This window comes from Camelus ferus, chromosome 16 (genome assembly GCF_009834535.1).
Source record: "Camelus ferus isolate YT-003-E chromosome 16, BCGSAC_Cfer_1.0, whole genome shotgun sequence".
NCBI lineage: Eukaryota > Metazoa > Chordata > Mammalia > Artiodactyla > Camelidae > Camelus > Camelus ferus.
Genome location: NC_045711.1, coordinates 36,206,264 through 36,471,265, shown reverse-complemented (window position 1 = coordinate 36,471,265; position 265,002 = coordinate 36,206,264). Strand labels below are relative to the sequence as shown.

The 265,002-nt window shown below is 48.7% G+C and overlaps 8 protein-coding genes across 33 annotated transcripts; 6 read left to right on the top strand and 2 right to left on the bottom strand.

Moving 5' to 3' along the window:
- The first annotated feature begins 5,122 nt into the window (after positions 1–5,122).
- Positions 5,123–6,577, top strand: PPY (pancreatic polypeptide). The gene is made up of 4 exons (XM_006174221.2): positions 5,123–5,216; positions 5,791–5,981; positions 6,210–6,281; positions 6,422–6,577. The coding sequence occupies exons 2-4, from the start codon at positions 5,791–5,793 to the stop codon at positions 6,444–6,446; spliced, it is 288 nt and encodes a 95-aa protein (XP_006174283.1). The 5' UTR covers positions 5,123–5,216; the 3' UTR covers positions 6,447–6,577.
- A 15,758-nt stretch (positions 6,578–22,335) lies between these two features.
- Positions 22,336–49,649, top strand: MPP2 (membrane palmitoylated protein 2). 3 transcript variants are annotated; one of them, XM_006174222.3, is made up of 13 exons: positions 22,336–22,435; positions 25,042–25,105; positions 29,932–30,050; positions 41,881–42,033; positions 42,148–42,297; positions 42,650–42,877; positions 43,691–43,822; positions 43,932–44,037; positions 44,119–44,187; positions 44,415–44,576; positions 45,229–45,431; positions 45,795–45,923; positions 47,122–47,658. In XM_006174222.3, exons 2-13 carry the CDS (start codon positions 25,075–25,077, stop codon positions 47,296–47,298), a joined length of 1,659 nt encoding a protein of 552 aa, XP_006174284.1. In that variant the 5' UTR covers positions 22,336–22,435; positions 25,042–25,074; the 3' UTR covers positions 47,299–47,658. The 3 variants fall into 3 exon arrangements, with proteins under 3 accessions (XP_006174284.1, XP_014419801.1, XP_032313204.1); XM_014564315.2 differs by lacking the exon at positions 22,336–22,435 and adding an exon at positions 22,445–22,773 and having other exon boundaries at positions 47,122–49,649; XM_032457313.1 differs by lacking the exons at positions 22,336–22,435; positions 25,042–25,105 and adding an exon at positions 28,269–28,376 and having other exon boundaries at positions 47,122–49,649.
- A 17,494-nt stretch (positions 49,650–67,143) lies between these two features.
- Positions 67,144–76,461, bottom strand: CD300LG (CD300 molecule like family member g). 15 transcript variants are annotated; one of them, XM_032457297.1, is made up of 9 exons: positions 76,309–76,461; positions 74,955–75,281; positions 74,155–74,626; positions 73,251–73,363; positions 71,746–71,798; positions 70,526–70,679; positions 69,948–70,037; positions 69,095–69,214; positions 67,144–68,635 (listed from the first exon to the last, which is right to left on the bottom strand). In XM_032457297.1, the coding sequence occupies exons 1-9, from the start codon at positions 76,352–76,354 to the stop codon at positions 68,502–68,504; spliced, it is 1,509 nt and encodes a 502-aa protein (XP_032313188.1). In that variant the 5' UTR covers positions 76,355–76,461; the 3' UTR covers positions 67,144–68,501. The 15 variants fall into 15 exon arrangements, with proteins under 15 accessions (XP_032313188.1, XP_032313190.1, XP_032313192.1 ...); XM_032457299.1 differs by having other exon boundaries at positions 74,155–74,455; XM_032457301.1 differs by having other exon boundaries at positions 74,155–74,383.
- A 742-nt stretch (positions 76,462–77,203) lies between these two features.
- MPP3 (membrane palmitoylated protein 3) lies at positions 77,204–113,028 on the top strand. 5 transcript variants are annotated; one of them, XM_032457292.1, is made up of 20 exons: positions 88,492–88,574; positions 88,884–88,967; positions 89,774–89,836; positions 90,031–90,149; positions 90,340–90,417; positions 91,555–91,635; positions 91,878–92,015; positions 94,265–94,346; positions 95,812–95,897; positions 97,275–97,349; positions 100,185–100,381; positions 102,183–102,247; positions 103,585–103,605; positions 104,153–104,194; positions 105,298–105,462; positions 105,558–105,638; positions 107,999–108,092; positions 108,303–108,411; positions 109,818–109,940; positions 111,990–113,028. In XM_032457292.1, exons 3-20 carry the CDS (start codon positions 89,812–89,814, stop codon positions 112,164–112,166), a joined length of 1,758 nt encoding a protein of 585 aa, XP_032313183.1. In that variant the 5' UTR covers positions 88,492–88,574; positions 88,884–88,967; positions 89,774–89,811; the 3' UTR covers positions 112,167–113,028. The 5 variants fall into 5 exon arrangements, with proteins under 5 accessions (XP_032313185.1, XP_032313183.1, XP_032313181.1 ...); XM_032457294.1 differs by lacking the exons at positions 88,492–88,574; positions 88,884–88,967 and adding an exon at positions 77,204–77,272; XM_032457290.1 differs by lacking the exon at positions 88,884–88,967 and having other exon boundaries at positions 88,500–88,574.
- On the bottom strand, positions 110,252–124,569 carry CFAP97D1 (CFAP97 domain containing 1). 2 transcript variants are annotated; one of them, XM_014564339.1, is made up of 6 exons: positions 124,373–124,569; positions 123,762–123,832; positions 123,354–123,472; positions 122,282–122,405; positions 121,724–121,780; positions 110,252–110,444 (listed from the first exon to the last, which is right to left on the bottom strand). In XM_014564339.1, exons 1-5 carry the CDS (start codon positions 124,494–124,496, stop codon positions 121,724–121,726), a joined length of 495 nt encoding a protein of 164 aa, XP_014419825.1. In that variant the 5' UTR covers positions 124,497–124,569; the 3' UTR covers positions 110,252–110,444. The 2 variants fall into 2 exon arrangements, with proteins under 2 accessions (XP_014419825.1, XP_032313187.1); XM_032457296.1 differs by lacking the exons at positions 110,252–110,444; positions 122,282–122,405 and adding an exon at positions 121,126–121,222 and having other exon boundaries at positions 124,373–124,496.
- A 1,521-nt stretch (positions 124,570–126,090) lies between these two features.
- On the top strand, positions 126,091–137,814 carry DUSP3 (dual specificity phosphatase 3). The gene is made up of 3 exons (XM_032457289.1): positions 126,091–126,286; positions 129,282–129,508; positions 134,303–137,814. Exons 1-3 carry the CDS (start codon positions 126,162–126,164, stop codon positions 134,506–134,508), a joined length of 558 nt encoding a protein of 185 aa, XP_032313180.1. The 5' UTR covers positions 126,091–126,161; the 3' UTR covers positions 134,509–137,814.
- Positions 137,815–144,128: 6,314 nt separating this feature from the next.
- SOST (sclerostin) lies at positions 144,129–149,005 on the top strand. The gene is made up of 2 exons (XM_032457288.1): positions 144,129–144,445; positions 147,065–149,005. Exons 1-2 carry the CDS (start codon positions 144,229–144,231, stop codon positions 147,484–147,486), a joined length of 639 nt encoding a protein of 212 aa, XP_032313179.1. The 5' UTR covers positions 144,129–144,228; the 3' UTR covers positions 147,487–149,005.
- A 57,463-nt stretch (positions 149,006–206,468) lies between these two features.
- On the top strand, positions 206,469–226,241 carry MEOX1 (mesenchyme homeobox 1). Of its 5 annotated transcripts, none has more exons than XM_032457284.1 (4): positions 206,469–206,492; positions 208,751–209,081; positions 222,989–223,161; positions 224,350–226,241. In XM_032457284.1, the coding sequence occupies exons 1-4, from the start codon at positions 206,484–206,486 to the stop codon at positions 224,470–224,472; spliced, it is 636 nt and encodes a 211-aa protein (XP_032313175.1). In that variant the 5' UTR covers positions 206,469–206,483; the 3' UTR covers positions 224,473–226,241. The 5 variants fall into 5 exon arrangements, with proteins under 5 accessions (XP_032313175.1, XP_032313176.1, XP_032313174.1 ...); XM_032457285.1 differs by lacking the exon at positions 206,469–206,492 and adding an exon at positions 208,179–208,277; XM_032457283.1 differs by lacking the exon at positions 206,469–206,492 and having other exon boundaries at positions 208,180–209,003.
- Positions 226,242–265,002: the final 38,761 nt, after the last annotated feature.

Sequence of the window (265,002 nt, the reverse complement as noted above, 5' to 3'; positions counted from 1 at the left end):
GCTGATCAGACTCAACCAATGTTGGAGCTGGAAGCAACCTTAGATGTAACATTACTGACAACAAGAGCAACAGCTGCCTTAAAAAAAAAAAAACCAAGAAGCACTTTCTTATGTGCTAGGCACTGAGTTATTTGTTTTACACACATTAAATTTCTAGGGTATTGATCTGGCTTTTAAAATAGAGGCAGAATTTAAAATGGCTTAACAAGATAGAAGTTTATTTCTCTCCCACGTAATATGTAAGTGGCATCTGGGGAGTTGGCGGCTCCACTACAGGGGGCCGTCTGACAGCTCAGGTTCCTATTCTGTGGCTTCGCCTTGCCCTCATCTACACGACTGAAGATGGCCCGCCACCACCATGTCCATGTTCCAGCCACTGGGAAGGGAGGGAAGGAGAAAGGGGGGGGGGGTGCTTGTTACTCTGCTGAGTAACAATTACTCTAAAACTTAGTGGCTTAAAATAACCATTCTATTTCACTCATGATTTTGTGGGTCAGGACTGGGAAGGGCTTGACTCAGCAGTTGTCACTGAGAGCCTCTTGTGCAGTGATGATGGTCAGAGGTTGGCTGGGGCTGACACTCACATGTCTGATGGGTGCTGCTGGCTGGTTGCTCAGCTGGGGCCGCTGACCCAGCACCTACATGGGGCTCTCCAGCATGATGTCTTGGGGTAGCTGGATTTGTCTAGCAGCTGGCTCTCCCCAGAGTGCATGCTCCACGAGAACCAGGAGGAGGCTGCATTGCCTGGAACTGTCTAGTTCCAGGCAACTGTATTAGTTTGCTAGGGCTGCCGTAACAAAGCGCTACAAACTGGGCGGTTTAACAACAGTTCTGGGAGCTAGAAGTCTGAGATCAAGTCTGGCTGCTTCTGAGGACTGTGAGGGAAGGGTCTGTTCCAGGCCTCTCTCTTTGGCTTGTAGGTGGGTGTCTTCCCTCTATGCATGTCTGCTTCTGTGTCCAAAGTTCCCTTTTTCATAATGACAATAAGGATTGGATTAGGGGTCCACTGAGCCTACTCCAGTACCTCATCTTAATTAATTACATCTGCGATGCCCCTATTTCCAAGTAAGGTCACATTCTGAGCTAGTGGGGGTTAGGATTTCAAAATATGAATTGGAAGGGGTTGGGGAGAACACAATTCAATTCATAACAATTGTACTTTATGGCCTGGCCTCAGAAGTCACATAGCATCTTCCACCATTCCCTACTGGTCCAGGCAGTCACAGGTTCACCCGCATTCAAAAAGAGGGGACAGAGACCCCACTGTAGAACTACATGTGGGGGTAGAAGGTATTTTCATGGTCATCTTTGGTACCATTTACCACAGGAGGGCACATCCACTTCTGAAAACAGAATGGCACACATCATTTAAACTCTCATCTCATTGGTTAAAACTTAGTCATGTGGCCCTGCCTCACTGCAGGAACAGACGAGGAGAGGTCTTTAGCTGAATGGCCATGGGCCTGTCTCAAGTTCTTTTCTGATGGAAGGAGGAGAGAGTGGATATTGGGGCAGCTAGCATTATCTGCTAAAACATGATCTCCTCTGAACATCATCTAGGAATCATTTGGTCTTTTATTGAGCAGATGGGAATTTCGAGGCCCAGAGATGGGGAGAGATTTACAGGAGGCCATATAGTTGGGCCAGAGGCAAGACAGCTCACCCCATACCAGTTATGATTCCATTAACTGTAAAATCTAAATTCTTCTTCCAGAAATGCAAGGGTCCCCATAACACACCCCTTTCTCCACTGGTGGCATCTCCTTAATGTGCACCCGAACCGCTCAATCCCATTGCCGCCTCCCTGCTTCTGTGAAATAGCATCCCTCCCCCGACCCCATTTCTCAAGGCCACCTCAAGCCTCATTTCCTCCGGGAACCTTCCCAACCTGCCCTGAGTATATCTGTAGCCTGAACCTGAGTCTGTCATCAGTTGGCTGGGTGACTGGCCTAGTCATTCCCTTTCACTGCATTAATTTCTTCACTGGTTAAACAGTGATCCTCACACCTTAAATAATAATAATAGTTTACTGCTTTCAGGCTAAGAGAGATTGTGTACGTTGACAAAGGTCACACAGCTAATGAACGGCAGAGCTAGTTCATAGTAGAGCTGAAGCCACGGGCAGCTTGGCACAGCCCAGGCTTATGAACACCCCTCTTATTTTCCTTTATTCTCCCACTCATGTCTAACACGTCTCAAAACTGCTCCGTCCCCGCTCCCTTTCAACCAGCCCAAGGGACAAACCCCCTCCTCCTACTACCAGTCTCTACAGTTTTCTTTCCTCCCCATTCATCCATCCCTCTCCCCCAACACTTTAGTATAGGGATTGGTTTAGTCTTTTTAAAATATATATATATTTTTTTATTGAAGTATAGTCAGTTTACAGTATTCTGTCAATTCCTGGTGTACAGCACAATACTTCAGTCATATAGGAACATACATATATTCGTTTTCATAGTCTTTTTAACCATAAGTTACTACAAGATATTGAATATAGTTCCCTTTACTATAAAGTATAAACTTGTTGTTTATCTGGTTTAGTCTTTCTCTTAGGAAAAAAGAAGGCTTCCTCTCTAGGAAACAATGTGGGCTGACAATGATAGGATTTGCTTTAGCAGCCATTGTGGGCAGGGAGGACGCTGAGCGCTCCTGAGCCTGCAGGGGCCCTGGGGGCAGATGGAGACCTCAGGGCAGAGGGACGTGGGGAGAGAGCACACGTTCCAAATGAGTGACCTGAGCTCTTAGTTAGGCCTGAGTTGGTCCTCAAAGGTGGGACAGGGGCCCAAGGACTGTGTATGTGTGTGTGTGTGTATGAATCCTCAGCCCAAGGGTTTCTCCAGGGAATGGGGGACCCTCTGGGTTCCTGGCATCTGAGGGTGGCCACCCCTTAGCTTTCCCCACCTCTGCTGCTGCCACCCAGGGTGGGAATCAGATACGTTGGCCCAGGCCGCTTTGGAGGAACTCTTGGTGGGGTTGGGGTAGGGAGCAGTATGGAGGACATGATGCTGGTCAAATTGCTGCCTTTGCTGTCCCATATGTGGGGACCCCCATGCCCCTGGCTACTGTCCACTTATCTTCACCATGACCTCAGGTGTTTCTGGGGCATTCCTTGCTTGGTCTCATCGCAGCCTCCACTCCATCCTCAACACTACACAGTGGCAATCATCCCTGTCCCAGAGGGCATGGGGTTGGGCTGGGGAAGAAGGGCCACTTTCGTTTTCACTCAGTCTGCAGGTAAGTCGTTGGTGTTTCTCTAAGCAGGGCTCCCCGCAAACCCTGGGAACATATGAAGGTGAGGGAGAAGCATCGCCCAGTCTGGACATGGCCATACAGTTTAGAAAGCACATCCACTAACTCTTTCTCCTCGGTTGTCACAGTGTCCCTGAGAGAACCCAGAAGAGGACTCTCTTGTTTGCAAAGGAGAAAAACGAAAGCTGGAGGTTCAGCTGTCATTGTAGAGTAACTGTCATTTCTTAGTAACTGACAAAGCTGCTCACCTCTGTGACAGGAAAGAAATATAAATGACCTCAGCACTTGAGTCAACCCCACATCTGCCATCTGTCTGCAGGGGCGGGACCAAACCCAAGTAGTGGCCAGAACAGGCCCCACACACTGCAGTCCTGTGGGAGCCCAGACCCTTTGCACTAGACGTGGAGCCTAGCGCCCCCTGGTGGCACACTGCAGTCTCTGTGGCCTCCCTAGAGGCCTGCGTCTGACCAGTCCCTAATTCACCCTTGCTTTACCAAGTGGGAACCTGAAGCCCAGAGTAGGGCCCTGGCTTACGGAGACAGCACATTTGCTTTGCAGAATGTAAGTTGTTGTCAGGTGAAGCATTATTCTTCTTACCAGAAATCAGAACTGAGAGGAGCAAGGCAGAATACTGGGGTTTACTGAGTCTTCCTTTATCCTCATTATCTTGAGGAAAATCAGAGCTCAGATCCCTGCAGCGTCACCTCCAGGCTTCACCCCACCACATCCTCTCCCAGCACACTCATTTGGTGTCTTGATCTGGGACAGCAGAGCCTCAGGGGTGAGGAGCCCTCTGCTTCCTACTCAGGCTTCAGCGAGTCATTCAGACACAGTCAAGCTCCTTGGCCTGAGCTGTGGGAGAGGACGCTGAGCAGGGGAGACTCAGAGGCTGCTGAGGGTAGGGAGCGGCTGATGGCATTGGTGGGGTTGGGACTCTAAGCCGGAACTTGGGTCCTAGACAGCTGTGTGATCTTGGGCAAGTATCTTCACCTCTGTGAGCCTCATCTTTCTCAGTCAAAAAGTGGAAAATTATAGCAATACTCTGACAGCCCTGCTTAGGAAAAGGAGAGTCCAGATTTTGAAGTTGGACTCTATTTCAAACCCTGGCTCTGCCACTGACCTAAGGCTGGTAACTTAGTATCCCTGAGCCTTAGTTTCTGAATCTGTAAAATGGTTTATTGTAGGGACTCATGGAGGGGACTGAGCTGGGCACACTTTGGAAAATTCAAGGCTTTACAAATGATGTTGGTTTTGATCACTCCTCTGGAATGGGGCGCTGGGGAATTGGGGCTACCAGATATTGTCAGCCCCCCTTCTGTTTCCCCTGACCCCAGGCACATCAGTTCTCATTCCCCATCCTATACACCAGCCAGAGAGAGGATTTCTCCTGCTTGGGTCCCCATTTCTTTCCTTATTACCTGGTTACCTGAGGCATCTCCCCATCCCATCTTGTTCTACCCACAAATTGGAAAGAAAGTCCTGAGTCTCCAACCTTTATCCCTGGAATCTCAGAGTCACAGCCTAAATCTTCTGCCCTGAGGGAATCTGTCTGATGATCTGGGTTAATCCTTGGGAGGTAGAAGGGGCTGTTTTGCATCCTGCAATCAGAACCTTCCAGTTATCCTGACGTCCCAGAGCCCTGTCCTTGAACCAAGCCTGCTCTGGTGCCCAAAGGCAGATGGGGGCCTACAGGAGGCTGATCATGGTCTGTTTTTACCTGTGATGCTGCTAGCATGGCACCCCCAACACTGCCCTGTCCGCCTCCTTTCACTGGCCCTAGTGCTGGCGTTGCGGGCACCAAGGAGATGGTGGGAGGGGGTGATGGCTGGGACGTGAGAGAGGCTGACAGGAGGCGGGGACTCTGGGGGGGTTGAGGACTATAAAGGGGCACGGCCAAGGGCAGGGGTATCCATCCGGCCTGAGGCACGCACTCGCTTGGTCCAGTGCCCGCTTGCTCAGGACTCCGGGTAAGCGGGCTCAGCCTGCCCTGAGCTCTGGGGCCTGGGGGGCTCCTAGGGGCCAGGGGCTGGGATGTGGGAAATGAGTCGATGCTTTGCAGGGCTGGGGCCTCTGGAGGCCTATTTGGGTCTGGCTCTACATGTGGACAAATCTGTCCCCCTGGAAGAGCAGTCTGCTGACTAGAAGATTACAAATGTGTATGGGGCAGGGGGTGGTGGCTGTGAACACAAACGTGTTAGTGGCTGAGACCTTGTGGATGATTGGGAGCCATGGGTGTGACTGTGCCTTCTGCTCAAGGCGACACGGGCTCAGAGCCATCAGGTCCTGGATGTCACGAGTCCTCTGTCTCCTGCCCCCCATCCCGCCTCCTCTGCTCCCCTTTTCTACTTTGCCAAGGCTCTGGCAGAGCTCTGGCTGCCCTGCTGCTCCTGAGAGGGGCAGGGTCTAGGAGGTGGGCCGGTCAGGTCTGAGTAGCCCTTTGCTCTGCCCCTCTGTCCCCAGGCTTGGAGAAATGGGTGAGGGGCTAAGGGGCTGGAAGGTGGGCCCCGTTCTGCCTCCATCTCCCTGCTCCTTGCTCCTCAGATGGCCGCCGCACGCCGCTGCCTCTCCCTGCTGCTCCTGTCCACATGTGTGGCTCTGTTGCTGCAGCCACCCCTGGGTGCCCGGGGGGCCCCGCTGGAGCCGGTCTACCCAGGGGACGATGCCACGCCAGAGCAGATGGCCCAGTATGCAGCTGAGCTCCGCAGATACATCAACATGCTGACCAGACCCAGGTGTGTGTGTGAGAGAGGGACAGTGGTCCCAGCCCCCGGGGCCCTGGGCTGTGACTCCAGCCGCAGCCACAGCCCCAGCCCCTTCAGTGCTCTTGGGAAAGCAGAGCATCTCTACTCACCTTGCCCGGGCTCCTGTGCCCCGGGGGATATGGTGCCCAAGAGTAGGCATGAGGCAGGTGAGCTGGCACCTGGGCACAGTGCTTGCCCCAGCTGCCTCTCCCCTCCCAGGTATGGGAAAAGAGACAAAGAAGGCACGCTGGGCCTCCTGGACTGCGGCTCCCCCTATGCGGTGGCCCCCAGGTAGGTTTGATTCCCTGCTCTGATGCCCAGATGCCTGGGGCAGAAACGGGGGGTGGCTCAGGGGAGAACAGGGGCCCAGGGCTAGCCTAAGGGCATGAGGATTACCTACTCACACCCCATGTTCTGTCCTCTCTTTACAGGGAGCTCAGCCCAGTGGACTCGTGAGGCCACCTCCTGCTCCTCTGACTCCAAGGGCAGTGCTGGCCCCTCTCTCCCGTTCACACCCTTGGCTCTGGCCACAGCTTGCTCCCTGCTCCCACACAGGCTAAATAAAGCAAATCAAAGTCACAGCCTCACTCTCTCTGTGTGTCTCTGTGGACCCTGGTTGGGGCAGGAGCAAGCCAAATGCACAGGAGAGAAAGGGGCAGGGCTGGGAGGAGGAGAAGGGAAAGAGGTGTTATTAATGATCCAGAACGTCTGTAGGGTCATCAGAGCCATTTAGCTCATCCTCTCCACTTCCCAGAGGGGCAAGTTGTGGCACAGGGGGAGGTGGGGACTCCCCCAAGGTCATTCAGCAAGTCCGTGAAGCTTGAATTGTCCCATTTCAGTACCTCTAGTACCTTGGCCTGATGGCAGCTCTGTCCCCAAGCACAACACCCCCCAACCCCCAATGCCTTCCTACAGCCTAGGCTGTAGGTGAAGTACTAATTTATACTAAAGTGTCCTTGGCATGGGGAAGCAGGGTAACGACCGAGCCCAGAGGAATGAATGGGGTTGAGACAGTCACTGGCTGCATCGGTGGCATCAGAGCTGCCTTCCTCTGGGCAGTTGGAGGTGTGTCAGGTGTGCATGTCAAGTTGGAACACAGGTCCTCATGGGGCACAGCACCCAGCAGAAGCACGGCCAGAGGCAGGGGACAGTGATGGGGATGGGTCTGGAGATGGTGTCTTGTGAGATTGTTGGGAAAAGGAGCCTACTGTGTGCCAGAGGCATTTAGCCCTCTCAACAACCCTGTGAGTGGGAGATACTGTTATCCTCACTCTATAGAGGAGGAAGTCAAGGCTCAGAGAGATCTAGCAGCTTGTCCAAGGTCTGGCGGCAGATGGGAATCCAATACAGAGATAGAGCCTTGGCTTTAAAGTCAGGCGAACCTGGGCTTGAATCGGGATCTGCCATGTTCCGTCTGTGTGCTTTTGGGTGGGGACGTAACCTCTCTGAGCCTCAGGTTCCTCATTTGTAAAATGGGAAGAATAGTAGGGTTGAAGTGAGCAGGACATGAAATAATGCATGTGACACATTTAGCATGGTCCTTGAGCCAGGTAAATGGTCGGTAAAAGGGAGCTTTTGAGGAACAGATTTGCAATGCAGCCCCCAGCCACCCAGCTGTTTCCATGAAGCATGCTGGAAGGTTGAGCAGAGAGATAACTGTTCTTCAAATATATGCAGCTCCATCTTATGGAAGAGGTTTCTGGTTAACTCGGCGTGGCTCCAGGAGGGGTCTCTAGAAGGCAGGCTCTCCTTGATTATAAGGCAGCATCTTTGAAGAACCTGAAAACTGGAAAGTTTTTTTTTTTTTTTTTGGTTGTTTGTTTTGTTTTTGTCTGAGAAGACATTTTATTGGAATCAAATAAGCTGGTGGCATAATCTGCAAATTCTGTGTGTACTGCTATGGTATCTGAAACATAATTATCTAGCTTAAATTAATTAGACTAATGCTCAGGAAATCTTGCCCTGAGAGGTAGTGATGTCCTGGGCAGAGGAGCTATTCAAGCAGTTGCAGGAGGGGAGGCCGCAGGAGGGATTCAGCCTTCCAGGAAGGAAGCTGGAGGAGCTGAGGGTTCTGGCCACCTCCAGGAGTCCAGTCTGCAGATGGCATGCTCCAGCTCTGGGAGGGTGAGGGCCCGGATCCTGCCCGGTGAGACCTGCACTAAGGAGGGGTCCCCATAGCCTCTGCCTGCCTTTGCCATTTTCAGGCCTCCTGAATAGATGGGGATGGGGCGGTGTGTCTGTGTACGACTGGGAAGGACTGACCTTGACTCTCTCCTCTTCTCCTGAGACTAGGAGCACCGGTGGATAAGGGACAGTCATGGTGGGCGTCGGGGGGAGTAGTGAGAGAATCAGAACCTTTCTAGTTCCTGGAATGCTTCTCCTTCCTCCCCAGCATGCTCTGCCTGGAGAGATGGGGCTCGTGGGTTTGGTGGATGAGGAGGTCCACTTTCCCTGGCTTAGCACTTCACACTGACCCCATGGCAAGCACGCCACCATCATGGCTCCCCTCAAGTCCTGGCTGCGTCTGGTGTGTGCAAACGACCTGAAAGTGGAACTAGGCCCCAAAAGGCAAAGAGCTGGAGAGGATGCAGCCACTGGGCCAATGCATGGCTCAGGCTGATTCTTAAATCCAAGGGGGTATCTGGGAGGGGGGCTGGTTTCAGCAGGAGAACAGTTTGAGTTCAGATGATAGAGACTGAAGTTCCAAATTTTCTCTGGCCACTAAGGGGATGGGTTTGAGTAGGGAGAGGTGTAGATACTTCCCAGGGGCAGGAAATGGGACCCTGCTCAGGACATACCTGTGTGTGAGAGCTGGATCAGGACGAGGCCTCTGCCCCTGCCCAGAGGAGAGTGCCACTCTCGAACCCAGCTTCTCAGGGACAGGCCCTGGCTGGGCTCCTGTCCCTCCTTTGCTCTGCTCACAGCCAGAGAGGACGAGGAGAGGCAAAGGCAGGGCCTTATGCTCTGCCCTGGGTGGGTGGAGCTGGTGGGGGAGGCACAGCTGCTTGTTCAAGTGCCAATACTGACATCCCAGGCTGGCATCAAAGCTGTCCTACTCGGTGTAGAAACTCGGGGTAGAAACTCAGGGTGTGGGGTGGGTGCTGGCAGAAGCCCTCCTTTGAGGTTTCTGGGACCTGCTTCTCTCACTTCTGCTCTCCTTCTTTGTGAGGCAACACATGCTGCCAATCCCTGGTGGGTAAGTGCCTGAGGTGGGGCAGGTGGATGGGTTGCAGGGAGGAGGCAGGGCAGACCCTGCAGCTGAGATCTCCTGCCCCTCCAGTAGGAGCTCCAGGGTCCCCCTTTCCCCTGGAAGGGCGGATACCTTCCTGCTCAGGGCCCACAGAAGTCAAGGAAGCAAAAGAGATTCCGTTTCTCTTTACTGTTGTCACTGGGGGCGGGAGGTGGGGGAGGCAGGAGTCAGGGTCTCTCTCAGAATGTAAAGGGGGTCCATGGGTGGGGAGATTTGAGTTGGGCATCTGGAAGTCAAAGTCCAGCCTGGAGAAGGAAGTCCCCGGGGTCCTGGATTCCCCGCCCCCCACCCCCACCCCAGGGCTTCCTTTCACTCCCCGCCAACCTGCCCCCAGTTCCGAGTGAGGGCCCTGAATGCCAGCCGAGCCCAGGCTCTCCTACCTGGGACCCTGTGAGGAGGCTAGTGGTCAGGGTTTAGCGATGTTCCTTGGTGGAGGGTTCGTGATGTTCCGTTGGGGGAGTGTCGTTGCGTTCACTGATAGGGGCTTCGTAGCGTTCGCTGGTGGGGTTTTCTTGGTGTTCTTCTCATCCTTAGGTTTCTTGGTGTTCTTAGGCTTTAGGCTGCGGAACGCGTCTTTGCAGAGGTCAGGGGGCAGCCCCGCGGGCCCAGTTCCGGGCTGTGATGCGTGGGGAGTAGGGTGGGGTGGGGTGGGGTGGGGCAGAGGGGCAGGTGGTGTCCGTTTCTCCCCTACCCCTACTCCTCCCTTCCTCCTTCCCGTCCTCTCCACCCGCCCACCTGCTATTGAAGAGCTTCTCTATGTACTTGTTGAACTGGCCGAAGCTGGGTAGCCAATAGGCCGCCCTGGGGCTGGGGTGAGGCTGCAGTTCCAGCTCCTCCCCCAGCGTCCCATCGGGGCACAGCAGCAGCACCAGGCACATCAGGGCCAGAGCGCAGGCGCAGCGCGGAGCCGCTGTCTGGAAGGGGCGGGGCGGACAGAGGAGCGGGCGGTCACTTGACGTCCAGGCCGCCAACACGTGGCAGAGCGTAGGGTCGGGCTCAAGCTCGGGCACTGGGCCGCCCAGACCCAGGAAAACTCAGATTTTGGGACAAACACAGGTACATGGGCGCCATAAGGGACTTCCATGTGCTGGAGTTGAATGGTGCACACCTGGACGTGCAGTGATGCGCACAAAGTATGGGGTAAACAGGGACCCTAGCGATGAGCCAGGCACGGCCTGAGATGGACACAGGAGGCCTTCATGAGACAAGAAGGGGGCAGGGCACAGCCATTCAAGGACTGCTACAGCAATTAACATCAAAATGGTGAAAGATTCAACCCTCAGAAGGCTTTGAGGCTCAAGATGCTGGGAGATTTAACTTCTAGTAGACCTTGAGCTTCATTACATGCTTATAGTAATATGTTAGCATGGTAAGTAACATGCCTACAGGTGCCATAACAGTCCCACTGTTAGCCACAAAAGGTCAAAGAGTGGGAAATGGCCAACTTCCTGGGAATCCCAGCCCCTTCCCCAGGCTAGTTAAACTGGTCCTTCCACTTGCATATGAAGCTACCAAAGCCCATAAAAATGGGCAACACTGCCCCTCATGTCCTCTCTCCCCGACTCCATTAGCCACACTCTGTCTATGGGGTGTGTACCTACTTTTAATCTGAGTACCCAACCCCTACACCTCATGGCCTTTCTTTTGCCTTTCAATGTATCTCTCTGAATAAATCTACCTTTACTCAACTGTGGCTCACTCTTGAATTCTTTTCCTGCGTGAAGCCAAGGACCCACACTTGGCGGGGCACGTCCCAGGGACTCAGCCGAAACCTGGGACACAGCCCTTCTCACGCCCCACATCTGTTTTTCCTGCATCAGTCATAGGGACTTTGATTGACTCCCTGACCTCGCTGACTTCTGCAACTCCTTCCTCACCCCACTCCACCCTTGCTGTTGCTCTGAAATGCCCCGACATGCCGACATGCCATTCACTCTGCCTGGAAGACTTCCTCAAGGCCAACTAACTCGCCTCCTTCAGGCATTAGCTCAAAATTCCCCTTCTAAATGGGCCCTACTCTGACACCCATATTTAAAATTGCAACCCATCCCTTCATCTTTTTTTTCTTTAATCGAAGTATAGTTGATTTATAATGTTGTGTTAGTTTCTCCAGCCCTTCACCTTGTTCTACGTTTCCCCCATTGCACCTTCTAACTTACTACATTCTGTGCTTATTTTTTAACTGTCTTCATCCCCAGCAGTAACCCCAATCCCACCTCCACCAATGTAAACACCGTTACAGCTGGGCTATTTGCCTATTTTGTTCGCTGATGTATCACAAGCACCTAGAACATTGCCTGACTCTTAGTAAGTGGTCAGTAGTACCTGTGAACTGAATGACTAACACAGTTGCATACAGGAACACCAGCCAGCCCCAAGATTTCCATCCGCACACCCAGCCGCACACAGAGGATTTTGTGGTGGCCACACAGAGGCACACACAGTGATTCACACACTATGATGCCCGTATACATGCTACACACCAGCGGAGCCCCTGAGACCCTCAGCCCTCTCTTGACCAGGAACTCCCCTCATCCCCACCCCCAAGAGAAGGGACAGGAAACGCTGGCATCAGACTGGCAGCGGGGGCTGCCCTGGCCTCACTTCTGTATGCCCTTAATGGCATGAGTACAGGCCCTCGGTGCCAGCCTCCATCCCAGGCTCCTGGAGAACACAGCTGACAGGGACCACCAGACGTTACCATGGTGCTGGGCAGGCGCAGAGACGCAGGGCAAAGGGTCTCTGGCCAGCGCCCCCGAGGCCCTTTATATTCCCTGGGACCCATGTCCCCTTTCCCTCTGTGGCTCCACCCCTAGCTTGGCCTCCTCCTGCCCCTGTGTCATAACCTGGGAGTTGGGAACAGGGAGAGGGTGGGGGTGGAAACACATGGGCTGCCAGCTGTCCTGACCAGGGCACAGTCCCTGCCAGGGGCCCAAAGGCATGGGTGGCAGAGGCGGAGGCCCGGGGGAGTAGGGTAACTTTTTGCTCTGAGCCTACAGATCCTAGGGAGGAACTGTCTCTGGGGCGGGTGCTGTGCTCCTCCCAGAGGCTGTTTTCAGGATTGGGAGGGGAGCTATTCTGCGAGACCCCATGCTCCTTTCTATCGAGCTGGATCCTGGGCACCTCCTTTCCCCTCACAGCTGCTGTGGGGCCTCAGTGCCCCTGCTCCTGGCCTCCAGGCCCCTGGCTTGTGGGGAGAGGGGGAGAAGTTGAGGTTTCTGCCTTCAGGATCGCAGGCCTCACTGCTCATCCTGGAGATTTTCAGCCTGACTAGTCACTTTGGCGCCCCTGAGGGATGACCTGCGGAGGTTTCTGAAGGGTGGTGGGTCTGGGTTGCCTGAACAATGGACTCAGGTTTCGGGCTGCCTCAGGTTACAGAGTTTTGGCTGCGTGGCCTCTCAGTGCCCCTCAAAATTCTCAACATTGCTGGTTTTTTGGGGTCAGGTCGTGAAATGTGGGCTGATGCTTTTACATGCCCACTCTGCCCCCAGAAAGGGCACAGTAGGAAGAGCAGGGGCTTCTGGGTAGGAACCCTGACGTCACTACTTCCTGGCTGTGTGACCTTGATTAGGGATATTATCTCCTCTGAGCCTTTGCATCCTTGTCTGTGAAATGGAGCTCATTTACACCTATAGCACAGAGCCACTGTGAGGGTTGAGTCGGAGGATATGGCGAAGCCCTTGGACTGCTCCTGGCACAAATAAATGATTAATCTGTGGGCCCCTCCACTCCCCGTTGCTCTCTTTCCCCCATCCACATTTCTCCCTCAGGGGAAGGGGTGAGAAACTCAACATCAAAGTCACTGCTGGTCTGATCTCCATTGATTAGTTTTGCCTATTTTAGAATTTCATACAAATGGCATCAAACAGTGGGTTCTTCCTGTGTCTGGCTTCCTTCACTCAGTGTGCTGTTTTGGATGTTTCTCTGTTTTGTTAGGCATGTTGGCCATTTGTTCTCTTTGCCTGCTGAGAAGTACTGTCCCTTTATGAGGCATATCACAGTTTGTTTATCTTTCCCCTACTCGGGTCGTTTGTAATTCAGTCCACATCTGCTGTTCCTGCCTCAGGCTACCTGTCTGACCCACCACCATCTTCAACTCCAGGGGCCTCCTGAATAGCCTTGTACCTTCACGTGTCCCCACCTCCGCTTGTGCTGCTCCTTCTGTGGAAGGAGCTGCTTCTACTCCTCTGCCAAGCAGATCCCTCCGGGGCCCAATTATGGCAATTCCTTTTCTGTGAGCCCTCCCCGGTCCCCTCCCTGCCCTGTCCTGGGCTCCTGGCATTCTTGTTCTGCTCAGGTGGCTGTGACGGCATTTTATTTGCAGGTGCCCACATCTGTTCCGGCTCCTGTACCAGACTGAACAGAGGGAACAGAGCCTTACTCACTCCCTGTCCCATGGACACTGCCCAGGGCCTGGGAGAGACCAGATGCCTGGGGTTACTTGAGTGAACACGTATTAAATAAATATCTTGCCTGAGTAACAGAATATTAAAAAATCAGGATGTGGATTTCATATCCTTACCCAGTCAGAGGAGGATGGGGGGAGGAAGGGGAGGTCACCTCCAAACTGGGACCAAAGCCACCTGGGGAGGGATCAGAGAGCCTCAGAGAGAAAGTGGGGAGTCAGTTCTTGAGCCTGGTTCTTCCTGCCTGTGCTTGGTTGGAGCATCCAATACCCTCCAAGCCCAAGACTCCTCCCAAAGGAGACAGGCCTGGGTCTCTCCTCACAGCTCATGGGTCTGAGGGCCTCAGACTCAAACCTTTTGCTCCAAGGAATCTCTTTGATGATATGGGTACTTGGGCTAACCTGTGGGAGGCTGGAGGGGTTGGTTCCACGCCTGCGACCCAGTAGGTCAGTCTTCTTGATGTACCTACCCATCTCCCTGTGTCCTGCGCTCACTCTTAGGCCTCTGGCCTCAACCTGGTCTGGCTAAGCCTTTTGGCTGGAAGGGAGGACAGCTCCGTTTTCATCTTACGCCATGATATCACAAATTAACAAATACCTAATGTGCCCTTTTCCCGGCCCCGCTTCTCCCTCCAAATGAGGGTGCCTCTGAGAGGGATGTTAGCCTCACATCAGACCCAGGAGAAGCAGGAAGGGATTTGGCACTGATGATGAAAATGTCTGATGAATCATTGCATATTATATATACTTCATATTCACATAAAGAAACAGCTTGCATCTTGGCAGATGTTGATCAGAGATTTTTGCACGTGCCTTTGTAAGAAGAGGGTGGTCTCCCCTGAGTAAGGGGACAGAGCAGACTCCTTTTGATGACATCAGCTCTGCCCCTGCTCTCAGATGTTGTGCCAGGGGCAGCGAGGACCAGAGACCCCAGAGCCTCCAGCTGGGTATGGTCAGAGGCCAGTCATGGACCTCTCCGGGCTTCCATATCCTTACACAGCAAATGGAAGCCCCCTTCACAGGGTAGGGGCTGGGGAGCAGAGATGGGGCCATCAGCTCTCTCTGATAAGAACTCCTCCCTTGGGTCTAGGGGCACATTCTTTGTCCTCTCCTATGGGTTCCCTCAGCTCTTTCTACTGCCCTGAGTGCGTCCCATGTCCACAGCTACCTCCTCAGGAAAGATGCCTTGGGGGTCACCTCTGCATCCAGTTGCCTGGCAATCCTCACCTGTCCATGTCCCAGCCCTAGTCTAACACTCCAGGGCTCTGGCTACGTCTCCTGCTGAGGATCCCTTCCCCGCACCTATTCCCTGGCCTTGGCTGCATGCTGGAATCACCTGGGGAGCTCCCTAAACTCCCGCTGCGTGGTTCCACCCCCAGAGGCTGTGCCGTGAACTGAGTTCCCAGGTGACGGCAGGCACTGCTCCAGGTGCCGGAGTTACAGCGGTCAGTAAGATACATTCACCGTCTTCAGAGAACTTCACAGTAGTGGGAATAGGTATTTATTTAGTGGAATAATTAATATTCCAAGAAATATTTACCAAGAGGCTACCTCTTGGAAATCCCTGTTGGAAAGATTAAAAAAAATTTTTTATTAAAGTGTAGTTGATTTACAATGTTAGTTTCAGGTGTACAGCAAATTGATTCAGTTATCCATATCCATACATATGTGTATTTTCTTTTCAGGTTCTTTTTGGAAAAGTTTATCTCCTTTATGAGCAGAGTGGAAATTTCCTTAGATATATACACTGATGGGGTTTGAAGGGAATTTAGCTAACTAACCTCTGTGACTCAACCTCCCATTTTACAGATGAGAAAACTGAGGCCAGATGACAGTTTTCTGTGCAGGAGGAGGAAGGTGGTCTCTGGAAGCCAGAAGGTTCTTGCATTATGGTGTTCCTCCCAGGTGCTCTCGAGAGCTGCTAAGCTGTTCTCAAGTCCAGTATCTGATGCCAAGTTAATAAAAGATTTAGGGAGCATTAGTAAAAGTATTTTCATCAAGTCTGGATAAATTCAAGATCAGAGTAAGCTGTGATGGATAACAGCTAAGGATTAGCAAGAAAGATAACAAATGGTTTCCAGGAGTATATTTCTTTTGAAGGCTGATGGTTATATGCATAGTCTTAAACTAAGTTGAATTGAAGTGTTATTTAAGTTCATCTGTTTTTGTGAGTTACCATATTTTTGTAAATTGAAAAATAATTAATGGACAACTAAGCAAATCTCTTTCCTAACCAAACCTGCCAAGCCTGGCTCTGTCACCTGCTGGCTGGGTGATTCTGGACGAGTCATGGAACTCCTCTGGCCTTTAGTTTCTTCATTTATAAAATTAAGCTAATAATAGTAGCTACAAAGTGAGGTTCGGCCTGTACAGTGGAGCCTGAGCCAGACGACCTGGGGTCAATTCCCAGCTCTACCACTTAAGCAGCATAATGCCTTTGGGCAAATTGCTTAATCTCTCGGTGCTCAGTATCATCTCCTGTAACATGGGGTGGTAGTATTTCCCACCTCAACAAGTTTTTGTGAGGATCAAAGAAGTGGAACTGTGTGTGCCTGGCAGCAAGCTTATGAAGGATGGCTCTGCTAGGGGTGATGTCCAGAGCTCAGAGCATCGGCCCATAAATGCAGGATAAAATTTTGAATTATGAATAAGCTTTCTGAAAATCAAAGAATGCAAATCTAACCAGTGGGTGAAGCGTGACTAGGCCAATGCCCCAGACCCAGTGGAAAGAAAAGATCTCCCTCGTTTCTCGTTAAGAGACCCAATCTCCCCCGCTGCTCCCAGGAAGAATGGAATAGGGCCTGCCCGGCAGAGGGAATGGGAGGCTGGGGCACATTTGTGCGGTCAGGGGAGGACTCTGGGGCAGGCACTAGGGGCCCACGACAGCTCAGAGGAAGCAGGCTTTGCACATCAGTCGTGACCCTGACCGTGGGGACCTGGGAAGAGCATTGGCTGGAACACCAGGGGGCTTTGGGTCTAGGGGTGAGCCACAGTGTCCCAGGGAACTTTTGGCACATCCCTGTCGTGGAGCTATATACCATGACCACAAGGGTCTTTTTGAAATTCTACTTTACTATTAGATTCTCCGGGCCATTCCCATGAGTCAGGCTTAGGGCAGGGCTGGAGGCAGAAGGAATCAAGAAAAGGAAGGTCTTGAGAGGGCCAGGAGGTCACAAGTAGGTGGATTGGATTCAGGTCTGTGGGGAGCACGGAGCAGGAGAGGAAGCATGGATGGGAGAACGGGGAGCCCTCCAGGAGCCTGTGCCAGTAAGTTAGAAGAAAGAGGAGGATGGAAGTTGAAACAGGGAGGCCACTACAAGAGGAACTCAGGCCAAATCAGGCTGTGAAGCTGGCTGATCAGCGCTCACGTCCCAAGAACACCCCTGGGTTGAAGATTCCGAATAGGGGAGAAGAGAAGTTCCAAAGAGAAGTTCAGGCCTCAAGGTCACAGTCTTTGGAGAAAATCCACTTGAGAGTTTGAATTACGGCAATGGACTTTGTGATAGCAGGGACTCAGGGATGGGGGCGTGGTGGTGCTGAGTCACTCTGGTTAAGCCCTCCTCAGAAGAATTAAGATCCCGGTGAGTAAGAGAGGGAGACAGCAGATGCTAGGAAGGACGGTGTGCGGTGGGCAGGAGAGGAGATGGTTGATGCTGGCAAGGCAGGGAGGGGCTCAGGAAGGCTCTTTCTCCACCTCCTATCCCCACCCCCTACACTGATTGATGCCACCTTCCATGATGGACCTCCCTCCTGGAACCCTGGGGCCTGGTACTTACTGCTCTGGGGTCCCGGGTCTGGCTGCTCACAGATTCTGCAGTGGACTGAGGAGGGAGACCTTAGCACTGGACAAAGTTGTTTTGGGTTTTAACTCTTACCCAGAATGGGTCATTTTCAGCAACTGCAGTAGGGGAAGCAGGAGTCAGTTGTTGCCATGGTGGCAGAAGCCAGCATCACACACAGGAGAACACATACACACACAGAGGCCCATCTAGGCCGTACATGCGGATGTGATGTGCACAGACACAGCATCCTGCTACTCCCATATGTGCACACAGACACACAGATGCATCACGAACACACTCATGCATACCCACAAACATCCCTGCACACACCTTAGGCACATTTAGGGCCCTGCTTGTTGGAGCAACTTGGGGAACACTGCCACTCAGGCACTTCCTTCTGCCCACTCTGGTGCTGGTTTTTGGAGGGGGGACCAAGATGGCCAGAGGGGGGACACCCGCGATGTTCCCGCTGTAAGCACTGACCATGCTCCCATCTCCCCGCACCTCCAGTACAGACCCCGAGGCCTGCTGCCTGGGACCCGCACACTCCCAGCCTGCTTTGGGTGCTGGTGAGCCTTCCCACACTCTGTACAGATGGGGGTGGGAGGGCAACCCCTCCCCCAGTGGCTCTGGCCTGGAAAAGGGCAGTGGTGGTGGGAGCGGACCAGAGATGGTTTGGACATCTACCCATCCCTGGGCCCCACCTGCTCCCCACACAAGCCCCTTAGGGTGGGCTGCTAGAGCCCCTGGGGATGGGCAGGAGGACCCCCATTCTGTACCTAGGCACCTCAGAGGAAAGAGGGCCCAGGGTGAGTAACCCCAATGCAGAGGGCAGGAGAGGACCCTGGGGGGAGGCTTGGAGCTGAGCGGTTGGCACCAAGCAGGGCTGGGGGAGAAGAGCTATTATGGGATAGCAGGAAGGGGCAGAGAATGGATCAGGGACTGGGGCCTCCCCACTTTCACAGGAAGGGGACATAGCGACCTGGCATTTCCTGCCATGGTTCACAAAGCATTTTTATATGTGTTCTCCCCTCCAGTCTATATGGAGCCTGTGAGGCAGCTCTTATCCAGCTCAGGCCAAGTGACTTGCCCGAAGTCACACAGAAAGTCAAGCCAGTGCTCTCTGCCCCTTCCCCACCTGCTTTGGGTTCTCCCCTGGCCCAGGGCAAAGTTCGGGGGTAGGGCAGCTTAGGGGTGTGTGTGTACACATGCGCATGCACGTGCCGCTCTCCTCTGGGTCACCAGCTCAAGTTGAGGACACTCTTCTGGTTTTCCTCTCTCTAAATAGCAACTCAAGTGCCTCACAGTCCCCACGGCATCTATTCCCACTGTCCAGAGCCTCCCCTCACCCCCTCAACTCTGACCCCCCACCTCCTGCCCTGTTCAGGGTCTACAGGGGCGCTCCAAGGCAGAGTTGGCTGGTGGGAGTCCCCAGTAATGAACACTGGGTTATTGGGGTGGCTAATGGGACTCCTTCCCTCCCACTCCCAGGGTCTGCACTGGCTTTTGCGAGCTCATCTCCACTCTAGCAATGGGCTAGTACTTATTCCTGGCCCCCTGATATGGTGCCCACAGCAAGGTCCTTGGCACCTTGGTTGGGCACTGGAGGAAGAGGATAAGAGAGGTGGGTGGCATAGATATGGCTGGGCAAGATGCCACTAACGGGTGTGTGGGCAGTGGTAAGAGGACATGCTCTCCCAGCCAGATACCTGGGGCTCCAGAAGCCCTAGGGCGGACCCCCGCCTTCCCCAGGAGGACCTAAGGCCAGTTATGGGCACATCAAACAGCCAGAGACAGAGAGTAACCACCCACTACCCAGCTGGCACCTAGCGAGAGCCTGTTCAGACCTACCCCCAGGAAGGAACCACACTTGCTGTGTGTCTGGCACTGTAGTGGCCACTCTACATCTGTCCTCTCTCAAGGTGGAAGCTGCTACCACTATTGTACAGACGAGGAAATTGAGGTGCAGAGAGGTTATGTAACTGGCCTAGGACACACACACCATGTGGCCAAGCCAGGATTTCAACACAGAACCATCTAGTTCCAGAACATCCCACCCCATGGGGTTATGGCCGAGTAAAGCAAGGAGGCAGGGCAAAGTGTGAGTGTGGGGCCAGGGGTGGGGTGGGGGAAGGACGCAAGGAGGCTGCTTTGGGAGAGGTTTTGGATCTCCAGACAGGCAACCTGATGTGGTTTTGAGGTTGTGACGGGAACAAGGGGCCAGGACACTTGGTCTTCCAGAGAAGGTTTGGTTTGGTCCTGGACGGGAGGCAAAGTTACAGGTCCGGATGCCCTGTTGAGGCTGGGATTGGAGAAAGTAGGGGGGCAGCTTTTTCTTTACAAATGCGGTTTCCAAAGTGGGGAGTGACCCTAGGGATGCACCAGATGATCCTTTAGGGTGTGGTAAGAAAATATTGGAACTTATATTTATAGTTTTAAAAAAATCATTAAAATTATGGGATGTGTGAAAAAATTTTAATATACGTATTAGTTTTCAATAGCATAAATATAATAATATATAAATATAAATATATAGACGGTGATGATTCCAAACTTTTTTTTTTTTTTTAACTGAGAGATATAGCCAATAGAAAAGGCTTCCGGAACAAGACCGGGGAGTTGCTGGGGGTGCCTGCGAGGAATGGGAGGGGTAGGTGTAGAAACAGAGATTCGGGATAGCTGTTGGCGGCCCCTGCTGGTCATTACCGGAAGTGCAACATCATTCAATACAGCCCAGGCTCTGCTGAAAATTCAGAACACCCCTTCCAAGTTTTCTTTCTTTCTGTGCCCTAAATCCCAAAGCCTTGGAATGAACACCCACCCGAGGAAAACCTTGATTTTACGGGAAGCAGAGACACTGCCTGCACCATTGTGAACTCTGGGGTGCAGGCAAGGAGGAAGATGGCTAATTACAGACCCGAGGGAGAGGATTCATTCCCTTCACTCCCACCAACTTCCCCAGCCCACCAGCAGAGGTGGCAGCCCCTGACTGCCATGGGATGTATTGTGGACCCCTCAAACCTGCTTCCTACCCCAGCTATTCTATTTCCCACCTGAAGCACTCTCGTTCCTTTGGGGCCCTGCTTACAACACTTACTGAACCTCTGTTATTCAGTTATACCACCAGAAAGTGGTTTCTTTGTGTGTCTGACACTCCCCTACCCAAACTCCACCTTCGGGATCACTAAAGCTGGCACCAAAGCTAGTGTCTGATTCAATATCACTGAAGCTGGCGCCCTATCTGAAACAGAACAGCGGCATCCTACTCTGCATCAAGAAATGTTTCTCCTCACTCTGTAACCACATGGGGCTGTTGTGAGAATCAAATAATTTATCAGTTGTAAGGTTCCGAACAGCTGTGAGGAGCTAACGTTCTATAAGGCTCTTATTAGAGAGATGCTTTCTGACTGAGTAATGGGGGGAGGCAGCTTGGAAGAATAATAAATTGGGCTCCACCTCTCAAGTGAGCCAGAATCTAGGATTCCACTTTGTCTTGAGGATTTTGAATGAAATTGAAGATTTGCTGTGAGTTGCCAAGGGGCAATAGTTGCCTGATTGAAAAGAAGTAATCAATATTTCGGAGAAGCTCAAGATCCTTCCACTTCTCAACCAAATGCAGCCAGCCAAGTGCACTGTCCAGAGGTGGACAGGTGAGAGTGGAGGGCAGCCTTCTTAATGTGAAGGGGAGTTCTTCCTGAGATGCATTAGGTGGATCATCTGGCCTGAAGGCAGAGGAGAGAACTGGAAGCATTGTGCTTCAGCAAGCCTCTTTGGTTGGAGACGGAAGCCTGCAATTCCAGTCCCTGCTATCTGGGGTCACTAACTGTCTTCTTCTCCATCAGTGAGGGCAGAGAGCACCGAAAAACATGAGGGCTTTCAGTGGAGTCTGGCCTCGCTCTGTGGCTCTTCCCTTTACCTATACTGAAACCTATGCTCTCCAGAGCTCAGGGGCGAGCTGAGTCTTCTGGGACCTGGGGACCCATCCCCTGCTTCCAGATGGATTTCCAAGTCAAACCCATTCCTGAGATTTCCAAGCAAGTTTCTAGGATGCAGTCTATTTCTGATCTTAGGAGACTTGTATATTCTTTAGAGGGCAACTGGAGCGGGTGGGGGTAGAGCAGTACTGCTACTGGCCCCAGATGCTCCAAGCCTTTAGCGAAAGGTGGTCTCCGGGCTGAGCCTCCAGTATTCCGAGGCCGTAACAGTATCCTCTTACTAAGTGCGAATCTAGGGTGGAGCTGGAGGCTGGGCGAAGGAGGGCAACTGGGTTTAAGTCTTCATTTTCTTTTTTAGATAACACTCTGAGGGAGAAGAGCGAGTTACTTCCTTCTGTATTCCGTAGACCGGGGTATGGACCAACTCACCGATCCAAGCTTAAAATAAGGTCTCGAATCCCTTCGCGAAGCCTTCCCCCTCTTTTTTTTTTTTTTTTCCTTTCCTTTCAAATTGGCCTAGAGAGCCTGGGATCCAGGTATCCACCATCGAGTCCTTAAAAGCTGCGCCTGAGCCCTAAGCCCTGTTGGGATGGGTCTCCTGTTCCTTGAGGGTCTTCCTAGACGACTCGTGTTTTCTTTCCTAGTTGGGAAGCAAGTAAAGGTGAGGTTCGTCTAGAACTAGAATGTGGGTCTAAGCTGAGAGAAGAGGGCGGGTAATCTTTCACCATCGCCCTTTTAAGGGATGGCTGGCGCCGAGGGACACTGGTGGGTACAGGTCCCAGTCCTTGCTTCTGCTAGTGGGAAGCGAGTGGCGGGTGGGGTCGTGGGCTACGCAGTGTCTCCCAAACCACCACCTCTCTGCCTACCCACTAGCCTTTCGAAAAGGTTACCTTCCTCCGGGTTATCCCTTGGCGTCCCTGTCTCCCTCCCCTCCTCTCCTCCCTCCGTCTCCGCCCCCTCGCGTAGAGGAGGCCTTGCCCCTTTAAGAGCCGGGATAGCGATTGACAAGCAATAAACGCGGAGCGCCGGGCTGCGCTGGAGCCACACCGAACCAGGGGCCTCCCGGGGCTCAGGTAGGCGTCCCCCGGCCATCGGGCCGCACCCACCCCAGGGCCCTTTCTCCTCTTCGTCCAGGCACCGTACTTGGCGTCCTTTTTCTGCCTTCCATCTCCCCTAGCCTGTTCCCTCTGGCCCGTCACCTCGCTCTTCACCTCCCGCACCCACCCCCCTTTCTCCGATGCTCCTTGAGAGAGACCAAACATTGCTGCCCATTGACGCCGGTCCCCGCCCCCGCGGTGAGAGCTCCAAAGTGACATCAGGCACAGAGCTGGTGAGCTGTGCGGGGCCCTGGTATCCGAGCGGCCTCTCCAGGGTCTGTGCGGATTCTGGGGACTTCGGAGCCAGGCATTACGTAAGAACCGCGCTGTTAGCTCTTCCGGGAGTTGGGGCGCAAGACAGAGGTTGTGTGGGTCCCCGTGACTCCCCGGCCACCTTGGGAGGCCAAAGCCTCAGTCTTTCCTGGGAGGGGGTCCTGGGAAGGGAATGAGCTGCTCCTTCCTCCTCCCAGGCTGTAGAGGGGGCGGGTCGGGGTCGGGGGCTAGGGATAGGTGTCTGGAGACCTGGGAAGGGATCGGTACTAGGAGCGGGGAGCCAGGGTCAGAAAGTTAGGTCAACTAAGAGAGGAGAGAGTGGGGATAGGGTCGGGGGCGGAGGCGGGGTGGGGGGTGCAGTTATTCAGTGACCTCATCCCCTGGTCTCCGGCGGGCGCGCACGCAAAGAGCCTTCTTTGATGGCTCGCAACACACCCCCCTCCTCCCAGGTCCTAGCGCCCAGCGTGTTAATGCTGGGCTTTTGGGGCGGGGGCGATCTGATTGTCTGTGCGTGCAAGTCCGCCCGGCCACTAGACCCCCATCTCTCAATCTGTCTACCCCTTCCCACGGCCTGTCGGTCTTCAAAGCGCCTTTGACAGACCTTTCTCCTCTGCATCTCTTTGTACATGTATTGACGGAGCTTGGAGGAAACCTCCCCCTTTCCCGGTGGGTCCTCATGGTCTACTGACCCTAGGGAATGAGGATAGCCTGGAGGTAGTGGTGAGAGAGCACCCGGGTCCAGGCTTTTAGAAGCCGAGTTACGGGTTTCCAGATGCCTGAGCTCCGGACCTTGGCCCGGAGCCAAGCTGGCTTGCCTGGTACTGCTGTTCTCCTGTGGGCACAGCCGGGCCCCGCCCTCTCGGAGGCTTGGGTGGGGGTGGGGCAGAGCTAGCCGATGCCGTCGGAACCCACTCCCCAGGGAGAAAATCCAAGCAGGCTGGGCACGACTTCTGGGGACAAGATCCTCCCTGCCTTTTCCCACTTCCTCCCTTGAGGAAGGAGGACGTCTGGAGTCCTCTTTGCCAGTAACTGTCCGGGAGAGCAGCGCCAGCCAGGAGAGGGCTCCAGGTTCCAGGTCGCCGGGACCTGGGAAGGGGAAGGAAGGGATCCCTCCTTGAAGCTCTCTAGGAATAGGGACAGCAGGGGTTGGCGCCGGGGGCACTGGCTGGCACAGTGGATCCTGAGTATTGCTCCCAGCCTGAGTGCTAGCCTAACAGGGGGTGCCCTTCCTCTCCCTGAAAGCTCATTTCTCCCTTGTGCTCAGAGGCAGCTCCAGGAGGAAGGGGAGCCATCCTTCCACCTTTGTAATTTCTGCTACCTGAACTGGGATGACCAGCTCAGGCCTGGGAGGGTGACGGGAGTAGAGAGAATTTTATTAAAATCAGGTAGTGGTCCCTCTAGGGACATTTTGAGGGGGAAGGTGATGTTGTGGCTCCTCCACCCACAGGGCCCAGTAACGTTCAGTCCTAAACTGGGCACTGCCAGCTACTTCCCTCTACTCCCCCACCCCTGCTGTGAGCCACAGCCTCCTGTTGTCATAGCAACTGGGAATTAGGGTTTTCTCCAGCAGCACAGGCCCAGGAAGGCAAAGGGAGAAAGGGTGGTGCGTTACCCCCCTGCACCCTCCCCTGGAGAATTGGGGAGCCAACCCCAGCTTGGGGATGCCCTGCGATGGGAACTGAGGTTGTAAACACCATGGCTGCTTCTGCCCGGAGTCCCCTGCTCTCCTTGTCCAGACTCTGGGCTAAGAAGAGGCAGGGGAGAAAGGAAGCAAGAGAGGCCTTGGGGAGGTATGACATCCCTTCTGTCAGACAGATGCACAGATGTCTGTGGAGTGCCTATACTGTGCTAGGTCTAGGATCCAGAGGCAAAGTAAAACAGATGTGATTCTTGACCTCAGGGCCCATGGAGCTTAAAATCTGGGAACACCCATCTTTCCTGCTTTTGGCTCAAATTCTGGACTTTTCCCAACCTCTCTCTCAAAAACAAACAAACAAACAAAGCCAGATAGTAGGCAGAAACATTTTTTATGGAGTCATAAAACCTGAGTTTTCGTTGCAGCTTTTTAAATTAGCTTTGTGACCTTGGACAAATTAACTAACCTCTCTGATCCTCTGTCTCCTCCTCTTTGGAGAAAGGGGAATGTGATATCTACTCTTCCTGACTCCCAGGACTCTGGAATTATTTAATATCAGGGCAATGCCCTCTCCACTACCATGTTGGCTGATCCGGAGGGGGAGGCCCTTCTTAATTCCTTCCCCATTGCTTTGCCTTTGTGCCTCCTCAACCTTCTCTCTCCTCTCCTCCAGGAGAGCCATTTCAGAGCCCTTGCTGACCTCACCATGCCGGTTGCTGCCACCAACTCTGAGACTGGTAAGAAGCGGGTGAAGATGTCAGTTTCTATCAGTAGTTCAGAGGGTGCCAGGCATGGACTTAAGGGTGGGGAGCAGCAGTTAGGCACTCCCACAGCTCCCAGTAAGAACAAACTACCTCCCCCCAACCCCCAGCTGCTCCACCCAGGTGCTCAGCCATTCCTCAGGCAGCTTCTATCGCCCTGCTGCACCTGCCCCAGGGTGGGGCTGGAGACACAGCACAACTCACCTCCACGGAAGGCAGGGGATGCATGTTCTGGAGATGGTCTGCGCTATTGCTGGAGGGCAATGGCAAGGAACCAGGCTGGTTAGAGAAGTGGTCTCTAGGAGCTGGGCTTTGGAGGATGGTTTGGGGGCAGAGGGACTGCAGCAGCACAGCCTGGGTCTGAGAAGTCCACAGGGCAGTGCCCACCAGATAGGTGCGGTGGACCGGCACGTGCTGAGATGGGTGTGTGTGTGCTGGGGCACAGGAAGCTGTGTGTGGAAGATGCTAGGTCTGGAAGCCTTGAGTTGGTTCTGTAAGAGGTTTTAGGGCAAGGGAGTTTTAGGGCTTTTCTGTCACCCAGACAAACTAGGAAGCCTCAGGACCAAGCTGCTTAAATTCTTGGAGCCTTTGGCTCTTCTTCTGTAAAGAGGTTGATGTGAAACTCTAAGGCTATGACAGGGACAGCCCGTTACTGTTAGGAACATCCACAGTTATTATGCTGTGCTGCCAAGTTGTTGTTACCTCCTTAACCTGTGACCTTGAATCAGTGACTTCCCTTTTAGGACCTAGGTTTCCTCATCTGTAAGATGAGGTGATGGGACAAGACCAGGGTTTTGAACTTGTATTATTCCTGGATCCCTTTGAGAATCTGATGAAAGCCAAGGGCCCTCATCATAGACAAATTCTTCTATACACAAAATCTGCATTCTACTCCAGGAATGCAGGGACCCCCTTAAATGCATCCAGGGACCCACCAGGAGAAGTGCCCCGTGCTAGACACTCTCTAAAGACCCTAACAACTGCAAACTGCTCTGGTTTTGCTCTGATTTATCTGAATTTTCCCCTGCCAGGGCGCCTCCTAATTTGGTTAGATTGACTCCCCTGTTCCTCCCCTCTGAGAAACTGAACCAGGAGAGTGAAGGCTGCTGTGAGCGTGACACCCTTGTCCCCAGGAGAGGCCTCTTCCCCATGCAGTGGAGGGATTGTACCTATGCCCCTGGCTTCTATAGCCTTGGAGGGCTCAGTCCCCATCCCCTGCTCCAGCCTGCCTGAGCCCCTCTGTAAGCTGCTTAGGGGTTAATTAAGCCCATCCCTGAGCCTGTGATTAAAGGCCTTTCAATCTGGGGCTGCCCAGTAAACCCATTAATAGTGCCTGGCAGGGGTGCAGAGGGAGAAGGCCCAGCAATTTGGCTTCCCTGCTGCAGGCCACTCGATGGGCCTGGGTGGGGTGGGGTGGGGTAGGGGACATGGGAGGGATTGGAGCCCAGGGGTGTGTGTGGGGGGTCTGCTTCCTCTGAGGACTCCTGGGGCAGCAGCTACTCTGGGTGCAGTGCTGCTCTGCCTTCTCATATCCAAAGGAAGAAGGACAGGAGCAAGCTGCTTAACCTCTTGGAGCCTGCGTTTCCTCTTCAGTAAAGAGGTGATGTGAGGCTCAAAGGCTTGAAGTCTTGTCTTTCTTTCAAGTGGCCCTCTGTGCCTGCCCCAGGGCTGGACTGGCTCTTGGCCTCAAAAATCTAATTCTGGGCTCTGCCCCTTCTCATTTGGTGGTCATTACACTTCCCACAGGCCTGGTAGAGAAACAGCTGCGTCTCTGCCTCTGAGGTCAGGTCTGGCCACCTTTCCCTTCTCCCTTCCAGAATCCCTGCCTTGGGCTCTTCGGAGTGAAGCTAGCAGGGTCCTTCCACCCTTAGCCATAGGTCAATATGGCCATGATCATTATGGAGGGAGGGAGATAGTGTGGGTGTATTCCTCTTGGAGAGAGACCCTCAACTCTGTATCTAGTAAGGTGGAGGGTTCCTTTTCCTGAGGGTTTAGGATGGTCTGGAGATAAGTGTGTGGTGTGGGCTGAGAGTTTAGAGAACTTGCCCCCAGACTCCAGCCCTGCAGCCCTGCCCTCTCTTTCAGGTGGAGCTGTCCCTTTAAATGTCTGAGTTAATGTCCTAGTGTGTAAGCCTGCCTGCTGCCATGGCAACCAGGGGTGTGCTGTGACCTGGTGCCACTCCTCAGGGAATAGCTGTCTGGTGGCAGATGCAGCGCCTAGTGGTGGCCTCAGGGGTACAGGGTCTCAGAGGAATGGTGGCTCTGGGCTGGGGTAACTTTCAAGTCCTCCCCTCCTGCCCACTCTAGTCTCTGTTGGTGAATATGCCCTCACCTTTGCCCTGCCCCAATCTCAAGAGGCCTGATTTGCCAGCAGGCATCACCCCCTTCTCCAAGGGAGATGGGGGACGGAGAGGCTGCTGCTGAGATGTGAAGTCAGAGGGCTTGGGGTGCCCTTCCCTGCCCACAGTGGCGCTAACCCCTTCCCCTCCTCCCCGCCACCCCCTCATGGCTGGTAGCTGGGGCTTGAGGTGTTTGCCTTGTGCCAAAGTGGCGCCACTGCTTCCTGGCAAAGGACTGAGAGTCATTCTTGGGGGCTTCCTTTGATCCTGAGGGGGTCATTGTAAAGGAAACTGGTCCTGGAGAGGGGGCTGAGAGGAGAGGTCTGAGGGCAAGAAAAGGACGTGGCATGAGGTGTAATAGAGGAGGGACTTCCAGAAGAGGGGGCAGGAACAAGATGGGGTCAAGTCCCCACCCACCTGGGTTTCCCACAGGTGGGCTGGGAGAGGAGGCTCTTTGAGCATCTCCCCAGTCCTGGAGGGGCTGCGCGCTTAAGCCCCCACCCCTCTGCCCCTGCAAACCTTCCCTCAGCCGCCTTCTTCCCCACTCCCACTGGTAGGTACTAAAACGGGGGGATCTGGCCTCCCGTGGGACGGGGATTCTCCCACCGCCCCCTCCCCAGCCCTCTTACCGCCCCCTCCCTGTTGGCTCCATTCGGGGTTTTGGCCAATCAGCAAGGTGGTCAGGGCGACTGAGCCTTGCTATTGGCTGTTCCTGCAGAGGGCGCTCCACGAGTCCCGCCTCCTCCAGCGCTGCCCGCCTCTGGCTGGGAAGGCGGTAGCGGCGTGGAAGCTACTCTGGGAGCCCCTGGCCGGGTGGGGGGCAGTCATGGCGAGCAGCCCAGGCAGCGGGGCCTCCTTGGAGGGTATATCCCTGGGCTCCTCTGAGGAAACTGAGCTTCGAAGGGAAGGTAGGTAAAGGCAGGACGGAGAGGCTGGGGCTGGGGGGTGCGGGTAAGCTGGCCTTCGGGGTTTGGGGCATCTGGAGGGAGTGCCCTAGGAGCGGGCCCCTGGGAGCCTAAGGGTCTAGGGTCACGGCCCCCCGGAGTGCTCGCTTGGGCTGAGGGTACCAGCTGCGCTGGCTCAGCGCTCCTCATGGCTGGCAGGCTGGGGAATCTGTAGGTGAGGATGACTAGGGAGGGTGGATCCCAGGGGACCCTGGCAGAGCAGGGAAGAGTCCCTGCCCTGGCCTATTTCTGAGTCCACTAAGGGTCTTGCAGGTCTCTGACCAATGCCAAGCCCAGGCCTGAGCTGGAGGGGTCTGGAGAGCAGGCTTGGATCTTCTGGAGAAGGTGGGGAGGATGAGGAGGAAGAGGATGGGAGGCCAGGAGTCCCTGAACGGTGTTTGCCAGCTGGTTCGAGTGCCTCCTCCTCCCCATCCCCATTCCTTCCTGGAAGAAGAGGGCACTGCCAAGATTAGTGAGAGGCACTAGGGGCTGTATCCACCCCTCCTCCTCCCCGTTTGTATGCTGTTATGCAGATGTAAGCATGGGTGGCAGGGTGGCAGAGTAATGATACCCTCTGCCCATCTCTGCCCCCAGCTGGACACACTCTGCTTCTCCCTTACTTCCCCCAGAACCTACCACAGCTGGGACCTCCCACCTCTGCTCTGGGTGAAACAGCCCCCACCTCAGATCTCAGCAATGGCCCAAATTCAGGTGTTTTCATACCCAAGCTTATGGCTCATCCAAGGCTGAGGGTTTGCTGATCCCTGGGATGACTTGGTCGGACCTCTGCCCTTGGGTGCCCACAGCCATCCCAGGCCCCAGGGTGCCAGTTCCCCCAGCTCCTGCCAGTGTCCTGGAACTCAGCCTTGACTTTCTATGATCTGTATTCATTTCTCAATCATTGTCTGTCAGAGGTGAAGGGTCTGGAGATACCGTCCAGTCCAGTCCACCCATTTTACAGGAAGGCAAGTCTGAGGCCTGTGAGGGACAGTGACTTGTGCAAACTCACACTGAGATTAGTGGCACATCTGGTACCGGATGCTGCATAAACCCTGGCCTCCTGCATGGCTTCCTACTTGACTCCAGGTCTGCACTCAGGGACATGCGCCAAGCACCGTCTCTCTCATCCCTGAGCCCTCCAGGTGCAGGTGGTGGAGTCCTGGGGCTTAGCCCCAGGTTGAATGAGGAGCCTGAGGTTCTCTGGTTTAGGACAGAACCTGGAACCTGACACTACTTCCCTTTCTCCTCTCCCCCCACCTCCACTTCCTGCCTCCGGGAGCCTCCCTCCTGCCCAGGCTGGCATTACCTAGGGCCTAAGAGCAGGCCAAGGAAATTGCTCCTCCCCAACTAGGGCCCCTTCCATGGGGATTCAAGAGCCTGGAGTGCTCATGCTGTGCTGCTGGGGAGGGGCTGTCGTCTGTGGGGTGTTTGGTAGGAAGGGCAGGGTTGTCCTGGTGTGTTTTGGTCTCCTGTGCTCAGCTGGCACCCACGTGTCTCACTGCCTGCTCCTTCCCTCCAGCCATGCAGCAAGTCCTGGACAACCTGGGATCCCTCCCCAGTGCCACGGGGGCAGCAGAACTGGACTTGATCTTCCTTCGAGGCATTATGGAAAGTCCCATAGTGAGATCTCTGGCCAAGGTATGGTGCTCCAGGGAGGCATGCCCAGGTGCATGAGAGGCATCATGAGGGGTAGGATGTTAGTCACAGGGGGCCCTAGACATGGGGCATGTGGTATCGGAGACCCCTGAAAAGGGGTATGCATGCACATCCATGCCCAGGTGATGAATCTGAGCCACTGCAGGTAGGGGGGCCCTCATGCCTGGCTGGTGAGCGTGTGGACATGCCTATGTGGATGGGCGTTTGGTGACTGCTAGCTTATAGAAGGTATGATTGGTTGGGGCTAAGCACACCTGTGTTTTGGAATTTCCAGAGTCCATCCTGCTTATCTTTCTGCTTTTTGGGCATTTGTGTAAAAGTCTTTTTAAAGTCACCTGCCACATCTCAGGTCAGGGAGAGGAGACTCACTAAAAGAGAAAGTTATAAAACAAATTGGTGGAGAGGAGGGTATAGCTCAGTGGTAGAGTACGTGCCTAGCATGCACGAGGTCCTGGGTTCAATCCCCAAGTACCTCCATTAAAAAAAAGTAAATAAACCTGACCCCCCCCCCCACCAAAAACAACAACAAAAAACCAAAAAAACAATTTGGTAACGGCAGTGACAGAGGCAGACTCACTAGGCGTTTTGCCAGTGTAAAAGACAGATGTCTTACCCAGCCCAGGGTGCACAGGGAAAACTTCCTGGAGGAAGGACCACTTGAGCTGAATCTTGAAGAAAGAGGAAGAGGGGGAAGGCATTCTGGGCCAGAGGAAGAGCCTGAGCAGAAACAGAGGTGAGAGAAAGAGCCAGAAGTATACAGGGGCTGTAAGTGTTGGTGTGAGGCTGGAGCTTCAGGTGTGAGACAGGAGTGTGAGCTGTGGAGATGTTGGCAGCCAGTGAAGGGCACTGGGGACTGTGCCTGGGGCTTGGGCATTATCCTGTGATGTCCTGTGAGCAACATGGAGCCTTTCGTGGGGTTTAAGCAGCAGTGGGATGATGGCACATGGATTGTTTGGAGAGCATCCCTCTGGCAGCGGCATGGAAGATGGTTAGCGGATCATGGCTGGAGTTGGAGATACCACCATCGGGGATGGCCCTGAACTGGACCTCTGGTAACAGGACTTGAGGGAGGGGAGGATAAAAGAAATATTTAGGAAGTAAATTGGCAGTCCTTGGTCTTTGGGTATGGAAGATGAGGGTTGGGGGTAGCAAGGCACCTGGGATTCTGCAGAGGGGAAGTATGAGGCTGTTGCCCCCTTCAGTTGAGACAAGGATGCATGAGGATGGATGAGGGGAGGGGGTGACCTGTCCGCTGAGGGGGAGGAGAGGAGGTAAGAATGGACGTGTGTTGGAGGCAAGGCTGGGAGTTTCAGGGAACTATGCTGATTGCTCAGATTTCTCAGGGGAGGTGGGCAGTCTTCTGCTGGGAATTAGGGATCAGGAGTTGAGTGGGGCAAGGGTGGGAAGTGAGATTGGGAAGTGAAGTTTCAACTAATCATTGAAGAGGAGAGAGAACCCACCAAAGCCAGGGAGCAGGATTGAGAGGGACCCGGACCATCTGCAGCAGGTGCCTGATTCCCCAGAGTGGGGGTGACTCAGTCCAGAGGAACAGAGGGTGGCTTTGGTCCAGGGCTTGCACTAGATGGGGGCTATGGAAGGCTGATATGCAGGGACAGGTGAGAGTGGCTCAGAGCATCACCTCTGGAGCCCAGGCTGGGAGGGGAGGGGAGAGTGGCCAGGAGGAGACAGAGGGGCAGGGGGGAAATGGAGGTGAAGGCCTGGAGGCTCTCTGGGGTCACAGTGTTTGGGGAGAGAGTATAGAGCTGGAAGAGAAAGTGGCCCAGGTCAGAGAGGGAGATGGGAACTGAAAGACATCGAAGGAGGACAGTCCTGGGGGGTGACATGACAATCTAGAGTGTGGCTGCAGTGGACAGGGAGGTCATCGATGTTGAAGAAGTCTAGGGATAGAAGGCTTGGGTGTGGGATAGGGTGTCCACACTGGTGCTGGGGTGGGGAGAAGACTGAGGCAGTCGCCGGGTCTACAGTGAATGGTGGCGGGGGGGTGACCAGGAAGTCAGCAATGACAGCGATGGGGAGGAGGGGGTGGGTGGTACAGCCAGGCAGTGGGTCTTCTGCAGGGTGAAGGTGGGGACTCTGTCACAGGACAGCTGTGGCCCTCCCTGGCATGGGGAGTGGAAGGGGACCAGGCCCCACTGCTACAGAGGATCCTGTGTCCCAGGGACACAGCTTGGTCATGTTTTTATCTATGGAATGGCTTAAGACCGAGAGAGCTTGTTAACGATGAAAGATGAGGAGGAGAGGGTATAGCTCAGTGGTAGAGAGCATGCTTAGGTTCCTGGGTTCAATCCCCAATACCTCCATTAAAATAAATAAATAAAATAAACAAAAACCTAATTACCGCTTCCTTTTCAAAAAAGGACTGATTAAAAAATAAAAAGGAAAAAGGAAAAAAAGATGGAAGATGAAAGGTGTGAGTGGGTCGATAGTGGGAGGTTCTGAGGAAGAGAAAACTGAGCAGATTGGAGGAGACTGGAGAAAGGCAGATTGCTTTTCATTTGGTGGTCAGGGATTGGATTCCTATATTTAAAAAGGAAATATGCATGTTTCAGACATAGAGAACATGAACTCCTTGAGGACAGGATGTCTGCTTGGTTCACTACTGGGTCCCCAGAGCTCAGAACAGTGCCTGCCATGCAGTAGGTGTTCACTGAATATTTGTTGAATGAATGAATACAGGAGAGTGTAGGAAAGCACATGGCAGACCTCTGAGTGTCCATCTCCAGGATTTCTTGTCCGCTTTGCTTTCGTTCTTGCTCTTTCTTTTTAAGAAATAAAAAGCACAATACAGTTAACGCCTCCCCTCTTTTCCTCATTTCCAGTGCTTTCCCTGCCCACAGGTGACCACTGGCTTGAGCTGATCGATGCCATTCCCCTGGATGTTCCCCTGAATACAGATGTATTCAGATGTAAACAATATGCCCCTGTTATATGTGTATTTAAACTTTACATAATGGAAATGATAGTGTAAGCAGCTTAGGTTTGGGCGATTTCTAGCTCATAGAAGTTAATGTAGTTATTGACATATGTATAGATATAGATTCATTTGAACTGTTGTGTGATTTTCCAGTATATGAATAGAGCCCAGTGTATTCATTTACTTGTTCCCCTACTGGGAGACAGGTACCTTGTTGCTGATTTGTCTCTATTAAGGACGGTGCTGCAGTGAACATCCTTGTATCCATCTGCTTCTGCACGTGTGGGAGAGTTTATCCAGGGTGGACACTTGGTACTGGAATTGCTGAATATGCCCATTTTGAACCTCAACTTCTGTAGCCTTCCAAAGCTGATTTCACAGTTGGATTTACTGAACCACATCATCTCTGAGTCACTCTAGCTATTGCTTCTACAGTGGGACAGCCAGTGAAATAGGGAGGAGCTCTCAGCATGCAGAACCTCAGGGTTAGGAGGTCCTCTGGTCGGCTCCCTCCAAAACACGATCTCCTCACCCCCAGTGACATTCCTCTCTGGTGGCCTCATCGGACCCATTTGACAGCTCTCCAAAGATGGGATTGCTGGCTGGATGGTTCTGTTATTCGCTCAGTCATTCAGTCACCCATCATCTATTCAACAGATACCTATTGCATGCTCACCAAGCGTCAGGCACTAGTTCTAGAGCCCTGTAAGAGGCTCATGGGCTAAGGGATCCCGGTGACTTCTCTCCTTCAACAGTCAGGAAGTGAATCTCCATAAAGGCCTTCATGAGCTCAGTAGAAATCATTCCCGTCCCTGTATGTGTGACCCATCGCAATGCAACTTTGTTTCTCTCTCTCCTCTTCAATCTGGGCTTGACTACATGACTTATTTTGGACAACGGGACCTACTTCTTACTCCTTCTCTCCCATTTTAATGATTATGTATACACAGATACATTTATCTAATAGACAAAGTACTTTGATCAAAGATCCAGCTACAAAAACTTGGTGGCCCCAAAATCCCCAGGAGCGGAGTCCAGTTGGAACTGTGTGTGGTAGCTGCTCACTTCCTTCCCTTGCCTCATAATGTGAGCTTGACTCTCCTCCCCTGGGATGCAGCAGACAGATGGGATGGGCTGTGCTGGATAGATCTGGGACCAGGGAGGAGCAGGGCCTGAGGCGACAAACCCAGAGAGTTACAGGCTCTGAAGGAAATCAAATCTGGCAGGCTGATCAGAAATTCAGAGGGGGGCTGCAGACAGCAGGTGGCAGCCCTGGCAGGTGGCATCTGGGAGGGCAGACATGCATCCAGTAGCAGGTGTTCCCACAACCGGCAAGGCCTTGGTGAGGAATCAAAGGCAGATGACATTCAGAAATTTAGATAAACTGTTACCAGTCGGGGCATCTGCCAGTCGGGAGACCTAATCCACGTGAGATGAAGAAGAAAAAAAGCACATGGTTTGGAGCCAGAAGAGTCACTGGCCAGCTATGTGATTTTAGTTTGTCTGACAACCTCTCTGAGCTTCAGTCATTTCTTCTGAGAAATGGGGATAATGATGCCTATCTCTCAGATTCGTGGTCAGGAGAGGGGGAGGTCATGTGTGTGGAAGTGCTTTTTAAACCATAAAGAGTTGTTTTAGTGTAGTCTTGGCCACTGGACTGGAGTTCATAGGGCAGACTCCAGTCCTATGGTGAGGCAGGGGTGAGAGAGCTGGCAAAGCAAGGCAGGGCCTTAGAAGAATGAGGGGCCAGGAGGATCACTAAGAGGGAGACTCTGACCGGGGACATGACAAGCAAAGGCTACAGTGGTGGGGAGCCCAGTGCTTTTGCTGTGTAACAAACCACCCCACATCAAAGTGGCTTAAAACAACTGATTCATGTCTCATGATTTTGTAGTTTGGTTGAATGGTTTCTCTGGCCTGGGCTTGCTCAGTTGAGACTGGGTGGTCTAGGATGGCCTCACTTACTCGTCTGGTGTCTCAGTGGGGAAGGCTACAGGGTCCTGGATGGTGTAGTCTCTCATCCTCTAGGAGGGTGGCCCAGGTTGTCTCCCATAGTGGTCTCAGTGGCAATGGAAGACAAGTCCCCAGTCCCAGGCATTCTCCAAGCCTCTGCTGGCATCACGTTTGCTATTGTCCCATTGGCCAAAGCAAATCATGTGGCCAAACCCAGATTGAAGAGTCTCTTCACCTTCTGGCTCACCACTCCCTGGACTTATTTCAGATTTTGAACTATTTAATTATGAGCCTGGGCTTCAAATGAGAATTCTCTGTCTCTTGCCAAGATCAGAGAGGTTGGAGAGGGAAGGCAGAGGGAAAAGGTTTTCGAAGAAATGGCTGTATGGCATTTCTGCCTTTGCAGACTGCGTACAGCTCTGGACTGGGAGCTGGCAGATGTGGGTTGGAGTGCTGGCTCTACCATTAGCCAGCTGGGAACCTGGCCCAAGTTTCTGGTCTATAATGAGCTTGGGCCCCTGCTAGGCTAAGGATGATTTTTTTCAGAGCAGAATTAAACAAATGATTACCCCTGAAATTCAAAACCACTCTCCTGGTTGTGCGGCCTCGTGCCTCTGATACTGCAATGTGTGCTGTACAAGACCATGCTTTCTAAAAAGAGGTGCCCAGATAGTGACACCACGGCTGCGGGGGCACTCAGGAAACTTCAGCTGGAGTCCCTCACCCTACACTGGTGAGCCGTGTGCTGTTAAGGAATTCATTTTACCCATTTGAACCTCGGATACTATAATGTAAAAATGGCCTTAATACTATTAATGCCACAGTGTCATCGTGACATTTAAGTGGAATGATGTCTTTTGAGTGTGTTATTTTACCATCAAACATGCGTATACCCCACAGCCCAGCAATTCTGCTCCTGGGAGAAACTCTCACATGAGCACCAGGAGATGCAGACCGGAATGTTCACAGTAGCACCATTCACAATGGAAAAAAAGCCTGAAATGTCCCAGATGCCTCTCAAGGAGATGAACAAAATATGGTGTAGTCACATGATGGAAAATAATACATCGATTAAAATAACTGAACTCATGTGATATGGGAAAAAAGAATGAATCTTAGCAAAATAACAATAAGTGAAAAATAATATTCAGTGAAGTATGTTTTTACTTAATCGCTTTTACTTAATAATATGAAAAATAAGAATGAATCTTAGCAAACATTGGTGAGTGAAAAATAGTAACTGGGTATGACTGAAACATTATGCTGTATACCAGAAACTGATACAACATTGTAAACTGACTATACTTCAATAAAAAAAAAAAAAAAAATATATATATATATATATATATATGCAAAAAAAATTATGTGAAAAAAGTCCTCCAGGGATTGTATCATAATTCACTTTTTCTTCCTTTCTTTTTTTTTAATGGAGATACTGGTGATTGAACCCAGGACCTCATGCATGCTGAGCACACGTTCTACCACTGAACTAAATATACCTACCTCTCCCATAATTCTCTCTTTTAAAAGGTTAAAAATAACTAAAAACAATATTTATTTTAAGAATATGTTGAATACATATAGGTACACTAAAAATATGTAAAATGAGAAGCCAGGGCGAGATGAACACAAGGAGTCAAGATGGTGGTTTCTGAGTGGGAGAGGTGGGTTGATAGGTGGGTAGGGCATGTGATTAGATGTAGGATGTGGTCAAGATCTTCATTTATGGTTTAAGTGGTGGGTTCTTAGGTCCTTGTTATAGTATTACAAAAGTATCTAGCTTAATATCAACTCACTAAAAGGAAACCATGCACAAACCAATGATGAGAACATATCACGAGCCAAGGACATAATTAATGTAATTCTGAGTTTCCAAAGTCCCAGAAAAGTGTGTTGCAAATTGTGATACATGGTGCGTGTTCTCAGTATTGGTTAATCAGCTGTTTGGATCGGCCTGCTGTAGTGTTTCTTTTGTATTAGAGCGATCAAGCGTTTAAAATTTCCTCTGGGCCATGAAGTTGAGCATGGAGAGCGGTGCTCCCGTATCTGTGGGAAAGACATCCAGGGGCGGCCACAGGAGGAGGAATGGATCAGCCAGGGGTCGTTAAGTCAAAGATGGGAGGCTTGGGAGACACACTGGCTTTCTGCTTGGTGAGGTGAGGGCTCCTAGAGAAACATGTCCTCCTCATCCATGGAGCAGAAGATGCTAAAGCTAAAATGGGCAACTTCTATGCTGCTCACATCACCTGGGCCAGAGCTAGCTCCCGATAACCTTTAAGAGCCTGGCCAGGGCCGCCATGGTGAGATGGTTGCAGGCCTGAGCGCCTTCCTTCATTCTTGAAACACAGTTCCTGGGGCCCTGGGCTCTCAGCATTGTCTGGACACTGGTAACATGGAGCCAGGGACACTCTGTGGGCTGTGCTGAACTTAATGACTGAAGATCATTTAGGGTTTGGTGGAACCTTCTGGGGCATGTCTCTGCCCTCTGGCTTCTGAGGGTCATCAAGGCATAAGGGATCTCTGAGTACTGCACCTTTTCTCCTTCGATTGTCTGTTTCCCCAGCAGGAATGCTTTGCTCAGCCAGGCTGTTGGAGTCTGTCTGAAATGCTGCCCTCTAGCAGAGGATGATTTAAGTTACAGTGGGGCCAATATGCCTCCCCATGTAGGAGGCTGTTTCCCTGGCCTGTTTGGGGAAGAGGGGACAGAATAAGGAGCTAGCCTTTACTGAGTACCTGCTGTGTACCAGGCACTGTCTCCATCTCAGCAAATCCTCAGAGAATCCTTGTGAAATGTTATTAAAATCTCCCCATTTCATAGGCTTGAAAAACTTTCTGGGATGGAAATTTTAAAAAATGTTTCCTGAACCCCCATCATCCACTGCCCCACTTCAACATTTAACAACTCATGAACAATCTTGTTGTATCCATACCTCTACCTCCTTCCCTTTCTCCTGAATCATTTTGAAGCAAATCTCAGACATAATTTAATCTGTATTTCAATATGTATAGCTAAAAGATGAAAAATTCTTAAAAAACTAATCATACTACCATTATCACATGAAGAAAATTTAGCAATCATCTTCTTACAAATTTTTATTAAATGGTATTGGGACACCTGGATAGTCATTTGGAAAGATATTGAAGTAGATCCATACCTCACACCATACATCAGAATTAACTTCCAAACAGCTTAGAGATCTAAATGTGAAAAAATAAACCATACACATCCTAGAAGAAAACATAGATCAGTGTGTAAGAAAAGCCTTTTTTAAACACTATGCCTCAAAATTCAGATGATTAAAATATTAATAAATTTAACTACATTAAATATATATATTTTAAGATTTCTCGGGACATTTATTTAAAATAATAGGCTTAAATAATTATGATTAAATCCATTTCCTTGGAATTCTAGTCAGTCAACAATCAGTTGGAAGGGGAATGTATTTGGAAACATTCAGGAATGAGAACACACCAAGGCAAGTTAATTATAATAATAAAAAGAAAGCCCTATAAAAAGAAATATTTTGGTGCTAAAACCAACTTAAATATATATTTTTTGCATTGACAAAAAAAACAAAACAAAAAACAAAACAAAAAAAACAAACCCAAAGCCCATAAGCAGAGTCAAAAGATAAATGACAAACAAGGAAAATATTTGCAAGAGATATCATAGATAAAGGGCTTATCTTCCTAACAGAGAATGTTTTAAAAAGTGAGAAAAAGAAAAAAAGAAGATCTGATAGAAAAATTGGCAGAAGACATGAACAGACAGTTTACAGAAAAAGATACACAGATGGCCTTTAAACATTTGAAGAGATGCTCAGCCTCACTCATAATAAGCAAAATGTAAATTAAGCCCCACTGAGATCATTTCTCATCCATGTGATTGGCAGACATTCAAAGGTTTGATCACACACTGTGGTAGCAAGGCTTTAAGAAAGCTTCTCATCCAATGCTGGTGGGAGGGCAAACTGGCACACACCCCATGGAGGGGAGTTTGTCAATATCTAACAAAACCACAAAAGTATTTACTGCTTGACCCAGTAAGACTTCTAGGAATTGATGTGAAAAATCCTCTTTACAGATATAGAACAGCTATGCCAAGGTTATTCACTGCAGCTTTGTTTGCAATAGTAAGATATCAGAAACAACCAAAATACCCGTGGAGACTGATTGAATAAATCATGATACTCCAGTCACACAATCACTCAAATGCAGTGATTAAAAAATAACAATAATAAAGGAAAATCTCTACATAGTAGCAGAGAGTGATTTCCAGGGCATATTGTTAAGTAAAAAGCCAAACAACAAACCAAACCAATTAAATAAACAAACAAAAACCCCCAAAGTATCAAGAGTGTATATAATGTTCCACTTTTATGCAAGTAAGAAAGGGAAATATTTACTTATATTTGTGAAAAGAAACAGATAGAATAAACCAGAAACTAATGAAAATGATTACCTCTAGAGTATGGGTGTGAATGGGTTAGAAGGAATGAGGATGGAAATGAGATTTCTTTGAGTTTACTTTTTATATAGATTTAAAATTTGAATCATGCAAATGTTGTTCATATTCAAAAATTAAGATCAAATTAAAAAGAATGAAAAAAGCAAATCCTGAAATTAAGTGTGGATAAGTGAATCTATCCATATATCAAATTGTTAGCAGACTCCTATGAAAAAGGAATTAATTCAAGTTACCTTTGCTCACAGTTTTCTGACTGCATACCTATACCTAAGTGGGTTATATACTGAGGCTGCACTGTTTAATGTAGTAGCCACTAGCCACATGTGTGTATTTATTTAAATACTTTACTTAAATTAAAATTAAAATGCTTAAACTAAAATGCTGGCATAAAATGTAAAATTCAGTTCCTCAGTTGTTCTAGTCACATTTCTCACTAGTCATATGTGGTTAATGGCTATCATATTAGTGCAGATATAGAACATTTCTATTAATGCTATAAGTTCTTTTAGACTACTCTGAGGTGAAAAGAATGCAGATAAATCTTGATTTTTTTACTCAGTAGGTGTGTGATAGGTAGTAGTGGTTTATCAATTCTGAAACTTTTTTGAATATTGAAGGACAGAACAAATAAGTAAATCCGTTAATGTTCTTGGGAAAAAGTTCTCATCGAAGGAGAAGGGAGATAGAAATATGGAATGAGAGAAGATAAGGAAAATCTTGTAGAGTTTGATTTTAATCAGAACTATCAGTACCGACTAATGTCTACTAAAGAAACAACACCCCGGAATCAATGAGCACTGAGTGCCCATATCTTGGTTTCTAAACACCATTCCCCGCCAAAAGGAAATGGGGTTCCTTGGAGAAACTGCTGATTCTGGAAAAGTACAAGGTAGGGAAAGTACCAGGTAAGCTTGTGGTAGAAGAAGAAGGTGTTCAAGGACTGATGAGAACATGTCAAAGGTGTGATTGGGGCTCCCCTAGACAAATCTGGGATAAATTGAGCCAGTGAGGATAGTGATGATGATGGATTAGAACACACTGAGTAAAAAAATCCATAGTGATGGATGATACAGAGAGAGGGAGAGGGAGGAGGAGTGGGAGGGAAAAAGAAAGAGCTCTTTCTTATAGTAGAATGCCATCTAATACATATAGGAGTGATGGGGTTAGATAATGATGATTTGTCAATCCCCAATATAATCACTGATTCAGGCAAAGACCATAAATTGATACTAAATCCATTAGTGGATGATTGGGAACAGAATAGTCACATGGTCTGAAAGTGTAGGAAAATCACAAGATCACTCAGGTAGAACTCTTGTCACCATGACTAACCTGAGTCTAAACGTGAGGAAACATCAGATAAATCCAGTTGTGGGCCACTCTACAGACGACTGACCTGGGCTCTTTAAAAATGTCCTGAAAGACTAAAAGTTACTGGGGTCTGTTCCAGATTAAAGGAGAATAGAAAGCTCTGACAACCAAATGTAACGTGTGATCTAGATTAGCGTGTGGATCAGAAAAATAAAAGCCATAGAGACTACTTTGGGGACAATAGTGAACATGAACATGGACTGTCTATTAGGTAACATTATATCAAGGTGTCAATGTTGAATCTCTTGCACGTGATCATGGTATTGTAGTTTATGCAGGAGATCTCCTGTTTGTTCTTAGGAGATGCAGGCTGAAGTATTTTGGGCAAAGTACTTTGTGTCTGCAACTATCTTTAAAATGACTCAGAAGGAAAAAAGTCTCCATGTATATCCCTGATATGGGACTCCTTTCTTCCCGACCCATTTAACATAATTCTCCCTGCTGGGCTGGTCACTGGTGAAGGCTTCCTCTTCCCTTTTCAGAGAAACTTGTCACGGAGCCCAGAGTCAGTAGAGCAACAAGTAGGTGCAGGGCCCTCCCCTGGTACCATATACTGATTTCTTGTCCCCTTCCTCACTGGAATCACTAGGCTCAAGGCTTGGAGACCCAAGTTGGAGCCCCTGGGACCTTGGGCAAGCTACTCCACCTCCCTGGCTTCCTCATCCTGGGCTACAGGGTGTCCAAGATCCCACCCAGTCCAGATGCTGGGTAGAAGAAGCCATCCTTGAACTCAGATGCTTATAGGATCCTGGGGCTGGGGACAGTTTGATAATTTTACTGGCCCTCTGTGGCAAAGAGGTGGGAATGAAGGTTTATCATTTAGATTCTCTCTTCCCTAAACTGGGTTCCCATTACCATTTTGGGGAGAAAGGAGAAAGCAAGGTGTGTGTGCACATGTGAGAATGTGCTTGTGTCTGAGTGAGGGAGGGTCTGAAGCTGCTACCTGGAGCAGTGCTGTGGCTGGGGTCTCAGGTCAGGATTTGAGGGTGGGAAGATGCCTGGGAGCTGATGGGGGGCACTGTTTGGTACCGCAGGGCCTTTGGGGAAGCATCAGGCCTCACCTGTTCCAACCCCACCCCCAGGCCCATGAGCGGCTGGAGGAGACGAAGCTGGAGGCTGTGCGGGACAACAACCTGGAGCTGGTACAGGAGATCCTTCGGGACCTGGCACAGCTGGCTGAGCAGAGCAGCACCGCGGCCGAGCTGGCCCGCATCCTCCAGGAGCCCCACTTCCAGGTTTGGTCCCCTCCCAGGTTCCTGAGGGAGGGGTAGGCAGGAAGTTAGAGCTAGGATGGGAAGCGGCCTCAGGGCACTGCCCCATGGTCTCTCCTCTTACCCCCACCTCCTCAGTCCCTCCTGGAGACTCACGACTCTGTGGCTTCAAAGACCTATGAGACACCACCCCCCAGCCCTGGCCTGGACCCCACGTTCAGCAACCAGCCCGTGCCTCCCGACGCGGTGCGCATGGTGGGCATCCGCAAGACGGCTGGAGAGCATCTGGTGAGGGTGTGGGGCAGCGCCAGAGGTGGAATCGGGAGACGGGATGGAGACTAGCTAGCAGGGATCAAATCTGGTTAGGAGAGGCCGAAGATGAAGGTGGGATCATCCCTGCCCGCTGTCGGGCGGGCGCATGCGCATTAGAGACCGTGGACACTGACTCCCCATTCTGCCCACTTTGCAGCCAGTAGTACAACTATAAGTGAAGAATTTGGGCGGAGGATGGCAGAGAAGGTCGCTGTGAGGATGGGGGTGGAAGGGTGGGGACAGGAATGGAGGGGCTCTTAAGAGACCCATTTGAAGATTCTGACTTGGAGCAGCTGGGGCCTCATCATACCCGCCCTCCGTCCCCCAGGGCGTGACTTTCCGCGTGGAAGGCGGTGAGTTGGTGATTGCACGCATTCTGCACGGTGGCATGGTGGCTCAGCAAGGCCTACTACATGTGGGCGACATCATCAAGGAGGTGAACGGGCAGCCGGTGGGCAGCGACCCCCGCGCCCTGCAGGAGCTCCTGCGCAGCGCCAGCGGCAGCGTCATCCTCAAGATCCTGCCCAGCTACCAGGAGCCGCATCTGCCCCGCCAGGTGGGCCCCTCCACCAAGCCCCTCACTCAGCACAAGGCCTTAGGGGTGACCGAGCCTCCCAGCGGCCAGGGTCACAGGCCTCGGTGTGAGAGCCCCTCCTCTCCAACCAGTGTGGTCAAAGCAAGATGGGGGCGGGACCTGGCCCACCGACCCAGCCATCTACTGGCCTCTGCGTAAGGTGAACGCCCTCTCGCGTGTTTTCCATCGTCTTGGGCCCTTGTGCGCATGTGCAAGGGGCATACGCGCATCTAAGCTCGGCGTACGCGAGCGTACAAGTGAGCGCCTGCACCCTGTGCAGCGGTCTATAAGTGCGGGGGCGGAGTCTGTTGCCACGTGTCATATACAGCTGCGTCCTGGTTGGTGGATTGTGGAGGTCTGGCTGCTCTGCCCGCCTCTCCTACTGGCTCTCCAGTCTTTTTGCCAGAGCCCTCTCCCAGCAGAGGGTGTAGAGGAAACAGAGGGATCTTGCATTAGGTGCCAGGGTCATGTCCTTTACCAGGTGATCCTGTATTTTCGGCGGGTGAGGCCTGGGCCCCAGGCCTGAGCAGATCCCCTATCCCTCTGAGTCTTTTGTTCCCAGTGCAAAGGGAGGCTAGTACCAGGGAGCGGGCCAGGTGGACCTGTGGGAATCACTCATTTAGATGGGCAGTACCAGGATCTCTTTAATCTTTATGAGGGGCAGGGGCAGAGGGTGGACTGTGTGACACTCCCACCCCCTACCGTGGGGGGTGAGGGTAGCAATGGGAGAGGGTACTATCCCCTCCAGCCTTCCTCTGCTTCTTTCTTTGACCCTTCACGGAATCGCCGGCCCAGGTATTTGTGAAATGCCACTTTGATTATGATCCTGCCCGAGACAGCCTCATCCCCTGCAAGGAAGCCGGCCTGCACTTCAGTGCTGGGGACTTGCTACAGATTGTAAACCAGGACGACGCCAACTGGTGGCAGGTGAGCCCTGGGCGACTGCGCAGTCTCTCTAGATATGGTATGATGGGGAGGTGAGGGCTCGGGGAGGCTTCCCTCACTCAGGCAGATCTTTGCCCCATGTGTATTTCAGGCGTGCCACGTAGAAGGGGGCAGTGCTGGGCTCATCCCCAGCCAGCTGCTGGAGGAGAAGCGGAAAGCCTTTGTCAAGCGGGACCTGGAGCTGACACCCACCTCAGGTATGGTTCTCCCACCAGACCCCCAACCTGGGATCTGGCTCAGCCCTGCCTGGCCTCACCCGCCCATCTCCTTATGGCCAGGGACCCTATGTGGCAGCCTTTCAGGAAAGAAAAAGAAGCGAATGATGTATTTGACCACCAAGAATGCAGGTGGGTATTGGGGTCCCTCTTCCCCTTGTCCTCCCCTGATGCCTCTTCCCTCCCCTGCCAATGACCTGTGCACCTCCTGGTTCTGATGCTGCCTGTCTTGTCCCTAAGCCCTACCTGGTTTCTCCCTGCTACCATTGGCCCCAGCGCTCTTATCCTTGGCCTCCCTGGGAACCCAGCCCCACCCCTTCTCCTCCACCTGGTGAGCAGTGCCATCTTCCTGTGTCCAGAGTTTGACCGCCATGAATTGCTCATTTATGAGGAGGTGGCCCGTATGCCCCCCTTCCGCCGGAAAACCCTGGTGCTGATCGGGGCTCAGGGTGTGGGCCGGCGAAGCCTGAAGAACAAACTCATCATGTGGGATCCGGATCGCTACGGCACCACGGTGCCCTGTGAGTGGGAGCTGGGCCCTGCCAAGTGGGAGTCAGAAAGCACAGGGCTGCCCTAGGGGCCAGGGCTGAGTCCACTGAATGGGCATCTGTGGGCCCTAGGTTGTGGTACCTTTGGGTGTGAGATGTGGGGTGTGCGCCCTCTATGGGTGGGTTACGGAACCGCAGGCCGAGGAGGGCTGGAAGAGGTGTCCCATGAAGCAGATGGACTGGGCTAGCTTTGCCTTTCCTTCTCTCAGGTTTCACTTGCTAAAAGCCCAGCTGGGAACTCATGTGAAACAGGGCTATGAGCTGTGTGTGACCTTGTGAAAGACAGGGCTTCTTAGTGACAGAACCAGCTGGGTGTGAAAGCTCCTGGCTCCTAGAGGCAGGAACTCGAGTGCTGACGCCAGGTCTACTTGGCCTTGCTGTGTGGCTTTGGGCTGCACATGGCCCTCTCTGGGCTTCAGCCTGCCATCTGTGAGCATTGGGTTGGAGCAGTGATCTCTGAAGGTCCTCTCAATATGGACCTCTCACGTCTGTGGGTGCCAGTGGTGAGGGTGAGGGCAAGGTGTGTGGGAAGGCAGTAGGGCTGCTTGGCACGCATGAGGCTCATGCATGTGTGTCTGAGGTGGTGTGGTCTGCCTGTGCCCATTGGGCCCCTCCTTCCCCCCAGACACGTCCCGGAGGCCCAAGGACTCAGAACGGGAAGGCCAGGGTTATAGCTTTGTGTCCCGTGCGGAGATGGAGGCCGACATCCGTGCTGGGCGGTACCTGGAACATGGTGAATACGAGGGCAACCTGTATGGCACACGGATCGACTCCATCCGGGGCGTGGTCACTGCTGGCCGGGTGTGTGTGCTGGATGTCAACCCCCAGGTACTGCCTGGCCCGTTCCTCCCCAGGCTGCTCAGCATCCTCTCTGGGTACTCTGCTTGGCCTCTAGTATTTCCCTGTACATTTCCAGGCACTTGTCTCCCAACCCCACCCATATAACCCCTCAACTGCTGCTGGGGACCCAGCCCACCTAGAACCTGTTTCTCAGCCTCCTGGATCCCCTACTTCTCTAGTTCCCTCCAGTCCCCCCATCCCCAGCCACCTCCCAGCTGTTCTACCGTTCATCCCCAGGACTCATGTCCCAGACTCCAGGTACCACATTCTCATCTATTCCCAGGTACCTATCCTCACTCCCATCACCCCCGATGTATGTGGAGATATACTCCCCACCCTCCTCTTCTGCAGGCAGTGAAGGTGCTGAGAACAGCCGAGTTTGTCCCTTATGTGGTGTTCATTGAGGCCCCTGACTTTGAGACTCTGCGGGCCATGAACCGGGCGGCGCTGGAGAGTGGGGTATCTACCAAGCAGCTCACGGTGAGAGTCTCTGAGGTGTGGTGGTGGGGTCCAGTGGCTGTCAAGGGGGCCTGCTAAAGCTGATGAAGAGGAGAGGGTGGTGCTGGGAAGGAGAGAGGTGCCCACCCAAGGTACCAGTGAGGTAGGATTTGTGATTTCCACTTCATAGGTGTGGAAATGGAGGTCTGCACGAGGGAGTGAAGTGTAGGGTCAGGGACACAGCTAGTCTGGGGACAGGAGCTTCTGCCAGGCCCCCTGCTGAGTCCACTCTGCAGGGACAGAGTGCCCACCCAGGGGGAGCCCACAGGACCAGTGGGAGATCTGTGGGCAGAGGTGGGCTGTTTTACAGCTCGGGGAAATGCTGAAGGGAGGGAAGCCAGAGGCTGGAAGTCTGGCTGGAGGGACCTGTTAGCATCAGGGAGGAGACAGTGCAGGGAGGAGAGCATTCAAGTCAGGTGTTACTACTCCAGGGCACTGCCTTCTCCCCAGGGACCTCATGGAGCGGCCTTCCCCAGCAAATGTAGGGTTTGCAGCGTTCTGAACTCAGGGGTCCCTCTGCTGGCCACGCCTGGTACTGCAGCTGAGCACTGCTCAGGCCCCAGAGAGGTCTGGGCTGGGCTCTCCACTGCTGCAAGTCCCCCTGGCTGCAAGCAAGGCTTACTGGGGACACTGGGACACAGCTGTACCAGTTCTAGAGCTCCCACCTCAGCTTGTTTAAGTCAGTTTTCAAATTCCCTTCCCACCCCTGCTCCACTGCCTGGGACTGGGTCTGGGGTAGGGGTTGCCTTGGGCCCTTGTGGGTGGCCCTAGACCTGGCCTGGCCTCAGGCTGCCCAGGTAAGGGGGCCTAGTCAGACTGGAGGGAGTGCTGGCTTTTGGGTCAGGCACACCTTGTTCAGTCATTGGCTAGCTGTGTGGTCTCTTTATAGCTCAGTTTTCTCTGTTGTGAATGGGGATTAGTCCTGTTTAACCGCATTGCAGTGAAGATTATGGGGGTTGCAGAGTGTTTAGTGCCATGCTGGGCACTTCCTAGCAGTTCTTTCCTTCCTTCCTATTCTGTCTGGTTCCAGGGGAGCTGCCCTGGGGCATGCAGGGAGGGGGGTCTATGCCTGTTACTTTGGGTTTTGAGGAGGGGGCTAGATGGGGCAGGCTATGGGACCCCCTGATGTTGGGGGTGACTGGGAGACACTGACAGGTGGGAGGGCCCCTTGTGCTGGCAGGAGGCGGACCTGAGACGGACAGTGGAGGAGAGCAGCCGTATCCAGAGGGGCTACGGGCACTACTTCGACCTCAGCCTGGTCAACAGCAACCTGGAGAGGACCTTCCGTGAGCTCCAGGCCGCCATGGAGAAGCTGCGCACGGAGCCCCAGTGGGTGCCCGTCAGCTGGGTGTACTGAGCCTGTTCACCTGGACCTCGCCCCCTCTGGGCTGTGACCCAGAACCCTAACTCCATCCCCTTCCCAACCGTGACCCCAGCCCTGAACCTCAGCTCGCATCCCTGGCACTCTGGCTCTCCCTGAGTAATGGCCCTCAGTCTGGCTTCAGCACAGAGGCGTTCACTGCCAGGGAGGTGGGTGTTCGTGGGGTACCTGTGTGCCCAGGTGCTGCCCACCCCCGATGTCCATTGGCCACCAGATGTCCCTCTCCGAGGACCAAGCTGTGCCCAGGAGTGTGTCAGAGTCACTCCTTAGTGCTCAGTCCAGAGAAGAGAAAAGCTGCTTTGGGACCATGTGGTCAGTAGGTCCACTGCCGCCGCCACCTCTCTCCAGCCACTTTTTCTCCTCTGGACTGGCCACACCCACCCCATTCCTGGGCTCCTCCCACTTCTCTCTCGCCCCTGGGCCTGAGAGCAGGCCTTAGGCTGGTTCCCTGTGGCCAGGGGAGCACATAAGTCCCTGGCAGCCAGGCAGGCCTGATTGGTGGTGCCAGCCTGGTGCCATCCTGAAGGCTGGAGGAGCCAGAACACCAGCTGTTGCAACAGCCGGGGAGTGGTGCCACCTCGGCCCCCTCAGAACGGGGCTGGGTCCCACCAGCAATGCTGCCCTGTCTTTCCTTCATCCACAGCTTTTCACTGCCGAAGTCTCTCCACAGACTTCTCCAATGTGCCCCCACAGGCCAACTCTGTTCCCCGCAGGGCAAGTCTGGCACAGGGAGAATGCTCAGCCCAGGCCAGGTGGGTTGGAAGCTGAGTCCTGTGACGGAGAGCCTGCAGCTTCTGATGGGAGAGCTCCCGCCCTCTGTGGCCTGTGGTGGGGGATGGATCTGGGCTCCCTGTCTGTGGTCCTTGTCCATGTTGGTCTCTCTGGCCAGGTCCAGATGGTGCATTCACATGAGGGCTGCCTGGGGGGCTGAGGAAAGGTGAGGACCGGGCCATGGGGCATGGGCTTGGAGAAGGCCTTTTGTGCTCCAGCAGGCTCCTCACACAACTCCAGGGGGTGCCATCCACACTGTAGTCTCTGCAGTTCACGGTTCCGCATGCTGCAATGCCTGGTCTGTGTTCCTGCCACTGGTGTGTGTCAGGCTCTTGGGAGGGGGAAGCAAAGGATTGTTTTGCTTTGGAGGTCACTTTTGGGGGCCCCTTCTTTGGGTCCCCTATCAGCCCCCATTTCTCATAAGACCCTTATTCCAGAGGCTTGGCCCTCCCCGATGTCTTCCTTCCACCCTCCTGTTGTCCCCCGACCCTCAATGCCAACCCCCAGTCCTTGGGGAGGGCAATTGTGTAAAATAGGAGAATCTCTTTTAAGAAAAGAATGCTGTCCTCGACTTCCCCCAGCACCTCATCCCTCATCCTTCTCTGTGACCCTTCCCGGCGTGAACCTGTCCTTGTAGGGGACCCTCCCCCCAGTGCCCCCACTCTCAGCCTTTGTGCTCCCCAGTTCTTTGGAGTGTCTAATCTGTCTTCGCTGCAGTGTCAGCCCACGCTGGCCCCTGAACCACTGTGTGCCCATTTCCTAGGGAAGGGGAGGGAGAAGAAACAGAATATTTATTACAAAGTTAGAAATATATTTATTATATTAAGGATCTCATTTGCATTTGCATAGCTCTGCATCCACTATGCAGTCATCTTTATGCTCTCCTGTTCCCTTTAGTCAAGATTCTTCTAATTTATCCTCCGTTCTGCTCTCCCTTGCTTTACCCTCAGCCTCAGCCCAAGGGGACTGGGAGTGGTAGGAAAATGGGGTATCCTGCTGGCCTGATCCTGGCCATCATGTCCTTTGTCCATCCCCTGAGCCTCACCTGGGAGACCTGGGAGTAGAGGCAGCTGTGCCCTCCTCCTTGGTTAACCTCCAAAGCGCCCTGATTAGAAGACTATCCTCTTTGATGGGAGTGGAGGCTGGGCCCCTCACTGGGGAGTTGGCACTTGGCCCTTCAGTGTGAATCTCCAGATGCTGTCCTGGCACTTCCACCTTGGGTGATGCCTGGGGGGCAGGGCTGGGCCCCTCCTTTCCTGTCTCCATCCCTCTCTGAACAGCATCCTACCTCCTTTGCCTCAGCCCCACTCCAGGGACCAGGGCTGGGTTGGAACGGGTGTGTGTGCCTACTGCGTTAGCCCTGGGACTCTATCCTCCCTCCCCCTACTGTGGACGCTTCTATTGAGGGACTTCAGGATAGTGAAGACCCTCCCTACCCCTCTGTCCACAACCAGTCCCAGCCCAGCTGTCCTTCCCTCCTCCCCTCCCTCAGCCATCCAATCTTGAGCCTTCTCTCTGACTGGTTTTCTTTTCCTTTGATTAAACGTGAAAGCGAAGCTTTTGGGCTCTGTCTGTCTTTCTTTGCGGTCGGCAGATGGCTTCTGGAAGGTGGAGAATGGAATGATTCTGGAATGGAAGCTGAAGTCACAAGTCCGTGTTCTGTGATGTCTTCTGAAATTCCCCATCCTGCCATTCCATGCTCCCCATACTCAGAAGATGCTCTTTCTAGTGCTTGTATTCAGGAGTCTGTACCCAGCATTCATGGGGGCCGGGGGACTCAGGCGTCACCCAGAACCTGGTGTGTGGCTTCCAGCAGGTTCCTCTACTTCTCTGGCCATCAAGTTCATCCTTCTGAAGTGTCATGGCCTCTCCCGGAGCTAATGCTAGGATTGGTTCTAGGTGCTCATCAACAGGGGCCAAAGAGAGCTGGTCAAAATGTCACCCAGGGGTCAGCATGGGTGTGGGGTTGAGGGATCAACTTGCCTTCCCGCCGGTGTTCTTCAGGGGAGCCCAGGACGCTCGCTGAGGATTCTCAGGACAGGGCTTTGGCTGTTCCCCTTCTCCCTGTGATGACCAAATGCAGAACTGGCCCCCCTCCTTTGATTTCCCCAAAGCATCTGCTCACACAGGGACAAGTGTGGGGCTGACTTGACTGGTGATTTGCAGGCAGCCATCGGGGTTTATATCACCCACTTGACAGGTCTGATGTGAATTTAGAACCGAATATTAAATACCCCAATTCTGAAATGTCCCTTGATCATCCCCAGCACATAGAATGTTTTACGGGTCAACTCTTCTCCTGGGGTCCCCCTTTCTCCCTCCATGTTGCTGGGCCCTCTCCCACCTTTTTCTCTCATTTCTGGACGACTTTCTTCCCATCTCCTGGGGCACCCCTATGAGCTCAATATTTCTTTACTATACCCAGCAACTCAGCACTTGTATTTCTGAGCTAATCCAGTGGTTCTCAATTCTGGCTGCACATTAAAATTGCTTGGAGGGGTTAAAAAAATACAATTGCCTGGAACCCAATCCAGATCAATTAAATCAGAAGTTCAGGAAAGGCTAATTGCTGCAACTAACAATCATAACATCTCAGCAACTTAACAACTTTATTGTTCATTTCTTGCTCACATCACATCTGATGGAGATCGGGTGGCACCCCTGGTAGTGATTCAGGGATCCAGCCTCTTTTTCACATTGTGACACCACCGTTTTTGACAAGTGATTCCCCAGGTGTCATGGAAAAGGAACAGAGATTATGTAGGAAGTTGCTGAGGGATTTTATGGGCTAGGGCTCTCAACTCACAGCCTTTTGGCCAGAAGCTTGTCACTGGGCCCTGGATTACTGCAAGGGAGGCTGGGAAATGTAGTCTTTCTTGGTGGTCTGGAAGAGGAAACAGGATCTAGCCAGTCTCTACCAGGCTGGGCATGAACCCCTGGAAGCAGTATGTTTTGAAGTCTCCCTCAGTGATCCTAAGGTGTAGCCAAGTTTGCTGGCCACTGTGCATCTGTTTTGGCCATACCTGTGCGATGGACGGAATTCCCTGTTACATTCTAGAAGTTAAGCCCTGGCCAGTAGGTCTCATTGTTTGCAAATACTTTCTCCCAGTCTGTAGATTGTCTTTTTGTCGGTGGCGCGATATCATGTACACACGAACACCGTGTGGAGAGAAGCGAAGCAGTTCTCTGTTTATTGGTTCTTGGAAAGGGTTTATATCGGACAAGCATGATGCCTCACATATCATCTAAGTTATGACAATGTTAATAGTCTTAATCTATTTAGGTCCCCAAGTTCCTGCAGTAAGTACAGGATGTTACATGATCAAGGACAGGTTGTTTTAAAGTTCGTCACGAAACTTCATTACATAGGCCGTCTCTTATCCCGCCGGCTGTGCCTGTCTTAGGTTGTCCTCCTCTGAGGATCTTACCCATCATTGGCTGTCCAGCCATCCGTACTGGATACATGACATTCCTCACAGCTTGTTTATCAGTTCAGCCCATGGCTTATTCTCTAGAGCCTTCAGGCGGAGGCCTACATTTCCCCCTTTTTTTTTTTATTATTATAAAGCAAGGAAACAACCCTGTTGTGCAGAAGCAAGCAATCCCATCATAACAAGAGCTTGTTGTTGAGCGTCCTGTTGCTTACGTAAATTACATATCCATTTTAAAAGATATAACAAGGCAGTACAGATCAATATAAGCATGCCAATATTAATAAAAATGCGTAAATTAAGCTCATTAAACCAATTTTGAGGCTTAAGCCAATGCAATCCGTTTTCAGCTTGCTCAAGTACATTCTGTGCAAAAGCATCATGGATATTATGTAATCGAGTCTCCAACTGATCTTGTAAAAAGTTAATTATGTTCTCCCAAAGAATCATTAAATACTCCTTGTAAATGTTGTCTCATCTTGTACCATGGTGTCTCTGTTTCGTTATATTGAATAGGAGTTACACATAGCATAGAGAATTGCCAGTCACATTTCAATTTTAATCTTTTTGATAATGCTTCTTGTTCTCCAATCCATTCTACGGCGGCCTCAAGAGCCTGTAGTCTAGCCATGATTCCACGATCTATGTCAACCTGTGTTTGTAGCTCTTGAGTTACATTAGTCAAAACCTTCTCAACCGTATGGGCAGCATTAATAGAGGACACTAGAGCTGTTGTAGCAGCAGCAGCTGTGGCAATTACGATTACAGCCGATACAATAAAAGCGATGAGTGTAGCTACAAATCTTTTTGGCCTAACTTTTTTGAAAGACTCTAATAGCACATATAAACTTTGCTCATTAGACCAAGTTCTGTTCAGGATAACTGGTAGCCATACATGAGCTCATTGTTTTAGTAGCATAACATAAGATATATTATAGTCACTAATATTTTTATGAGTCAAAAAATCAGAATACCAGAAAGGAGGAAATAAATGGGTGATATAAACATGGTCAACAGCAATATTAGGAGAGAAGGCATCCCAAACTAAAACGTAAGGATGTGTAGTGCAAATCATTACAGAATCAGAAAGATTGGTAATTAATGACACAGAATAATTGCCTGACCCATTAACATAGTCTCCATGATAAAGAATTCTGTCAACGAAAAGCAGTCTGAGTCTCCAAATGGTCTTATAAATAGGACTAAAAATAGTGTCGCCATCAAGCAGTTGTAAAGTGGGTCTGGAAAGTCCATGTTCACTCGAAGTAATTAGTGCCGAAGAATTTTGTCCAAATTGAAGAGACATGTTATTACTTAACAAATGTCCATGGGGTCCCCAATCCAAGAGAGTTCCACTGAACAAGGAGCTATTACGAGGACACTGTATCCTTCAGGGTGACCATTGAACAGAATAAAACTTATATCTCCAATCAGTTTTCGGTTTACACATGGGGACAGTACTTGTGACACATTCATAATTTCATAAGTAGTAGTTGATACAGCTGTAATAAAAGTTAAATTAGCTACTTGATTCCCCTTCTTAGGTTGATAATACAAGTACAATTGCTTCTGTAGATTAATACAATCAGTATGTGACTTATTATATACAATACATAAAGGTGGATTATGAGAATATTGTGTCAATGTTTGGTTGCTGTGCAGATATTCTTGCGTTGCCGCGGGAGGTATCCATGTGCCACCTGTCCAAGCAGAATCGTTAGAAGCAAGTGGGGGGGTTTGCATGTCACCAAGTAACAGGTGTGAATAAAGGAGGGTTAAGAATATAAGCCCAATAAGACACATCAGATTCCCCAGAAATCAGAAAAGTGTAGCATGCAAAATGATAAAAAATTAAGATACTTATCCATCTTTTGAAGTGGTGACCACATGGATATACTTCTGTGGTATCCATCGTAGCTTGTGACCTGTATCAACACATAAAACACCTCTCTTTCAGCATTTAACCTGACAAGGGCCCTCGCAATCGTCGGTAAATGGCTTTTTCACCCAAACTCTATCTGGGCCACCTATCCCAGGAGGATTAGCATGTCTCTCTTGAGTGGTGTGAGCATCTTTTCCTCGATTTAAAAAGTTGAGCATATATAATGTGTGTGCTAGGATGTTATGACATTCTTGGGGAGTATAGTCCCCCTTTAATTTTTGCAAGTAAGCCTTAAGAGTCCTATGACAACATTCCACTATAGCTTGTCCAGTGGAATTATAAGGTATTTCAAAAGAGTGTTGCATTTGCCAATTAGAGCAAAATTGTTCAATAATTTTTGCGGTAAATTATGGGCCGTTATCTGTTTTTATAATACGAGGTTTTCCAAGGACAGCAAAAGCAGAGAGCCAATGTTTAATAACTTCTTTAGCTGCACATTTAGTATGTAAGGTAGCCCAAATGAATAAAGAATAAGTGTCAACAGAAACAAGTATAATTTTAAGGCGCCCAAAGGAAGGGAAAAAAGTAGTATCTGTTTGCCAAATCTGATTTTTGCTGGATCCTCGAGGATTAAGTCCTTCATGTATAGGGTAAGGATGTGAAAGAGTATGTATGTTGCATTGAGGGCAAGCAGCAATAATTTGTTGAGCTTCTCGTTTTGTGATGGGATAAGTGGCTTTTAAGGCAATGGCATTACAGTGATGCATTTCATGAAATAACTGTGCTTTCTGAAAAGGAGAGAGATTGGTAGCTCACATAGAAACAATAGAATCTACGTAAGCATTTCCTTCTGTAAGTGGACCCGGAAGATTAGTATGAGAGCGAATACGAGCAATAAATAAGGGGTGTTGCCATTGAAAGATTAACCCCTTCATGTTTAGAAAATGCTGCAAATGTTGTTTTGAGGGTGCCTTAGGTAAAACAGCAGAAGGAATTAAGGGTATAGCATTGGCAACATATAATGAGTCAGTTAATATATTTAATGGTTGAGAAGGCCAAGTCATTAATGCCAATTCAATAGCTGCATTTTCAGCTATTTGAGTACTAGCATGGCCAGTTGTAAATTTTGAGCACTATTGACCTTCATTCATCCATGCAATAGCGGCTTTTGTGGTTTTTCGAGAGCCATCAGTAAAAACAGGTAAGGCTTTGGGTATAGGAGTTTGAGAAATAAGTTCTGGGAATTGTAAAGGAATCTGAATACAAAATTGTAGCAATGGATGGGAGAGTTTTTTGAAAGTAATCTCTCCAAGAAAATCAGCCAAAGACAATTGTATTTCTTCATTTGTTATAAAATTATCCAGAAATTGTTGGGAAGTACATGGAAGATTACCAGAGTGTGGATCTTCTCCTATTAATTGCAAACAGCGTTGACGTCCTTTCGTAGTTAACTGGGCTATCATGTCAAATTTAGTTGGGAGAGCCTTTAAAGGCTTATGAGAGAGATAGATCCATTCTAATAGAAATAATTGAGAACCTGATTCTTGAGCCAACACAGCAGTAGGAGACAAAGGGGTAAAAAATATGAGTAAAATAATAGGTAAAGATAAAGAGATTCCATGTAAAAATTGCTGATTAATAGCTCTAGCAACTGTTTCTAATTCCATTAAAGCTTCTGATGTAAGGACTTGAATAGACGCAGGATTTCTATCTTCTTCAAGAGAAGAAAATAAAGTATGCAATTGTGATATGGGTATTCCTAAACATAGACGGATCCAATTTATGTGGCCTAATAATTGTAATTGGACCAGAGGCATTTGTTTGTTTACCTGAATTACAAATGGATGATGACGAATAGTACATGCGTCAATGGTCATTCCTAAAAACTCCCAAGGAGCCAGTTTTTGTACTTTATCTTGGGCAATAAGCAAACCATTAGCTTGAAGAGTCATAAGTGTTCTGGTATATAATTCTTTTAATATGGTATCTGTTTCAGCAGCTAATAAAATATCATCTATATAATGAAAAATAATGCATTGAGGGAACATATGCTGGTGAGGTTGTAAAATATTACCAACTAATTGCGGACTATTTTTCATCCCCTGAGGTAAGTATTTCCATTGATAGCACGATGGTATTTCCTGATTATTATAAATTGGGACGGTAAATGCAAATTTTTCTTTATCATCAGGATGTAAAGGTAAAGAGAAAAAAGTCTTTTATATCAATGACATATCAAGGCCAATTTTCTGGAATTAAGGCAGGGTTAGGCAAGCCCTTTTGTAAGGGGCCCATAGCTTGCATAACAGCATTTATTGCTCTTAAGTCTTGTAAGAGGTGCCATTTCCCAGATTTTTTCTTAATGACAAAAACAGGTGTGTTCCAAGGACTAGTAGATGGTTCCAAATGACCCAGCTTTAATTGCTCATCAACTAATTGTGTCAAAGCTTGTAATTTTTCTTTAGGAAAGGGCCACTGCTCTACCCATGCAGGAGATTGCTGGTCCAAGAGAGCACAAGGGGTGTTATTCCTACCGATAGTTCAGTGGTCCATATTAAAAAGGATCAACGTTAAGTGTTAAGTTCCACTGAGTTAATAAATCTCTTCCCCATAATGTGTAGGGAATGGGTAAAATAAATGGAGTAACAATTGCCATTTTGTTTTCTAGCCCCTTAGTTTTCAACGGATGAGTACTGATCTCTGGGGCCATAAGGCCCCCCAGACATTGAACATTAGCATCAGAAGAAACCTTAGGCCATAAAGTAGGCCATTGATGAGAAGCAATAATAGTTTTATCTGCTCCTGTATCTATCAAACCAGTAAATTTTATCCCTTGTAAAGAAATAGTTAATGAAGGACGTTGTCCAGATATCTCATGTGACCAAAAGGCAGCTTGTCCAGAGTGTCCAAACCCAGAAGCCTGCCTCTCTTTTGATAAAGTTTTTTCAGCAGGTAAGTAAGGAATCAAGATAATCAGAGCAATCCGAGAATGTTTTGGTATAATACAATAAGAGGAAGCTCGAATCATAATTTTTATTTCCCGTATAATCATTGTCAATTACTCCAGGTAAAATAGTCAATCCTTTGAGCCCTACAGAGGAATGTCCAATTCAGAGGCCAAAATATCCTGCAAGGAAGGGCCCATCAACTCCAGTAGGTATCAGATAAGGTTTTGAATTATCATCTAACAACTCATCATTAATGGTAGCTAAATCGAGTCCTGCACTCCCTGGGGAGGTGGCAATAAGGTCGGTAATTGAGTATTGGGGCTTGAGCTGATTGTTCCCCATACTTGTTTTTGATGGGCACCGGGGGGGGGGGTGCCCCATTTCGAGTTTCCCGACAGTTTTCCTTGAATCATATTACCATCAACATCGGTTTTAGATTTGCATTGATTAGCCCAATGGTATCCGCGGCCGCACCGGGGACATATTTTTGCAGGTTGTTTTTGAGGAGGTTTATCTCCTTTACAATATTTGGCTATATGCCCTGGTTTTTGACATTTAAAACAGACTAAGGGTGGTTTAGCATTATTGGACTGCTGGGAGAAAGCAGCAGCCATAATACGGGTAGCGTGAGTTTGTGTCCCTACTTCCTGACAAGTTTTTATCATCTCCCCTAAATTATGATTACGATTTTGCAAGTGAGCCATAGCAGCCTGACAGTCAGCATTTGCATTTTCAAAGGCACACTTTAATAATAACATTTGAGCAGCCTCAGGATGAGGTATTTGTCGCTCAATGGCAACTTGTAGGTGATCAATAAACTCAGTATATGGTTTAGCAATGCCTTGTTTTATGTTCACAAAAGAATTAGTGGCCCGGTCCTTAGTGGATGGTGGGATAGCCTTCCAAGCTGCGAGGGCAAGCTCAGAGCTTTGACGTGGTAATAGTGCATGAGCTTGGCACTGAGCATTAGGCGTTGCATATTGCCCTGTTCCTTGCAATGTGTCAGCACTGATTGGTATATTCTGAGTTAAATTATCCATAGATTTAGTAACAGCCAAATCATTATATTCAGACTTCCATAAAATGTATTCGGCATGACTTAATAAGGTCTTAGCCAGTATACTCCAATCATAAGGGATCATACGATAACTTCCTCCTAATGTTTCTATCATACCCACAGTAAAGGGAGATTGAATGCCATTCTTCTCTCGAATACTCTTCTTCAATTCCTTATAAACAGTAAAAGGAAACAAATCATGAATACATTGACCATTTTGAACAATAACAGGGAAAGCTCTATGTATAGCATCAGCATCTCCTTTCAAAAGTCCTTCCCTCAAGCACCCATGCATTAAACTGTGATGAGATGGATCCTCAAAGGCAGGAGCATCGACAATAGGTGGAAAAGTAATTTTTCGTTTTTCTTTCTGATCAGAACTCAAAGGAGGAGGAAAAACCTCTTCTGAGTCTGAATCCAATTCAAAAGACATTCCTGAAGGTAAAGTCTCTTCTATAGGCTGCTTTATAGCTTCCCTAGCCGACGGCACTGGGGGTGGCGGCAGTGGCGGCAGAGGAGGTAGTTCATCCTCTGGAGGGGCTGATGGCTCCAAAGTGTTAGCCCCAGCATTGTCATTAATGGGAGTATTCGTAGCTGAAACATCCATAGTATATAATGGCCATAAAGCCATTCTAACAATCTCCCATGTCGTTATTAGATGTACATCAGTTAAGAGACCCTGTTTAAATTTAGTTTTTAAAACACGTCCAGCTTGTTCCCATAACTCTAAATCTAGGGTGCCTTCCTCCGGAAACCAAGGGCAATGTTGAGTGATGGCCAATAATAAATTTTGGAGCTCCGTAGGAGAAACCGAAACTGATATTGCTTTAAGCAGCTGCTGTAAATTTCAAAAGTACAGCTGCTGCTGCTTAGTAAGCTGTTGCCCCATGAATATTATCAGTATGGCTGTTAGGCTGAAAAATCCCTGAAAATTTCCCTAGTTCCACTTACGTGTTGCCGAGTCTGATATCACGTCGGGGTCACCAAATGTCGGTGGCGCGATATCATGTACACACGAACACCGTGTGGAGAGAAGCGAAGCAGTTCTCTGTTTATTGGTTCTTGGAAAGGGTTTATATCGGACATGCACGATGCCTCACATATCATCTAAGTTATGACAATGTTAATAGTCTTAATCTATTTAGGTCCCCAAGTTCCTGCAGTAAGTACAGGATGTTACATGATCAAGGACAGGTTGTTTTAAAGTTCCTCATGAAACTTCATTACCTAGGCCATCTCTTATCCCGCCGGCTGTGCCTGTCTTAGGTTGTCCTCCTCTGAGGATCTTACCCGTCACTGGCTGTCCAGCCGTCCGTACTGGATACATGACATTCCTCACAGCTTGTTTATCAGTTCAGCCCGTGGCTTATTCTCTAGAGCCTTCAGGCGGGGGCCTACACTTTTCCTTTTGTTTATGGTTTCCTTTGCTGTGCAAAAACTTTTAAGTTGAATTAGTTACCATTTGTTTATTTTTGCTTTTATTTCTATTGCCTTGGGAGACTGACTTAGGAAAACATTGCTACAATTTATGTCAGAGAATGTTTTGCCTATTTTTCTTTTAGGAGATTTATGACGTCCAGGGAATTTCCTTTTCTTTGATGTCAATACCAGTTTTCCTAATAAAGACAGTTGAATTTCTAAAAGGAATTCTGTTGCCAGTTTTTTTTTTTTTTTTTTTTTTTTTATCATTTTTCCCTCTTGGCAGAGTAGCTGTGGTTAGTAGGGCAGAAAGGATTCTTACCGTATTATATTAGTCGAGAAAACGGACCTAGAGAGGTGAAGGGACAGGTCCAATGTCACACAGAAAGTCATTGACAGAGCTGGAACCAGGCCCCTGGACTCTTGGCTCCCAGTCAGTCTTTTCCGCCATGCTGCCTCCCAGAAATGGAAGGGGATTGACTAGAAACGGGGGTGGGCATGTTCTTGGGGAAGAAGGCACTGTTGGAGGAGGAACACAGGATAAGAACAAGAACCATGAAAGAAAGTGAGGGCTCCCTTGCCATCCCCAGATTCAGCTCTTCAAGAGACCAGGCATCCCAGGTGGTCGAGGTCAACTTTAGACTTAGAGTTCACCGGCATTCACAAACGATAATTGCTAGAGAGGGTTTGGAGAAAAGGTAACCCTCCTATATTGTTGGAGGGAACATAGTTTGGTGCAGCCATTATGGAAAACAGTATGAGATTCCACAAAATACTAAAAGTAGACTTACCATAGGACCCAGCAATCCTACTCCTGGGCATATATCCAGGGGGAACTCTAATTTGAAAAGACACATGTACCCCAATATTCATAGCAGCACTATTTACAATAGGCAAGACATGGAAACAACATACATGTCCACTGACAGATGACAGGATAAAGGAGTTGTATATTTATATGATGGAATACTACTCATCCATAAAAAAGAATAAAATAATGCTATTTGCAGCAACACAGATGGACCTGGAGATTGTCATTCTAAGTGAAGTAAAACAGAAGGAGAAAGAAAAATATCATATGATACCACTCATGTGTGGAATCTAAAAAGCAGGAAAATAGAGGATACTAATGAACTCATTTACAAAACACAAACAGACTCACAGACATAGTAGACAATCTTATGGTTACCAGGGAAAAGGGGATGGGAAGGGATAAATTTGGAAGTTTGAGATTTGCAAATGTTAGCCACTATATGTAAAAATAGATTTAAAAAATTTCTTCTGTATAGCACAGGGAACTATATTCAATATCTTATAATAACATTTAATGAAAAAGAATATGAAAACGAATATATGCATGTATATGCATGACTGGGACATTGTGCTGTACACCAGAAATTGACACATTGTAACTGACTGTACTTCAGTTAAAAAAAAAAAAAAGACTCCAAAACCCCATTTGCAACTGCTCCTTAGACATGTCTCCACCTGAACAAACTTAGAAATTTTCTAAGACCCGAATACACAGATTCAAGTGCCATTCTCTCTATGATCCTCCAAGAAACCCATGGACCCCCTTGAGACACTGGGGTCATTGTTTATGTGGCTGCCTGCCCTCTGCCCCTGACCATAACCAGGAGCTCCTAGAGGGCAGAGGCCAAGCTTTCTTGTCCTTTGGCACAAGGTTTACTACAACTATAACCAACCAAAAACCATTCCTTTGAACAAGTGAATACAATCATTTGAGGTTACTGCTGCTGACCTTTTCTTCCCTTAGAAATTTATGAGTTAGGCAATGGTCTCTGAACTTCGGAACAGGAAAGGACCTTAAAAGATGCAGTATGACATCCCTATTTTACATGGAGGAAGTGGACCCTGTGTGAGTATGTTCTGAACTCTGTAATAGGTTAGGAATTCAGGCTTGTTTCTCGTTATTACCACTAGCTCAGTCAAACTTCAGCATACATTCATGATAAAGGACCTAGAAATATCTTAAAGTACCACCTTTCTGGGACAATACAAAAGGATAAAGGCAGGGAGAGTACAGTTCAGTAGTAGAGCACATGCTTAGCATGCATGAGGTTCTGGGTTCAAACCCCAGTACCTCCATTAAAATAAATAAACAAATAAAAACCTAATTACCGCCCCCCCCCCAAAAGGATAAAGGTAAAGTTGGCTCCAATTAGGTAAATAGTGTGAAACTTGAAATACACACACACACAGACACACACAGACGCCTGGGAGGGGGCCTGTCAGCTGGAGGGATGTTTTGATCTCCTTAGTAACTTCAGCAATGACTGTAATAGTTACGCAATAACAGATTGATAGTCATTTTCAGGACTCTTGTCATGAGTGACTTAGAAAATTATTTTAGGCTAAGAAATCAAGGAGAAAAGCTGTTGGGAAGTGAGACCGAGCCTGAAGGAGAGAGTACGGAGAGCTGCCAGAAGATGGAGCTGACGATTAAGAGCGTTCACGGAAACCAATCACCAGCGATATTTTGGTGTCAGGAGTCCAGCTCATGGAAGCGGCCAAATGACCTCGAAAAAGGCCATTCTTATCTAAGTGTTTAAGCCCTCTCCCACCCATTTTTTCTGGGCAAGCCTTTGTTTTCCTTTCAGAAACAGATCTTTACCTCTCTGCAGTTCCCCATAAACCTGCCCTCTTACTGTGTGGTATTGGTACCCAAGTGATGGTCTGTGGACCATTTCACCTGCTGCAGTGTGACAGAATGGTGTATCATTAAGCTGAATATATCTAGTTTTAAGGATTATCCTTTATTCTGATGTGCTGATTGCGAATTTTATTTCATCACATGTTGGTGTGAGAAATATCCTATTATCTTTCTAACTTGGATGAATTCTTTCCCTGAGTCTCTGCTCATCAGAGTGGAAAGAAGTGACATCTCAGTCCTATTTTGAGGGCTTCTTCCCTTCCCTAGAGTCACACAAAAACCTAAAGGCTTTGCACGGTGCCTCAAAAATGGTAGTCAAGTTCAGGTGCCTTGTGCTTTTAAACAATGAGGTCTTTATTTTAAAAAATATATATTTTTATTGAAGTACAGTCAGTTCACAATGTTGTATCAATTTCTGGTGTACAGCACAATGCTTCAGTCACATAGGAACATACATACATTTGTTCTCATATTCTTCTTCACCACAGATTACAAGGTATTGAGTATGGTTCCCTGTGCTATACAGTATAAACTTTTTGTTTATCTATTTTATACATATTAGTTAGTATCTGCAAATCTCAAACTCCCAATTTATCCCTTCCCACCCACTTCCCTCCCTGGTAACCATAAGTTTGTTTTCTATGTCTGTGAGTCTGTTTCTGTTTTGTAAATAAGTTCATTTGTCTTTTTGTTTTTAAGATTCCACATATAAATGATATCATGTGGTATTTTTCTTTCTCTTTCTGGCTTACTTCACTTAGAACGATGATCTCCAGGTCCATCCATGTTGCTGCAAATGGCATTATTTTATTATTTTTTATGGCTGAGTAGTATTCTATTGTATAAATATACCACAGCTTCTCTATCCAGTCATCTATCAATGGACATTTAGGTTGTTTCCATGTCTTACCAATTGTAAATAGTGCTGCTGTGAACACTGGGGTGCATGTGTCTTTTTGAATGAAGGTTCACTCTGGATACATGCCCAGGAGTAGGATTGCTGGATTCTATGGTAAATCTATTTATAGTTTTTTGAGGAATCTCCATACTTTTTTCCGTAGCAGCTGCACCAAACTACATTCCCAGCAACAGCGTAGGAGGGTTCCCTTTTCTCCACACCCTCTCCAGCATTTATCGTTCATGGACTTTTGAATGATGACCATTCTGACTGGTGTGAGGTGATACCTCACTGTAGCTTTGATTTACATTTCTCTTATAATTAGTGATACTGAGCATTTTTTCATGTGCCTATTGGACATTCATACGTCTTCACTGGAGAATTGCTTGTTTAGGTCTTCTGCCCATTTTTGGATTGGGTTGTTATTTTTTTCCTATTAAGTTGTATGAACTGTTTATATATCCTGGAGATTAAGCCCTTGTCAGTCTCAACTTTTGCAAATATTTTCTCCCATTCCATAGGCTGTCTTTTTGCTTATAGTTTCCTTAGCTGTGCAAAAGCTTATAAGTTTAATTAGGTCCCATTTGTTTATTTTTGCTTTCTTTTCTGTTGCTTGGGTAGACTGCCCTAGGAGAACATTGCTGAGATTTATGTTGGATAATGTTTTGCCTATGTTTTCTTTTAAGAGGTTTATAGTGTCTTGTCTTATGTGTAAGTCATTAAGCCATTCTGAGTTTATTTTTTGTGTATGGTGTGAGGGAGTGTTCTAACTTCATTGATTTACATGCAGCTGTCCAGTTTTCCCAACACCATTTGCTAAAGAGACTGTCTTTACTCCGTTATATGTTCTTGCCTCCTTTGTCAACGACTAATTAACCAAAAGTTCGTGGGTTTATTTCTGGGCTCTAAACAATGGGGTCTTATGTGAAACAATTTTTATTGTGTTGCTGTGCTTGTGGGAAGGGAAATCTCAAAGAGGCCAGCCCTCTTACGCATGACGAGTGGACAGGAAAGGTGGAGTTGTCCTAAAGACAAATGACGATATTAGCATCACATTTGGTTAGTTAAATATAAACCCAGGGTCAAGGTAAGGCAACTTGAAATTCTGGTATGCTAGGGACCCGGGAAAGGGCTAAGCTGGTCCTAAATTGTATCCTATCCTGGACCCTGACAGAAGACAATGCAGATCCTTTCTGGAGGAAGCATCCTCAATTTTAGCCCTCAGGCATTCCATAGATTCATCCAAACAGGAGCTCACAATGTGAGATCACAAAACCACCATGAGCAATAAACATAAACAACAACACATTTATATCTCCAAGGACTTCTGATATTAGGCACAAAATGAGAACTATTTGCATATAAATCTTTAATGAAATAAAAGATGGCATTACAAACATTAACAAGCAACAAGACACTAGAACGGCCAGTCAGGTTTAAAGGAGAACCATCCAGAAATTATAGAAATAAAAAGTACAATGTTTAAGACAAAAACCCATTTTTTTTGTTGTTGTTAGAGGTTGGTTAACAGCAAATCAGACACAACTGAAAAGAGATTAATGAACCAGAAAGTTGCTCCCCTAAGTATGTCCTTGGAATGGCTGAGAGAAAATGGCTGTCGACCTAGAATTGCATACCCAGTAAAACTCTTTCAGGAATGTTGATGAGGAAGAGATTTTCAGATAAAAACTGAAAGCGTTTACCACCAACACAACTTTTAAAAAAGAAAAGCTGAAACGTAAGAATCTAGGTAAGCGCTGTCCATGTAAAATTGCAATTAACAATAATGTCTAATCTGTACCTTCCCGCAGAGAAAATGCTAGGCTCAGATACCTTCACTGATGAATTCTACCAAAACATAGGAAAAAGAAGTATTACTAATTCTACACAAATTCTTCCAGAAAACTGAAGCAGAGGGACTACTTCTCAGCTTACCCTGATACCAAAACCAGGCAGAGACCTTAACGAGAAAAGAAAACTATACACCAATATTGACAAGTCAAGTGAACCCCAGGAATACAATGTTGGTTTAACATCAGAACACTGAAGAATGGAGTCATATTTACAGGCTGAAAAAGAAAAACCATATAACCATCTCAATAACTGAAAAAAAAATCATTGATAAAATCAACATCCATTTCTCTTTTCTCCTTTTTAAAAAAGTGAAGTATAGTCGGTTTACAACATTGTGTTAATTTCCGCTGTACAGCACAAACATCCATTTCCGGTTTAAAAAAAAAAAACCTCTCAGTAAACTAGGACTAGAAGGGAATTTTCTTAACTTGATAAAGGGCATCTATGAAAAACCTACAGATAACATCATACTTACTGGTGAAAGTCTGAGTACTTTCCCCCCAAGCTCAGGGATAAGCAAGGATGTCCGCCTTCAACATCTCTTTTTAAGATTCTACTAGAGGTTTTAGCTAATGCAAAAAGGCAAGATAAAGAAAGAAAAGGCATTCAGCTTTAAAGGATGCTGTCTTTATTCACATTCAATCATAACATGATTGTCTATGTAGAAAATTCTATGGACTCTACCAAAAAAAAAAAAAGCTACTAGAACTAGGAAGTGAATTTGGCAAGACTGCGTGATACAAGATCCATACACAAAAATCAATTGCATTTCTATATACTAGCAACAGGCAATCAGAAGTGGAATTTTAAAAAGCAATGCCATTTACAATAGCATAAAAAGTACGAACAACTTAGGGATAAATCTGACAAAAGATGTGCTAGACCTCTACATTGAAAACTGTAGAGTATTACCAAGAGAAATTAAAGACGATCTAAATAAATAGCTGTACTCTTTGTTCATGGATTGGAAGAATCAACATTGTTAAGATGTCAATGCTCCTGGAATTGATCTATGTAATCCAATGCAATCCCCATCAAAATTCCAGAAAGCTTTTCTTGGGAGAAGGGGTAAAAATGGATAAACGCATGCTGTCCGTTCAAGATGGGCAGACCTGCTGCTTTAGCACTTGGCTTGGGAGCCCCACACTGAGATCCAGCTCCGGATCACCCCTCCAAGCTGTCAGTGCGGTGTGCCTGTCACATCCTGGAAGTGCTACAGGTAGAGAACACTGTCCTCCCACTACTCAGAGGTGCCCTTGAACACATCACCTCCCCTTGCACTCTTAGAGGCTTTCCACCTTCCCCACTTCTATTTTCTCTTCCCCTACAAGCTACCACCTCCTAGATGGTGAACTTAGACAATCTCTTTTCAATGGGCTACAATGGATTAGGATCATAACATCCAATTCTTTGTTGAGGGGTAGATTAGGGAAGGGATATCTCAAATCATTCCTTTTTACTATCAGTACTCCCTTTGGTGTTAAAATGTTTCTTTTAAAGAAACAAATGGGAGGATAAATGATAGTTTATTATATTATTGTTGTAGTTAATATTCCAATTTGGCAAAAAAGAACGTTAGCCATGATGGTGGTTCTCTAATTTTCACCTCTCAGCAAGTTTCGGGGCTGGAAACCTTTGCTCTCAGGATGGGTAAGCAGTGGCTTCCTGCAACTCTTTTGTTTTAAGGGAATTGGAGAGAGTCTCACATATGTACCGAAGATCGCAGAGTTGAAGATTTGGGTGTACAAATATGAAACCAAGGTGTATCAAGATGGGGGACTGCGGAGAAGCAGCTGGTGAGGGAGCGGTCTTGGTCCTCTGCCCGGGAGATAGAGCTGGGCTGGCACTGTGGCAGCGCTGGGGGCTAGGACCGCGCACCAGGGTCTATGAATGATGCTAGAGTGTCTGATAAATCCCCGGAACCTTGGAATCCCGTGATGCCAATCCTAGGCCATCTTGGAGAGAGCTCTGCCTCACAAAAGACACTGATCTCCTTAATGGACACATGGTCCACAAGTGGGCAAGGGGTGGGACTGGGACGACCTGGGTGACATTCCTGGTTCCCAAAAGCCCTGGCTGCAGTAGGTGACAGGTTTTCTGGGCAGCCCTCGTTCTCACCAGCCTCCAGCCAAGAGATTTCTCACGGGGGAGGCCTGCTTTGGGTGATTTTGGGGGTCTCTCTGCTTCCTCCCTCCCCCAACATCTAGGCACTCACTGTGCCGGGATCCTGGGCAGAGTTCCTTGAGCTCAGACCCTGAGCTCCCTCTCCTCTGGGAGAAGGTAGGAGGTGCTCACCACTTCGCCCCGCCTCTGGCCACTGGCGCCACCTTCTGGTGAGTTTTTTTTTCGTCATCAGACCGGCTCCACCTCGTCCCGCCCACTAGGTCCTCGCTCCAGGGCTGTTACTGACTGGTTTCTCCTCCCACACTCACAGGGACGGGTGTCCAGGTTGATGAGGACTTTGAGAAATGCTGACTGACAAGCCCCAGAAGGAGTGACGTTGGTTCTGCCATTTTTGAAAGCTGTTTGGCAACGGGTATCAGTAACTTCGAAAATGTTAGCAGGGAGGGTAGAGCTCAGAGATAAGAGTCCGTGCTTAATGTGCAGGAGGTCCTGGGTTCAATCCTCAGTAACTCCATTAAAAATAAATAAGTAAATAAATAAATAAACCTAATTATCTCCCCCCCAAAAAAGAAGAAAAAGAAAAAATGTTCACACCCTATGACCTGGCACATCCAGGTATGCAAATTCGTCTAAAATCTCCAAATGCAAATAAAGCCTTGTGCAAAGATTCACCACGCTGTTATTCATGATAGCAAAAATAGAAACAAATTAAATACCTAGTGAGAGAGAACTGAAATAAATTAAAACACAAAGATACGAAATATTACACAGTGGATAAACATTTAATTTATGAAAGGTATGTAAAAACAAATGTTTATGATATAATAATAAAGTGGGAAAAGCAAGATATAAAGTTGTATGTATAGAATAATTTGTAAAAGAACATCAGAAGTGATGTGGAGAAAAAATACAATAAAAGATGATTAACAATTGTCTCTGGGCAGTTGTGAGACTATAGGTGATTTGTTTTCTTTTTTTCTACCCTCTCACCTTTTTAAGTTTTGTATACTGAGCAGCCTCTAGTTCATTTTTCAAAGAAAATAGAGAAAACAAACAAACAGTAGTTCTGTTACTCTACCTTCCTTTCCATACCCCCAGTGAGCCAAACTCAGTTTCCCCTTAAGGTCCTGCCTTGTCTTCTCCCTCCCCCCTTTTAGAGACTCATCTCTACCTCCACCCTGTGATTTCCTGACCCTCCCCAGCTGCCAGAACCCACAGGCAATCAACCCTTTCTTGACAAGGTAGGAGCTGAGTTTTTCTCCATCCTCCTTCCAAAGCCTAGAATGCATGGCTGAGGAAGAAGATCAGAAAGTGGAACCGCTCCCCACTAGTCCTGGGCTCCCCTTCCAATATGCACTTGACCTGGGCCGGGACCCAGGCAGGCCCAGGAAAGCCCCTCGCTGGGTCACGGTGTCCTGAGCAGAGCAGCTCCTAGAGGGGGCGAGGGGAGACTCCACCCATCCAATGTAGACTCTCTAAGCTGGAGGGACCCGAGACTTCAACATGCCCATTAGTGCACAAATTCAAGTGTTAGAATCACCAGGGCACTTGTGAGAAATGCCGAGTCCCGAGCCCAGGCTCAGAGATGGTTTTGGTAGGTATTGATGGGGCCCAGGAGTCATCTTTTTACCAGCTTCCCAAGGGACTGGGATGCAGGTGGTTCATAGCCTGGCTTTGAGAAATCAGAGTCCGGTCTAACCCAGCAGGCTCCCTCCTCCTCACTGGCTTATGCAGGAGAACTTGGCCCTGAGTCAGAGGACAGAAGGGAGGAGAAGGTGGGGTCTGGAGGGGGAGGAGGGAGGGGCCTGTTGCTGTGCTTCCAGGCCCCGGGGGAGTCCCAGTAGCAGATATAAATTCAGACCAGATCCCCTGAGCCTGGCCTGGCCCCAGGGAGGGTTCAGCGGCAGCTCACCCTGCCCAGGGATGTGACCATCTGGGGGAGGTTCCAGTCTCCAGCTGGAACTGTGAGGCCAGGCTCCAGGGCTGACAAAGTCTTCCAGGCCAGGCGAGGGTGTGCAGGAGAGGCTGGGAAGGAAGGGGGAGAGCCCTGGACTCTGTCAGTTGAACTCTGAAGCCGTAGCAGAACATTTATCAGAGTTAGTGCAAATTCAGCCTTCAGATTCACGGAGGGTGTTCTGCAGCTACACTGAGATGATCTTTGAGAAGTCCAGCTCTTCCCCAGACTTGGGGAGGGGAGGTCCCGGGCTCATGGCTCCCTCGGGGTCCTGCAAAGAGGCTCCATCTTTCTCTGAAGTCTGTAAAGACAACAGTGGGGAGTGAAAAGCAGTGCCCTGCTCGGGGGTCTCCAGGTAGCTGTTGGGTCCACCCCAGCCTTTTCTACAAGCCTCTGTCCATCTGAGGTGCACTAACCACTTCTCCCCAGAACCCCAGGCTTTGATTCATCCCAGCCCATCCCCCTATCCCCTGGGAGAGCATCCTCAGGGCTTCAGGCCCTGTTCTGGCTTCAGATGTGGGAATCCTGCCAGCTCAGAGCTCTTTAAGCTGTGATTTCTAGCAAACTCTTCAAGAATTTTCTTCTTGAAAAAGAGGATATGAGGTCAGGAGTCCTGGCTTCTTGGGTGAAAGGGCCTAGGCTCTGGTTATGATGGCGTAGGTGGGTGAATACTGAGGACAGGGCCCTCCCCCGCTTCCCTGAATTGTCAGAGTGGAGCCAGGCTAAGTGGCTCCAGACCCCCGGCGTCCTCTGTCCACACCTGGCTCAGGCACCGGATCTCCGTGTTGGGGCTGGCAGAGGGCTCGGGGCTGGCAGGGGGCCCAGTAAGCCCTGCGCAGTTGATCACAGAGGACTTCGAGGCCCAGATGCTCCCCAGCGGCTGAAACACAGACGCCGTCAGAACAGCCTGTTCTTGGCAGCAGGGGCAGTCTGTAAGCTTGAGCAGGAGGAGGGACATGCAGGGGGGTGGGCCGAGGAGTCAGAGTCCTTACGTCCAATTTACTATGTCTCAGTGTGACCTTGGGCAAGCCCCCTAACTTCTCTGAGGCTCAGTTTCCTTAGCTGTAACAGGGGGATAGGAATTTTTCCCTTAGGGTTATGAGAAATATTTGTGATAGTATTTTATCACTCAGTAACTGGGAACTCCTGGAATGATCAATTTGTTTTCATTATTGTTATTTCTATCCTTCGAGCAAGGAGAACGTGCCTGTTGCAGATTGTTGGTAATATGCCCTGAGAGAGCAAAACTGGACACCTCAAAAATTCACCGGGTAACAAACAGCACTGGAAAAACTCTTTAGGGATTATCTGTCTAAGCGACCCCTCCTTAATCAAATGAGAGGCCCAGGGAAGAGAAGGGGGAATCCAGTGTGGCTGAGGAAGCCCATCTCCTGACTTGGGCTCAGCTGCTCGCCTGGGTCGTCAGCTACGTCTCCTAAGGGCACAGCTGCCCTGAGGTGGACGAGCCGGGAGATCCCATGGCCTGATGGACACTGAAGCCGAGGAAAGGCGCGCCCATTTTCTGGATAGCTAGGGGTGTCTCATCTCGCTTGTTCCTAACAACAGTCCTGCGAAACGGGGAAACCGAGGCCCAGAGATGTGATGTAACTTGCCAGAAGTCACACAGCTGGCTCTTCTTACTGGAACAAGGTAAGAGTCAGAACAGAATTCCTCGGGTGCAATCTGGCTGGGGGGATGAGAGCCTGAAGGAATCGGGGACAGGGGAAGGAGATTTCACAAATGCTGTCACTCACAGCCCTTGTCCGTCTCAGCCCTGCCTATGGGGAGGACACGGTAGCACTGGGGCCAGACCAGAGAATGCCTGACGTCAGGTCCTCTTCCCACGAATCCCATATTTACAGCTTTGTGATTCCGTCGAAACCCCATCACTGCTGACCACTGACCACCAGCAGCTGCCGAAGTGTCACTTACTTTATCTAGGGTGACCAATTTGAGGAAAGAATCTCAGGGGCAGAGATCAAACCACACATGGAGGCTGCAGCCAGGACCACTACCCTGTGTCCAGGGCGAGTCTCTCAATGGCCCCTCGGCCCACACGGTGGACACTTGGCTGTTCAGCGAGCACGGAGGCAGTTTCTGGGTTGTGGCATGTACAGGGTACATGTGACAGCCTCTACTTCTGGGCATTAAGATGATAGTTGCACAGCTGCCTGGAGGGGCTCCCTCTTACCCCAGCCCCCCTTCTGTGAGCCCCAGGATGCAGAGCCAGGAGGAGGGCTCTGGCGGTGGCTGTGGCAGTCCCTCTGTCCATCTCTCAGACCCTTCCTTACTTCGTCCATCACCTTTGGTCTCATTGAGCTTCCTGAGACAACAGCAGCTGCTTCCTAAGTGAAGGAAAGCCCAGCGTCCCATTCCTGCCCCAGCCCCTCCCTGGCCTGAGGCTTTTGTCCCTGCTGGCGCCAGGAAAGAATGCAATAGGGCCCCCCTTTCCTGCTCCAATGTTTTAAAGAATCAGCTTGGAGGCATCTCAGTAAACAGCTGAGGAAGGAGAGGCCGGGTGAGGCCGTTGGGAGAGGCAAGCGGGGCTTCTGTTTCCTGAGCCGTGACCCTCCCCCTGAGCGTGCTGGCGTGGGAAGGGAGGGCTCTCTTTGCAGGGGTCTGGGATGGGCCCGGCAGCAGGGAGCCTCTCTCCAGGAAGATGGGCACAGGGACCCCCATTCTCTCTGCCCTCTTGCCCCCAGTGCTCAGCCTGAGTGTCCAGGTAGCCACACCACCTTGGTCTCAGAGTCAAGGAAAGCGCAGAGAAAACAGCAGGGTGTTCTGGAAAGAGGAGAGATGGGAGTTGAGAGCTATGGATCCCACTCTCTGTTGGGGCCACTGCCTGCTGTGACCTTGGGCAAGACTTTTTCCCTCTCGGGGTCTCAGTTCTCTCTTCTGCAAAAGCAGACCAGGATCTCTGGTTGTCACACTCTGGTGTGCTGTCAGCATCCCCAGGGCAGTGTTTAAAATTCAGGTTCCCAACTCCTACCGCTAGAGGCTTTGGTTAGGACTGACATCAAAGAAAGCATATTTCTAATAGGCCCCCACCCCCACCCCCAGGTGTTCTGAAAAGGGGTTTGCACCAAACTTAGGGAAAGGCTGGACTAGATGATCTCAAAGGCACCCTGTGGATCCAGCTCAGATGCTGTCTGATTCTAAAAGGGAGGATTAAAAGAGGGCCCGGGGTCTGGAGCACAGCCCTGCTGGTACCCTCGGTGGGAAGTCAGGGTGAGGAGGGCACTCCGTTGGCTCGCAGCCTGAAGGATAGGGCTCACACAGATTCACAGGATGTGGGCGGCAAGCCTGGCCTTGATGTCAGCTATGGAAGACCAATTTGGGAGATGAAGAGGCAGGGCCCGGGAGTCCTGACTTCCAGCCTCTCGGGGGTCTGAGCTCGGGCCTGCCACCTACCTGGTGGGAGAGGTGGATCTTCTCCTTCTTCTGTGTCTCCGTATCCCGTTGAGCTGAAAGAGACAAGAAGGAGCAATGACTGGACTTTTGAGATTAGTGCATGGAAATCCCAGTGTGGACCAGAAACTGGCTGAGGAAGTAATTCTCTTTGCTAAGGTCATTGTTTCTGAAACCTCAGTGCGCATACAGGACCTTGGGAAATTTTATTAAATGCTGATTCTAATTCAGTAGGTTGAACTTAAGGCCTGAGACGCTACATGTCTAACAGGCTACCAGGGGATGTCACCGCTGCCAGCTGGGGTCCATCATTTGAAAGACAATGTGCTAAGAGGCTCTGCGGTCGTGACCAGAATGTTTTCACCCCGTGTGCTCCTCCAGACTCCCCTGAGGGGCCTAGGGTCATGGACAAGGCTGACATTTCTTCCTGGGGTCACACAGTGGGGAGTCAGGAGGCAGACCTGGGACCCCCCCCATGGCCACCTGCACTGGGACAACATTGCCAGTTTGCCAGGATGTCTTCCTGGCTATACAAACACAGGGCCAGCTGCTTAACCACTCTGTGCCTCAGTCTCTTGCCCTATAAAGTGGGGGGATTTGAAACAAGTAATTCCTAACTCCACAGTATTGAGGAGGCTCAAAGAGATAAAAACAACATAAGCCACACCAGTGTCTGCCACAAGGCAACTCCCATGGTTGTTGTTTCAGTTAATCTGTGCCATCCACCACAGAAGCCAAGAGCTACACGCGGCCATTGAGCCCTGAAAATGTGACTACTCTGAACAACGCTGGGTTTCAGACTCAAGGTGAAAAAATGAATGTTGAATATATGCCAATAGTACCTTTATATTGATTCCATGTTGAAGTGATAATGTCTCGGATATATCGTGGTAAATAAAGCCTATTATTAGAATTAACTTCACTAGTTTCTTTGTACTTTGTTTTCATGTGACTACTAGGGAATTGTCCATCACAAATGTGGCTTGTATTCTGTTTCTGTTGGATGTATATCTGAGGCAGCTGAGGCTCAGGGAAGTTAGGTGACTTGCCCAAGGTCACGCAGCTCAAAAGTGGCAGAGCTGGGATTTGAAGCCAAGCCTTGAAAGGGGCTGAGCACCTCTAGAATCCCAGTGGCAGGTGTTGGCGGGGAGGGGCACAATGTACGTCCTACTCAAGTTCAAGTGCTCAGACCTGCACTCCCCTCTGTAGTCAGTCCTCATACAAGGAGCCAGACCTGCAGAGATGGACATGGAGTCACTGGGATCCACAGGGAGAGAAGTGGCTGATGAGCTCGGTCGGACAGACCAGAGCAAGATGAAAACCCCCCACCGCTCCCCTATTTGAATTGCTTGTGCTTAATGTGGCCCACCCCGTGGGGCGCTCCCGATGCCCGCATCTCAGATGTACACATCAAGGCCCACAGGGTCTCTCTGGGGTGTTGAGAGGACTGGAGGTCTTGGGAGGCCCCTGGCTGAGAGCCTCTCACCCCTTTGGTCTACACTGCTCACCTTCCCTCCTCCGCCGGAGCACGTAGCTGCCGAGGGCAGCCAGGCCTGTGGCCAGCAGCAGGGCCAGCAGCACCAGGACAGGGGCCAGGATGCGGATCATCGGGATGGACACCCTGCGGGTGAGATGGAAAAGAGCCCAGTAGCTGTCACCAGATGTCAGCGACATGCTGTGCATTCTTATTCTGAGTCCCAGCCATGTCCCTTGTCTCTCCCAAGGAGATCAGAGGGCACCAGGGTCCACATCTGGTTAGTCCCAATGAAAGGGACCTCAGCCCCTGTCACCAATCCCAGGAGACACTTTCATTTGGGTCTGAATCTGTGAGCAGTTACCTGGCTCTCCATAATACAGGTCAGGTATACATAAACCAACAGTCGGGGGGTTTAGCTCAGTGGTAGAGCGCATGCTTAGCATGCAATAGGTCCTGGGTTCAATCCCCAGTACCTCCATTAACGAAAAGAAAAGAAAAAAACCCTAAGAGCCTATCTTTCAGGCTGGGACTCCGGTCTGGTAAGAAAATACCATATTGTTTGGGTCCATATTTTCATGCTTGGTAAAAGCCAGTGGAAAGAGTACAGGTAAAAGCTACTGAATTGGGGTGCCTGTCCCTAAAGCCAGGCAGGGAGCAATGTGGGGACTGGGACCATGGAAGTCCCTTCACTTTGGGTGGGCCTGCAAGTCCAAGGCAACAGGCCTGCTGGCCCCTGGAGCGTAGGTTGTTTACTGCTCAAGGGCCCAAGTGAGTAGGGGGTGGGATGGGGGCTGAATCTGCCCTCTGTGCACAGCTGCGGCCACGACAAGAGGCTGTGTTTGCCTGGAGGAAGGAATATTGGGTTCTTACTTGCTCAGAGGCACCTTATGGTTTAGTGACGACCTGAAAGGTGACCTTGGTCACCTGGGGCTCACCTGGGCTCGGAGCTGCTGCTGCTGGGGACAAAACTGGCTTCCTCTGCTGAGGTGGAGTCCAGCTGGGTAGCTGGGCGGGAGGTCCCTGCAGGAGGATAGTTTGCTGGGTGAGCAGAGGTCCTTGCATACAGAGAGGTTGTTGGGTGAGAAGAGGTCCCTGCATACGGAGAGGTTGTTGGGTGATGAGAGGTCCTTGCATACAGAGAGGTTGTTGGGTGAGAAGAGGTCCCTGCATACGGAGAGGTTGTTGGGTGATGAGAGGTCCTTGCATACAGAGAGGTTGTTGGGTGAGAAGAGGTCCCTGAATACGGAGAGGTTGTTGGGTGATGAGAGGTCTTTGCATACAGAGAGGTCCCTGTGTACGGAGAGGCTGCTGTGTGCTTGTACAGGGAGGTCCCTGGGAACGGAGATGCCTTGGTCCCTGTCTTCCCCTGCTTGGCTGTGGTGACTGTCAGGTGGAGACCAGAAGAAGCTACAAGTCCAAAAGCAATGCCTCAGCACCTTCCCTGATCCTTGATTCACAGCATCCCCAGACCTCTGATCCTTGACCCCTGAGCCCTAGTCTCCCCAGGACCAATATCTCAGAACATCTCCAGCTACAGGACACCCCAGGAAGCAAGCAGAGGTCTCGATGAAGCCCTTTTCAGCAAGCAGGCTATATCTTAGGAACACCCCACACCTGTGCATAGCTCTCCCCTCCCGTCTGTGCTGCGGCCTACCCTCCGGTGGGAATGTGCAGTCCCTCTGCCCCCACCTCCATGACCCTGTCCCCCTCCCAGGGAAGGAGAGACGTTTGTTACCTGGAAAGACGGACAGAGAGACCAAGAAAGACTTATCAAAGCCCACTCTTTGGACCCCACACCAGTACTTCCCCGTGTCCTTCAGGGTGAGGTTCCTCAGGGTCACCTTGAACTTGAGTTCCTGGGGGCTGTCGTGGACGGACACCCTGCCATCTTGGTCATATTCTCCCGAGAAGATAGTCCCAGAGCAGCGGGAGATCAGTAACCCAGCCTCCTTGCACCAGTATTTCTTGTTCATCTTCAGCTCTTCCCCGTAGGTGCACTGCAGGGACACAGTGTCACCTTCGAACCCTCTGATCTCCTTCGGGCCCACCAGGGCTGTGCAACCTGAAACCACAGCAAGGGTAAAGGTTGGAATTGCCTGATTCAAGTACCAGGGCCAAGACCAGAAGGCTTTCCTCAGTCACCCTCTTCTTGGGGCAGCCCTGGGAAGAGCTGGTACTCCACTCTGCCAGGGAGGGATCTTGGGACAGGGCTGCTGCTGTTTCCCTAAACCTGGCATATTGCAGGCTGGTGATGGGGAAGCTCAAGATTCAGACAACCCAGAGTGTGATCTCAGCAATACCACTTAGTAGCTGTGTGACCCTGGAGAAATTGCTTGACCTCTCTGGGCCTCTTGAGTTTTCTCACCTATAGATGATGATAATGTCCTGTTTCATCAAATTAAGTTTCTATCATATGTAAGATCCACCATAATTTTATATGACATTAAGAAAAAACAGTCAATTGAACAACTGACATCAGTTATAAGATGCATCCTAATTTTTTTATGTTAAAAGGTTAAAAAAAAAGAAAAAAAAAAAAAGAAAAGCAGGCTTGTGAATTGATGTCTTCCCCTGCTTGGCTGTGGTGACTGTCAGGTGGAGACCAGGAGAAGCTACAAGTCCAAAAGCAATGCCTCAGCACCTTCCCTGATCCTTGATTCACAGCATCCCCAGACCTCTGATCCTTGACCAGAGGATTCTTTATCTCTCAGGGTTGTTGTGAGTGGTATAACAGATGTTCAGGAAATAATTGCTGAGTGCTAACAGGGGTGTCTTGTCTGTCCCCAGGCTTGGCACAATCAGGAAATGAAGAAGACTCACAACCGCTCAGCCCTGAAGGGGCTGGAACCTAAAGGTCTGGGGAAAACCTGGCTCTGGGTTTCAGAAACAGCAAGTGTCCGCCCCCTCTGAGGGCTTTGGACTAGCGGGGTGGGGTGAAGCCTGGAAGCTGGGCAAAGTCAGAGCCACAAGGCCTGGTCTGGAAAGGAAATGTAGGTTCCTTTCTCTGCAGACCCAAAGGGAGAGCCTGAGAATGAGCTCCACACCCCTCTACTCCCCCACCCCCGCCCCTGCCCCAGCCTCCATCTCACCTGGGAGCACGAGGCCGCCCCAGAACAGCAGGACCAGTGGCTGCATGGTGAGTGCTGGCCACGCGGCAGCGCACGCGGGGAACTGGGCGCTCCTCTCCGGACCACACGGGACTTTAACTGCCTGCAGAAGCGGGATTAAAACAGGAAGGGAGAGGAGGGGCCGTGCGGGTCACCCCTCTGCGCGCGCAGGCCAGGGAGGCGCCTTTGAGGTTCCCTCGACTTGCCATCGGTGCGTGCTAGCCCAGCGCCTTGAAAACCCACTGAAAGCTTCTTCCAAATCCGTACCCTTGCAGGGGGTCTTCACCATAAACCACGACCACAGCCCCTCCAGAGGGTCTGTGTATAGAATTCAGGGAGTCCATGAATCTGGGTGGGAAAATACTACATCTTAACTGTAATTAACCTTTAAGTAACGTTTATCTTTTCCTTATGAGTGTAGTGTTTGCAGCACCGTGACTTTGTCACCAATAAAAACCACAGACACTAGAATATCCAGTTGTCACTGGTAGCTTGAAATACCGTGTACGCACCTCACTACTTGGATGATCATTAGTTATTAGACCTGCCACTAGCGTTGTTATCTAAAGCAATAATAAGCACATTTATTACAGTATTACACAAATATTTTGATAACCACTTCAATACTGTTGGTTTTCTTTTAAGCATGTGTATTTTATTTTATATGCTCAAAAGGCCATTATTCTGAGACGGAGTCCATAAGCTTCACCAGACTGCCAAGTGGTCAGTGGTACAGAGGTTAGGGGACCCAGAGACAGCGCTCACTGCCCCTCCTTCCCATCGCCTCCCGGAGAGCGCAGTACCGGCCTCGGCCACAGGGCGGCGGTACAGGCAGGGGTGAGGGAAGCCGTCCTCCGGGGCTGATCCGGGTACCCGGAGCCTCTGGCAGGCCCCGCCGAGAGGCTGGACTCCGCAGCTGTGCTGAGTTGTCGTGGCAATTTAAAAAGTGAGTTAGCGGTTTTCTACCTCAGAACTGAATCCTTCTTGAAGGGAACAAAACAAACACGCACACTAGAGGTAGCCGTGACATACTGTTTTTTCCAAAACAGCTCTGTCTGTCGTTTTTTCTGATTGTAAAGTTATACAGGTTGTAAGCAAACTTACACAAGGCAGAAATGTTAAAAAAAAAGGGGGGGGGGGGTTATGGAAGGTGGGGAACTTTTCCTGTTCTTCTCCTTCTCTCTTAGAAATATTTTGGCATATATACTTCCCTAGGTACAGTTGGAATTTTTACCCACTTGCTGGGCTGATATTTGAGGCGTTAACTCAGTGGTTCTAGGAGGGGAGATTGTGCGTGTGTGGTGGGGCGTGGGTGGGTGTGATTCTGGTGATGTGGGAGATATGTCTCAACTTCACAACTTTGGGGGTTGCTGCTGGCATTTAAGGGGACAGGGGTTCACGTGGGTGAAAACTCTGATCTCAGCCCAGGACCCGACTTCCGTTAACGTACACAGACTACAAAAGGTAATCGGTTTTTGTAGTTTTAAAAACACAGATTAAAATAATATTTATTCTAGTGCTTAATAGTATTATCTCTGTTCTTTGTTCTGTCCTTATACAGAATAATTTCTGACCTTCTTACTTTTCTTAAATCCGAACTTATTTATTATAAGCAGGGCAAGCATCTGGCACTTTAGCATGTTTTCTGATGGGAGAGCTGGGGTGGGGTGGGGAGTGCAGAAGGACCAGTGGGCTTGTGGCAACCTCACCACATCCTCTTGACATCCATGTGCCCCTGGTTTGGCCATGTCTGGTGGTACCATGGCTAGAATGAGGAGCTAGGGAGCCAGTGGGTGGGGTGAGGAAACACTGGACCACAGGAAGTCGGAGAGCCCAGTGGATGCTAGCATGGGCAGACAAAGAGGAAGGCTGCCTCCTACTGCTGTAAGCCCAGATGGTGAATAAAGACCTCCAGGAGTTAGAGCTCCCTTAGGGAGGAGGAAGGAGCAGGGAGAACCCTTCAGGCACTGAGTTTACTCTGAGTCAGCTGAGAAAACCCAGTTTGAAAGCCACGTCCCAGCCATGGGGCAGGGTATAGAAAGGCCTACTGGTAGGACAGAAAAAATCTGGCCCCCAAAGGGCCTAGCTTGACAGGTACCACTTTGTCACCCCAGTTCATTCTCTTCTGGTTTGGACTTGCTTGGACTAAGTCACTTCTGCTGATCTAAGATGGTCATTTGTTCCACTTAGATCAGGGTTTCTTAGTATCAGCACTATTGCCATTTGGAGCCAGATAATTCTTGCTTGTGGGGGCTGTCCTGTGTATTATAGGATGTTCAGCAGCATCTCTGGCCACTGCTTCCTAGATGCTGTCATTCTTCTCTCTGCCCTCCAAGTAGTGGCAATCAAACATCTCTCTAGGAGATTTTTGTCCTGGGAGGCGAAATTACTCTAGGTTGAGAACCACTGCCTTGGATGATGCATGAGTCTTTGGGGGAAAAAAGTGTAAGTTGTGTTCACACAGGTGCAGTAACCAGATTTTGGATACGGGAAAGTGGGCTTCCTAATCCTGACCCTCAGAGTTAGGCAGACTTTATGCATCGCAGGTAGCGCAGGACACACTCTCCGCAGGCGAGCCAGCTCCCAAGAGAAAGGGAAGAAAAGACAGCTGGGAGACATACCTTGTTTCTCCTTCCACTTCATCAATCAAATAAGCCAAGGCGTGGAGAGAGACCAAGGGTGTTACATCCAACAAAGATGAGTGAGCCACAAGCTGGAAAGAACCTGGATCCCTGAGTCATGCCTTGGAAAAGAGTTGCCTCGAGAGCTGCCAAGCTAGCAGCAGACTTGGTGTCAGCAAGAGATAGACTTTTTATGGGTTTGGGCACTGAGATTTTGCAGTTTGTTTGTTTCCGAGGCATAATCTAAGCTACCACAGAGTGTTTTGTTTTCTCATATACATTCCATCCTCTCCTCCACCTACTGCTCCCCCATCCTCAGCCAGTGGCAAACTCAATTGTTCAGCTTCTTCCACAGAAACAAACTTGAAAACTGCACTCAAGTTTTTTGTGTTGACTCTTTTAAGGATTTTTTTACTTCTAGGAATGCCAGTGAAATGATGGGGGAGGGCAGCAATGCAAGACGGAGTAATTAGGACCATCCTCCCTCGGAAGCTGGCTGAAATAGACATATATTTTAAACTATTCTCAAATACATTGACAGCTAAATGCAATGTGGTGTCTTGGATTGGATCCCAGAACAGAGAAAGGAGATTAGAAAAAACTAGTGAAATACTAATAAAAGTCTGGAGTTTAGTTCATAGTAATATACTAGTGTTAATTCCTTAGATGTGACCAATGTACGTGGTTATGTAAGATGTTAACATGAAGGCAGACAGACAGAGTGAAGGATGTCCAGGGACTTTCTGTACTAACTTTGCAACTTTTCTGTAAATCTAAAATTATTCCCCAACATAAAGTTTATTTTTTAAAAAAAGCAGGGGAGGGCTAACAAGAACATGAGGGATTACCAGGCTGAAGTCTGCAAGCAGAAACCCAGAAAGCTGAGCTGAGTAGGCGAGGTGACTGTCGCTGGAAGCCTTTACTGATTCAGAAGAAGCAACTAAGGAGCTAGGCGTGCAGGGCCCCCCAGGGGTGAGAAATCTGGTATATATGTATTTTTTTTAGTCAGCTTAGGCTAGGACCCCTTAGGGCTGCACTTTGGGAGAGGGTGAACCACAGCTAAACCAAGCCACCATGGACCTCACGCAGCTTCCTGTCATTTGGGTGTCTCAGGCAACTTCAAACTTTGAACTTGAATTTGAATTTAAAATGGTCCTGATTTGGTCACACCCTCCTAACCCTTACCTCCAGGTACCATAAAGATACCAATGAAAAATACTTTCTGGAGGAAAACAGCATCAACCCAAGTCTTGAATTATTTTAAAAAATCAAAATTTTTCCAAATAAAATCCAAAATACAATCAAAGATAACCAGACGTCTGAGGAGACCAGACGCCACCAGCAGTACTGTGTAGACACAGGCGACAACAGAAACAGACCCCTGGAGACTCCAGATATTGAAAATAGCAGGAACAGCCTTAATACAACTATTCTCACCATGTGCAAGGAAGTCAAATTCAAGCTGGAAATTTCTGGTGAGGAACTGGAAAGTATAAAAAAACAACAACAACAGTAGATTTGAAAAAGAATGGTATAAAATTCTAGAACTGAAAAAATATGATAATGAATATTAAGAATGCAGCAGATGAGTTCAGGTCAGACACAGTTGAAAGGATAATAGTGAACTGAAAGATGTATCAGAACAAACCATCTGGGATGAAGCACAGAGAAACAAAGGATGGGAAATAGAGACGCGAGGGAAAAAGAAATGGGGCATGAAGCGAGAATGTCCATCATATGCGTTATTGGAGACACAGAATGAAAGAAGACAGAGGATGCAGCAATGTTCGAAATATGAAGAAACACGTTGTGTGTTCTTTAATACATTTGTGTGTGTGTGTGTGTGTATTTATATTATGTGGGATGCTGAATCCTGTAGCCTAGGGCAGGGACCCCTGTGCCCTGGGTTCAGGGGAGGTACAGTACGGACACTGGATGGATGACAAAGGTGGCACAGTAAAGAAGTGGGGGGAGGGTGGTCTTTTCAATAACAATTAGGTGCCCACGTAGAAAAAAAATGAGACCCGATCCCTGCCTCTCAGCCACCCAAAGTCAATTCTAGGGTGGCTTACAAAACTAAATGTAAAAAGGCAAAATGATAAAGCTTATCAAAGATCATAGAGCATAACTTCATGGCCTCAGGGTAGGGGAAGAGTTCTCAAACCAGACACAGAAAGCACAGCCCACAGAGAAAAAGACTGATAAATCAGACTGCATTAAAATGAAAAAGTGTCCATTGAAAGATGACATGAAAGGGGAGAAGAGAAGGTATAGCTCAGTGGTAGAGTGTGTGCTTAGCATGCACGAGGTCCTGGGTTCAATCCCCAGTACCTCCATTAAAAAAAATTAAAATAAAGAAATGAACCTAATTACCTCCTCCCTAATCCCCCCCCCAAAAAGGTTTAGAGGCAAATTTAAAAAAAAGACATCCACAGAGTGGGAGAAAATATCAAGAGTGTGCATTACAGACAACAGATTACAGACAACATGGATAAATCATAAAAAAGATAATGTTGAGTGAAAGAAGCCAGGCATGTAAAAGACTGATTCCATTTAGATGAAAGCTGAAAACAGACCAAACGAAATGGCATTGTATTGTGATACATATATTTCGATGGTAAAACCAGAAAGCAGAAGTGATTCTGGTAAATGTCAGGGTAGTGGTTGTCTTTGTGGGAAGATGCTGTGATCTCAAGGGACATACGAGGCTTTCTGTGGCTAGAAGTTTATTTCTTCATTGGGCTGCTGGCTACACAGGTGTTCCCCGTTTTATTAATCTGTGAAGTTGTCATGTTTATGCTCACTTATTATGTTCACTTTCCTGTGAGCACATTCTGTGTCACAAATCAAAACTTTTTTTTGAGATGTAGTAACAAAAATAACAAATAAGAAAAGCTATCAGAAATCTGAAAAAAAGAAAAACAAAAAACCAAACCAGAGTTACAGGATGTTCCCTTGTTCTCACTGAGATGTAATAAACAGTCTGAGCCCATCCTTTCTTCAGACCCTCTGACTCACTCTCTTGATGGAAGTGAGTCCATTTCTCCTCTTGGAATTATTCCCTGTTCCCTTCGGTGCAGGGACCTATAGCCTGAAGCAGATTCTTTCTGTCACCTCTGCAAGGATCAAGGATCATGATGCTGTGTCTTTTTCAGAGCATGCTTTCTATACTCTTCTGTCCCTGCGAAGATGGACCCCCAAGTCATTCATTCCTCTGGCATCAAGCTCATCTTCCTCTTCCATTTGTGGCTGCTCTGCTGGAACATCTTGACCAAGTCCTGGGTGGCTGAGGTGACCCTGCCTGGGCTTCTGGCCATCTTGGCCAACTCTGCCCTGAGTCACCTTTGTCCTGGCGTGCAGCCCTCTCCCCAGCACTCCAGCTCTAAACTCGCATTCACCCACACATCTAACACTATGTCAGTTTCAGGGTACAACATAGAGATTTGATATTTCTATACAATCCAAAACAATCAGCATGCTAAGTCTAGTTACATCTGTCACCATAGAAAGTTACTACAATATTATTGCCTGTATTTCCCACTCTGTACGTTTCATCTCTGTGACTCATTTATTTTGTACCTGGAAGTTTGTCCTTCTTAGTCTCCTTCACTTATTTCATTCATTCCGCAACCCTATCCCCACTCTGGTAACCACCTGTTTATTCTTTGTATTGATGAGTCTGTTTCTGTTTTGTTCATTTGTTCTGTTTTTTAGATTCCAAATTCAAGTAAAATCATACGGTATTTGTCTTTGGCTTATTTAACTTAGCATAGTGTCACCTAGGTCCATTCATGTTGTTGCAAATAGCAAGATTTCATTCTTTCTTATGGCTGAGTAGTATTCCATTGTGTGTGTGTGTTTGTGTGTGTGTGTGTGTGTATATATACACCACATCTTCTTTATCTAATCATCTATTGATGGATACTTGGATTGCTTCCATATCTTGGTTGTTGTAAATAATGTTGCATCGAACATACGGGGTGCATATATCTTTTTGAATTCATGTTTTTTCTTGTTCAGAAAAATACCCAGTTGCTGGATTGTGTGATAGTTCTATTTTTAGCTTTTGGAGGAAACTCCGTACTGTTTTTCATAGTGGCTGCACCAATTTTCATTCTCATCAACAGTGCAGGAGGGTTCCCTTTCTCTACATCCTTACCAACACTTATTATCTGTTGTCTTTTTCATTTTGCTTTTTGGGGGGGGGTGATGATAGGGGAGGTAACTAGGTTTATTTGCTTATTTTTAGAGGAGGTACTGGGGATTGAACCCAGAACCTTTTGCGTGCTAAGCATATGCTCTACCACTTGAGCTATACCTTCTCCCTGTTGTCTTTTTGATAGTAGCCTTTCTCCCAGGTGCGAAGTGATATCTTATCGTGGTTTTGATTTGCAGTTCTCTGGTGATAGTGATGCTGAGCAGTTTTTCATGTGCCTATTGGCCATCTGTATCTTTTCGTTGTAAAAATGTCTATTCAGGTCCTCTGCACACTTTTTTTAATTGGATTTTTTTGATGTTGAGTTGTACAAGTTTTTTTGGTATATTTTGGATAGTAACCCCTTATCAGATGTATCGTTTGTGAATGTAGTCTCCCATTCAGTAGGCGGCCTTTTTGTTTTGTTGATCGTTTCCTTTGCTATGTAAAAGCTATTTAGTTTGATGTAGTCCCATTTGTTCATTTTTGCTTTTGTTTCCCTTACCTGAGGAGACATATCCAAAAAATATTGCTCAGATCGATGTCAAATCCTTTGTTTTCTTCTGGGAGTTTTATGGTTTCAGGTCTCATATTTAAGTCTTTAATCCATTTCAAGTTAATTTTTGTATAAGATGAAGAAAGTAGTCCAGTTTGATTCTTTTGCATGTAGCGACACTGTTTTTTTTTTTTTAGTATTTTCTCCCCCAACTTATTTATAATGTCATCTTTCTAAAAAGTTAAATTATCATATACATGAGGACTATTTCTGTACTTTCTGTTCTGTTCTCTTTGTCTAGCTGTTGATGGTTTCTTCTGTACTAAACTTTAAAAAAATTATTTTCATACCAGAAACGTTTCATATCTATAGGGCTAGTGCCACTGTACACCCCCCACCCCCCAGCTTGCTTCCATAACTTTTCTTTTTCAGAATTTTCTTGCTATTCACCAATGCTTATTTTTCCTGATGAATCTTAGTATCATTTAATGAGTTCCCTCTGCAAATCCTCTTTGTATTTTAATTGGGATCGCATTGGGTTTGGAGATTGTTTTAGAATGAATTGACATGCTTACAGTATTGAACTGTCCTTTGTCCTTTTCCCTATGTGAGCTACAGTTTATTGTATATGTCCTTCACTAGTGTTTTAAAGGCCTCCCCTCCCCACCCATATAGCAATAGGTCCTTTACTGTTCCTATTCAGTTTATAACTTGGTATTTAATCTTTTGGCTGGTATTTTAATTTGGAATTTTTTTCTTTCATTATGCTTTATAATTATTTATTTTTGTTCATAGGAAAGTCATTGAACTTTTAATATCAATTGTTACCCACCATCTTATTTAATTTTCTCATCATTTCTATTTCTACTTTTAGTCAATTGCCCTGGGTTTCTAGGTGTACCATGTATCATCTGTGTTGCCTCCTTCTTTCTAGTATTTATGGCTCTTATTTCTCATCTACTCATGTAGGAATCAGGTGATGGTAGGCTCCTTGAGAAATAATTATTATAGTCATACACATTGAGGGTTGGTATGTTTTCTTTTTTTTTCTTTTCTTTTTTTAAATGGAGGTACTAGGGGTTGAATCCAGGACCTTGTGCATGCTAGGTATGTGCTCTGCCACTGAGCTGTACCCTCCTCCCCATTCATTTTCTTTTAACACATGTGTCTTTGTGTTTAAAATGAGCTTCTTCTAGCTAGCACATAGTTAAGTCTTTCTTTTTAAATCTAGACTGACAATCTCTGTCTTTTATTTGGGGGATTCAGACCATTTACTTTTTACAAAAACAACTTTGAGATATAATTTACATACCATAAATTTCATCCATTTAAAGTGTATAATTCGATGGTTTTTAGTATAGTCACAGAGTCGTAAAACCATCACTAGAATCTAATTTTAGAACATTTTCATCGTTTCAGTAAGAAGCCTCACACCCATTAGCAGTCGCTCCCAACCTCCATCACTCCAGCCTAGGCGACCACTAATCTACTACTAATCTACTTCCTGTCTTTTCTGTGGATTTGCCCATTCTAGATTTTTCATATTAACAAAATCATACAATATATGGTCTTTTGTGATTGGCTTCTTTCTCTTTGCGTAATGCTTTAATGTGCTTCCATGTTGTGGTATGTATCAGTACTTTATTCCTTTTTATTGCTAAATAATATTTCATTGTATGGTTATATCCCATTTTGGTTATCCATTTATCAGTTGATGGACCTTTGAATTTTTTTCACACAATTTGGCTATTATGAATAATAGTGCTTTAACATTTTTGTGTAAGTTTTGTGTTTTTATTTTCATTGCTCTTGGGTATATATATCTAGCAGTATACACACACACACACACACACACACACACACAGTAACTATGTTTAACCTTTTGTTCACCTTCATTTTTGAAAGATATTTTTTAAAAATCACGTATGAATGTCTTTTCAGCATCCAAAGACATAATAATATGAACATTTCACTTTTTAACCCTATTAATAGATTACCTTACATGGAGTTATAGTAATAGATTTTCAGCTGTTAAGCCATTTTATTTACAAATATTAAGCCATTTTTAGAATACACTCTAGTTGATCATTTGTATTATTATTCTCGTGTTCTGGTGAAATTGTCAGCTAATATAGTTTTTAGGATTTTTTTAGTAAGTGAGACTGGTTTGTAGGGTTGATTTGTGTGTGTGTGTGTGTGTGTGTGTGTGTGTTACTTTCTTTGACAGATTTTAGTCAAAGAATTTTGAAGATTTCCTTCTATTTCTACGTGCGAGAAGACTTCAAGATAATTGTTCCTTAAAAGTTTGGGAGAATTCTTCCTGATGCTTCTTGAGGGAGCAATTCTTTGACATCTCTACTCTAGTGAAATTGGTCTGTTACTATGTCTCTTCTGGGGTAATTTTAGTAATTTGAACAACAATAATAAACTGTGTTTCTGGTTCAGCCAAGTCAAGGCCTCTGAGTGCAGTGACAGATCACATTATCCCCAGGAATCATACAATATGTATTTTTCAAGTCTTCCTTCTTTCATTCCGTATAAGATGTTTTGACCTTCATCCATGTTGTTGCATGGTGGGGGTGATCGCTCAACAGTAGTTGCTCTTTACTGATGAGTCAATATACCACTGTATGGATGTACCACAGTTTATTTATCCACTCACTTGTTGATGGACCTCTAGATTGTTTCCCATTTTGGGCTATTATGAATAAAGATGCACTGAATATGCATGTACAGGTGTTGTGGACAGATGTTTTATTTCTCTCAGATAAACAGTTTGAAGTGGAATTGCTGGATCATTGGATAGTTATATGTTTAACTCTTTAAAAAATCAAAGAGTTTTGAGAAGTGATTGTACCATGTGATTGTACTCCCACAGCAGTTTGAGAGTTCCAGGTGCTTCAAGTCTTACGTGTTATTTATTCTAACCCTCTACTGTAGTGTATGCAGAGTGATACCTGCTTGTGGCTTTACTTTCCCTGATGACAGATAATGTTGGATAAGCACTTTCTCATACGCTTGCTTATTGGCTATTTATATATCGTCTTTTGTGAAGTGCGTGTTTACATCTTCTGCCCGGTTTTTGGTGGGTTTGTTGGTCTTTTTGTTATTGAGTTACAGGAGTTCTTTCTTCTGGGTACAAATCCTTGTCATCTGTACATGTTATGAATAATTCCTCTCAATCTGCAGCTTGTCTATTTATTTTCTTGACAATATTTTTTTGATGAATAGAAATTTTAAATTTTGATGAAGTCAGTTTTTCTTTTCTTTTTTTAGAGGCCATGCTTTTTATGTCCTTTCTCAGAAATCTTTGGCTTCCAAAAGATTGAGAAGATGTTCTTCTATGTTTTTTTCTAGAAGTTTTATCAATTTCGTCTACGTTTATGCCTACGGTCCCTCCTAAATTGAACATTTTATGTGGTGTGAGGTGGCGATTGACCCCTCTCATCCCATGAATATCTAGTTGTTCCAGCACATTGTTGGTGCCTTGTCAAAAGTCATTTGACCCTGTATCAGACGGCTGTTGATATCTCTCTAATTCCAAGCATCCCAGATAAAAATGTGTCTCCTGTAGGCTTTCCCTACTCAGAGTGAGGTCCTGAAACAAACAGCATCACATCACCTGGGAGCTTGTTAGAAATGCGGAATCTGGCACCACTCAGCCCTACACAACCCCCAGATGATTCATAATCGCGTTACATTTTGAGAAGCACTGGTGTAGATAATTTCTGAGGAAGGAGGGGAAATGTGATCGTGACATATTCTGCCACTAACAGCTTCCCCATGCCCTGCAGGCTGTGGGGGCCTGTGGATGCATTTCTTCTCCTTGACGTGCTAAACTTACTCCCACACTTAACCCTGGGTCCACATTCCCGCTATGTGCTGCGTGCTCTTTGCTGCGGGGAGTGTGGGGAGGGGACTCACTGGCCGACTCCTCACCCCCGAATACCCACAACCACCTGCTCATTCATCCAGCAGCTCCTGCCATCTCCTCCGTACACATCTTTCCACCCCTGAGCCTCAGTTTTCTCAGTTACAGAGCAGAAATAATGGTCTCTATCTCAGGAGTTAATGCGATGCGAAGTGATCTGAGGAGCACCTCGGGCATAGAGACAGCACAATAAAAGTCGGTGATCGTCACGGCCGGGGACGATCGAGCCCGTCCCCCAGGAGAAGCCCCTGCACACAAGCCGCCGTTTCCGCAGCAGATCCACCCCCGCCTACTACGCCGGGGCAGGATTGAGCCTTACAGTCTTCCTGGCTCGACTTCTCCTCTCTCCCTTCTCTGCGCCCCCAGGGCCCAGTGCACCGATAAATCTTTCCCAGTACGTTGCATTGTTACTGCTAGTTGCTCTCGCGTCTGACGGGTCTCTCGCCCCGGCCAGGGATCCAGAATCCTTGCCTTGGTGGTCTCGGAACCCCAGGCCCTGGCACAGCTCCTGGCACTTGGAGGGCGCTCAATAAATGTTTGCAAAATCGAATTCTGTGTTAAGCAAGCGTCCACCCCTCCGCACGCAGGTTATGGTTTATGTGCAGGTGGTGGGGGCGGAGGGAAGGCTGGCTGTGTGCCCCGGGTCGGGGACACAGGCAAGGCGCTCTTCGGGGCTCGAGTGGGAGGACACGGAGGAGGGACACCACGCAGGAGAGTGGAGCCTGGGCTGGCAGAAGGCTGACGGTGCCAGACGCCGCGGGCGCCCTGCGCTCCTCCCCCTCCTCCCCGCGGGTCCCCCTCCTCCCCCTCCTCCCCGCGGGTCCCCCTCCTCCCCCTCCTCCCCGCGCGCCCCCTCCCCCTCCCCGCGCCTCTCCTCCTTGGGCTCCGCCGCCCCCGCCCCGCGCGGCCGCGGCAGGGAGGGGCCGGGAAGGCGGAGCCAGCGGCGCGGAGGCTCCCGACAGCCGCGCGGCTCCGGGTCAGGAGCAGAGATCCCGGCGCGCCCAGGTAGGAACCCATGCAGGGGACGGAACAGGGGCTGGGAGCCGAGGCGGGAGGGGCCCGGCGGGTAGGGAGAATGAGCCGAGACCCGCCCCTAGCGCACACGCAGCCTCGCGGCCCACGGAGCCCCAGCTTGTGTGTTGGGGGTGGTTACTCAGTCCCCGTCCCTCGGCCCCTGGCCTTCCTTCCCGCACCCACCCCCTCCCCGATGCGCCCCGCTCCTTTCCCGCCGCTCCGCATCCTCTTAGATCTCCCCGAGCGTCCCCCAGGTCACGCCTCGCCTTCTCCCAGCCGTTCTCCTTGTTGGTCCCACAGGTTCCTTCCCAAAGAGAGCTGGAGTCTGTGTTCGGCTGCCTGGGGGAGTGGCGGGGGGGGGGCACAACTAGAGGGAGCCAAAGGGTGAGTCTGGCGTAGGGGGGCGGGGCGGTGGCTGGAGGGCCGGGTACCATTCTTACACATCTTGGTGTCAGCATCTTGGTGTCAGCGGGACTAGGGCGGGCGAAATGGGGCTGGCTCCATGTTTGCAGAATAAATGAATCATTACTCTCCTTATCCCCTTCTGAAGGAGGACTTTTTGAGGTCCACGTGCTACAGAGCACGTTGGGGGGCCTGCTGAGATAGGGCTCCCCCCGCCGGCATAGTAGACACCGACTCACGTCTCTCCACCTCCACTCTACACTCTGTTCTGGGAGCAGGCTCCCTTCAGGTTGGGGCTTGGGGATGGTGGGGTTTGTAGGCCCAGTCAGATACTTGTTGAAGGTGTGACAGGCAAAGGACTTGAGAGAGGCCCCTTAGAAGGTAACGATGGGAGGGGGGCGCTGTGGAGGAGAGCACCCACTGTCAGGCAGGGGCCACTGGGCACCTCTGAGACCCGCCACCAGAGTATGGATTCTGACCTGCAAGTTACTGAATCCTCCAAGCCTCTGTTTCTTCATCAGTAAAATGGGAATCTTAGTGACCATTCCTCAGGGCTTTGACCAGATTAGGAAAAATGTCATATGAAATCACTTAGCACAATGCTTGACACATTGGGCGCACTCAGCAAATCTTCATTTTCTTTCCTTCCTCTCTGAAAAAAAATTATTTGTTCCCATCCCCTCTGTCCCCAAATTGATCATGACAGACAGAGTACATGTGTAATCACTATTTATTGAATGAATATACTTGATGGAGTTTCACACCCCGCCCCCCACTTTTTCTCCCAGAATCCACGGACAGAGCTCAAGATCTGACCAGCACAGACATGCCAGTGCTGTCTGAGGACTCCGGTGAGTTCGCCCGAAGCTGGGCCTGCCCAGCAACCTGGGGCTGCGAAGAAAGCTGCCAGTGTCTGCTCTGAGCCCTGGGAATGAGAGCCTGGGAAGAAAATGTGCACACGGCAGGGTTGAAGTGTTGCTGGAGGGCCCACAGGGCAGAGTACCCACTGCATTGACTATATTTTATTTTCTTACACTCTCCTCAGGTTTGCATGAAACCTTGGCGCTGCTGACGTCTCAGCTCAGACCTGACTCCAACCAAAAGGAAGAGATGGGCTTCCTGAGGGATGTTTTCAGTGAAAAAAGCCTCAGTTACTTAATGAAGGTAAAGCCCTCGCTGCCCCAGCAAGGTCTTCATTAGCCCACTGTGCAGGGCTTTCTCTTATACTGTCCCATGGATGACCCAGTCTGCAGCCCTAGGCATCACCACAGCCGTGGGCAGGGTGTGTGGCATCCAGGGTAAACCTGGGCAGCTGGCTTGGGAGGTCCCAGCCTGAGATCAGCTGTCTTTGCAGATTCACGAGAAGCTTCGCTATTATGAGAGGCAAAGTCCAACCCCTGTTCTGCACAGCGCTGTGGCCCTCGCGGAGGATGTAAGCCCCAGGTTTCTTCTTCCGGCCTCAGCCCCTCTCCCACCCTTTAGCTCCTTCATCTGGCCTGCTTGCCATTGCTTAGCCAGGGGACATTGGGACGCGGGAGCCCCAAGGTGAAGAGCATCTCCTTCCCTTCGCCTCCTAACAGCCAGGGAGGATCTCATGAGCCTTGGACAGGGCCAGGGGACATGGTGACATGGTGATGCCCACTTACTGTGTGTTCCCAAGAAAGTCTGTTTCCCCAGCTGTGAAGTGAGAACAGCTCCCAAACGGTTGCGGACTGGTGACATGAGCAGTCAAACACACACATTGTACCAGTGCTTCCAGGAGGCCCCGTGTGAAGTTTTGGGTCCCCGGATTTGCCGTGTGTCCCTGCTTACTGGCTCAGGCTATTTTTTTTTTTTAAAGGAATCCTTCCCCATTTCTTATGACCCTGTCCTCTGCATTGCATGGTTGGGAAAAAAGGCTGTCCCAGTTGAGTACTAACTCAGGCTTCTGAATTAACTCACATAACCCTAGGCAATGGCCTGGCGAGGAATGGGGGCAGACCGCCTGTCTTTCTTGGCTATGGAATGCCATTAGGATGGTGTTAGGTTGCCAGGCTCCCAGGCTCAGCGCTGCCTCTCTGACTAACTCTGTGACCTTAAACAAGTCATTCAGCCTCTCTGAGCCCCAATTTCCTCATCTAGAAAATGTGGTGAGGACACAGACAAGAGAACCAGATCAGCCCAGGTTGAAATCCTGGCTGTGCCACTTACCAGTTTTGCGACCTTGGGCAAGAGATTTCATCTCTCCTATTTACTTCTCACCTGTGAAATGGCAAAATAATAGTACCTGCCACATCTAGTTCACTGTGAGAGCTAAGTGAGTCTGTCCACATAAGGCAAACAGCGCCCAAGAAGGGCTTAATAAGTTAGATCTGGTTAGAATCAGCCTGCAGAGGCTGTTCAAGCTCTCTGGTTCCCTAGGAGCATTAGTCCTGGGGTGGCTGAGGGTCCAATGCCCCTCTGGTGCTATAGTAGTTGCTGGGAGGGCCCTTGGGACTGAGGCCCAGGGAGCAGAGTTTCCTCTGGGTGACTCCCAGCAAGCTCGAAGTGCCTGAAGCCGTCTGTGGCCTCCTCTCTCCTTCCTCTCCAGGTGATGGAGGAGCTGCAGGCTGCATCAGTGCACAGTGACGAGAGGGAGCTGCTCCAGCTGCTGTCCACCCCCCACCTCAGGGTAGTCACGCCGCCGTCCCTGCTCACCCACGCATCTTGTGTCTCCTGGGATGGGGGCAGGAGGGAGCGCTTGGTCGTGAGACTAAGGGAGGGAGATTTCTGAGCGGGGGCTTTTCAGCACCAGCGTCTGGGGTAGTTGTCTGTGGCATCCAATCCAAGACCCCCAAACCACTGCCCAGCCAAGCTTCCCCGACCCCTGTGAGCTCTGAGGCCAGCCCATCGTTCCTCTTGCTTTCCTGACAGGCCATGCTCATGGTACACGACACAGTTGCCCAGAAGAATTTTGACCCTGTTCTTCCCCCTCTGCCCGATAATATCGATGAGGATTTTGATGAAGAATCAGTGAAGATTGTCCGCCTGGTGAAAAACAAAGAACCTTTGGTATGTGGCACCCACCACTCCTCCCTACCCTCTCCCAGTTCCCCACGCCCACCCACCCAGAAACCTGGGAAGGGACCCTCCTGAAGTCTTCCGAGTGAGTGATGGCAGCTTTGTCAAGGAGGCCACTGGTCCCTGCGATGCCAGTGTGTGCAGAGTACCCCTTGCACTGGGTGGATACAGCCTCCCTTTGCTGTGGCCCTGCTCCTTTGTGCAGTTAATAACCTGGACAGCTGTGCAGGGCAGCCCTGGTCATCATGCCCTGAACCGGAGGTTGGCAAACTATGGTCCAAAGGACAAACCCAGCCCACTGCCAGTTTTTATAAATAGTTTTATTGGCGCTCAGCCATCCTGTTCATTTATTTATTATCTGTGGCTGCCTTTACATGGCAACGGCAGACTCGACGGAAACCGTGTTGCCCGCAAAGCCGAAGATATTTACATCTGGCCCTTTCCAGAAAAAGTTTGCCAGCTCTTGTTCTGAATTCCGAGGAAGCGCAGGGCAGCAGCTGCTCTTCTCCGCAGCTGACAGATTGTTATCATTTTGGTTCTGGTTCAGTATTGATTGTCCGAGCAAGGGACGAGGTTGTTTATTAGCTGGAGGGAAGTAGTGACAGTCCAGAGGATTAAGGGCTTGCCCTAGCAGCTGGCCCTCTTTATTTTCAACTTCTATCAAATGACCTCAGATGAGCCACTTCTGCAAACTGACCAGGATTCTCCTCTACCTCTACTTCCTTACCTTCAAAGTAGGGCAGTTATACATGCCCTCTGCAAATGTATCATGATCCGTCCTGTGTGCCAGTGCCAGGGACTGGGTTGGGTGCAGGCAGCTCAGAGGTGATTAAGACTTAGTTCTTGGCCTCTGGGAGTTCACAGCTAGAGGAGGACTCAGCAAAGGAGATGAACTGACACTGAGAAGAACTGGGAGAGAGGTGTCAGCAGGTCCCAGACTAAGAAAGCAATCCAGAGGGAGGGCAAAGCAGACAGATCAGAGAGAGAAGACTGAGGGTGGCGGCTGGGCTGGCAGCTGACAGGTCATTGATGCTTTTGCTGGTGGATTTGAGGCAGAGGGGGAGCAAGTCAGAGGACAGGAAGCAGAGGGAGCAGGTACATGCTGCTTCTCTGAGAAGCTAGGAACTCTTTTGCTCCAAAGGAATGGAGACTGGAAGCTGCTGGATGGGGCACTGGCTTTTTAATGATGGGAGAGACTTGACAATATTTTTAAGACCAGGAGAAGGAGCCAGTGGAGAGGGGACATTAAGAATGCTGGAGAGAGAGGGACGGGATTAGAGGGACCAGCCTAGCCAGGAGGAACTCCTCTGCTGAGATGGGGGGGAGGGAGGAAAGGATGGACAGAGAAGCTGGAAAGTTTAAAGAAGCCACAGGGTTCTTGGCTGCTGGCCTCTTTCCAGCAATGTTTATCTTGTGGATTTCAAATGCAGTTAATAGTGAGTGTGCCAGTGTGCAGTTACAGCCAATAATAAGTGGTTAGCATTTATTGAGTGCTGACTGTGTGCTAAGTGCCTTGTGTGCATTACCTGATGTCATCCTTGCAACAACCGTATGAGTTAAGTGCTTGCCCACACCACAGAGGAAATGGGCCCAGAGACGATAAGGGGCTTCCTTGCTGAGGCCACACGCTCTGAGTAAATGACAGAGTGGATTTAAACCCAGGGCCATCCAACTCCTGACGGCTGCCCTGCCACAGTCCAGCCTGCCTGGTGCACGAACTTGAGGGCTTGTCAGTGCCTTTCTCATCCTCTGCTATGCTTCATGGGCCGAGAAGCTCTGGCTGGGACATAGTTGGTCCCCCTTGGTAACAGCAGAAGGCCTGGGAACTCTGACTGGTTAGAGGCGGGTGGAGAATTTGCTGGCACATTTTCTTCTCATTATTAATTGTCTGCAAGAGGCAGGGACTGCGATGTGATGGAGAAAGCACTGGATTTGGCATCATAGAAAGCTTTACCAGCTGGTGACCTTTAAGATGCTCACCTTCACTGTGCCCCAGTCCCTCATCCCTAAACTGAGATTGTAACAACTTTATTGTGCTTTGTTTAAACTCTAAAGTGCTGGGCTGTGCTAATTTGAGATTTTGGTTTTATTGCGTCCTCAGCATGAGAAAGGTGTCCACTGATCTGCCCCATGGAGTGGCAGAGGCAGGGAGTTGGGGAGGCTCTGTTGCGTCCAGAAGAGTAGAGATCTGAGGTTTGGGGCTGCTTCTCAGGAGCCTGCCTGCTCTGTCTCCGATGCAGGGGGCCACCATCCGGCGGGATGAGCACTCAGGGGCTGTCGTAGTGGCCAGGATCATGCGAGGGGGCGCAGCAGACCGGAGTGGTGAGTGTCCTCGATGCCAGCCTGGCCGAGGTGGTAGCCATCACCCCCCAGCCTCCCTGCTTTGGCCATGGGTCTCCTTTCTCCCTCTTGTGTGCTTACCTGTTTGGGCTGTGCTTTGCTTTCTGGGAGTGGGGCTGGAATTCTCTCCTCTTTCCTAAGCCTGGTAGAAATTTTAATTGTTTTGAAAAAATCTCAGGCACGGAATACTTTGGGCGTGATCAAAGGACTTGTGCTTTGGCTCAGCCTGGGGACTATAGGTAGTTTAGCTTGGTGGGTAAACTCTGATTTGAGGGCAAGGACACCCTTCCCCCTAGTTGCCTTAGCAAGCTACTATTACCAAGGGGAGGTATGCATGTCCTAGACTGTCTGGGTGGGAAACAGGTTAAGAGTCAACTGGTGTGTGGAAGAACTAAGTTGGGGGGCATTTCCTGGAACAGAGGAGTGTTACCCCCAAAGTCTGGAGATCACTGTTGTGGAGAGTCCTAGACCAGTGCTTCCCAAACACTGACAAGCACTCGAAACGCCCCAGTGTCTTGTTAACATGCAGATTCTGACTCACAGGGTCGTGGGTGGGCCCAGGACCCTGCACCCCTTACTGCCTCCTGGGTGATGCGGCTGCTTCTGGGCTGGTGTCCACATTGAATAGCAGCAAATCGAGCCTGATATGCAGAGATGCTTGTCATTAAAGCAGAGACCAACAGACAGGGGCGCCTAACGCTCTTGAAGCCATCTTCCCTGGTGCTTTTAAGTTTTCTCGTTATATTTGAGAAGGACGTTCTTGGAGTATGTCTGTATACCCAGGAGGGTGAAAATTTAATGATACATGTGTTTTTAATTTCATTTTTTTTATTGAAGTGTAGTTGGTTTACAGTGTTAGTTTCAGGTGTACAGCAAAGCGACTCAGTTATACAGGTACTACATAAATATTTTTTCTCTTTTCAGATTCTTTTCCATTATAGCTTATTACAAGAAATTAAATACAGTTCCCTGTGCTATACAGTAGTAGGTCCTTGTTATTTACCTATTTTATATGTAGTAGTGTGTATCTGTTAATCCCAAACTCCTAATTTATCTTGCTCCCCACCCCAAGAATTAGTGCTATTTTTAAAGAAGCAGAGGGCACAGCAGAACAAACACAGGCTTTTTACGGCAAAAGAACTGTGTCTGCACACTGGCTGCATTATTTCTCAGCAGTGTGGCCTTGGGCAGGCAGCAGCATTTTTCTGGATCTCTGCTGCCGGTGTGTAAAGTGGGGCTTTCATGGGGTGGTGGTGAGGCTGTGATGCCAAGCGAGGCACCCAGCACGCGTGGGGACTCCTTTCATCCCAGTCCCATCCATCGTCTTTAAACCTTGAGTCTTCCCTGCAGTGGGTTCTGCAGGAGGGTGCCAGCAATGCCCAGAGCTCCGCGCTCCAGGGGCCGAGGCCCCCTTCTCTTGCTGATGGTCCGCTCCTGTGTCTCCTAGGCCTGGTCCACGTCGGAGATGAGCTCCGGGAAGTGAACGGGATCACAGTCCTGCATAAGCGGCCCGACGAGATTAGCCAGATTCTGGTCTGTGCTACGCACGTGCCAGGGATGCTGTGGTTCTTCAGAGACCCAAAGCCGGGTGCTTCCCGGAGCCAGCGCTGATCTGGCCCAGTCTCCCTGGTTTCGTGGGGAGGCTCCAGGCGAAGCAGCCTTACAGTGTGCCCGGGGTGGGAGGTGGGGGTTGGAGGAGTGGAGCACCCAGACCACCTGCCTCTCAGACCCCTTCTTCAGTACAGCCGTCCTCCCTACCCCCGGCCTTCTTTCCTGAAGACCCCCTCAAAAGGGTCACCTCTTCCATAGGGCTGAGGATATGGAGTAAAACGCTGCAGCACAAGGAGGACCGAGAGCAAGGGCTTCGGGGCCAGCTGGTCCTGGGTTTTACTCCCCCCTCTGTCACTTTTCAGTGGTGCAACCTTGGACAAGTTATCAGATCAGTCTGAGTTTCAATTTCCTTTCCTGTAAAGTAGGAGTAGGGCTGGTTTCTCAACCAGTGCATGGTTAATGGAAGCATCTGAAAGAGGATATAGCCTTTCCTAACTGCAAGTAGATGCAAGGGTAGCAAATGCTGGGATGGAAGCAATCTTCTGAGTCCATTCTAAGAGTTCAAGTCAAAACTAAAATTGTAAAAAGCCCCAATGGTACGTAGTTCTGTCCTCTTTATCCTCAGGCATTCTCTGCCAACCTGACACTCTTTGCTAACTTCTGATGGTCTGGAGGGCAGAAACACGATGAGACCTGAAGCTTGGAGGCCTGCTCTTTAAGGCCCCTACTGTAGGGGTCCCGAGTTGCTGGCAGACCCTTCAGTCTTCTTGCTGCCACTCCTATTTCCCTGGTTCTGAGCACTGACCTCCTTGTGTTCCAGAGCGATGCAGGGCCAGGGGCACCATTGGGAGAGACGTACTCTCATAGGCTGACAGCGTTCTTCCTTGTCGCCACCCCCATGGGGTGCAGGTTTCTCTTGGGTAGAGGGAAGGGGAACCCCTGGGAAGGTAGGAGTGGTCTCAGATTGGGGAAGATGCAAACAAAGAAGGAGGTACTAATGGGGAACCAGCCCCAAATCAGGCAAGAAAGAAGAAGATGAAACTGAACTAGGTTATTAAAATAACCCAAGAGAACAGAGAAAAGGGCAACCTGTTAGGGCACTGGCCGTCAGGAAGGATGGAGCGCTGAATTCAGTGCATGTGTTGTTCTCACGTTCTCATTTAAAATCTTCTGTCCCTTTGTCCCATGAAAATGCTTTAGTTAATTCAAACTGGTGCCACCACAGAAGGGTAGGTCACAGGGGAGGCAGCCTGTCCAACTTTCCTTCTGAACATGAGTTTCTAGACCTGGGAAGTAAGACATGAAGTCATGGAGGGTTAGACTTGGTAGATGATATGGCTGTGTGCTCTCTCTTTTCAGGCACAGTCCCAGGGATCCATCACCCTGAAAATCATTCCAGCTACCCAGGAGGAGGACCGCTTGAAGGACAGCAAGGTATGGGGGAGTTGGAATTCCAGTGGGCGGGCTCCAGCCCAGCCTCTGAAACAGTCACTTGGGAAGAGAGCATCTGCCTGGTGCTCAGAGCGTGTGCTCAGTAGAGAACTGTAATTCAGTCCCAAAGTGATTCATTTGTTTGTACCCAGCCTCTTCTAAACAGGATTTGACGTAGCTTACTAATAAAAGACAAGGTTCTTTTTAATTGAAGTAGAAAATCAGGGCCGTGAAGAGGAGGAGAAGGTACCAAATGTTCCGGCTTTGGGACCAATTAAGTAACTGCCATTTGTTTAATTCCTTGTTGAACCTACCTTTTGTGGGCACCTTCTCTGTGCCAGGTGCTCTGTCAGAGACCGAGACGGTTAGTAGCTTTGAGGATTCCTGGTTCAAAAAGGGAGGCCAGGGAGCAAGTCTCTCCTTGCTATGTGATGAGTGCTTAGGAAAGATTCTGTACAGCATTACAGGCACCTTGGAAGATGTCGCATGGTAGGGGTGCTGGAAGTGAGGCTTTGAGGAAGATGGAGATGAGGACTTGCCTGGTGAAGAGGAGGTGGGGGGAAGTGTGGGCAGAGGGGCCTGCATACTCCTAGGCTCAAAGATGTGTCAAGGAGGATGGGGTCAATGAAAAAGGGCACTGCGGTGGGGCTCCCGGGGGCGGGGGGATATGCTGGGGAGGTGGGTGAAGGCTAGCTTCTGAATTTCTTTGACTGCTTTGTTAAGGGTTTGGGCACAATCCCTGCTTAGTCTAGGGTCTCAAAGCCAACCCTGAAACAAGGGTTCAAGTGTAAATGGTTTATTTGTAGGCGACCCCAGGAACACCAGGAGTGGGGGAGGGAAGGTACCCAGTGCATCAGAGGGTGTGTTCTCAAGCAAGTTACCACCGTGGGCAACCGGAGCCTAATCCTGCTCCAGAACTTGGAATCCCCTGTAGACGCATGCCTCCATCATCCTCCCCAAGAGCTGGGGGACCCATATGCCAAGTCCCACTAGGCTGCACCCTGGGATTAGCTCCCAGCACTTCCTGCCTGCTGGATTAGGGGAGAGTAGATCCTAGTGGCTGAGAAAGCTGTTGGGCAGTCAGCCTGGGGCGCACTGAAAAGGTACTGCCCCAGGGCATATGGGAGGGCACCCCACAGCCCAAGTTACAGCCCCATTATAGGTGATGAGAAGCTCTTAAAGGTGTTTTTTGTTTTGTTTTGTCTTTTTGGTTTTGGGTTTTTTTGTTTGTTTGTTTTATTTTCTAAATGCAACCACATTTGTGTCTTGGAAAACTCCCTAGGGCAGTGAAAGGAAGAGGGTGGAGTGGGTGGAGACTGGGGCCGGGGCACCTGGTAGGACTCTTTTGTAAAAGCCCTGGTAAGAGATTGTTAAACCTGGAGCTGAGGCGGTGGGTGGGAAGATTGAAGAGGGCATTACTTTGATCTCACAATCAACAAAACAAGGCAGAAAGGAGAATGTAAAGAATGACATCTTTTCATCAGTGAATGGAAGGACGAATGCCGATTTTTCAAGAAAGCTAATTCCCAGCCCCTGTCTCCCAGGACTAGAAGCATGAAAGATGGGACATGACGGCACTTGGCACAGAGTAGATGCCAGTAAATAGTTTGATGAATGATGATTAATAGTGGACGATGTCTTTGATGGTTTTTTATGGTAGATGGAGAAATAATCTTTATATGGCCATTTCTTATTTGCACCCTTCAACTGAATCCCAGGGCACACATAATACCTGATGGAAGGTGTTTCTTCCTGGGACAAGCTAATGTGGTCACCAGTTGCAGCTTTTGCAGGTTTTAACTTGATACAGGGAGAGAACTTGATTTTCCTGGGGGACAAAGTAGGTAGCCTGTCTCTTAGCTCATCCTTTTCTAAATATTTCTTCTTGAGCTAGATGCTTGATAAGGGCTGGCCATTTAAGATTATACTCTCTTCTGAGTGCCTGGGACCCTGGTAACATCTGTGGCTCAATGAGGGTATCTGTCCTCACAATATTTGGCCAAAAAGTTCTTAGAATTGTCTAACTGAATTTTTTTCTGCCTGGCACATGAAGATGAATTGGATTTGTCTAAGGAAACCTTCTGGCCTTTTTTTTTTCTTCCCTAACCTATTTGCTGTTAAAGTAATTGGGTCCTAATGTTCTGGAAACAGAAATAAATAAAATAAATCCATGCCACTGAATTATAGAAGAGGACAAAAAAGTGTGACGGAATGCCATGTCTTCTCCATCATCTTCTTTAGAGGGATGACTTCAGGGTAAAGAGGAGAGTTGGGAGTTGGCCAAGCATATGACAGATGAGGCAAGATTGAGCCATAAAAGATGTGGATGTCAATTACCCACTGAAAAGTGGTGATGGGGAATCAGGAACAGTAGTTTTGTTGATATGTATTCTTATCTAAACATATAGATTACTTATCTAACAGATGGCTGCTGGCATCATTGGGGGCAGTTCGCATATCAGAAATAACATTTGAGTTATAAATTGTACTCGCTTTTCATTTTTGCTCCCAAGATTAATGGTTGTGCTGTGTATGGTAAGAGGCTGTTATAAGGACAACAGATCAGGTAAATAAGGAGATGTTTAGGTTGGAAAGGGAAATCTGTGAGGTCCCATGTATTCAATTTTCTGGTTCTTAATGGATTTCCCCACTATGATATTCAAAATGGTTGAAGAACAGTAAGAGAATATGTGCAGTGGGTTTCTGATTAGCTCTCTGTTCTTGAGGCTGCTTGTGCATCTAATTGTGAACAGTGGTTGTCCTTTGGCATTCTGTGTGGCGTAGACACATCCATGCTTACCTGGCGAAGGGCTGCCTAACTGAGCCCCTCCCCTGCAGGTGTTCATGCGGGCCCTCTTCCACTACAACCCGAGGGAGGACCGGGCCATTCCCTGCCAGGAAGCAGGCCTGCCCTTCCAGCGCAGGCAGGTCCTGGAGGTGGTGAGCCGGGACGACCCCACATGGTGGCAGGCCAAGCGAGTGGGGGACACCAACCTTCGAGCTGGCCTCATCCCTTCCAAGCAGTTCCAGGAAAGGTGGGTCTTGGGTGTGTTGTAAGGGGGTGTGGTTCTGGGGTGGCCAGAGGCATAAATCCATGACAAAGCCCCTAATCTTTGCCGACACAGCCAGAGCGGCACACAGGGTGTCCTTCTCTAAGTACCAGTTGTGCATGTGTTGGCTCTTCTCCCATGACCAGTGGTGATGGCTGTTTGAGATTTCAATAAATATATGGAAATCTATGTTATTCAATTAATCAATCTTTTATCATGCATATATAGGGCAAGTTGAGACATAAAATATACAAATACGGAAGAGGAGGACAAGGAAAAGAAAATTACCCAAAGTCTCACCTCTATCTAAACAGCGTAATTTATTTCCTTCCTGTGCTTCTTATGTGAGTGGTGCACATAGAATTGGAAATCTTCCTTTTTTAAAAAATTTTTGGTAGCTCAACATTTTGATATGAGCATTTGCTCCATTATTATCTATTCTTTATTGTGTGATTTTAATGGCTATATAATATTTCATCCAGAGATAGACCATTCATTCACAGGCAGCAAGTATAGTTTCTGCCCTGGAGGAGTTTACAGTTTAGCTGGGAAGTTGCACATGGTTCAGATGAACACTTTATATAAATGTGATGGATGTGAGGAAGCAGGACTGGGCTCTGCGAGGTCCTAGCAGGAGGACTGGCCCTTATCCGGGCGTGCACAGAAGGTTTCTGAGGAAGGGTCATACCTAAGTGACTTCACTCCTTCCCTGTGGCTGTGCTTCTAAGTTCCTTTCAGCGTTTCCCGGCTACAGGCTGAAATAATTATCTTGCACATGGACTGTTCCTCATATTTCAAATTCTTTACTTAGGATGGATTTCCAAAAGTGTAAATCCTAGGTCAGAGGGTGTGGCACTTATGCCTACAATGCCTCTCCTGAGGTTTGTAGCCCTCTTCCATCTTTTGGGGTATGGGATGATGCTGTAGCAACAGACCTCAGGGTTCATCCATTTCAGTGGCTCTCCTGGTGTGGTCCCCAGGCCAGGTACATCAGCATCCCCTGGGAGCTTGCTAGAAATGAATATCCTTGGGCCCTGCCCCTGACCTGCTGGATCAGAAACAACAGGGGTGGACTCCGAGCCCTGTGTTCTAACAGATATTCCAGGTGATTCTGAGGGACTGAAGTTTGAGAGCTGCTGCTCTGTTTCCTCGGGGAGCCTCAGACCCGTCTGCGTCTTTGGCTGCATAGGTCTTGGGGGAAGGCTCTTTAGCTGCATTTAAACGTGGAAATCTAGACACCTCCAAGAGCCCTGGGCATTTTCTCAGCCCAGAGATAAGAGGCTTTGGAGGCTGCCTCTCCACTGACAGCTGCATTGGATGATATCCCAGGCTGTGCCTTCCTCTGAGGGGAGGACATTCAATTAGAGTCACTTTCGCCCTTGGCTTCTCCTGGGAATTGTTCTACTGTTTTCCAGCTTCCTCAGAGATGGGGAGGCCGGTAAGTATGGAGCAGGGGCCTCCTTTCCTTGAGAACCAGCCTTGGGGAAGTCACGACCGACTGCTGACCGTGCGCTGACCATGGGCTGAACCTCTGTGCGCGACCGTCTTGGGCTGGGCAAGCTTCTCCCAGGGCAAGAAACTCAGTTTCTTCTTTGTGAACCAGTGAGCACCTGTGAAAATGTCCCCCTTCACTGGAACTCACTATGAAGCAAGGAGGCCCTTGGCGTGCCAGGCTGTATCCACCTGTGGGATTCAGGCCTTGGTTTCCCTGAGTTTTCCAGAAGGTTCCCTCCAACTGGTCCTCGGCCCTGCTCATGGGCCCACCCATCCTCTCATGTCCCCATAGGCGACTAAACCACCGGAGAGCCACGGGCACCCTGCCAGGCCCTGAGAGCCTCAAGAAGCCCCCCTGTGAGTAGACTGGTAGGACGGATCTTCAGGGAAGCAGTCTGGGCCGGGGCTGGGTTTAGGACTTGGGGGCTTTGTGCTGGGAAGAGGCAAGCATGGGGCTGGAGTGGGCACCAAGGGTCCTGTCTGAGCTCTCAGGCCTCCTGAGGGAGGAAGGGATGGGGAGAGGGAGGAGGAGGGGAAGTGGGGTAGGATTGGGGAGCGTTCTCTGGAGAGGAGCTATTTGGAGCCCCTAGATGACACTGCGGGGCGTGTTAACATCTGTCCCAAAATTGCGTGCAAGCTCTTGTGTGTGTGTTGTGTGTCCGCATGTCTGTGTCTGGGAGAGCCTTCACAGCTTTCCTTAGGTTCCCAAGGGGCTCTCTGACCCTGACAGTTTGAGAAGCAGTGACATTGGAAGGGAACGGGGATGGCCACGCACAATCCTGTGTCTCTGTATTAGCGGCCAGATTTGGGAAATAAAAATAAAGAACGCCCAGTTTAGTGTGAATTTCAGATAAACAATGAACAAGTTTTTAGTGTCACTATATCCCATGCAATATTTGGGACATATACTAAGAAACGATTTGTGGTTTATCTGAGATTCAAATTTAACTGAGTGTCTTGTATCTTACCTGGCAACCTGGCTCTGTGCACCTTTTAGAATACACACCCTCCTACCTTCTTGCCTTTGTAGTAGCAGAATCAGGAGATCCCTTTTTCCAAGATGGTTAAACAGAGGCTCATGAGGTCAAGGGAATGGGACTGGCGTCAGGTTTCCAGAGGGCCTGAGATCAGAGCCCCCAGGTGAGAGCCCCGTGTGGAGAGGAAGCCTCCCCGGGTACAGCCTCTTGGGCCCAGGGGGGCTCAGAACCGAGTAGAGGGCCTGAACAATGCCAGGTGACTGGAGCACGGCTGGCCTACAGCCCTGCTCTGGGCCGCTCCATTCCCTGTCATCTGCATTTGCTCAGGCAATTCTCCAACCCCAGCAAAGAGAGAGCAGGTCCTGGTCCCTCTGCAGGCATCAACTCCCTTGGCTGGGCGGCCACCGCCAACAGCCACTTTTCTGGACTTGCTCTTAAGTCACAGGGGCTGCTGAGTCAATTGGCCTTGAGGCTGCTTTATGCCGGTGAGGAGCTGGCTTTCTTTGGGCCGCTAATGAGACACACACAGGAAGACTAATTAGAGCAAGTCTTGGTTTAATAATGCACCGCAGCTCAGATCACAGGTTTGTTGGAGGAGAGAGAGGGACCAGATGGAGGGCTCCTGAGGCACAGGAGGCTGCGGCTGCCTCTCAGCCGCAGGGCCTCCCGGTTCCCCTCCACTAACGCTGTTCCATCTGTCTTTTGTGCAAACCGCAGATGATCAGCCTTGTGACAAAGGTAGGCCTGGTATTTGTCCCCTGTGCATGTGGACGAGGCCCCTTTTCCGTAGACTGTCTGGGGCTGGAAGGACTTGTCCTCCCCTCCCCCGAGTCAGGGGTGGCTGTGCCCCTCTGGCTCTCAGCTCCGCTCTCCTGGTTCTGCCAGCCGGATCGGCCTGCTCCTTGAGGCCTGCAGAGCTGGTGGGGAGGTGGGGCCTGGCCCTCCTTGGACTCTGGCTGGGCCGATCGTGCGACCCGGCCGGGGAGCAGGCACGAGACAGGAGGGTAGGGCCGGGCAAGTGAGTTTCCTCTCCTTGTTCACTCAGAGGGGCTGGAACAAGGCCTGCTGGCCCAGAACCCCGGCCAGGGCTGTAAAGGCTCTCTGTGGCCTAAGCACGGAGAACTGGGTGAAACAGAGGAACTTGTTGACCTGGGGTGGCCAGGACATGGTATTTGCCCCAAGCCGAGCCCCTCTGAGGACTCCGCTGGGCCACCCAGGGCCCAGGTACCTCTGGGCTGGGGCGTGTGTCCAGCATTGCTCATTGGCCTCCCTCTCCAATTCCCAGAGACCTGTGATTGTGAGGGGTACTTCAAAGGACACTATGTAGGTGAGTAGTGGGGACTCTCCCCCTGATGCCCCCTTCCCCACCCACGCACATCCCGCCGTGGGCTCCGGGGTCAGGGAGAGATCCGAGCCCCAGGAACCCCTAAAAAACCACTGAGCCTGTGGGACCCACATTTCGCTTCAGTCGCTGTCAGCCAGAGATGGGGCTGAGCCTGCTGAGGCCTGGGGTCCCCCACCCCAACTTCCCCCAGCCGCTGGGAGCAGCTCCCTGGCAGGAAGGGGGCATGGACCCCTGTGTTAATACTGATTTTATTATTACCATAATTACAATTGTGGTTGATTCAGTGTTTCTGTCACCCCCGTACAGCAATGGAGCCTTTGACCAATCTCCAAAGTGCTTCACTTCTTTTGTTTTGTTTAATATTTCCAAAGGCCTTAGAGATGGGCAAAGAGCTTTTTTAACTTTTTATTCTGAAGTAATTTCAAAGTTACTGAAAAGAACTCCCATAGACTCTACACCCAAATTCATCAGTTGTTAATGCTTTGCAGTATTAGCTTTTTCATTTCCTTTTTCTACCTACACACATTTCCCCTCTGAGTCATGTGACAGTTAGTTGTGGACATTATGTCCCTTCACCCCTAAATAGCTCAGCCTGTGTTCTTACGTAAGAACAAGGACATTTTCTAATATAACCCAGGGCTATTATCAAATTCTGGGAATTTAACATGCACACAATTCTATTATCTACTATACTGTTCATATTATAATTTTGCTCGTTGTCCCACTAATGTCTTTTAGAGCATTTCCCCTGATCTAGAATCCAATCTAGGAGCACCCATTGTGTTTGTAGATTTGTATTCCCATTTCCTGGATAAGGGAACTGAGGCTCGGAGGGGTGATGACTTGTCTGAGGTCTATCACATGCCCAATAAGACAGTAGCCTTGAACCCTAATTTTTGGATGCCAAGTGGTCACCCTTTCATCGTATTACTGTGCATCCCAGTCAGCCCCTTTCTGTAGCAGAATGTGGCGGGGGAGAGACCAGTGGGTCTCAGTTTCACCTTCAGGTCTGACCAGGTAGAGAAAGTCTTTGTAGAAAGATGGGGGGACAGATGGTGCAGTGTCCCCTCGCCCTTCTCCCCAAGCTGGTCTGCGGAGGAGCTTCCGGCTGGGCCGCAGGGAGAGACTGGAAAGCCCGCAGGAAGGAAAGGTGTCTGCAGTGGCTGAGACTCTGGAGCTGCCGACCTACGAGGAGGTGACCAGGTACCAGCACCAGCCTGGAGAGCTGCCCCGCCTGGTAGTTCTGATTGGTAGGTGATGTCTCCAGGGAGTGGCCTGGTTTCCTACTTGGAGGGTTGGGGAGGGAGTTCAGCAGGGACTCATCAGCCTTCCTTTTGTTTCCCAGGGTCTCTGGGAGCCCGACTGCACGAGCTGAAGCAGAAGGTGGTGGCAGAGAACCCACAGCACTTTGGTGTGGCCGTTCCACGTAAGAGGGCCCATGGGTTTGCTTGTTTGTGTGTGTATGTGCGCCAGCCATGTAAGTATTTCTTGAGGACTTGACTCCATGTATCCATCTTCATCCTTACTTTGGGTCTGAGGGACTGCCAGGCACGGCCTGCTATAGGCAGATCATGGGACAGAGGCATGATGGGAAGAGACCACTCTCAGTGATCCCCTAGGGCCCCCTGAGGCAGGAACTGGAAGACCACTTGCCTGGTTCCTGCCCGGGATGGGAGTTGAGTCTAGAACACATTGTAGGCAAAGTGGCAACCTCAACTCAACACCATTTCAGCCTCCTCTTCTCAATGACTCTGACTCCTATGGCCCCTGCTCTCAGCTTGGGCAAGACAGTAGGCCAGGGAAGCCAGAGAGCCCGGTGAGTGATACTGCTTAGGTACTCCCTTGTAGCTGGGTCCAGCCCAACAGGGTGGCTGGGTGCACTGCCGAGTCCAGAGGCAGCCAGGGATGCTGAAGTCCGGTAGGTGGAGGTCCTGGTCCTGAATGTGATGAGGAAAAGGAGGCTAAAGAGTGTTAGGAGCTACACCAAGAGCTTTTATGTGCAGCGACTTGGTCAGCCTTCCCAGTACCCCTGAAAAGTGGGTTCTCATCATCTTGTACTGCAGAGGAAGACACTGAGGCTCAGAGAGGTTAAGTAACTTGCCCAATGTCACACAGTTGGTAAGTGGTGAAGCCAAGGTTCAAACCCAGGCAGCCTGCCTCAGTCACATTCTTAACGAGGCCACACAACAGCCTCTCACTTGCTGCCTGCCACTTCCTGTCCTTGGCTGTCCCTTTCCTCTCTAAGACTCTCTCTCAATCCTCTTGTTCAGAGGGACACAGTGTGGGCACCTGGTGGCCATTACTCTGGTGGAAGTAATAGGACCTTTTCTAGAATGTTCTGGGGAAGGGCAGCTACAAATCCTTTCTTTTACCATATCATTCCCCTGGGCCCATAACCCAGTCTGTGGGTGGTCAGAATTGTCTTTTGGAGCCCTAGCGGAAGTGGCAGGGATGTGGCTGGGTGTGGGGGGCGGCAGCTGGGGAGGCCATTCTGGCAGCACACCTGTGATGGACCTGGGAGGCTTCTGGGGGCCACGGCCTTCCAGCTGATAGGTTGGGCTGAAACAGGACATGTGGCAGTTGTTCATATATGGATCCTTCAGAAGACTTCAGATCCATCCCCTGGGGGAGGGTACCTGGATGGTTCAGCCTACCTGCTCCCAGGCACCCCACAGATAGGTAACTTTCTCCCAGATATTGGGAACTGGGTGAGGCAGTGACTTTTATGCTGGGTTTTGAAGTGTAAATAGGAGTTTTCCAGGCAGAAGAGGAAGAATTCTCTATACCAAGGGAAAAACTTGTAAAGGGACAAAGTGTGACTCAGCGTAGCAGTCTTAGGGACTGGAGAGTTCGTGTGAGTGATGTGGGGGGAGGTGAAGCTGAGTGGGAGGCTGGGTTGGTCACGAGGGGCTCAGATACTCATCTAGGGTGTTTAGAATGTAATATGTGGGTGAATAAAAGTTTTAAAGCAAGGGAATGACTTGGCGAGAAAAGTGACCCTAGCAGCTCTGCCAGAGGTTGGACAAACATGCTACACGTTAGCGCACAGAGCATCCCCTGGGTGGCTCCCAGGGGCCAGAAAACACTGTCCTCTGAGACCCCCTTTCTTTGGAATGCTCTGGGAGAAGCTGTGTGTTGCTTCATGTGTGCTCTTGTTCTGTGGATGGAGGACCTGATTTTTCCCCAGAAGTGTGTGCCTCGATTCTATTATGGAAATCAGAGGGGAAACACTGTTTCAAACTGTGGGAGAATCAGCTTTGCTGAAACACTTAGTCCATAGAGGGTCTGTCTTCACCTCACCTTTCCTTTCAAAGTGGGAAGTGATACAGAATTAAAAGCATACAGCAGGGTCATCTGAATTTTTGCCCCCTTGGCTCTCAAAAAGAAAAATAGAAAATAAAAACTTGGAGGACTAGGAATTCCTTCAGCGAGTCTTTAAAAGCCACAGCGTCAACGAGGCAGTTTGGCAGAGCGGTTAAGAGCATTCGCTTGGCCTGAGACAGAGTTCACCCGGCTCTGCTCCCTGCCGGCCGTGGGACATCTGTACGGTGTCCCCATTAACTACTCGGCACCGCTCAGTTTCCTCACCTGCAGAACGGGAGGCCTCGTTTTGCCTACATGGCAGAGCTGTGCGCATCGGGGATGTGGCCGACACACGCGGACACGCGACTGAGGGAAGAGGCTGGTTTGCACATAAATCAGCGATGAGCTCCTGTGAGAAGCGAGCACCCAGGCTCCTGGGATGTGACACCTCCGCCCAGCTGTCCTCCTTTCTTTCTTTCACAGATACCACCAGGCCTCGGAAGAGCCACGAGAAGGACGGGGTGGAATATCACTTCGTCTCTAAGCAAGCATTTGAGGCCGACCTACAGCACAACAAGTAGGTTGGCCTGATGGGCCGGTCGGGCCTCTGTACAGCTCAGTGTGTGTCCTTGCATCTGTCCAGCCTTCCCCTTGACCTCCTGGGAGGGCTTCCCGAAAAGGCGGTGGGGAGCGAGAGGGAAGTCGTGGTGGGCAGGCTGTCCTGCTTCCAAGATGATTTAGGCAAACTCGGGAGCTGAAGGCCTCTTCCCCTGTGGTGGCGTTTTAGGTTCCTGGAGCATGGTGAATATAAGGAAAACCTCTATGGAACCAGTCTGGAGGCCATTCACGTTGTGATGGCCAAAAACAAAGTCTGTCTGGTGGACGTGGAGCCGGATGTGAGTTCTTGGGCCGGTTGATGGAATTTATAAACTAGGGGGTTGGACATTTTACAGAACATTCGACTTCCGTCTTGGGACTTTTTATTCCAGAGCACTGGATGTTAAAATTTCCTTGGGTCTTCCTTTGAGAAGCTAATGAAAACTTTGTACCCCAAAGTGTGCACCTTTGTACGTAACAACTACATGGATTGGAGGGACCCTCTTGGTGGCCCACAGACCTAGGATAGTAACCTCTGCATGGAGCAAATCAGGCCATAGATGGTGGCACTGATCAGTCAATTGTGATGGGACAGTCAGGGCCTTAGATGTAAACGCACAGGTGGAGACTGGGCCACCCCTTCCCCGACCAGGACAAGTGAAATCAGTGGCTTAGGGAACTACCAAGGGAGGCGGTCAGGAGAGCAGTTTGAAAGAGAAAAAGGGCAGACTTGCCCCTGTGGAGTTCTTCAGAAACATTTCCAGTCCTGCACGCCCCACATGCTGTGTGCTTGACAGGGGCTTAACCGTCTTTTTAACCTTGTCTTTGAGAAAAACTTCTAAGCTTTCAATTCAGTCTGGGCATTTTTTTTTCCCTTGATAGTAACAGAGCTCTGATTTTAGGATCTAAACTGTAGGCTTTATTTTACAGAAGTTGGCTTGAAATGGATTGCAAAAAGCACATTATGTCCCTGAAGGAAAACTCTCACCAATTTGGACTTACTAGAAGTTGGTAGTCAAAATTAAAAGTCTGAATTTCAAAACTGTATTTGGAAAGTGACTTTATTGATTTGGTGGGGGAAGGCAGATTGGACATAGAGCAGTTTAATACCAGCGTTTCCAAATGGAGGCACTTACATTATAGATAAAATGCACTAATTAACAGGATGATTTGCATATTGAAAACCTTCTAAAGTCTTTAGTTTGCTTCAAGTGACCTCTTAGTCTCTTCATTTGCTTAGCAAACCCTTTCTTCTTTGAATATCATAAGGAGGCCTGTGTGATAGTACAAATTTTGCATTAGTGTAGTCCAAAATGATGACATTTGACTACATAGATACACACATTGACTCCAGCTGGTTCTTCCATCAGGACTAGGCAGGCAGAGAAGGGCATACGAAGGCTAATCAGGGCTTGGGGGAAGGGTGATCAGAGCTAATAGGGATGGCAACTCTTGGAGCTGAGGCTTTGGAACCTCCTTTCTTGGTGAGTGAGCCTTCGGGACCCCAGCTCCGTAATAGAGGATGGGAAAATGGGCAGGTGGTCAGCACAGTAGAAGTCCATTGTCATATGACCATGGACCATATGATCAGGACCTTTGCCATTGGGTGATGTAAGGGAGCTCACCCGTGACTGGCCATTCAAAAAGTATGTTTCACAATAAGATATGTTCAAAGTATATGATGTTCCTGAACTTACTTTCTCAGGCACTGCAACAACTGAGGACCTCAGAATTTAAACCTTATGTTATATTTGTAAAGCCTGCAATTCAGGAAAAAAGGAAGACGCCACCCATGTCCCCAGCCTGCGAGGATGCAGCGGCCCCACTTGTAAGTTTCAAGTTGATCATTTCATTTCTGATGGCCTGAGAGGGCCTGTTACAGCTGCATATGAGCGCGGGTACCTTCTGCACAAGATCATCTTTCCTTTTGGCCTGTTGGCCAGACTTAGGTGGTCACAAGAATGGAGGGCTCCAGATGGGGCAGCCAGAAGTGCCTCCCAGTTCACAGAAGGGTGGCTCTGCCTGGGCTCCCCACCCCTCACTCCCTCACAGAAGCACCCTGTCAGAAAATAGGGGTCTTACATTTGTCAAGAACCTGGTCTTAGTGACAAACCACAATCATTTGTGGAACTCATAAGCCAAACCCAGGTAATTTTTAACTGAAACACCAACTTCAGATCCAGCAGGCTAATCCAAGATGGAGACAAGGGGTGGTCTGGGGTGGGGGGCAGTCTTTCCTACATGCTGTTCAGGACAGTGACTCTCTTGCTGAAGCCACAGGTAGCTGAGTTCCACCTTTACAGGCCAGGGAAAGGGTTCAGGGGATTGTTGGCTGCAAAACAGATGTCACACATTTTACTCCATTAGAGATTTACTTAAGTTTTTTCAAGATGCAAGTATTGATTAGGAAGATTGAGGATTCAGGGGAGAAAGTGTTCCTTCTAGAATTTCTCAAATAGCTAAATGCTTCCAGGATGAACAGTGAGGGTGCCTGGAGGAGGGGAAACTCCAGAAACAGGAGAGGTCTATAGGATGTGAGTGTGCAAGGGGGCTGGGAAAGTGGGGCCACCCTGGGACACTGCAGGGTGCTTTTGAGTAGGAGACAAGCCCTGCGAGATACCATATAGAACTGGGAAGCTTTGCTCAGTTTAATCTAGCTTTTTCCCTCCTGGGGGAAAAAAGTAAGGAGAAGAAATTATCTCAGCCTTCTCATAGTTCCCAGCTGTCTCTGTGGTAGCCTGCAAAGACTGCTTCCTAGATCTTTAGAACATATTTTCTGAAAGTATGGATACTCTCACTAAAGTAGGAAGCTGGTTTTGACTGGGGACAGAGAGAAGAGGAGGGGGGACTATTTTGGAATGTGGGTCACTTTAGTGGAGGACAGCTCATTCCCCCTCCATGGCAGCATAGAAACACTGAGCCCCTCAAAGCAGAGGAGAGAAGGCAGCAGAGGACTGGAAAGCAGTAGAAAGGGAGGTGGGTGGAAACCACTGACAAATTTCACTTTGCAGTTTTACTTAGAGTAGATCCTTTGACTTCCTTTTCTCCCAAAACCCCAAGCTAATTGTCAGCGAACTACCTGCTTGCAATTCTACTTCTTAGAGGTTTTTTTTTGAATGAAGAAGCCAACCCTGCATAAAGGTTGGGTAAAGGAGGGATCATTGGCTGTCTGAACCATAGTGCTGGGTGTCAGGAAAGCAATATGATTAAAGAAGTCAGATATCCTAAGGAAGTTGGGGATTGCGTCAGGGTTATCCCAGCACTTTCCGAAATAACTCTACTTTGTCTGCTGTGCTCGTATTTGGCTCTGTTATGAGAAAATGCAAAGAACCGAGTTCTACATTATGAATTTAGGAGTATTAAGAGGGCATTCGAGTTACTTGTTCTCTTTTTCCCCCTAGTTGATTCCAGAAGTGCTTGCTTTGCTTTCTCTAGTTAAAACTATTTTATTTATAGTTCTTTTCTGTAATTATTTAACCAACTCGCCATGTGACACAATAGTACTACTGCTTTGGAAATACCTTCAGGCAGGAAATGTGATACTGACATACACACACACACACACACACACGGATGTAAAATCAGCATCTGCTCAGAGCACTTATCATGGCCTGCGGTTAACAGGTCCTCAGTAGGTATCTTGTGGGTGAATGACTGAGCAATGATTGTGGCGACTGCCCGTGAACTTTCTTGAAAGTTGGATAGGATATCATCACTACACTGTGCTTGTGTACCCAGTTGGTTATTCATGGGCTAGATTCATCCACTCATCAATTGAAAATTAGAGGTTGGAACACTGTCCAAGATGAAGGCTGCAGGGTTTCTTATTTGTGGGGAGAACAACCCAGTTGTTCCCTAACTACCCCTTTCCTTGCAGGATGAGGAGCAACAAGAGATGGCCGCCTCCGCCGCCTTCATAGACCAGCATTATGGGCACCTGGTGGATGCTGTGCTAGTGAGGGAGGATCTCCAGAGCGCACACAGCCAGCTCAGAGTGCTCTTAGAGAAGCTGAGCAAGGACACTCACTGGGTACCTATTAGTTGGGTCAGGTAACTGCATCCTAGAACAGCCAGGTTGGAGGGGACCTGGAAGAGCCCAGCCTCCCTCATGTGACCATCAAGCAAGAGGGGCAGAATTTGCCATCAACTCCATCATGAAGAAGAGTATTTGGGGAAAATCTTGCTTGTCATTGGTTTTTGTCTCTTGTTTCACTGCACCCCTCTGGACCAGAAGACATGAGTCGAAAGGGGGCGTACCACAAAATAACACGTGTCATTCATTAAAGTATCACAGGCAAGTTGACCCTGATTCTTTGTACCAAAGTGAAGTAGGCACTGTCTTTTGGGGGAGGGGGGGTGAACTGAGACAGTACCAATTTGCATAGGTGTTTAAGCTTTATAAACTGAGTGACTCATTTTTCCAGCTTTATTGGAAGTTGAGTTGTTTTAGTCAAGAGGATTTTCCATGCAATTGAAGTTCCCCTATCCTCAGGCACTAAAATGTTGATTTTTCCCTTTTTGATGGTGTGTGTTTGCTGGGCAGTGGAAAACTTGGTTCTCTGCTTTCTTAAGTAGTGAGTATTCACCAACTTTTTTGGAAGCCTAAGGCAAGCTTCCCTGTCGCCATGAGTTACTGTACCCTTCTGTGACGCAGTGGTGTTTCCAGGGACCCTTGAGGAACGTGAGGCTGCTTGTGCCTTTTCTAGATATACTCAGACTCCTAAAACTGAGCCCTTGCTTGCTTTGATTTATTCTGTTCCATCACTTGTCCCTCTTGTTACTGACAGTTGGCCCTGGTTCTCACCTGTCCTAGCTGCAGATTATAGGCGCTCCTGTCATGCTGCATCATGGGAAACCGGATGATCCCCCATTGAAACTATGTCTAAGCCACAATAAATCAGTCCTGACTGTCAAAATCGAAGTATGTAGACTCTGAGTGTGGGCCTAATGGGTTGTCTCTGAGCAAGAGTGTTTAATGTCACACAGGATTTGTGATATTTCACAAATTGTGATATATATATATATATATTTATATATTTGTGATTATGTATTTATATATTATATATAATTTATATAATAAATATATAAAATTAAATATATTTATATATTGGTGATATATATCACAAATTTGTGACAGATATATTTATATATATAAATATATACTTATATATTTATGATATATTTATATATTAGCGATATATAGATCACACATTTGTGATAGATCACAGATCCTTCAGAGAATTGCGTTTCTTATTAATAATTATTCTGTGCCAGGAGCTACGCTAAGACCTTTACATATGTACTTTGACAAATCCACCAAGCCTATGACTTAGGATTCTTATCATCCCTATTATACAAACGAGAGAAGCAAGGCTAAGAAAGTGTCCACGTAATAAATAATGTGTCCAAGCTCACACAGCTTTAAAAAAATGTCAGAGCTACAGTATTTGAGCCCAAGCGTCCCCAGTGCCAGAGGCGGTCATTAATCACTATATTTACTATACTGCCTTTTTTTTTTTGTGATCCCATAATTGAGGCTACCTGTTAAATGATTGACTTATAAGTAAAGAATGTGTTCACAGCTAGAATTTACAATAATATGCAGTGTGGCTGAACTTCAAAGACTGAAACAAGGCTGCTGTTACACATGTAAAATTTCAAGCTCTTCCTCAGGAGAAAAAAAAGGAGCCCAAGTAAAGGGTGAAGCACCAAGGAGGAGGTTTGCTGCCCGTTGAGACATTTCCATTTTGCCTTCTGACACACGGATACCTTTGCAACTTTCTAGCTCGTGAACCTGGTAGGTCCACCTAACAGGACCACTTTCTTCAGACTTTTCTAGCAAAAGGACAAGGACTTCTTTGCCTTTACAGAATACTGGATTCTTATCAACTGAAATTAGTCTTGAGCTGTTTCACAGAGGACCAGGGCAGGGAGAGCAGCTGCCCTTAGAAGTGGGATGCATGTGCCAAGGTGTGTATATTCTACAGGACAGTCAGGATCTAACTTTAGCTCTCAGGCAAAAACCACATAAGTCCAAATTATTCTCGAAAAATCCCCTAGGGAGGTACCTTGTTGGAGATCCTCTTAGCAAGTTCCATCTGGGTAGTTTTCCCCCCATTGTAGGAGCTCAGTTGAATACCGGATGACTTTTCTGTTTTGCATTTCATACTACTCAACAGACATTTTGCTGCTTAATATTTTCACACAATTGCCAGATGAAATGGTAGTAATCCTCTTCATGTATGTTGTGAAGCTAGGCATTAAAATGCGATGCCTGCTTTATTTCCAGTCAAAGTAGCTCCCCCCCACCAAGGCAAGCTGTGTCAACAGCTGTTTGTCTGCTACTAAATCCGTTAAGAGTAGAACGAACAGGGCCCCACTGTAATTTGTACAGTGTTTTTACTGTTCATAAAAAGCAGAAAAGTCTTTATTTTAAAAAAATGCACCTGTTTGCAATTATGTATTGGTGGAATGTGTATAAATTCAATTCCCAGTCCCATTCTAGCCCGTAGTGCATATGTTCTGAGCCCCTGGGCAAAATTTTTTCAAAAGTCTATCACTCTAGGCCTCACACCAAGAAATCTGCTTATTTCATACCTCTCAAGCTGTATCTCTTTTTCCCCCTGGGCCTTCAAATGCAAGTAAGCTCTCTGCCTGTGTCTACAACCAGACAGCATGTGAGCTCTGGAGGACTTTTCTAGTCAGGGATGTTCGATGGGTGGAGCATATGTGCTGCTATCATCCATTCTTGCACCCATGGCAGACAGTACTAAACTGATCCCAGCACTCTCCTGCTGAAGTTAGGCACTGCTTTTGGATTTTTCAGGATATAGTATCCAGTATCAATTGAGCAGAATTGGCAAGGGAGTTCATCCTGTTTGCCATCCTTGATCCAGCAATTTGTAACCTCTACCATCCACTCCACTCCCTGCAGGGGGTGGGTTTAAGAAAATTATAACCATCTGTCCTTCACAGGCAATGCTTAGCTATGTTAAATATTAGCCATTTGTGCTTTTACCATTGTATGTATGAATACATACATGCTTTAAGACATGTGGCCCATCAAAGTTTTACATCCACTTATCCAGGACTACTTCATTTATGCCACCAATCATAGGATCATGCATCCAAAACAATGTTAGCACTTGGAGACTTATTGAATAACTACAGATCAGCATATGCACAAAGCCCATTCTTGAATCATATAGTTTAGAACCAATAAGCAGCATTTCTCTATTTTCCCCCCTGCCCTTTGAATATAGTCTCAAACCATTGCTTCCTTTAAAAATCAGGCTTGTCATTTCAGAACAGGTTGACGTGGAATCATTTTTCCTCTAAATAGAACTTAAAATCTTGGAAATTTATTATAAAGACAGTGATAAAAGGACTCTGAAAACTGGAAGGAAGATGGTGGGTTGCCTTGGGAACCTCAGGACTTGAGGAACAACAGTGTGGAGAGTTTCCTGGGTTTTCTTTTCATCTCCCAGAACTGACTGGGCTCTGGAGAGGCCTGTGACTCAGAACTAGCAACAGACATAGACAAGGAAGAAAAAGAAAAAAGGAAGGAAGGAAGGAAGGAAGGAGGAAGAAAGGAAGGAAGGAAGGAAGGAAGGAAGGAAAGAAAGAAAGAAAGAAAGAAAGAAAGAAAGAAAGAAAGAAAGAAAGAAACTTGCTTTCTCTGCCAAAAGACAGGAAAGGGGATCCCAGTAGAGACCCACTGGGGAGCCCCAACCCCAGCTTCACACCAAGGCACCAGCAGGCGGCCCAGTTCATTCATGGCGGGAGCAAAGCCCTATGTCTCCCTGCCCTCCACCCACTGACATAAGGAAACCCAGACCCAGCGGTGCCTGCTCGCCCCACGGCAGAAGGTGGCCCAGCGACACTATGCAGCCCAGGGAAGCACCTTCCCACACTGCAGAAGACACCAGCAGGGACTGAGTGGGAGTCCTGGCAGCACGCAAAGAACAAGCAGACCAGAATAGTATTGCAAAGGCTCGGAAAACCGAACTGTCCTTGGAAGTAAAACACACAAAAGAGGCAAGAACCTGTACACTACACCTAAACAAGACTCCTACTTGCTAAAATAGAAGATGTAAATAGGATTAAGAGATCCCTAACATATTTACCTGAATGTTCAGGATACAATAGAAGACCACTCATTGTATCTCAAACCAGGAAAACTCCAATCTAAAGAAAAAGACCAATCGATACCAACTGATACCAATATGATACGATTCAGACGTTGGCATTTATCTGACAAGGATTTTAAAGCAGTTGTAATAAAAGTGCTTCAATAATCAATAACAAATTCTCTTGAAAAAAATGAAAAATAGAAAATCTTAGCAAAGAAAGAGAAGTTATGAAACAATCAAATAGAAATTATAGAAATGAAAAGTTATTCTACAATTTAAAACTGAGATAAAGTTGATAGTAGAGTGGAAATGATAGAAGATCAAATCAGGGTACTTGAGGACAAATAACAAAATTTATTCATTCTGAACAACAGACTGGGAGGGTAAAAAAAAAAAAAGAGCCTCAGTGACCCGTGAGGCAATAACAAAAGAGCTAACACTTGTATCATCAGAGTCCCAGAAGGAGAGAAGAAAGTGTGGGACCAAAAAGTTTTCAAAGAAATAAAAGTTGTAAACTCCCCAAATTTGGTGAAAGATATAAACTGACAGATTTAAGAAGCTGATAAACTCTGAACAGATAAACCCAACGAAATCCATACCAAGATACATAGTAATTAATCTTCTGAAAACTGAAGACTAAGAAAGAAAAAAATCTTAAGACGAGGGAGAAACAACAAGGAAGGAACACCAATTCAAATTCTAGTTTAGTATTACTATAAAGGAAACTCAGGAGGCCAGAAAAAGTGACACATTTATCACATGCTGAGAGCAGACTATTAACCCTGAATCCAATATGTGATGAAACTGTCCTTCAGGAAAGAAGAAATAAAGGCATTCTCAAATGAAGGGAAACTAACAATTTGTTGAGACTGACCCTTAAAGCATGGTTAAAGGAAGCTCTCCAAACAAAGAAAATAGCAGAAGGCTGGGACCTTCAGAAAAAAAAAAAAAAAAAAAAAAAAAAAAACCAGAATAGATAAAAATAGAAGTAAACATAATATATTATTTTTCACCTCTTGAGTTTCTTATTTTCTGGTTGAAACAAGAGTTACAACACCATCTGATGTGGTGCTCAGTGTATGTAGAGGAAATACATGAGGTAATTGTCTTTTAAAAGTGAGGAGGATAAAGGGACCAATTAAAACAGATTGGTACAGTGGATAAAAAAGTATGACCAAACTATATGCCATCTACAAGCGTATGGAGGTAGTTAGAGAGTAAGCATAGAAACTGATATATTATGCAAACAATTTTTAAAAAGCAGTAGTGGCTATGTTATTATCAGATAAAGTAGACTTCAGAGAAAGAAAACTACTCAGGACAAAGAGGAATATTATATAATCACCCCACCAGGTAGATACAGCAGTTCTACATGTGTATGCATCCAATAGCAGAGCTTTAAAACACATGAAGGAAAAACCGAAAGAGCTGAAAGGAGAAATAGACAAATCCACCATTATAATTGGGGATTTCAACACCCTACTCTCAGCAATTGATAGAACCAGAACAGAAAGCCACCCAGGGTACGGAAGAATTGAACACCATCAACCAACAGGATCTAACTGACATTTATAAAACACTCTCTGCAACAGCAGCACAATATACATTCTTTTCAAATGTCCATGAAACATTCACGTAGATAGAGCATATTAACAAAGGTAAAAGAATTGAAATTATAGAGTATGTTCTCTGACCATAATGGAATCAAACTAGAAATCAGTAACAGAAAGACAACAGGAAAATCTCCAAACATTTGAAAGAATACCTAATATAAGCTGAGCAGTTCACGGAAACTTCCTAGAGAATGGACTCTCTTCTATACATGATGAACAAATGTTGTCCAGGTAGAGATCAGAACTATGGATTTTCCAGCTGGAGGGGACAACAGGAAAATGAATGGGGTGAAAAAGAAAACATGTCCTCTGTTGAAAAAGGCAAGGAGTGATGAGCTATAAAAAAGTTGCAGATATTTGTCATTTTTGTGAAATTCTAGTATCTGAGCCTCATTCTAACTCGGGGGAAATTTCCTATTCTGGTGAGAAACAGAACCCTCATCCAGAATTGGAAAAAGGCAGATTCTCATTTTCCCAGCCTCCCCTGCAAATAAGGAACGGGCATATGGTCTCGCTTACACCAATCAGATACACCCTCACTGACTTGGAATTGGGAGCTCGTGACACAAAATGACTTTTCGAAGGCATCACTAGCAGATCAGTAAGATCCAGTTCTAGACAGAGCAGGGGCAGCAGCATGAGCCCAGCACCACAGACCAGTTCTACAGCAAGATCTGGGGTGTTGTTCCTTGATGTGCAGCTTGAAGCTGGGTTCTGCAGTTTTCTAGCAAATACTGTTAACTAATTCATATTCTTTCACTAAATTACTTCACTATTTAAATCAGACAAAAGTCAATTTCTGTTGCTTGAACTAAGAATTCCCTTTTTTTTTGGCCAACTTTTTTTTTCAGGGTGAAGAGGGAATTAGGTTTATTTATTTTTAATGGTGGTACTGGGGATTGAACTCAGGATCTCATGCATGCTAAGCACATACTCTACCACTGAGCTATACCTGCCCTCTAAGAATTCCTATTGATAGAGGCTGCCAAGACAGGAGGAACAGGATCATGGTGGCAGGGGTGGGGGGGGTGTGCAGGGAGGGTGGCATATTTATATATTCTGTATGCCATATTTAAAAGTGCAGCTTATTCTGGAAGGAATGGCAAATCATTGAAGGTGTGAAGCTGGAAAGTGATAAGGGCAATTTTTGCCTTAATAATACCAGTTGTAAATTACAAGCACCTGAAATGGGCAGCAGCGCAAACAAAGACAGAGTAGGACTGGTAGATTTCAAATACGTAGGGGAAGTGAAGGGATGAAAGAGAGGGAGTAAAGGATGACTGCCAGACTTCTCATCTGGATGTCTAGAAGAAGGGTGGTTCCTCAAACTGGGATGAACTGGAACCAGTTTAATAATGAACTTATATTTGGACATACTGTTTTTTTCTTTAAATTTTTCATTTTAAGATAATTGTAGATTTACACATGTGTAAGAAATAATACAGAGAGATCCTGCCTACCCTTTACCCAGTTTCCCCCTGTGGTAGCACCTTGCTAACTATCACAGCCAGGGTATTGATACTGATAAAGTCAGGATACAGAACAATTTCATTGTTGATAAATTGAATGTCATCAAATTAAAATGCTTTGCAAGATGAAAAGACAAATTACAGAGAAAATATTTCGCAGATCATGTATCCAACAAAGGACTTGTATCTAGAATATATTTAAAAAATGAATCTCAAAATTCAATATTTAAAAAAAACAATCCAATTAGAAAATAGGCAAATGCACCAATATTTCACCAAAGAAGATATACAGATAGCAAGTAAGCTTATGAAAGATATTTAGCTTCATTAATCATTAGAGAAATGCAAGTTAAAACCACAAGATGTTACTGTGTACATATTATAATGCCTGAAATTAAAAATGGTGAGAATATCCAATGTTGGTGAGGATGTGGAAAAACTGGATTAGTCATCATTGCTGGTAGGAATGTAAATGGTACAGCCACTCTGCAAATAGCTTTGTATTTTCTCTTAAAATGATCTTAGCATACAACCCAGCAAGTACACCCTTGGGCATTTATCGTAGAGAAGCCAAGCTTATTTTCATGCAGAAATGTGTGCATAAAAGCTTATAGCAGCTTTATTCATAGTGTCAAAAAAACTAGAAACTAGTCAAATGTCCTGCAATGGGTGAATGGTTAAATAAACTGTGGTACATTCATACAATAGAATACTACTTAACAATAAAAAGGAATGCACTTTTTGGTACACACAACTTGGTATACACAACTTGGATGAACAACAAAGAACTTACGGAGTGAAAAAAGCCAATCTGAAGAGAGTGGACACATACTGCATGATCCCATTTATGTAGCACTCATGAAATAGCGTAATTACAGAGATGGAAAACAGATTCGTGGTTGCCAGGGCTTAGCGCTGGGAGGAAGAGGGTGGCTGTGGCTAAAAGGGGTGGTACAGTAGGGTCTTTTGATACAGATAACAGATAACAGATAACACTACAGTTAACTATCTTGAATGTGGTTGTACTTTCACAAAATTACACAACTGATAAAACCTCACAGAGCTATACACACACATACAAATGAGTGTACGTATAATTGGTGAAATTTGTGGATGCTCTGTGGATTGTACCAATGTCAACTTCCTGGTTTGATACTGTACTCTATTTGCACAAGATGTTAACATTGGGGGAAGCTGGATGAAGGATGCAGGAGCCCCTACCCTGTACACTTGCAACTTCCTATGAATCTAATTATTTTAAAATAAAACATTTATTTATTTGTGATAAGAACACTTAAGATCTACCCTCTTTCAAAATTAAACGTTTAAAAAGTGAGGCTCAAAACCAGCATGACCAATTACTGAAGCCATGCATCATTGTCTTGTTGTATGTTTTGAGATATTTTTGAAATTTTTCAATCTTGCTTCTCCCTATAAATGAACAGGGTCCATGGAAGCCTCACCGAATCATTCTTTGCCAATTCTATATATTCACAGAGGAACTAAGGGTGTTTGTTCTGTGTTGTCTGAACCTTAATTTCCTCGTGTGCTTTTGTTTTCCATTTTGACAGATCATCTCACCTCACCTATTCTTCCCCCCAGGATGGTGGTGATGGTGTATGTTTAAAAAAGTTGTTTCTCTCTCTCATTAAAACTTTTCATAGCCCCCAGTAAAAATGCTTGTTGCATCTTTCCTTCTGCCTGCCCCACTCTGTCTACATTTGGGGATGGGACTTAAAGCCTTCGGGCACTTTAAATGTAACTTACTCATTTTATGTTCCAAGCTTTATTGTAGCTTCCTAAGATTGAGCATTCGGCCACTTAGGAGTGTCTTGAGATCGTAAGCAGCTAAGAAATCCTAGGGCCTTCTCTTGTGTCTTTTCCATGGTGAGTAACCTTGTATTCAGGGAGAGGAGAGGGAGGGAAATGGAGAGCCATCAATTATACAGAACTATTCTTTGGAAAGCCTGAGCATCCATTTATCCTTCTCCCCAGAGACAGGAGGGGCAGGCGGGGGAACTTAGTCACTACTAATAATGTGAAATAATACAAAATGCCAACATAACAGTACTTTTGAACAGTGACAGAGACCCATGATGTAACTTTAGCACCACATTAAAGCCACAAGACCTCCTGTTTATGTCTTATTGGAACAAATCACTTCCCCTTAGATGCACATAAAGCATCTAAGCTGATGACAAAAGGCAGTCATTTTCTACTTGTACAGAGAGAGGAAACAAAGAGCTCTAGTCCCCAAATGGATGGCCAATCAATATCACAGAAGAGCAAAAGTCGCCCCTTATTGGGCCCCTTGTTCTCCATCTACACAGCTTTTAGGGCTTTGGTATCAACTGTGATTACCATGTTCTCTAACAAAGAGTAGCCGCGTTGACATACCTATTCATCTCCGGAGAGAAGATACCTGGTTGTATTTCTGATGTAGCGCCTCGAATTCTTGAAGGAAAAAAAATCAGAAAGATTTATGCCAAGGTGCTGGTGCGAAAGTTAAAGTTCTCAATCTTAAGGATGGCTTAGAAAAAGCTTACGGACCAAAATCAGGGCGTGGGAGTTTATAAAAACACTGCAGAGGCCTTTTATTTTCCTTGAAGGATCATCCCTAAATAAGGCAAATCAACCACATTCTGAATTGTAAACCCTTCATCCTCTTTGCTTGTACATTCAGGCTGAATGAAATAAGGGATGAGGGAAGATGCTACCAGATATTGTCTGAAGCTGACACGTAATGACTTTGCTACCTAGGAGACGTCCTTAGCTGGTGTGGTGGATGCTTTGCGCCTGTTGTTAGCTTTGTATGCTCTGGGCGGCTTTTCTTTTAACAACTGTTGCATTTCTCATGATTTTGCCTTCAGCCATTTAGGGGTCTTTCCTGAGATCGACTCTACTCTGAAAACAAACTCTCTGCATGCACTGGAATATCACAGAGTATCCACGTGCCTGCCAGTCTATCTCTGACGCCCTGCGGTCATAGTGGGGTTTGCGATCACCAAGCCTCTTCAGAATGCCCTGGTTTTCCACGGTGATTCTCACTAGCTCCCGGTTCCTTGTTTCTCTGTTTAAGCTGAAAAACACAAAACGCCAGCATGCATGAAGAACAAAATTCTCCTCCTGGAGGGGAGTGGGGGAGATGAAGTCGTGATGTCACAAATCTGGGCTGCCTAAGTGCAGGGAGCCAATTGTCCCAAGAAGCCTGAGACTCTGCACACCTATTGAACCAGTCCACTCTCTGGGAAACATGTAAAGTCTTTTCAGGTTCAGATCGGTGGGTCTCAGTCCCACTGTCTACCAGAAGATGCTACCTTATCAGTCTGGGCTGGGGCTCTGGCATCGGCATTTTGCAAAAGCTCCCCAGGAATTATGTGAAACCAGGATTGAGAATCTGTTTTGGATGAGGGAGCATGGTGTCGCCTATGGATAAATCACAACTGGCTGGTGATAGGCTTGGTTCAGCTCACTCCCCTCAGCTTTCAACTCAATTTCAGATATATACAAGGATAGAGGAAAGCCACCTTGACCCTCCCCTCTACACACACACACAATTCTTTCCCTGCATACACTTCTTCTGTAGCCCTGATCACAACTGCATAATTATTTACATAAATGTCCTTCCTGCCTGACTTGGAGTTCTTTGAGGTTTAGGAAATAAATATCTCATTTCACCTCTGTACTCCTGGTGCTTAGCATGTAGTAGTTACTCAGGAAATATTTGTAGAAACAGTTTTAAAAATGCTGTGTAATACTCCCAGCTCTGGTCACCATTTTACAAAAGTGCTTTCTTGTGATAAACTCTGAATAGGACCTCGAAGAGTCTCTTCAAGGGAATAAAAGTTAGCTCTTTGATGCTAGAGAAAGGTCCCCGTTTGAGGTGGTTTCCTTTCTCCTTAACGTGGTCTCTTTGAAAGTTATTCCTCAAGTAACCTCCATTAAGTAGTCCTACTGCACTAAAAACCCAACAAGGGGAAGGTCAGTTTTGACGTTGTTTGGTAAAAGAAATGAGAAGGAACACTACCTCTTGGAAAAATATTCGTTCCAGCAATCCACCTTGGCGGGGCCACGGTGGGCGTTGGCGATTTTCTGACACAGTTGCTTGTTTTCGTATTCGATTTTGTCGATTCTCTTTTGTTCACTCTGGTGAGAAACCCCACCCCACCGTAGTAAGGCCATCGCTCCATCCCACTCCATCACACGGTGGCCGAGCATCCCTCCTTTTCTGGGATTGTGGGAAAGGGACAAATTGAGGACCTCAGTGGAGTCGGGGAGTGGGGAGCTGAGGAAACCAGGGGTGGCGTGTATGGGGAGGAGAAGGATGAACGAATCTTTGGCTAGGTGGGTATTTGGAAGCCTCTGGGAAACTGGATCTCTTTAGGACATGGATAGAAATCAGTAAGGTACATCAGCAGATGGCAAGAATGAATACCTGAAGTTTGCTCAATTTTAAAATGTGATGTATGTGAGCCGCTGGGGGTTTGGTGTCAACAGTAGGCTTCACTGGAGAGGAAGGAAAGAGAGCAATGTTACGTCACAGATGTCCTCTTAGCTGCTTCACATTCTAGGCAATGACCCTGCTTAAAACATTACAATTTTGAATTCTGAACTAATCCAGGTCAGAAATTTTGGTTTAGTTTGATTTCCCAAACTGACATCTTTTGAAGAATTTTGAGCAGAAATACAAGAATGGTGAGGGCTGGGAAAAAACAAAATTTACAGAGATAAATGTCCTTTGAATCCAATGAAAGGGCTTGTCTCCCACCCTTTTCCAATACAATTGGCCTGGCTTTTGGGTGCTGAAGTCTTATCCTCTGTCTAGCTTACTTTGGCTTTAAAGAGTTTAAACGAGCATTTCCATCAAATGAACTCCCTGGTGGAAGATAAATTTTGTCACTGACGCTAATGCCCTCTTGACCAGACTCAGCAGATAAGGCCATATCATTGCAAAGCCAGGTACTGGCCTGGATTATTGTCACTATCTCTAAGGCGGGCCCTTCCAGAACCCTAATCACAGTGTCCAGTCCAAATTGCCCCACGTACCTATTTGTATTCTATTCTTATGAAATGCATAGTGGCCAAAGTCCAATTTCTTCCTGAATGATGTGCTCTGCCTATGATTAGAGACGATTACAGGGTAGGCTAGATAATCCAGGGAATTGTTCATCTTCTCTTTCTAGTCTTACTTCAGAAATGAGGCATCCAGCCTCCTCTGTGAGGTACTTAGTTGTTCCCATGATGGGTTGTCATAGTTACCCACTTATGACATCAAGGACAAGTCTTGGGGAAGAAGGAGGAGCTGCAGATCGTGATTGGCTGTCCCTAGGCTTCTCTTTTGAAAACTAACCTAGGTCCAAGTCAAGATGAGGGCCGAGGCTCTGAAGCTTTCCCACCTGCCAGGAATGCAGGTGCCACCAACACCAGCAGGAAAAGGTGTGGTGTCTGGGAGGGGTGGGAAGGCACAGGGTGGGGCTGGGAGGAAGGAGACATCCAGCCCTGGTTACACACCTTGTGCTAAAAACTAAGTAGTGTCCCCTGCAATGGTTTCCCTGAATTTGTGACCACAGCTGTGGGGGGAGGTGAAAGATGACCTTAATGATAATTTGATCCAATTTCTTCATTTTGCAGATGAGGTAACTGAAGTCCTGAGCAACAGTCAAGTTGCTCTAGAACAAGTTAGTGGTAGAGCTAGGCTCAGGATGTGAGTTTCCTGAATTCCCAGGACTACAGTTGCTTTTTGGAGAGGTCGGGGTCGGGGAAGAACTGCCATTTTCATGACAGTGGGGGAAGACAAAGCAGGTCTTTTGCTGGTAGTGGGACCTCAGTGAAAGTTGAGCTGCTGACATTGTGCGGCTCATAGTGTGCTGGCAGCTGCTCCTGGAAGGGCTGCAAAGGAGCTGGATTCATCTCCACACTCGCACAGGGTGTAGCACCTTGTGGGTGCTCAACACATTTGCTGATGAAGAGAGAACACTTATCTATTGCTCACTGTGTAGTGCTGGGCGCTTTCCTGAAATGTCACATTTAATCTTTCAAACAACCCTAGGAGTTAGGTGCTATTATTACCCCCATTTTTTTTTCCAGCAAACGGGCTCAGAGAGGTTAAGTCATTTCCCAAGGCCACAATGCCATTGCTTCCTTGCATAGAGCCCAAGCTTTAAGCACGATGCCGACTCTCACCGAAGTTTGGAAGAAATGTGCCCCAGAATCGGGCTTCTCAAACTCGAACCTTCGAAGGGATCCCGGGGCGTGGGGGAGGGAGGACGGGAGGGGGGTCCTTTAAAATGCACATTCTCACTCAGCAGGTCTGAGTTTGGGCGGACAGAGATTCTGCACTTCTGACCAGCTCCTGGGTGATGTCAAGGCTGCTGGTCCGCAGCAGGCAGGCAGAGCTCACAAACGGAACCCGGGTGTCCCTGTAAATCCTGAAAGAATTGAGCGACACTTGGACACCTGGACACGTGGACTCCAGTTAGGAGGAACATTTATTGCGCCCTGCATTTAGGCCAGTAGTTACTGCAAGTCCATGACTTCGCTGGGGGTGGGAAGAGGACTCCCGAAACTCCAGCGTGGCGGCATCTCGGCCACGGGAAACAAGCCCAATGGTCTTCCCCGGGCGTCCCCCCACCGGCGCCCGGCGGCGCGCGTACTTGCCGGGAGCGGAAGGCGCCTGGCCGCCCGCGCATCGCCGCTACGAGCGCCCCGCGGGCCCGCCTCCGGGGCGGGACGGGGCGGGACGGGGCGGGCCCCAGCTTCGGAGCCCCCGCCCAGCTGACCCGGCCACTCTCCCCTCGCTCGCGGCTGCCCCGGCGTGCAGGGCCCGGCCGCCGCCATGTCGGGCCCGTTCGAGCTCTCGGTGCAGGATCTCAACGACTTGCTCTCGGACGGCAGCGGCTGCTACAGCCTCCCAAGCCAGCCCTGCAACGAGGTCACCCCCAGGATCTACGTGGGCAACGCGTGAGTCGCCGCTCCTCGGGCCCAGCCCTGAGGGCCCCTCCCCGGGGCGCCCCGCCCACTCGGGTGCTGGGGTGGGGGCGTCGGCGGGCGGGGGTTGGGGGAGCCGGGGCGGGGTCGCCCCTCCGGAAGCCACCGCGGGGGCTGGGCGGGGGCTGGGCGGGGGCTGGAGTCACCGCCCATCCCTGCGCGTGGGGCGAAGCGGCTGGATCCCGCCCCCGCCCAGCGCTGTCCTTCCCTTCGTGCGGGTGCCTGGAGTCCCGGGGGCCACGCGGCCAGCCCGGCGTCCGGCCCAAGGCCGCCACCTTCTAGGAGCTCGGCCTCGGGCGGGGTCAGGGCTACCAGGTTCACTTAACAGGTGGCCCTCCGTCGCCCTGCCGGACTTCGGCCCGCTCGTCATGTGACAGCTGCCTGGTTCTGCAGTGAGGTCACCTCGGAATGTCTGCCTTCGCTGCCATGGCAACGGGCTGACGTCACATTTCGGGCGTGGAACTTTCCCGGCCGGGCGGACCCAGATAGGGGAATTGAAATATCCCAAACTAGGGGTCCAGTGACCAGGGCCTGGGTTTTCTCGCTCCTCCTCTTGCCTTCCAGATAGGGTTTGATTTACCAGGGATTCTAGAACAAGCCAGTGATAAACCCACTAAGGACCTGAGCCATCACTTTGAAAAGGCTGCTGACCTTCTCACCACTGGGAAGTGCATTTATTATTTATCACTTAGGAGTTCTTACCAAATTGATTTTCTCATTTTCTTGTAGTCAAACTATTAGTAAGAATTTCTCAGCAGGAGAGAACCAGTGTTAACCATCCTGAGAGGTGCTGAAATACCAGCCAAAAGTGAAAAATTAGATTACCATGCCTGTACAGCCTTGGGAGGGTGCAGACTGGATTTTCATGAGACCCTGAACACCCAGTTACCAATGCCCTAAGCTCCATGGGCCCAGAGACCACATGTCTAACCCTGTTCTCTCCTTTTGCACAGGAAGAAATGGTGGCCCAGAGTGGTTGAGGGATTTTCAGGGTAGGGTCGATGTCTTATTCATGTCTGTATCCCAGGTCCTGGACTAGGGCCTGATGCTTACTCTGGCAAGGACTGCCACAAAAGTGGGGGTCATCAGGGAGCTGGGAGGGGTCTGGAAGGCAGGTCCCAGCCCTATGGGGGCTGGTCTCGTTCATTCCATCATTCATTCACCATATTAGCATCACTGTATGTCAAGCACTGAACAGTGTTCATTCACAGTAGTGACAGTAACGAAGATGGTAAAGTTGTCGAATGTTGACTTAGTATGAGAGAAGGGAGATGAATGGTAGTGACCCTTCAAAGTTAGTTAATTTGGTGTTTTTTAAAATGAGCCACTGCTTTACAATTTTGTGCAGTGTCATGATAGCTAAAACAGGATCCCAGAGTCCTCAGTAATTGCTGAGGCTAAGCCCCTCTCCAGCCACCCAAGCAGCAAGTGGCCTTAGCACTCCCTGAAACCCTGCTCTCTTGGGCACTTTGTCATCGTCACTTCCCAAGTGGGAACCAAGGTTGTGAACATCTGGTGATACGCAGGGTGACAAGTGCTGATGGCCACTGTGAAAACATATCTCTTGACCTCAGGCACATCTGACCTTGATGTATCAGGGGTGGTGGGGAAGTTTGTGCTCAGCATGGAGGATTGACTGAGTACCTGGATGCCCCCCCCACCCCAGAACCGGGAATGCCTTAAAATCAGGGCTCCTGATGAGGGCTCCCTGGGCAGAGAGGAGCCTGGATGAGCCATGTTGCTAAGTCTTGGGATTTGCCGTTGATGTGAGCATGAGAGGCAGAGTGATGAGGAAGACAGAGCAGGGCTGCATCAGGAGAAAGAAGGTCTCCTCCCAGCCCTGCCTTGAAACAGCCCATGTGAACACAAGCATATCATTCTGCCATCCTGTTGGGCCAGAGTTTAAGCTCTGTCCTTCCTTCCTCACAGGGCTGCTATGACAGGCAAACGAGATCATGCAGGAGAAGGCGTTTTGTAAAGTATAAACTGCTGTTTGAATTGGGATGTTGTTGTGAGATGAAATAAAGGAGCCCTTTGACTATTCAGATGAATGTTTTGTAACCCCCACAGTTCTGTTAGGGCCACTTCCTCCCCAAGTGCTTACTCACCCAAGAGAGCTTCAGAGACATGGCTGGTGGACTGTGGTAGGAAGGATCCCTCTGGGGGATAGGAAGGGGCTGCTGCGCTTTTTAATCCAAGGAAGAAGGCTGCCTGGGATGTGCTGATTTCATTCTCCACTGACTCACCACCTATTTATTCAGCACCTACTGTGTGCCAGGTACCATAGCACGTGCTGGGCATACAGACATTAAGCAGACATGGTCCCTCCCTCACGGTGCTCACAACCTAGACATCTAAACAGATAAGCACACTCAGGCATTAAAATAGTGGAATAGTGGCACTGACTACAGTATCAGATTCTGTCCATAAAATAGTTCATTTCATCCTCGTAACACCCCAAGAAGTAGGTACTATCATCCCCATTTTACAGACAGGGAAACTGAGACACTGAAGAGTTCAGTGACTTGTTGAAGGTTGCTTGGCTGGTAAGTTGAAGGTTGCAGGGCTGGATTCAGACCCAGGCAGTCTGGCTCCAGAGCCCATTTTTAACCACTAGGCTATACCAGCACCACAGTACAGGGAGCACGATGCCAAATGAAATGGAGGGGAGAACAGGAGATACTGCCAAGTGTGGTGAAAAATGAGAGGGTGCATGTCTGCGAAGAAGAGCATTCCAGGCAGAGGGAGCAGCACGGATGTGAAAGCGCCCAGTCTATTTGGGGCAGCCACTGGTAATTAAATCTGGCTGGAGTGAGGGCAGAAGCTCGTAAGACGGGGCTGGAGAGGCCAGCAGGGGCCAGAGCGTGGAGGGTTCCTTTCAGAGCCAAGAGGCTTAGGATCTTCTCCATCTCCCTCCCACAAGGGTGGCTGGTCAGTTGATCCTCCCCTGATGCTGTCTCCTGTCCAGGTCTGTGGCTCAAGACATCCCCAAGCTGCAGAAACTGGGCATCACCCACGTCCTGAACGCGGCTGAAGGCAGGTCCTTCATGCACGTGAACACCAATGCCAATTTCTACAAGGACTCCGGCATCACCTACCTGGGCATCAAGGCCAACGACACACAAGAGTTCAACCTCAGCGCCTACTTTGAAAAGGCGGCGGACTTCATCGACCAGGCCCTGGCTCAGAAGAATGGTAAGGAACCTGCCGTCCCGGAAACTATGGGAGGCAGCTGAGACTGGATTTCTTCTAGAAAATCGGCCCGTGACAAGCAACCTCTTGGAAAACCTGTTGTTTCCTGTCTTTTATGTCGAATGACTGAGAGCTTTAGGTTTCTCTCTCTCTGCTTATCCGGCTGCCCACCAGGTGGCCCCACATTAACACAAGATGTACAGACCTTTCACACAGTGGCGGCTCCGGGGTCCTTGTGTTTGGTTTAACTTTGGCTAAGGATTGATTACCAGCCCATTCCCCCATTCCGATAGCTGCAATAATGAAACTTGATTATTTTCCATGATAAGAAATCCTGAGGCGAAGGAGCTCTCCTGGGCTGGGTGACACATGTGGCAGCTCTCTGGTGGCTTTGGGACTTGGTGCTTTCCTGCTGTCTCTTCCTACAGTGATGGAGACTCCCCTGATGGTCCCAAGAGGACTGTGGCAGGTCTGGTTACCACCTCCCAATAGGACAAAGTGCAGCAAAAGATGAGGCAGCCAGCCCTTCCTCCTCTTTTCCTCTCTTTTCTTAAGAGCAAGTAATACATTCTCTCGAGTCCCTCTGATGGAGTCCCCCTCACGTCTCACTGGCTTGTGTTGGGTCCCATGAAGACCTGGCAAGGGGAGTGGGGCAGCCGCTATTGGCTTGGGCCGGGAGTCAGCAAACTTTGCCCCAGTTTTTAACTTCCGACAGCTCCCAAATATAAGGTAAGACTGGAGCAGGACTGCTGAGATGCCAGCCCTGGAAGCAGGGCATTCCAGAAAGAAATCTTAGAAGGCCAGAGGGCAGACATCAGCTTAGCAGGCGGGGCCACCTGCCCTTTCTGCTTTTAGCTTGTTTGTCTCAGCAGCTGCCCTTACCTTCCTGCTACTTCCTCCAGCCTCTTCCTTGCTCCCCTTCCCACACCTTCCCAGGGAAAATCACCCCCACAGAGGTGTGATCGGCCCCATCCCCCTGTTTCAAGCCTGTCTCTGCTGCCCTGATGCTGCTGGTCCCAGCAGCCTCCCCACTGGAATGAGTTCCAGTGACCAGAGTTTACTAGAGGCTGGTTTTCACATGTTTGGAGCCCCGGAGAGAAGTTTCATCACCCAGAGAATCTGTAGACTTCATGTCAGGCCTTTCATGGTCCTCCCTAGCCTCGTATGTGTCACCCCCTGCACTCCAGCTATACTGAGCTCCCGTGTAGACGAGAATGAGGTGCCCAGTTAGGGGGATGGCTTTTGCTCTTCCTGTGTATTGACTGATCATCCTTTCAGAGAACCTAGAGCTCTCTGATGGTTTCCTCTTTCCAGGCAACTAGGAACATCCTGTGAAAATGTGTGACCTCCTGCCTTAGTCCACATGGGTTGGGTCATTAGTCGGGAAGGCTCTCTCTGCCTCTCCCCACCCTGTCCTCTGGCAAACTCTACCTCGTGCCTGATCACTGGGCATTGTGGCCTCTCTTCCTTTCAGCCCACCCTCAGGCTGGGTCCACTGTGTCCCCTTGTCTGTCTCCCCAGCCCCTTATGTAGATTGGGCATGTAGCAGGTACACTGGAAACCATTACTAAACCAGTGACAAAAATGAATTCCATGCGTTCTCATGCCCAGTATAAATGCTTCTAAGATTGATTGGCCAAGTGAGTCAACAGAAACTCCCTGGCCTCCAACACTGTGCAGGGCTCAGGGGAGCCAGGGACCCATCACTTCAGAGAGCTTGTGGGGAGTAGCCGGGGTGCTCAGAGAAGGCAGCAGTCACTTTCAGCCAGGAAAATCAAGGGAGGCTTCTTGGAGGAGGTGGCATTTGTGTGGGGCCTGGAAGGATGGGTTTTGAACCCTCCCCTTCCACACTGGCTCTGTGAGCCCTGGGCATACTGAATCGGTTCTAGGTGGTGAGGCAGCTGCTCTGCAGAGGGTCCCATTGCCTGAGAGGGGGCAGGGAAAGCCCTACTCTGGAGACTTTGGGTCCACTGGCCAGAGAGTGAATGGGCAGGAAAGTGGAGGACTCCCTGCCCCGTTCCTGCTTTGGGAAGCATTGGGGAAATAGGGCCAGTTGTGGGGGATAGGGTGATAGGAACAGAAGAGACTCTGTCTGACTCTGGGCCAGCAGACTCCCTTCAAAACAATGCCCGTGTGGAGGTGTCGATGGGTAATCCTTCACTCGGCTGGTCAGCAAATATTATTGAGCACCTAGTGTATGCTAGAGATTGCAGGGCATCCAAAATCAATGCGCCACAGTCCTTGCCCTTCAGGAACTCAGCTCTGGCAGCAGAGGGTAATCTTTTCGTGGCCAACAGTCCCACAGGGCTGGTCTGCTGTAGGAGAGGAGATGTACCGGGACCACCAGAGGACTCGTGGTGTCGGCTAATATTTATTCATTGAGTGTCGGCCAGGCACTAGCCTAAGGGCTTTACATGTCACTTCCTTTAATCTTCCAACCATCTTGTGCAATGGGTACTATTAGTACAGATGAGGAAACTGAGACACAGTGGGTTTAGGTGAGTCATAGAAAAACAAAAAACAGAACCAATAGAATATATGTACTATTTATTTTAAGGAGTTGGCTCACACGGTTATAGTGGCTGGTAAACCTGCAATCTGTAGGGCAGACTGGCAGGCTGGAAACTCAGGTAAGACTTCTGTGCTACAGTGCAGAGGCAGAATTCCTTCTTCTCCAGGAAACCTCAGCTTTTGCTCTTAAGATCCTTAAATGATTGGATGTGGCCCACCCACATTATCAAGTGTAATCTCCTTTGTTTAAAGTCAACTGATAGTAGGTGTTAATTACATCTGCAAAATACCTTCTAGACTAGTGTATGACCAAGCAGCCTGGCATCATAGAGAAGCGAGGCCGATACATTTAACTATCATAACCAGCAAGCTAAACTTTAAACCCAGATTCACACGGCTTCAGAGATTTGGGTTCTATATCCCTATGCTGACAAAGGAAACCCTTGAGCTTGGCTTTTCAGGGATGAGTAGGAGTTTGCCAAGTAGCCAAGAGGGAGAGGATGTTCCAGGTAGAGGGAACAGTATGTGCAAAGGCACAGAGGTAAGAAAAAGCCTGGAAAGGTGTCGAGGCTGTGGACGGTTGGCCTGGTAAGCCACACCCTGGAGACTGGACTACCCGCGAATGGTGACAGGTCAGCGTGATATTTTAGAAGTTGTGGCTGCCGGGGCCTCTCCGCCCCAACAGCTGGGGACTTCATTGATGACGCCTCTGGCCTTTCTTCAACATCCCTTCCTTCCTTCCCCAGATGCTGGGGAATGCAGCAGGGAGCAAAACAGGTGGGCATCCCTGCCCTCATGGAGCTTATGTGGCAAGGGAAGATGACAGTAAACAAATGACAAAGATGTCTGGCTCACCAGGGGGTGAGGGTAGCTAAAGCAGGGAGGAGGGGTGAGGGGTAAAGAGAGGGGGCTTGTGGCTTTAGAAAGTGGGCAGGAAAGGGCTTCCTGGGATGATGACCTTAGAGCCAACACCTAGGAAAAGAGGGGCTGGTTGGAGTGCAGGGGGCAGGGAGAGGACGGGAGGACAGGTTTAGTAGAGCCTTGTGGGCCATTTGGGGATCACGAGAAGGTACTTTTGTTTGTTTGTTTGTCGTGATTTTTTTTTGTCCTTGTGTTTGTTTTTGACATGCACGTTCCTTTTATTTTTTAAACGGCTGTGCTGAGGCATAATTGACATTCAGGAAACTACACATAGTAGTTTGATAAGTTTTGACATAGGTATACATCCGTGAAACCGTCACCATAACCCAGAGAGTGAGCTTATCCATCACCCAGCAAATTCTCCTCATGTCCCTTCATGGCCTGTCCCTTCTGCCCCTCTCCCCTCAGTTCCTAAGCAACCACTGATCTGCTTTCTGTCACCGGACATTAGTGTACATTTTGGAGACTTTGATATAAATGGAGTTACGCAGTATGTACAATTTTGGTCTGGCCTCTTTCACTCCGTGTAATAATTTTGTTTCTTCTGTGTTGTCACATGTATCAGGAATGCCCTTTTAACACTGCGTAGCATCCCATAGGGATGGATTTACTGAGGTTGGTTTATCCATTTACCTGTTGATGGATATTTGGGTGGTTTTCTGATTCTGCTTTTGATCAGAAGATAAACTGTATATAGAGAAGTGCTTGTATCACAGTGTGTGGATCAGCGCACTGCACACGCCTGTGTCCCAGCCCCCAGATCAAGAAATGAAGCATGACCAGCACCCCAGAAACCCCCCGACACGTTCCCTCCCAGTCTGAAGTTCCCCAGCCCCATTACTGCTATCCAGACTTCTAACAGCTTGGATCCCTTTGGCTGGCTCTCCTACTCTGCGGGCTCACATACATCCTGTTTGTGTGTTGCATCCATGTCGTAGCTGGGAAATTGTAGATTGTTCATGCTATTTATCTATTCTGCCATTAGGGCTATTATGAATATCATGCCTGTGACCATCCTGGTGTGTGTCTTTTAGCAAGTGTGGGTGTGCAGTCCCGCAGGGCATGGGTCTGGGATGGAATTGCTGGGTCCCGGGGGAGGCATGTGTTCAGCTTGAGTCAATCCCGCCCCACAGTTTTCCGAAGCAGTGTGCCAGTTTACACCCCCCTGCCAGCCACATGTCCAAATCCCAGCCGCTCCACATCCTTGCCAACGCTTTGGATCTTCTGTCTTTTTCATCTTAGCCGTTCTGGTGGGTACACAGTGGCCTGGCGTTGTCGTTTTCAGTTGCATTTCCTGGAAGAGCTTTGCCTGGAGTCGTGGTGTGATTGGATGGGCAGCTCACTGTGTCGCCCTATTTCTTGCAGGCCGAGTGCTGGTCCACTGCCGAGAGGGTTACAGCCGCTCACCAACGCTGGTCATCGCGTACCTCATGATGCGTCAGAAGATGGATGTCAAGTCTGCACTGAGCGTCGTGAGGCAGAACCGTGAGATCGGCCCCAACGATGGTTTCCTGGCCCAGCTCTGCCAGCTCAATGACAGACTAGTCAAGGAAGGGAAATTGAAACTCTAGGGCACCCCCACTGCCTCTTCTCTAGAGGACGGACAGGGGAGGCCCTGGTGGAGGTGTCCCAAGCTGCCATGTTTAGGAAACACAGTGTACCCTGCTCCCAGCATCACCAGGCACTTGCCCACAAGTCTGTCCGAACACATCCCTGGGCCACTTTCCCCCCGGGGAGCATAGAAAGAAGCTTGCCGAGGAGGGCATTCTTGTCCTATGTGTGACCTGTGCCTGCAGTTTGCAATGTCCTCACCCTGAGGTGGGGGGACACAGAGGGGGATGGCCTGGGACAGGTGTGCTTCTCCCAGATGACCCAGGGCAAGAGGTCTGAGATGCTCACAGGGTCCCGTCCTGCCCTCCTCCACCCGTCACTCCCCACCCCTCACCCCTGGGCCCTCTCCTGAGGGGGGGCCACAGCCCTGTAAAGGAACTATGCAAACACGGGCCCCTCTCCCCCCACCGTGTGTGTCTCCCCATCTCCTCACAGCCGTCCACATCCTGCTTGTAGGCAGAGGCACATCCCGAGGGCTGAAGCTAGCTCAGGGTCAGTGATCAGGAGGTGGAAATTCCCAAGAAGAGACTGCATTTTAATGATTTCCTTAGGATTAAAGATACTGAAACAAAGGGGCCCTGGAGTGGGCAAACACATCCCCCAGGAGGACTTTCCTAAATCAATAGTTTTAAAAATGTGAATCCTTGGGAGGCTTGAGTTCAGAATCCACCTGTTTGGGCTATTCGGCTCTTGGTCACTTGGTCTGTTAGAAGAGCTATGCCTTGGACCGGGTTTTATTTTTCTTTTTTAGAAAACAGGGTGTTGAAGTCCAGCCTATTTAAAAACCCCACCATTTGGAGAATTACAAGGGTTTTGTCCTGAATTATAGTGTTGGCGAGCCCAAGCCACTCGTGCTCACTGCTTTTTGTCTTGGTTGCTATTCCGAGACCAGGAGGAGGAAGTTAGCCAATTATAGTGTGTGTGTGTGTGTGTGTGTGTGTGTGTGTGTGTGTGTGTGTGTGTGTGCGCGCGCGTGTGAGCAGCAGAGCCTGAGACTGGACGAGCAGGGAGATGAACAGGCCCAGGCTCACTCACTCACACGGGTGTGCACATGTGTCAGGATGTAGGAGTTTCGTTTTGAACACAGTCTTGTTAGGACGTGGCAGACTTGTCACCAGGGCAGGTGATGGCGAGGTGATCCTCACAGCCTTGCCCTGGGTGCCTGGCCCATAGGTGTCCCAGAAAAGTGTGTGGAGTTAAACCTTTTTTTTGAACACCAAATATATGCAGGGCGTTGTTCTGGTGGGTGTAGCCAGCTCCCAGAAGCCTGAATTTGTGGTCGGATCCCTTGCAAGGATTTGCAGAGGAGTCTTACCTGAAATGAAATATCAGGGATTTTTGTTGAATATTTAAAATTCAGTTTTGAATTTCAATTCAGGTAGCGTTAACATGTCGAGGCAGGGAATGTGCCTTTTCCAGGGCTGCCCGGGAGCTGCTGGCTGGGATGGGGAGACGCAGGTGTGCCCCGGGGCTTCCCTCACAGGGGTGATGAGCTCTCTCCGGGCAAAAGTAGGGGCAGCGCCTCACAGCCTGGTTGTCACCTTTTCTCTGTGACCACAGCAGCCCTGAACAAATTAGGATCTGTCTTCTTTTTCAGATACCAGGCTGCCCAGATAGACCCACTTAAGTGAAGTGGCCATCCTCCCAACTGGGTGCCTCCCAGTTCTCAGATAACTCTCCCACTTAATCTGACTTGATCCTCACAATAACCCTAGTCACTTGGTAGAGCTTATCCATGTACTGTTACATTTTTAAAAAAAAAAGGAACCGAGGTTCAGAGTGATCAGGGGTGCTGTGCTCAGGGCCGCTCAGCTCTAAGGCAGAGCTGAGGCAAGATTTCAGGTTTGCTGTTCTCTGAAGCAGAATTCTTTCTCTTATTCTACACTCATCTTCAAGAAGTGATTCCCCGGGCGTGTCCAGGTGCGCTGCACATGCCCTTGACCCAGCCCGTGTGCACAAAGGCCAGTCAGCTCTGTGGACAGAGGACAATTCAGGCTGTGGCGTCAAGAGCGGCTCTGTTCCGGGGAAAGGCAGTAAAAAGCGCGGGTCCCCAGTTGGGTTGGAATGTGGGGCTCTTCCAGGAGACCCGTAGCCTCCCTGAGTCAGAGCTCTCTGCTCCACTTCTGGAAGAAGCTCAGGAGCTGGGGCTGGGGCCCTGCCCACCTCCACGCCCAGGCGGTGGTCACCCCACAGGATAGCACAGCTCCTTAGGTTAGTTTACCAGGACCTCTTGACAGCCTCTTTGTGGGGACATGAGGGAGAAAAGGCCACGGGGAGAATTACTGCCTTCACTCTGGGGCTACTTTTATGCTGATAACTTGGGATTTCTGGATAGTCCTTGGTCCTAGAATCTCCATGTTGACTTTACGAGATGTAGCTTCTAGTTCTTTGAGTAAAGCAAAATCAAATTGTGTAAGAGCCAACACGTGCCCAGCTGTGAGTGGAAAGCTGCCTCTGGACCGCCTTCTACCCCTGGGAAGTGATGGAATAGGAACTCAGGGTGCCCTTTCCCCCTCCTCTGACCCGATCCTTTTCTTTGACTAGCAGACCCCATCTAGGCCAGATTAGAGCACCAAACGGTTTTCTTCTCAGTTCTAAAGCAGTATGCCTTCCACAGGCTGGTCTGCTCCCCTGCCACTCTGAGTTAGCTGGAGAACAGAAGCCACCATTTGTCAAACAAGGGGACTCATCTTGAAGACCTCTAAGGCCCCTTTTGACTCTGACACTGTAGGGTTCTCTAAGAAGCCCCATTGACCTTGAATACCACTGGGAAATTATAGGATGTGTAACAATGTGATGACCAGCAGGTGGCGCCGTGTTCCACCCATGGTGATGGATGCTTGGAAAAGGAATGTTGGTGCCTTTTGACCGGGTCACGAGTTAATGTTAAGATGCTAATGTTTTAATAAAATAAGCACTGATCTTAAAATATGAAGATATTAGCTTTTCTCGCAGGAAATTTTCTGTCGTAAAACCGGCATCAAGAATCACTGAAGACCCAACAATGATGGTCCTTCCAAGTTAAGATTTTATCCTGATAGGAAAGAGAGGCCATCTCCGGTTGAGAGAGCAGCTTGGTTGGAAGCTTAACTTACCTCCTGTCAGCTTTTAGGGTAATTTGATTGTGCAAGTGTGAATTTTCTGAACAGAAAAGTGGAAGGTATTTAATTGATTTTTTTAAAAAGTAAGTTTCATGTCTGTTGTATCACAAATCAGTGTTAAAACACTAAAACTGTAACCAAATAAATGTCTTACATTAAGAGAAATGGCCTTTTTTGTCCTTCTTATCATAGCTGATTTTCTTTTATGTGTTTATGCTTGGCTTTTATGTTTGCTTTTTCTAAATTTTAAAAATAGTCATCGTTTAAAAAGTAGGCCTCCAGAGCTAGTTATAATTTCTGTGGTGATTATATTTATGTAGTAAATATTTGTTGAACATCTCTCCAATGCCAGAAATTGTCTTTGTTAGGAATAATCTTTTCATTTATTTGATTTTTTAAAAATTTCAGCTTTATTGCAGTATAATTGGCTAGACTTTTCTTGATTAGATTGGCCCATACCAAATGAGGGAGGTAAGACTTATGTTCCTAGGAAGGAAGGGACAGGGATGATAGTCTCAGGGTGGCTTCACATGAAGATGATTGGGTGGCATTTTAGGATTTGAATGATTCTGCAAAGAAGCAGTCTCAAAGCATCCCCTGCTCCCAGATGTCTTATAAATTCCTCCATTAGCCCTCACTCCTTTAGGGTAAGCATTGTCTTTTTTTCCCTCTAAATAAAAAACCTAGACAAGTCTGGGTACCTTTTCTCTAGACAGAAAGAGCCTCTCTGGTCTCCAGTTCCCTGTCTGCAGCAGGAGACAATTAGACTAGCTCAGTATTAGTCAAACTTCTTGGGCAACATAATCTTTATATTTTTACACAAAATCTTAAGGCACAGCATTGATGTGTAAAACTGGTTTTTGAGTGTAACTTAAAAAACATTTTATTTTAAAAGGTACTACTCTATATACACAGTAATAAATCCAAACAATAGAAAAGGCTTAGAACAAAAAGTGAGTCTTCAATGCCTCTCCCCCAGGGGGAGCCACTACTAAGTACATCCTTCTAGAAAAGTGCCATGTGTATGTCAGTGCACATATATGGATACGTGTGTGTATGTAGAGATATCCTTTCCCCCATAAATGGAAAATGTTCTGCACTTTGCTTTTTTTGCTTAACAAGACACCCGTCATTTCTTATAGTCCTATTTATTTTAACAGCTATTCTATTATGTGTAAATGCATTGTGATTTCTGTATATTCTTAATGTAAAGGTGCAGGCTGTTTTAATGAGCACCAAGTATAAAATGAGACTTGTGAATGATAATTGCAGTGTTTTACCAGCTTTGTATCCAGTTAATTTCTACCAGTCCACTGCAGTGGTCCAGAGCTAACGAAGGGCGGGTGTCCTGTGCTCCCTTGTGTAATTTTGTGGGTGTGGACATACCCAAGCCTAATTTTTAAAAGGACAGCCTCTGAGCTGTGGCTTTCTGAATTGATGACCCATTTATGCGAAGTTCAAATGCACAGATTCCATTTCTGAAGACTATACCAAAGTGAGTTAATTTGAAGGCAACACCACGAGTGGGTCATTCCTGGTTCATTCAAAGCAGATGTAGACTACATTTAGGTGATGTGTGTGTTTTTATTATGTTTTGTTATTATACTTAAAAATAATTGAAATGTACCTATTTTTTTAACTGTAAGACATCTCTGCGGAAATCTGGGATTTGAGAGACCTAGTTTGAAAACCCACAAACTAGAGGACCTTCCAGTTCAACGTTCCTGGTGCCCAGAGAACCTGGGCGGCCATCCTGAGGAGTGGGGAGGGGAGAGAGAGGAGGAGGGAAGTGTAGAGTGGGTGCAGCTCGGTTTTGCAGGGGGAGATGTCTCTGAACACACAGGGTGACCGTCTTCTCTGGTCGACTTTAGTCAGGCTCCTCTGAGCTCTTTTTCAGCTGCGCCTTGACTTTTAGACTTCCATGTTTGTCTCTCTATTGTCCAGTTTTAGCAAGAATCCCACCAAGTCACTTTAGCCAGAACCCCCATCCTCCATACCTGATCATCCTCAAGCACTAATTGGGTTCCGAACCCCCCACCATCCCCCAGGTGATGTCTGACCATCCTGGCCTGCCTTCAGCAAGAATCCTGTTAGGTCCCATTAGCCAGAATCACCCTAATCCCTGATGTTTCCTCTTAGTGATTTTCCATCCACTGACCCCACCCTGCTGCTTGGCTATAAATTCCTATTTTCCTTGTAGTCAGAGTTGAGCCCAATCTTTCTCCCTTACAACACAACCGCGTTGCAGTGCCCTCTCTACTTATCACAATGGTACCCACTTAAATAAAGTTTTCTTTACCATTTTTAACAAGGGTTTTAACAAGAGGCTGTCCTGAAGGATGGGGAGGTTCTGGGGATGAGTAAGTGCCCCCCTTAAAATGCCTAGTCCGCCAGGCAGAAGGAAGCAGAGATTTTATCCTGTTAAGGCTGGAGGAGACATTTACCTATTCTAAGCAGGAGGGTGAGTGACGCAAGCTCTTTGGGGGCGGTCCCTGTAGATTTCCACCTGTGCTGAGACTCTGTGAATAAAGACATGGTGACTCGGACCTCCCTCAGTGCAGGCAACTGCCTATAAACTGCTCGCCCTCCAGATCCAGATCCTCCATTGTGACCACTGACCTGTGGCAGCAAAATCTATTTAAAAATGCAGCCAATAAGAATCCTCAGTTTCCACGAATTAGAAACAGAGGGCATGGGAACCAAATAGAGAGTGAAACTAACTTACCTTTGAGGTTCCTTTCAGATCAAATATTCTACAATCTGAGGAGTCAGAGGAGCATCACTCGCTTTCCAAATTTGGCCTGTCCCTCAGAGACTGGTCCAAATGCCACGTCTTCCTGTGAGGATCCCAGATCCACCCCAAGGGGAAGACATTGTTCTCTAAAGGCCCATAATACTTTGTCCTTTTAAAAGAATATATCTGAACCTTTTCTTTGTGGCACCAATCTCTTTCTACCTGGTATTGGAGTCATTTGGGTGAAGAATTTCTTCCTCCCCTGGTACCAGAGCTCCCGGATGGGGAGCATATATCATTACATTGTGCCTGGTAGGAGACTTTGCTTCATTAAATGTTTGACAAGTGGACTTATGAACAGCAGCTTGGTAGAAACAAAAACCAGTCAATCATCATGTAGAAAAACAGCCTGGCTAGAAGTTTAGTTTCAACTACTAAATCACTAAATTCAGCTAAAAAAAAATTTAATAGCCTCAGGGTTGGCAGCCTTGTGGAGACACATGCTGTCATGGGTTGAACTGGGTCCCTCCAAAATTCGCATGTTGAATCCAAGTACCTCAGAATGTGACCGTATTTGGAAGTAAAGCCATTGCAGATGTAATTAGTTGAGATGATGTCATCAGGGTGGGCGATAATCCAAAATGACTGATGTCCTTATAAAAAGGGGGAATTAGGACATAGATGCGCACACAGGGAGAACACTGTGTAAAGATGAAGGCAGAGGTTGGCATGACGCTTCTGCAAACCAAGGAATGCCAAAGATTGCCAGCAAGCCCCCAGAAGCTAGGGGAGAGGCACAGACTCATCCTCACAGGTGTCGGAAGGTACCAACTCTGCCAACACTTTGATCTCTGACTTCAGCCTCCAGAACCACGAGACAAAAAATTTCTGTTGTTTAATTCACGCAGTCTGTGGGACTTTATTTCAGCAGCTTTAGCAAACTCAGGCACGTGCTCACTTGTTTGTCACTGATGGGCCTGGGGACCTGCAGTACATAGCAAACTGTTCACCTTCTCAGACCCAGCATTCACTTCTGAAATAACCCTTAAGTTAAAAAGAAAAAAAAAATTACTTTGTGGAATACTACTCAGCAACAAAAAGGAACAAATTGTGGATTCCTGCAACAACTCAGATGAATCTCAGGGAATTATGCTGAGTGAAAAAAGCCAGTCCCAAAAGGTTACATCCTGATGGATTCCATTTATATGACATAGTTATATAAAAATGACAAAATGACAAAATGTTAAAATGACAAAATTATAGAAATCGAGAACAGATTAGCGGTATCATAGGTTAGGACTGAAGAAGGAGGGCATGATTATAAAAGGGCAAGGAGAGGGATCTTTGAAGGCATAGATGGGTTCTTTGTCTTGGCAGTGATAGTGGTTATTTGAACCAACATGTGTGATAAAGTTACATAAAGCTAAACACACACATACAAATAAAACCGGAAAATCTGAATAAGACAGTCAATGCCAGTATTTTGGTTTCTGCAAGGTGTTACCATTCAGAGAAACTGGGCAAAGGGAACAGGGAATTTTCTCTGTATTATTTCTTATAAGTGCATGTGAATTTACAATGGCCCCAAAATAAAAAGTTTAATTTGAAAAATGACTTTTTCCAAAGATGCTCATGGCATCCCTACTGAGGATGGGGTGCACGAGAAATAACCTAAACTACCCACAACAGAAATCAGCTAAACCCCAGGGGTTTAACTCCAGAGAGTATTGTCTGGCTCTGAACAATGACAAGTTTGTGGACTAAACGAATATAAGTTTGAATGAATTAGTTTTGAGTGAAAAAGCAGGTGGCATCATAGCAGGTTGTCTCTGAGCCCTTCTATCAAAAGCACAGGTTATACCTTGGCAGAGAGTAATTCAAAAGAATGGAAATAATTTGGAGGGTCAAGTCCACTGGATTCTTCCCCCCACCCCAAACATTACTTCAGTTTCAAATAAAGTAACAAATCCTGAGCCTCGCCATTCTCTGGTCGCTGGCTCTTCCTTCTGTCTCCAGCAGGTGACATAATTGTTCCAAGGATGGTCCCCATGGTCTTGGTTTCCTGTGGATGGGAGGCAGGTCCAAACAGCAGGGGGCGCTCTAGCATCAATCCCGCCAGCTCAAGGAATCCAGGCATCAGAAATGCCCTCTCCGAAGTCCAGGGCAAAAAGACAGTTGTCCGGCCACAACAGGGTTAACAGTCCACATTCCAGAGCAAAGGAAAAAGAGGCCAGAGGGTCACAGACATGGGGAGGGGGCTCGGAGGGCTTCTCACAACACCGCCAGCTCTGTGGGGAGAGATAGATCACCCCCAACAATGGCCACAGCTGTTTTCGTCTGCCCTGAAGGAAACTGACTTAGGAAGCAGGTATCAGAGAGGGCCCTTCCTGCAGGGGCTTCTGTCTGGCTTGTAAAACTGTCAGAGCAGCTGCATTCATGTGTCGAGTGATGGATGATGGGAAGAAGGGACAGACGGCCGCAGATGGACACAGCGACTTACAAGTCAAGGCAGGTGGCAGAGGCTTTGCAGAGGCTCTGTCGGTGGGTTGGGCTGATTCATTGCCCAGTGAAAATACCAAGGGGACCTGGGCCACAGCCCTCTTCCCAGCCTCCTTCGGGGCTAGGAACGGGTGCGGCTCCTCAAACAATCTGTCTGCAATGAAAGCTTCCGCTGGCCCTCCTTTCTTTTCCTGCACCTCAGGTGTGAAACTTCTTCCCCCACGCCTCTACCCCTCTGAGGCCCCTCATTCTTCTCCGGGGCAGAGGTAGCAATTCCTTTTGGTTTCTTTGTGGCTAGCTGGACCTGGGATGGCTTCACAGAATGCACCCCATGCTATGCAACAATATATTTTCCATATAGGACTTGCCATATAGGACTTGAAGCTCGTTTTGAAAAATATAATGGGCTGAGAGACAAGAAAAAAAAATGTCAGCACTAAAAATGCTGGCTTTCACTTTTGCTAAGAAAAGGGATTTTGTGCTCTCTGCTCCTACCCACAGCCTGGCCCCGGAAATAACTGCCTTTGGCAGATCAGCCTGCCAAGAAGTGCCTGTCACCAAGTGCAGGATCCCCAAGGATCATGAGCTGAGGTTTCCTCCTTGTCTCCATCACCAGGGCCTGTTGACGTCTCATCCTGGCCTTGAAACCAGCGTCCCTGCCCCCCTGGCCAAGTGGGCACCCTCACTGCGGCCCTCCAGTTTCCTCTCTTCTCTTCCAGAGGATGCTGAGAGGGCTTTCTCAGTTAGAATCATGGATGCTGAGCCTCACAAAGTTGGGACCAATGGTATTTCTTAAAAAGCATCCTTCTGCCTTGGCCTGGGTCTATGGGGGCCAAATAGACACCCGAGGACCATTTTCGGGGGTGGGGTGACAAATAAACTTGACCCAAGAAACGGGATCAGCTGGGCTCAGACCCGTGGAGGACTCAGAGCTGCAATTCCCTTCATTAAGCTGGTCCCAAGTTTGTTTTGAGAAAGCCGGAAGGGCCCAGGGAGGTAGAGATTAGGAGCTGGAGCTCATTTTGATATCTGAAAACCCCAGCCGCCTAGAAGTGGGAGGCGCTGAGTGCAGGCTCGCCTCACACGCCCCCCTGGCTGTGGGTCACCTGGGAGCACCAGCCGCAATTTGGGAGATTTCTGAGCTCGAGAAGTCTTTGGGGAGGGCTTGATCTGAGCACACCCCGTTCCCTCCCCCTGGGCCGAGGGAAGCATGGGACCAGCCCTGCCCCAGCCCGTCCTCATTGGCTGGCATGAGGCAGAGGGGGCTTTAAAAGGGCCAACGTGTCCGGGCTGGGGACCGGAGCCTGTGCTACTGGAAAGCCGGGTGCCCTCCTCCGGCTGGCACCATGCAGCTCTCTCTTGCCCTGTGTCTCGTCTGCCTGCTGATGCATGCAGCCTTCCGCGTGGTCGAGGGCCAGGGGTGGCAGGCCTTCAAGAACGACGCCACGGAAATCATTCCTGAGCTGGGCGAGTACCCTGAGCCTCCACCAGATCTGAACAACAAGACCATGAACCGGGCGGAGAATGGAGGGAGGCCTCCCCACCACCCCTTTGAGACCAAAGGTAGGAGGTGGAGGAGAGCATTTTTAGCATAAGGGGCCTGGGAGGGTTCTCTTTGGGAGGTTTTGAAGACTGGGGTAGACTGTCAGCTGCCGCCAGCACCAGTGGAGGCAGGGGACTGATGGCATGCCAGTGTAGCCTTGGAAGTCAAGTGCAAGGGAGTGAGGTTGGTAGGGGGGCCAGCAGTGAGAGCCTGGAGCAGGAAGGAGGCTGAGGTGGTGAGAGTGGGACAGGCTTAGGGGCTCAGAAAGGAGATTTCAAAGAATCCCCTCCTGAGAATAGAGGAGCCGAGTCCTGCTGCTGACAGCACTGGGGAGGGACAGGGCAAGGAGCCTCACATCTATGAGCACCTGCTGGATGCAGACGCCACCTCGGCTGTGCCTGAACCATCCCCCAGGGAACTCCCAAGTTGAAGGTGAAGAAACGGAGGCTTCAGAGATTAAGTCACCAGTTAGTGAGGAGAGAGCTGAGATTTCAACCCAGTTTGATCCAATTACAAGATAGCCCTTGTCGGGGGTTTGGGGACGAAAGCCAGAGCAAACGCCTGCAAAGCAGTGGGAAACGGATACCTGAGATGCACCCCTTCAGTTCCCACTACCCATGATCTACCCAACAAGCTGCCACTTGGAAGGAATGGGAACTGCAGGTAGTTTTAGCTTCTGACCTGGTAGCAGCTGGGTCCAGGTCCTGGAGGGGAGGCAGCATCCTCTGTGCAGGGCATGGGTGCAGGCGGCACCATCTGTCCTGAATCCCCACCCCCAGGCCCAGCTTTGCCTCCTTCCTGGGGTGGGAGCCTGATCCTAGCATGCAGGCAGTGGCCCCAGTGGAAGGCACACCTGGGTTCCTGGTCAGGTCTGCACAGAGAAGCCTGGGGGGCAGTGTGCACAGCTGTCTCTGCAGCTGGCAGGAATGGGTGGGGGCGGGGGCTGGAATGACACTTCAGAGTGAGGCCCTCTGGCCATTGTCCAGGTGGGGGATGAGCCCACTGCCCAGGCTCCTGCATCCCATCCTACTCTGCTTTACATCCATCTGGGAATGGGGGCTCTGCAAAGGGCACCCCCAGAGAAGGCTGGCGGGACCATGAGTCTTCACATCCGGAGGGCAGGAGTGCCTTTCCCCTACTCCAGCCCAGAGAGGGTCAACTAAGCGCAAGCGAAGGGCTGTTGGGGACCCAAGTACAAGACGTCCACCTCCCCGGGCTCCCATGCGAGCCACAGTCCCAGAGGAAGCCACGTGCTCAAAACAAAGTTGCCCTTTACAGAAGAAGTGCCTGACCTACGGCTACTATTCTTGGAAAGCCTCAAAGCCTCCTTTCCTGGGCAAAAAGGCCGCCCCCACACACTACCCTTGTGGCCTGGGAGCAAGGGTGAGGATGCCAAACCAGCCCAGAAACCAGAAGGCCAGTCGTGGGAGGAAGGCAACTCCCACATCTCTCCTGCTCTGCTTGGTCTGCAAGGGGTGGGGGCCTGGCTTTCTCTGCCTCCTCTCAGGTTTTAGTCTTAGGACTATTTTTCAGCCCTTCATGTCACATTAGAACTGTCCCTATGAGACCCTTGGGGGTGGACAAGTGCTCAGGTGAGGACCAGCTGTTTAAAGCCCACGGTAGGAGACATAATTGAGGTGTCTTCCACGCCAGACCTTACCCAGCTCCCCCTACCCAGGGAGCAAGCCTGTGCCGCCTGTGCCACAGGAAGAGAAGTACCCAGCAGAGTGCCTGGTACACAGCAGATGCTTAATAACTGTTTGTGGTAGCTGAAGCTGTAGATTTTCAGTCAGAGCTTGGTCCCCCTCTGATAGGAAAGTAACTGTAGTAAAAAGCAGCCCCCCACCCTCACCCCTAGCCCAGCCTCCCACAGTGCTGGGGCACACAGCTTCCACCCTTGTGGGAGCCGAGAGGGCTGGAGCCCGGGAGGAGCAGACTCAGGAGACCAGCTCTGCCTTTTGAGCAAGAACTTTTCCCTCTCTTGGCCTCAGTATCCACAGCGATAACCAGGGGGCTGGACATGCTGCCTTCGGCTCCTTTCAAGTCTAAAGACTTCAGCCTCTTCCCCTTCCAGCCCTCCCCTCCTCAGGAGCTGCCCTGATTTATTACCTTCAATTAACCCCTACTCCTTTCTCCACCCCGCCTTACCCTTCCCAATAGGCTGGAAAAGGAATTTGGGAAAAGGCAAAGGCATTTAGAGTGTGTGCCTAGTACCTACCCTGCTGCGGCCAGATAGGACTTAAGCCTGGCAAAGAGAAGACTAATAATAACATCATTAACAGCCCACGTGTCCAGCTTTTACTATGTGCCTGCTGGTGTCCTCTGCATTATATATGTAATGGATTTACTCACTGAATCCTCAAGACAACCCACTTTGCAGATAGGAAGCACAGAGAGGTTAAGTAACTTGCCAAAGGTCACACAGTGATGGAGCTGATATTTAAACTGAAAGCAGTCACTTGGCTCCAAAGTTCTACGGGGAGAGGATAGGCCAGTGATCTTTTCACCAGGTCCAGGACACCTGGGCCCTTCCCGTAATAGATCCTCATAGGTTAGGGAGAGGCAGGATTGGAAAATGCGGGGGTGGTTTGGAGGGAGACTGGCTGGGTGGCCGCCCTCACGCGCGCCTCTCTCCGCAGACGCCTCCGAGTACAGCTGCCGCGAGCTGCACTTCACCCGCCACGTGACGGACGGGCCGTGCCGCAGCGCCAAGCCGGTCACCGAGCTGGTGTGCTCGGGCCAGTGCGGCCCGGCGCGCCTGCTGCCCAACGCCATCGGCCGCGGCAAGTGGTGGCGCCCGAGCGGGCCCGACTTCCGCTGCATCCCCGATCGCTACCGCGCGCAGCGGGTGCAGCTGCTGTGTCCCGGCGGCGCGGCGCCGCGCGCGCGCAAGGTGCGCCTGGTGGCCTCGTGCAAGTGCAAGCGCCTCACTCGCTTCCACAACCAGTCCGAGCTCAAGGACTTCGGGCCCGAGGCCGCGCGGCCGCAGAAGGGCCGGAAGCCGCGGCCCCGCGCTCGGAGCACCAAAGCCAACGGGGCCGAGCTGGAGAACGCCTATTAGAGCGCGCCCGACCCGCCCCCGCCGTGGGCGCCCCCCACCCACCCAGGCGCCCCAGGATTCCGCCCCCTGCCCGCGGTTCGATCGTTTGTGTTTCATTTTAAATGCCTGCAACCTAGGGCCAGGGGCTGAGACCTTCCTGGCTGCGGTAGGAGGGAGCCAGACCCTGTGGATCCCGGGTGTCAGCAAAGACCTCTCTTCCCGCCCGCCGAGGGCGTCCCCGGGGCAGGGGAGGGAGCTGAGAGTCACAGACACTGAGCCCCGCAGCCCCGCAGCCCCGCCTACCGGGGCCGCCTACCTTTGCTGGTCCCACTTCAGAGGAGGCAGAAAAGGAAGCGTTTCACCGCCGTGGGGTTTTAAGGGAGCAGTGGGGATTGAGAAAATTCCAGGGACTGATTAAGTAAGTTCGATAAACTCCTCTCCGCCGCCTCCCCCTATCTCTTTGCCCGTCAGAACGCCGTTAGTGCCGTGTTGTGCCAAGAACACAGGTCTGGGGGCCACAGATAGGGTTTCTAGTCCTAACTCTGCCACTACGTGCTGGGTGACCTCAGATTACACGCTTCTCTTTCTGGACCTCGATTTCCTCTTTGAAAAATGGAGATGGGGGTGGGATTAGCATCTGGAGGAATCTAATGCCACGTGATTCCAAGGACTCAGGAGCCCTTTGAATGGGCAGAGGAGAGAGAGAGTTTGGATTGAATCACTGATGTGGTGGCTTCCAGAATTTGGTGTTGTAATCCTCTGATCTGACAGCCAAAGATGAAAAGCAGGAAAAAAGAAGAATCTATTTATGGCTGACAAACTTGTGGAAGAAGCTGTGGTGTGTCCCAGCCTGGCCTCCCCAGATGTTTGGTGACCTCCCTTCTTCCATCTCAAAGGATGCAGAAACAGCACTGTCAGCTGGGGTAGAGAAGAAGGTCCCAAGGGTAGTGGGAGGGACAGAAGTCACCACCTTATTCCCAAAAAGCAGTGCCCCCTCCCCCAAACCAGGGCCATATTTTAAGGTCACTTTTTGCAGAGAAGCTCGAGGTCCCAGAACATTGGGCTTGCCGGCCCAAGGGAGTGGCCACCACCCGTTCAGAGACCAGCAGGTCCCTCCTGCCTACCACTCACAGAAACATTTCTGTCTGGAAAAGAGCTTCTCACTGCTGTTATGTGTGATGGCATATCTTACATTAAAATAATATTATTGGGGAAGAAATGACAAGTGCTGTATATATGCTGAGAAACTGCAAAGCTTCCTAGCTGCCATCCAAAAATCTCTTGGAAAATCATTTCCAGGCACCACTTACTTTCTGTGCAGTTTTTAATTGTTTAAAAAAATTTTTTTTAAACAGAAGTACATGCCATGGTGAAAGCATGGTTGGTTTTGCAATCTTTTCATGTGGGATTTGTCCAAAAGAATGAAAGTAGCAGTTTTTGGGGAAAAAAAGTTACATATTTATTTTCTCACTTAAGTTATTTATGCAAAAGTTTTTCTGGTAGAGAGTGACAATGTTAATATTGCTTTATGAAATATCAGTCTGTTCTTTCAGAATCCAGAGGCATTGTTAATAAAGACAATGAATTGTTACAGAGAGGATGTGGTCTCATTTCATCAACCACACTTGGTCATTTCTGTCCACCTTAATATCCTTCTCTTGGTCTCTAGGGCTTACACGTTGGAGGTAACTTTGACTGCGTTATGGTGGCCCTGGTAGCAATTCTGTCCTTCCTTTGAAAGGTCATGTTCGTCCCTTCCTTTCCAAACCTTCCCCCCCCTGCCATTGTACTAACCTCAGCCTGGTCTCCCTTTAGCAGCCTGCCCTCCACACTGTCTTCCAAAAACACTGTTCTCATCATGTCACACCCTTGCTCAAAATCCCTCAATAGCTCCTCCTTGCCCCAGATCAAGTTCAGGCTTCTCAGTCTGACAAGTCAAGCTGATTCCCATCCCCCATTCTACCAAATTTCCTTATGACTCCCCAGTGGCCACAGGCTGCCCCATCCCTGCCTCCTTAGCTTACCACCTGCAACAATTCCTGCTCTTTCTTTGGGGTTCATATTCCCTGTCACCTCTTCCCTGAACCTTCTAGAGATGTTCCAATCCCCACTGATCCCTCTCTCCCTAGACGTCCCACCCCTTTATCCATGCCACTCCTTTGGTTCCTGATGCTCTGTCTTCCATTCGACATTCATTCATAGGTCGCCCGTCTCCCAGAGCTGTGCTCAGTACTGGGGTAGACACAAAGCCACCTTAAAGACACCTTAGCACCAGCTCACAGGAGCTCAGTCAAGCATTTTCCCAAACTTGAACTTTATGCCTCCCCAGTGAAAATGTAAGCTTCACAAGCAGGGATCCTGTCTTGTACTTCTCTGAAAAGTCTTGCCTCACGTGATAGTGCTGGATGCTAACTGAGACTCAAGAAGTACACTTCTGTTTCCATAAGGAGGGATGACCAATTGCAAAGCTTTGAATAAAGCCCAGCCCATCCCCCAAAGTAAGCTGAGTTCCTCCCCATGACTGTTCCCTTTAATTCCCAATGAGCCCTCCTAAATTCATTATCATCGTCAACAAGTCTTTGATAAATGTCAGTGTTGCTGCCTCCAGACCCAGAGTTGGCCTCAGTGAGACCCTACAGGGAATCCATGCCTCGTGAAGGGTGTCCCAGAGCCCAGAACTGGAGAGCAGGTAAGAAATGGATACATCGTCCAGTCCCCAGAGGTAGTGCGGCACAGGGGTGGGACAAGGGCTCTGGAGCCAGGTTTGTGTTTGAATCTGGCACCAAGGGGTTAAATGTTTTGCCTACTGCCAGACATGGGCTCAGTTCCCCAGCCTGGCACTCACTCAAGCTGCTCAGAGCCTGGTGGGCACATGGGCAAATAATCAGGTCACATTGTTCTGGACAAAGTGTTACCTGGACTAAGACAGCAGTAATTTACTCTGTGGTGGGGATGAGGGATCAAGCTTAGGGAGCGTTTCACGGAGATGGATGCTGCTTAGAGGGTTACCAGGTGGAGAAGGGAGCATGAACATCCTAGGAAGAAGACACAGCCCAAGACAAGACACTGAGGCTGAAGGTTCGTGAGCAGAGGAGACAATTCCTCAGTGTGTACTGAGTCTTCACCATGTGTGAGGCAGTGTCGGGGGACCAGGAATTCAAACCAATGCCCCAACACTGAGATGCACCTAGGGTCTGCTTCTGGGACCCGGAGATCCAGGAGCAATGAGCCCAGGTTATAATCTCATTACCATGAGAGGGGAAAAAACCCAAAGGCTAAATTGTAGGTCGGGCTACAGGTTATTTATGGAAAGTTATATTCTACCTACATGGGGTCTATGAGCCTGGCGCCGATCAGAAACGGAACAGACAGGCTCAGCTGGGAGGGGCAGCGTTCTGCTGCAGGAGCATATGGTCTGGGGGTGCAGCCAGACGTGGGGCTTGTATTAATAGTCTGAAAGTCAGACAGACAGAGGGACAGAGGGAAATAGGTCTCTCTGTCTCAAACACACGCACACACACACACACACACTCCATGGGGCTCAGCCTATAATGCAAGTACAAACCAGGCCACCTTTGTGTAAGGAGGTAGAGTAAAAGAAACTCCAAGAAGCCACAGGAACCCCAATGTCCCCATTTTCCTTGAAGCAGGCAGGACTTGGGCAGATGGGGAAGGCGGAGAGCCTGCAAAAGCCACCTGCATGTGAGCCGAGCTCAGAGACACAGCGGCTGGAGGCTGGTGCTGCGTCCCACACCCGCCTGCCTCCCCCGATCTCAGACACAGACCTGCCCTAGTTCCTGATCACCGATTCTAGCTCTGGGGCCTGCACAGTCCTTCCTGCCCTCCCCTCCCCTGCCCATTCCTGGAGTGCATCCTCTGTCTTCTCCCTTATCCAAGGTCAGACCAAGGCTCAGATCTCTGGCAGATTTGACCAGTAGCCAAAGTTCCTTTTGTGGCTAGAGGAGCAGGAGGCAGGGGGACTGTGGCTCTTAATTAATGAGACCATGCACCCGGTTTGTCCAGAGCATCTATTGACTCAGTGTAATTATTAACAGCTCCTATTTTTACTCTCAAAAATGTCCTGGTTTGGGCAATAAACTATATGATCTCCCTGCTATTAAGAGATGCAACTTTCTGTGGAATGGCTGGGGCCCAGTTACTCATTTCCAAATACCGGTCCCTTTGTCTGGGGTGCTCCTTGCGTGCAGGGACTCTGGTCTGGCGCTGCTCACCAGGGCATTCCCAGTACCCAGCATGCAGTAGGCACCTCATATGCATTGTGGTTGCGTAGTTGTTGTTCAATTTATTTAGGATTTCTTCCCTCATGAGATTAGGTAGATGGGATGGACTAGGATGTATGGATGACAGTGGGAGGAGGGAGGGGAATATCTGACTTCTGTGCAAAGAGGCTGTTGGCTTGGATCCTTTTCTATTATGTTTCTGAAGATAAGACACAGCCCCTACCCTCAAGCAGTTTATAATCTTGCTGGGCATCCAGTGGAAAATGAGGGCGCTAGGTACCACTGTGGATCATGTGACCATTTGTCACCAGAGTGGTAGAGACAGGAGGGGATTGGAGGGAGCTTCAGGAAACAAGGCAGGGGTGGGGTCCAGCTGAGCTTTGAAGGTTGCCCCTCAAAGGGGCAGAGAGGAAAGGCAGTAGAAGGAAAGGGAGCAAGGGGGGCCCAAACCAGGGGGGGTGGGGCAATGCTGGCATGGGACATGGCATACAGCGGGCTCTCTCTATCTACGGTTATTACACAAGGAAGCAGAAGCCAGGAAGTAGAGTGGGGTGGGATGGGAGTAGATAAAGTCAATCGCAGCAGGAGAGAGGAAGCATCCACTGGCAAGGAGGGAGGAGCTGAGTCCCCATAAGGGTGGCATTGACTCCCACAGGAGAGGCAAGGATTTGGGTCACAGGTGCCAAAGGGTACCCCAAATGGCATTCTGCTCTCTACCAGCCTGGCTTTGGAGACTAAGTCTTGCCTTTCTTATGACCTCCCTCTGACCTGGTTCCCAGTCTCCCTCCAATCATCTAGGCTGCTGGAGCTTGGGTCCTGCCCACCAAGAAACCCAAAGCTGGCAGTGGGCAGCTGCAGGTGGGAGATGGGTTCCCATGAGGAAGTGTGGGAAAGGGAGGTGGAAAAGGAGGAGCGCAGATCACGAACCTCACTTGCCTGCCAACTCCCTGAGGGCTGGTCCTGCCAGCAGTTTGAAGGCAGAGGCAGGAGAGATGGGGCAGGAGAGGAAGTAGGAGAAAGGAGATGAACAGGGAGAGGACACGAGGAATAATCATTCATTCATTCCACTATAATTGACTGAGCTGCTTGCCAAGTACCACCCGAGGCTCCAGGCACGTGGTCGCCATCATGGAGCCTCATGAAGCTCACAGTCTGGTGCCGGTGGGGAGATGGATATTAGAGAACAAGGAAATGCAATAGCATAGTGCCCAGGAGTGAAAAGTTCTGTGAGCAGGCAGACCCATGGGGGTGGCCAAGCCAGGGCTCTCTGAGGAGGTGGCATCTGAGATAAAACCTAAATGCAGTGAGGGAGTAAGCTGCACAAGGGCCAGGGGTTGCCTGTGCCTGGAGGGGAACAGCAAGTGCAAAGGCCGTGCAGGGAGGGAGGGGGTGGGGAAGGGACACCATTAATTGCGTTGGGTGCCTTTCAGGTGTCTCCTTGCCAAGGCTACTAACCTCTGATCTGGAAGACAGCATGGTAATTATAATTATAGTGTGGATGTATGTGTGTGTGTGTGTAAGAGAGAGTCTATCTTTGTATGTTCTCCTATCTCTGTATGTTAAAGTCGAAGTGGCCCCCAGAGAAGAATAATCTGCCTATTATTAATCATGTAGTGATGCATGCCTTTTTTCTTAAAGCGCGTGATAGGTTTGCTTAAGGTTGTGAGTATTGGGCAGATGTCTTCCTTCTAGGAGACATGTATGTTATGAAATTCACATATCATCCTAGAAAAGTCTGCAGTTTTCCTTTACTGGAAGCCCACAAAATCCAGCCTGAGATGGAAGCAAGGATTAGCTGGGTTCAGGCAAGGGCAAACGTGAACGTGTTGATTGTTCTTTTCCTGCCGTGGCTCTAGCCCGGACGTATACATGTATGTTGAAATATGCGTGTTTGTTCTATTCGGCTGAGACCCTGGATCAAGAGATGGACATATGAAGGATAAGTAGGAGTCTAGAAATGAATTCCTTCTGGTGAGATTCATTCTTACTTCTCTGAACTGTATAAGAACATTCTCATCCTGTTTCTGCCCCTTGGTTAGCAGATGTCCAAGAACAGTACTGACATCTGAGGACAAAGAATGATGCCGAGACCTAGCAGACACCTCGGATCACAACAACAGCCAGTTCTGGACAAGACAGAGCCCCTCGTCTTCCAGGGACACTAGACAAGAGCCCAGTATTGCCCCTCAGCTCTGCCCAGAGGCCAAAGGCTGCCCAGGAAGGTGGGGTGTTTTCTGTGTGTATTGCCCCCGGGCACCCTCCCCGCCGCAAGATCTGTCTCCAACTCTCGTTTATCCAGGACGACATGTGTGGAGGCAAAGAGGTCAGTTTGGGATCCCTTCTCTCACTCTCCCTCCTTCCATCCTCTACGCCACTACCAGATGGACCTTTCTCCCTTTCTTTTAAGAGATAAAATTCAAATTAGAAAAACATTTTTGCTTTTAAGTTCTAGCCATGTTGGATCAATTTTAACTACTGCACCCTATGACATATTATGACTGTATCACTGCTTGTTTATCCATTTTTCTACTAGTGGACATTTATTTTGTTTCCAATGTTTTCACAAGCAAGGCTATAATGAAGTTGCCTGCATTGTTTTCCTGATATAACATATAGTAGAGTTTTTTCAAGACTGAAAAGAGTGAGGGTTCTAAAACAACAATCTAATCACATTGCTTCCCTGCTCAGAATTCCTCCATGGCTCCCTATTACCTATAGGATAAACTCTAAACTCCTTAGCTTACGAGGACATGATCCGGTTTCTGCCTACCTGTCCAGCCACACATTGGACCACTGGCCTCCTTAATACTTTATTCCTTGCAATATTGTATTTCTTTTAACTTCCAAACAGTCCAGATAGTTCCAAACCTCTGCACTTTCACACATGCTGCTAAGTCTGCCTAGGATCCTGTCCTTGCACTTCTCTGGTCTGGAAAGTCCTTTTCATCTTCAAGTCTCACCTCAAATGCTGCCTCATCTGTGGAGACAGACCATTGTGTGACGTACGTACTGCATTATAGGGCATCACATGGGCTGAACTTGGCTGCCTCCCCTTTGGACTGTGAGTCTTTTGAAGGCAGGGCCCCAGCCTGTGCACATTTGTAGCCTCAGTGCCTTTGCACAGGCTTGGCCAGAGTCAGTGCTCAATAATTATTTGTTGAATTAATGGGTGTGTGGGCTAAAGGGCATAATTTGAGCCGCAGGCATGAAAAGTCCAGCTTCCTTCCAGCTCCGCAGCAGGCAAGAGTTCTGGGACAAGCTTCCCCAAAGCATTTCTTTCATTCAAGTCCTTTTGGAGTTTTGCAATGTTGTTGGGGGCAGTGGGGCCCCTCCCAAGAAACCAAGTCCATGGTTGTTTACCCAGGACATTATCAAGCGTGCAAATTACAGATACCTCTATCACTTGACTGACAATTTGGTGTTGTGGTGTGAGGTTATTTCTATGTCTGAAGAAAACAGCTCAGCTCTGACTAAAGAAATAAATGATATCATTTTTCGTTCAGGCAACCAGATTCCCTGGTACAAAAGACTCCCTGGGGAGGAGCCGCCGGGACAGCGTGGCTCCTCTGAGACTATTTACATCTGTCAGCATCTCTAATCTCTGGCCTTCCTTCCTTTGCCTGTTTCCTTCCCTTCACACAGAGGCCCGAGTTGAGCGCCGGACTTGCAAGGAGAGTGTTGGAGCCACCGTCCCCATGCATGCGCTGGGGTGGGTTGGGGTGAGGTTTCGGCCCAGTGGCATTTGGGTTTTTTTCCCCCCTTTTCTTTTTTTCTTAGAAACCAGCCTCAATTTAAGATAATGACTCTCCTTTCTGGCTGGTGATCGCTATTTGTAGGGACTTATTTTTCTCTGGTCAACTTGGCTAAGAGGAGTTGGATCTAAAAGAGAACATTTTCTAAAAATGTTGCGGGACAGTTTGCTGTGTACCAAGGGGCATCTTCGAGGTCACCTGTTCCATGAGAGCCTGGGTGCCCTCTTCTTAAAAAAAGAGTTGGAGATAGAAACAGATTCTTGAGCCTTTTATGACCGACAGAGTCAGAGTCAGGATGGCTCTTTAACATGTCATTGAAACCTTAGGGATAACAAAGGCCCGGAGAAATCATTTGGTCTGGACTTTACGGAAATATTGCAATTTCTGCACAGCCAGCCCCCACCTCCTCTCCAGCCTCGTCTGCTGCCGGTGTCCCTCATCCCCACCCGGCCATGGCTCCCGCTTCCACCCACGCTACCTCTCTTAGTTCCTCGAAAGCAGAAATCACCGAAGAAGCTCGGAGCTTATGGAAATGCCATCCGCTCAGCCTGGAATGCTCTTCCTGAATTCTCTGCCCTCCAATCTCAGCTCAACTGTCACCTCCTCCGAGGCTTCCCTGACCTCCCATCTGAAAGAGGACCCTGCTATTCTCTTCCCCTTGTCACGATTTGTCATTTTGCATTAGCGTCGCATCATGTCTGCTTCTGCTGCCCAGTCGTAAGCTCTATGAGGCAGGGGCTGAGTTGGCCTCTTCCTCGCCCTGTGCCCGGTGCTGAGACCATGCACATAGCAGTAAATGTTTGTGAATGAGAGAACCAGGCTAGGGGCAAGGGGGCTGCCAGCACACAACCATTGTAGCTGTCATTTATATTTTACCCTCAGTACTCACACCTTCATTAGACTTCATTTTGCTAATACCATGCATAGAATCCATTTCACAGTCTCCTGGTCCTTTCATGCTGTCTGGGGAGACCCAGGCGCACACTCTGAAGTCAGGGTGGGGCTCATTCACAGTGCAGCTTCTGCTCGGCTGACCAGCTGGTTACCTCCAGCCTCTCGGGGGCTACAGCCAGATACCAGGGATGCCCGTGACCACACTGCCCCTTCATTCCCTACATCCAACCCACTGACCACCATCACCTTGCATGTGGTTTCTACCTTCTTCTTCTAGTTTTTTGTAGGGGAGGTAATTAGGCTTATTTATTGAATTATTTTTCTAATGGAGGTATTGGGGATTGAACCGAGGATGCACATTAAGCATGTGCTCTACCACTTGAGCTATATCCTCCCCCTATCTTCTTCTGTCTGCCTAATGTCCCTTGGATCCATTTGTTTCTCTCCCGCACTACCCCTTGGTTCAGCTGCCTCCTCTCCTGTCCCCATCTCCAAGTTTCTCCCGGCTTCTCTAATCCTGCACGTCCTGGGCTTTGCACTGTGGCCTCAGGATGGTGAGCCCTTACCTCAACCAGGCCCCGGGGCCAGACCTCATCAGACCTCCCAGCTCCAGCTTCTTCACTTTCCACGACCTGGCAACCTCCCAAGTGCCTTACTGGGCACCTCTCAACTTCCCCAAGACCCACGCTCTCTCACACCTCTGGCCTTTAAGCAGCCAGTCCCAGCTTTTCTGCATCACCTGCTATTCTTGCCTCAGCTCATATCACTTCCTCCTGGAAGCCTCCTCGGAGCTTCCCAGCCTGGGTTAGGACCTCACCCCTGACATTCTCATGGCTGATCACAGTTTCCCTTCTATTGCCCTTGGCACAGCGCCCTTTCATCACCAATTTACCATCTGTTTTCTCTGTTAGACTGGAGGAGGCATCATAAGGACAGAGGCTGGCTGTCCTGCTTAGAGCTGCAGAGAAGACCCCCAGTTTGAAAATTCTGTGACTTGGACGAGCAGGAGCAGCCAAACTTGAAGGCTATAGATTGACCCAATTTTGCCTGGGGAGACAGCTGGGAGGATCTGACCTCCCAGGATTGGAGTTTTGAGACCTCTGGAAAAGGAGGAACCCCAGGCATCCTGTTGTTTGGTCTTATCTTCAAGTAGGCATGGCTGCATTCCAGAAGGACAAACCATGGGACAGCCCCCCAGAACTTCGAGACAAGAACTCCCCCTCCTTCTGGCAGGTGGCCTGAAAGAAGGCACAGTTCTCTTAACCCTTGAGAGTGAGGGGGTCTGTTCCTGCTCCAGGCCTGGATATTAAGAGGTCTACCCCAGGTGAGCCCCACATGTGTGCGTGCACATGTGTGTGTTGGGGGAGATGCTTATGGAAGGTTTTCTTGCTCTTAAAAAGGGACTCGTGGTAAAGACTGTGTTGATCAGGATCCAGCCCAGGAAGCAATGTATATGGGAAGAAGGGATTTGTTACAGGCCTTTGACTTGACCCTAAAGTGGAAGGAGCTGGGGAACTGATGTTCTGCAAGGGGATTTGGACCATCAGACAAAGTACCACTCACCAGTCTTGCCATGAGTGACAAGTCAGAGCTTGCAGGGAAATTTGAGAAGCCAAGCATATCCAGCTGCCCCAAGGGGGCTGTGAAGGGAGCTTGTGGATACATCTGTGGGAGCTGTTGCCCAACAAGGCCAGCAGGCAGGACAGGGAACAGAGGAGCAGGAGGACCAGCTGGGATGGGCAGGACACCTCTGCCTCTGTCCCTCATGGTTGCTGACAGTCAGTGTGGCTTCACTTTTCTTTTCCAAATCCTGCGGAAGTTCCTCTTTTGACCAACTCTGCCCAAGATCCATATGGCGAAAGGGATTCTGGGAAGTGTATTCCCAGATTAACCAAGTTGACGTGATACCGACCAGCACAAGGACCTGCCCCTCATCTCCCGAGCCTCCTCTCCTCCATCCCCGCCCATGCCCTGGTCTTAAACTATTTATACTTCTCCATCGTTCCCCTACCCATGCTGTGCCCTTGATTTGCAATGCCGTTGCTCCCTTCTTTAACTGGTCAACTCTGCTTCGACTTCAGGGTCTGAAGTTCCCTGAGAAGTCCTTTCTCCCTGAGAGTCCTGCTCTCCTAGGCTCCCAGAGGATTTGGTAGAAACCTGCTTTGCTGTTCCTGTTGCCTGCTGTGTCTTCCTCATCCCCAGGTCACAGAGTAACTAAGGAACAGGGAGTCTGCAATGCTGGCCGGTGCCCAGCATGGGGTGGGGGTGCTTCATGGAGGGAACCTGGTTCCCCAGCTTGGAGGCCACTCAACCCCTGGTTTGGTTTGCTGTGCTTCAGAATGACCCAGGGAGCTTGTTCAAAATTCAGGTTCCCAGTCCTCACCTCCCTGAGTTCTGACTGGGCAGCTCTGGAGCTGGGCCCAGGAACCTGTATTTTGTAGCAAACACCATGAGGGATGCTGAGGCCAGCAGTCCCACCACATGAGGTTGACTCTGACCGAGCTGAACTTTGTTTTTTCACAGTTTAAGTCTGATTCTCTTATAGAGGAAAGTTCTGCATCTTCTAACTGAAAAATAAATGACTTCTACATAGTTTATTAACAATAGTTACTTTAAAATATGTTTAAGTCCCTATAGATCATATTCTGATTTCATTGAAAGCCCTGAAGCCCACACTACGGGATTTAAAAGTTTCCACATTTCCTAAAGGGTTAAAGACAGGGTTGGGTGGTGGTGCCAGGGAGAAGGCAGTGGGGACAAGTATAGAGTTTACATGTGGAGTCCTGTGGGCATCTGGCCTGGGCACAGAAGCCCAGCAACACCTTGCCCCAGGAATATCTTGCCTTCTTGGAACTACTGAGAAGCCTAGTGAAGGCACCAGCTGGGAAAAGCTGAATGGATGGTGGATGGGCTCAGGCCCGTGGGTGGGGGCTCAGAGCATGTGCCACAGCAGCCCAAGCTCTGAGGACCTCCCATGCGGATCTCCCAAGGAGCTGGAACAGGAAGCAGATTCTTTCTCTAACACATCAGTGAGGAAGATGGTGTCCTGGAACCATCTTGGGCCCAGCTGGATAGGGAGGTGGGCCTGTGTTTGGAGTGGGGTGGGGGCAATCAGCAAGGCTATTTCAGATTGTCAGTGAAGGTGTTGGCACCAGGACAGGAGCCACAGCACGCTGGCTCCCACACAGCTGGGTCTTGCCAGCTTCAACATCTGCCCCCAATCCCTGCCTGGTCCTTCAAGAAATGTGGCTCAGGGCCCCAGGAGAGGGAGATCTCAGCCCTCTCAGACCTTCTCGGCCAGCAGGTGGGAATTTGGCCCTGCCCTGCTTCTCCCAGGGGGCCGGGGGCTGCTGGATGAGAGGCTGGCTCCTGAGTTATCTCCCAACCTGACCTGGGCTGTTATTTTATTTAAGATACAGAGCAAATAAACTCACCCACAATCCCATCCCTCCCAATCAAAACAAGCACAGCTTGCATTTACGGGCAATTCCTTCTAGTCTTGCTGTGTATGTGTGTGTGTGTTGCAGGTCCATAAAGTTATGTAATTTGCATATCATAAGCATTTCCCATGTTGCTACAGAATCTTCATAACCATTATTCCTAATGGCTGCCCAGGACCCTGGGATGATGGGCTATGGTTTCCTTGAGTATTGGCTGTTGGCCTCTGACCCACCCATTAGCCACTATGCCCTATCCTGGGGCCAGGCTCCCACTCAATGACCGCAGCCCTGTTCAATCCCTAAATCCCTGCCCTGTCAACTTAGTCCCTTACTCCCTGACCTCTTCCCAAATTCTCTCTGCTCCAGACTTTTTGCTTTGTCTCCCACTTTGTACATCACACTTACCCCTCAGAACTGACAACTTAGAGAATGCAGTTTCAAAGACTGGAAAAACCTGAATTCCCATCCATTTTTGAGGTTCCTAGTGTATTATAAAAGGAAGATATACCAAAAAAGGGTTATAAAGATTGCCAGATATTTTAATGTTTACATTGAACAGATTAATACTCTTATCAGACAATAATGTAGTGAAATCCTGTCATGAAACTCACAAGAAAAGTACAAATTCCTAAGGCATCATTGGTGGTACTGATTGTCCAGGGGTGGGAGACAAGATCGAGGCCAAATGACAAATGTTCTCTTTTGCTCTTGTCACAGTTGCTTTCTGGGACTAAGCATGCAACTGCATTTGAAAATAATCGAAGTTTAAATTTTAGACCCATTAAGAACATTAGACCTGCAACAGTAGCTCTCCGCCATGCCCACACCCAGTTGAAAAAGAAAAACATAATTCAGAATGCTTCTCTAGAACTGGTTGTTGGACTACCTTCTCAGGCTGGGTAGGCATCTAGCCTCAGATCTGATGCCTTTTTGCCTAGAGTACCTTCCCCACCAGGCTCAGCCCTTGGATGCTACTCTAGGTCATGCCTTTGACTGTGCAAGCAGGCATTTAGAACATCTAAATGTTCTAAATGATGGTTTATAATACTTTCATTCTTCTAAATATGGTGGACAGGGTTCTTTGGCCCCATCAGCTTCTTTCCCCTCTCTGTCCTCATCCCTACTGGAGAGAGGGAGTCTTTTAATATCATAAATCATTAGAGTGATACAGTGAGAATCTATTGTAACCAGAGAGGCTGATTATGTTCAGGGTCCTCCACTCAGAGGACACAGAGGATGCAAGGCAGGTGGTTACACCCGCCTTGGACATTGATAGATGCCCAGATAGACTTTTCTGTATTTAGGATTATTTATTTTTCCAGAAGAGGGACATTTCTGCAGCTCCTGACATATACTGCCTAATTGCTTTCTAGAAAATAGGCACCACTTGACAATCCCATCACCCGAACAGGCTGAGAAAGGGTCCCCTTTCTGGCACATATTAATATACAGTAAATAAACGTAATAGCAAAGAAGAACAGAAAATCCCCCAGGCTGTGGGGCAGTGGTGCTGCGGCTGGAGAGAGAACATCCAGATTTGTAACCCCTGGGGCCACTTCAAATACATTTGCACAGGATTTAAGGGTCATTAGTAGATGTTGCTAAACTAAATCAATACGTGGATATGGCAGACTGTCTGCAGGTCTTGAAGCAGGGGCAGACGAGGTGTGATTCTCAGAAATCCCACAAGTCCTTGACACTGCAGAGTGAGCCTCATGGCAAGAATTAATTCAGGGCCCTGTCATCAGAAGGCTTCTGTGGCCACTGCTCTCCCCTCCTGATGACTCCCTTCAAATTCAGATCCCTGGGGGACCAGTCTGATTGCTTGCTCTAGCTGGGGCGGCAGTGCCGCTGACAGTCACATCAGGATTGCATGGAATGGGAGAGAGGTAATTGCTCAAATTAAAACTAGGATGAAAGCAGACCTCCTATAGAGCATAGGGAACCATATTCAATTTCTTGTACTAACATAGAATGGAAAAGAATCTGGAAAGAAGAAATATATATGTATGTATAAGTATAACTGAATCACTTCGCTAAAACTAACATTGTAGATCAACTATACTTCAATGAAGAACTTTAAAAAAAAAAAAGTAGGATGAAAGCAAAAGGAACAACTGGCCACTAGCCAAGCTACTAAAACATTGGACGTTGCCATGTACTAGGATGGGTTGGCCAAAGTATGGCCACAGGCCAAATCTGGGCCTTTGCCTGTTTTTTTTTTTTTTTTTAAATAGCTTATGAGCTAAGGATGATTTTTACAGATGAACATTTGGAGTTGATTTGATGAATCCCAATTAAGTGAAAGGTTATTTTAAAAATTCCATTCTTCTCATTCATAAACCTGTATTACAAAACGTTGTGCTCAAATATTATGACTGCATTTAAAGTGCTGTCAATAAAAGTCTGTGGAAATGTGTTTACTCTCTTGTTCCAAATATACATACATAACATTCTTGATTCTGCCTCTTGGCCCACAAAGCCCAAAATATTTCCTATCTGACTCAGTCCATTATCTCTCGGACTTTTTATGGGAAAAGTTTACTGCTCCTTGCTCTAAGGCAGGGCTCCTCAAACTTAGGTGATCATTGAATCACCTGGAGAGTTGGTGAAACAGATTCCTGGACCCCAGCCCCAGAGATTCTTATTTAGTGGATCAGGGGTGGGGCCAAAGATTTTCCAACAAAATCCCAGGTGAAGCTGATGTTATCAGGCCAGAAACCACACTTTAAGCAACAAGATTCTACAGGTACAACTTGGGAAGGAGACAGGAATGTAATCCTGAAAATAAAGTTCTAGAATGTACCACCACCCTTGTAGAATTTCACTTCAGATGTGCTCTTGTGACTTATTTTGGACTAAGGAGAGCATTTTCTTTGTGCATCTGAAAGATGTACTTTATTTTTTGAAAGCATCTAGAAACCCATATGAGTATGGCCAATTGATTTTTAAAACGTTTTAATTGTAGTAAAATACATAGAACATAAAATTTACCGTCTTAACCACTTTTTTAATTTTAATTTTTTTATTTTTTAGGGGATAATAAGCTCTATTTATTTATTTATTTGTAATGGAGGTACTAAGAATTGAACCCCGGACCTTCTTCATGCTAAGCAGGCACTCTACCATTGAGCTATATGCTTTCCCCATCTTAACCATTTTTAAAAGTACAGTTCTATGGCATTAAGTACATTTTTGTTTGAATAGATATTTTTTCCAAAGAAGATATACAATTGGCCAATAAGTACATGAAAAGATGCTCAATATCATTAGACATTAAGGAAATATAAATCAAAACCACAGTGACATACCATTTCACATGTACTACGATGACTGTAATCCCCCCAGAAAGGAAAACAGTAAGTTTGTTGTCAAGGACGTGGAGAAATTAGAACTATTATCCATTGCTGGTGGGAATGTAAAAGGGTGCATGCAGTCACTGTGGGGAACAGTGTGGCAACTCCTCAAAAAGTTAAACATAGATTTACCATATGACCCAGCAATTCTGCCCCTAAGTACGTACCCAAGAGAATTAAAAACATGTTCATACAAAAATTTGTGCACAAGATTTTCCTCCCTTGAATCAGCCTGTCTCCCATTCTTGGGGGTATACTATTCCTTTTTAAAATAAATCTTTAAAAATCTTTTGCTACGCAATGCACCATCTCTCAACTGTAAACTTACCTTTCGGGTATGACAAGAACTGGGGTCTTTACCTTTTGGTGCTGTGACTCAGATCAGGTCCTCATTATCTCAAAAAAAACTGTGCACAAATGTTCATAGCACCATTATTCTTATTAGCCCCAAAGTAGAAACAACCCAATGTCCATTAATTGATAAATGGATGTACAATTGTGGTACATACATACAATGGAAAATTACTCAGCCATAAAATGTAGTGAAGTACTGATATATCCCACACCATGGTTGAACCTTGAAAATATTATACCAAGTGAAAGAAGCCCCTTTTCTTAAATTTCATGTGCTCTCCAGCTTGCTTCTTTCCAGCCATAAACACTGGGAAATTGTATTTCGACATTTCTTAACCATCCCCAGAAAGCTAGGCTCTGCACTGCGTGCTGTCTTTCCCTGCATCTGATTTAGCCTTCATTGCAAGCCTGCCCCAGTTGATGACTTAATCCCTGGCCGAGTAACTGGAGCCACGAAGTTCAGATGGGTTTTGCAAGACAAAAACCTAAATCTATTTTGTGGCTGCCGATACACATTGTGACTTCACCACATCCGCGGTCATGCCAACCACAAACACAAAAGGTGCTATAAATTCTTTTCCATGCGGCATTTGATTGTTTCTGGCATTATTCACTTCTTGATAAGTCAGCCAGTCAAAATAGCCAGTCCAGGTCTGTCACTGATCCCAGAGCCCCATCAGTGTCCTTGATGTACTGATGGTGTTCGGTCTTCATTGTTAGCAGCAGGTGTTTTTGTTTTGTTTTGTTTTTGTCTTGTGTCTACCTGTATCAGAATCCCCTGAGATGCTTTTAAAAACACACGACTCTTCTGCACACTGAATTGGAGAACCCCAGTGTGGAACCCCAGAACAGGAGTTTACAATTTGCGATCAGCACAAGGTGAGAGAACCCCAGCATGCTGCTCATGCTGCCCCATTCCACCCTCCACTGCCAAGGACAGCGCTCACCACACAGCCAGGAGTAAAAGCCCTCCTGGGAGGTTGTTCAGCAAGGTCAGGGCCTCCCTTGGGGACTCACCATTGAACGCCAGGGAAGGCCTTGTCCCAAGAACAGGGCTTGAAGACAGAAAATGGGTGGAGGGAGGTAGACACTGACCAATTTGGCAGATTTATCCCTCTGAGAAGCTGATGACAGTCACATGTAAGGGGCCAGCTGGACCCTATGACCATCTCCAGAAAGGTAGGGAGCTGGAGCCTCTGGCCAAGCGTGGTCCAGCACATTCCTCCTATTGACCTCACTGCAAGCAGAGGACGGGAAAGCCAGGAAGAAGCCCAGCCAGGTCATGTCAAAGCTTCAGGCCATGAGAAGTAGAACTTGGTGTGAGCTCAGCTCCCAGCCAGGAGCCCTCAGCTGATGTCAGGGAAGCTTCCAGGCCCTAGAACCTGCAAAACCCCCAGGTCTTGCTATTTAATGAATGGGAAGATTCTCCCCTCCATCTCTACCTCCTTTGAGACATTCCAGATCTTTCCAGAGCCCACCCAGAACTTAAATAAGCACCCCACCAGGATGGTGAGACTCCAAAACTAAAATAAACTTAAGTAATACCCCAGAAAATTGTGTATGTAGGAACTGGAATGTATGAGGCAGGGTTTTCTGTCCCTCTATTACAGCTTTCATGAAAGAGAAACAAATAATGCCGTTCCCCAGGCTAAAGTTAGAGTTGACATATAGTTTACACCAGAAAATATGCAGTTAGGTGTTGATTCGGAATGCACGTACTTTCAGTGTGAAATCTTCTCCATGACCACAAGCTCCTTAAAGCCAAAGGCAAGAGCAGGGGAGGTCTCTGCATGGCTGGAATATTCAGGAAGGGAAGGAAGTCAAATTTATTGAATGTTTATCATCTACCTGGCACATAGCTCCGACCATCTTACAATGTCCTCACAATAACACTATGGAATAGGTTTTATTAACCTCATTTTACAGGTGGGGATAGTGAGGTTTGGAATGGACAAGTAACTTGCCCCAAATTATGGATGGAGGGGCACCATTAGCCTGAAATCAATTTATCTAATGATTTATTCGCCTAATCACCTGTTTGCATCTTTTAGTGTCCTCATTTTCCCTCTTATTTTTGAGTATTCTGAGGGCTTTGTAAAAAGTTCATCTCAGAGTATATTTTAAAAATATAGGAAGGATGTTATGAGGATGAAATAAGCCACCCCCACATTTTCAGGACACCCTACGCTTTTCAATCAAAGTGAGTGCGTTAAGTAATTGTGTAATGTTTGTCTCTTGCTGGACTATGAGAATGGAGACTCTGGGCCTGTGTTCATGTCCCAGAGCCTATGGGCCTGGCGCTTAGTAGTTGTCCAAAGACCCCTTGCTGAATAAATGAAAGGAGGATGAGCAGGGTCAGGAATGGAGTTTGTTGTCAGTGAGTCATTATTCCCTTCCTTTCCTTCCCTAAGATACTGCCAAGGCCACTTGGTAGAATATATACCCTCTGGAATATATATATTCCTGGGGGGAAGGTTTAGCTCAGTGATAGAGCATGTGCTTAGCATGCACAAGATCCTGGGTTCAATGCCCAGTACTTCCATATAAGTAAATAAATAAATAAATGAAAACCCAATTACTTTCCACCCCCCAAAAAAAACAAATAAATAAAGTAGAATATATATATATTCCTTTGTTATCAGACATACACAGTAACAGCTTCATTCACTCAGGTTCTCTAGGGCAAGGGTCACACCACATATCCACTGGCCTTCTTGGTGGCCTTCTGGTGAAGATGGATACCAATGACCATGGCTCAGCACCCCCCTGTTGTCCAGATCCCCCTCCTATGCCACAGAAGTCCTTGGAGCTAAGGAGCTTCCCTGGGAAGGAAGATGAGAAAATCCTGAATAGACTGAATTTAAATCTGAAATTTCTGAGTTCAGCTGAAATTGACTAAATTAAGTTTGCTGCTCCTCGGCAGAATGGGGCTCTCAGAGAAAGAGGTAGGGAAATGAAGTTGCATTTTTTAGAAACCCTCCCATTGTAGCTAATTTGTTTCTTCTTTCTGTTCAGTCAGGGGCTAGCCCAGATCTCAGGCCTTTTCTGGGACTTGGGGATCAGATCTATAGGGCTGCAGCTCAAAGAACTAGGTAAGCAGACCCAGGGCATGTCCGGTAGGGCTGCTGGAACAGCCCTAGAAGGTGATTTGCCCCTGCATCCTTCAGTCAACAAATAATGTTAAGAAACCCTGTGTGCAGGCCTGGGCTGGGCATTGAGCCTGGTTCCAGGGACAGCCAGTTGAATAAGACCCTGGCCTCATCCTCAACAAGTTTACAATCTGTGGCAACAAACAATGAGAAGCCACTGGCTCTAGAACCTTCATTAGGAATTGCTCCCGATTGTCGCTTCTGTTAAGAATCGACATTAGAAAATAATGCCATTTGCAGCAGCATGGATGGACCTGGAGATTATCATTCTAACTGAGGTAAACCAGAAAGAGAAAGAAGGATACCATATGATATCATTTATATGTTGAATCTTAAAAAAAACACATATGAACTTATTTATAAAACAGAAACAGAATCACAGACATAAAGAACAAACTTATAGTTACCGGGGGGGATGGGGTGGGAAGGGATAAATTGGGAGTTTGAGAATGCAGATACTAACTACTGTATATAAAACAGGTAACAACAGGTTTCTACTGTACAGCACGGGGAACTATATTCAATATCTTGTAGTAACCTATAATGAAAAAGAATATGAAAACAAATACGTGTATGTATATGCATGACTGAAATATTATGCTGTACAAGTTGACACAACATTGTAAACTGACTATAATTCAATAAAAAAGAATGAGAAAAACTTGATAGCAGCACCTCTCCGGCTGATCAGTCAAGAAATATTTATTGAACACCTACCATATGCCAGGCTCTGCCCTGGTGCTTGGGGTACATCAGTGAACAAACAATAGGAATATAAATCAATGGGTCTTGAAGGTCTTTTTTTTATCTCTTGCCCCATCTTGGGCCTGGGGAAGCAGGTGTTGGTGCTTCAATCAAATGATAAATTTAATTATAAAGCATGTCTCACCCCCATATTCACACCCTGATCTCTCAGCCCTTTTGATCCCCAGTCAAGGCCAACTTCAAAAATCCCTTGGTCATCAGCTGGGAGCTTGCGGGCCCCAGATAGTCCTTCAGGGGCCTGTGGGAATATCCCAAGAGAAATTTTTTTGGGGGGGGTCAAAAGAATGCCAGGAGTTTAATTACTGTGTGGCCTGTGTTGCTGATTACCATTTGACAGAGTGGAGCCCAGAGAATTCCTAGGAAGGCCCGTTGTGAGAGGCTGCAGCCTCTGGGACCTGCTCACTCCAGCCAGGACAGGAATGAGCCTGGGGCCTGCATCCTGAGCAGAGCAGCAGAGATGATTTGAATGCCTCCTCTGCATGCAGCCTTGGGTTTTACCACTGGCTATTGGAGGCAGTTTAATTAATAATGTCCACTGCTTGTCATTTATTATTAGCCAAACAGGAGGGGTTGACGGTGGGGGCAGCCAAGAGGGCAGGGGAGGCTCTTTGAAAACAAGGTGCATCAATAAATTTAAAGTCATACCCATAATTCTCAGGGGGTGGCCGCTGCTGGGCAGCCCCATGTTGTTTGGCTCTTGTTCTGAGGCCAAGCTCGTACTTCTGCCAGGGTTTTGCAGTAGTGCATAGGGGGTTTTCATCAACGATGGTGTTTTCCCCTGTCAAATCTCAGCAAAGGACTGTGTTGTGAGGTACAAATAGGAAGGAAGAGAAAGTAGAATGTGTCCTGGGGTTGGTTCCCATTGGGGCTGCAAACTAGAACGAACCCTAGAGTGGATCTAGTCTGAGGTTGGGTATTCTTTGACTTCAATAGCATTTGAAAAGCTAGAAAATTGTACAAGAAAATCTGGGTTTCTGACTTTTCTTGGAAAAGCAAGATGTGCCGAAACCAAACCCTCTTTTCTAGCAGGACAAGATGCAGCTGATGGCCAGCTTAGGGCAGCCATGTGAGGTTGTGGGGGTTGCACACTGCACAAACACACCTAGCCAATGGGCCAAATGGAGGCTGGACCCAGACCAGGCTGTCTGCCCAGCAGAGGCCCGGTAGGTGGGCTGTGGAACCTTCCAGTTCTCCTCCTCCAACAACCACCTTACTCCTACCTGTCCCTCTCTTGAGCTTGGTAAGCACTTCACGTTTGACTCTCAGTCTATTGGAGACACTGTTCATCTTCTCTATGTGAAGAATTCCTCTTCGTCCTTCAAGGCTCAGCTCAATGCTAACTTCCTCCGGTTACTTTCCTGGACTTCCCATGAGAGCTGGTGGTTCCCTCCTCTGTATTTTCTCAACAGCCCGTGGATGTGGCTACTACAGCACTCAGCATACTGCTGTGCTCTAATTTATTAACAGGTCTTTGTTCCCCATAGACTCTGAGCCCCTACTCATTTCTGCTCTCCCTCTGCCTGGAGCATAACACTTCATCAGTGAGGGCTGGATGGATGACCTGTGGCCAAATTTCCATCAGGCAAGGGAGGCCCCCAAGAGGCTGCCAAAATTCCCAAGCCATGAAGGTCAGGAAGAGGTAAAATATTTTAGCTTTAGGGTTTTGAAATGACCTTGGACTCCTAATTTCCTCTCTTAGATTCTCTATACGGCACTTGAAATTAAAAAATATATATATACAGGGGGAGGGTATAGCTCAGTGGTAGAGCACATGCTTAACATGCACAAGTTTCTGGGTTCAATCCCTAGTATCTCCATTTTAAAAATTGATGAATTTCATCAAAATTAAAAATCTTAAATAAAAAAATTCGGTCAATCTTTTTTCCCTCAGCATTTTTTAGATATAATTGGTATATAACAATGTGATGATCTGATACATAGATATATTGCAAAATGATTACGACATAAAGCTAGTTAACACCTGTATCACCTCACGTAATTACTACTGTGTGTGTGTGTATGTTGAGACTATTAAGATTACTTTCCTGGGGGAAGATATAGCTCAGTGGTAGTGTGCATGTTTAACATGCACCAGGTCCTGAGTTCAATCCCCAGTATCTCCAAAAAAAAAAAAAAAAAAAAAAAAAAGAACATGGGCTGAGGGCGTGCCCTGTGGTATGAATAAACTGAGATTTTTGATTTTTGTTCTGGTAAAGCCAGGGAAGAGAAGCAGAAGTTATAGAAGTCAAGATCAGCTGGTTCATGCAAATGATTCCAGGCTCCCAGAGGCCTCAAGCATCAAGGTCAAGTTCATTTCTCTCTCACACTTCACATGGGTCATGAGTCAGCTCCTGCTTCATTCCACACTTTCTTTACTCCAGTGCCAGGCTGGCAGTGTGGTTTCTGGCCGGGGCATTGCCTGCCTTTGCAGCAGAGGGAAAAGAGAGCATGGTGAACCATACTTGGCTTTGGAAGCTTCTGCCCCTCAGTGACTCATAAGTCCCACTTCACAGGCCAGTGCAAGTCACGTGGCCAAGCCTGAGTGAGGCCAGTGAGTCAGGGAAGTAGTATCCTTCTCCTGAGAGGAGGAAGGAGTATCTGTGAACAATGAAACAGTGTAGCCCAGGCAGGCAAGCAAATAATTACAGGATGGGAGAAGTAGCATACACTTCTGCACAGTGCTAGGAAGGGAAAGGGGCTGGCTGCCTGGAGGGCAAGGAAGGCCTCGTGGAGGAGGTGACATACAAGTTGGACCTTGAAGAATGTGCAAGAGTTCATCAGGCAGAGAAAACAGTAAACACTAGGTGGAGGGGAAAAGCAAATGCCAAAGCATGAAATTGTGACAAAGCCTGGAGTGCTCTCAGTGGTTTGGGGGTGGTTTGGAGGAGGGTTGCGGGATAAGATTGGGACTAACTCTGCACAGGCGGTCTGGACCAGGAAAGGGGTGCTTTGACCTTCCCGCTAGGGATTCTAGCCTTTTCTCTAAGGATGATGGGGAAGCACTGAGCAAGGAGATAAGGTTTTGAACCCTGGAGTGGCTGGATGGAGGGATGTTTTCATCCTAAGTGCAGGGAAGTAGCCAAATAAAACGCAGCCCTAAATCAAGGAGAACCTCCATTAGAGGCAAGGTTTTCTGCACTGGAGCCCAGAGAGGAACGATCTGCCGGGGTCTCCTTTCCTGCTGCCAGAGAGCGGGCACAGCTTGCTGGTAAGGGTCACAGGGGCGCAGCAGAGACGGAGGTGCTGGCCCGGCTGAGCTCCGCGGACCTGCCTGACCCCGCGCCACCCCTCAGCCCCAGCCCCAGCCCGCGCGCCAGGAGAGCGGCCCCTCCCGGCCTCTGGAGGCTTGGCGTGGCGGATATTTGTCTGTGATACGATTGTAATTTGGGCCCCTTTTGGCCACAGTAAATTGTCCTGTTTGCACAGCGCCAGGCTGAAATAGCCCGGCGCGCGCGCCCCAGGAAATGAGCTCACGGCCCGGCCGCCGCGGAGAGCGCGCTGCAGCCGCCCCGGCGCTCCCGGCGCCTCCGCCGGCCCGCGTGCGGGCGGAGCGGCTATTTTTTCATTTGACCGACTTAAACAGGTAATTTGAATTATGATCATGAAAAAGTGTCCCAAGGCTCTGTCTGCCACCCAAAACTCAGAGCCAAGTGGGAGACTCTGCCATGGGGACTTAGGGGGCTGCAGCATCTTCCTTTGGGGGCGAGGGTGGGATGGAAGGTGGAGGAAGAGTCCTGGCACCAGGCTTCGTCCGAGATGGACTTCTTGGCCACCTCCCAAGAGACAAAAAAAAAAAAAAAAAAAAAAAAAAGCCAAAATCTCGCAGTGACAAGTTACGTTTAACAAAAATGATAGCTCTATAGGGACTCTATATCCATGGAAGAGGACAACTGAAGTATGATTACACCTACCCTCCCATCTCCTGTATGCAAGACAGCCGCTATTTTAATGTCTCTAGCTGGAGCAAATCTTCACTCCCACACATGCAAAGACTTGTCAGCGTTGTAATAATCATGATATATATATATAATAATCATATATATGTATATGTGTGAATATATATATATATATTTCTAAGCTCCTTTTCCCAAATGCTTTTAATTTCTAAATACTTTTTCTTGTGGTTATACAGTTTTCCAATTTACCATCCTTACTGTTGGCATAGTATTTCATTGGATGGTTTCGCCATCATTTACAGGACCATCCCCCTAGGTTGGCTCCAATTTTCACTATCATAAATAACATCGCAGTAAATGTCTTTGTAGATTATAGAATTGTTCTCTCTTCCTGATGAATTATTTCCTTAGGATTAATTCCCAGGAGGAAGATTATTGGGCCAAAGGCTATGAACATTTTTATGTCACTTGGTATTATTGCCAAATTGATTTCCAAAAGGGTTGTGTCGGATGATTTACGGTTTCAAAGAGAGGAGCTCACCAAATGTGTACTGTGTGTTTCTCTGTCCACACACAAAGGGCATGACCTTGGAGGTCAGAGGAGCAGGTCCCTGGGGGCAACGCCAGGTGGGTGTGGGGTCGAGGTACAGGTGTCAAGGGAACGGGAGAGCTTGGTGCTGGGAGAGCCCTCATCCCAGTGTCAGTAATTTCTGGAAGGGCAGGCTTCCTGGATTTTGGACTCTCTCTCCTGCCTTCTCTGTCCCCTCTGTCAGATGTTCCGACCTGTCACTCCCAAGCTCCTACCTCCCTGTCCACCCATCAGAGTTCCTCCTGCCAGGGCCACCTGGGAACTGGCCCAGCCCAGGCCCTGAAATAACACAATTTGCTGAGCCAGCTGTATTATGAAAAGGGAGCTATTCACACCTTTGACTTCTTGTCATCTTTGTTTTCTGTGACACAGAGCTAACCCCTGAATGACAGGCTAAGGAGCAGCTCGAGTTTCCTGTAGGAGCAGCCGTCTACCTTACAATGCATCCAGGTCCTGGCCAGGTTAAGTGATGGTGGGGTCTTGTGTTTTCACAAAGACCAAGACTGGGAGGTGAAGACAGAACCTTTACTGTCCACACCCCAGCTATCCAATTGGCTGAAGTCATTTTTCCACAGTTGTTTTTCGTGTCACCCCAGCTGACATCCTGTATAGTTTTGTTACTTTCCAGGCAACACGGTAGAAAGAAAGCACTTGTAGGGGACAGTTGGGCAAAGGGAAGACAGATTTGATTTCTTCTTGTCTATAGTAAGCCATGTGCTCTTAGGACAAACCACTCAAAGAACATGGGTCCCAACTTTGCTGACAAAACTAAGTTCTGGATGGGTTGGCCACATCATTGCTGTCCCTGAGACCCAAAAGCCCTTGGCAAATTATTGTTTGTGCTCCCATGTCTTTCTTCTGTGGCTACACTATGGAGAAGTGGACAGAAGGTGGCCCCGGCAGGAGGGACTCTGAGGGCTGGGCAGTGAGGTAGAGGTTTGGGAGTGACACAGATCTGAGCATCTGACAGGGGAGGGAGAGGGCAGGACAGAGAGTCAAACTCCTGGCATAAACCTTTACCTGCCAAGGAGAACCCAGACCCATGTAACACTGTGCTTTGCTCTGACCCCGCAGGTCTCATCTCCTATCTTCAGAGCCTGCTTCCCAAAGAACTGCTGGAAAGCCACCACACTATCACTGGAGGGTGTCACACTCAGAATCACCCCTCCACCCCAGCTCGCACCCGGGGTCCCAGGATCCAGCTGTGCCTCAGACTCCCCATCTCCTCGAGGGAAGCTCGTGTTCATTGGCTGCGCTGCCTGAGAGGTCGGAGGGGAACCGTTATTACTCCAGCTGCCTGGAGACCGAGGTACTGGCACCTCATGGCTCCTACTGTGGCTCCTCGCTTGACGCTCCACAGCCCCACGTGCAAGCAGAAGCCCTCACATGGAGGAGCTACGTAGACTGGTAATGGGCACACCCTTAGTCTCTGCTGTGAAAATGGGTGTCAGCTGAGGGATCTGAGTGTTCCCTCTTAGTTTGGCTCTCTCCTCCTTTGGGCCATGTTTCCCCACAAGCACTGCCTGCTAGCAGACATTCCTTCCCCTCCACCCCACCCAGCTGTTTTCAGCCCCTTCAACTCATGTCCCTAATCTGGAATATCGTCCCAGCATCTCCAGTTCTTACAGCCTAATTCCTTTTGTACTTTGTAATGGCATCACCTGGTGAGGACTCAACATCATTTCCTCCCAGTGTCTGTAAGCCCCAGTGAAGCCCAGCTTCACTTCCTTGTCTTGTTCATGGTCTCACACATAGACTGTCTCCCCAGTACGTCAGGACCCTGGGGACGCTGCCCACGTCTTATGCATCACTGTGGTGCCCAGCCCAGGGCCTGCCTCTCAGAGCATGCACAGAAATGCATGTTGATCAGTTCCAGTTGTGCGTTCAAATCCTTCTGCACCTGACCAAGCTCTTGGTTGCAAGTGATAGAAACTGATGCTGGCTAAGAAGCAGCCCGGGAGTTGATTGGAAGGATATTAGTGAGCACGGGAATCCACAGGAAGGCTGGGCACCAGAATGGAATGGGCAAGAGAGGCCAGGTGACAGAAAACAAGCCAGCTGTCACACCTCAGGAACCTGGGTTAGGAGGGTACCGCCCAGGTACCACCGCTACTGGCTGCCACTGTCGCTGCTGTGGAAATCACTGCCAAGTGTGAATTCTGAGCAAGATGGGGGGTGGGGTGGGCCAAGCCTGGATCACATGTCCAACCCCAGGCAGAGGTGGGAAGATGTGGCCTCCTCAATTTCTGTAGTGGAATGCCTGACTTCCTCCACCAAGCCCACTCCATGGAAGATTCCACACCCCAAGGTGGGATGCTAAGCAGCCCCCTCAAATGACAAATGTCTAACAGTTACTGAGAATCCACCAGGTGTAAACCTGTGCTAGAATATGGCTGGGGGAAGCCCGGCCCATCTAGGCAGGGAGGCCAGAGAGAAAGCAATCCCAGCTCTGTTTGTCATTTATGGGCACCTAGTCCATGCCAGGAGTGTCCACAGGCTTTCTCAGCCATCATCCCACTTAATCCTCACCCTGGTCAGAGCCGAACTGAAGGGACTCAGGGTCAAGGGAGCAGCAGGCCAGGCAATGTGTTAGGACAGCATCACGGAGAAGCTGGGTCTGAGAGACAGTAGATGGACTCAAGGAGGTAGAAAAAAGAGAAAGGCATTTCAGGCAGAAGGAACAGCATGTATAGAAGCACAGAGGCATGACAAAGTCAGAGAGTGCTCAGGCTGTCATGGCTGCCTGGTGTGGTCAGAAAGTAGGGCACCCAGGTGGACTGGACGCTACTGCAGAGGTCTATTCCAGAGACGAGGCAGCCTTGAATCACATGACAACAAAAACAGCTAATATTTCTCGAACACTGAGTAAGTGTCACCCTTTACATGGAACCCTTCACGTTTATTATCTCCTTGAGTCTTCACAGTAGCCCTATAAGGCAATCACTCTTTTTATTTCGAAGATGAAGAAACTGAAGTTCAGAGAAGTTAAGTGACTTGCTCAAGGTCACACAGCTAGTGAATTAGTAGAGCCACGACTTGAACCAAGCCCATGTGTCAACCACCAAGGGTGCCAGAAGGAGCACGCCTGGCTCTGCCCATAAACCTGGTCTTCCCCAAAGACTGCTGCTTCTTGCAGTAATTCCTGTCTCCTCCATCCTCCCCCCATGGACAGTGACCTCCGTAGTTCACAGGCTGTGGCTTGTCTTACCCTTGCTCTATCAGGTCACATCAAGGAGGCCCCAGTTCGTCTGGGGCCTTTGCACCATGGTATTAAAAAGCCAGTTTCCTGTTACCACTTCTCAGTTCTGTACTCGGGAGAGGAACTGCCCACAGAATCTTCTGTGGAAAGGGGGAATTCTTGAAATGATAAAATACAGCCTCTTGCTTTGGTTGGATCTTTCCAGGCACTTCCAGATGGAGGGACAGACGCCGAGGGCATTGATCATGGTGGTTTCATGCCTGGGAGATGGTGCTAGTTTGCTGGGTCTGAATCCCAGTCACCCCATTTAATAGTAGTGTGACCATGGGAAAATTATTTAACCTCTGTGCCCCACTTTCCTCATTTATAACACAGAATAAGGATAGGGAGTATTAGAGAAGATGGTTATAAAGTAGCTGACATGTAGTGAATATCAAAAAAAAAAGCACTTTGTTAGGGGAAAGAAGCTGTTTTATTTCACTTAACACACATCTGTGATTGTCGCGTGGATCCAACTCTGTGCTATGGGCTGGGATAGATGAGACTTCTCAGAGTTGCTGCCAGGGTGACAGGTGTGAAAACAAGCTCTCAGTCACCTAAAGCATGGCCAAGCTATGAGGATAAACCCTGCAAAAGCAGAGGAATGAGAGGTCTGCCTGGTTGAGAAATCAGGAAAGATTCAATACAGTAGAAATGGAGTCCAGCTTTCAAGAATGTGTAGGATTATAAAATCTTGATAGGGAGACATCATTCCAGATGGAAGAAACAGAAGCCAAGGTATGGAGGTAAGAGAGCAGGGAGCCCTTTTACACATCAGAACAACCCTGGAACATCTGACAACCTCTAACTGTCTTCAGGGTCATGACAGCAGCCCTTGCCTCCCGACGCTTCCTGACAGCCACGTGTTTCGAACAAGAAAGATCGGAGAAAAGTTTCCCACATTGACCACTGGTTCTATGAATGGGGTAAGGGTAACTGCCCCTCCATCCTCAGACTTTCCCACACTGGCTAGACCCCTCAGGGCCAGACATCTGGTCCTATCTTGGAAAAGTCCAGATTGGAATAGAGGTTTATGGCTTGCAATCAAATAATCCTCTCAAAACAGCGCTTCTCTCCAACTCATAGGCTTGTCATCAAGATTGAACATGAATGCACATGGCTGGCACATCACAATAAGACCAGAGATGGTTGTCATCATTATTATTATTCTCGGTTAATCTTCACAGTAATCCATGCATGAGGCAGGTGGTATACCCATTTGACAGATGAAGAAACAGAGGCTCAAAGAGATGAGGTGGCCCTCCTGAGTCTCCTCCCTAAATGGCAGAGCAGGGACTCAATCCCAGAGTGTCTGATTAGAATGTCTCTGAGCTTTACACTGTCCCTCATGGCCCCAGGGCTTCTTCCGTGCTGGTACGCCTCACCAGAGTGTCACCCATCAGCTGAAACCACATTGCCTTCCAAAATGCCTACTGCAGCTCAGGTATGAGCCCCGCCAAGGGGGGCAGGATTCAAGAACATGACCTGGGGGTGGGGGTGGGATGGGTCTGGCCAAGCCCTCCATGTGAGCAACCCGCAGCCCCAGCTTGTCCCTGCTGTCTCAGGTAAAACTTTGGAAACCTCAACCCCTAATTACCGCCTGGCACAAGGCACCCAGTGGTTTCCGGGTGGCTTGTATTGACTCGCGCAGTCTTCATAGGACATGGGTCTGGGCTAAATTTAAGCACTGTCACAGACAATTTAACAGTTTTCTGTCGGGGGGGTAATTTCATGGTAAACCATAATTACCGATACAACTGATACCTTAATTCCCAAAACAATCTGTGGAGGTATGTGCAATGCAAATCAGTCCAATTAGAATTCCATCTCCTCATAATAAAATACAGCATAATTGCTAATTGCCCCCCTGGCTCACAATATTTTAAGGCAGAAATTTGGGGTTGTTTTTTAATACGGCTTTTATTTTCAAGTGTTTTTTTGTTTGTTTGTTTGTTTTTTTCAATTTAGGACCATTACTCATGAGAGGGAAAGGATCCAGGTCTCTGTACTCGGGGCTCCTGTGTGGCCCCAGCACCTCTCCTCTTGGCAAAAGCAAGAGTCCTAGGAGAGGGCCACCTGCACACAGAGCTCCACTGATATCAGAGGTCCAGGTCTTAGCAAGGCCAGGAGAAGCCCTGGAGTTTTAGGGTACTTTTAGAGTTGCCAAAGCATTCTGATGAGCACTAGAGTCAGACATGCAGAGGTTCAAAGCCAGACCATAGGATGTGGGGCAAGCTGTTTACCTTTTGTGTGACTCAGTTTTCTGATCTGTAAAATGTGTATAATAATTGCCCTTCCTTGTAGGTTTGTTGTGAAGATTGCCTAGCACAGAGTAAACGCTCCAGACATGGTAGCTGTATTATTGTTATAAATTTATTTGTCCACTCAACAAATATATCCTGAGCCCTGTAGGTGCCAGGACATGGTTTTAGGTGCTGGGCACATAGCTGTGAACAGTACCAGATCCAAGTCCCCGTCTTTGCGTAACTCCCGGGGAGACAGCTGGTGGGAAGCAAATGAAGATGTAAAACAATCGGACCCCTGAGGGAGTGACGGGCTCTGGTTCACATGGTGTGCTCAGGGAAGACCTCACTGAGGAGGTGGTACCTGAGTTTACTGACTCTCCCTAGGAATCTGAATTTACACATCAGGAAACTGAGGCTCAAAAGTGAACCCTTGGTGGCTTGCACATCCCATCCAAGTTCGGGGAAGCTGAGATGGGAGGAGTAATCTCAGTGGAAAGGAACTAGGTGATCAGGCAGTGAAGGTCACAGAGAAGGCATTAGGACCCAAGGCGCTGAAATCTTAGCTTTCTGCCTTTAATCTGGAAGGTGTCCTCAGGATCACCTGGAGGTCACCGCAGAGAAGAAAGTGCACAGACAGTGGAGTCCGAGAGACCTGGCTTCAGATCCTGGCCCTGGACCAACTTGCTGTAGGGCCCGAGACAATGACTTCACCTTCTCCCAGGTGACTTCCTCTCTGCTATAAACTGAGAATGAGCAGACTGTGTCACGGGGTCATTGGCAAGGGTTTGTGTGGTTCATAGATGTCAAGAATGTGGTATGCTCTAGAAGTTCCAAGTTTGTCCCCCTACTTTTGAAACTCAGGCCCAGAGAGGGGGAGTAACTTGCCCAAGGTCACACAGCAAGTTGTGGCAGAGCGTAGGCAGGTTTTGGCCCAGTGTTCTCCTCACCCTTCCTGACAGCCAGGAGGCAGCTTCTCAGTGGCCAGGAAAAGGGTCTTCACAGGGCAGTTGCAGGCCAGAGACAATTTCAAAAAAGGGAGGATATGGGTCAAGCCAAGAGGCACCCCAATTTGACATGAACCTGGGTTAGTACTAAATAAGCCACGTCCAATTTTGAATTCAGGCACTTGTTTACTTTTAATGGCTGAGCATGTTGGAGACATGAGGAGCAGAGCTGTCTTCTGGGGCTGGGGGAGGTTGGAGGGATGAGGGGGGACCAGTCTGGAATGGAGACATGTTGCTCCAGGATGACCCCCTTCTGCTGAGAAGCGCTATGGCATTCCCAGACAGGCCCTCCCCTCCCCATTTGACAAATCCAGTTCCCAGCTGAGATCCAAGGGACCTCCAAGATTAAAAACCTGGTCACCCACTGGTTAGGGGGCAAATGGCTCCTATTACGAGAGGGCTCCAGGGGCCTGGGAACCCAGCAAGGGGTGGGCAGTCGCCTGCTGACACCGTCTTATCCAGGGCCAGGGCCATTCACTGCCCACATGGAGGTGGGGGTCTGGGGGACCCACCTTAGCTCCCTGGGCCTCGGCAGTAATTACCATGCTTGCGCTGGCCACTGCCCAGACCACCCCATGGATGGGAATCTGGGTCCAGGCTGAGCAGGGTTTGGCTTACTGCTCAGGGGCTCCCTTTCCCACAACTGGGGCTTGGGGGAGGGGGGTTGGGGGACTGATTCAGACTTCTAGCAGCCTGTGGGAGAAACAGGGAAATTTGAAGACAAGAGCCCTAGGAACAGAGGCCGACAGGCTGGGAAGGCTCTTGGGGTTTAATTCACACTTTTCGCCAAAGGATCCCTTCTTCCTGCTCCTATGCCCTGACAGGCTTTCTGGAATATAATTTTAAACTCCCAGGTTCCCTGGTAACTTCTGTGATGGCAGGTGTAAATGGTGCACTGAATAATCACAACCCCAGTATCATCAGAACACGACTTTATTTTTGTCTCCCACCTGCTTTTAAATGTTCTTTCATGAGAGTAATTGCCCCCGTTTCTGAAGGAAAATACCCAGAGGCCCATGACTTTACTGTCTACTCTCGGATAGAAGAAATTTCTGAAGTCATTTTAAGTCACAAACATAGTCTCAGTTCAGACACTGAAATTTTGGGTTCTGTGCAATATTACTGAAGCAAGAATGGTCCCTTGGAGAAACAGTAAGTAAAATAAGACAATGTCTACATTTGTTTTCTGACACAATTCTCATTTTACTCAGTCATTCTTTAAATTCTGATCCAAGGCCCGTACGTAGCTGATGCTAACTGAGACCGCCCCAGAAACACAGAAGACATCCTCGTCTGGGTGTTCAAAGACCTGCGCTCAGTCACCCATCTTACAGTGACCAGAAGCTCAATGGCATCCCAGCTAAAGAACATCCATTTCCGTCCTGTTTCGGCAGCAATGGTGCTCTACAGTCTGGAGAACACCTTGAAAAGCCATACCTCTTTCAACCTTCAGCAGTACCCATTTTACTGATGGGGAAACTGAGCCTCAGAGAGATTAACTGCATGATAAAGCTCAGAGAGTAAATGGCAAAGTTTAGACTCTCACCAAAGTCTTCTAGCCCCGACTTTGGACTTCTTTTTGCTTCACTACCAGCCTCTGGTGCATTTAGGGCCATGATCTGACTCTCTTTTCTTGCCTGTTTGGGAGAAGAGTGAGGCAGGGCCGTCTGAGAACTAACCAGGGAGGAAGGGTAGGCAGGCTAAATCCTTCCCTGCCATCAGCAGAAAGCACGCAGGGCTCAGACTGTCACTGTGGCCAGGGAAGCCAGAAGGCAAAAGGTAGCCTTTAACTCCATAAATTTGAGAAACCACGTAAGCCCTTGAGTGCTGTGATATTATTGGTGAAAGGAAGAATGTAAGGATAAATTAAGATTGGAATTGTTCAAAGGAATGAAAACTATTCGGAAGTTAAGGGGAACAGCACAGTGGCTTCCAGCAGCTCCTAGCTCACATTCATTCTCCCAGGCACCCCAACATTAGGAGAGATTTTCTTTTCCCAAGGGTTCAGAGAGAAGTCCCAGAATAGATCCTCATTGGCTCTGGTGGGTCACATGTCCCTCCCTAAACCAAATACTATGGCTGGGGGATTCTGTGACCTGATTGGCCAGGCCTGGTAACGTGATTGGTCTGAGGCTTGGCAAGGTGGGGTCAGCTCCTTCTGAGCCACCTGTAAGGCAGGTAGGGGAAGGGCTATTCCCAGAAGGGGGAAAGAGGAAATGGGAAACTAGGGCTTTGTATGGCAGATTAAGGATTCGGCAGTCAGAGTTAATGGACACTTTGACACAGGGAAAAGACATTATTAACGTGGGGTTTAGGGAGGTGAATCAGGCAGCAGTGAAATTGTTGACACTCATGACTTTTAATCATGTCGATTAAACATACATAGTGTCTAGTAATGTAAATTACTTAGCAATCTGGCATAATGATTAAGGGAATAAAACCTGGTTTTGTCACTTACCAATGACTTTGAGGAAGTTACCTATCTTCTCTATTCCTTAGTTTCCTCATCAGCAAAATGGGTATAGTAACAATAGCTAGTCCTAGGTTTGTTGTACAGATTAAACAGGCTTATACATAAAGAAGGACTAGCCAAAGTGTTTGTTGTCGTTCCCAGGAGCCCGGATACCTCAGGCTCTGGGGGAGCCTCTGGTTCTGGTGGCACAGTCCTGCCCAGGCTGGCCAGGCAGCATGAGGAGTGACCCAGTGCTCTCTGCCCTCCGCAGCCTCTCTTGGCTGACAAACAGGAAGGGGGCAGGGCTGCCTGGGTGCCCCTGCCACCCCCACAGCCCTGTGTCTGGCCCCAACCCTCGCCTCTACTCGAGGCTGTGGTGAACTTGGATGGGGCTGCTCTCACCACAAGCCACAGTCCATCACAAATTGCCCTGTGGTGAGTAGCAAGCACATTTATAATTGATGAAATCAGGGGGCGAGAGCTCATTGCTGAGATGTTTAGTAAACAAAACCCTGGGCCCTTGGGTGGGGGGCAAGGATGCTTGAGAGAAAACCGAGAGGACAGAAAAAGGGGGGTCCCAGCTCCCCCTGAAAGTGCTTGAAAGGCACCACCTATCCACTTCTGTTTTTATTATTAAACTTTGAAATTTTTCAGTCCTACAGAAAAGTTGCAAGAATTTCATAAACTTCAATACCCCTACCACCTAAATTCACCCATTCTTAACATTTTGCCATATTTGCTTTAGTTCTTTCTAGCTGTACATATGTAAATCTAATACAGTAAAATACACACTCTTCTTATTAATCTTTTATTTTGCTAAATCGTTGAAGAGTAAGTTGCAGAGATCATGACCCTCCCCCCAAAATATTTCAAGGACACTTTCCTACATACCTACAGAAAAATGATCAATCTTAGGAAACTGAATATCAAAATGATACTATGGTTTAATTTCCAGTCTGTTTATGAATTCCACTGATTGTCCAATACCATCCTTTATAGCAACTTCTGTTTTGCTCCAACCCAACAAACACTTCAATAGTCAAGGTCCCAGGAAACTGACTCCCTTTGCTCCCCGCCCCACCACTGGCCAGGACTCCACAGTCAGGTAAAAGGAATGAAGCTCTGATCAGGTCAGAAAACAAGGCTGAGCTTGGGTTCACAAGTGGGGCCAGACTTAAGATCTGGCTAAGCTTGGGGAGCACCGGAAGCTTCTTCCAGAGAGTCCCAGGAAATGAGAGTCCAGGTGAGCAGGAGGAGGAGCACACTGGTTCTAGAAGGTACTGGAAGCTTCAGGGAGACAGGAGGCTCCCATGCCTCCTGACAGCAGCCAAAGCCCGGGCCCGGAGAGGTGGGGGCAGGAGAGCTGTGTTAGGGAGCTAGGGAGACAAACCACCCTTCAAACACAGAGCTGGGAGAAGAGGGACAGCTTTGTCATCTAAATGCTAAGTGGCTAGTTTATATATTCACTCAACAAATGTTTATTGCACCCTCGCTATGTACCGAGAAGTATTCTAGGTGCTGGGGATAAAGCTGGATATGGCCCTGGCCCCGGCCCAGGCCCCCGACCTGTTGGTGTTTATGTTCTGTTGGGGGATGTGATAGTTTCTATTGTGGTTCTGGAAACAGTCATCCCCCTATACCCCCCACCTGCCCTCACACACTCACACACCTGTTATGAGGGGAGTACACTGCCCCACTCCACTGATATTAGATTTGACCATGATGCTTCTTTAGCCAGTAGAATATTAGTAGTCATGAGAAGCCCGAAATGTGCTGTGAGATTCCACTTGGCTTTTAAGTTCCTGCCATTCTCCATGAAAATAATATGTCCCGGGAACCAGTGGTCTAAGGCGAATGAAGAAATATTTGGAAGAGACCTGCATCAGAGCCGCAGCCTGAAGCCTAACTGCCCCAGCTGACCCATGGACTCATAAATAAGAAAAAGAAATGCCATTGTTTTAAGCCCCTGAGTATTGGGGTGGTTTGTTACACAGCATTATTTCAGTAATAGCTGACTAAGATAGGCAAAGACAGAACATAAACAAGCCAACTAGTAAATGCATGACATCAGGTGGTGATAGGCACAGGAAGACAAAGAAAGCTGGACAAGAGGAAGGGAACAGTGGGTGCCGCTGTAGATAGGGCAGCCGGGGAAGCTCTCTGATAAGGGAGCCAAGAGCTGAAGGAAGTGGGGAATGAGTCATGTGGTTATCTAGGGTAGGGAATTTCAGGCAGAGGAAAAAGCAAGTGCAAAGTTCCTGAGGCAGGAATGAGTTTCATGGAGGAGTGAGTCTGACTGAAGGAGAAGGAGCCGCTGGGGGTGGGGTGGGGGGGATGGTGAGAGGAGATGGCTCAGGGAGGGGCCTGGGGCCATACCCTGTGAGAAGGATGTGGAATTTTATTCACATTATCTACTATAACTTGCTTCTAGCTCTCTGATGAAAGAGCCCAAGGACATGTGAAAAGGCAGAGTGGGAATGGGAGTGGTCACTGGCTGAGCCCCCTGCTTTGGGATCTGTAAAGAGAGGACCAGTATAAGCCACAGTCCGGCCAATGTTTGGGGCCTTTTCCAACCTTCATTCTCCTTCTTTTCTGTGAGGTTCTCCCCGCTTGCCTCTGTGACCACTCCCTACCCTTACTCCCCTCCCATCTCTCCAACACCTCTTCTCTGCTCCCCAGCCCCTCAAGAGCCTCCCCTGACACTCAGCCCTTAGCTTTCTGCTCCTCTCAGTCAGCTCCATCTGGGCTCTTGAGGTGAGGATGACTCTGAGCTCTCCAGCCCCACCCTGAATCTGGGACCCTGGGTGTCCCATCACTAGCTTCCTGCTTAGATGTGGCCCTGGGGTGGCCTCTCACACTGGACTTGGCTTAAACTGAGCCCATCACCAGGAGAGGGGCTCTCTGAGGACCGTCTGGAATCTAGGAGCCCCACAGACTCGCCTCCACATCCCCAGGGGCATTCAAGTTCACAGGTCAGCACGGGCTTCGCCACAGGCTCCATTTTCCTAAAAAGCTGATTTCAGAATGTTACTCAGCCCCTGCCTTGGGCAGCTGCTCTTCCCCTGGGATGAAGGCGCCCTCCCAGGACAGCACTGAAGGGCTTCTCTGGTTGGGTCTCAGCTCGCCTTAGCTCCTCGGTTAGACCTCCAGCCTAGCGGGACCCCCTCCCCGTGCCCCAGCCTCCAGAACACTCTGCACCTAGATCTTCACCTTGCCTTGCATCAGAAGATATTTACTATGCACCTACTGTGTGCAAGGCACCATCCAGGGTGCTGAGGAGCAGAAAAGCAGACCCCAACCCTGTCCTCATGAAGCCTACAGTCCCTAGAACCTCCCAGGGCGCCCCCACTTCCCTTCCTGCTCTTCTTTCCAGCCCTCCCTCCAGCTGGGGCCACTCAGGGCATCACTGACCAATGCTTCTCCTGCCAACTGGCTGTTTGACATTTAAGTATATCTTGCCTTGGGTCTGATTGTCCTTTAAATGAAGATTTCCTTTTTTTTTTTAATTGTAAAAGTAGAAATATGGAAAAAAGAAAAAATTGAATAATCTGACTAAGAACTAAAGGCTTCCCTTAAAAAATGGCACCTTTGGCTACTGGCCTTTCACACCCCTTCCTAGCAGGGAAGGGCAGCCTCAGTTTCCCCAGTAGAAGATGAGGCTGGCACCCGGGACCCCACAATAATTAGGGCATGGGCTCTGGTGCAAACAACCGAATCAAATCCTTTTCTGGGAGTGGGAAGGATTTTCCAGGGGTAGGAAGAGGGATTTTCCAGGGGTAGGAAGAGGGAACAGAAGGAAATTGAGTTCTTAACGGACAGGGCATGCTGCTGTCTGCACGTGTCCTGATTATCTGTGTCCCACATCTCGGGGACAAAGACCACATTTATTTGTATTTCTCTCCTCTCAGTGCCCTTGTGCCCAACACTGGGGAGGATTGGAAAACAAACACTTTTATTATGAACCTGTTGTGCTTAGAAGGATGGCCAGAAGGCACCTTGGAGGGCAGATCCACCCTCTGCACAGATGGGGAAGTCAAGGCTCACAAAGGTGACCGGACCCTCCCAGGTAGTGACGGGGCTGGCGCTCAGACCCTGAGGAATGAGGGAATGAATGGAGTGAAATGGACAGCGGTCAGCACGAACAAGAGCTGATCTATGGGGAGTCTTAACCTTGACTTTGCTCAGTGGCCATAGCCATCTTGCTGTCTCTCCTAGGGTCTCAGGAATCTCCAAGGAGCCCCCAGATGTCAGAGCAGACCCCAGGGCCCAGGTGTGGACTTGTGCCAGCGGGCCTTGCTGTGGGGCTGCCTGGCTTTGGCCTGCTGCTCCAGGAGCTCCAGCCTCTCTCCAATGCACAGGACACCACCCCCCTGCCACTCTGGCCCAATTTCTTACAGGCTGCTCTGGGATGGCAGCGTCCCAGCAACGCTATAAATAGCATCTCTCCTGGGCCCCAGACGGCCAGTTGGCAAACACTGTAATTTGCTGAAAAGTTTGGAATGTGTCTAAAAATGAAGAAGGCAAATGAGACCAGCCTTGAGGGGGTGCGACCAGCGTATCCATTTCAGAGAAGGACTGAGCTGCTCTCTGCTCCTCACCGTCGTCTTTACGAGGGCGCTGCAGGCAAGGCTTCAGGGAGAGGGAACAAATGTGAGTCTAGGAAGTAAATATTATCATTTCCACCGACAGCGGCCACCTCCTGTATCAGCCTCGCCCCTGACCTTCCTGTCCTGACCACCAAGGGGAGGGGGCTGCCATGGCTTAACCCTTTCTTGGACTATGCTAGCTAAATCGAAGAGGACATGCTGAGCACGTAAGGGTTATGAGAGCCAGAAGGAGACCACCTCCCCAAATAATTTCATTCAGCTCCCTCAGTTTGCAAACGAGTAAGTGATTTGACAAAAGTCTAAATGGCAAATTGCAGCAGAACCAGATTTAGACTGAGGTCTCTGGGATCCCAGTTTGGTGCTAAGTCTTGGACCCATAGCCTCCTGTGAGGAGTCACCTCTCTTAGGGATGGTGTGGCGGGGGGGGGGGGGCGTGTGTGCAAGGGAAGGATCGCATGGGGCTCTGATCCCACTGAACATTGACCAGATTTTCTGATTGTCTGCTCTGACCCTCATTGCACTCCTGGGAGGCACAGCCATCGTTCTCATGGCCCCAGGGATGGAGACTCAATCTCACCTGGAAGGGAACTCACCGATCCATCCTCAAGCCAGGATCAGGGCTTTCCCTAACTTCAGGTAGAACTCACTGCCTAAAAAGCCACATTTTAGTATTCTTTGTGCTATTCCCTGGGATTTTGGTTTTTCCCTTGAGGAAGAATCAGAGCATTGAAAGTAGTGGTAGACTTGGAAGCAGGAATGCTGAGATGGAGCCCCAGATCCAGCACCATCTCACTGTATGACCTTGGGCAAGTCATGTCCCTTCACGGAGCCTCAGGGTGCCCATTGGTAGAACTATAATGACAACAAAAGCTTCCATTTATAGAGAACATAACCACGTGCTTTACATGCATTCATTTTCTTTATCTTTATAACAACTCTACACACAAGATATATTCTTATCCTTTTTTACAGATGAAGAAATTGAGGCAGAGAGTATATAACTTGTCCAAAACCACACCATTTTTTAAAAAGTCTGAAACCTGCTGCACTGCATATTCTGAGGTCCCTTTCAGCCCTAGTAATTCTGCCTTTGGTGGCTCCAAACACAGGAGGAACTAGTAATAACTCAGCTGGTAGATCACAGCTCTTGTCCGCTGGGAGGCTCTATTTGAAGCCGGGGCAGACTGGGAGCGCAGACAGTTCACATCTGTGGAGAGGCTGTACATTGCAAAGGAGCCAGAATACCGAAGCCTTGGTCCTTCTGCCAAGGCCACATCTCTCTGCAGAAGGCACCTGGGGAATTGTGGCTGCAAAGCGACATCTCATGGTCAGTTTTTAGAGCTGCACCCCAGCAGGACTCCCTTCTTAATTTCCAGGGTGATTCTAGAAGACAATAAAAAATGGGGGAAAATATTATATTATAAATATTATAGGTTTGGACGGTCATCTAAATTATTTGTAGAGTTTTTAAAACACACAGGCATCAGGGCCTCATCCCAGACCTAGAGAACCAGAACCGCAGGTGAGGGAGGAGGGAATCTGGTTTTTAGGCTCAGTTGATTCTGCTGAGAACCCCAAGAGCTTGTCAAGGGGTGCCAGAGTGCTGGTCAGAAGACACCAGAGTGCTGGTCAGAAGACATTCTCAGTTCCAGCACCTCCGACTGGTGTTTCACTCCTGTCTGAGCTACTGGAACTTTCTAGGCAGCTGACAAAACTAAATCCATTAGGTATTATTTTCAACAGGAAATCTAGCTGCACCTGACATTTGATTTTGCTTTATTAGGGTACAAAATGGCGGCTAATAAAGAAAATGTGAAGGTGGAAATGGAATCGGTCATTTTAGAAATGAAATTCAGTCCATGGGCAGAGAGTACAGTAATCTTTCTTTTTTCTTTTTGCTTTTTAATATAGTGGTTCTCAGCTGGCAGAGGGTAGCAACAACAGAACCACACTGTGATTTATACTTTTCAAAGCACTTTTCACATACTTTACCTTATTGATTCTTCCCAATCATCATGACCTCTCTTTAAGGGTAAGCCTGAGTCTGACGCTTGGGCAGGAATGACTATCCCAAACCACAGAGCAAGTTAACAGGAGCATCTGTGCAGTTTTCTCACGTGACCTGTTGCCTCTCGGGTCCTCCCTCATCCCCTAGTAGGCGTCTCCTCCTGCCCTTCCCCTGCTCAGGAAGCTTCTGGGGCTCCCCAAAGATCAGATTCAAGTGTGTAAGGCTGGTTTCGAGGCCCACACAGCCTGGCATCACATTTCCTGGCCATTCCCATCATCCAGCTGGGCTCTTCTCAATCTGTCTTACCCTCCCCGCCTCCTTGCTTGTATTCAAGCTGTCCCCCTGTGGAGCGGCCCTGGAGGGAAAAGATGACACGAGGAGGAAAGGAAGCCATCCTTGGTGGGGTGAGGGTGGGAGAGATGTTGGCAGTGGGTCCCTTTCACAACACCCTCAACCCCCATGCCTGGCCTCACTTCTTCTGCCCCTACCAGTCCCTCCTCCTCCAGGAAGCCTCCCTGCCCTTGGTTGAATATCTACAGCCCAGCAGGGCTGTCACAGCCTCTCCTGGCCTCCTATCTGCCCTCCCTGCACACAGACACACCTCACACAGACACCTGCCATTAGCCCTTTCTGCCCAGCACCTTAACTTTTTTGAGCTATTTCTGTTTGTCCTGTCTGTCAAATGTGGGGATGGGTGGGTATGAGTGTCACCATCTATTCTGGAACCCACTGTGAATCCTTGAACAGACTCGGGTTGACTGACAGGGCCCCTCCCTCCTGCCACCCTATGTGCTGGGGCATCGGCAGAAATCGCTGCTGGTTACTGTGACCTCTAGGGGTCCCTGGTCAGCACCACAGAGTGACCCACCGGCCTGCTTTCTGGCTCTTGGAGCGAAATCATCAGAGCCACTCAGGTCAGGAGGGCCAACTGGGAGTCAGGGGCTGGCCTGGGGGAGAGGGCCGAGGGGCCTGGGGCACTCGCCACGTGCCACTCTGGTGCCATCCTCTCCCGGGGGGGCAGATATTTTTACCCAGAAGTACAGGTGAGACAACTAGGGCTGGAGAGGCAGCGCTGGAACTCCCAGGCAGCTCTCTCTGCCTTTAACACCCGAGCTTGGCATAATAGAATCACAGGGCCCTTTAAACAGTCCAAGTCAGACCGCACTCACACCCTCTGCTGTAAGAGGGGGGACTTAAGTGACAATATTATTAAGGTCCCCAAAGGACTGGGGTGCAGCCAAGGGGAGAACGGACATAAAGGACTGAGACAGCACTTTGCAAACTGTCCTTAGTGTCACTGCCTGGCTCCTTGTTCACCTCAGCCTCTCTCCTGATCTGTGAAATGGAGATGTTTGCAGAACCCGAGATGATGAGTTGAAGCGCTTCCTTAATTAACATCGCGACCTGCACTCTTGGCTCCCTTTACCCTGCTCTTTTTGCCAAAGCCCTTATCACCTGCAAACATACTAGATAGTTCCCGTATTTATCATGTTCACACTTTTTTGATTGACAACCCCACCCCCGTCCTGCTGGAACATCCACATTGGGGCCAGGATCTTCGTCTTGGCTTCATTTCATCTTCTGCTGCATCCCAATCACCAAGCAACGCACACAGCACTGGGCGCATAGTAAGGGCTCAATAAATACTTGTTGAGTCCATGAATGAATGAATGAATGAATGATCTCTGCGCTCGGCATCACAGCAGACCTCTAATAAATGTTTCTGGCGTCACTGCTGCTGCTGTGGTTATGGTCACAGCCTTCCAGCCTGAGCTGCTCACCTCCCGAGCCACATGCGATCCTCAAGTTGCCCGAAGTCAAGCTGACTGTCCCCTTCCCTGGAAACGCACCTCTGTGCCCCGTTCCTCTGGCTTCCCCATCCGGGAAAAGCAGCAGGGAGAAGCAACAAAGTTTCCAGATTTCATTTGTGATTCTTTGCAGATGAAATGTCAGAAATATTGGAAAAGCAGAGTCATAAATCTGATCCTAATATAGCATAGAGCTTATTAATGAAGAATAAATCACCACGGGAAACCTCCCTGGAGTGCTTCGCCAGGGCCTGCGGGGAGGATGGCATATTTATGTGCAAGTGTATCGGGTCTTTTACTTTCTCAGATATATGGCCAAGCCAGATTTGTCGGGGCAGTAGCCTTAACATCCACCAATTATATTTTTTCTAGTAAAAATTAATCTATCCTATAGAAATCTCCTAAGCATTTATTGGATTAGGACCACATCCAAATGTAGAAAATTAAACACACACACGCCACAGCACACACCACTGTGGGACTCTGGCATCCCTGAAATGGAACGACTATATACCCGCCCCCAAATGCTCCCCCAGCAAGAAACTCAGGTTGAAGGAGCTGGAGGGGCCCAGTCTCATGGCACAGGTGGGAAACCAAGGCCCAGAGAGGGAAATGCCTTACTCATGGTCACCCAGATGGCTAAGGCTGATGTGAGACCAGAAACCCTGGTCCTCAATCCCACCCCCAAAAGATGTCCACATCCTAATCCTCTAATCGCCCTAATGTGAATATGTTACTAGGTGGGAAAAGAGACTTCCCAGGTGTGACTAAATGAGGGCGATGAAGATGGGCAGATTATCCTCGATGGGTCCAAAATAATCAAAAGGGTCCTTATAAAGAAAAGAGGGAGGCAGAGAGTCAGAGAAGAAGTGAAGCCAGAACAGAGGGCAGAATAATGCGGCCTCTAGTAGATGGAAAAGGCAAGGAATTAGATTCTCAGAACCATCAGGAGGAACGCAGCCTGGCTGATGCTTGGTTTTAGGACTGCTGACCTCCAGAACTGTCAGATTAAATCTGTGTTGTCTGAAGCCACTAAACATGTGATAATTTGCAACATCTGCAAAAGGAAACTAACATGGTGTCTGAGAGAAGCTTTGTCCCAGGAAACTGCACCCAGCGGCGTCTGCAGACAGTGCGAGCGGGGGACCCGTACCCCCGGGGGTCCCACTACATCATTCCCAGCGTTGGCAGCTCCTCCTGTCCAGAGGCCATGGGGCTGTTGCCTCCCCTCTGCTCTTCCCTTGTGTTTGTGACTCTCACCCTTCTGTGCTGTGCTGCAGTGGGCTCCTCTTCTGTTTTCTTGGTCCCTCATCTGCAGCTTTTCTGTAGCCTGACCCACCTCAGTCTCAGGAGAGGAAGCCACTACCTCTGAGGGTTATCACTACACCCCCACCTCTCCCATCTCTTCTCTTTTATTACCTCTGAGAAGCTAAGGAAACAACAGCTTTGTCCAGGGCATCCCCCCCACCCCCCGCAGCCTCTCCTGTTCTCAGCCATCAGCCCTGCCAACCTTCGCGGCTTCAGGAACCACAGAGCAGGGCAGCCCCTTCTCGAAGCTTCTTTGGGGACGTACTCCAGTCTAGCGATTCTTCTTTCCATCCCTGAGCCCTCAGGGATAGAGATGTGGCTCAGGGAGCTCCCAGGGGGAGCACCTGGAAAACAGACCCAAATGGAGGGGAAGAGGGAAAGTGGAAATTTGTGAAAAAGAGGTTGGCAGTGACTGTGGTAGTCGTTCTTGAAGTCTGGTTGGTGATGGCCTGCCCAGCCTAGCTGGAGGCTTTTTTAAGTGCATATTCCTGGACACCCCTCTTTTTGATTAATTACGGAATGGAAAGAGTGGGAGCTCAGCAACTTTGGGCTGAACCCATCCAGTGTGGGAAAGTTATGCAACCACTCCACGCCCCAGTGTTTCTACCATAAAGTGGGGGCTCTGATTGGCATATGATGGGAATTATGAGGATTAACATAAGTACATAAAGCACAGAGGCAGAGGCTGTGGGTACCCTGCCCATATCCCCCTAGGCCTCATCATCTTGGAGCCCAAAGGACCTAACTTCTGACTGCCTAAGGGTTTAGAAGTTCCAGAGAGTGAATGCCCTCCCACTCAGCAGGCTAACCCAAGGACGGGATGGAGTTGGTGTACAAATACCCCGGTTCTCTCCTCCTTCAGGCAGATCACTCTAGGGTGTGGCTCCCACATGGCTGCCTAAGTCCCCCAGTGAGATGAAGCCTCAATCCCCAACAGGGGTAACCTGCCTGATAACACCCCCACCTTGTAAGCTGCCTTCCCTTCCCTCCTTCACTTCCCCACACTCCTGCTGGAGTTGACTGTGAGCACCTCTCAAATAAACAACTTGCCCTTGATTCCTTGTCTCAGATTGGCTTCTGGGAGACTCCAGGCTGTAATAAGCCCTAGCATAGGGTCTAGCAGCCAGGAAGTGAGTCCTTTTTAGTTCTCAGTGTGGAGACCATGGAGAAGTCACCGCAGGGCCTTGGGTAGTGCTGTGGCCTGGAGTGGAGTGTGAAACCACTGCTGTCTAGGTATCCACAAAGATAGGCCCCACTGGACTGAAGAAGGTTCCAGGAAATCCACTCACCCTTTCCTTTCTTAGATCCCACTACCTGCTAGCCAGAGAGCAGAGCTATATTCCCGACTCCAATTCCATCTCCCCTTATTGAAATCACCCCTAACCATCTCTCACCTCATCTCCCTTTCCTGATTCCTCCAGCAAGGCAAACACTCCTTAGAGACCCCCTCATCTTTAAATCTTGAAACCACCACGCGAAGCACCAGCTGGCTGGGCCCCCAGCCACATGAATTCTAGTCCCCAGGGGCACTGAAGTCACCTCCCAGAGAAATCCCTATGATTTCATCTTCTATTTAATCTTTATTTCGCCTCATACTTTTTAGAACTTCAAATAATTTCTCATTTGTAGTAACTAGGAAGCCATAAATCACCCCTTTATGTCTGAGGAAAATCAATTGTTATTTGACATTTTACCTTAATATTCCCGACTTCCTTCAACTGTAATAAAGCTTCCATCTGCCTTTTATTTTACAGGCAATTAGTAAGTCACCTTTTAAAAATTTCTCCACATTTTCTATCAAATGAATGCCAGGATCGAAAGGGGAGAGCTGTTTTATGGGATTGAACTCACGGAGTAGAAGGGGTTTATCTGTACCCTTCGAGGGACCAACACTCATTAATGGGTTTTATTGATTCGGGGGCTTTTTAACCCTTAGCAATAATACAGGTGTCACCTGCCTACGGCACTTGGGAGGGGGCGGGGATGCGGGGAGGGGCGGGGAGACACCCACGCTGTTCTGTGCTCCAGGGCCCACACCACCAGAGTACAGAAGGAGTTCTGTCCCTTTGAAATGTGATCAATCCTGGCCCAACTGCACTCGCAGAGGTAAATCACAGCCCATACACCCTCTTTTTCCTAGAAAGTTTGGGTGTTTTTTTTTTCTCAAATGACCCCGGCAAATGTGACACCGTTGCCCTCCCTCCGTGGGATCAAAAGAAAGAGGCCTGTTCTTGGGGCCTGAGGACCTGGGCGTGGTTCCGGGTCTGCCTCTTTGACTTGGGCTGGCCAGTGAAGGAAACTCTGAGGCTCAGTTTCCCCAGCTGCAAAGTGGGAAGAAGACTCTCCTCCCTGCCCCCTCACAGGGCTGCCGGGATCTGCTCCCCCAGACCCCATTGTGAGAATCGCTTGGGAGAAACACATGAGATGGAAGAAACTGTACGCAGACTAACAATAACTATCACCGCGAATAGGAATCTCTGTCCACAAAGGCCAGAATGACACCTTTCTTGCTTTTCTAGAACCCATCCTAATCTATTCCACCTCTCCGAGAGTCCAGGCACTGATGACAGAGTCCAGGGTTGCGTGGGGGACCATAGATAAGGTGGCAAAAGCCTCTTCGTAGATACGTGAGGACACAAACAGAGGCAATGTCCTCGAGGGCAGGTGAGCCAGTGCTCCCTCTACAATTCTTTCAGCACTACTATACGCTGGAGACTTTTTCAGTGCTTCACAACTACAGTGTCGCCACACACACCCCATCCTGCAGGATGTTGTAGGTATCAGATCACCAGTTTTAAAGAACCAGAGTCTGTGAAGAATTGGACTTGCCCTGAGTGGTCCTCGAGGTGGATCCTCAGGGGAGTAGGACACCTGTGAATATCATCACAGGGTGTGGCCACGCAAGAGAAGCAAGAACTGCAGCTCTAACCTCATTAATATAGGATTGGAGGAGTGCTTTTTTTGTTTGTTTTTTTTTGAACAATACTTTATGTTTCATAGGCTCCCTCTCTTAATATAGCGGCCCTCGGGATACCACTGACACCTGGTGGCCACCAGTGGAATTGCAGGCCTCGTGTCCCGCAGGGACCAGGCAGAATCTTCCTCCATCCGCTGGCCTGCGAGAGGAGCTGTGTTCCCAATTCCAGTAATTCCATCTCCCTATATCCTAAACCCCTCAGTCTGAAACTATGCCCAACCACTACCTTCTCTAAGCCCATCTCCCTTTCCTAGTTCCTTAAATACAAAGCAAATCCAGCCGTCTCCACTCTTCAGATTCAACTTGCCTCTAAATCTTAACGCCACAATGCCAAGGGGCCCTAAGTGCAGTCACAGCAGGAAGCAAGATATCAGCTGTGCTTGGGTGAGTCAGGAAGGCCTCCTGGGGAGGAGACCCTTATGGATAGGTAAGAACGAGCCAGGGGTTGGGGAGGGTATAGCTCAAGTGGTAGAGTGCATGCTTAGCATGCATGAGGTCCTGGGTTCAATCCTCAGTACTTCTTCTAAGAATAAATAAACTTAATTACCTCCTCCCACAAAAAAAAAAAAAAAAAAAAAAAAACCAGGAAAACAACAGGGGAAGGACTCCCCAGGAAGAGGGGACAGAACAGAGCAAGTCTTTGTAAGAAAAGGATGCAAGGCATGTTTTGTACCGGGATGTATGCTATGATTATTAATTATTTCATTTTACCCTCACAGACAACCTTACCAGGGAGCTACGGCTACTCACCCTTTAATATGAGGAAATTAAGATTCAGGAAGATAAACTGACCTGTCCACAGTGATCAGATATACAAGTGGCAGGGCCACATTGTCTGATATGAGTTGTAGAGGATTTAAGCTAGTACAGATCAGGAAGAACTCTAGATCACCCAGGAAAAATAATTAACATTCAGAGTGACTTTCAAGTGCTCTCACAGTCCTTGGTTCTGAAATCTGCCCAGTCCTCAGAGGCACTGCCAGGACGCTGAGGGTTCCACCAAAGCGGCTGGCACTGGCTGAACTGTGCTCCCATGCAGGACAGAGAGGGCTGCAGACACTGAGATTTATGATGGCCATGGCCTTCATGACTTAATGGTCAGGGGTTGAGCTATTTCATTTCATCGCACAGTTTTGCCTAGAAATAGCTGCAGACCTGCATTCCAGGATGGCTTTCAGTCATGAGAGGGTGACCTGTGTATCTCCTAAATCATATTAATGCTCGGGGCAGCAGGCCTGTACTTCCTTCCCTCTGCAGTGTCTTTTGCCTTCTGCCAACTGTGTTATTCTCTGAAGGAAAGTCTTTCCGGACCAGGAATGGCAAGGAACACAGAGAAGGGGCAGGAAGGCCACTCTGGTGTGACCTAACCTGGGGTCATCTGCCCCCCAATACACACACCCAGAGCTAGGCAAAATGTCAAGGAGCAGCAAATTGGCTTGGCCCTCGCCCCCCCACTGAGGATTAACATAAATGCCCTCCCCTGTTCCCTCCCTCTCTGCTTCCCTCTCCCCACTCCCTACTCTCTCAGCCTCACCTAGCTGTCCCTCTTCACCCTCCAGGGCCTCCCTGGGGTGGGACCACTTGCTGAGCAGTTCAAATTAAGACATGACCCCTTCCTCCCAGGGGACTCAGTCCTTGAATAAGACTCTCTGAAAGACCTGTGTCTAAGAGGATCTCTGTGTTCCCCTGAGCCCTCCTCCCAAGTACAAGTGTAGGGACTCGTCTCCACACCTACCTAGGGGTCCAGGGACTTGCCTTAGGGTTCGAGAGGTCCAGGTAATGGAAGTAGGTGGAACTAGCTTCCCATCTTGGTTGCTGACTGGGTGAGCCAATGACAGGGCCCTGGGCACAGACCGCGGGGCCATCTCAGCTGTGGGTATTGGCTGGTGATGACTGGCAAACAGTATCCCCGCTGGTCCTTTTCATCATTCACCAGCCCTTCCTGACTCAGCAGGGATCTCAGGAATCAGATCTCTTTCTAAGTCCAGGACCCACCAGCCCCTCCTTGTTTACTCTGCCTCCCATCATCCTCCCCAGGGTCCCACCTCACACTCTCTTGGCCCTCCACCAAGAAAGCTGCTTCACTTTTGCGATGTGTCTTGATGGCCTGTTAAAAGCCAAAAGTAAATCATTAGAGACAGACAGGTGCCCATCTCTAAAAGCAGGGAAGGCTGGTCTTCAAATCCTCCCTGGGAGGTGAGATGCATTTGTATCCTACCCTGTTGGACTAAGATACAACCCCCTCACCCTCAAACCCCAGAATAATCAGTAAATAAAAGGAAGAAAATGAAAACAGGCCAGCGTCCATAATGAGATAGAGGATGGCTCCCCTGGGATGGGTGAGCGCTTCCCGCTAATTTCTGGTGAGGGTTGCATTCAGACCGGGCACGGCATGGGTGTAGTTCTGGACTCGACCAGCAGGGGGCGATCGGAGGCTGTGGACTGCCGGCCGGGTGGCCGTGGGATCAGGAGTCAGTGGACTCGCCCTAAAGGCGCCCAGAGCCCGGACCAATGGGACCCGCGCGGCTCCTCTCTCGAAGACTGCCCCGGAGCCAAAATCTGTGGGCAGATGGAAGCCAAACACTGCCAGGGCGTTTCTCTTGCATCCGGAAACGGAGTCCCTGGACAGCGCCGCCGCGCTCAGGGCGGCTGCGGAAAACCGGCGGAGCCTTCCCGGCGCCAGCCTCCTGGGTTCTGGTCCCAGCTGGTGACGGAAAAGCTGAGATTTCTCAGTTTCTCTGTTTCCCCATGTGTGAAATCTCAGGGTTAGTTCGCCAGAGATCACTAAATCCCTGAAGGCGGTGGGGGGGGGGGGTCCTTCTCTATTTCAGAAAACCAAACCGAAGGGGCGCATCTAACTCTCTAGACCGCCCCCAGAGTAACCCAGGTGCCAAGGGCTGACCGCCGTGCAGACACTGGTGCTTGCTGCTTTCCGTAATCCCAAACTAAGAAAGGTCCCTGATGATCAATATGGGAGAAGAAACTAAGTGCCAGTACGTTCAAGTTTCTTTGGTAAATAAGATTATAAGAGTCCATGGGAGTTGCTGGCTGGGTTTGGTGGTCAGCAGAGGTGGGGAACCCTCTCCGTTCTCCTAACCCTGTCAGTCTCTCATGCCCAGCTTTCTTCTCTCTTCCCCAAGGAGAGATTGTCACGAGTCTCCTTAGCCTGGATGTTTGGTGTCCTCCCCACTCCCCCCAGCCAAAGCCATCAAACCTAATTACCAGGAATGGACATTTGTTCTAAGAAGAAAGAAATGGGGCTGGAGGGTGAGGCCCCACAGAGCCTGCTTCCTCTGGAAAAAAAAAAATCGAGGTTCTTGGGATGCCTCGGTGAAGCCCCGTGGCAGTGACTTTTCCAGCCTTCTCTGTGGAGGAGGGATTCACCGCGCAAACCAGGCCAAGACAGATGACCCAGGCCTGGAAGAGGCCAACTGAGTGGACATCAGTGGCTGGAGGGACCTGGGAGCAGTCACCACAATGCCCACCTTTGGCAAATGGCGAGGCACAAATCTCTCCCACCAGACCGTGGTGTGGCCTCTGCGTGGGCTGCCGGGGCTCCAGAGCCTCCCACAGGGAAGCTGCCTGGGAAGCTTGCTCACCCCAGGGAAATGCCCGGCCGGCTGGCCCAGAATTGACCTTTCACTACAGCCTGATCCCTCTGAGGTGGAAGTGAGTGCAGAGGCACAAAGGATGGGCGTCCCTGTCAGAGGAGAAAGGGTTTTTAAACAAGGGAAGTCAGAGCACTGAACACGATGTTAAAAGCCACCTCCTGGATTTGCACAGCCCTGTCATCAGGAATGAGGAGGCTCCAAGATGTCACCAGGCATGACCCTGGTCACAGAACCAGTAAAGGGCAAAGCCAGGCCTTGAACCTTCTTTTCTGATTCCCAAGTGAAGACAGGAAAGTAGATGCTTTAGTGTCCAGAGAACCAGGCTGGTGCTGTCCTCTGGGCAGCGGTGGAGGGAGGGTCGACTCAGCCCTCTGGCCCCTCCTCTGCCTGGGATTTGATTGCTCTGCAAGTTCAGTGACCTGCTCAGCGACAGTACTCAGGGAGGCCACCCCTCCCATCCAAATACAGGTGTGCCCTACCCCTGAATTTATGAGACCCCCAGACCTAGGGGCCTGTGACAGTAATTCAAGAAGCCTTCTGCCAGCCTGAGGAGCATTCCAGTGGCAAATCCTAGAGACCTGCTGAACCCACAGCTGCCTCCCCAGGGGCCGTTAAAGGCACAGAGTAAGCCAGGCTACCGCAGGGTCCTCGGAGCCTCCGGCCTCCCGGCTGCCTTCCCCTTCCCCTCCTGGGGGCAGCCCACCTCCCAGCATCCTTCCTCTCCCGGATTCCCTAAGGGCCTCCCTTCCCCCCGCACTCGTCCCCCCTCCAGGCCCTCCTCCCTAGCCCACCCTCAGGACAGTCGGTTGCCCTGTGCAAGCACTCATCCCCCAGCCCCCACAGAACTTCAGCACCTTTCTTTGCCCTCTGACTCCTCACCCCGCATTCTCCATTCTGCATTCTGACTCTTAGCGACCCTTCCAACATTCTCTCTCCTTGCTCTCCACCGGAACCTTCCCTTCTGGTTTGTTCCCGCTCCGCACTGCCCTGACTTTAGGATGCCCTGCGTAAGCATTCCTGCTTTGTTCTTTCCCATCCCTCCTGACACACCCCCACCACCCCCACCACCTCCCGCTCACACACTTTCCTCCCTCCTCTGGGCCTCCTGAGTCCTACCCCTCCTTCCTGTCCCCGCAACGTCCCAGACCAGCCCTGCCCTGGAGACCTCTCCCCTCTGAACATCGGTCCCAGCACCCTCTCCTCCTCCACCTTGGCTCTTATTCTTCACGAGCTTGCTGGGCCCCCCATGGAGCCCCCGCCGGAGCTCCCAGGCCAAGACCCCCTTCTCTGATCCCCTAAGGAGGGGATCCATGCCTGTTTGTGGACTGACAAATGGGTTGACAAGATTCTTAGATTTACAATCATCTTCTCTGAGTAGTCAGCTCCCTCAGCACAGGAAGAATGAGATGGGCTCTGAGAAATTTCCATTCTTGCATTTTTGGAAGGACAAGCCTGCTTGGAAAGTTTATTGCAGGAGAGGCAGGCCAGGTGCCCCTACGCTCCTGTGCCTCAGGGCATTTGCACACACTGTTCTCTTGGCCTGGACCATTCTTCTCCTGGATATCAACACCCTCCCTCTCTCATTTCCATCAGGTCTCTGCTCAAATGTCACCTTTTCGGAGAGTCCCTCCCTGCCCACCCTTTGTAAGAAAACACAAGCCCACACCCACACTAACTCTCAACCCCAACCCTGCTTTATGCTTTCATCTTGGCTCTCAACACCTGACCTATTCTTGTTTTTGTGTGTATTGCTCTTCTACCCTCTCTAGACGGTAAGCTCTGTGAGTGCAGGATCTTAGTCTGTTTTGTTCACTCCAGCACTTAGAGCAATAGGAACTCAATAAATATTTGTTGGCTATTGTTAGCAGCAGAGGGTGGGAGTGAGGGTCCCAGCCTAGAATATGCTTACATTATAACTGGTCTCATCTAACCAACTAGTAGAAGAGGGGTTGGTTTGCATGAGGCTGAGACTGAGATTTGTTCGTATGACTTGGGATTAGGATTTGATTCAGGCTTTGAGAAGGAAGAAAATGTTTGCCCAGGTCTTGAATGCTAAGCTGGGCAGGCAGACAGTATCTGGGCTGCCATGTAGACCTACTCAGTACCAGCCCACGATGCAAGCTGCAGAGTGATGATCAAAAGGGCCTGGGTGAGATACTGGCCCTGGGCACATCTTCCGGGCCCTGTGACCCACTATTACACAGGTTAAAGGGAATGACCCTGCCCAGGCCCCTTGAGGGACAGCAGTTTGGGAGTCCTGAGAGCCCCTCCTCAGGGTAGAGGCACATTGTCAGAGACCTTGGCGGCGGCGGCAGGAGGGGACCCCTCAAATGGCTTCCCGAGCAAAGACAAAGCAAGTCCATGAGGGGCAGGTGGTGATGCTAAGGCAGACTGTAGCTGACGGTCAAGTTTAGGAGATGCCCTGTGCCTGGACTTCCAGGGACAGCTGAGTGACACTCTGCCAGGACCTGTGTGTGGCTGGTGGGGACAGTGCCTATGAAATATGGGGAGTAACTGTTAGCTTGTCTGTACCTGTCAACTGATGAGGTCTAGGGAAAACTCTAGTAACAAAAAAATAAGCACATTTAAAAAGAGAGGGGGAACCTTCATAATTGTAGACAGTAGTCAGAGTACTTTTACCCACATTATCTAACTAGACAAGAAAATTGAGCTTGAATAGATTAAAGCACAAGACCAAGGTCCGGTGACATGTCTGAGGCAGGCCATCCTGCCATCTGTGTCTGAATGAAGCTGTGGGGCCACAGGGGCCACAGGGCCTTGACACCCCATTCCTCCCACTACTTCTAGGGTCAGAAGCACCCTGGGAGACAGAAGCCTGGGCTAATTTTAGATGCGCTGCAGTTCTGCCTCTAACCACCAGATAGCGCCCCAGGGCCCGGGGCCCGTTCCTCGTGCGAAAATGTTTCAACCTTAAACTCTTGAAACAGTTTTTCTTACTCCTCTTTCCCTTGTGGGTAGAAGCTTCCCCAGAGATCAAAAGGGAAGATCCTTTGACCGGGGTGTGAGATGCTTTAGAGGTGTAAGACCTGGGACATTAACAGAAGGTGTGCGTGTGTGTATGCATGTTGATGTGTCTGGTGTACACTCGCGACCTGCCTCTCCTCAGTGAACATCGCACCTGCCTTTCCCTTTGGCCAAGGATCCCTTAGGGGAGATTGTTTATTTCTTCAATTAAAAGAAGAAGGGTCCTGGGAGGCTGCACACTCGAAATTACCACATTTTAAAATGCTCTGACATTTATGAAACCATAAATCTCACCGTGGTGTCTCAGCTACCCCCTGTCTGGGTTCCTCCCTGCCCTGAACTAAGGGGTTTGCCTCCTCCCCCGACTTAGCTGGGGAGATCTGAGCTTTTCCTCTCTGTGGCCAGAGAGACCCTGTGTGTGTCTGTTTGCCTGTGAGACTGTGTGTTAATCTTTCTGTTCCCACAGGTCTTTTCTGCTTCAGTGTGGTATTCAGGAAAGTCTAAGAAGCAGAAAAACCGGATTCCAACTCCCCCTCCCAGCCTTGTGACTTTGGACAAGGCCTCTAACCTCTCTGGGCCTCATACTTCTTCCTCCATGGGAAAAGGAAGCTGGTGCTCCCTATGATCAGAAACTCCTTCCAGCTCTGATGCTGTGAGATGTGAGACCCTTTAAGTAGAACCTGGTGCAGTGAGTCTAGAAGAAGAAGCATCACTCCCATTTTACAGGTGAAGATTGGCAAGATCCCTCCTGGGACATTGTCTTTGCACAACACCACCCTGAAATGGGCAAAGATAGAAAGAGTAGTGCAGAACATGGATACACGCTCACCACCGTGGGTTGTCATCTTACGCTAGGGCACCCCCAAACAGCCAGGAGGAAACTGATGAGAAATTGATGAGGAGTTGTCTCCTAGCCCTACACAGTAATTATTGGTGTTCATAATGATACCCCAAGGCATTATGTTCCCCTGAAATGCCTTCGGAATCATCAAAGAAAGATTAAACCCAATGCCTACTATAATTGCTCTTTGAAATATCTTCTGTTTTATTCTCTTGCTTGGAAAATTGATAACCTATGGATTTTCAATTAACTCTAAGTTACGAAGAACATTCAGTTTACGCAGGTATGCCATCCATTTTTTTCCCTTTTAGAAGGAGTTTATTATCCATCTCAGGCTGAATCACCCAAAGATGACAGAGTTTGGGGGTAGAAAAATCGTAGATCTGTAGGTGGAGGCTCTAGCTCCAGCTCTTTCTAAGACTACTGACCCTGCACGTGACCTAGCCTCTCCCAGCCTGGGTTTCCCCATCTGTGAAAAAAAAAATGGATTCATGCCAGCCCCACTCCCTCAGGGTCATTGCTAGAAACAAGTGTATATGAGTATGTACATAAATGTCATGTCTGTGCAAAGGAGAGATACTCAGGAAGCCCTTGAGAATTGCCTGGTAAGACACTGGGGCTCAACCAGCAAAACTGCTAGCTTGGGTAAGGAGCGCTAGTCAGGCTTCCTGGACCCGTGGTTTTCCCAATAGCAACCTGTGCAGCCGTGGACAAGTCACTAGGCCTCCCTGGGCCTCGGCTTCATCATCTGTAAAATGGGGAGACCAGAGACTGCAAACTGGCAGTTTAAGAACCAAACTATGCCCACAGGCCTCTTTTAATGGACTAGCAGTGTTTTAAATTCATTGCCAATATTTAAAAATTGAGAGGTCATACAACTACCACATCAAAAGAACCAAACAACCTGATTAAAAAATGAGCAGAGGACCTGCATAGACATTTTCCCAAAGAAGACATATAGATGGGCAACAGACACATGAAAAGAGGCTCAACACCATTAATCATCAGGGAAATGCAAATCAAAACCACAATGAGACACCACCCCACACCTGTCAGTGCTGGTGAGGATGTAGAGAAGAGGGAATTCTCGTGCACTGTTGGTGAGAATGTAAATTGGAGTAGCCACTATGGAGAACAGTACGGAGGGCCCTCAAAAACTTAAAAATAGAACTTTCGTATGATCCAGAAATTGTACTTCTGAATATTTAACTGAAAGAAACAAAAATACTCATTTGAAAAGATATATGCACCCCTATGTTCATTGCAGGGTTATTTACAATAGCCAAGCTATAGAAGCAACCAAAGTGTCCATTACATATGTGATAAATATATATACAATGGAATATTACTGAGCCATAAAAAATGAAATCTTTCCATTTGTGACAACACAGATGGGTCTAGAGGGCATTATGCTGAGTGAAATAAGTCAGACAGAGAAAGACAAAACAAAATCCATATGATCTCACTTGTATGTGGAATCTAAAAAACAAAACAAACAAACAAAAAAACAGACTCAGCGATACAGAGAACAAATGGTCCATTGCCAGAAATAGGTGTAGGGGATTAAGAGGTATAAACCTCCAGTTATAAAATAAATAAGCCATGGGGATGTAATATGTGGCATAAGAAATATGTCAATAAGAGTATAATAACTTTGTATGGGAGAGGTGGTTACTAGACTTCTCATGGTAATCATTTCAAAAAGTATGAGATGTCAAATCACCATGCAGTACACTTGAAACTAACATAATATTGTACATCAACTATATTTCAATTAAAAAATAAATAAATGTAGGGGTGGGGGCATAGCTGCAGTAGAGTGTGTGCTTGGCTTGCATGAGGTCCTGGGTTCAATCCCCAGTGCCTCCATTAAGGGGAAAATAAATATAAATAAATGAATACAAATTGAGAGATCACCTATAAAAATCTAGTCCTGTGGCTTTTTTTTTTTTTTAAATGGAAAGATCTGGTAAAACTAGGCCCAATTTCTTGCAAGGCAAAATTGGCCAGTGCCAAGTAGCTGTGGGGACCCCTGTGTCCCTCACTGTACCCTTTGGTCTCCCAGCTGGCTTCCCTAGCTTGTGTTTACTTGCCTGGCCCCCTGCAGGTTCATGACCCCTAGACTGAGAGATCGGCTTTAGGCCTTGACCAGACACAGTTCCCCCAAGGTGCTTGCCTTTGTCCTAAGGACAGAGAGTGACTGGGGGCCTGTACAGAGCCACCCTTCCCACCTGATCCTGGCCTGGGGAAGGGCACATTCCTTCAGCAACTTCCAAGCCGAGCAAAGCACCACTGAGAAGACCCCCTCACACACACACACACACACAAACACACACACACACACACACACACACACACACACACACAGTGCCCTCGCAGCCAGTGCCAGTAACTCACAGCTGTGGTTACCCGCGCGCTGATTTCTGTTTTAAAAAATACTGCTGGATAAACAGTGAGGGAAACCCAAGCTGTTCCCACACCACATAAATCCCCGGTTTGCTGTCCTATCTGGTTAGCTGCTTTCCCCCCAAATAATGGCACTGCTGCCTTGTATCAGGGCTGGAAAAGCGTGCCCCGGGAAGTGGGCCCGGGGGTCTCCCAGGCTGGCGCCCGGCCCAGGCCTCCCTCCTTCTCTCTTTCAGCACTTCCTGCCCAGGGGGACTCACCTTTGTCCTCACTGCCTCCACCTGGATGCCCTGCCTCCTCCTGTCTGCTTTGTCTCACTCCAAAGGCCTCCATGGGAGACCTTCCTGGGGGACCCCAGGCTCCTCTTGCAACCCAAAAGCCCACAGCCCAAGTTAAACCTTCCCAACTACCTCACCTCCCCCTGGAATGCCCCCTTGAGAGTTTCCTTCCAGAGGCTTCTGTCAAAGGGCAAATATTCTGCCTCAGAAAGTCAGGCCAGAGCCTTCTCCATCTTGAAGATTGTCTCAGATTAGAGTTTCCAGACTTGGGTCGGGGGGAAGACAGTTAAATTTGAATTTCTGATAAACAACAAATACCTTTTTACCTTAAGTAAAATCTTCTATTCGACATACTTAACTGGGCTCCCTTTATTTTATCTGGCTGCCCTAACTTGGAGTCTTCCTTTGAGACCAACATGCCTCTAACTCCTTCAGGCTCAGAAGCCCTGGAAGAGGCGCATTTATTAAGCACCTACTGAGTCTCTGCACATAATCTGGACAGTGAGCTTCCACTTTTCAGTTGAGGAAACAGAGATCATGTGACCTCCAGGAGCCCGGGTTCAGATGCGGGCCCACTCAGTGCCTGATTGCATTTTCCAGTCATCTGCCCACAATCTCGGTAGCAAATAAGTGATGGTCACACCAAAGGTTTAAAAAATAGATACACAGAGAAAAGTTTCATCTGAGGGAACTGTCCCTAGTTTTAAACTGTCTCAGTGTTTTCTGGGATTTAGGGGAACACCCTGTCACTGGGTCCCAGGGGTGGAATGTCTTGCAAGCTTCCTGGGAGCATCTGTGACAGTCGTGAGGACTGTGTTCTGTGGTTTACTCAAACTCCAACCTGTTAGTCCAATTATGTGAGCGAAAGACCTATAGAGTAGGAGTGACGCTGCTGCCTTAAAGCCTTCTGAGAAGCAAAGGACATGTACGTTCCAAGTAAACCCCAGGACCAGCAGTAAACATTCAAGCCCAGAATGATCTCCACCATATTTAAAGTATGTCTGTCTCACATCCCATCCCTTGAGGTCCCTCTGGAGAACAGATGCCTTGTCCATGTTCTACTACATGAATGAATGCTAATGGCTGCAACTTGTCCCTCTCAGGTGGCCTCCTGGAGTTGTCCTCAAGGCAAAAACCTCAGGTATTTTCATCATCATCATCCAGACACAACCACTAAATGCTGTTCACCAGGCTCTGGCGTGAGCTTTCTCAGCAACTCAGTGGGGAAAGAAGAAAAAGTTTATCCCCACTTCACAGATGAGGAAACTGAGGCTCGAGTGGTAAAGTGAGCTCCCCAAAGCCATTCAGTTTACTAGTGGCGGAGCTAGGATTTGAACCCATGCACTCCTGATTCCCAAGGCCATGAAGGTATTAGGGAGGATCACCATCAGGATGGGCTGGCTTCACCCTCTGTGGAGCCCTGAGCTGCCCCGTGGTCCAGCAGAGTAAGGAAAGAGAAGGCATAACTCCCCACGTGCATTGCCATTTTCAGCCATCCAGCCATCCAGCTCTTTCCATAGACTTCAGGTCATTTATCCTCATAACAGCTGCATAGGGCCAGTACTGTCATCTCCACTTTGCCAGAGAGAAAACTGAGGCTCAGAAAAGCGGTATAACTTGCCTGAGGCCACCCAGCAGAAGAAAGCCAAGGCCACACCTTGAACCTGAGCCTCTGCCTCCAGGCCCCAGGTTCTCCCTTGACAACCTCACAACTCCAGGCCCAGGTGGGTGGCAGGGGCCAAGGATGGAAGCAGGTCTGTGGCGCTAAGGACACACCTGCTTGTCATGCACAATGGGGGAAATTCCAAAAGTTCCTTGGGCTGGCTCAGGTGTGGCCAAGCTGACCATCTTCCTCAGGGCCGCTCAGGGACCCTCCTCCTGACGCAGGCTTTTCCTTTTCCTCCCCTGCCACCCCCAACAACAACCAGAAATGGGGTCCCCTCCCTTCCTGAAAATCCTGCTCCCCTTGGCCGCGCGGGGCCTTTTTCCACAAACAGCTATATCCATCCATCTCTGTCTCGCAGGCCTCGGGGCCTTGGCAGCGACATGCTGACTTTGAGGAGGTTAAAGGTGCTGGTGCCCGGCCTTCATCTAACAAATGGGTCGCTGCGAGGGGAGGACTGTTGTTGTTCTTTCCCGGCCTCAGAAGAGGGGCCTGTCAGGAAGATGTAGAGGCCAGCAGGCCCCCGGCCGCGCCCCGCGGGGAGGCTGACAGACGCCGGCAGCTGTGCGGGCCCCGGGGTGCCAGGGCCCTGAGATCTCCACACAGAGGGCCCCCCGCACCCCTCCCCGCTGCCCCTCCTGACCTCTCAGTCCCCCTCACGACCCGGGGCCCACCCTTTCAGGGGCAAAGGGCCAGGCGTTGGGCCTCCCTGGGATGAGATCCTTGGCCAGATGCGAAGGCCAGAGCAGGAATCTGGTTACAGCCTGCAGGCCAGGCCCCGGGAAGGTGTTCCTTCCTCTCAGTCTCCTATATTGTCCTTCCCAAGCCTCCACAGCCTGGAGCCCCTAGAGGGGCCTCACAAGGCTGTTTACATCGAGTTTCCTCAGTGCCTCCCAGCCCCACAGTCTCCCTTCAGAATCTTCTAGATTAAGGAGAACTAGATGTGCTAGGAGGGGAGTCACATTTTTCTATTGCCCACTTCGCACGTCACATAGATTTCATTGAAAATTCTCCCATGTCTGTGAGGCGGGCATTGTGGTGCAGTAGGGCCAGGCTGCCTGGGTTTGAAACCTGGATCCTCCACTTCGCGGCTGTGTGACCTTGTGCAGGTTATATGGTCTCTCTGTGCTTCAGAAGTTTCTCCTGAAAGATGGTGAAGGTAAGAAAAGTACTTGCCTCAGAGGGCTTTTGTGGGCATCCATCGAGGAAAGATGTGTGAAGCATTCAGATCAGTGGGTGAATGGCAGCTGTAACTACCATCCCACGTGAAGAAATGGAAGCTCAGAGAGGTGCGGTGACTTGCCCCAGGGCACACAGCTGGGAAGTGGCAGACCCCAAATTTGAACTCAGGTCTGTCTAACCCCAGAGTCCATGCTACTTCCTCTGCATCCACTGGACAGCCAGACGCCTGAGGGCAATTCCTGGTTCTATCATTTCTTAGCTATGTGCTTCTGAGCAGCTCACATTATCTGTCTGAGCCTCAGTGTCCTCATTGGTAAAATATAGAGCACAATTCTTACTTTACCCATAATAGAAGGGTTGTGAGTTTCAGAGGAGAAATGTATGTGCAACAGGTAAGTCCTGGACAAAGCGGAGAGGTGAGTCTGGTTTGTGGCTATGACTGCGTCTCCTCTACCAGCCTTGCCATCTGTTCCGGAAGATGGGATGCCTATTTCATGAAGAGCATGTGTGCAGCCTCCAGGCTGCAGAGCTGAGATCCATGGTCCCTCCTCAGGGAACCCTGGTTGTCTTTAGAACCAGCCTGCAGGGACATGGATCTTACTATCTGTACCCATTTCAGCCCCAATCCTGCTGCTCTGGACCGTGGAAATATGCAGTGGGAGAGGAGATCTGGCCCCTGTGCTTGGAATGTTGTCCTCCAAGAAATTATATTAACCCTCCAGAAAGGGTAGGACATGTGGATTGAGTAGACTGATTGACTGGCTGAAGTGAGTTGGCCTTCCTGTGACGAGCATCAGCCCGGAAGGCCACACAACCATTTGCCAAAGAGAACTTTTTCAGGAATGAGAAGCCCCCTGACTCCTATTTCTGTGCCCAGATGCCATGGAAACCTTGGCCTCTGAGGGTAGGGCAGGAGAAGCAGGTGGGTGAAGGTTAGGGGACCGGAGAGCATTTGGGGGAGGCCTGGAGAAACTTCAAGGAACTTTTCTAAGAGTCTTGCCTTTACCATGGAGGAAAAATGACTTGAAACCCCTCTAGAGAAGAGTGTGGCTAATTGACATGGAAGTTGGGGGTTAAGGAGCGGAAGGAAGAATCTGATTGTTTTTTTTTTTAAGTCACTGAGAAAGTGCGAATGTCACTCTGGGCCGAGAGAAATAATTTTTTTCTGGAGTGTGTCTTTCTTTATACTATAGACCCTAGTGGGCCGCTGAGACTTGCAAAAAAAGATTGCTTTTAATCCACCTTCCTTTCTGCAAGCAGCAGTAGAAGGGCCTTTAAATCAAATGCAATCAGCAAACTTGTCTCTTGCACTTATTCCCCGTTTCACTCCCTGGAATTTGGCACTTGATGGATTCTGGATCTGACTGAAGGCTGTTTCCAAATCCAAGACTTGGGGAATTTTGTTAACAGTGCAATAAAATAACTTCATAGTGTTATAGGAGGCACATTAAAGAAATTGTGTGTGTGCTGCTCTCTCTCCTTAAAAAAAAAAAATACAGACAATGTTTCTTTAAAAGACTCCATCTGCAAATCCCATTAGATGTGCATATAAGGTTTCTGATGATTAATAGTTGCCTGCTCGGGTTTTGGTTGGAGGGGATCGTGTGTGTGCTGGTTAACCCCTCCCTCTCCTCTCTCACATTTCACTTCAGAAATTTGTCACTCTCTCCCCACCGCAGGATTTAAAAGTGTGTCTCAGCAGCCCTGGACCAGCTCTCTGCAGGCATTAGCTGCGGGCTTCAAGACAAGCACACATCAGCTGGTGCGTCCGGGCTGGGACAGTGAAAATGTTTAGTGTCATCGGCGACAAATACATGTACAAGGGACCCCAGTAGGCAGGCTGGTGTGTCGGGGGGAAGCCAGGAGCCAAGTCCAACATAGGTGTGTGCACGCATATGTGTGGCTGGTCACATGTGTGCGTCCTCATAAGAAGCGACTTTAGTTTTGGTTTTGTTTTGGTTCCTGGGGTGAATTTTCTGTTGAACATTTTTCCCTCCGGTTAAAAAAAATTTTTTTTTGCATTTTTAACAATTTGAATATCAAAAGTGTAAGAATCCAGCCTTGGAAAGGACTGAGGTGTGCAACAGACGGCAGATGGATCCAATGGCCAGCAGCTGCATGAGGGGCCCCCACCCACCAGCCCCGGTCTGGGGTTGCCTTCGAAATCCCCACTCTGAAGGCAGTGGGGCTTCAGGGCTCCCCCACTACCCGCCAACCCCGTTCTCCTTCCACCAGAAACCAGACTTCCAGACAGCGACATCGACGGCAGCATACCCCGACTTCTCAGCCTCCTGCCTGGCGGCCACCCCACACAGCCTGCCCCGGGAGGAGCGCATCTTCACCGAGCAGCATCCTGCCTTCCCACAGCCCCCCGACTGGCATTTCCCTGTCTCGGGGGCCCGGCGTAGACTCAACCCGGGCCCAGCGGGGGGCTCCAAGGAGATGGGGACCAGCAGCCCCGGCCTGGTGGACGCCACAGGAGGCCCAGGTGAGGACTATGAGGTCCTTGGGAGCACTGCCAATGAGACGGAGAAGAAGTCAACCAGACGGAAAAAGGATAGTTCAGGTAGGTGACTGAGGCATAGCTGCTGGTTCTTTTACTGTGTGCTCTTAGGGAGGTTGCTTGCCCTCTCTGAGCTGGGTGTCCTGACCATAAATGTGGAACAATACAATCTAACCTACTCAAGGTCAGGAGACTAGACCAGTCACCTTTAAGGTTACTTCTACTCAGAGTTCTAGGATTCTCTGGTGATGGGGGCTGTGTCTATGTCCCCAGCACTCCTGGGCCCCAGGAAGGATGTACCAGCAACAGAATGAAATGAGAGCTACAAAGATTTGGAGGACATGTGGGATGGAGCCACTGAGTACAGGCTGGCAAAGGCTGGAGAGGGGCTTTCCTGAATCCAGGCTGCCTCTGGGTCATGCTTCTCCCCACCATGCCCCAGCCAGCTCCAAAGGGTCCCAGAGCCTCAGGGCTTGCTCACTCTGGGAGTGTGCTGAAACCAAGACTCGGAGGGCCAGGACCAAGGCTGGGACCCTGGGCAGCTAAGCAGAACCAGGATTCTGTCTCCTGGAAAATAGAGGCAGAGAAGCAGACATAGGGCAGGGATGCGAGAGGCAAGGGCTGAGACTTGGGGCAGACTGCCCATGAGGTATCACCCTGCCCTGCTGGGCTGTGCCCAGGCCAAGGGGGCAACTCAGCATGCTGAGGTCTAGGTGACCCCACCCCAAGAGGCCACCCCTCTGAGAGTCTTCCTGAGGGACTGCCAGCCTTGGGGAGAGTCAGGGAGGCAGGCACAGAGGGCAAGCACTGGACCTCAGAATGCAGGGAAAGCCCAGCTCAGTGCCAGAGCCCCAGAAGCCAGAGGAGGAACTGGCTTGCTTGTTAAGATCCCAGCTAGAGTCCATCTCCTCCTGGTGATGGGGACCTGCTATTTCCTCATCTCCCCATGGTACCTCCCTGGCTTCTCTCATGGCCTGTTCACCTTTTGTCTGGTTCCCTGTCCCCACCTTGCCCAGAACCAGACAGTGTCCTTGCCTCCTACCCCCACCGCCCTACTATGTCCTCCCGATGGCCGCCCTCAGGGTACATTTGTCTGTCTGAACCTATGGAGGACCTTTCATGGGGCTAACCGGGGGCTAGCAGAAAAGGAGGGTACCAACCAACCAACAAGAACTCTCTCTGCTCTGCCTTATAGAACACTCTCAGCATAGCGCAGAGTTCCTGAGCATCTTCTTTGCCAAGCACTGGCAGAGGCCCTGGGGCTGCAGAGACGAATAAGGTGGTCTTGCCCCGAAAGAGCTCAAACTGGAGGAGAGGCCAGCAGAAGCTTGCCTGGGATGTGCTAGGATTGAGGGGGTTCAAGGTGCTACAAGAAACATACAATAGCTCTTTTGAGTCCCACAAGTTTTCGAGTTTGGTGCAGCAGGTCTTTGATTCGATTCTTGACGCGTGGAAAACAGAAGACTGAAAAGTCTGAGGGGAATATGGCTAGAATGGAGTCAAAATAGAGTAACCCACTCATCTCAGTTTACCCAGGACTTTTCTGGTTTTAGCACTGAAAGTTCAGTGTCCCCAGGGACAACTGGTCACCCAAAAGAATGCTCAAACCCCAGACTTCAGACCCCAAATCCTACGCTCTTCAGCAGACTCCAAGCACAATCCTTGTTTTGAAATATTTGGTCTCCATGCTTGAAGAAGCCCCTCAGTGTGCTCACAGTGGATGATAATAATCATATGCCACCTGGGTGCTCAATAGAAGGGCCCTTTAAATCTCTGCTGGTTAAATCCTGAACTATTCCTAGGCCTGGCTGGAGATTTGCCGAGAATGGGGCACTTTCTGCTTCTCCTCTCCAAAGAGCGCTCAGCCACTTGGCTGGAGCCTCTTTGAGCTCTCCTCTCCTCTCCCCTTCCCTCCCCTCTCTCCCCGCCTGCCACTGTAGCTCCTCCATCTCTGCCCACAGCCACCTTGGCTGCATCCAGTGGCTTTCCAGGGAACTGTGAGCCAAGGGCATTGGGAAGGTGTGGGCAAAGCCAAGGGCTGGGCTTAGGCAAAATCATTCCATGTTTCAGCAAGACCCAAACGCACCATCTTTCCTTCTGGTGAGTGGCCCATTGATGGCACTGCTCATGTACCAAGCAGCTGACCACCCAGAGCACGCGGACACCCTCTTCATAGGGGTCAGCCTCTGGTCGGGGCAGATTCCCATTCAGGAGGGGCCCTGGGCTCTCCCTCTAGGTCCCCTCAGGACCAGCAGCAGAAGCAGCAGTCACACAATGCAGGGCACTGCAAGCTGACTCTCATTCACTCTGGGGTTCCAGACCCACTCTGTTCAGCACTGAAATCTTTATTGCCCAGTTGCTTGCATCTTCCTTTGGAATTTAACCGAAGGGGAAGGAGGCAGGAGAGATCAGCTTTTAAGAGTCTAAAGAAAAGAGAAAGCAATGGGCCAGGCTCACAACTAGCTCCAGGAATCTGGAAGTCAGTTCACAAAAGACAAACCCACAAAGAAACCCCGACCCCACCCTACCCATCCTGAGCCACTGGTTGGATTCTCTAGTTAAAATTTGGACATTCTGCCCATCGTGGAATTTTGGTATTACTTTTGGTATTACTTTTGATTTTTGAAAACACTGCAGTCAAATATTCTTTCTCTTGATTATTGAGGTTTTTGACACCCCTTGTATTTTGCACTCAAGTGCCTCACACACCTCACTCTGGCCCCTGCTGAGCCATTTCTAGAAGGTTAACAGCATTGATCAGAAACGTGTTTTCCGTAGTGCTTCACCATCGAGCAGAGAGGCTGCGGCCTTCAGAATATAGACTCTGACAAACAGCCCTAGGTTTACGGGGACAGTTAGAATTCAATATTTCATATATGCTGTCTTAGAAATTCCTGAGTCTGGAGTTTAAAATGTGGGAACTTCTTGCAAATATTGTTGGTTCTGAAATCCAGTTGCCATCAGCTAGGAGCTTGGAGCTAAGGGATGTGCTGGAGAGGCTGAGAAAGGAGGTGAGTTGTACCTGGTAAATTTGTGTCCCATACTGGCTGGCCTGGTCAGGCAGGGTCCACAACAGAAAGTTACTGGAAGTTCATTTCAAGAAGAACGCCTTCTGCCCTCGCCTCTCCTTCCTCTGCCAGTTCCCCTTGCTCCCCTGTCCCTCAAGGAAACAATCAGGAAACCAGGGCTCCCTGGCCCCTACCCTGAGATCTTCTGTTGGTTCACAGCACAAAACTGATTTAGGAGACGGGTGTGATGTTAACTCGCCCCAACCACTCCCGCCCCGGATCAGGGGGTGTTAAAGACCCCTGCTGGCAGGAACAGCTGCGAGGCCACTGTTGTTTGCCCCCAATCTGTCGTTGCTACCGTTGCCGTCTTTAATTTATGGGAATGAAGGATTTCGCGGTGATTTCCTGACGGGGTTCAAGGGAAGGTCGCGTGTGATCAGCCGGGGTAAGGTGAGCACCGGAGCGGTGCCCGGGCTCCATACCGCTGGTCGGCCGAGGCTCTCGCGTACTCACTCTGCCTTCACCGGCCTCGCTTTGTCCCATCCTCCTGCAGCTCCAACTCCTGTGCCTCCCAGGGCTTGTCCTCCCCTGATTTCTCCGCTGCAAGATCTGTCCCTGCCCCTGCCCAGCTTCGAGCACTCTCAGTTTCCCTTGAGGTTGAAAAACCCTTCACAAATTGGCCTCTTCCCCACCTGATTTCCCTCTACAGACCACCCCTCCCACCTCCACCTCCATCACCTTGCCATGAAGCCACACCAGTTTATTTGCCCTGCAAACGCACCCCGGTTTTTCCCCCCACGCCCCATTTGCTCAGTGCTTCCCGTTCTCTCCCCCCAAAATTCTGCCTGTTGAAGGCCTGCTTATTCTAACATCCAGCTTGAAAGCCACCTCCTCCAAGAATCAATCCTTCCTTCCTTTCTAACTCCACGTATACATACAGCTATAGTTTAGAAGTTTCAAACTATAGTATCCTTAGAACCTGTGCTGATTTTATAAATACAACTTAGAACTTTGTGAAGGAGCTCTCCTGAGATTTCTTACCCATTGAACATCTTGTATTTGAAGTCTCCTTTTTTTTTATTGTGGTCAAAAACACACAATGTAAGATTTACCATCATAACCACTTTTAAGTGTAGAATTCAGTAATGTTAACTACATGCACATTGTTGTGCAATGGATCTGTAGAACTTTTTCATCTTATAAAACAAAAACTCTATACCCATTGGAAAACAACTCCCCTTCATCCTCTCCCCACGAGCCCTAGCAACCGGCATTCTACTTTCTGTTTCTAAGAATTCAACTACTTTAGATTCCTCATATAAGTGGAATCAAGCAGTATCGGTCTTTTTGTGACTGGCTTAGTTCACTTAGCACAATGTCCTCGAGGCTTATCCGTGTTGTAGCATATAATTGGATTTCTTTCTTTTTTCAAGGCTGAGTAATATTTCATTGTATACTTATACCACATTTTCTTTATCCATTCATCTGTCAATGGACACTTGGGTTGCTTCCACCTCTTGGCTTTTACGAATAATTCTGCAATGAACATGGATATGTAAATATCTCTTCGAGACCCTGCTTTGAATTCTTTTGGATATATACCCCAAACTAGGATTGCTGGATCATATCGTAATTCTATTTTTAATTTTTTGAGGAACCTCCATACTGTTTTCCATAGCAGCTGTACTAGTTTACAGTCCCAACAACAGTGCACAAGAATTCCAATTTCTCTACATCCTTGCCAACACGTGTAATTTTCTGTTTTTTTTTTAAATAGTAACCATGCAAATAGGTATGAGGTGATATCTCATTGTGGTTTTGATTTGTATTTCCCTAACAATTGATGATGTTGAGCATCTTTTCATATGCTTATTGGCCATTTGTATATGTTCTTTGGAGAAATGTCTTTTCAAGTCCTTTGCTCATTTTTTAAATTGGATTGTTTGATTTTTGTTGTTGACTTGTAGACGTTCTTTATATATTCTGGATAGTAACCCCTTAGATATATGTTCCACAAATATTTTCTCCCATTCCATAGGTTGCCTTTTTATTCTGTTGATTGTTTCCTTTGCTGCACAGTTTTTAAGTTTGATGTAGTCATATTTGTCTATTTTTACTTTTGTTGATTGTGCTTTTGAATGTTATATCCAAGAAATCATTACCAAAGCCAATGTCATGAAGCATCCCCCTGCCATGTTTTCTTCTTTCTAGTTTTAGGTCTCATATTTTTTGTTCTTTAATGTATTTTGAGTTAATCTTTACGTGTAGTATTAGGTAAGGATCCAACTTCATTCTTTTGCTTGTGGAGATCCAATTTTCCTGGCACCCTTTGTTGAAAACTCTCCCTTCTGCACTGTGTAGCCATGCCCCCCCCTTTTTTAATTTGTTTAGTTGGTTTTGAGGTTTTTTGGTGGGGGGAGGTAATTAGATTTACTTATTTATTTTTAGAAGAGATTCCAGGGATTGAACCTAGGACCTTGTGCATGCTAAACATGCTCTCTATTGCTTGAGCTACACCCTCCCCACTGCCTTGGCAACTTTGTTGAAGATCATTTGATTATTTTTGTGAGGGTTTACTTCTGGGCTCTCTATTCTATTCCATTGATCTATGTGTCCATTTTTGTGCCAGTACCATATTGTTGTTTTTTTGTTTTTAACTTACTTTTTCTTTTTTAATATATGGTTCTTTTTCTTTATTTTTTCCTGATTTTTTTAAGTTTTATTTTTATTTTTGGGGGGAGGTAATTAGGTTTTTATTTATTTCTTTATTCCTCTATCGAAGGTAATGGGGATTGAACCCAGGACCTCCTGCATGCTAAGCATGCACTCTACCACTGAGCTATACCCTCCCCCCAGTACCATACTGTTTTGATTACTGTATCTTTGTAATATGTTTTGAAATCAGGAAACATGAGGCCTCCAGCTTCATTTTTCTTTCTCAAGATTGTTTTGGCTATTCAGGGTTCTTTGAGATTCCGTATGAATTTTAGGATGATTTTTTTTTTCTATTTTTGCAAAACATGCCATTGGGATTTTGATAGGGATTGCATTGACCCTGTAGATCACTCTGGGTAGTATGGACATTTTAACAAGATGAAGTCTTTTAATACAGGAACACAGGATGTCTTCCTATTTATTTATGTCTTTAATTTCTTTCAGCAATGTTTTGTAACTTTCAGTGTACAAGTCTTTCTCCTCCTTATTTAAATTTGTTCTTAAGTATTTTATTTTATTTTATTTTATTTTATTCTTTGTTACTATCATAAATGGGATATCTCCCTTTTGGATTGTTCATTGTTCATGTATAGAAACACAAGGGATGTGTGTGTTGATTCTGTATCCTGCAACCTTGCTGAATTTGTGTATTAGTTCTAAGAGGCTTTTATGGACTCTTTAGGGTTTTCCACATAACGATTATGTCATCTACAACAGAGGTCATTTTAATTCTTCCTTTCCAACTTGGATGCCTTTTATTTCCTTTTCTTGCCTGATTGCTCTGGCTAGGACTTCCAATATTATGTTGAATAGAAGTGGTGAGAGTGGGCATCCTTGCCTGGTTCCTGATCTTAGAGGAAATGATTTCAGTTTTTCACCATTGAGTAGGATGTTAGCTGTGGGCTTTTTATATATGGCCTTTATTACATTGAGGTAATTTCCTTCTATTCCCAGTTGGCTGAGCGTCCAAGTATCCTTTTTGATCTCCCTCCCCACACACATGGAGGATGCCTTGATAACATCTCCATTTTAACAAACCACCGTTGGCCTGTATCCAGAGTTATATATATGCATATAGCTGCATTTTTGCTTAAAATTGAAGTGTCAGGAGAGCTAGAATGCTATCTGACTCACCTGTGCAGTCTCTGTAGCACCTACTGAAACATTTGTGCACAGAAGAAGCACATTCAATATCTGGTCAGTAGGCTCTGTTGTAGTCTGGCACTCACTCATTCATTTTCTCACTTTCTCTCTGAGATTTGCTCTACCACCTGGCATGAGGATTTTCACCATGTGTGATCTGCTTCTGTAAAATGCATCAGGACTTTTACAGACTTACTTGTGAAAAAGGATGCAGAGAGCCAAAATTCAATCATAAAACCAGCCAAGACTCAGAGTGAGTGCTGGGGTCAGAAAGATACATAAACATCCATGTGCAGGCTGGGCTGATTCACAGGAACTCCCCACCAGGTACTGGGGTCCGATCCCAAGTACCACCATGGCTGGGAAGCAAGTGGAACTGCTGTGGCTGAGCAATAAATTGGATCCACCATGGCCAGGCATTTAGGGGGCTCATGGCTGGGCAGCTAGAGGACCCAGTCAGCTGTCACATGGACAAGAGGCTGTGTTCTCCAGTCTAGAGGAAAGGGCACCTTTTTCTAATTTGCAGAGAGGTCTCTATGGGCTTCCATCAGCCTTGCCAAGCACCCCTCATGGCCTTACTCCATCTCACTTCCCAGTGGTAAGCACTTCCTACGGGGAGTTTGGGGACATCTTAGTTTGGTTGGGCTGCCGTAGTAACAAAAATACCACAAACTGGGTAGCTGAAACAACAGACATCTATTTTCCCACAGTTCTGGAAGTTGGAAATTCAAGATCAAGATGTTGGCAGGTTTGGTTTCTACTGAGGCTTCTCTCTTTGGCTGGCAAACGGCCGCCTTCTTTTCCCTTTTCTTTTTTAAATATTCTTTATTCTGTTTATTTTTTATTTTTATTTTAAAAAATACTTTTTAAAAATTTTTAATGGAGGTAGTGGGAATTGAACCCAGGACCTTGTGCATGATAAGCATGCGCTCTACCACTGAGTTACACACCCATCCCCCAGGCCGCCTTCTTGTCATGTCCTCAACATGGTCTTTCCTCTGTGCATGTCCATCCCTGCTGTCTTTCTGTGTGTACTAATCTCTTCTTATGTCACCTGGGTCACAAGCATGACATTGAATACCCCTCCAGGTGATCTCATCTCCATACCCAACCCTTTCTGAGGGGCAGGACTTGGGACCCCTGAGGCCCCCGGAGCCAGTTTCCCCAGTGCCCGCTCTGCTCACTGAATCCAGCTTCCCTTGTCTCTGGCCACGACTCCTCTCCCAGCCCTCACCCCAACTCCAGCCTTTTTTATTTCATGTTTTCCCTGAATTCCATGGTGGTGGAGCAGTGTGAGCAGTGGGGCCTGGGTCCTGAAGCCTACACTTTCTTTGGTGACAGCCGAGGGTGACATCTGGAATTTATAAACACAAAGCCCAGCACTGCCTATGCCTCCGCCAGCCATTTCAGAAGCTCGCTGTGGCTCCCACCTCTCATTCCACTGCCTCCCCTCCACTTCTCTGCTCCCTTTTTCTGTGGCTCCCCTACTCCATCTCCCCACCCTGTCTAGTCCACTCTCCCCCATCACCGCCCACCCTCACCACCCCACTCACCCGAGACTCTCAGCAAAGACACCAGCCCGCTCCAGGCACTCCCAACTCAGAAAACATACCCTGAATTCCCCATTCCCCCTGCTGGGCTCCTCAAAGAGGCTGGGAGCCCTACCATGTCTCTTCAAGCACCCACAGGAGAGGGAAAGGGCCTGGACACTGAGGTGGCATGGGGCCCAGAGAGAAATGCAGCCTGGTCCCAGGAAGCCAGGGCGGGCCAGATGCAAACGCCCAGCTGGCCTCTGGACTGGCTCCATCCAGGTCTTGTCTATTTCGAGGGCTCTGACTCCTCCCTCTGAAATTGAAAGCATCCACACTAAGGAGGACATTAAAGGTCTGTGCTGTGAGAGCCCAGGAAGCTACAGACACCATGGTCAGAGGATTTGCTGGGGTCTCACCTACTGACACCATGCCCCAAGTATCCCCTCCCCTTTCCTCGCTGGGGAGTCCCAGAGAGGCAGATGCTAAGACCCAGACCCAGATGCCATCCCCGGACTGAGCACAGCTCCATACTCCTCATCCCCGCAGTGCAGCATGACATGGTGACTATAGCCTGGACTGGTCCCAGGGAACTTTGAGCAAGCCCACATCTCCGGGTCTTAATTTCCTCATCTGTTCAATAGGCTGATGTGTACCTACCTTCCTGACATAACAATTCAGAGGACACAATAGGAAGATAGCCTGATAGTGTGGAAATAGCTTCCTGTCAAGGAAACCTGGATTCTCAGCCCAATTCTGCCACTCGCTTGCTGTGTGTCCTTAAGTCTCTTCCCTTCTCTAGGCTCACCTGTAAAATGAAAAGGCCACAGCAGATCATCTCTAAGTCCCCTTCCTGCTCTACTATTCCATGATTCTGTTGTAAAGAGGAAAGCCCAAAATAAGTTTATCTCTGGAGAAAAGAAATCCACTGTCAACTGCAAAGTGCTATTTGAATATGAGGCATGTGGCTGTCTATCTGGTCTTGGCTAGAAATTTATGTTAAATGGCTGAGAGAGTTGGGGAGTAGGAATACAGGGCTCCAAAAAGGCATGTTTCCTAAGGTCGATCTGAACCTCCCCATAGTTCCGATAAAGCTGTCTGCTAACTTTAAGAAGTCCTGCCAAACGTGACAACTATTTATGAAATAATTTACCTTGGATGGTGTAAAAGCTCACAGTGGAAACCACAATCACACACACATCCTGTTTGCGTTTCTCTGGGCACTGCGGACCGTTCCGTCATGGCCCTGCTCCTCTGAGGGTGTGCGGAGTATGGGGCGGGGCCGGGTGGCTCCTCCTTAACCACAGAAGCAGCCAGCCAAGAGCCAGCCTCCTCCCTCTGCAGTCAGGGAAGAGGTGCGGCTGGCCCTGAGAAAGAATCAAGACCAAGAGGACTGATGTATCTCCTCAGTCTGATCAATTCAAGTTACTCTGCCTGGAAGCCACAGTGGCCAGAGACCCAGATTCACGCACAGATGTACAAAAGTAGTGGAGAACAGGAAGAGTGAAAAGGCCAGACATATAAAAGGCATCCCTTTCACGCAGTTCTGGTGCCTGCAGAAGCATCCATTGTGCTTCACCTCCGCCTGTGAGTCATCTCTCCAGCACTGTCTCCGGTAGAATCTTTCCTGACGGTTTTTTCAAAAGGAGTCTCAACTGTGTGCCAGGCACTGTGCTGTGTTCACACATGTTACCATCTCACTTACCTTCACAGCAGCTTTCTAATCACAGTGCATGCAACTATTCTGTTTTACAAATGAGGAAACTGAAGCTCAGAGAACTTCAGGGACTTGGCCAAGGTCAGAGAGCGCTTTCTTAGGGTCAGCTAAGGCCCAGGCTCTCCAATGGGTCCTCAGAAATCTCTACAAACACAGCTCCCCTCCACGCAGCTCCAGGCTTGGGGAGCTGTGCATGTCAGAAGGAGAGAGAAGTTCCCCTATGTAGCTCCAGTCTTTGGGCTGAGGACATTGAAGGCTGCAGAGGGTCTTGGGACAGAACACACAACACATAGTTTCTCCCATCTGACTGAAGGGAAGAATCTGAGGCCAAGACAAGAATCTGAAATTGGAAGGGACCTCAGATTCAAGGCCAAAGGTTCTCAACAGAAAAGAGAGTAGGGAGAGGAGAGGGCATCAGGGCTGCGTATTGGAAAAGAACTCTGACACCGGCTCCCCAGGGGAAAGAAGGCCCAGCCCAATCCCATACCTCTACCCACAGGGAAACTGAGGCCCAGAGATGGGAGGGAGGCTCCCAGCAAAGGTGTACTCTCCTGGGATCACACCACCCTGGGGGAAGTGTGCATTTGAACTATGCCTGTGAGCCAGCAGAACGGACACTCCCTGGCCAGAAATGGCTGAAAAGTGCTCACAGTTTGTCTTTGTCTTTTCCTATCTTGATGAAAATCTTGTAATTTTTTTATACTGTTGCAGAGCAAAGAGAACCATAACTTCCACTTCTGTTTTAAGAACTAGCTTGCCAGACTCTTGGCCCTTTTGTCATTTCTAACCGTGGTGGAAGTTCTTATCCCTCTGGGAAGCTGATGTGGGACAAGGGTCCTCCCAGTGCCGGATCCCACCCCCTTCAGTGGGTATTGCCCCAAGGTTCCAAAGGGGCTCAGACACTTGGTTCCTAGCTCATCTTGAGGCCTCGGTGCCAAAGTCAGGATGATAAGAGTTGAGAGAGGTGAGTGGCTGGGGAAAGATTTGGCCCAGTTGTCAATGGTCAGCTGTCCCCATAGCCAGTCCAAGACTAGCTCCAAAGGGCTCCTCTCCCCATCTTCCCTCTTGTCTCTAGGAAGGATTATGTGCAGGACTCCAGGGGTGGGGGGTGTTCAGGGGGATTCCATCAGGTACCTGTGCACACCTAAGCAGGCCTAGAAGAAGGGGAGGGTGGGTGTGGGCATCAACCCAAGACAGGACCCCCAGGAGCCCTGGAAGTGCAGACAAGCAGAGCTGCCATGGTCCAGGTCCAGCCCCCAGCCAGCTGGATGAGAGATGGAGAACCTGACGCCAGGGTTGATGGCTCTAGTCTGGTAGATGTGGATTTGAATCTCAGTTCTGCTGCCCTAAAGCTGCCCAGCACACTGGGGAAGTTCCTGGGCCCTTCTGAGGCTGCTTCTGTCTCTGTATACTGAGAAGGATTTAGCAAACATTTAGCAAGTACCTCCTATGTGCCAGGTGCAGTAGCAAGTGAGAAAAAGCAGTTACATCCCTGGGGAGAGAGAGCCATTAATCAAATTATCACACAAATCCACATGACCATGCTAAACGGGATAATCATAGTCCCTGCGCCTGCGGGTGCTGTGTGGGGAGGATAAGCAGTGACTGCATCTTAGCCGGTGGAAGCCTCCGAGAAAGGACAGCTGTTACCATCCCAGCCGTCAGGTGGCATCTCAAGGAACTGAAGAATTAGAAGAATACTGTATATTGGTCCAGCTCTTTAAAGACTTAAAAGCATTTCTCACACACAGTAGCTTGTCCAGTCTTCCCAGTAACGCTGGGAGGTGGACTTCTGGACGAGGGGACTGAAACCCAGCGAAGTTAAATGACTTCTTCAGAGGCTCCAGCAAATAGATTCAGGATTTAAACCTCGGGGCAAGTCCTTGGGGTTTGATAGCCCCTCTGCTGTGAAAAGGCAAGGCTGGGAAACACTGAGCCCTGGGACAGGAGCGGATGGGAAACGAGCCGAGTTTCCCGGCCTTCCTCTGGGTGCGTGGGTGGGGATGTGCTCCAGGACGGTCGTCCCTCCACTGCGTGAGCACCTCCCAACCGCACCCGCAGCGGCCAAGGCTGAGGACTCCTGGGGGACCCGGGCCGAGCAGCCCGTCCTTCCCCTCCAGCCCCCGCTCCGCTTCCGGAAGGGTCTGGGCAGGCAGCCCGGCCGGAGAACTCGCCCCCTTCCTTCCCCGCCCCCGGGCGCGCCCGGCAGGCGGCCCACCCGGACCAGGCGCGGGCAGCGGGACATCGGGGCTGCGGGGACCCCCGCGGGCGGCCCCTCCTCCCCCTTTTCGGCTTCCCTGGGGACGCCGGGCTGGGGTCCCCATGGCCGTCCCGCGCGCCTCCCCGCGCCCAAGCCGCCTCTCGGGGCCCTTCTCCTTGGTTCCTGGATGCGTGGCGCTGGGGCAGGGGACAGGCCGCCTGAAATACAAGGGGACTGAGTGGAAAGCTCGAGAAGGAACGCGGCGGGGGTTGGGGGCTGGCTGATATTCCCAATGGGAACACGGGGTGGACGAGGGGTCTCTACATCCCCAGTCCACTAGACGATCTGGCTGCTTGGCCGGCTTCTCTGTCTGTAAAACAAGGACAATGAAGTGAAAGCCTTCTAACTTTTAGAGCCCTGCGTGAAAAGTGGTTCCTGGAGCCCTTCCCCGGCCACGTGGCACGCACTGGTAGTGAATTGTGTAGGTGTGTTGGCCTCCTTCCTGCGCCCTTCTCCACCCACCACTACCGCTGAAGTGAAACAGAGCCGCCCCTTACCCTGCTCAGATCACGATACAGTCCCTTCTGCGTGTACTGCCCTTCACAGTTTGGAAACCTTTCCTACATATATTTCATTGGAACTGTGTGTGAGTCAAACTGCCTGAGTTGGGTTCCTGCCCCAGCCACTCACTGGCCAGATGAACTGGATGAACTTGGACAACTTGCTTCACTTCTCTGTGCTTAGTTTTCTGGTCTATAAAATGGGGCTCATCCTAGAACTCACCTGGCTGAGTTACTGTGAGGATTAAGTGGCTGATATTTGTAAGGTGCGTGGCCCCTGCATCCCAGTTAGCAGCTATGACTGAGCCCCTGCTGTGTCTAACTCAGAGTCTCCTTCAAAAATGAACTTTCCAGACTTGGCCCCTCTCGGTGTCCAAGGGGCAAAGAAACCTAAAGCAGCAGCACTTCTCAATTTACACATGCACACAACTCCGCTGGGGATCTTTGTAAAAAGCAGATTCTGACTCAGTAAGTCTGGGGATGGGGCATGCAGGGCTGGAGATCTGCAAGTCTGATCTGCTCCCTGGCCACACTACTGTTGCCACCAGAGCGCCCTTTGAGTAGCAAGGTTTTAGAACTGTGGTTTGTAACCTTGACCATGGGTCAGAATCACCTGGAAGGCTTGTGAATACAGATCACTCGGCCCCACCCCCAGAGCTGCTGATTCAGCAGGTATGGGGCGAGGCCCAAGGATTTGCATTTCTAACAAGTTCCTGGGTGATGCTGATGTCGCTGAGGACAGAGAACCTCTGTTTTAGAGCTTCTTGCCCCAGAAGCTTACAGCCACTACTGATATCAAGCCCAGGGTGGCCTGGGTGGTAGAGATCATTATCCAGTCAAGGGTACCTTCTTATGCTTTGGAAACTAAAAACAGTTGGGGGTTGGGAGGGCACTTGAGTTTGGGATCCAAAAAACTTTCCAATTCTCTGAGGGTTAAGAACCTAGAAGGAAAGATAAAGGGACACTGTGGGTTTGTTCTCAGCATCCTTTAAAAATAAGAGAGACAGGGAAAGGCTGCATCACTGCCTGAGGACAAAAGAAAGGGAACCAAGGTCCCTGCTACCCACGTCTTCCCCGTTTGGGGCCCTCTCTCCCCAGACAACCAGGAGAACCGAGGGAAGCCGGAGGGCGGCAGCAAGGCCCGCAAGGAGCGGACGGCCTTTACCAAGGAGCAGCTGCGGGAGCTGGAGGCCGAGTTCGCTCATCACAACTACCTGACCCGGCTCCGGAGATATGAGATCGCGGTAAACCTGGACCTCTCCGAGCGGCAGGTGTGGCCCAGGGGACAGCCCCCACCAACCCCCCACCCCCCAATCCCTCCTTTCCTGTGTTCTTTTATCCCCCTCCCTTTCCCCCACTCCTCCCTGAACCTTCTCCTTTCTCTTCTCCCTGCGCCCAGTCCAGTGGTTCTCGACTGTAGCTGAACCTGAGAATCACCCGCAGAGATTCTAGTAACACTGATGTCTGGACTCCTCCCTGAGAGACTGTTTTCGTTGGACTCAGGGAGGAGGAGGGTGGGGGGTGTCTAGACATCAGAATTCTTCAAAGGTCTCCCAGGTGATTCTCACATGCAGCCGGGTATGGAAACTCTGATCTGGTTATTCCCAAACTTGAGTGTGCAGTGGCATCACCCAGCTCCTTGTTTAAAATGCAGATTCCGGAGCTATGGAGAGCGATTTTGCAATAATAATGCTTGGGACTAGGAATCTGCGTTTCTAATAAGTTCTCCGGGTGATTTGGATATGCAGCTGGTTCCTGGGTATACTCTGAGAAAAACTTCCTAGACCTTTCTTTTGGGCTTTCCCTCAGCATTTCATCCATACCTGTGCTCTGACATGGACTAAGATATTATAATTATTATTTTTAATATATTACTTTATATTGATAGCGGCTTTCAGTTGATAAAGTGCTCTGCCAGAGTACTGGATTTAGAATCAGAGGACTTAGATACAAACCCTGCCTCTACCACTTCCTAGCCCTGATATCTCTGTGACATGTCTTCCCCTAACCTCTCTGGGTCTCCATCTGGAAAACAGGGTCTTAACCCTACCCAAAGATTTGCCTGCAGGTAAATGCTGAAGCTCATTTGAGATGTCCAGACCAGAGCTATCTAAGCTGAAAAGTGCTTTATAATTGTGCCTGAGGGTGAGGCTGGTGATTCTCTGCACCCAGATCCTTGAGTGATAGGCACTAGAGAAAGGGGATGTTGCCACAGGAGGGACGGGGCTTGTGCAAGGGGGTGGGGCCAATGTAGACGTTAAAACCCATCTTCTCTCTATCACACTTTCTTTATTCTGGAGACACAAGACCCAGCTCTGGGCAGATAGGTGGGTCCTCCCTTTGGTCTCAATTCCTGGAGCCTTTGGAGGAGTGGGGTCCCTGGAGCTGCACCCTGGCTAGCTTGAGCAGGTGCTCTCACCTTCCCGGAAGTGACCCGGCTACTTTGCTTCCTTTATCAGGTCAAAGTGTGGTTCCAGAACCGAAGGATGAAGTGGAAGCGTGTGAAGGGAGGTCAGCCCATCTCCCCCCATGGGCAGGACCTCGAGGATGGTGACTCTGCAGCCTCTCCAAGTTCAGAGTGAGATTCTCCAGGGAGGGAAAAAAAGAAAGAAAGACTGAGATCTGAGCCCCCTACCAACTACCCCCACTTCAAACCCACCTTCACCTTTTCCCACCCACCCAGGGCAGCCCCTTGCATCTTGCAGGGACTCTCGGATAGGAAGCTGCCTTGAAGTCTCCCAGAAAGTTCTGGCCAGCATCTCTGTCCTAGCAGCCCCTTCCCACAATTCTCATGGAGTCATACAGTGGCCAGACAGGACCAGAGTGAATCCGGGGAACAGCTCCAGGGACGCTGTTTCTCAGGTCTTTTAGCTGCCACCCAAGCCTCCTCTCACCACCTTCCTCCAACACCAGCCAGGCCTCCCCAAGTCTGGACACCTGTCCTTCTGGGAGAGGAGCCTTCGGCCCAGCTGGTGACTCATGAATGCAGATGCCCACAGAGAAAGGAAATCACTAAGACACACACCCCCTAGACCACCCTCCCTTTCTGGGCTCTATATCTGAGGCTTTGGGGGCCCTCAGTTGTCCCAAAACCTCGGGGCAAATCAGTGTGAGGAAGTTTAAGGACAGAAACTTAGCTGCTGCAAATCAGAAGCCATCCCTGTCTCCAAATGTATTGGCTAAGTGGACAAGTTCACGAGCACTGGCTGAAAAAGTCAGTTGTCCCCACAAAGGCCTGTCCATGCCAGCTTGACCGGGTGGGTGAGAATGGACCCAGCACAGCACCTATTTCTTCAAAATTAATTTAAGGATACAACTGGGACTGCTGAGCAGGGCACCAGGGCAACGGAGAAGCTATCACATTTAAATCCACAATTTCTGGATTGAAAACCTATCCAGTTGCTCACATATTGAGGCGAGGGCCCAGGAATGTGGAACTCTGGCCTGGAAGGTTCTCCAGCTACAGTGTCCTGTGCTTTCAAAGAACTCTGGCTGCAATTAGGGACCCAAAAATTTCCTCTTTCTCCGTGGGATGCATCTGAGCTCCTCCTGTGTGTTCCACAAATGCTGTTATTATGGGACGAGCTGCCATGTTTATGTGTGTGGACTGCCCAGATCCTCTTGGGTGACACTCCAGGACTGTTAGCCAGACAACCTTAGGGGACTGAAGCCTTGAGGGAGACCCCCTGCCTGCCTCAGCGCTCTGTCCCCCAGTACCAGCTGGTGTCCCAGAGGGAGGTCAGCAAGAGTTTGGAGCTCTTGTATGTAGATGTAATCATTCATGTGTAAAAAGAACCCCACCTCCCCATCCCAGAAGGACAACCACTCTGGAAAATGATTGCCAAATGAGATGGCTGGTGAGAGCATGTGTAATTTTTTCTAAAGCATACTTCATCTGTTTTTCTTAGATTACATCAAGTTAACTGTGTAAGGTCAATTCACTTAGTAAGAAAACTCTGGGAGAAATAAAATCAATAAAAAAGCAACATTCCCAGGTCTTTTTCCAGGCAGAGCTAAGAACCACAGCTCTGTGTACAATCCTCTGATGCCTGTGTAATGATCAGCCAGACAAGGTCTAGAGGCAACAAAAAAGGGGAAGAAATCCTCTAGACCAAGCTAGCCCTTGGTTCTTCAAAAGATAGGGGTGCAAATGTAATTGATGTAAAAAAAAAAAAAACTTGTCTTCCTTGCAATCTCATTGTCTTCGTTTCTTGCTGTAAATTTTTAGCTTTTAGTTTCCCTAACGTATGGCTAATCAAATAGTCAAAGTTCTGTAAACAGCAAACGAAAACTGAAGTCTTTTGTTAATAAAGGAATCTTGACCATAAACTAACCATTCCTAAGTTTTAAACTCAAAGTTTGAAGGTTTTTGTTTGTCAGGGTACAGCCATATATACTCACAACCATAAAAACAACGTAAGAAGAAAAGTCCTCAATTCTGTGTCTTTTTAATGAAAAAACATTTGTCTCCCCCGGATGTCAGCAATGGACAAAATAGAACTGGCTAAGAGAGAAGGGAGCTGGGAGAAGAGACCTGGCCAGGATTTGGCTTTGAGACAGTCTGGGCGCGGCGTGGGCAGTGAGCAGAAATGACACCATCGGGGGCGGGCAGAGGAAAGCAGACCCACCAAAATCAAGATGCCAGAGGGAAGGTTCAGGTTCAAAGCCAAGCGAAACAGACACCCTCAGGCACTCCAACTCTCCCTCCTAACTCAGTTCCTGTAGCTTCAGAGGACATCAATCTCTCCGGGCTTTCCTTGCCTGTCTAGACTGTTCCTTCTTTGTCTGCCATGGAGACTCAATACCCCTTTCTCCAAGCTTTTGCCCCCACTGCAGCTTCCCAAGATCTCCTCTTTCCGCCCACCGCCCTTTCCCCCTCCTCTTGCTCTCCCCAGATAATCCCAACTGCCCACATGTTTTTTTTACTCTGGTGAAATACACCTGGCATAAAATTTTAACCATTGTCAAGTGTACAGTTCTGTGGTTTTAAGTACTTTTCACACTGCTGTGCAACCATGGCCACTAGGACTTCATCTTCCGAAACTGTGCACATTAAATAATAACCCCGCCCTGTCCCTCCTTCCTTCCATCCACCTACATGTATACAGTGTGTACTCCGTGTTGGGCACTGTTCTAAGTGCTTTCCACCTACAAGCTAAATTAATTCTCTGAACAATCCTGAGAGGTAGCACTACTATTTCTGTCTTACAGATACAGTAGCCAAAGCAGAGAGAAGTTGAGTAAAACCCCCAAGTTTAATAGCCTGTTAGTGGTTGTCTTAGTTCATGTGGTTGGACCCGATCATTTTCTTCCCTCTCCGCTAGGCGAATACAGCTCCCTGACCATTAACATATGCTGTACCCACAGCGGAAAGAGTATATGTCCCCACATCAATGACTTCAGGCTTATCCGTGTGACCTGCTTTGGCCAATAGAATGTGAGCAGGAGTGCCCGGTGCCTGGTTTCTGCAGAAGTGTTAGAGTCATGTCATGGCTCTGTCATTGCTCTTTTCCATCTGCACGAGGCTGCAATGGAGGTTCAGTCATCAGCTTGGGTTCCAGAATGGAAAAGACTTGGAGCAAAGCCACAGCCAGCCCACAACCTTCATCTGTATCAGTAAGGATATGAAAGTTTGCTGTTGTAAGCCACTGGGATTTGAGGGTCATTCGTAACTGCTTCATCACCTCGTGAAAACTGACCACTCCAGTGATGACACTGGAATCTGCATCCCGGCTTTCTGCACCAGACCAACATTCCCCTACTCCTGATCTGGGAGCTTAAAGTCTCACATTCTGCTACTACACTTTGCAGTAGTCACCTAGATGACTGCAGGCACCTTAAGCTCAAAATATCAGAAGGGGAAACCTCCATTCCCCAGATTAGGCTGGCTTCTCTGCCTGCATTCGAAATCATCTATTATAATTGGTGACACCACAACCTACCCATTCACTCATACCAGAAACCTGGGACACATTCTCAACATGAACCTCTTTGCAGAACCAATCAATGACCTGGGCTGGTTCATTTCACTCCACATGGAGATATCTCTCAAACCCACTACATGCTTTGCCTTCCAACTGCCATTGTCTTTGTTCAGGCTGTCAACATCTTGCACTTGAATTAGAGTTTCTAATAGCTCTCAAAGTTCATCCCCTAGAGCAACGACATACACAAAAATTCAACCTTAAAAAAAGTCACCCCTGATTTAAAACCTATCATTGGCTTCCCATCATCTACAAAATCAAGTTCAAAATTCTTTATAAGCCTCCAGGTTCCCCATGCCCTGGCCCCTGCCTGCCTCTACAACCGCGTCATACCACCCCTGCCACAAACCCCGTCTTCGAGCAATCCAGCAATCCCAAGCCACTTGCCCTTCCGTATTCACAACACCATTTGATTTCTTGCCCACATTCCCTTGCTCATTCTCTTCTGTCTGAAACACTCTCCCAGACCTGTACCCCCACCACCACCACCACCACACACACAGCAAGGACTTAGACATTCTAAAGGGACAACTTGAAAGACACACAGAGGAAGTTTTAACAGGTCAGTGTGGCCCAGTTTTCAACAGGAGGTCGATGCCTGACATCAAGCAATAACATTATTTAATTTCTAAAATCAATAGAAAAAAATCTCTTTCAATATGAGAGTTTTAATTTCTCCAATAATAGTCAGTATGTCCACTGAGGAGAGTCTGATCATGAGATTAAAGATGTACATACACATCAATCAAATTTTTCTGGTTTCTTTTGAACACTCCTTGACTCCTCCCACTCTTCAGCACTGCTGTTTGATGGACCAGTGCTGGGTGAACAGTAGTTGGGACCAGTTTCTCCTTAAGTTGGCACAATCCTCTGCTTTTTCTCGGGTACAAAGCTGTATGAGGGAAGCAAGGCCACCCACTGGTAACTCCCTGATGGGAACCAGTGACTATGATCAGAGATGATAGTTTGGTAGGAATGCAAACAACCAAGAATTCCCAGAGTGTAACTTTTCAAAAATGGGTTTCTCCATCCTTGAGAGAGCATCAAGGACAAGCAAGTGTGTGGCTGCCCTTTGGAGAGAAGCAGAGAGAGGGAAGAGAGATGAAGCGAGTAAAGAATCCATTTCCAAATGAAAGGGCCTGGGAGGGCTCAGGGCTTCAGAAATCTACCCACCTGCCTGGGCCAAACCCTGTGATGGATGCATTTGTGACAGCTCTTCTATTCAAAGAGGAGGACCAATGTCTCTATCCACTCTTTCCTGTCTGGATCCCCAACATGCCATAGCTTCAGTAATCAAGAAAGCCCATGGGGAGTTCATATAAGAGCTATATATTCTCCAGCCAGGCAGAGGGGCTTGTGCCAACTAAACCTATAAACTACCAACATGGCAATTGCCAATGGTGTCCTCTCTTTGCCACCACAGCACCAGGCTCTCATCATGTTCCTTCTCTCACTGGTTTTGTGCCTTCTCAATCCCACTTGCTATAAACCCTGAATAAATACCTTCAAACAATACCTCAAATCCATGCCCTTCTCTAATGCCATCATCATCCTTGGCTACTACTATCCTTTGATTTGTGTCCTCTCACCTTATGTACGTTCCTTTATGGCTGGTAACACAATTCAGAATTCATTTACTTGCTGTTTGTTGTTATTTTGTGGTCTGTGTTCCAAGCTGGAGGAAAGAAAATGAATTATGTTTCTCTGACCATTTTACTCCCAGCTGCTAGCATGATGCCTAGAACATAGCCAATGTTCAATAGATGGTTACTGCCTAGGTAGACAAATGGATGAATGGATGAATGGATGGATGGAAGGATAGATAAATGGATGAAGGGATAGATGCATGCATGCATGGATGGATAGATGGATGGATGGTTGGATGGATGGAAGGATAGATGAATGGATGGAAGGATGGATGGACAGGGGAATTGTTAAATTAGTGGTATCAACTGGCTTCTCAACTCACAAGTGCCCCTTGCTGGCTACATGGACCACAAAGAGGAATATCTGGCTAAGAAGCTGGTTAAACTGGCTGGCTTGACACAGTCCAGTTATTGCCCATCAAGTCCAGCAGGCCATGTCCTTGCCCAAAAGGGGGCCACTGGACACCCACTCTGTTTCTGTGGCTCAGGGGAACTGTCTCTGATTCTGGCCATAGGACCAAGATTCTCTGTCACTCACTCCCCCACTCCCAGCCCTGATCCCTGTCTGAGGTCTGAAAGAGCCACTCCCCTTTAACCTGCAGTGGACAAAGAATTAGTGTCCAGGGCTGACCACTGACAACAGCAAGACTCAGAGGCACACCTGATAAGAGGCTTGTGAACAGCTCATGCGAGCCTCTGAGGGTGATGCTTAATAGCTTGAAGGTGACATCAGGGTTGGGACTAATATCCGATTGAACAGAAAGAGACATGACCTAACTCGTCTCTCACCATGGGCCTGGCTGCGAGAGCTTCTCTTTCTTTATTAATTTCCTCACCGGAGCTGCTGGCTCAGGACTCCAGCCTGTCCCCAGAGCTGGGCCCACAGCTGGGCTTAACTCCAGCACTGTTGGGAAGGAAGCAGGCTCAGCCGGGTCTGAGAGCCCCCATGAAGGGCATCTACCATTGAATCTGTGCTCATCTTGGGCAAAACCTGATGGTTGGTTTTCTCTACCATCCAGCAGATTGACCAGGCTTTGAGAAAATCTGGTAGGGCAAATTTAAGTCTCTAAAGAATTCTTCATGGTACAGAAGAAAACATGCTGGAGCCTCCCATCAAGCTGTGGGCTTCCCCAGTGCCTGTGAAGGTTTTATTTATGCTTTTAAACATAATTTAAAACCAGTTTTCCAGAGACACACGTCCTTTCCAAGGTACCGAGCACACCTGGCTAGGGAACTGCGGGTGTCTGAGCAGCCTGCCGCCTGTCTGGTGGAACCAGGCCCTCTTAGGGTTGTTTTCCTCTAATGTGCTCTGCATTGCAGAAGGCAAAATCCCTTACTCCTTACTACCTTCCTTCCCCCAGCTTCCTCCCCGCCGGCCCCCTCATCCACATACTTACTACACATTCTAGACAGAGTTTTCTTCTCCTTCTCCAGGGAGGCGGCAACCCAGCAACAACAAAAGCACAGAACAAGGAGAAGGAGGCCTGGGTTTTAGTATCTGCTGTCCTATTCGTTTGCTGTGTGACTTTAAGCAAACTATTTACCCTCTCTGGGCCAATTTCCAGTTCTGAAAAAAACAGAGCAATCTTATACCTTGCTCTGCTTTGAGTATAAAAGATAAAGACACATGGATGGGGGAGGGTATAGCTCAGTGGTAGAGTGCCTAGCATGCATGAGGTCCCGGGGTGGCCTGGCATCAGGGAGGTGCAGGCTCTCTGGAGGTTTTCCTGGGAGGGAATTAGAAAGTGGATGCCCGGGGCCCTGCTTGACTGCATTCTCTTGGGAAGTCTTGGAATGGCTCTCAGCCCCATAGTCCAGCCCATCCTCCTTTCATTCTGTCTTCCTTTGGCTCTGCCCCCCAGGACCCCACTTTCCCTCCCCATCATGTCCAACCCGTGGAAGACCTAGAGCAGGACAAACCTGACACAACTACCTCTTCCCAGCGAGCAGCCAGGCTGTCTCCCCTCCCGAAGGGAGACTAAGGGCTAAGGGCTTTTCTTCTGAGAGAGAGTGGAGGGGTCCGGTCCCCTTAAAATGCCTTTGCATCCTCAGCCACCACCACTTAAATGTTTCCCTCACCCACCTTTTCCCTGAAAGACCTGAGGAGAAGCTGTTCTGGAGCCTCGGGCGGCCTGGGAAGACCGCTGAGAGGGTGGGGGACCCCTCAGCCAGGACGAAGCTCCTTCTGCTCAAGAATTTGTGGCCCTTCTGTGGGCTGCAGCAAAGGACATGGGGACGCCTTCATCCCCCAAATCCCCTCTGAGCATCCCCCACCCCAGTCAGATCTCTGTGGAGCAGATGCCAGGGGTGGGAAGGAGGACACAATGGCCCTCTTTGTGGGGGGATCTAGGCCAGCAGGCAATGGAGGAAATTAGACAGCGCTCCTGACAGCAGGCTCTGTCTGGGGTGTCTGTGAAATATGGGCCAGAGAGGCTCCTTCCCGAAACCAGCTCAAGGCTCCCGACTACCGCCACCCCCGCTTTGGGCAGAGGACACTGCCTGTTCAGAGAGAAATGATATACGATGCCCAGCTTCCTTCCCTCCTCCCCTAAGGGGCTTGAGGGAGCGCATGGTCTCCCCTGGGAGGTGTGGATGTACGTGCGTGTGTATACACACGTATGCACGGGTGTGTGTGAGTGTACATGTGTGCAGACATGTGCGTGGATGCATGAGTGTGTGCATTAGGTGTATGTTTTTTCTGTGTGTGTGTCTGCTCACTCCGTGGCCAGAGGAGAGAGTTCAGACTGCTGAGGCACCCCCCCAAAAAACAACCAAATAAGTGTTGGCCAAGACGGCCCCCTCTTAGCAAGTCTACGTCTCCGCAGGCCAGGATGATGGCGCTTAGGACCCAAGGCCTAAACAAACATATTTAGAGTGCCTTTTCAGGAGGGGAAGGGCAGGCAGCTTATGAGCCCCTGCCCTCTGAGTTCATCCTCCAAGTAGCCACCTCGTGTGTAGGAACTGTTTTCAAGCAGAGCACAGCACCCGCCTCCAGCGGCCCCTGAGCCATTTGTCTTCAGGGGAGGAAATGGGAGGATGTTCCCACCACCCCCTCCACCTCCTTCGTGGCCAGCCAGGCCTCCACATCTGGGCCACAGCTGGCTGCTGAACTGCCCTTATGGCCTGCTCTCTCCAAATGACAAGAAGACAAAGAGCTGTCAGTGGAGGGCCCTGAAAGTCACCACAACTCCTCAGCCAGCTGGGAGCCATAAAAGAGCAGCCTCAGTTTCCCCATCTGTAAACTAGGGCCAAGGGCAAGGGCAACCCTGCCCTCTGAAAGATCCATTGGGAGAATTAAAGAATAGAAGATGTGGAAATATCCTGTAAACTCTAAAGGGCTGTCCGAAGGATGGTGACTAATTTACACTCAACAGATATCTGCCGGGCGTGGGTTATAGCTGTACACCGGGTTGGGTGCCGTGAGACGGTCAGAAAGATGGTATATTTTACACCAGAGCCAATGAAGTCTCTTCACCGTTGCTGCCTGTGGAGGTGCCTGTGGAAGTGGGTGGGGGATCTTGTGCCCAGTATACAGACGAAGAAACCAAAGCTCTGATTGTTGGAGGAATTCGCCCACATATCTACACTGTATTGGAAAAGATGTCACCCTGCCTCATGTCCTTTGGGCTGTTGTGAGTGACTAGTTATAGAGCCTTCTCTAGCAAGCCAAGCTGGTAAGTGAAGCTGGTCATGACCTGAGATGGTAAATGGGACAGGCATGAAGTCACCTGCAGGGAGCCCAGGGCTCCAGTTCATTACTGTCAAACTTGTCATTACTGTCAAGCTCAGACCCGACTGGTTTCTGAGACTCGAGCACTTCCCTGCCTCTTCCCCTGGCTGCCAAGGAGTGAGGTCTTCAGAGCAAGATCCCACTCTTTGCCTGCTCTCCCATTCTGCCTCTCCTGTCCTCCAGGAGCCTGGAGCCTCACCCAGAAAGAACCCAGATGGCTAAGTGACATAGGAAGGTGTCGGATGATGCAGTGGAAACAATCTGGCCTTTAGAGTCAAACCCACCTGGTCTGAATCCTGGCTCGACCTCTTCCTGGTGTGGAAGCTTGGCCAAGCCATGGTTCCTAAGCCTCAGTTTCCTCATCTGAAATGAGATTCATCCGTGGCTCTGAGCTGCTGTGACAATTAAATGAGCTAACAGGTGGGAAAGAGCCCAACCCAGCTGAGTCAGTGTTCAGGGAGACTGGATTGCCTTTCTCTTTCCTCAGAGAAGAAGTACGAGATACAAGACGAGTGAGTCTTGGGGAGGAGACAGGTGAGACCTCACTGGCTCTGCCAACCAAGGGGAGAAGGCCGGAGGAAAGAAAAGGAGTGACGTTCAGTGACATGGGTCTAGAAAAGATGGCAGAGAATACTTCTGACTGGGGCTTTGAGTCACTGAGAGAAACAGAGAATACGCGTTTCCTCGCATATTCCTATGAACAAACACCATCATGTGGCAGAGTTGATAGGATCTTGGAGACCAGCCTGTCCAGCTCCTTTGGTCCACAGGGAAACTGAGGCCCAGAGAGAAGGGACTAGTTCAGGGTCATACAAGGCATTCATGACAGACTCTTGACTTGTCGGTGCTCAGCTCACCTCCCGGGAGGCCTGGGTGGGGCCTGGGGAGTTAACGTGCTCCTATCAGTTGAAATCAAGAGAGGCACAGGAGGGAGAGCTGGACCAGAGACAACAGTCAAAGCCAGGGCCCCGGCCTTTCTGTCCAGGGCCTGATGTCCTCTCGATGGGTCAGATCTGCCAGCAGCAGTTGGCTGGCCAGCCCTGGAGGTCCCTATCTGTCTAGACTGCTCGCTGGCCCATCTTGCCCGAGAAACTCGACCCAAGGCAGGCTGGGGTAGGCAGGATGGCCTCGTAGGTCCGCGACAGCTCCGGAAGTCTGCACGCAGAGGCTCTGGAAGACTGAGAGGTGTTGTCTCTGCAGAAAAGCCGTCGGACGTCTCTGTGTGACGGTGACACAAACCATTCCTTCCTCCGTAATCACCCTCGCTGCGGCGCTAGCTCAGGGCAGACAGCCTGCCGTGCCTGGGCTTTATTTTCAAATCCCTCTTGCTTTTTTTTTTTCAATCCCTGGGAATGCCTGAACGCCCAGGCAGAGGAAAGCACTCAAATCTGTCCTTGAGTGTGCTGGTGGTGATGTGATGGCTCAGACGGGACCCTCCGAGCTCTGCGGCAGGAACAAACCCCCTGCTGATGTAATTTAAAAGAATAACCTCCCAATTTTCTCATCTCCCTTTGCTGGATACACCTTATCAAATGACAGAAGAAGCCAATGTTTGGTTAAATAGTTCAGAGGTTAATACTCAACAGATGGGAGATTTTTTTTTTCCTTTCTTTTTCCCCGCTTCCAGACCTGGTCTGCTCCTTTTGCTGGATATATGAGGCTGGAGGGACCCAGGGGCATTCCTCCCATCATGCCCTTCAAGGGAGCCCATCTCCCCCCAGCCACCACTGGCCCTCGGGCCATCTCAGGCTGTGTCTCCGTCCTCCACCCGGTCTCACTGTAGGGCAGGGCCAGCCACGACTGGCTGTGCTGCGGAAGGCAGAACTGTCTACCCTGCAAAGTATCGGAGTGGGACACAAGGCAGGACACAAACCCTTTTCCCTACCACTATGGGAATGCTATTCTCCTGGTTTAAGATAAATAAATAATTGAAATTCAGGCTCCAGAGTGGGGAGAACGCTCACCTCCCACACCTGGTTCTGCCACAGGCCTCCTGCGGGACTGTCAGCAAACCTCAGGCCGGCTCCGAATCCTGGCATCCCTTCTACAGAATGGGAAGAAAGGCCGCTTTTTCTTCCTGGCTTCACTGAAGTGGAGAATGAAAAAAAGCCCCTGTTTGGGGCCTCATCCTCCCAGAAGCAAACCCTGGAACAAGGCTTTGAGGGCAAATGGTTTATTTGGGAGGTGAGGCCAAGAAGTAGCAGTAGGGAAGTGGGGTCTGAGGCAGGGCTGAGAAAGGGGTCCCTGAAGGGTGTATCACAGCCTGTTGCTCACTGTGGGCGACTGGGGCACAGTTGTATGGGGGACAATGGAAGACTGGTTTTGATCGCACTTCCAATGCGGTCCCACTGGCCACTTGTTACTATAGGACACTTGAAATGTGGCTAGTCTGAGCCCAGAGGTGCTGTGTGTAATACACAACAACTCAAAGACTGAAGACAGAAAAGGAATGCCTAATATCTCATTAATAATTTGTTTTATTGTTTACACATTGAAATGATAATATTTTAAGATACTGGGTTCAATAAAGTATAGTATTAAAATTAATTTCACAAGCTTAGTTTTCGTTTTTTTCATGTGGCTACTAAAAAATTTAGAATTCCAGGGGGAGGATATAGCTCAAGCGGTAGAATGCATGCTTAGCATACACAAGGTCCTGGGTTCAATCCCCATATATCTTGTCTAAAAACAAAAATAAACTTAATTACCTCCCCCCTGAAAAAAAGAATTTTTTTTTAAATTTAGAATTCCATGTGACTCTGCTTCTCTTGGTCAGAGCTAGTACAGAACAGGCCTCAGAGTTATCCCCCTTGAACTCCAATTCAGAGCTCTGATTTTTAAAATAATCATAAAGCAATTAAAAATTAAAAAAAATTAATAGTCTTAAAGCTAATAATAAAAAAAAGTTAAAATGTACAAATTGCCAACTGTAGCTCACACAGCTATATGGTATATTTAAACACTGCTAAGAAGACAGATCCTAAACATTTTCATCATAAGGAAAAAACATTCTTTTTCTTTTTCTTGTTTTGTATCTATATGAGATGATAGATATTAACTAAGCTTACTGTGGTAATCATTTCATAATATACGAAAGTCAAGTCACTATACCATACACCTTAAAGTTACACAGTACTGTATGTCAATTACATCTCAATAAAACTGAAAGAAGGGAAAGAATGTTAGCATTCATCAAATGTTCCCTCTGGTCAGGTGCTGTATGTCAACTGATAATTTAATTCTCACAATAACACCACGAAGGAGATAGAACTATTATTATAGGAGATAGAACTATTATCCCCATTTTATGGATGAGTATACCAAGGCACGGAGTGACTAGGCATGGAAATGCAGCAAGCAAGGGGCAGAGGTGGGGGTCAAAGCCAAGTTTGTAAGATCCCAGCTCTGGAGAGCTGCTCCTCTTACTCTCAGAATGACTGGGGTTGCTGAGGGGAACCTCTATCAAACAAGGTACATTTGAGAGCCCAGGTTTCTGAAAGCATCGCATCGGTGCCCTACCATCCCGTGATTTTCCGCGGAGGCAAAGCCAGACTGGGAGATGTAGGGTCTGAAAGAGAAGAGGCATGTGTTAATAGAAAGCCATCTATGGGCAACAGAAATGCTCAAAGAAATGCAGAGTCCTTTCATCCACCTGACTTCCCTTAGCTGAGTCTGGTGGGTCATTCCTGGGGTAGATGTGTGGTCATGGGTGGATACTTCAGTTGCCATCTCAGGGCTAAAGCCCAATGGAATGCTCTCCAGCCTAGGAGGCAGGAGATCTGCTCTGGCTAGCCAACTTTAGGTCTGTGACCGTGGGCCAAGTCTAAAATCAGGTCCCCTCCGCCTAGTTCCATGAGTCTGTAAGGATGACCCACACATAGTCCTTACTCATTCCCTGCCCCCTTCTCCTCGGGGATAGCACCCCCGATGCAGGATTGCACAGGACACAAGGTAGGAGGTCTGTTCCCAAGCCCCTAGCCCCAGCTCCATGTTCCCCACTATGTACACTTGTGGCCCATCCACAGATCAGGATGTTGGAGGCAAAAGCCCTTAGATACCACCTTCACAGAGAAAGAAATAGAGGCCCAAACACGGCCAGGGCCACGCACAGCAAAGGAGCCAGGCAGAGACCAACCCAACCTTCAATGGGCTCTCAATTCAGCTATTGTAACCAGACCCCCACCATTGAACATTAGTTGATCAGTGATCCAGGGTCACCATCCTGCTTGAAGATCAAAGGTTATCAATACCCTTCCCCCATTCCTTTTAAGCCAAATCAATACATGTCTATAAAACACCTACTAGGTGCCAGACTTTGCCCCTGAAGATGAACACAGCCCAGATCTTGCCCTGAGAGGCTTCCCATGTACTGGGGAAGGAGACGCAGGGCTGAGACATATAATACAAGTGACAGCAGGTGCAGGGGTACAGCTGTGCTTTTGGAATCAAAACACCCGGCTTCAAGTCCCAGGTCCATCATCTATCTTTGCAGGAGGCATAACGCTCTGAACACAAACTTCAGTATGGGAGAAAGAAAACATTATTTTCTATAATTCAACTCAGTACCTACTTTCAGGATTGATCCTGACAGGTTGCAGGGAACTTAAACCTCAGTGTTTCCATTTTCTTCTCTATGTGCCCGGGGTTTGTGAAACAGAGCTAGCTCCTTCCCCAGGGGGAAGGGGAGCACGTGGACTTCAGATGCCCTGCCCTCCCAGGTGCCTGCCAGGATGCCCATTCTCTCAGTGCCTGCTGTGCCCGGGCAAGCATCTGTAAGTCCTGGAATCTCTCATCTGTAAGTCCACAGATTTGCTGGTCTACTTACAAGAGCCAGCCTTCTGCCCCAGGACTCATCCTCTACAACTGCCACCCTGTCAGGAAGTTGTTTTAAGAAAACATGGTGCAGCCACTATGGAAAACCATATGGAGCCCTTTAAAAACTAAAAATAGAGTTACCCTATGATCCAGCAATCCCCTTCCTGGGCATATATCCCAGCAGCACTGGTTACAACAGCCAAAACAAGGAAGCAACCTAAATGTCCATAGACAGATGACTGGCTACAAAAGACGTGAGATAGATAGATAGATCACAATGGAATACTACTCAGCCATAAAAAAGAATGAAATATTGCCATTTGCAACAACATAGATGGACCTAGAGGTGATCATACTCAGTGAAGTAAATCAAACAAAAATATCATATGATATCACTTATATGTGATATCTAAAAAAATGACACAAATGAACTTATTGACAGAAACAGATTCACAGACATAGAAAACAAATTTATAGTTACCAAAAGGATAGGGGGCAGGGGTAAATTAGGAGTTTGGGATTTGCATGTACAAACTACTATATATATAAAATAAATAAACAACAAGATCCTACTGTATAGCACAGGGAACAATATTCAATATTTTGTAATAACCTGTAATGAAAAAGAATATATATATAAATGTATAACTGAATCACTTTGCTGTATGCCAGAAACTAACACAACATTGTAAATCAACAATACTTCAATTAAAAAAAAACAGGTATTAGAGACATTCGCTGGTTTATAATGGCATAGTGATTTAGGGGGGAGAAATTTTTATTTTTAGAAGTGTACACTCAAGCATTTTGGAGTGAATTTTCATGGTGTATATAATTCTTTGAAACAGCTGAACTAGTTTGGCCATTTTCTATAAAGTTAAACATACACTTCCCATATAATGTGGCAACTGCTCCCTGGCTTCAACTCTAGGTTTCTACCCTAGAAAAATAAAATCTTACATTCACATGGGAACCTTTACACACTATTTCTAGCATCTTTATTCATGATTGCCAAACACTGAAAACAACCTAAATATCCTTCAGGAGGGAAATGAATAAACAAAGTGTGGTACATCCATACAATGGAGTACTATTCATCTATAAAAAGGAAAAAGCTATTGACACACTTAAACACTTGGATAAGCTCAAAAGTATTACGTTGAGTGAAAGGAGCCAGTTTCAAAAGGTCACATAATCGATGCTTCCATTTATACATTCTTGAAAAGACAAAACTATAGGGATGGATCAGTGATTGCCAGAGGTTATCAAAAGGGGGAGAGGATGTTATAAAGTGGTGACACCAAGGGGTTTTTGAGATAATGGAACTGTTCTGTGTCCTGATTGTGATGCAGTTACACAAATCAATATATGTGTTAAAATGCAGAGAACTGTAAACCCAAAAAGCCAACTTCAATATATGATTTAAAAAAAAATCTAGCTAGCTATCTAGAAAGAGAGAGAGAATGAGACAGAGAAAAAAGGTGAGTGTGATGAAATGCTGACTGCTGTCAGGTCCAAGTGGTAGGATACTGATTGTATTTTACTAGTCTGGTTTTCTGTACATTAGATATTTTTCATAATATAGAGGAAGAAGAGGTGGAAATTTCTCTCTGAAGCACCAGCCTGGCTGGGTCTGGCCCTCTGAAGCATGGGTTCCCACTCCCTGGGGAGCACAAGGGAGGCAGCCTCTCTGCCTGAGGCTGGAGTGGGTATATGACGTCTCACCCTCACCAACTTGGCCTCCAAGAATTGACAAAGAGTTTTCCAGGTCAGCCTCTTCCCAGGTCGCTCAGCAGTTGATCAGAAAGTTCTTCTATGGCCAATGCCTGCCTGGTACAGGCTACAGGAGAATGCGTATATCTGACCCGTTACTTCTTACATGCCCATTCCAGAGGCCAGATGCATCACTTCAGGACCCCTGCTCGGGGTGGTGCTCCCTCAGGACTCCCCTCTTCCAGGCTTCTGCGTCACTGCACACACAACTCAAGATCACTGCCTCTAAAACAGGAAGGAAACATCCTTGTTTCATGAGAGGGGCTGCCATCTGAGTGCACTCTGGCGGGGACAGGACTTTCCTGTGTGCTCTGGGACCCACCTGACTCAGAATCATCAGATGTTGATTAAAAGGCAGCTTCCTGGTCCCCACCCTGGACCCATCTGGAATGAGACCCAGGAGTCAGCATTGGAACCAAGCTCCCCACAAGGAAATCTAAGAACTATTGGCCCAGGAGAGCAGTTCAGTTCTCTCATGAGAAATGATCTTCTAATGGGTGCGTTAGGCTAGGAAAAAAGCTCCCCCCTCCCTCCTCCCTAAACCCCACCCAGGGCATGGATCACATTAGAGGGCAGAAAGCTTTTCTATCAAGGGCTGGATTGTAAACATTGTAGGCTTGCGGGCCACAGGGTCTCTGGTGCCACTACTCACCTCTTCCCCCAAGCACAGCAAGCAGCCCTGGACAATTACATAAACAAATGAGTGTAGCTGTGTGCCAATAAAACTTTATTTATAAACATTGAAATTTGAATTCCTTGTAATGTTCACGTGTCCCAAAACCTCCTTTTTTGATTTTTTAAAAAACCACTTTAAAATGTAAGAACCATTCTTAATAGAGACAGAAAGTAGATGGGTGATTACTTTGGACTGGGGAATGGGGGAGTGGGGAGGGGTGACTGTGAAAGGAGTATGGGGTTTCTTTTTGGAGTGATGAAAACATTCTAAAATTGACCGTGGTGATGGTTGCATATATCCATAAATACACTTAAAACCACTGAGGTATAAACTTCAAATGGGTGAATTATATGGTATATGAATGATATCCCAATAAAACCATTAAAATGTATATATATTCTTAGCTGCTAGACTGTACACTAACAGACAGCAGGCTGGATTTGCCTCCTGATGTAACTTGCTGATAGGAAGGATTTAGCCTAACAAGATTTAAATGCTCTGTATAATGGGGAAACACAGCAGGGTGCGGTGGGGAGAGGAGGTGGAGAGGAGATGAGACGGAAAGTCTGGAGGAGATAACTTGAAGACAGACCAATGCTTAAGACTGAGAGCTAGTTAGCGAGGCAGGGAATGGCTGATGGCTCCACCAGGGGTCACAACCAGTGGTCCACGAGTCAAATCCCACCTGCCACCTGTCTTTGTAAGGCCTGTGAGCTAAAACTGGTTTTTTACAGATGCTCATTTGCAGTCAATTTGATAATAGAGAACACTAACTTTGAATACCAATTAAGCAAAATGTTATAGCCTGGAGGAGAGTATAGCTCAGTGGCAGAGGACATGCCTAGCATGCATAGAGGTCCTGGGTTCAATTCCCAGTACCTTCATTAAAAAAACAAATAAACAAACCTAATTACCTTCCCACCAACAAAAAAAAGTTATATCCCCCCAAATGATTCCATTCTCTCATTAGTAGGCCTGTATTATAAAAAGACTTTATTCAATTATTATGCTTTGAATTTTACTAATAAAAATTTTATGGAAATTTGTTTTCTCTGTTGTTATTTAAGTATATACATAATATGCTTGATTTTGCCTGTTGGTCCACAAACCTAAAATATTTATTATTTGGCTCTTCATAGAAAGAGTTTGTTGACTCCTGGTCTAGCAATAAATGATTTTCAATTTCAAGTGACTTCCTGTCTGGAAACCCCATATCACCTCAAACCTGGAGGGAAAATCTGTAAAACACACACCAGCCCGTCTTAGTGGAGTTCTGATGACCAGTAGCAAGTTGGACAAGGCCCGAGAGATCTGGGTGGATTCGGGGAGCTGAGAAGGGAGACACACAGAGAACTAAATGACCCAAGAGCCCAAGGAGGCAGCACGCTCTCCCTGAATATTCTAGAGGAAGGTGATTCTTGAGAGAGGAAGGGAAAGGGCCAGGTCCTGCTGTTACATGAGTGGGAACAGACAATTGATTACTTTCCCATCAGGTCAGCCCCCTGAGGGTCGGAACTGTGTTGTCTTCATCTTTGTTTCCCAGCACACCCAGACTGGCATTTAATGAACACTTGAAGAATGAATGGACGAGTGAATGAATGATTGGACTTAGTGAAGAGGTTGCTCTAATGGTGACTTGGACTAATCTCTGATATGCACTCCAACCCTTTGTCTCAGCCACTGGCAAGTTTTAACAGCATTGCCCAAGCTATGTCATTCAAGACGTTAAAAGGTGAGGAAAAAAATGTTTCAAGGATAAATCTGTTTATAAAATGCTGCCTAATGAATCCCTGTTCTGGGCAGTCTCAGTATAACTGCACATCAGCTTATTAAAGGCCCTGAGAAGTCCTGCACCATTAGTTGTTCAGAGTGTGGGAAGAATCTGGGATGTTTCTCAGATTTCCAACCCATCTGCCATAGTTGAGTCCTTACCCATCTCTCCAGAGGCTCCCGAGGTTCCCAATGCCACCATTCCTGAAATTCGCACAGTGAAAAGCAGATTGGTTCTCTGGCTGGTGTAAAATTAAGTCTTCTTTTGTCACCTATTATTTCTTCTCCTGGTCTTCTTGTGGCTTTATACCTTAAAAAGAAAAAAAAAAATCTGTTGTTTTAGTGGGATTTTGGTGTGGGAGGGAGCAAAAGTTGATATGTGTGCGTTCATCTGCCATCTTTCAACAGAAGAAAAGAAGGGCTCTGCAGTGAGGTCAGGCAGCAGGAAAAGACTGGGAGCAGATGAATGAGAGGCCGGGTTTGGGAGTAGCAGGTGGGCCTCGCTTCCCTGAAGCACATGGACTCTGGTTAACCAAGAAGAGCTTTGCTAGGGCCTTGGAAAGCAAAAATGTAAAAATGTGGAGAAGATCCCTCCTTCATTGGGGCTTAGTGGGTGAGAGGTAAGTGGATGATTAGATAAAAAAAAAGAAATAGCAGGTGTACTTGACAGATGAGCAGAAGGGACTATAGGAGCCCCTATGAGAAGTGGTCAGTCCAGCTTGAGTGTGTGTATGTGAGTGTGTGTGTGTGTGTCTGTGTGTGTGTTTGTGTGTGAAGGCCTCCTGGAGAAGGGAAAGCAACAGGAGCAACATTTTGGAGACAAAGGACAGCACCCTAAGGAGGGTGGGTTGCTGGATAGTCCAGTGCCAAAGGACACTGTGACAACCGAGGTTGGAGACGATGCAGGGGGAGGACTGGAGGATACTGAGCACCACCTGGGAGCTTGGGCTTCATCCTGTGGGTGCCTCTGAGGGGTGGCCCAGTGGCTCACTTAGGCTGCTGACTGGAGGATGGGCCCCGGCGGACAGCACTGGAGTCTGGGAGGCCACTTAGGCAGCTGTTACAAAATCGGTGAGAAACGATGCAGCAGTGAGCGTGTTCATGATGGCTCACTGGGGATAGAGTCAAGGAGGTGAAATCAGTGGCTTGTGGGTTGGGACAGAGGGATGGGGAGGGTGGTCTCGTGGAAGTCTCCCAGGTTTCCAGCTCTTGGCTGCTGGGGGAGGGGATGGATTATCCCTCCCAGCTCCCCTCCCTCCTGCCCAAAGCCCAGAATGTCCCTCCAGACCATAAAAAGAGTGTTGGCTCCCCTCCCTGCCCCACCTTCCCTCCTCCAACTGTTTGCCTGGAGTCCCCGGGGAAGAGAGAGAGAAGGAGATGAAATCATGGAACAAAGAGGATTAGAAACGCATTTCTTCCTTTCTCTACAATGGAAAACTCCAAGTTTGTTGGGAAAGGGGAGCCTTTAAGGGGGCCAGGGAGGGGAGATTGATGAGGTTATGGTTTTGAAATAGGAACTTCAGGAAACTGCCAACCTGACAGGCGACAAGGTTCTTTTTCTTTCTTCTAAGTAGGCGCTCATCTCGGTTGACCCGTTTAGAGCCTCATCTGCTGGGGTGAGTCTGACTGGGATATTCCCAACCTGCGTGTGCCCCCATCCACCTGGCTCACCACTAGGCCCGGGCACCCACGGAGGAGCAAGGCATCACCTTCTAAAAGAGAAGAGGTTCCCCATGGCAGGAAGGGGGAGTCCACAGAGTAGGAAGAGCCCAACGTGGAGTTGGAGGGTTTGATTTCACATCCAGATTCTACCACTTCCCTGCTATGTTGACTCAGGCAAGTGTCTTAACCTCCCAGAGCCTCAGAGTCTTCATTTGTAAGTGAAAATGATCAGACCCAGCTCACAGGTTAAGAGTGGGTAAGAGGTGCATTGGAAACCAGGCCCCCCTAGGCCTGGGGCAAGAGTACAGATGGGGGCTCACCAGCATGTGCCTAAATCCTTGAGCTAAAAATCAAGTTTATATATAAAATAAACAACAAGCACCTACTGTATAGCACAGGAAACTATATTCAATTTCTTGTAATAACATACAATGGAAAAGAATCTGAAAAAATATGTGTGTGTATGTATATATATAACTGAATCACTTTGCTGTACACCTGAAACTAACATTGTAAATTAACTACACTGCAATTAAAAAACTAAATAAATAAATAACAAAAATAAATATCAAGCCTAACAAACTCTTAAGTAAAATATGCTTTATCCTCCAACCTTGAAAAATATTGTCATATCTAATATAATATCATAACCTGGAAGCCCAGGTCTGAATGCAGAGTTCCTGGACTCCTTGGAATTCAGCTTGGAAAGTCATGGCATGGGGAAGCCAGCCCAGAGCCCATTCTCCTTTCTCTACCCACTGCAACTCCATCCTGCACAGCAAGGGTTTCATACAGATGCATGAGGACAGCCCAGCCCTAGCGTGTAACCAACACCCACCCATCCAACCTCTGCCCCCCACCCGCACCACACACATTGCAAACAGCTGTGGACCTAGAGGTACACACACTGAGGGTGCCTGGGGAGGGTGGACTTGGAGAAGGCCGTGCAAATCCTGGGAGAGGATTTGGACATTCCTGGGTCCCAGCATGGGGTAGAAGGGAGGCATGGGCGCTAGGTGGGTACATCCCCTTAGCCCCACACACTGCTCACCCCATGGAAAGGGATGTGACTGGAGGAAGCTGTGCACACAGATCAGGGGCCCCTTTTGCTGGAGCTAAGGTGGTAGGTACTGCTCTAAACTCTAAAGTGATTGTGAGTAGGAGGGATTACTATCCTCCCCTCAAGGTTTTGGTATATCTTCTCTCTCTCTCTCTGATTCCCCACTCTTCTCTTTTCTATTTTCCTTGGGAAGAACTGGGGGATAATTTACACACCAGCTGGTTGGAGAAGTGGGAGATGCCTTAGGGGACAGATGAACCAGGATGCCAGGAACTCTTGGGTAAGCTCCAAAGCTTCCTCAGGCCTCGGGGTTGCTGAGTTTCTCCCTTCTCACATCTCTGGAAGACTTAGAGGCTTGTAATTTATTGTCTGAAAACAGAGAATCTTTAGAGCCTGAGACAAGAGCATGGCCAAAAAACCTGGGGGAAAAAATATGCTCCAAGCACTCACCAAGCACAATGAAATATGTAGTGTTGAACGAGGACATTTGGAGAGACTCAGTGACACCCACCTGGACAGGAGATCCAGGACAAAGGCTGAGCTCAAAGCCCTTCTGTCCCCTGCCCCCACACCGGGTGAGCCGACACACCCGGGACCTGGTGAGCCTGGAGTCTAGAGGAAGAGGCCACAGGGAGCAAGGCAGGAAGGACTGGAGTCTGGACCAAAAATCAAGAACCGGTGCCTGGCCCTGGATGAAGGGCTAGTGAGCGTTCTGGGGAAGAAGACCACGGACTCCAAGATGCCAGACTGATGACCAGCTGCTCTGCTAACCCCAGCTCCTAGCTGTCTGAGCTCAGGCAAAGTCCCTTCCCTCTCTGAGCTTCAACTTCCTCATCTGTAAACTGGGGATAATACATTTTCCTCACAGAATGGTGGTGAGGATTTAATTAGATAAAGCATGAGATATGCTTAGCACTGTGCCTGGAATGGAGAAAAGGATGGATAAATGTTAACCATATGATTGTTACTATGATCACAGTGCCTGGAAAATGTCAGTCAAATGTTGGGTGATCTTGTATGACCTTCAGTGGATCGTGTCCCATTTCTGTGTCTCAGTTTCCTCATCTGAAGAATTTCTTTTCTTCTCTAGACACATTTCACTGTCAATGACCAGAACTCCCCTGACATACAGAATAGTTAACAGGTGCAGAGCACTGGCTAGGGATCGGCTGCTGTCCAGAGCTCCTCACACATATGACATCATTTCATCCTCACAATCCCCCTTTGAGAGGTCTTCTTTCATTTTCCATTTGGCAGATGAGGAACCCAGGACATAGGAGGGTTAGGAAATTTGCCCCATGTCACCCAGCAAGACCCAGGCAGGCTGGCCACACAGTCCATCCTCCCAATGGCTAATCCGCTCTCCTTCCCTTTCCAGATGCGGGCCATGCCCCAGCTGGAGCCACGAGGCAGCGCGTTTTGACAGATCCCGCCAGTCAATCCAGCCAGCTCACTAATTTGGCTGGTATCCCCCACACCGAACTAGTTATGGGGCCAAATTAGTCATTTTGGCCCTTGAGTCAATGATCCTGCTTCAACGTGTTTAGGCTTTCTGACAGTGACGTATCCCTCCGCCTCTGGGTTTGAGAGAATCAGTGGTAGGAAATACTGATTTTGAATTAAAACCAGAAAATGGCCATTCCTGAGATCATTTACATCCTACCTAAGGATGCTGACCCACCTTGTCTCCTGAGGCACCCGCCATCATGCAGTGAGATATTCAAGCTGGGATGGTTACTCCATCTCATGGATGAGGAAACCCAGCTGGGGCAGAGAGATGCGATCAGTTGCCTAGATTGGCATGGCCAGCAGGTGGTGGCGGCAGAGACAGGATTTGAACTCCAGGCTTTCCCGATGTGCCATCCAGCATATATCCTGCTGCCTGGACCATTGTGCTAGTTACTCTCTGCGGTGCCTGGAGCCCCCAGCCACTTGTGGCATCACCGAGAAGGGTGGGAATGGCTGCAGACCATTTGGCCAGGCCTCTCCCATTTGCTCTGCCTTTTGGCAGTGATCGGCAAGCCTACATTAAGCGTTCTTTTCTGAGTTGTTTGTGGGCAGGAGAAGCCTGGAAATTACAAGAAATGAAGGCACCTGGCTCCCCGGGGACAATTTCAGAGTCCATCTCCTCACCTTGTTTATTTGTAAAATGGGAACACAGACACAACTGGTGTATGTTTTACATTAAACCAAAAAGGAGCTTGTGGCATTTCTGTCTGCACTTGAGACATGTTTATACTGCCGGGTCCATTATGAATCTGTTTAATATCCTCTGAATTCTCCGAGTCCTTCCATCCCTGCAGCCAGGAAGTGGGTAATGTGCACATAGGGAAGAAATTTCCAGGCGTTTAGGTAAATGAGGACTCTCTCTCTCTCTCTTTTTTAAGGAGGAAAAAGCCTGGTACAGAAAAATTAAATTCTTCCTGTTCAAAATGATTTTTCCAATGATCCTTTCCTTGTAGGAAATCGCTTAGGTCCTAAAGAGATGCCAGGGGAGCCAGCAGCTATGGGAGCCTGTGGCCCACATTGGTGAGAGCAGCTTCCCTTTGTCCTGGAGAGCCAGGGACATGTAGATGAGTGACCCTCCAGGGCTGAGATAGACAGCAGGGATCTGCAGCCTGAAGTCTGAGGTCGCCTGAGGGCTGCCTTGCCTGCTGGGGGGCTCCTGGGAAGCCAGCATCAAACTAATCCTGCCGGCTTGGGAACAGGCTTCCCACAGGACTACTGGCAGGAGGAGCTCCCTGCTTGCTGGCAGAACAGAGAGGTATTATTTTAGGGAGAAAAATGAGAATCCTGTTATTGCTTTATTCCTCCTGCAGAAATGCTGGTGTGTCCCATCCAGGGCCAAGATGGGATGCAAGTCGGTGCCAACAGAAGAATGAGCTCATCGCATGTGGGGATATGAGGTGTTTCCAGCAAAGCACAGGGTGGAAAAAAAAGCTCCCTGCCTGGAATCCCAAATCCCTTGTCAAAGCAGAACCCTTTGACCCTCTCATCACTTCCCTCCGCCATCAGTTAGTCTGTCTGTCACCTTCCTACTCCCATTCCATCCCTCTACCTTCTTGCATCTCTGACCAAACACCCCTCAACACCCTTGAGTGTCTCTGCATGTTGTTGTTTGGAGACTGCATGAGGGAGGAGCCCAGGCTTTGGAGTCTCAGAGACCCCATTTCAAATCCAGGCTCTCCCAGTGCGCCATCCAGCATATATCCTGCTTGGTGGCTGTGCGGAGTTGGACAAGGGCCTTCACCTCTCTGGGCCTCTGCTGTCTCATCTGTTACCATATTAGATGGAAAAGCAAATGGGAAAGCAAATGCTCATTTAATATTTCCTTCCTATGGAAGCAAAGGTTATTGTACAATTAAAGAATTGTAAGACTTTGAGGTTTACAAATGTCAAATTCCCACAGGACTCTGGAAAATATGCAGTCGGTCACAGGTTATTTGTTGTTTTCATCCCCAGAGTCCTGGCATGGCCCAGGGTGGACACAAGTCACTTTAAACTGAACCCAGAATTAAGAAGTGGGGTTCCAGGGAGCTAGAAGGAATTTTCCTGGTCTTAGCCAAGAAAGAAATGGTGTGGCCAGGAGCCCAGGCCAGAGAAGGCAGAAAAGAAGATAAGGCTGGTTGGATTGAAGCAAACTGAGTGTTGGGGAGCAAGAGACTCCATCAAGTGGCCATGAAATTGTATCAGGTGGACATTCTGAAAGGCAAGGGTGAAAATGTGCAGGGCCCATGGAGTGAATCAGCTCTGGTAGGACACTGAGCTCTAACTGGCATTTTGGCTGCCTCAGGCAAGGCCTAAAACACACTCTCAAGCCGGCTTTGATTTTCCATCTATGAATTATGAAGGGGGTAATGTTAACAACGGGCTTCTAGAAGCTTCCTATGGAAAAGCCAAATCCCTTGGTTTCTGTGTCACTGAAGGAGCACATATGCTATCAGTATGTAAATTTTACATTTAAAATTTTATCACTTTCTGGAACCATAGTTTTAAATTTCACATTCTCTAAATTTCCAGCCCCATGAGTAAAAACCCCAGTCAGCCTGCCCCGGTCATGGCTGCGGTTAGGTAAGTTATCTCTTGGGATAGAAACTGGATTGGTTTATGCTTAGCTTCCGGGATTTTGTTTCTCCTTTGATTTCTCTTTGTATTTCATGAATTCCCTGTTTTTGAAGCAATCCATCCTGTCTCAGTTTTGCTAAGGAAAATTAAGAGAAAGGATTTGAGTTTACATTTTGGTGAATGAAGGACAAAGTGTGGACAAACGAGTGACCTTGTATAGGTTAAGGGACAGGCTGAGATTCTGGAACAGACAAAAACATGGCATTTCATTTTTCTTTCATGCTGTGGACCAGGGCTAGGCAGGCAAACAGGGCCAAGTCCAAGAGCTTGTCTGGACATCCAAATTCCTTCTACATGTTGCCCTGTAATTCCCTGGGATGTTGTCATACAGGTGAGCCCATGTTCCAGCCCAAGGTGGGGGAGAGAGGAGAGGGCAAGCAGCTTCCTCATACAGCTGACATCAGAAGATGCCAGTAGCTTTTCTGCTTTATCCCATTGGCCACAGCTTAGTCACATGACCACATCTGCTGCAAAGGAGGCTGGGAAATGTGGCCTCCTGTAGGTACCGTGTGCCCAACTAAAACCTGGGGTGTTCTATTACTAAAAAAGAAGAAAAGGGGCAATTAATAATGGGGACAATTGTCATTTTCTGCCGTAAACCCCAAGAGGGAAGTGATATCAGGGCTCCAGGTGGAACTCTGGGACCAGCAGGGACCTTCTGGAGATTCTCCCTAAGGAATAAAGGAGGTTCAGGGCTTTGTTTTAAGGAAGGCTGTGGTAGATTGTCCTTCATCTCTCTGTTGTCACCTACCTTGTGACCTGGGGCAGGGGAATGGGCAGAATCTATTTCTCTACCCCAACAACGTTAGGTTTGGTCATATGACCAGTTTTAGCCAATGGGATGTCAGCAGAAATGGCAGCATGCTAGTTCCAAGCCAAAACCTGAGGACGCACCATACGTTTCTGCTCCTGCTGTTCACCACAAGCACCCAATAGCAGCTTGCCTGGGAAAATGAAGAAACACATGGAGCATACCTGAGCGTAAGCCTGGAGCCAGTACAGCCGAGCCCAGGAGAGCCAGCCAACCCCAGGACTTGTGAATAGGGAAATGGATGAACACTGGTTGTTTTAAGCCAGTGTTTTGGGATGCCTTGTCATGAAGTGTCATTGCAGCAAAACTGACAAGCACAGAGGCTATGGCACCCTCTAATCCCTGGTCCTGCCCCCATCCTTCCTCCTACCCCATTTCTTCGGTTAATTAACTCACTTAGTCAACAGTCATTTGTAAGATGCCTGTCATATGCCAGGCACTGGTCCAGGTGCTGCAGCTCCAGAAACTTTAAGGCACTGACAGGCTGAAGAGAGGGACAGATGTATAAATAAATGATAACACTATGACATGGTGAGATACTGTGATTTATAATAAGAAATATATAACTGGTCTTTGCCCTTGCTTGACAAAGAGCTCTTAAAATCCTGGGAATTTCCTAAGTGAGGAGAGTGATTTTGTTATGTTAATGAAGTGATTTTTGAAAAGCCTCTGGGTCACCTAAGGATGGGAGATGGTCACCAGAGGAAAACCCATGTGATTGGAAGGCTGGAACTTTCAGTCCCACCTCTCCTGACCTCTGGAAAGGGGAGAGGGGCTGGAGGTTGAGTTCACCTATGGCCAATGATTTAACCAATCACGCCTATGTAATGAAGCCTCCAGAAAAGCCTAAAAGGACAGGGTTTGGAGAGTTTCTGAATCAGTGAATGTGTGGAGATGCAGGGAGAGTGGGGCACACTCAGAGAGTATGGAAGCTCTGTGTCTTCTTCCCATACCTTGCCCCACACATCTCTTTCATCTGGCTGTTCCTGAGTTATATCTTCTCATAATAAGCCAGTAATTTAATAAGTAAAATTGATACAGGAAAATGGGGTATGAGAGGATGGCCACGCCCCAAGTGTCAGAGGAGTCCCTGGGACCTACTCCATCAAGTGAGGGTCCTTGGCATCACGCAAGAAAGAATTCAAGAGCAGCCCATAGTTAAGTAAAAGTAGGTATATTCAGAGAGATGTACACTCCATAGATAGAGTGCAGGCCATTTCAGAAGGCAAGAAGGGGCAACAGAGGGGCCCAGGAGATACACATTCCATAGGCAGAATGTGGGCCATCTTACTCAAGAGGGAGAGCGACCACAGGTGTGGGGTTATTGGTTTTTATGGGGTTGGTAACTTCACATGCTCACAATTGGGAGGATTATTCCAACTACTTTGGGGAAGGGGCTGGGATTCCCAGGAATTGGGCCATCACCCACTTTTTGACCTTTTACAGTTCTCCTCAGAGCTGTCATGGCGCCTGTGGAAGTGCCATTTACCATGCTAATATATTACAATGAGCGTATAATGAAGCTCAAGGTCTACTGGAAGTCAAATCTCCTGCCATCTTGGGCCTCAAGGTCTATCGGGAGTTGAATTTTCTGCCATCTTGGTACTAATTGCTGTGTCATTCTTTTAATGGTGTGCCCTGCCCCCTTCCCTCCTGCCTAAAAATGTCTCTCTGAGTTCTATGAGCTGCTCTAGCAAATTAATCTAACCCAAGGAGGTGGGTTTTGGAACTTCCAATCTATAAAGCCAGTCAATCATCTACAGTTGACAACTGGGACTTACAGGACTTACGATTGGCATCTGGGCTTGAAGGGCAGAATGGGGGGCAGCCCTGTAGGACTGAGCCCTCACCTCTGGGATCTGATGCCATCTCCAAGTAGATAGCATCAGTCAGAGTTCAGCTAAATTTGTGGGGCACCTGTCAGTGTCCTCTCGGAATTGAGTTGCTTACATATATAAAGGTAAGTGCTATAGTTGAGGTCTGTGCGAGCCACTGGGTGAGGGGGTAGCTCAGCACAGGGCCCTGGAGGATGGGAGAGCCAGCTCAGCTCTGCTTTGCTTCCTTTTGCTCCCAGCCCCTACCCACAGCCCTCCTAGCCATCCAGAAACTTGAGTCCTGGTCCAGAGCAAGAATGAGACTCCGGGACATGCTACAGAAATAGCTGTGAATCACAGAGAGTCACTATTCTTTCACAACAACAGCCAATACTTATTAGGCACTTACTAGGTATTCCAGTGCCAGAGAGGAGAGTCACATGCCCTGCTGTCAAGTTCATCAGTACCCCCAGGGATGTCACTCAGCAGACAAGTGGTAATAATCAGACACAACCTCAAAGTGCATCTGTTACTCTGGGGAGATAACCACTCTGAACATCAGTTTCCTCATCTTTAAAACAGCAACCATCTCACGGGGTTTGGTGAATATTTGATGGGAACATATGTGTAGCTTGTTTAGCACAGTGTCCAGCACAAGCAAGCCAGCAATCAATAGAAGATTTTCTTAGCTCAACTAACTGGTGCAAGGCCAGTGGTAAAACCAGGTGCCTACCTTGTGCACAAGGTCATTTTGAGGGACAGGTGGAGTCATGTGACCCGCAGGGTAAATGGTGGTTATTCTCATTACAGGACTTTTAGGATGTTGCTGGTTGACGTCACTCCCATTCCAATGGACACCTTCCTGCCTGCAATGTTTTTCTTCTTTTGAATTATTTCCTTGGGACAAATTCAAAATATTTCCTCCAACCCTTTCTGCATCTGTCAGATCCAAAAAGAGCAGGTAGCAGTAAATCCCACAGCAGCTGAGGCCGAGGACCAAGTCGTGGTGGCTTCCCTGCTGGGAGCTGCCTGCAGCGGGCGACCCGCGGCTGCTCATTCTAGCTGAAGCCTGTGTGCCAGAGATGACATCACCAAGGAAGATGGATTCTCAGCAGCAGGGACAGGAGGGGTGAGGGTAGGAGGACTTTTTGTCTCTTGGGATTGCTACCTCATCCTGAGCAGGAGGAAAACTGATAGACACAGGAGACAGGCTTGCCCAGTAGTCCTTTGAGAACCGTCCAGAAAATTCCCACAGGAGTATAGGTGTCACATCTGAGTGGAGTTAGATGGGGCCAAATGTCGGGGTTGGGGCCTCAGCTTTGGAATCTGCTGCGTAAGAGAATGTGCATGACTGAAGGTGGAGGAAGAAAGCACAGTCTGAAGGAGGAGGCACGGTCCAAGATGGAGTCTCTCCACTGGATGGGTCTCAGGATCCTGGGTCCTCAGAATTTTATGCAATGTCTCATGTGTGTGTGATCCAGATGTCAACTAAGACAGCCGAGCCTTTGAGTTCCAATAAAATCAGTGCCTACTCCCTCCCACATGCACCCTTCCCAGCCCCTTCAGGGATTCTGGGATCTGGCTAATAACCTTCCTGTTTATCACTGACTCTGCGGTCTTCTAAATTAGTTCAGTTTGTGGAACATCTCACCACCCAACTGATACTGCCCTTGTTCTCCTCTGGATTGATCTGGACGTGGAAATCAGCCCCTCTCTGTGACTTCAATACACACCCCAAATCACCCATACACAAGTATATTGCAGACTGGTCAAAAGATTCAAGGACCAGCCAGGTAAACATTCATCTTGTTTTGATGGTGTTTGTTGGTGCGTTGTGTGTTTGTTTTTTACCTGCCCAGTGTCTCTTTCACCATCCAGTAAAAACAGAAAACAGCTTTTCCCTGATTCCTTGTTTCTGGAAGTGTTGCCATGTACAGCATCCCAGCCGGCCAGCCAGTGAGGTAAGCACCTGACCTACGCCTGGGCCAATCCAGTCAAGGTACCTCGTCCCCCAGCATCTGGTTCAAGCTGGTTCAAGGTAGGCCTGGAGCTCTTGAGGCCATCTTCCCAGCTGTGTGGACGAGGCTTCTCTATAGGAAAGAGAATGAACCCAAGACCAAAAGAAGCTGAGCCAAAAGAGACAAGGGGACAAGAAGGGATGTGTCCTTTGAGTCCCTGATTCGCTTGAGCCAATGTGAGAGCTGTCACAATGTGAACAGCGCCCCCTTGAGCTGTACAACTCACTAGGACCATCGCTCCACCGTCAGCTTCCCAGTTAGGCAAGCCAACACACTGAATTTTTTCTGGTTTTTGTCTTAAGAAATTTGAGTTGAGATTTAATCACTTGCTACCAAAAGTCTGAATACAGAAAAGATTTCCATCTACTCCACCTTGCTGGTCCTCAAACCTTTGGCCAACTCTGCAATGCATTTTTTGGTATTGAAGTCACAGGGCGGGGCTGATTTCCACATCTGGGTCAACCCAGAGTAGGAGAGCAGTACCTGCCGGGCAGTGGGACTCTCTGCAAATGGATCCATTTTCTGACATAGCACAGATCATCATCCCTTTGTTCTGCTCCCACCTTTCATGCCCTGCCTGGGTCCTCTGGTCCCATCAAGTCATTTTCCCAAAGGAAGGCATTTTCTTTCCCAAAAGCACTCTGAATGCTAAAACAGTTTTATTTGCAAAGTGTAGATTTTTTTTATTATGTGTATTTTTCTGGAGAGAAGAGTGGTAGTTTGCATCCCATTCTCAAAGAGTTCTGTGACTCGGAAAACAAGATAGAAGAAAAGGTGATGGAGTGGGAAGGGGGCAGGGTCCTCATACACCAGAGCAGGAGGAGGAACTGGCTACCAGAGTCAGATTCTACGGGGCAGATCGCACACTGTTTCGACCAGGAGAGTCCTGAGAGGTTTTCAAATATTTTTCAGTATCAGCACCCTTTGTTCAAACAAAATCTTACAAGAAAACCCAATCTAGGAAACACAAAAGGAGGCAGGGAGGGTGGCCAGGGGGAGGGAAAGACCCTCCAAGACCCCAGAGAGGCCCTGAGGAAGGTTTTGTGAAATCTGTAAGTCTCCTCCATGTACACTTCTGAAAATCCCCGGATCTAGGCTAATCGACTCATTTTATAGATGGGAAAACTGAGGCCCGCCACCAAGTGAGTTGCTCACGTTGTCCAGCTAGTTGTCACATCATGGGGACTAGAATGTAAGACTTCCAGGTTCCAGTGGCTGAGTCTGTGCTCTTTTCTCTGCCTGGGGAAATGTGAAAAATGCACTTTCTGCCCCAAAAGCTCAGGATACTCAGGCTCTGCCAAAGCCCACACACAGGGCTTGCCTCCAGTCCTGTAAAACACCCCCACTCCAGCCCCGAGGCCCCCCTGGCCTTTCTGGGCAGGACATTGGGGACCTCCCTCATCCAGGAGAGACCTGTGGAGGAAGGGCCGGAAGACACCTCCTCACTCAGCTGGCAACGCATGTCCAGGCTGCGTGGCCCTGAATGAGGAGCCAACGTGAACCTGGGGCCCCCGGGGAACAAGATCTGCTCGGGGCAGAGTCCCAAGACATCTCACTTTACAAGGATGGAATTTCATGACTTGTGTATTTTAATTAAATTTTTATTTTTATGGAATTTTAGCTAAAGTTCCCCCACTCTTGCAGCTCACTCATTGTTATTAAAAACCATGACAAGAAGAGAAAAAAAAACCCACTGTCCGAGCAGCAAAAATGAAGCCACTTTTTAGAGAAGATCTGATGGCGTTGTACACTTGAAACCCACTCCCAGCCTTTGGATGCTGATTCTGCCCCCAGTGACTTCACAGATCAGATTTTAAGTCTATGGCTTATTGCTTTCTGAGCCTCCTGGGGCTTATAGGATTATTCTGGATTTAATCCTTTAATAATTTTTCCTCCCTCCTGTCTAAGGTCTGGTTTTCCAGCTGAAATCAGCCTGGGTGAAACAGCTCGCTTCCAGCCCTGATGGATTCCCCTCTTAGACCATTGGCCTCTGTTACCGTAAGAAAATTAAGGAAGAGATGTGGGACTTACAAGGAGAAAGCTTACGGTCCCTGTTCTGAAGCCCTGGTGGAGAAAGGGAGGCAGCCACACCAAGACTTGTGCCTGAAGCCTGGCATATGTTATCCTCTTTATTTCTTACCACTGCCTGGGATGGGAGGGTTATTATCCCCATTTTACAGAAGGAAAAACTGAGACTCAGTGACGAAACAAACTCGCTCACGTTGACACAGGTGGGAAGAAACAGAACCAGGTTTTGAACTCTCTGCCACTAGACTTGGGAGTCTCTGGGTACTACCTGCCTCCACACCAACCTGTTGTCCCTTTCAGCTGAGCACATGGCTAGACAAGGACAACCCCCTTCCTGGAATGAGGAATCGTGGGGAGGAGACCCCTTGCTCAGCCAAGCCACCCTGGCTGTGAATGGATGCACTGCATGTCAACCAGCAAAGAAGAAACAAGAGGGGGTTGAGCAGGGGCGACAGCAAGATCAAACAAAGGTGTGAGCTATTGAAGGCAACAGTGCACTGAAGAAACCATAGGAAACATAGTTCCAAGTGTGGAAGAGGAAGGGGCAGCTACAAAGATGATTAAGACACAGGATGTGTCCTCATAGTTTGGGGCAGGGACTGAGGTCTCATCCGGCGGTGTGGCTGGAGCAGGAGGTGGCAGGAAAGGCAGCTGGCATTCAGACCACACTCAGGAAGGAAAAGGGTCCCTGTATCCTCTCATCATCTGGGATTCCCAGGTCTCAAAGGGAGAAAATCAACTTGAAACCCTGACTCCCATTTCTCCTCTGGCATTTCTCTCGCTGGCACCTGAATCAGTGGCCCTCCTGTTGCAGGCTTTCTGGGAGACTGCAGAAAGCAGGGGTGACCCCTACTCTTGACCCGGAGAGCCCCCACAAACCAACACTCCTGCCCAGGAGCCCCCACCCACAACAGAAGCCAGGTCCTTAAAGGGCAGGCTCTGTCTGCCGCCCTCCTCCCCTCCACTGAGCTCTGTGATTGGCAAGTCATTTCTGCATCCACAATTCAATCAATCAACAAACCTCCTGTGGGCAACTTCACTGTGCATTGGGATAGAGAGTTGAAAAAGACCTTCCCAGCCCTCCCAAAAGAAGAAAACGACAAGCAGGTCATAGCCACCCAGCAGGATAAGCTGTGTCACTGGAGGTGCTCACGTGGGGCTGTAGCAGCATCAGTATCTCCCGCAATCTTGCTACAAATGCAAATTTGCAGGTCTTGCTCTAGACCTGTGGATTCAGAAACTGGGAGTGGGCCTAGCAATCTGTTAACAAACCCTCCAGGTGACTCTGATGCAGGCTAATGTTTGAGAATCAATGAGCTATAGGAATACAGAGGAGAGAGTGGTACTTAACTCTGAATGGAGAGATGGGGAAGGCTTCCTGGAGGAAGAAACTCCTGCAGTGAATCTTCGAGAACAACGAGCCATAGGAAGGGGTAAAAACATGTCCTGCGGGGATGAAGCTTTGTGTGCAGAAACAGAGGGTGAGGGGCTCTGGATGTTTGTTTACAGAGAACTACAGTGATGATGTGTTGGTAATGGGGTGGTTTGATGAAGCTGGAGGAGCTGGGAAAAGAAAGAGAAAGAATAAAATAAACAAGCACCTACTGTATAGCACAGGGAACTATATTCAGTTTGTTGTAATAACATATAATGGAAAAGAATTTGAAAAGAAAATATATGTATGTATGGATATGGATAACTGAATCACTTTGCTGTGCACCTGAAACTAACATTGTAAATCAACTACACTTTAATAAAAAAAAGTTTTTTTAAAAAAAGAGAGATTTTAGAGCTTCTGAGAGAAGAAAGGTGAGAAAGAGAGTTTGGGTGTGCAGGTGGACCCCATGCAGTAAACAGGCCAGCCTGAGCCAATCAGGACAGTACTCCCAGGGGCCTGGAAGCACCACCGCCCCCCCCCCACCTCGCCCCTGAAACTCCTCCGGTTAACCAAACCGGCATGACCTCATGTGTTATGGCTGCAAAGGCGCGGGGGAGGCCAGATCCGGTGTTTGTATTGAAATTAATTGGGGGCTCCGTGGATGATGGAGGCTCTGAGGAATGCGCAGGCCCCCAAAGTGATCCCACAAACAATGGTGTCGCTTACGACCACCAAGGGCCCCCAGCGGTTCACATCTGCACGTCCACAGCCCTTCTCGATGAAATCATAATCACAGACAGATATGAATATTTCAAATCCAAAGCAGATCCCTCCAGGGACTTGGTATGGGGAGGGCTCAGGCCAGCACCCCAGAGCTATTTTTAGCCTAGGAAACGGAGCCCCCATTTTCCTAGGGTAGTGCTTGTCAATCAGGAAAACCCCATTGCTCGCCCCCAGCCCTGATTTATGGTGATTCAGAGGGGAGATGCTGCCAGGAACAGGGCTGGGGCCAGGAAAATTTCATCTGTCTGGAATCCGACAGGAAAAAAGAGGCCTGGAAATTTCAGAGGAAGCTGGGATCTGTGCCGGTTACAGCGCCTCTGTTTGTATTCGCTCAGCTGGCTCCTGTTAGCGAGTTAAGGGTCCGCTGAGGAAAAGCGTCAGGCCAGGTTTTTCCATCATTCCAGAACCTTGAACTTGATCCCCAGGCAGCGGCTGTTCCTGCGACCTCCGACCCCAAACAACAGGAGCCTTCACCAGGTTTCCCCTGGGCCCCCCAGCCCCAGGCCGCATCTTAAATCAACATCTTCGTTTTTTGGGTTTTTTTTTTTCTCTTACAAAAAAAAAGGCAGCTAAGTGAGTCTATCTTTTTTGCTGTTTGTTTAAGCAGACTTTTGGCACACTCAAGAAACAGGGTGCAATTCGACCACTAATTAATTCAATTTAGTTTTCATTTCCTCCCTTGGAGTGGCCCAGCTCTCCCAAAGTGTCTTCTCATTTGTCCTCCCTGGTGCTGGGGCACCAGGAACCCCTAACTTCCAAATCTGATGCTATGAGCTCTAAAAGGAAGCCAAGGATTAGGGCTCTGCTCAAAATCTTGCTGCGTCAGTCAATCCTAGAGGGGCAAACAAGATTATGTTCCCTCCATTCACACATTCGTTCATTCACTCAGAGCCCATTTTGTGCCAGGCCCTGTGGGGCTAGGCCGTGGCAGGTGGAGGGTGGGATACAAAATGAGCATGACCTGCCCTCCAGGAGCTCACAGTTCAGTGCAGGGGCACAGATCTGTAAATAAATATCTATGTTGCAGAGGAATGAATTGGATAATTGAGGTAAGCAGAGGTGAGTCCCAAAGCATACAGGAGAAGACACTTGGGCTGGTTTAGGGGACAAGGACTCCAAGGGAAAGGAACCATGTGTGCAAAGACAGAGAAGCAGGACAGAAGGGAACATACACTCAGCCACATCCCGAGGAGTCTGGTGAGCCCGGAGCATGATGGGATTCGAGCGCTGGGCTGACTCAGGAAGAGGGGCTGTTTAGGGCATTGGGACTTAGGCGGAGGGCGCTGGAGGGTTTAACTGGGAAACACCAGGTCAGGTGTGCACTTTGTCCCGGTGACCCTGGTGGTGCCGTGGAAGCTGTAGTGTAAAGGGATGAGGCTAGAGGCAGAGGGCTGGTCAGAAGAGAGGACAGGGGCAGATAAGGCAGGGCAGAGGGATAGAGGAGGAAGCAAGATTTAGAATCCCAATTATGAGGGGAGGGTATAGCTCAGTGATAGAAAGCGTGCTTAGTATGCACAATGTCCTGTGTTCAATCCCCAGTACCTCCATTAAAGAAAATAATAAAATAAAATCCCAATTCTGTTACCTCTGTTGGTTGGCAGACAGAAGCTATTCAAGAATCAGACACTAGGGGAGACCTAACTTCCCAAGGAATCCAAAGCAAGACCTCATGCTACAGTCACCGAAGGACAGAAAAGTATCCAGGCCCGCAGCTCCTTCATACAGGCTGACTGGGGCTGCGGTCAGCCAGGGACCCAGGGAAAGTGAGTCCTGGGGACCTAGCAGTGACCTACAGCTGCCCGACTTGGGACCCAGGGTCTCTGGTATGGTGGGGAAAGCCCTGGGGGATCAGTGAGGCACATGTCTGGGGTACAAAACATGAGGGGGTGCCCCAAAACTCATAAATCAAGATAGATAATATTTTAATGCAATATTTACATCAAAGTTAATGTAAAAATTCATGAGAAACAAAATATACATTTTTCCAATAAGGACAAGATCGATCCTTGCACTCAGTCTCCTACCTCCTCCACCTCACCCTAATCCCAGCCCTGGTTCTGATAAAACTTTATTTTAAAAAGCAGGCAGCCAGCCCATGGGCTGGAATTGACTGATTTTTTTTTTTTTTTTTAATATTGTATCTCTTGATTACTGAGTTTTTTTGTGCCTTGTTTTATTTTGGGACTGTAGCACATGCCTACTCCTCTCATCCAAGTCCTGGACCTGCCAAGAGGGCCCCTTCCTGGAGTACAAACCCCAGTGAAAAGACATCAGGCCTGCAGAGAGCAACGTGTCCATGTGAACTCGGCCTGAGATTGCTCCGATCCCGTGTGTGCTGAGGGGTCCATGCTGGTCAGCAACTCCAAACCAAGGGCCTCCAGAGATCCTGGCCCCCTGTTGCTTGGGAAATCTGATGCTACTGTGTACCTGGAAAGAGTTTAACAAGCTTTCTAAGCTCAGTTGCTTCATCTGTAAAATGAAGAGAGGAATGCTAATCTGTTGCTTTTCATTTCTTTGAAATCTCAGTTAGCCCAAACCCAGGACCTTTTGGACATGAGATCCACCAACACTCTGATCCACCAACCCAGCACTGTCCTGGGGAGATGGAGATAAACAGCTTGCGAGAAACGTATTCCCAACCCCCCACCCCCACTGCAGCTTAGATTAGAAAGAGCTAGGCCCAAACACAGACCAGAATCATTCATCCATTTGTTCATTCATTCATTCCTTCTTGCAGTAATAGACATCCACTGAATACCTATGTATGCCAGGTGCTGCCGGGCATTGGTTGAATCAGACCTGATCCTTGGCCTCAAAATCCTTACAACCAAAGGGATTGGGGGGTGGGGGCTGGGAATAATTAGGAGTTTGGGACTAACATATATAAACTATTATCTATGTTATATAATATAAAATACTATACATAAAATAGATAAACAACAAGGACCTACTGTGTAGCACAGGGAACTATAATAAATATCTTGTAATAACCTCTAATGGGAAAGAATCTGAAAAAGAATGTATATATATATATATGTATATGTATATGTATAACTGAATCACTTTGCTGTACACCTGAAACTAACACAACACTGTAAATCAACTATACTTCAATAAATTAAAAAAAAGATCCTTACAACCTAGTAGAGTCAGATAGACATAGAAAAATAACTGCAAAATGAAGTGACATGTACTCTTTAGAGACAAAGGAAGGGGGGAATTTAGAAAGGGCAACTATTTAGCTGACAGTGAGGGGAGGTTTTGCAGACCAGGGCCTTAATTCCCTGCAAGTAGATTTGTGCCAAACGGATGGACAAGGACTTTTCGGACAAGAACCTTGCCTTCGTTTGTTCGGCCAGTGATCACAAAAATACAGCATATTCAATATCTTATAGTAAATTATGGTAAAAAAGAATAGGAAAACAAATATGTGTATGTTCCTACATGACTGAAGTATTGTGCTATACACCAGAAATTAACACAACATTGTAAATTGATATTTCAATAAAAAAATATATATATATACACACACATATATATATTAGAAAAAAACACAGCAGATGTGTAGTTCTAGAAATAGAAATTAATTTCTCACAGTTCTGGAGGCAGAGAAGTCCAGCATCAAGGTGCTGACAGATTTCGTGTCTGGTGAGGCCCCTCTTCCTGGTTCATAAATGGCTCCTTGCACCATGTCCTTCCATGGCAGAGGGGTGAGGGAGCTCTCTAGGGGTCTCATTTTATAAGGGCACTAATCTGATCATGAGGGCACTGTTCTCATGACCTAATCACCTCCCAAAGCCTTCAACTCTAAACACCATCCAATTGGAGATTAGGATTCCAACAGGAACTTGGGGGGAACACAAGCGTTCAGTTCCTAGCAGACCTGTGTGGGTGAAGGCCAAGTATGAAGGAAAGCAGTGTGATGGAGATGGGAGAGGAATGGATGGCTGGGCAAAGCGGGCAGAGGGAGCAGTGGTGGGAGAGTGAGGTGGTGGGAGAGCGAGGTGGTGGGATAAACATGGCAAAGACCATGAAAGGCCCCGTGTGCTAAGATAAAAATTTGGATCTTATTCTATTGGCAATGGGGAACCACTGGAAGCTTTTAGGCAGCAAATGGCATTTTTTGATTTGTTTTTAGAAAGAGAATGCTGGCAGCCATGGAGAGGAGGGATTCAAGCTGGAAGTATCTGGAGGTAGAAAAGTCAGCTGGGATATTGTGCAATCAACCAAGGGAGAAACGATAAAGGCTTGAACCAAGACAGTGGTGGCAGGAATGGAGAGCAGGGATAGAGAGATTTCTGATAAGAAGCTGCTCCAACTTGGTGACTAAGTAGATATGAAGGGAGAGGGAGGAGTCTACTTCAATTTCCAGGTTTCTGATATAGGCAATTGTGTGTAGCGACAACAGCAACAAACTAGGGAAATACGGGGGGAGGGGCAAGTTGGGGAGCAGAAAATATACTCAGTTTTGGACTTGTAGACTCTGAGTGAATGGGAGACATTCAGATGAAATGAGCAGATGAGATATGATGTGCTCAGGGCTCAGGTGACAGCTGTGGCTTCCTACAGATGCTGGAACAAGAGATGGGCATGCCAGCACCCCAGAATACATCTAGCACACGAAACCTATGTTCCTTTCTAAACCAGCTGACATGGTCTGAATTGGGGGAATGACTCGAGGTGGAAAATGATGAGGTTTCAAACCACCATTCAAGGGTTTTTAAGGCAGTAAGCACCTACAACAGACCTTTGAGATGATCACATATGGATCAGGAAGTGGATCTGTAGCAGAAAACGATGAAGATGATGGTGGGAAATGCTCCTGGATCCCATGGCATGCATCCTGGCTCCCTTGGCCCAGAGATGAGAGGAGCTGCCTCCTTAAACGCACTGGTGTCTGTGGGCTCAGGGGAGCCCTGTGCCCTGCGCTCTCCTGCCTGCTGACTTGGTACTGGCCTTCTGCGGGCCTCTTCCTTCCAAAAAGTATGAGGCCTTGGGAGCCATGGGGTGGAAGCCTGAGGGTGTGGACTGTGTCTCTGGCCTCTGGCCCATCCAGCAGGGGTGGGGCTCTCCATCCTCGGCCTCTCCCTCCATCTCCTCCCCTCTCCGCCCAGCCCCTGACCAGAACAGCCAGCCTGCAGTGGGCTCTCCCAAAAGTCACTGGCTATCCTTTCAGAAGTAGGAAGAGTTCCAAAACCAGACTCCAAATGCTTTACCTCCCACATCCCCCCACAGCCCCACAAGCCTCTTGAAGCAAAGACACTGAGAAACCAGAAGCGTGGAAATGACATCCATGGACATTGGTCAGAGACCTGCACCAGAAGGGAAGAGGGTCTGCGGAGGGGACCGAAGTGCAGGGGCCTGAACTGGCCCATCGTCCCGCTGCACTGCTCTCCTTTCTCCCCTTCAGGCCTCCAAAGCCTTTGCTGCACAGGAATACCTTGTCTTCCTTAAAGCACGGGGAATGTTCACCTCAGCTATTAATGGAACATCCGGTAACATTTTAATTGAAATTTTAACTCTCATTATTCCAGCTGACCAGGAATGCAAGCAAGACCAAGACCAACTGTGATGATGCAAATAGATACACACGTGAAAAGGCAGAAAAGAGAGAGGGAGAGGCAAAGGCTGAGGACCCATGAACCAGGGGAACCCAGGGCCACTCTACTCACAGCTCAACCATCATGTCCCTGCTTCTCAGAAGACCCCAGGCTACCATTCCAAGATCCCTCTTCTCCCCAGATCTCCCCCAAATACACTCACATACAGCCTTTCTCACCCACCACTCTGCTGTCCCCAGCCCTAGACTGGTCCAATGATCCCCATTTCTTGTTCACATCAGGCCTGCAGTCCACAGATTTTAATATTGTGATGCCCAGAAGACACCCTGAAAATGTCCTCTTGGGATGGTGCTTTCTTTCCCGCAGGACCGCAGCAGGATGCAGAAAAGCCAGAGAAGCCTCGAGAAACAAACGTGGTGACGATCGTTTACTGGAATATTTGGCCAGGATAAGCTTTGTTCTCACATAAAATCAACCCATGTGGATTATGAAGAAGAAAGCGACATGCACAAATTTTTCAATAAAACATCATCTTCAAAATCATGTGGGCTAAATACAAGGTGATATCCAAGATTAGATCCTGGAACAGAAAAAGGACATGGAGGGGAAAACCGGCAAAATACAAAGACTGGAGTTTAATTGCTAGTAAGTTACCAATGTTAATCTCTCAGTTTTGATAAAAGTACCTTGGTTGTAAAAGATGTTAACACGAAGGGAAACTGGGCTAGAGGGTGTATGGGAACTCTGCACCATTGCTGCAACTTTTCTATCAATCTAAAATTATTCCAAAATCAAAAGTTTATTTTTAAAAACTCATATGGCTGTTTCTAGCTTCCTCCCCTCCACACCCCATCCTCACCACTCCCCCTCCAGCTCAAGGTCATGATCTGCTTCATCAGAGTTCCTTGGGTGGCAACTGCTGAGAGCCCCGTGAGGATGAGCTGGGACCAGAGGCAGGATGTGTGGTCATGGGCGTGTCTGAGCCAGCTCGAACACAAGGGAATCAGTCTGCAGAACCACAGACAGACCAAAGCCCTGAAATTCCAGATCATTCCAGATCATTCCAGATCTACGGGTCATTTGTTCATCCGACAAGTATTTATCCTAGCACGTGCCAAGCGTCCTGCTAGGCTGCTGTGAGATTGGGGATGTAGGAGAAGAGGGGTGCAGGCACCAAATGAATAAGACCCAAAGAAACACACAGTCTCTTCCCTTAAGGAAGCACTGAGGGAAACAGACGTGCTCCCCACACAGTGACAATACCTGGCAGTGACTGGAGGGCAGGGATATATGGTGATCAAGGAAGGTTTCACAGAGGAGGCGGCATAAGTTGTGGCAACTATAGCTCCGTTGCACCCTGTAACCCAAAGATAATCACACACAAGCCTCTGGCTCTGGCAGCTGGAAGGAGGAGCCGAGAAAAGGAGGGCCATGCTCTTCTGCAAATATCAAGTGCTGTAGGCATCATAAAATCATCA

Coding starts and splice junctions, on each gene's coding strand:
- PPY (XM_006174221.2), top strand. CDS start 5,791: ATGGCCGCCGCACGCCGCTGCCTCTCCCTGCTGCTCCTGTCCACATGT. Junction 5,982..6,209: donor AACATGCTGACCAGACCCAG/GTGTGTGTGTGA, acceptor CTCCCCTCCCAG/GTATGGGAAAAGAGACAAAG. Junction 6,282..6,421: donor CCCTATGCGGTGGCCCCCAG/GTAGGTTTGATT, acceptor CTCTCTTTACAG/GGAGCTCAGCCCAGTGGACT.
- MPP2 (XM_014564315.2), top strand. CDS start 22,600: ATGCTCCTTGAGAGAGACCAAACATTGCTGCCCATTGACGCCGGTCCC. Junction 44,038..44,118: donor GGAGCTGACACCCACCTCAG/GTATGGTTCTCC, acceptor CCTTATGGCCAG/GGACCCTATGTGGCAGCCTT. Junction 44,577..45,228: donor CTACGGCACCACGGTGCCCT/GTGAGTGGGAGC, acceptor CCTTCCCCCCAG/ACACGTCCCGGAGGCCCAAG.
- CD300LG (XM_032457297.1), bottom strand. CDS start 76,354: ATGCAGCCACTGGTCCTGCTGTTCTGGGGCGGCCTCGTGCTCCCAG. Junction 74,627..74,954: donor CTCTCTGTCCGTCTTTCCAG/GTAACAAACGTC, acceptor TTGGACTTGTAG/CTTCTTCTGGTCTCCACCTG. Junction 71,799..73,250: donor GCTCCGGCGGAGGAGGGAAG/GTGAGCAGTGTA, acceptor TGTCTCTTTCAG/CTCAACGGGATACGGAGACA.
- MPP3 (XM_032457294.1), top strand. CDS start 89,812: ATGCCAGTGCTGTCTGAGGACTCCG. Junction 89,837..90,030: donor AGTGCTGTCTGAGGACTCCG/GTGAGTTCGCCC, acceptor CACTCTCCTCAG/GTTTGCATGAAACCTTGGCG. Junction 102,248..103,584: donor GAGCCTCAAGAAGCCCCCCT/GTGAGTAGACTG, acceptor TGCAAACCGCAG/ATGATCAGCCTTGTGACAAA.
- CFAP97D1 (XM_014564339.1), bottom strand. CDS start 124,496: ATGAACAATTCCCTGGATTATCTAGCCTACCCTGTAATCGTCTCTAAT. Junction 123,833..124,372: donor TAAGAATAGAATACAAATAG/GTACGTGGGGCA, acceptor CTTCCTCTCCAG/TGAAGCCTACTGTTGACACC. Junction 122,406..123,353: donor AACGAATATTTTTCCAAGAG/GTAGTGTTCCTT, acceptor TGTGTTTTTCAG/CTTAAACAGAGAAACAAGGA.
- DUSP3 (XM_032457289.1), top strand. CDS start 126,162: ATGTCGGGCCCGTTCGAGCTCTCGGTGCAGGATCTCAACGACTTGCTC. Junction 126,287..129,281: donor AGGATCTACGTGGGCAACGC/GTGAGTCGCCGC, acceptor TCTCCTGTCCAG/GTCTGTGGCTCAAGACATCC. Junction 129,509..134,302: donor GGCCCTGGCTCAGAAGAATG/GTAAGGAACCTG, acceptor TATTTCTTGCAG/GCCGAGTGCTGGTCCACTGC.
- SOST (XM_032457288.1), top strand. CDS start 144,229: ATGCAGCTCTCTCTTGCCCTGTGTCTCGTCTGCCTGCTGATGCATGCA. Junction 144,446..147,064: donor CCACCCCTTTGAGACCAAAG/GTAGGAGGTGGA, acceptor CTCTCTCCGCAG/ACGCCTCCGAGTACAGCTGC.
- MEOX1 (XM_032457282.1), top strand. CDS start 208,610: ATGGATCCAATGGCCAGCAGCTGCATGAGGGGCCCCCACCCACCAGCC. Junction 209,082..222,988: donor ACGGAAAAAGGATAGTTCAG/GTAGGTGACTGA, acceptor CTCTCTCCCCAG/ACAACCAGGAGAACCGAGGG. Junction 223,162..224,349: donor TGGACCTCTCCGAGCGGCAG/GTGTGGCCCAGG, acceptor TTCCTTTATCAG/GTCAAAGTGTGGTTCCAGAA.